This window comes from Cavia porcellus, unplaced genomic scaffold (genome assembly GCF_034190915.1).
Source record: "Cavia porcellus strain 051 isolate PalLab524CR breed Dunkin Hartley unplaced genomic scaffold, mCavPor4.1 scaffold_22, whole genome shotgun sequence".
Classification (NCBI taxonomy): domain Eukaryota; kingdom Metazoa; phylum Chordata; class Mammalia; order Rodentia; family Caviidae; genus Cavia; species Cavia porcellus.
The window spans coordinates 23,284,464-23,540,783 of record NW_026947505.1 but is presented as its reverse complement, the minus strand read 5'-3'; the positions used below and the strand labels follow the sequence as shown (position 1 = coordinate 23,540,783).

The following is a 256,320-nucleotide window of genomic DNA, read 5'->3' as shown; positions in this document are numbered from 1 at the left end:
TGTCCTTAGCACAACAGAATAAAATCAATTGTGCTAGGAAAGAAGAGCAGTTCCTTTTCAATTCTGGGAACCTCTTCCTCTTTTCACATTCGGGAAAATTAGCTAGTCATTCTTTTTATTTAAGAGGAAAAAAGACAAAAAATAACAGGATGATAGGAATTTAACAGTGGTTGTAATATTGCTTATTACTTTCAAAAGCATTGTTTAGATTACCAGAGATAGATATATAAAATTCATATAATCATGAGTACTGACTGTTCTTTTCTAAGAACTAATATAGTTAGTATAGACATTTTAGCTATCACACACACACACACACACACACACACACACACACACACAAACACACACAAATTTATGTCTTTTTCGTTTTCCCTTCCTTCTTTCTTTGTATCCCTCTTCCCAGTTACTTTTTCTGTTTGAGTATTTTCTTACCCTTATACAATGTTTATTGTAAATTTTGTACCATATTTGCTTTTTCAATTCTTTACACTAAGGAGACAGTATGGTATTTATACATGTGAGTTTGAATTATTTCACTTATGAGTATGGTCTCAAGTCACATCTATTTACTTATAAAACCTCGATGCAATCCTTTCTTTATAGCTGGGTAGTACTCGGTTGTATAAAAACACCACATCTTTTTTATCCCTTCCTTGATTGATGGGCACTTAAGATTGTTTCCAAGATTTGGCTATAACAAATTGTGCTGCTGTAAACATGGGTGCACATACATCACTGTGGTTTGATGTTTGTACTCCTGGGAAAATGCCCACAAGCAGGATAGCTGGGTCAAATGCAACCTCTAATCCTAGTTTTTTGAGAAGTCTCCACAGTGATTTCCACAGTGGTTGTACCAGCCTACACCCCACCAACAGTGGAGAAGTGTTCCTTTTTTCCCTATAGCCTCTCCAGCATTTCTTATTGGTTGATGTCTTGATAGTGGCCATTCTTTCTGGGCTGAGGTGGCATTGTTATTGTTTTAATTTGCATTTTTTTGAATGAACAATGATGCTAACATTTTTTCATATATTTATTTTCCATTTGTATTTCTTCAGCTGAGAAGTGTGCATTCATCTCAGATGCCCATTTTTGGATTGGATCTTTGAATTTTGGGGGTCTGATACTTTTTAGTTCTTTATATGTTCTAGGTAGAAGTCCTTTGTCTGAGGGACAGTTGGCTAAGATATTTTTCCGGTTGTGAGTTTTCTTTTCACTGTGTTGGAGATTTTTTTTGACATGCAAAAACTTTTTAATAAGAGAAGATCCCAGTTGTTGATTCTGGGAAGTACTTCACTGTGCAGTTTATTTTTGTTCATGAACTCTGCCTACCCTTTTGTTGTCAAGATTTCTACCTATTTTGTTAGCTAGTCATTTTGAAAAGCCAATTTAAAGCAACTTAAGAGAAAGTAAAAGTCAAATTTCCTGTAAATCTTCAACTATTAGGTATCTGACCATTTTTATTCATAAGCTGTTATTTCAGTTTATTTTTAAAAATGCATAGTTGATCATAGCAGTTTTCTCCTTATATGAGATGTAGTTAAGAACAAGCACTGAATATGTATGTTTCTAATTTCCAAAGCTTGTCAATTTCTTATGTCCCTAAACATAGAAGAATTTTAAGTATGCATTTTTATTATCAATTGTGGATTATTCACAAAGCACTCGGTGGTTAGTGTGGATCACGCACTTAAAACAACACTCTTGTTTTTCTTAACATTCCTTTCCTGTTGCCTAAATAACATACACACTAAAACATCTTTCTTTAATTTTCACTGCTCCAAAATGCCTAATTAGTTTCTTAGTTACGTAAAATTATAAGCCTGTTAACTTACTCTCTGGTAGTTGACATTTCATTTAGGAAAAAAGTGAAACACTGGCTACATCAATGTAAAGGCTAAAAATATATTACACACGGTAGTGGTCACAGTTTCTGCACGAAACAGATGATACCTTAACAGGAGTCACCAGTGTGTCTCATGAACAGGTTATTTACTAATGCGCACGGATTCTGAGATTCCACAAGGGTTGGTGAAGCATGCAAAACAGCAGGAAAGACTGAGGAGGGGTGAGGAGGAGAGGGCCCTGGAGCCAATGGAGGAGACAGAAGGAGGGAGGGAGGAAGGGAAGGAGGAGTTCCTGTCTTGGTCCTTCTCTCTACCTGCCAGCACCCCTCATCAAGAGCACCTAACCAGCATCAGAGAATTGGAGAAGCTGTGGAATATGAAGAGTAAGGAGGAGACCTGGCTGAATCCCATCATCTGTGAATTTATGTTTCATCACAAGTCCATAGGGTAGGCAGGTAAAAACTCACTGCTTGGCTTAAAGCATTTTCTGCACTGAATAGAGATCTGCTACTCTTGAGGGTAGGGTTTTGGCTGTCTTGTTAATGCCTGAAGGCCTGGGGAAAGATCTGGAATATTCTGGAAGTAGATTCTCTCATAACTTTCCTTTGAACTTGATGATTCATGAGGAAGAGAGGGCTTTAAAAATATCACTTGATGATACTGATGTAACTTGTGGAAAGTGTTCTCATTCTTTAGGGGTTGGGTGACTAAACAAAGTTTTACATAAATATTTTAAAACCCCTCCTTTGTTGAACTTTGCCAGGTTTTTGACTTGCTAAAATAGCAACAAAGCTAATATTGTTTTATAATTAAACGGACACAGCATTTACCTCCCAAGAACAGCATAAGGAAATTCCAGAAATTCTGTGGGTCTATCATTGCAGGCATTCCAAAGCAAAGGAAAACAAACAAAACAAAATGTAGTCTGGCATTATTCTAATGGTAGTTACCGTCAAAAGTAGAAGGGCAAGAGCATTTTTCATTGAATGGAATTTATTATCCTGTGGAAAATACTAAATCAAATGACTCTCAAAAGAGACATTTAGGAATATTTGATATCAATCTTCAGGAAAAACTCCCACTCTACCCTCAATCCCCACTACCTGGGTTCATTCCTTCTTGTGTTTTCTTCCCACACTGAGTAGTGATGACCTATGACAACCTATAGGTATTGTAAAAATGAAAGTGTATGGCTTTGAAACTGAGTCATAAAAGACACTGATGTGTTCACCTTGCTGTCTCAGATCCTTCACTCAGGGGGAAGCCAGCTGCCCTGTTATATGGATACTCAGCAGTCCTACAGAAGGCTCCATGTGCAAGGAGCCACAGTGGCCTGACTTGCTAACCATGTGACTGTGCCTGCTTGGAAACGGACATTTCCCTAGTGACATATTCAAATAATAGCTGCCCTAGTCAACTTCTTTACCTTGTATGAGATCCTGGCTATGTGATTCAGCCATCCCAAATTTCTGACTAATAGAACCAGAATGAGATACTAAAAGTTTATTGCTTTCTCCAAGTGTCAAATTTTGGGGCATTTGTTATTCAGTAATAGACAAAATTTCAAGTGGGCATTACTAATTACTTGAAACTGTCATAGATACTGAATTTTCCTTCCCTTCCTTCCTTCCTTCCTTCCTTCCTTCTTTCCTTCCTTCCTTCTTTCCTTCCTTCCTTCTTTCCTTCCTTCCTTCCTTCCTTCCTTTTCTTTCTCTTTCTTTCTTTCTTTCTTTCTTTCTTTCTTTCTTTCTTTCTTTCTTTCTTTCTTTCTTCCTTCCTTCCTTCCTTCCTTCCTTCTTCTCTCTCTTTCTTTCTTTCTTTCTTTCTTTCTTTCTTTCTTTCTTTCTTTCTTTCTTTCTTTCTTTCTTCCTTCCTTCCTTCCTTCCTTCCTTCTTCTCTTTCTTTCTTTCTTTCTTTCTTCTTTCTTTCTTTCGAGGCAGGTTCTCGCTATACAGTTCAGGCTGGCCTCGAACTTGCAACGATTCTCCTACTTCAGCCTTCCAAGTGCTGGGATTACAGGAGTGCTCCAACATACCCGGCTTGATCCTGAATTTCTTGAAGGACAGAATTATTTGAAATAGGATTGTTGTAATTCTTTCTTAGAATATAGTATGGAATGGGGATACTATCACAAGATCAGAGACAAGAATTATAAAGGGAAAAAAGTGCTCAAAGGAAAGAACAACTTATAGGTATACACAGGCAAGATAGATAACCATAATACTAAGTTTTTGTTAGTACATGAAACAGAATAGTTTGTGCTGTCATTGTTTGATTGTCTGTTCATTTTTAAGCTTTGATTTTGTAACTTGAATAACTACTTCTATCATAACAATATATAATACATCAACTAGTGATGATTTCTTAATGTTATTTTTTGAAATTCTGTATCATTTTTACCCTTTTTTCTGTTTTACTTTTTTAATTAAAAAAAAAAAGAATTATGAAGTCACAGACTGCTCCCTACAACTGAACAGGCTCTTGGATACATGTAGATCCTCCTGCTACAACCAACCAGTCTTGGATCAACCATGGTGAAGATATTTTGGAAGGCATTGCTGGGTGTGTGGGGCTAACAGTGAGCTGAGACAATGAGTTTTCAATGGATAGGAAAATTCCTCAGGCTGAAGTCTTGCATCAGTTGTAGCCCACAGAGACCACGGCTTGCTCAGAGAGCACAGACACACCTGATGAGTCACAGGATGCAGAGATGGTCTCAGCGGTCATCTAATTCTTGGTGAATGCAAAAACATCTCTTGGGAAGGGAGGTAGGGAAGGGGAAAGGGATGAGATGAAGTGGGAATGTGTACAGTGGGAATGTGTTACAGGAGGGATTGTATTTGCATTTGCATCATTACTTACATACCTTTTGCATATATACATATGTAATTCTTATTTAAAGCAAATGTAGACAAGTAAATATGACTGATTTACTTATATAAGCAAATCCAGAAAACAGATTTAAAGGTTTCAGCATGTGAGATCAAGTGTAGAAATCCATTTATCTGGTTCAAACTGTGGAACTTTAAAATATTTTACTTAGGATGACTACTTCCCTTTCAGGGACAATGAGGACTCCTTAATTTTCCAGGGGAGGAGCAGGAAGGAGTAAGATAGGGTCCCCTAACTGAGGGTAAGGACTTTGAAAACTTCTGAGGCAAAGTTTGTACTTGAGAGATTTACTTGAATGGAAAAAAATGGAGTTAGGGAACAGAGGAAACCTGAGTGAGTAATAACTGGTAATGTATTATCTATTTCCTTTCACTAGTCCTTGCTAGAGAGAGCTTTTAGTTTCTCACAGTTGTCAGAGTTGGCTCTTAACTTTCTACTGTATGACAGACAAAAGTTAATGAGAAGCCTCGTTTTTTTAAAACCAAAGCCAACAACTCAAATAAAAGTTCTAATTTTATGATGCAGTCTCTATAGCCTTGAGAACCTGAGTGCTTCATATTTTTGAATTGTGGTGGTTTAGGATGATTGCATCAACTTGACTGGCATGGGAGCTGCTTAAAGAATTGCAGACCACACTTCTCAGTGTGTTGGCTGGGTCATGAAGGCGCGGCCTTGGAGTCTATGTTTGGTCCTCACTTCTTTCTCTCTGGCACTGTTTCTTTGCTTTGCTTTCCAGCCATCATGAACTAAGCAGCCTGACCCTTCTGCCATGATATTTCTGCTTTGGAGTCAGCCAACCATGGACTGAATTGTCTGAAACCATGAGCCAAATAAACTTGTCCTTTCAGTTGTAGGTGTCAGGTACTTTGTCTCAATGATGGGAAACTAATTAATACACTAATGGATGCTGAGAGAATATACTCCTGACACCATTTCCACAGCCTTTTGTCTTTAATCCTATAAATTGCCTTAAAGACTCAGACATTGCTACCGAGAATGCCAAAGGATAAAATGCCCATGGAAGAATATTTATTAGTATTTAGCATCATTACACCTGCATTTACCATTTAGCCTAGTAAGTATACTTCTATGAATTTGTCTTAAAGTTAAAACTAGCAGATATATAAAAGGTCCATGTGTATTCATCGACAACATTGTTCATAATGGCATTTAGCTATTAGCATATAGCAAATATTGTGTTCACCAATACAGAACAGATTGGAGAAATTATAGCATCCACATTTTGAAGTGCTAGGAAGCTTTAAGAAGGAGTAGTGAAGACCTCTTTGTACTGCCGTGGTACCATCTCCCTACAGATGAAGCATCTCAATATGTTAAATACATTTTTGAAAAGAACTCTTGCTCTTTTTCACTTTACCTTTTGTGGGTGGGGGAATTCTTAGTCTTTGTTAGTTTTTACTGCAAGCAATAACTTTCTCAGAGAAAAATTTTCTTTTCCACTCATCCTCCAGCTGAGGTCTAGGGGCCCCTCTCCCTTGCAATCAAAGCATATCATCTACTGCTGCATTTCTCTTGTGGTGACACAGTTATTTGTTTATGTATCTGGTTCATGTGATGTTTGGAGAAGAGGAACCTCCAGTTATTCATAAAATGACAATTGATAAATCTATGTCCAATTAAGGAATGAATAAATAAAGAATGTCAGCTAGGAAGTGTGAACTTGATCTGGGGATTTGAGACTCAAGAGATGATAGTCTTCTTCTTTTTTTTTTTTTTCAAAGGAAGAGGATGATGATACTTGTTTGAAAGATGATAAAGTATTAACTAAAACAAAGATACAGAGATACCCTAGCAGAAAACACTCCCTCCCAGCCAGTATATTTCATTCTGTTGGTTGCCCATATAACAGTTCCAGTTCCAGTTTCTGTTATTTTTTGTTTCTTAGAAATGGCTGGTTACTCTGGTACACAGCAGGTCACTATGATACATATTGTAAGAACCAATCTAAGAGAGCCAAGTACTCTGTCTTTATACTTCTTTTTGCAGACTCTGTAAAAACCTCCCTCCCTGAGCCTTCAGGGCCTGATATTTTGGAAATGATCTTGACTAGTGCCCATTACCTTAAAATAAATCTACCTCCAAATCTTGGGTGTCGTTCTGCAGTTTCTGCTTGCTGTAGCAATACAAGCTTCAGAGGAGAGTGCTTGGTCCATTTGCTGGAGGCAAGAAATATTTCTCTGTAATGGTGTTGCTGCAGATGAGACTTGAGAATGCATTTACTTATTCAAAAGAGAAAGTATAGGGCTAGTATTATTTGATAGGCCCTGGGCCAAGACCAAGGGTATACATGATATTTTGTCTTTGAGTTAGGCAATCTGTAGTGGGAGGAGGAAAGCAGTCCAAAGAGGGGAGATGACCAGGTCCATCCACAGGGCTGTGAGAGAGCAGGGTGTTGAGTGTGCGGTGAGCTCTTCAGTTTAGACAAAGTGGAACAGATGAGCCTGGGAGGGGATGACAGCTGCATGTGCCCTAATTTGAGGCTGAAAACTGGCACAGAAATGACAGCTATACTAACATTCTGTTTAACTTGCTATGTGGAAAGCTGTTTACTGTGCAGAACACCCAAATATTAGGGTTGTAAATAATTATCAGAATGGTTACTGAGATAGTTATCTTTTTATTTTAAAGAGAAAAAAATCCAGAAAAATACACAACAACGAAAAAAAAATGACAAAAAATATTAGTGATACAGGATTTCCAAACAAGGTGATAGGAATTTAACAATGGTTGTCATACAGCATATTCTTATCTTCAAAATAGTTGTTCAGATACCAGATACAGGCATGCAAAGCTGATCAAGCAATATGAGTGCTAACAATTCCTTTCAATGAACCAGTAGACTTAGTGGTAGAATTATCTTTGCTATCTTGATTTTATATGTGTGTGTGTGTGTGTGTGTGTGTGTATTTTCCTCCTTTTCCTTTTCTTCTTTTCTTCTTTTCCCCGTCCCAGCTGTTCTTTCCCTTTGAGCAGTTTTGCCTTTCACTATATCTGTTATAACTTTTGGATGTTACCTACTCTTTCAGTTTCGTACACTAGTGAGACAGTACGGTATTTACACACGCGAGTCTGCTTTATGAGCGTGGTATCCAGTTGAATCCATTTATCTATAAATGACTCTGATTTATCATTCTTTGTGACCGAGTAGCATTCCATTGTATAAAAATACCATATCTTTTTAAAGCATTCCTCATTTGATGGGCATTTGGGTTGTTTCCAAGATCTGGCTATTACAAATAATGCAGCCATAAAGACAGGTGCATATATATTGCTGTGGCCTGATGTTTTTAATTCTTCTGGGAAAATACCCAGAAAAGGAATAGCTAGGTCCAATGGAATCTCCACACTGATTTCCACAGTGGCTTTACCAGACTGCACTCCCACTGACAATGGAGTAGTGTTCCTTTTTCCCCATAGCCCCACCAGCATTTTTTATTGGTTGATTTCTTGATGTTAGCTATTCTTTATGGAGTGAGATAATATCTCAATGTTGTTTTAATTTGTATTTTTTGAATGATCATGATGCTTGACATTTTTTCATATATTTATTTTCCATTTGTATTTCTTCAGCTGCAAAGTGTGTATTCATCTCAGATGTCCATTTTTGGATTGGGTCTTTGAATTTGGAGGGCCTGATTTGGTTTTAATTCTTCATACGTTCTAGATAGAAGTCTTTTGTCTGAGGGACAGTTGGCTAAGATATTTTTCCCATTGTGGGTTTTTTCATTATGTTGGAGATTTCTTTTGACATGTAGAATCTTTTTAATAAGACAAGATCCCAGTTGTTGATTTTGGGAAGTATTTCATGTGCAGTTTGATTTTTGTTCATGAACTCTGCCTACCCTTGTGTTGTCAAGATTTTTACCTACTTTGACTTCCAGTAGATTTAGTGTTTCTGTCTTAATTTTTAGATCTTTGATTTTGGTTTTAGTATCTGGTGATAGACATACTTTTGGAAACATTGAAAAATTACCATTTCTAAAGAAACACTTTCCAGGATAGTGTGTACAGTTATTGTCTTCTTCTAATCATACAAGTTATGGCATGGAACAATATCTTTCCTATGTATCGAACAGTTGTCATACTCCTAAGTTTAAATCAGCGTGCTAGATTTTATCCTTCAGGCTTTAATGCAGAGAAAAATCTCTGAGAAATCCTTTAATATAATTAAAATTTTTTGATCTCTTCATCTAGGATGTCTTCATGTATATGTCACAATTCTTTTTTTCACTCAAGTTTTCAAGTTCACTTTCACCAAGTCTGTCTGTCTTTGGAATGGTCATGATGTCCACATACTCGCTGTTAATTATTTCTTCTCTAACCCCAATTATGTTTGATTAGAGATCTACTTCCAGTTTTATTACTTTTTGTTTTGCTGATGCACTTTTTTTCACAGTTCATTTTCATCTTTAATTATCTATTTTTGTATATATACTTTGTTATGCATGTATGATCTGAGTAACACATACACCATGACCAGTCAACAGTAGCCTGGGGAAAAGGTGACATGATTGGTCACTGACCATGGTGAGCACCACTGGGCAGCAATTTAGGACTTTATGCAATTGCTCCTGGTTAATGTACATTTACATTCACTGTCAGGGGACTAATGTTATTTAAATAAAATATAATGATTGAAATTCATGTATAATAGAATTATACAAAGCATGGGCTGCCTACAAATAAAACTGCACTATCTGGATGGATTCTATTTACTAATTTTTCACAATAACTCAATCATTCAATAAGGTTACTTATATATTATCACACTCATGCAAATTTTATTTGCAAAAGCCATCATTACTGACAAAGTTGTATTAGGTTAATATTTGCCAAGATTTCTCCCCAAATTCTTTCTCTCCAACAAACATTATCCAATATCATTTTCCTCCTGGACTCTTAATTTTAAAATGGAGGTGAAATATGAGATGTGCTCTTCAATTCTGTATTCAACTTTTATGTTAATTTATCCCTAAATGCACTTTGCTGTCAGTTGTGACCTTCTAGTTAGAATCTTATTTAGACTTTAGCCTTTCACACAGAGCCTTTGTTTCCTTCTGCCAGTGATGCAAACATTTCTTCGTAAACTCTCATCAGGCTCAGGATGCTCTGTGGATTCCAGACTGAGACATTTAGACCACCCTGCCTGAAGGCTGCAAAGATCTGGTGAACTAAGACACTATTTGCTTGGCCTCTTTTTCAGTGGTGAAGCTTTGGGTCTGTTTTGCAAGTTTAACCATCTGCCTATTTCCTCCTCCATCTTTTTTGCTGTCTGGAGATGTCAGCGTGGAGTAGCTGCCAGGATGGAAGCCGCAAGCCTTCAGGAGAAAGCTGTGGTCATTTTTTCTCCTTGAAATGCAGACCCTAGAGTGACAGTAAATCTGTAGGAAAACAAGGTTAGGTCATTCCTCAGTAACCATAATGATATCAGGGAAAGAGGAAACTTTCTAAGTGGAATTTTATTATAGAAATTGCTAACAGTTAAGTTGAGAAGTGAATGACTTTAAGTCCTGGGTGTTTTTTGCTTGATTCCCAGTTGTTGCAGCCTCTTAAGCCTTGGAGAATGGCCATCTCCTGCTTCTGTGTCCTGTTGCCGATGGAGCATTGTCCTGGACCTGACTGGTTTAGTCCCGATTCTCAATTCTTCTTCCAATTGTAAATGTAAAAAATCTTAACTTGAAGCTGCAAAAATTTAAAGCAGAAATTAGTATAAAAAATTTCATGTGCATTTTAACTTTTTAAGTTTTACCACCACCTGGATTTCCTGGGTTTGACCAATATCTTTAGGACATATGTAAGGGAATAATAGCATACTTTTGGGGATATTAATTAATAATTCCTGAGGGACCGATCTACACTTCTTGAAAAATGACAGTTCTTATCCTACCTTTAAATGTCAGAATCACTGTTTGATTATAAATTAGGACTTAGAGTATGGGAATTATTGGAGCTTTGGCTAAAGGTATATATGGGCTGGGAATGTAGTAGGGACTTTTGGAGACATATTCAAAACCCCCTGCAATGCACAGTTAGAGATTAAAAGAGAGTTTACAGAGCCACGCGTCCAAGTAGGATTGAAACACATTGCCTTAAGGAAAGAATGGCTGACCCTCTCTTCCCCACGCTCTGATATGTCACTTAGATTGGCCTTAAGGTCAGTCATGTAACAGGCCACTCTGACCTTTCCCCATACTTCCCCTATCCCTTTCATGAATTCCTGTACAAGTTTCATTCTTCTTTTGTCCTTTGTCCTTACTTCCTCCTTCTATTAATAAAAAGCCAAAGATGCTTCGGTTCGAGGCTGTGTTTATGAGACTCGGGGTCTTGGTTAAGGCAGTTCCTCTGCCTTCTTGGAGTTTGAACTGAGTATTGACTTGGAGTAATCCTTCATCCTCTGTACTGTGCCTTGGTCATGAACTATGACAAGTGGTGCTCCACGTGAGGAATAATCTGGTGCAACTCAGCACAGAGGACTGACCTCCCAAAACCTAGAAAAATAACAAGAACTTGACTTGCTCTTCATCCTGGTAAGAGGATAGAGGTGGCCATGGGATAGCCTGGCACATCTCAGCAAGGTCACAGGTTGGGATTACCAGCACAGAAGTCTTTTCACTGTCCAACTGCCAAGTGATTTGGGCAGTTCATTTGTTTTCCTCTTTGCTCTTTTACTTCCAGTCATAAAGATATTGACATGGGAGATTAGGGTGTGAGCAAGCTGACTAGGAAGTAGGTGTGATCTGTTCATTACAAGATCCTGGAACATATGTGCAGAGAAGAAAGTAAATAGGAATAAACAGGAAAGGACAAAAAAGAAGAAAATAGGAAAAGCATTGGGGAAGAAAAAAAATAAAAATAGGAAAAATAAAAGCAAATGGAAAATAAAAATAGAAGAAATAAGAAAAGGAAATTAAAAATAGGGAAAAGTAGAAAAGGAAAAGAAAAATTAAAAATAGGAAAAGAAAAAAAAGAAAAATTTTGTGCTTTCACTGTTTGCCTAATTTTTTATGCCTATATTTTGTGATATGAACTACTAGGACGATAACAATAGGCAATATATTAACTAATATTAATTTCTTATTGTTTTGAAATTCTATATCATTTTTATCCTTTTTTAAAAAAATAAATAAACCTGGGATCCATCCCCAAAGCATCTCAAAAATTAAAATTACAAAGGAGAAAAAACTAAAGACAATAAAAATCAAGCTAAACTGGGACAAATTTATCAAGAAAATTAAAACTCCACCAGGACTTTTTACAGTCTCAAGCACACACATATATGAACCCAAGACTATAAAGCTTAAAGGAACATCTTCAATCTGTCATATGATTTTCTGTCTTTCTCTTGTCTCAGAAAGTTACAAAACAGTCATTCAGATTCTTTGATTTGTGGTTTGATTTTCTCCTTGATAATGCAATTGAAATCAACCATAACTTTTATCTTTGGAGACAAGTTTTACTAGGGACTGGAGATCTACCCCGGGAAAGTTTTGGTTTTGGTTGTCTTTCTGCTCTTGACATAGTTGGGGACTGGTTTTCGTGCTCCAGGGTGGTTTTCTTTTGCATGGCCGCTGTATTCTGGGGTGGTAGGTTTCTCCCTCTCTGTGAGCCTTTCAGAGTGAATCTGACCTTCAAGTATTCTTTGAAAACTAGTCTGGATTTGATTCGCAGACCCTGAAATAATAAATATGTAAATGCTTTTGTCCAAATGTATCAGCCTTTCTATCCTTAGGCAGAACCAGAAATTAATTTCTTTCACTTCCCACACCCTTCAGGAGTGCTGCTCCAGGAGGCAAACTGACTGGTTTTTACAGAACAGATACGTTTATTGATAAAACAAAAAATATTCTTAGGGATCCTTATGAACAGTTTTAACTGGAAACGGGTCTATTTCAACTAGTTAAGCCATCAGTTTAAATCCCTTGTTAGTAACAGTCTTTGCTCTCACAGATGTAAAAGAGCTTTTTTTCCTCTAACTCATTTTACCGCAGATCTTTGCTAACTGAAGGCCTATGGAAAAGTTCTGACTAGTTTGTTTACAGCTACAAATCTGAAAACTAAAAAGATTGTTGTAGTACAGGTTTGCCAATATATATAAGAGTGCACTGTTGTTTAAAGGGAATTATTTTGTGTGCTTTGCCTGTCTGTCTGTTTAAAGTTAATAACTGGTTAAAGAAACATTAAACATTCTTTGAACTCAGCAATTTATTTTTTGTTTCTTAAGAAAACATTTTTTGAGCTGCCTTAAGAAACATTTTTTGAGCTCAAAAATTTATTTTTTGGTTCTTTTTGAGATTTCCATGGAAAAACCTTTTGTAAAGGTTTTCAGAGTAATGAGACTTATTTAAAATATTACCAGGTAAAGACTGATAGGCTTGAGGCCTACATAGAAATAAAAACTTTAAAGTTTGATAGCATAAAGTTTACATATGATTTAGGTTAATATCTTTAAAATTAGTAGCATATTTCTACCCAGATTCTTTTTCTTTTGGTACAGTGAACTCACGACCTCGCACTTGCCAGGCAGGCACTTGTGCCACTGAGTTATGTCCCCAGCCCTCCATCCAGATTCTTAGGTAACCAAGATAATATAAAAAATCAGTTTTATAAATTCAATGTCTTTTATTGTCTGTGTATCACAACTTGAGAGTTTTTATTTGTCAAAGATAATATATATAGCCTTAATTTGTTGTTATCTGTTATGATGGGTCATCCGAAGTAATTGTTTTTGGCTATAATTAAAAGGCTAAATTTTCTATGTCTAAAATAATGTGGTTTTCCAAAAATATTGAGGTGCTCTTGGTTAAATGTAGAAAACTAAATTTAAGAACAGAGGCTCTCAAAAGAATAGGCAAAGGTTTAATATTTTATGAAAATAAGTTTTTTGTGTGCTCATCATTAGGCTTCTGGTTACTAAATGTAAGTTTTAAGAATCAAAGTATATTTGAATGTTAACCTATAAAATGTGTTCAATAATTAGTTTATGGTTTACTAAATAAACAACTATTATCTTAGCTTATGCCATAGCATATATTTGGGGATATATGTATGTATATGTCTAAAAGCAAGCTATACTGTGAGCCTAGGCTTGGAAGTTTACAGAGTTAAGTCTATGTGAGCCTAATAAATACAAAGTAACTAATATGTGCTCTCTTTTATACAATGTATGTTTAGACTTTAAGCATACTAAGTGATCAAAATTTGATATCTTTTTAAATTTGGTGCTGATATTTAAATTTGACCTACATATATTGGCTTTGATTAAACAAACATTTTGTCATTATATAAATGAAATACACTTGTTTTTAATTAATGTCTTTGTAGTCATTAATAGTTTCCTAAATTTATTAGAGTTGTAAAGGTTCTTGTCAATATAGTTATACCTTATAAAAATAGTTAAAGGATTCTAAAATTTGTCTTAAGAGTAGAAACTAAATATATGAAAAGATTTCTATATAGCTGGGATACCAATTATTGCTAACATTATAGAAATTAAGTTTTATATTTTTCAAGTGTACAGTCATTCAAAGATACAAAACTGAAAAAACTTATTATCACACTGGTGACTTATGGTGGTAGGTATTTTTAGGCTCCAGCATCCTTCTCTTGTGTTTCAGTAGTTTGTGATGAAATGTACATGTCAATCCAACATGATGTATCCATCCAGGTGATATATTTTTTCATGCTTATGTTTATTTGATTGTCATTTAATTATAACAGTTAAAGATACTAAAAACACTCTGCAGTCCAGGCAATGTCACTCTAGAAATTAAAAGATTAGAGGTTAATAACCTATAAAATACATCCTTAGAGAAGTATGTGTATTCTTCATAAATGACATTCTATTAAAAGATAACAAATTTAGGTAAACGTTTATGTCATTTAACACCTTGTAATAAGATAAAAGTAACTGACTAAAAAGTTAGTTTACACTAAAATGAAGATTTAAACATGTCATCCTGACTGTTATGCTAAAATATTATGCTGCCCTTAATCTCAAGTTTTCTCTGTGAAACTTCATAATTGCTATCTCTTAATATCCTACAAACATGATTGATAAAAATCTACTTCTCAAGCAGAATTCAACCATGTGGTTTAAAAGGCAATGAAATTTGGCAAATGGACATGACTGTCTATGAATATCTTGGCAAACTTACATGTATTAGTTCCTCTGTTGGTACCTACTATGCAGGTAGGTGGCTGCTTGGTGGCTCTGCTTAGTGCCAATCTTGGTGGCTCCAGGTTTCCCCTGCCCAGGAGGATTCCCTTTAACCTACATCAGTGGAGTGTCAAAGGGTCATCATAGAGACCTTTGTTCTTGATATACCAGTCATCCTCTGCAGTAAAGATTTACTATTTAAAACTTAATTACTAAAACAGAAAAGGGGGAACACAATGAGAGACTTTACCCATAGCAATAATTACATAAAGCACTCTTCAAATTTTTAAAACTGTGCCTCAGATGGCTTCACAGCAAGGGGAAAACATTTTATTCCCTGAAAGGAAAGATCTTATTTGGCTCATGGGAGCTGGGCCTTATGGAATTGCTCTCTTGGGGACGGGGATATTATCACAAGCAACTCCATCCCCGAATGGCAGGAGATGATGCTTCTCCTCCAGGGCCAGGCAGTAAGACGAGAACAAATCCATTACCCAATGCAGTGCAGGCCCAGGACTTACCTGGGGAGAGAGTCAACAGCTCACCTCCTAGGCTGAACAAATGCTGCCAGAAAACTTTTTCCTGGCAATGATAGCACAAGTCACCAGTAAGATGGCAATGGTAAAAAGATTCCTTTTAAATTCTACTTCTGTTTAACCGTATACCAAAAGTAAATGGCACGATATATTGGTCACATATAGTCATGCCTCCCATTTTTGATATAGTCACCTGGGGTGACCCTGAGCCTCCACTCTCTTCCAAAAGTATCTCTTACACTGCCAGAGTCCTAGGTTCCTCTATGTCTGCCAGGAACCTTCTGAAACCCAACACTCCTATATGTTCTCATCTGAGGGTACCTTTAGGAGATGGCCTGGCTTTGGGGTGGACTTTATGTTGGTCCACCAATCTCCTTGTTCATTTTGTTCATAACCTAACCCTAAAAAATTGGGACACTGTAATCTGATGAGGTTACTGTCCAATGAAACCTGAAATTATAGTTTACCTTTTAATTATGTATGGTGGAAGCTATCCCTTCAGAGCTAAATTACCTCTAAGAGGCCTTTGTATACTATTTTGGTGGATGCTATGTGCTGAAGCCATGATGATTTTTTTTGGTCTAACAAGCGAAATATCCCTCTTACCTTCAAGCTGTCTCTCTTTCTCAAACCCCTGTATAAAATGAAAAAGGGGGGTATGTGAGGGTGCTGGCCAGAGGTATGTGTGAGATGAATATGTAGAGATTAGGGACTTTTGGAGATACACATCCAAAACCTGCAATGCACAGTTAGAGATGAAAAGATAGCCTACTGGGCCATAAATCAAGTAGGATCAAAACACAGTGCCTTAAGGAATGAGTGTTCTGGCCTTGTCCTCCCCATACTCTGATCTCTTATGTAGATTTGCCCTGAGGTCAACCATGTAACAGGCCACCTGGGCCTTCCCCTGTCCTTCCCTGTCCTCCATGAGTTCCTGCACTGTCGTCACCTTGTTTTGTCTCTTATCCTTGCTTCCTGCTTCTAGCATTAAAAAGCAATAAAATGCTTCAGTTCGAGATTGTGTTTATGAGGCATTTTTGTACTGAGGGGTCTTGGCCAAGACAGTCCTTCTGGGCCTTCTTGGAGTTTGAAATGGACACTGACCTTGAGTAATCTTTCACCCTTTGCACTGTGTCATGGTCGTGAGGTGCCACAGGGAATTGGATTCATTTAGTCTTCAGAACAAGTCCCTTAAATCTTGAGCAAGATTTGCTTAAACAAGAATTGGCCTATCATAGGTGGAAATATAAGAACAAATTATTTATTCTTGGCATAATTAGAGGTAATTTAGCTCTGAAGACTATATTTAATGCTAGTAGGCATGAGCAGCAAAAGAAACAAACAGCAAAACAAAAAACCAGAAAAGAATACCCAGAAATCCATATAGAAAACATAGACTTTAGCTTTCATTTCCTTTTTTATTTTTTTTATTTTAAAGAGATTAAGACAAAAGAGGACATAACAAAGCAGATCATAACAGAACAATGTAAGCAACACAGTATTTCACAAGACAACCGCAATTAACAGTAACTACCATAATGTCTCTTTCTCTGAAATAGTTGAGCATCATTTCATATACAATAGTATCAAACATGGTAAAATAGTATAAAACCATTCAAGAGAAAGAATTACAGGGCATTCAGAGTCAAATAACAGAGAATGAACAATGGCTACTATATTATCTCATTTTCCTTAGAAAATTTGTTTATACTATCACACATAATAAAATCCAATAAGATACAATATGATAGAACCAATGGAAACAGAAGAACAAAAGCATGGTAGGACTTTAAAGTAAGATGATATTAAATCAGCACTGGCTATTATAATGTATTGTTTACTTCAAAATAGCTGTTTATATTATCACAGATAATAAAGTCAAACAAACCAGGACAAAATCATACCAACTAATGAATGCAAACATTATAAGGCTTCAAAGCAATGTAATGGGGAATCATGATTACCATAAATGCTTATGTACTCTTACCATTTCTTACACTAGGAAGACTATATGGTATTTAGACATGTGAGTTTGATTTATTTAATTTATGAGTACGGTCGCAAGTTGTGTCCATTTTTTTTATAAATATCTCAGTGCGATCATTTTTTATAGCTGAGTAGTATTCCATTGTATAAAAATACTACAACTTTTTATCCATTCCTCAGTTGATGGGCACTTAAATTGTTTCCAAGATCTAGCTGTTACCAAATGTGTTGCTATAAATAGGTGTGTGCATATATCACTGTGGTATGATGTTTTCAGTTCTTCTGGGAATATGCCTAGAAGTGGAATAGTTGGGTCGAATGGGACTTCCAATCCCACTTTTTAGGGAGTCTCTAGACTGATCTCCACAGTGGTTGCACCAGTCTACACTCCCACCAACAGTGCAGGTGAGTTTCTCTTTCCCCACAGCCTCTCCAGCATTAGTTGTTGGTAGTTTTCTTTATCCTGGCCATTCTTCCGGAGTGAGATGAAATTTCAGTGTTGTTTTAATTTGCATTTCTCTAATGACCAATGATGATGAACTTTTTTCCATATTTGCCATTTGTATGTCTTCGTCTGAGAAGTGTGTATTCATCTCAGATGCCAATTTTTGGATTGGGTCTTTGAATTTCAGGGGTCTGATATTTTTTAATTCTTTATATGTTGTAGACAGAAATCCTTTGTCTGAGGGACAGTTCACTAAGATTTTTTCCTAGTTTGTGGGTTTTCTTTTCACTATGCTGGAGATTTCTTTTGACATGTAGAAACATGCTCCCAACTATTGATTCTGGCAAATATTTTCTGTGCAGTTTGATTCCTGTTCATTGATTTCTACTTACTCATATGTCTTCAAGATTTTTACCTAATTTGTCTTCCAACAGACTTAGTGTTTCTGTTTTAATATTCAGATCTTCGATCCATTTAGATTTTAGTTTAGTACTTGGTGATAGGCATGGGTCTAGTTTTAGTTTTCGGCATATGGAGAGCCAGTTTTTCCAGCACCATTTATTAAAGAGACTGTCATTCTTCCAGTGAACCTGCTTGGCTCCTTTATCAAAGATAAGGTGGTTCAGTGTGTTTGTAGATGTGGTTGTATCTTCTAACCTATTCTATTGATCTTCAGATCTGTTTCTATTCCAGTACCATCTTGATTTTATTACAGTAGCTTTGTAGTGTAACTTCAAGTCAGGGATTGTGATGCCTCTGCCTTGCCTCTGCTGCTTAGAATGCCTTTGCTACCTTAGGTCTCTTTTTGCTCCAGATGAATTTTAGGAGTGACTTCTCCTAAGAGAAGGTCTGTGAGATATGTTGATGGTATTTTCATTGGGATTGCATTGAATCTATATAACAATTTTGGGCAAATGGCCATTTTCACAATATTTATTCTTCCTATCCATGAACAAGGGATGTTCTTTCATTTTCTGAGAACCTCTTCAATTTCTTTTTTCAGGATATTATAATTTTCCCTGTATAGGTCTTTCACTTCTTTTGTGAGATTAATTCCTAAGTATTTCATTTTTTTGGATGCTAGTGTGAAGGATGTGGCTCCTCTTATTTCTTGCTGTGATTTTGTTGTTAGTGTATAGAAATGCTATTGATTTTTGAGTATTGATTTTGTATCCAGGTACATTGCTGAATTTATTTATTATATCTAGGAGTCTTTCAATGGAATTTTGAGGGTCTTCTATGTAGACTATCATGTCATCTGCAAATAATGATAACTTAACTTCCTCTTTTCCTATCTTTACCCCTTTTATTTCTCTCTCTTGTCTAATTGCTCTGGCTAGTATTTCCAGTACTATGTTGAATAGGAGCGGTGATAAAGGACATCCTTGTCTTGTGCCTGATTTTAAAGTAAAGGCATTCAGTTTTTGCCCATTTAGTATGATACTGGCTGTTGGTTTGTCACAGATGGCCTTTATCATATTGAGGTAAAGACCATCTATTCAAATTTCCTGTAAGGTTCTTATCATGGATGAGTGTTGGACCTTATCAAAAGCTTTTTCTGCATCTATAGAAATGATCATGTGATTCTTCCTTTAGGCTTTATTGATATGATGGATTACACTTATTGATTTATGTATGTTGAACCATCCCTGCATGCCTGGAATGAATCCCACTTAGTCATGGTGTATAATCTTCTTGATGATTTGCTGCATCCTGTTTGCCAGTATTTTATTGAGGATTTTTGCTTCTGTGTTCATTAGGGAGATTGACCTGTAGTTCTCTTTTTTAGTTGGGTCTTTCTCATGTTTTGGTACTAGAGTAATATTTGTTTCCAGGAATGACTTAGGAAGGATTGCTTCCCTTTAGATTTCATTGAAGAGTCTGAGGAGTGTCAGCATTAAGTCTTCTTTGCACTTTTTGTAGAATTCTGCAGTGAATCCGTCTGGGCCTGGGCTATTCTTTGTAGGTAAAGATTTAATTACATTTTCAGTTTATTAATAGAAATTGGGTTATTCAGCAGCTTTACATCTTCTTGACCCAACTTTGGTACTTCATATGTTTCTAGGAATCTGTCCATTTCTTCTGTGTTATAGAACCTATGAAAGTAGAGGTTTTTGAAATAGGCATTGATGATCTTCTGTATTTCCACAGAGTCTATAGTGATTTTACCTTTTTCATTCCTTATTGCATGAATTTGAGTTTTTTCCCCCCTTTTTAAATAAGGTTGGTTAGGGGCTTATCAATTTTATTTATTCTTTCAAAGAACTGACTCTTTGATTCATTGATTCTTCAGATTGGTTTCTTACTATTGTGTTAATTTCTGCTCTGATTTTTGTAATTTCCTCCCTTCTTTTGGCTTTGGGCTTGACGTGCTCTTCTCTTCTAGATGTTTGAGGTGCAGCATCAGGTTGTTTATTTGTTTTCATTCTGTGCAATAAATTTTCCTCTAAGGACTGATTTCATTGCATCTCACAGATTCCAGTAAGTAGTATTTGTATTTCTGTTTGCTTGTAGGTATTGTTCAATTTCTTCTTTAATTTCCTCTGTGACCCACTGATTGCTCAAGAGTGTATTATTCAATTTCCATGTGTTTGTGGGGATTTTGCAGTTTCTTTTATCATTATTTTCTAGTTTCATGATGCTATGATCTGATAACACGCATTAGATAATTTCAACTCTTTTGCATTTACTTAAATATGTTCTGTGGGCTAGTAAATGGTCTATTTTAAAGAATGTCTCATGTACTGCTGAGAAGAATGTATATTCTTTCATTGTTGGATGAAACACTCTGTATATGTCTATTAAGTCCATTTGTTCACAGGTGTGATTCAGTTCTGTTATTTCTTTGCTGATTTTCTGTCTGGTTGATCTGTCCATTGGTGTCAATGGTGTGTTAAGGTCTCCTGTTATAATTATGTTATTCTTTATTTGATTTCTCATTTCTGTTAATACTTGCTTTGTATAGCTGGGTGCTCTGGAATTTGCTGCATATATATTTAAGATTGTTATCTCTTCCTCTTGATGTTTTCCCCTAACTATTATGTAGTTTCCTTCTTTATCTCTTCAGATCATTCTTGGTTTGAAGCTCACATTGTCTGCAAAAAGAATAGCTACCCCTACATTTTTTGGGTTCCTGTTGCATGTACTATTGTTTTCCATCCTTTGACTTTCAGTCTGTGAGTTTCCTTTTGGGTTAGATAGGTTTCTTGTAGATAGCATATGGTTGGATAGTGCTTCTTGATCCGTTCTGCCAGTCTGTTTCTTTTAATTGGTGAATTGAGACCATTTACATTAATAGATATAACATATATTGGTTTATTGTTGACAAGTTATCTTTGTGCTGTTGCATCTTTACCTTTGCATTCTGTTTAATTGTTTGCCTTGTATAGTGTTTTTTTCCTATTTGTATCTAGAATGTCTTTCAGTATTCTAGTATTCTATTTCCTGTGTGTATCTAGAATGTTTTTCAGTGGGGCTGGTTTGGTGATCATGAAGTTCTTTAGCTGTTCTTTGTCATGGAAGTATCTTATTTCTCCATCCATTTTGAAGGACAGTTTTTCAGAGTACATCAGTCTAGGTTGGAAATCATTTTCTTTTAGGATCTGAAATGCTTTGCTCCATGCTCTTCTTGACTTCATTGCTTGTATTGAGAGGTCTGCTGTGATTCCTTTATAGTGATCTGTCTTTTCTCTCTAACAGCTAATATTCTATCCTTATGTTAGATTTCTGGGATGGTGATTATTATATGTCTGCGTGTAATTTTATTTTGGTCATGGCTGTTTGGAGTTCTATATGCTTCACTAATCCTAATATCAGTTTCCATTCTCATGTTTGGGAAATTTTCAGCTATTACTTCTTTAAGTAGCCTCTTGATTTCATTTGTGTTGTTCCCTTCTCTGTCATTTATCCCTATCAATTTTTTTGCATCATCTTGCAGCTGTCCATTTGTTACTTCTTGATTCCTTGTTATTTTTAAAAGATCTTTCCTTTCCTGTTCACTAGCTGCAATCTTGTCTTCGAGGTTTGAAATTCTATCTTTATTTTCATTGTGGTGGTTTTGACAACTTTCAGTGGAATTTTTGATTGCCCGTATATCTCTTTCAATCTGATTCATATATTCTGTTTGTTTCTTATGTTGTTCATCCAGGGATTCTATGTTTTTGCATTGTTCCTCTAATTTTTTAACTGTGTCTTCTTAGATGCATTTAGCATTTCTTTCCTTTCTTTTATCATTTCTTATTTTACCTGGGAGATTATTTCTAATCTGAATTCCTTTCAAGTTTCTTGGAGTTGCTTCTTTATTTCAGTTGCTATTATTTCAGGTATTTCAGGTGTATGGCGTATATTTTCTTCTATGTAAATGGCTCCTAGGCTTTCTTGGGATGGGCTGGAGGTTTGAGATTGCATTTTGATGTTTTGTTTTGTCATTTTCCTATATTTCTGTATTTCAAGTGATGTTCTAAACCTTCTCCTGGGCGTATTGGAAATTGCCTCCTATGTCCACGGCTCCTGGGACTGAATGGAGGTTGTTAAGTGTAGTCCATTCAGGCCTACAGGATCTCCCTTGACACCCATGGTGTTCTGGGAAGCTGAGTGGGCTCCTAACCACTGAGTGTGATGGTCCAAACTCTCCCCGGGCTAGCACCACTGCACTAGAACTCACCTCACATGCTCTCAGCTCCCCTGATTGAAGAAGGTTGTTGAGCATTGTCTAGTTGGTCAGGAAACCTCCTGAGCCTAGTCTAGTGTGCCTGGAAGCTGGGCAGGCACTTAACCTTGGGGAGTGATAATCTTAAACTTTCCCAGGGCCCACATCAGTGTGTTGGGACTCACCTCATGCAGCCCCAATTCCCAGGATTGAAAGAAGGTCACTGGGCAAGGCCGAGCTAGACTCAAGAAACCTGAAGAGACCAGTCTAGTGTTGCTGGAAGCTGGGGAGGTCCTTTATCACTGGGAGTCATGATCTTAAACTCTACCCTTGCCCACGCTGGTATGTTGGAACTTACCTTGTGCAACCCCAGTTCCCAGGATTGAAAGAAGGTCTGATCTCCACTTCTTTTGGAGTATAGCTGAATTCTGGATGTATACAAAGGACCTGTGAGACTCTTGTTTCTTTCAACCTTGTAACTATTTTTTTCTATTGTGTTCTCTCTACTATTAGAATAGCAGGGTGGCCAGAGCTGCTCTAAACTCTTCTCTTGTCCAGTATGAAAGAGATTTTCTTCCTATGAGCTCCTGCATAAAATTCTGGTATTCTCATTGGTTGGACAAGTTCATGTCACATGAAATTCTCTAACTATTTGAAGCTCAGTCACATGCTCTTGCCCAAGAGCCAGGACAATCCATGGACCATAAAAGAATGGAAAGTATAAGAATACAGAAGATAAAATATAGAGGTTTTTAAATACAAAATCTCAAAAGTGTTTTTGTAGGGTATCAAATTTTATACTACAAGTAAGAAAAATACCTAAAACAAAATTACTTACAGATGTTAATAAAAGATGAGTAATGATTAGTCATGCAATCAGTAATCAAAAAGGAAGTGGTAACATTAATTTCAGGCAAGGTAAATTTCAAAACAAAAACATTAGGACAGAGTGTCATTTTCAGTAGAGGTACAATCTACAATGGAGACGCAATGCTAGTGCAAACTTTTATGAACCTAAGCATACACATTTAAAATGTGTAAAACAACTAGTGGAAATACAAGGCAAAAGTGACAACACCCAAATATAGACTTTAACTTGCCTCTCAAATAGACAAGAGTTTAGTTAAGACAAATGACATAATTTGCAAGATGAAACTAATAGATAAAAATTACCACAGAATAATTCATATTTAAAAAATAATATTCCGTGAACATTTAAAATAACTAATCAGATACTTGAGCAACAGGAACATGTAAATCTATTTTGCAAAACATAAATTAAGGTATTCTATTATTATTTTGTAGTAAAACTAGAAATAAATTGCAAATATTTAAACAATAATCAAAATCCTTATATGCTCCCAAATTAAAAACAAAAAAAGTTTTAAAAATACCAAATCAAAACACCATCTTTGTCTCTTGTGTTCGTTAGTATTTTTATGTCATCCTTTGGTATGAAGGCACTGAGATCTATGTAAATTACCTCATCAAAAATCACTAAGCTACACAAATTGGAGCATCAACAGAAATGTCATCAGAATGAATAGAGGAACCTAGCTCTACTCCTCTCTCACAGAGACATATACTTCTCCCTCTCCTTCTCCTCTACCCCTGACCAGATCCTCAATATAGGACAGAAAAGTTAGACTAATGGTGACATAGTGTTATTTCTTGTCTCAAATGAAGGCATTTGCTTTCAGGTTTTGTGTATGACACAATTAGGATAAGTCAGTGTGCTGTGGTCAGGAAACTCCAAGGCAAGACAAAGCTGGATTTCTGTATTCACTAGGATGAGGTTGAACTTGAATGTTGGAGAATTCACATGGGATACAGCAGATGTCAGCCTTCTCAGCAGCTACTGACCTTCCCCAGTTGCACCAACTCTGCACATCATCCTGTTCAAAGTACTGGGGAGGCACATGTGCATGGCCATTCAGTCAAATTTTTAAAATAACCTTTAATTCTTAAGGATATAAGTTTTGTTTTGTTTGTTTGCTTGAGATAAGATCTCACTATGCAGTTCAGACTGACTTTGAACTCACTTTGCAGGCCAGGCTGGCCTTGAACTCATGGTGATCCCCCTGCTTCAGTCTCCTATGTACTGTGATTAGGTGTGTGTCACAAAGTCCAGATTTTAAAATATAATATTTTCTATTCTTTTTTTTTTGGTACTGGAGATTGAACTCACGACCTTGCGCTTGCCAAGCAGGCACTTACGCCCCTGAGCTAAATCCCCTAAAATATGATCTTGAGTTACCTTGAAAAATAACAGATTGTCTTATTTCCCTTGATGTCAAGTAAAAGGGATATTAGTGGGTTTTGTTAAGTTGAAAAAGAAGTAGAAGGAAAAAATAACTAACTTCTATTTTTACTTTATTCTTGGTTTGATATAAAATTCCTACTAATTACTACTATAAACCTTGGCTCCTTGCTGGGCCAGTGAATGCTTGGGATGTATTTTATAGCCTTCCTTCTGCATTTGAGGCTGTGAAAGAATGAATGAAAGAGACCACCTGTCCTTAAGCTTGCTCCAGCCAGTGTCAACATTTGCCACTTGGTGGCAGCCATTGGTTCAGTCTAGGCTGAGAACTCAGATCACGCCTGTGAATTACCTTGTGAATTTCAGGAATCTATTATTATAAATATGGCTTATGTATTATAAATACATAGTGAGTTCAAGGCCATGATTTAATCTGACAGACTAATAGACTGTGTTACAAAACAGGCATAGGTGGTAGAAACGGGTGAGATCCTATTTAAAAAGGCTTTTACTTTAACAAGGGCAGTGTTTTAAGATCTCGCTTGATAGGATCTGTTTTGTCAATTCATTATCATCACCAAGTTGTTCAATAAATGTCTCAGCAAATGTTTCTCTGGGTTCTAATGTCAGCTCCTGGAGAGTAAGTAATAGATTTGCATGTTCAAGAGATCGCATGACTAGGCATGTGTGATGGCAAGGGCCTGTAATTTCAGTACTTTGGGAGGCTGAGACAGGAGGTTCACTACAATTTAACTAGAAGATTCTGTCTCAAAATAAAAACATTAAGCAGCTGGGTCTGATGGTACACAGCTGTAATCCCAGCACTTGGGAGGCTAAGACAGGAGAGTCTGCCAGAGTTTGAGACCAGCTACATAGTGAGTTCAAGGCCAGCAACAACTACATAGTGAGACTCTGGCTCAATAAAACCAAAACCAAAAACAAAAAAATTCAGAAAATACCCAAAATAAAAACAAAAAAGGACTGGGGATGAAATTGAGTCTGTAGGTCCTAGGTTCACTTTGCAGTACCACGACAAACAAGCAAACAAACACTCCAAGCCTCAAACTCAAAAACCAAAACCAAATCAAACAAACAAACAAATCCCCAAACTCAGCAAATCCCAGAGATTAAGACACTTGCTTGGGGGGCAGGAAACTAGCTGCAACAGTTTTGCAATTCTGCCAAAAGTGAAGCTTAAAGGTGAAGTTGAAGATGGAGCAGGGATTGAAAAACTTTCCAACTTTAGGATGATAAAATGTGCTGATTTATTTGTGCAGTAACAAGGAACCTAGGAAAAAGCTTTGTCTCTTCTGCTTTGGCTTTGTTGGTATTGTTCACTGAGTGAGGGATTTGGGGGATGCTGTCTGTCTACTCACCGAGTGCCGATGCAGGTATATATTACAAACTATTAGAATTAGGTGAGGAGAAAAGTATATAACCCAGTGGATGATTGCCAGGCTGAAGAGTGGACCTACTGGTCCAATCTGCAAACCCATGAATAATGTGCTATTTTATAGGCAACAGGGTCATTGTCAATGTAATTAAGGTAAGAATCTCGAAATGAGGAGGTTATTCTGAAATATCCCAATGGGTTCAAAGTAATCATAAGCGTCTTTATGAGAAAAAGAGGAGGTCAGTCAAAGTGACCTGAAACAATGGGCTAGAAAATGTGGCAGCCTCCAGACCCCGGACTGAGCATGGATTCTGTGCTGCGTGGCTCTGCCAATCCACTGTTACCTTGATTTCCAGCACTGTAAGGTAATAAAGTTGTGATGTTTTAAGCCACTGAGTTTGTGATAGTTTGTTGTAAAAGCAACAGGAAACAACTACATACCTATTTAACACTACTTATTTCTTTATTTCCAGCTTCCCATCACTTTTGCAGTAATATTTATGGAATAGACAAGCATTGTGAGCTATTTCAGTGAACAAAATACTGACCTTGGATTGTAGCTCTCTATGGTGCAGGAGGAATCATTATCATAGAAGAGTTCTGTTTATATTATAGTGAATTGCTAAGCCAGGAGAAGTTGAAAGTGTTCTGAATAACTCCTTACTTTACTTGATAAGTAATAACTCCTTACTTACTTGGTATATAATACTTCTGACTTCATGCTAACTTAAACATATTTTTAAATAACAACTTGAAAATTCAACAAATAGTTTATACTTGAAATTTCATTGCTGATATATATTTTAAACATATTTGCAGCACCTACGCATTACTCATTTTCCAATTCTAAGATTTCTTCTTACCTTGGTGCCACCACGATCTATCTTTACATGTTCCCACCATGTGTGCTTGTAGCACTCAACAGTCTAGAAGCTTCTGGGAAGCTGAGCCTCATTCCAGGCCAGGCCAATGATTAGATTTGGAGGATAGCTGCCTGGGAAGTTAATCTTCAAGGGATTAGAATTGAAGTGGATAGAGAGAATGGTTTCAGCAGTACTCTATGTGTATGGGGCAATTTAGAAGAAGCTGCCATGGGTGAGAGAGGACTGCCTGCTTCAGTAATAAACTACAGTCTGGCTGGGGGCTCAGATGCTTTGATCAAGTCCTATCCACATCTGCACAGTCTTGGGTCAGTCTTGTTCTCAAGACCAAGGGAGGCAAAAAGATGCTGACTTCTGACTTGGAATAGTTTTCCCAACATTCTTGAGTAAGGCATGACTCAGAGATGATAAAACAAGGTCTTTAACCCACAGTGTTGCAGATTCCATAGGATATATTAGCTAGAAGGTGCTATTAAGAAATAATCTTGATTTAAAATTGTCCCAATTATTGTCTTGTTCACTAGAAGACAAAATGGGTATTCTAAACTTTGAAATTTTAAGGACAGATGTATCTCAAACTGATAACATAACTCAGTAGTGAGACTGATATGGAAGACTGCTGGTTAAGATGAGACATCAGAGGTATCAGAATGGAGCTGCTGGTTTCCCTACTTAAATGAGTGCCTGGGAGACTAAATGTAGAGAAACCGAAAGGTAGAAAAACTAAACTTTGAATTCTAGATTTTAATTTTTGAAATTATACCTAATTTATTCAACATTATGTGGTAACATGTGCCAAGCATATACCTGGAGGCTTAGAGTAAAAGAAAGAAAGAAAGAAAGAAAGAAAGAAAGAAAGAAAGAAAGAAAGAAGGAAGGAAGAAAGTTCTTCCCTTTGAGAATCTTGCCTTTTTTGACAAGGTGATCTCTGCATTAAAAATAAAATATTATCAGGTACATTATCCTCAGAACACATATTTTTCTAGGCAGCTGGAATCCTTCTGATCAACTCACTTCCATGCCCCTCACTTGGCAGCTGAGATGTTCCTGGTATAATGTCAGCTTTTCTTGCATTTTGCTTCTCATTACTTGTTTCCTCCCACTGCCTCCATGTTCAGCTATATCAAAGATTCACCTTCATTCTTACCAGAGTCAACGCTTGCCCTTCTTTTTATCAAATATCTTTTAGAATGCTCTCTTATTGTCTTAAAATGAGATTTAAAAAACAATGCATCCTATGAATTTAAAAATAGAAATAACAACAATATAATGCAAGACAGTGATCTGGCTGAGGACCTGCAGCCTGGAGTCAGCTTGGGTTTGAATCCAAGTCCTACTCACGGGACCTTAGACAGTTACTTGACAGCCCAGCTTTATTTACTCTTCAATATATTTGAGGAGTATGTGGAAGAACTTTACTATGCCTCACTCTTCCCATCTCTAAAACTGGGATAATAACACTACCAGCCCCAAGGAGTTATTATGAAGATCAAGTAGCTGTTTGTATGTCCCTTTAGGTATGTCTGAATCAGGTGTCCTGGCACATCCCTGTAACTCCAGTACTCCAGAGGATCAAAAGTAAGTTCTTTCCCAGCCTGAGCAATTTAGAAACTTATCAAAACTCTATTTCAAAGTTAAAAATGAAAAAGATTAGGGATATAGTAATGGTAACTCAGTGTGAAGGGCCTGCATTCGATCTTTAATATCACGAGGAAAGAAAAGCATGGCACACAATTAATACTCCATTAATTCCTAATTTTCTAAGAAAATAAAAATAAATGCATTTAATAATGAAAAATATGTGCCTTAACATATAAATGTTCAGGAATGGCCACATGAGAAAACCAAATGAAATATTCACATTCCAATGCATAATGAATAAGTTTTGATTTTAGCTAAGTAAGATAATATTCAATTAAGTTCTGTTGATTTTTCTAAAAAATGTTTGAAATAACACTTAAGTATGTTTATTTGGATACATGTGTCAAGCTTCCCATGCAGACTGATACATAAATCAGAGCTGCAGTGCTAAGTGAATTTCTTTCCCTTTTTTTTCTCTCTCTCTGTCTCTCTCTCTCTTGCTTGGTTCTGACTGAATTTTTGAAATGGTGATCAACTCTTTGTAAATTCCCAAACAAAACAAATTGTTATAAGACAATTTTTTTCTTTCTTGTAGTACTGAGGATTAAACATATGTCCTTACAACTACTATACTAGAACTCTACCACTGAGCTATTTCCCTAGCCCTCTTAACTTTTTTAAAAATATTGTGGCAGTATCTGTCAGTTACCTAGGTTGGCCTCGCACTTAGGATCCTTTACCTCAGTCTCAGAGTAGCTTTTAAAGTAATAATGCATTGTCTGGAGAGAATGTATAGTAAAACCATACATACACCAATTTGTTTATAGTCTTAAGAACACCTTGAATACTATTATTTTTTTTTTTTATTTGGTAGCAGGGATTGAACTCAGGGCCTCTCACTTGCCAGGCAGGCACTTGTGCCACTAAGCTAAATCCCTGGCTACTATTAATATTATATAGGATATCAATCTTTCTATCTCTATATAGGCTATCTATCTATCTCTCTATATAGAGTATCTATCTATCTCTCTATCTCTCTCTCTATCTCTCCTCTATCTCTCACCTATCTGATGACCCTTAAGAGACTGTATCAACCCAAAAGTGATAAACATGGAGCTGATCATCCACTCCTTGATCTCCTCAGCCTTCATTCATGTCAGGGTCTGTCATCCCCATCTTATATCCACCCATCAATATCTTATCTATGTTTTAAGGACAAGGTCACATGTCATGTCTATCTACCATGGTGTTCATTCAATCAGATTCTTGCCTTCCACTCCTGATCTTTTATTTAGTCTCAGAAACATGGCATGAGTCATATGCTTCTCCCTCTGTTCTCTTGGTCGGCCAAATTCTATGTACCCTCTTTCTGTCTAGCTATGTATCTCTCAGGTTCTAGCCCACACTCCATAAATACATTAATGAGTAAATAAAGTAGGGAAGGGGTTTTGTATGTGATCATCAAAAGTTGAAAGAAAGTTTTAGCCATAAATCAGATATGGTGTTAGATATGTTGGAAATAATATGCTTTTTTCCAGAAAATTTATGCATTGAATTACTTTTATGCATAATGCTAAAATTTTTCCTTCATTGATCTGTAATGTTGAGGCTCAATAGTCTACTGGAGTCATTTGTATATGTGTTTTATCAATATTCTGCCAAATCAGTGATACCACTGTATATTATAATTCTAAGTATGAATGTAAAATGATTCACCTGCTTTTGGGATTATAACTGAACTGATCTGACAAATTTGTGTTTGGTAAAGTTCAACGGAGAAGCTTAAAGACTGTTTTCCCCAGAGGGACTGACAGTGCAAGAGAAGGAAATGTCTTTAAAAGGAAGAAATAAAACTGTAATTCTGGCACCAGAGAGTAAGGGATGTTTCACAGATGGTGTTTGAGTGTCTCTAACACATCAGACAGCCTACCCATCATAGCTTTTCTGAAAGATGGATCATGTTGTAGGATCTGAAAGCATAAAGTTGTAGACCCACAAGAAAAATATGCATAAATATCAACTAATCAGATGGTCTTTATCAGGGGCCCTAGCCTCATTTGCAAGGACACAAATTTCAAAGAGGAGTCATCTCTGCTCTCAAAGAGCTCAGAAAGGCAGTTTAGTTAGAAAGGCAGACATAAACTGGATAACTACATACTTTGCTGTGCATAGTTCAAAATGAAACTATGAGGCCCTTGTTTACAAATGATGAAGGAATGTGAAAGGATAACAGCAGAGCATTGAACCAAGCCAAGGTTCCTTTTGAGGACAAGGACATGGGGAATATATGTCATATGCTCTTCTTACACACAATATTAATGACATATAACAATATTCAGTCACAGACTTGTAGTGTGGGAAGAAAGTGGAGGGAATGACCAAGGCTGAGTTATGGGACTAAACTTTGAAGCACAGATGAACTTTTGCTACCCTAACAATTGGGGTCCAGGGGTACTCTAGGGTCTGGAAGGTAAGGAAATAGCAGCGTTTCTATAATCCTTTCCACCAAGCTTGATCACAGAGGTCTTGTGATTTCTAAACCCTGTGCTCACACTTTTCTTTGTTTGAAAATTATCAGTTTCAGGCATTGTCTATCAGACAAGAGACGAGGATTTGGCTCACTTGAGAACTCCTTTATCTCCATTGTAATTAAATCTTATTAAAATGAACGGTTCATATTTAGTGTTTCTGTCAGTTAATGGGTAAGCTTTAAAACAATATGCTTGTATTTTTGTTTCTTGCTTGTGTAAAATCTCCTGACTCCTTACATTGGAAGTTAGTATTTCAAACCTTTCTTGCCTCTTTCCCAAATCATTGATGCTCTCCAGTAGAATTTTCTGCATAAATGGAAGTGAAGTGTTCATATCTGGGCCATCCAATAGAGCAGCCACCAGACACTAGCATCAATGTTGAATACTTGGAATGTGGCTGGTGTCAATGAAGAACTGAAATTTTTATTTCATTTTAACTAATTAAAATTTAATTTTTGGTAAGGAAATTATATTATATACCTCATGCAGTGGAAGGAGAAAGCAGCTCCTGAGCTCTTATATGTAGTCTGTCCAAATGATTTCATCATTTATCAAAAGTTCTACCTCCAAATACCTTCCCAGTATAAATTAAATTTCAACATATAGACTGAGGGTGCCTTAAACCCTCATTCTGTAGCATTTTTTTGCTTAAATGAGTACAAAGAAAATGAGAGCAAACCTGAGACCAGAGACTGAAGTATTCTGTTACCTACTCCTCAAAGTCAATAGCTCTTTCCAAATAGTAACTGTGTCACATACACTATCTCTTTCTCTTCCCCCAACAATATTATTTGTTTTTAGCACAGTTTCTGTTGACATATGGTTTCTGAAATGTGGGGTATAATTGGACATAGGCTATTTTAGATCTATTTCAAAATTTCTAAAATAATCAATGATATGAAATATGCCATATACAAAATTTCTATTTTACTTTTGAAAGTGTGACCTTAATCTTTGCAATCAAATGACAATAAGTTTTGTACAATATCAACTGTTACAAGCTCATCTTGAAATTGGGAATTCAGTTGGCATCCAACTGAATTATTTTTAAAATTTTTAAAAAGAGAATGAAACAATAGAGAACAGAACAAAGCAAATCAGAACAGAACAATGCAAGCAACACAGCACTTCACACCAAGACAACCAGTCATCACCAGTAGCTACCATGTCTCTTTTCTTCTTCATAGTTGAGCATACCTTCACACATAATAATATCAAGCATATAAAATACTATAAAACCATTCAAAAGAATGAAAGCACTCAAAACCAAATAACAGGAAATGAACAATGGCTACTACAATATCTCATTTTCTTCAAAAAATTTGTTTATATCATCTCACATAATAGAATCAAATAAAACACAACACGATAGAACCAATCAAGACAGAAGAACAAAAGCATGGTAGGACTTCAAAACAAGTTGATAGTAAATCACAATGATTGCCATAATGTCTTGTTTTCTTCAAAATAGCTGTCCATACCATCACACAAAATCAAACAAAACAATAAAATCCATCAAACCAATGAATGAAAGCATTATAAGACTTCAAAACAATATAATACGAAACCATGATGACTATAAAATATCCCATTTTATGCAAAATAGCTGCCCCTACCATCTGACAGCATAAAATCTTTTTTTTTTAACTTAAGGAGAAAAAGAAAAAAAATAGAAAAAGGGTACAAGTTATACAGAATTTCAGAAAACATAAACAGTAGGAAATCACTAGTTAATAGATTATATATTGTTATCTTAGAAATAGTTGTTCAGGTTACAAAATTAAAGCATATAAAGTAGACTTTCAAAGAGTGAGACTGGAGACAGTTTTGTTCAATGATCCAATAAAACTCAGTAGTATGGTTACCTACCTTATACACTTAAATATATATGTGGTTATATTCTTTAGAACACTTTCTTTTCCTTTCTTTTGTACAATGACAATTACACATTTTGGGTTTTATTACTTCCACAGTTCTTATTACTTTTTTTTGAAGACAGTAAAACCAAATGTGCCATAACAGAACAGAATCAGTCAAATCAAAAGGATGGACATAATAGATAATGTAAAAACAAAATACTAGGTGATCAACAATGGTTACCATACTGCCTCTTGCTATCTTAAAAAGAATTGCCTATATCATCAGTTATAATAAAATTGAACAAAACAGTAAAGAATAAAATCAAAACATTGGAGACATTACAGGACTTTAAAAGAAGTTAATAGTCAACCAGAATGGGCGTCATAATGAATCCTATTGTCTTCCCAGCTTTGCCTATACTTTCGAACTTGGTATTATCAAGCAAAGAAGAATAGGGGAAAATCAGTCAAAGCAAGATGGTGAGGGCTATACAGGGTTTTCAAATCAAGTTAATAGGAAATCAAAGTGGGTTACTATAATGTATCTTGCTTTTTAAATTTTTTCCTTAATTAAAAAGATAAAAATACAAAAATAATGAAAAAGAAAGGAGATTGAGATAAAAGAAGGCATAACAACAAACCAGTGCATGTCAAAGCACAACCATTTAAGCAAAATAGTGTTTTACCACAAGATATCTTGACATAAAAGTAGTGTCTCTTTCCTTGAAATCTTTGAATATAACTTCATATACTGTAGCACCAAACATATCATGACAATGTAAAACCATTCAAGAGAATGACAGTATTATAGGATATTTAGAACCAACTATCAGAAAATGAACAATGGTTTCTGTATAATCTCCTTGTCTATAAGAAGTTTTTGCTTATATTATCACATATAATAAAATCCAATAAGATACAACCTGTTAAGACTGATGGAGACAGAAGAATAAAAGCTTGATGGGACTTCAAAGCAAGATGATACTAAATCAGCACTAGCTATTATGATGTCTTGTTTTCTCCAAAATAGCTGTTCCTACCATCCAATCTTCTCTGCCTCCTTTCTGTTGAGCTCTTTTTCTGTCATTTGTTGTCAGTTTGTCTTCTTTATTTCACTTTCTGCTCCATTCATTGTGGCCTCTCTGCCACTGTTTCTGAAGTCTTGGTATTTTTTTTTTTAGAATATCCTGCAGTATTCTCTGTAGAGTTGAATTGGTGGTTGCAAATTCCCCTAGTTCCTATTTATCCTGGAAGCACCTTGTTTTTCCATCAATTTCTAGGGACAGTTGTGCAGGATATATCAATCTTGGCTGGAGGTTGTTATCTTTTAAAGCTTGAATTATTTCCCCCCATGCTCTTTGTGATTTGATTGTTTGTGCCGAGAAGTCTGCTGTAATTCTGATGGGTGTTCCCTTGTAAGTGATCTGTTTCTTGTCGCTGACAGCTTTTAAGATTCTGTTCTTATATTGGATTTCTGGAATTTTGATTATTATATGCGTGGGTGTAGCTCTGTTTGGATTGTAGGTGGCTGGGGTCTTGTATGCCTCATACATCTGAGTATCTTCTACCTTTTGCTAAATTAGAGAAATTCTCTTGGATTATTTCTGTGAATAGCTTTTGTAGTCCATTTGTTTGTGTCCCTACTTCTTCTTCTATGTTCTTAATTCTTAAGTTATAGATCCTCTTATCGTCTTCTAGCCTTTGTATTATTGCTGTTTGTTTTCTTGTTATTTTGAAGAAGTTTTTTATTTTATGCTCCCATATTACAAATCTGCCCTCCAATTCAGATAATCTATCCTTAGTTTCTTTCAAGCTGTTATGCCAGCTTTTGATAGAGGTTTTAGTTTCCTGGTAATCTCTTTGAAGCTGCTTCACGTATTCTATGTTTTCTCAGTTTTGTCCATCAAACAATTCTCCCCATTTTCCTGTTCTTCCATTCCACCATCTTTTTTTTCTTGGGCAGTGGTTAGCATTTCTCTAACTATTCTACTTATATCTTGCTTTATTTCGTTAAAAACTTCATTTTTAAACTCGTCTATGAGGCTCTGGAGATATCGCTTTATGTCTATTGGTGCCATGTCTGATATTGCATGTTTTCTGTCTTCCTTTGCATTTCCCTTTCCTAGATCAGTGTTCTCAGGATTGGGGCCTGAGGACCCTTTCTTGTTGCTTCCTCTTCCCATACTTTTTGTTCCTTCCATACAAGTAATGTAGGAGGCCCAATTTTTTTCTCTTTGTCTGTCACAGTTTGTTTGAATAGTGCCAACTAGGTGTTCCCGCCCGCTGCAGTGTTATAGGGAGACACAGACCTGGGCAGCCTCTGCTGGGCCCACCCCTCCAGGTCAACCTGTGAAGGCTTCACCGCTAGGGTGCACCAGGCACTGGGACCTGGTTTGGGCTAGCCTACTGGGTCTTAGTTAGCAGCGTCACATAGGCCACACACTCCCCACCAATTCCGCTTGAGAGGGGAATATGTGCCTAATGTCACTGCAGCGCCCTGTTCCGACAAGTCTGCCCGGTCCCACTATGTCCTTTGCTGGAGCCTCCTACTCTATGAAAGAGTCCTCGTTCCGCTCACTCACCACAAGTTGATGTAGGGCTCCCTGCTAGTCATGCTCTCAACTCCATTCACAGATTCCTGCTCTCAGAGCTCTCGTGCATCTCTCTCCCTGCCCTGCAGATTTGGACGCAGCAGTGGCAGCAGGAAATTCAAATCAAGGCTTCCAGTGGTGTGGGTTCTAGCTTCCTGCACTGAGATTTTATCTATTCCTGTTATAGCACCAGGATTGGATTTCCAGTTGGTTTCTCTTAGCTTAGTTCATTCCTGGGTCGGCAGGGTTTATCTCCCCTTGCTTAGGACTCCTCGTACTGCACCATTCCTGGATTTTAAGCGGGGTATCTCAGAGAGCCTCCGTAGCTGCTGCTATCTATCCGCCATGTTCTCCCGGAAGTCTGACAGCATAAAATCTTACAAAATAAGACAGAACAAAGCCAACCCTTAACAAAATTGTGTAAACAATGCAAGAGTTCAAGATAAGACAATAATGAATTGACAGTAGTTTCCACCTTTCCCTCCCAGTTGTTTCCTCCTGTTTGTTCTTACATTAACCATTTTGCTTTTGGATCCCATTAACTTCTTCTGTTTCTTGTGCTAGAGTTCATGCATATGAGTTCAAACTGTTTAGCCATAAACATGATCTCCAGTTGTGTCTATTTACCTACAGGAACCTTGAGATAATTTTACTTTCTAGCTGGGTAGCTCTCCACTGCATGAAAATATCATATCTTTCTTATCCATTCTGCAGTTGATGGGCAAATTACACTTGCTTTTTTTTTTTTCAGTTTTTTGGTCTCCTGTCACATAGAACAATTGTTTTTTCTCCTTTCATTTTTAGTCTGTGAATCTCCTTTCCAGTTAGATGTGTTTTTTGTTTACAGTATATTGATGGATCTTGTTTCTTGATCCACTCTTCCTGTGTTTCTTTTTATTGCTGACCTGAGGCCATCTACACCAACAGTTACAACCAGCATACATTTGTTTGTCTCTGCCCTGTTATTCTCCTGTTGTTGGCCCTCCACTTTTGCTCTTCATTCATTTTCATTTCTTGGTTGGTGATCCTCCTCTGCTGCTGTTCCTGGAACAATGGTCATCTTTATCTCTCTCTAGAATATTCTTTAACACTCTCTGTAAGGTTGGTTTGTTAGTCATGAATTCCTTCAGTTGTTCTTTATCATAGAAGTATCTTATTTTTCCATCAATTTTGAAAGATAGTTTTTCTGGGTAGATCAGTCTGGGTTGGAAGTTGTTTCCTTTCAGGGTTTGAAACACTTCACTCCAAACTCTTCTTGACTGGATGGTTTGTGTTAATAAGTCTACTGTGATTCTGATTGGTTTTCCTTTACAGGGGATCTGTCTCTTTTCTCTAATAGCTTTTAATTCTGTTCTTGCACTGAAATTCTGGGATCTTGATTATTACATGTCTAGGTATAGATTTACTTTGGTTATGGCTAGTTGGAGTCCTATATGCCTCACTTATCTGCATGCCAGATCCATTTCCCATGTTTGGGAAGTTTTCTTCTATTACTTCTGTGGATATCCTTTTAATTTCATTTGTGTTGAGCCCTGCTTCTTCACCTATACCTATCACTCTTAATTTATGCTTCTTTGCATCATCTTGCAGCTGTTGGGTTGTTATTCCCTGATTCTATGTTATTTTTAAGATTGTTCCTTTCATGATTACTAGCTGCAATCTTGTCTTCAAGGTTTGAAAGTCTATTTTCAGTCTCTTTCATGCAATTTTGCCAGCTTTCTTCAAATCTATTTCATGCATTGTAATTCCTTTCTACATTCATTCAAGGTTTCCATTATTTTCCTATGCTCCTCTTTATTGTTGGTCTTCTTTAGACCTGCTGAGCAATTCTTTCAGCATATTTGTGATTCTTCTTTTACCTGAGACATTATTTCTAATTTGACTGCTTTTACAGTCTCATGAAGTTGTTTCTTTACTTTAGTTGCTATCCTCTCAGAGATTTCAGGTGTGTGACTTTCGTTTTCTTTCATGACCATATCTCCCTGACTTATTGTGTGTGGGCTAGAGGTCTGAGTTTGCTTTTGCTCCTTCATCCCGACATTTTCCTGAATTCCTCCCAGCAATCTGGTTGTGGGGTCTCAGACGCTTCCCATGTTGGCTGCCCCTAAGCAGTGTAGGGAAGGGGCTGGGTATTTAGCTCAGTGGCATAAGCACCTGCCTTGCAAGCAGGTGGTCGTGAGTTCGATCCCTGGTACCAATAAAAAATGAAAAAGACAAGAAAAAAAAAACCAAACAAACAACAACAACAACAAAAACAAAGCAGTGTAGGGGGATGGGATAAGCATTTGTGTTCCTCTAATTCCAGATTTACAGGGAGGTAGTAGGGTATGGAGGGGGCTTCTCCAGAGCTATGCAGCTACACTGGGTCTTCACTGATGATCAGGGGTACATGTAGGTGGGGTTGCTTCTTTCAGCCTGTCTGTCTGTACTGGGACTCCCATGATACTGACTGTCAAGGTTTATGTCTGTGGCCCCCAGGCCTCATGAGTTTGCATTGTGCATTTGTGATGGTTCATTGTCTACTACTTGGATTGATGGTGTCAGTGCTCCACCCAAATAGAGGTGGAACCAGGATGTGATGTAATGGCGGGAAGAAGGTGTGTCTTGCTCTTTTGCTGGTTCCTGCTTGCTGTTTGCAGCCGCCATGAACTGCGGCCCAGCCATGCCTGCCTGCCTTGGAGCCAACTGAGTGTGGACTGAAACCTCCAAAAACTGTAAGAAATAAACGTTTCCTTTCCCAACTTGGGCTTTAGGTATTTTGTCTCAGCAACGAGTAAAAAGTAACTAAGATACTGACAGACACACAAGGGTGTGTTTGTCTGATTCTGCTAGTGGATGATGGCTGTTTGAAGGGACGAAGGGCCTCCAATGGTGGCCTACAGAAGCCCAATGCTTACCTGGCTGAGTGTCTCTGCTCCTGCTGGCTAACTGCAGGAAGGAGTCTTCTGATGGCAGCTCCCTGAAAGTGAAGGTGAATCTGCTGGTTCTTTCTGCTCACACTGGCTGCCTATAGGACGTGGCCTTATGGTGGCAGCACACAGCCGGCAGAGGTGGATCTGTCTGTCTTATTTGGCCTGAACTGGGCATGCGGAGGAAAGGGCCTTCTGGTGGTGGCCCCCAGTGGGCAAAGATGGTTCTCCTTCTGGTCTCTCTGCCTGTGCTGGGTATATGGAGGAAAAGGCCTTCCAGCGGTGGCTCCCTGAAGGTAGAGCCCAACTAAATTATTTACTTGTGCCTAAAATGAGCTTTTTATCTTTGACCCCATTGTCTGTTGACCAGAAAATAGATCTTTTATTTTTTTGATCTAAGCTTTGTTGCTTACAAAAGGAGATGAAAAAAGTGATCTACTTTTACTAAGAGGGACAAGTAAACAACTGTAGGATGTGGAACCCTTTCCAACCATTTATGGGAAGGAGTGTGTTTACTGAGCCCTGAGAGAATGGAGGCCATGTGTTGGGGGAAATTATGGTCCTAATGCAATGGTTGCATACGGTGACTATACAAAGTCAAAGAGAAACATTTAATGCATTGAGGCCTTCTTGTGCTTGTTATGATAAGAAGGGAGTTTATTTTTTAAATTGAAATTGCATCAACCACTTTCCAAATTTCAGTTCCAGTTCTTGCTTGTATGCTGATTCGTTTCTTGGGGAATAGACTCATGAGAGTCATTTGGTTTTTAGGGCTGTGATTTGGAAACTTAGAGTTGTAGTGTAATCTTCCTAATAACTAGAGTGGGTTATAATCTAAAACAATCTTAGATTAAAATCTCAGTTTTTCTTACAGTAGTATATTTATGGTTTATCTCTGGATGAGCCCTCTGACTTATAAATATTTGCCTTTGCAGTTGCCATGTGGGTTTGGATAAAATTGTACTTATGTAGTGAGGAGCCTTCTAAGACTGATATCTTTGACCACTTTCTCCTGGAATTTTCTGTTTCAAATCCCTTCCTCTTGAGTGTAGACTGGATAAAGTGATTCCTTGGTAACAAAGAGAAAATAGCAGAAGTGTCAGAATATTAGGCTGCAGCTGTGACTTTTGATTTGCTGTCATTCTTTCCCACTCTCATTCTCCTTCACTCTTTTTCCCTTCTTTACTCTGTTGAAGTCAGCTGCCATGTTGTGAACTGCCCTAAGAAAAAGTCTGTGTGATCACGAACTGAGGACGACTTCCAGGCATACGTATTGTTGAACTGAGCTCCTCAGCCCGATAGCTCTTGGGAAATGGAAGACTCCTAGCTACCACATGAATTAGCATGGAGAAAATTTCTTTCCTTGATGAGCCTTGAGATGCATGCAATTTCAGCTGACATCTTGACCAAAGTCTTGTTGCTCTTTAGCAGGATAACCAACACTTCTGGGCTCAGATTCCTGAAATCCTAAGCCAAGTAGACCATGAAATAATAGATGATTGCTAATTAAGGTGCTAAATTTTAGAGTGTTCTTTTAGGCAATGAAAGATATATGCTTTGGTAGGGATATGGTTTCAGTGTGTTTTCCAAATGGTCATATGATAAGAGCTTGTTTCCTAGTATTGAGAAGTGGTGGTGCCCCATGAAAGGAAGTTAGATTGTGAGGGCATTATCTTTTTGAAGGGATAAATAGGTATTATGGAGCTGTAATGGTTCTTAAGAGAATGAATTGTTATAGAATTAAGTTCAACTACCTCAGTTCACTTTTGTGCTGTCTTACCAATATGATCTCTTCTACAACTTTTCTGCCATTGTGATACCATCTACCCTCACCAGAGCTGAAGAGATGGCATGCATTAGCTTCAAATTGTGAGCTAAATAAACATTTTGTCTTTTAGTTTCCAGTGTTAGGTATTACAGTGCAGAAAATAGATTAAAATGATAACTAATACACATGATATTATAGTTATCACATTTGGAAGATTGCACTGAATAAGATAATTTCTAATGACTTATTTCCTGTACTTTGAGAGCAGAATATAAGCATTCTGAGAATTAATTGTTTTCTTAGGGACTTATAGAGGGACAAGATTTTGCTGTTTAAAGGTAACGAGGGGAGGATCTGTTTGTGATAAGTTCAAATACATCTAACTTTCAGTCAGTCATTTCCCTTTTTTACTAAGTAAAAAAGAGGTTTAACATTATATTCTGTTATGCATGCTGTCAAAGAATAGGGGATCAAGACAATTTTTAACCTAAGTTGCTTTTTACAAGTTTATCTATATTCTGTAGTAGAGCATTACGAATAACAAGGATAAGAAAAAATTGACTAATAAAGGTTGAGATGATTAAACGTAGCATCTCACCCTCCATACCTACGAATAAGCACCTTTGCCTCTCAAACCCAGAAAGCAATGCAAAATATTTATACATTCATCTTAGAAATGGGAAAACGAGATAATATTTGCTAATAAATGAAGTCAAATAGATGGGGCATACCTGCCTTGATATATTGTGCCTTGGGTACTGAAATCAAAGAGGGGTTCAAAAAGAATAAGAAGGAAGAAAATAGAATTGAGGAAGTAATGATAACACTTCCTCTTCTTTTGTAAGAAGTTTGTGTTCTGGTCAGCTTTTTGTGATAGTTGTGTGTGGCTGCTTGGAGCAGAATCCTCAACCTTTACTCAGAACACTATGAGTTTTCTGAATTCAGGAATAAAGAGACAGCTCTTGGATTTACTCTCTGTATGCTGCATGTAAGTACAGTCACTTCTCAGTTGATACATGAAAAGTAATTGTTTGACATATGAAGATGTATAAAAATTTATACCTAACATTCTCTTTGGACTAGTGCATTCTGAAATGTGTCTCTTGGGATGTGATATTTGCTCAACTCTTCGAAAGTCTGATGTTGTGAAGTATTGTGCTAAAAGCACTGCAATCCTGTTAAAGCTTTAAAGAAGTTGGATAAGCTCTTTTCTTTTCTTTCTTTCTTAACTGAGTGTTGTTGAACTGATAGTTGTTGGCATTGTTGATCACAGTTTGGTTTAGAAAAGCTCTATTTAGCATTTGTTTTGGTCCCAGGGTTCATATGGGGGCAACTCTATGTGGTCACACCTTTTTTTCTTTTTAGAGAAATTATGTTCAGTAGGGATAATCCCCTTTTGCTTGCAGACAACTGATGGGGAATTCTTCTCTCAAATAAAGGTCACAGGCCAGACAAAATATTCCTGGTATGAAACTGAAGGCTAGGTGGTGTTGGCATCTGAGGTTCTTGGCTTTTGGTATATGCTGAAGAATTTAACTGTACGAGCAGAGTCAGAGTCGGAATTTCTGTAAAGGTAGAAGACTTTAATTGTAAGAGTCAAAGCATCTTTGATGATACTAGTGGGTTTTATTAGTCTTTAGGGACCTATGAGTTCTGAATGCTCTCTTATGTATTATATAGTTGTATATACAGCCTAACTTTTCTACAATAATTTATTTTACATGGAATATAGAAACAGAAGATACATAGGTTTCTTTCTAGTCTTGTCATATAAGTGAGGGGGACAAGGAGTTCAAGTCTGTGCACTTGCTGATGTACTCTTTCCTTTTACCTTTTAATTGCTTTTCTTTCTTTTCTTTATATAGCAAATGTCTTTTCTCCACAAAGGTTGTGCATGAGCATTTCAGGCAAATTGCATCACGCAAATGCACATCTCCAGAGTATGGAAATAGGAAGTTCTTTCCTGCGGTAGTTTGTTGTGGCAATAAGAGATAAGAAATTACTTCATGACTGTTGCCTGAGACTTTCCTTTTGACTTGTGTGTCCTTCTTGAACAGCTCACTTCTGCTTTCCACCTGGCTTGGATGCTAGGCAGTGTGAACTGTTAGCCAAAATATGGGTTACCAATTTTCAAGTAGGTTTAATATGACAAATGCTTAACATGCTTGTGAAGAGAAACCTAAAAAAAATTTGAAGAAAATTCTGCAAATGGGGGAATTACTATACTTCATTGCTCAGAACAGTGGTTCTCACATTTGATGCCTTGATCAATTAATTGTTGAATGAATGCATGATTTGGATTGTTCATAAGAGGAGCATGTTATTATTTCCATCAACCAGGCACTTAAAGTAAATATTGGAAGAATGTGAAGTGAAGCAAGAGAGAATATGAAGATGCAGAATGAAGCCAAAATGTGCAGAAATGAGATGATTAAAAGACCCAAGTCAACAAAGTGAAAGGTGTGGCAGTATGATGTTTGATGTAAAGATGACGGTGAAGGTGATAGTGTGGACAGGGTAGAGTTGCAGATGGTGGAGGGGTAGTAAGTATGGTGGGGCAATAGAAGGAAAGGAGGTAGAAATGGTGACTGGTGGAGCTGCTGATGCACAAATGGTGATGGTGCAGATTTTGGATGTCGTGTTGGAAGCAATGGTGATAGAGTTGATGATGGGAAGGCGCTGTATGTAGTATAGACACACATGCACACTATACACACACACACACACACACACACACACACACACACACACAGTTTTGGGCCAACACATCTCTTTAAAATCTGTATCTACCATATAATAGTTCTATGATTCTTGTGCCCATAAAGTAGTGAGTTTAATATAGTTTAATATATTGATCTTTCTGGGTTGTTGTGTTTGATTAAAAATATGGTTGCCAAGTTCCTTTCATACTCTGACGATAAGCATTCACTTCAAATGGGATTGAGAAGTGGGCTTTTGGGAAAAGATGAGGAAGGGGAAGACATCACGTTCTTGAATGAGATTAGCACTGCTTTAAAAACAGTGCTCTTTCCCAGAAGCTGCAAACATAGAGAAGGTACCGTGTGTGAGGACCACATCCTCATCAGATTCTAAATAATCTGGCAACTTCATCTTGAATTTTCAGCTGCTAGAACTATGAGAAATAAACTTCTGTTGTTTATACACAACCCAGTCTATTGGCTGTAGTAACAGGAATGGAGCAAGACAAGCATTTATTAAAAATAAATGTTTACAAGCTTAGTCATTAAATTAGTTGAATAACTAGTGATATATATATGAATACTTTCAACAAAATGATATTTAATGGAAATATTATCATGATTTACTATTGTTACAAAAGCATGGACACAACTTTGCACTATGCAAAAATAACAGAGAAACAAGATTGAAGTGAAATATATTAAAATATATACAGCGAGTTTATAGCTATGGTCATTTTTATACTTGTACTTTTATGTTTTAAAAAAATTTAAAAATCAATTGTACCTACATGGCCCATTTTGATAATCTGAAAACAAAATAAATATTGAATGAAAATAAATGAACAATAATATGACTTTTTTGAAGCCCTTACTACAATAAAACAAAAGTAGTTTTTAGTGATACTGGGCTAAAGTTTATGATTCATTGCAATCTAAGAAATGACACAGCTTATGGTACTTAGTCTTTGTAGGGGGATCCCCTTTGAGATTCAGCCTGGCATAGAATCATATCAGCTCTGAAATGAGAACAAAGTATAAAGTGTCCCATCTGGAGCCATCTGGTCTGATTAATTTCTAGAATCAGATGAAAATAGGATTTCTTTCCTGAATAGTAATCTGTATAACTTTCTAGCAAGTCCAATAGTCAGCACAACAGTTTATAGTCCTACGTTGAATATAGATATCTCAGCATAAGATACTTTGTTTTATGAGACAGAGTCTTCTCTATATAACCCAGGCTGGCCTCATCATGATCCTCCTACCTTAATCTCTAGCATGCTATAATTATGGGCATGTGTTAGCACGCCTGTTTTTGTGACTCACTTCTAAAGAAAGTGTTGATATATCACTAACATTTTGGTTTAAATGAGGAGAAGTCATAAACATTGTTTTGTGGAGTCAAGAAGTAATTTCTGTAGTTAAGATCTTGGCACTGCCAATTCATAGTGTCAGCATGTCACTATGGAGACCCTTATCAGAGACGTAAGCAAATGCATTTTGGCCTGTAGTAAAGAAAGGAATTGTTTGCTTTTCTCTTAGAATATTGAATGAGAGATATTTGACAGAGAAAGAAGTGAAAGACTGCTCAAATTTTAGCAAAGACAAGTTTTCCAAATGGGCACATGTAACAAAACAGAAGGAATTAAAAGGTAAAATGTTAGCCAGTTAAAATCATCCTCAAATTACTAGAATCTCGAAATTACTAGAAATTAATAAATCTCAGAAAAAAACTAAAAAAATGACCATATCTTCTTTGAAATCAGTTGTTTAGAAACAAATGACTTAATCAATCAGACCTTAGTACAACGTGCAAAGTGAGTTGAAATAAAAAGAAAAGCACAGTAGAATTTGTAACTGATAGTTCATAGCGTATTCTGAATATTTTAGGTCTAGAGCGGAAAATTAAACAACCAATGATACCATTGAACACTTGATATGTTCTAACCAGAACATTTCTATTTGGCTACATTTAAATTTACAACTTCAGCCACCTCTCAAAGCAGTCCTGGGAAATAGTACTCTTGTCATTTCCACGAAACTCAAGCTTAGAGAAGTGAAATACCCTGATTCAAAACATTTCATGAAGTGGGGGTGGATTCTTAGTGTCGCTGACCTATTTTAAATAATACTACATTGCTTTTATTTGTACTAAATGTTTTATTACCCTTTCAGCCAAGAGTTAGGATACGAAGGGTAAGAAAGAGCAGATTAATTTTTTATTTTTGCCTTAATTGAAGTTTTTTTCTATTTCCATAATAAAGGGGTTGTGGGAGTCAAATGAGACTGAAAATGTTTTGAAGAAAGCAAAAAAATTTTATAAAAACAGTGGAGTCCTTTGTATACATCTGAGTCTCTCCCCATATACAGACTTAATTAGAATATGAGACCTTTACTGATATAAAAGGGTTAGATTAAAAGCAGCCTAGGGTGTTGTGTGTTAAATTGTGACAATCAGGTCCGGTGGCACATACTTGTAATTTTAGCACTCTGAGAGGCTGAGACAGGAGGATGGCAAGTTTGAGCCCAGCCTGCGAACTTTCCAAGACCTTATCTCAAAATTGAAAGAGAGAGACAGAGAGAGAGACAGACAGACAGACAGAGAGACAGAGAACTGCACACGTAGTTTAGTATGAAGATCTAGGTTTCATCTCCAGTAGTGAAATAAAAATATACATATATACAAATGAATAAACATTAAGTCTTATCCTTGAGTACCTCGGAATGTGTTCTTATTTGGAAACAGTTGTAATGGGTGTAATTAATTAAATTAAGATGAAGTCTTACTGCAGCAATGTGAGCTCTACTCTAGCATAACATGTCTTTATGTGAAGACAAAGATTTAAAGATGGAGACACACAGGGCGAGTACCATGTGGTGACGAAGACACATTAGAGCAATGTGGCTGCAAGCCAGGGTTCATCGCAGATTTCAGCACCGTCAGAAGCTAGAAAGAGGCCAGAAAAGGAGCTCCGCTTGCATCCCTACCAGGATTCAGAGAGATTACGGTCTCAGCAATGCAGACTGTGAAAGAATAGATTTCTCTTGCTTTTAGCCACTTAATTGTTAGTACCGTGTTATGACAGAATTAGAAACTAATTTGGGGGTTAAAGAATAAAAGTCATTTTAGTTAGTCATAAGCCCATCTACATTGCTGGCAAGCATTTCTAGGGACCAATTCCAATATGACTCATTTCTCTGACTTTAACCTGTGGCACTGGGCCTCAAACAGTAGATTCAGTTTATCCTTGAATGGGAATGAATAAGGACACTAAACAATGAAGCACATTTACAAAATGAAAAACAGGCTATTGCGACATCTATAAAAGGGCATTCTTTCAAATGAAGTCTAACTAAAATCCTGAGTTATTATGCCCGTGTGGTAATTTGCAATCTATGAAACATCAGTTTCTATTATATACTGAAGAAAAGTTCACATATTCTGAGTTGGAAAACAATACAGGGTGTTGGCTAATTGATCTAAATATAAAATCTAAGGCTCCAATACAAGCGTGTAGCAGATGAGAACTTCATAATTAAATGTTAGAATTTTCAGTTTAGTCTATAATTTTTTATTGTTTCAATTCACAATTTTAATTTGGTACCTCTATAGGTATTTTAGTGATAGTTTAAGTAGCCACGATTTAAAAAATGTTCTTGGATTTCTTTACAACATAAAAATCTCTTAAGTCTCCTATTCAAGAGAGTTTAAATTACCTTAAGGCGATTACCTCAATTATCACTAGTAGAACAACATTCTTATAACAAGAAGACATCATTGCGGAAGGCTAGTTCATTTAATCTGTGCAAAACTAAAATGCCTTTGTTTTTCCTCTTAATAAGTTTCTTCAGACTTCTTAATTTTATATAATCTTTTTCAAAATATTTAACACAAATTTGCAACTAGATTGATTCGCTCATACTTAAAAGTTTTTTTCCCTATCATAAAGGGTACTCATTAGGCATTTTATATATTACTCTCTAATGTCAGAGAGGAGTAAAACATTGAACCACATTTATATGTAAATGTAAATATCGGTACTGAACCTAGGTGTACAACAGGAAAAGACAGATGTCTCAGAAAGAATGCAACTCAACGCTATGCAGGAGTCTCGACAGTATTCATTTCTGTAAACTGTACTGTAATTCTCTGTAAGATGTCATGAGTCACCTAAGGACACTTTCTTAAGGAGGAATCTTTCAGTTTTTGGAAAATTAAGCAAATTTACAGAAGTCTGTAAACCTGAAAGTCAAACATTTTAGGTTACTTGTTTATGGTTATTTGGACAGCTCAAGCTTTGCCACAATATTGGGGAGGTTTGCAATAGTTTTGTGGGCTAATGAGAATATACGTAGTCTCATCAGTTGCTGAAACATGTTGGAAGATTCTGCTGAACTAGTAAATTAATGGTCGCAATGGGAACATTGTGTTCATTAACAACTTAGAATACAAGTTATTTATAATAGTTTTATTCTTTCTAGTCATTAAAATCATGAAGCTAGTGATATTAAAGGACTGGTACTTTATTAGGTCATAAATCCAAGATTCTCTTGCATATTGACAAAATAGAATTGTTCTCATTAGTGAGAGTTATTATTAATCATACAACACGGTGAAGACCCATTTATGAATATTTAACAGTTATTCATTGCGTACCTAACATGTTCCAGGTAATGCAGCAATGTATCAAGTATTTTATTATAACAGAATAGACAAGATCAGATCTGAAGTTCCCTGATAACCCTATGACTTACCATTACTTCTTCCTGGTTAGAGTAAATTACAATCATTCTGTCCAGGACAAGGATGTGAAAGGATCTGAACTTGAACTTATCTTGTAAACATAGTTAAGATTTTTCAGCTGGAGCTGATTTGCTCTGAAACACAGCCACCAAGACTTTTTGCACCTTGATTTTCAACATGATTAATCAACCACAGCAGCTTTTGCGTAGGAGATGGAAACTTGAAATAGGGATTGTTCAACAAGGTTTGAGCTAGCACTAGAGTACCATTTAACTTTATTTTACAAACATTCCAAAGTTGAGGACAAAGCAGTTTTCTTGAGAAGAATGTGAGGTCCCTAGACATTCTGAGCCATGAAACCAGTGCAGAGAGAGGCACCAAGAAATCACCAAAGCAGAGTAAGTAAGGTGAGCAAATGTGGCTCAGTGACTCCTGATTCCTTGTGACTGACTTTGCTTTCAAATTGGTGTTCCTAGTAGTAACAGGGTCCTAGGCATGAGGTAGGTCATTTTCACTGTGTTTGAAATCCTTCTGTATGCTCTGTACTGGCAGGAAGTTAGGGGGAGAACTTCTCAGGGTTGGTTTGATTTCGGCCATTGGGAAGCACCATCTACTTCCTCACAAGGCAGTGATTCTGAACATCGTGGAAAGCGGTGCCTTCTGGAGCATGTAGATGCCTCCCACCATTCTAGGTAACTCCTGGAACTTTCTGGGTAGAAAGCCCTACTGAGGTGAGTCCTAGAGTAATGCACAAGAAATATAGTTTAAGCAAGCTCTTGTTTCTAAGTGTAGCTCTGCTAACAGGCTGTATAGATTTACACGTCCTCAGTGGCTGTGTGGTTAACACACTATGTTTATTACTAAGAGATGGCATATTCCGTCCTCTTAACTGGCTCCAGGGAAGGATTAAAGTCTTTATATTTAGCATCTAATTTCTTAATCAAATAATTCTGGAAAATGCTATTATTAACTAGCTCCCCTTTTCTGACATGGAAATAGGTACAGAGGGTTTGAGAACCTAGGTCAAGGTCGCAGAAAAATATATAGTAAAGATTCCAACCTCTATATTTTGGATTTGGAGTTACAATTTGAACTTATGCCTTTTGATCTGAGAGTCCTGAGAGTCCACTAGCCTTAACAGTAATAGCATAATATAAAATAATATAACTAATATAATATAAATAATACAAAGATGCCAGGTGATTTCTTATATTTTAAATGACTTTGATTGATACCTTTTTAAGTATTACCCATTCATGGAGCTAAGAAGCCCAAGGAAGATTGTTTGGGTAGATAATAATTTCAAGTTTGCCTCAGCATTGAGGAAAACATCATTCCTAGACTTTTCCAGATCAAAGCTGAGGAGGTTTGAAGCTAAGAGCTATGGGGAATTTGCTTCCAGGAATTCAGGTTGAAAAGATGAAAAAAGAGATTAAAAGATAGGAAGGCACAGTTTTGAGAGGATGTACTTGAATAGTCTCCATTTATCCTTTCTGTTTATTACAAGACCAGAAAGAAATCTTGGGAAAAAATGATTACTGTATATTAAGTTAAATAAAAGGAGAGAAGAAAGAACCTTTTTAGATAAGTACTTTGATATGATTTCAGGAATAAATTTATGCTCTTAACTCTTGCTATTTATAGCATAAATTTAAAAATGAATTATTTTCCTTTAATGCACAAATAATGTGCTTTATTGCCAGTGACGCAGATAAGTAATGAGATGAATATTTCCCATTATCTTACAACCTTGCAATAATCATAGTTAATATTTTGCCATGAAATCTGCAGTGCTTTTTCCTTTTAAAATATTATGTGTTTATGTACCAAAACTAAGATAAAAGTACACTTTGATATATTTTAAATCTTATTTGTGGCACATTATATACTCTAGGTATAATAATTTACCATATGGAGAGTAATGGCAAAGCATTTTGGAAGAATAATAAATGGATTTGTGTCACAATCTCTTTGTTCATGATAGTTGACCGAGGGACAATTTGGGTATTTTAAAGTAGCAAATATTTCCAAGAGTTGACAAGTTTGACAAGTTTTCAGTCAAATACATGACAAACAGTTATGTAAATTAAAAAAAAGCTGAAATAAATGGAAGAACAAAAATTTGCAGAGGAGAGCCCCAGTGTGCATGTGAGAAGGCAGGTTTAGGGGCTGTCACAGCAGGTGGTAGTGACTATGTTTTGGAAAGAGGACCATTCTCATAACTTGCATTTTCTACACCTTTGGTTTGGTGTTTGGAGCCTGTAGAAGCTCACAAGCCCTGATCATGTGTTATTCATTGAACTTTCTGGTGCACACAAAGACAAAGTCAAATATGTAGCTTATGGGAAAGGAAAACGGTGAAGGCTTGGAAAATTCACCCCCTTAAAAGCTCCTGGGAAGACTTAGGCTGGAAAATGATTGCCTATTGTTGTTGTTTTGTTACTGGTGGTTTGGGAATTGAATTCAGGGCCTTCCACATGGTAGGCAAGTGCTCTAACACTGGACAAGAGCTATAATACATCCCCAGCACCCCCGACTCTATAATTTTAAGACAGGGTCTCACTTAGTTCTCCAGGGTGAGCTTGAAGTTGCGGTTCTGCTGCCAAAGTCTCCCAAGTAGCTGTGATCACAGACATGTACTACCATGCCTCGCACCTGCCTGTTTTTACTATTTGCATTCTGTTTAGACTACTTTCAGAGACATCATTTTGGTCAATTGTAGGACCTTTCTCACTACTTTGTCTCCTAGATTCAGCATGAATTTGAGTACTACTGATTATATCCTCCAACGCCAAACTGTTTTCTGCAAACTCCAAAACCCAAGGCCACTGGAGATATAGCTCTGTGGCATCTGCCTGGCATGAGTAAGGCCCTGAGTTTGATTTCTGGTACCCACAAAACACACACACACACACACACACACACACACACACACACACACACACACACATATATATACACATGCACACACACTCAAGGCTTTCTTCTTCGATCCGTCTCTCTCAAACGTCCCATTAAGCCTTTTAGCAATGACATTGTAGATGACTTGATTGTTGGCTTCTTGTTGGCTTCTTCAGAGCCAATAAGATTGTTGGCTTCTTCAGAGATGAAATTCCCTATTTTCAGTTATTGTCAACTGTTATTCTACAGTATTATTTGAACAACTATCTTTTCAATGTTGATCTAATGTTTTATGCCCACTTGGGGATGAAGCATTAGATTGCTGGTCAGTTTTCCTTCTCATAATCCTGACAATATTGTAACTGAAAAGTGCTCAAAGAGTTCTCATTGAATATTCTCTGGCTGGTTGCCTGACAATCTTTGGAGAATTCATGGAGGGTTGATCAAAGCAAAAGAGCTTGGTTAAATTTGACTTTTAAACAATAGCAGATTTCTTCCTCCCTTATTTAGGGGTTAACATTGTTTCATGTGGTGATATACTGGTATATTGTTTTTGGGTCAAGGCAGTTTTGTTGCTTAATACTTCTCTTATTAGCCAATCTGGTCATTCTTACCACCTTTTAACTCCAAACCGGAGACCCCCAGGGGATCTTGCTATGGCTAAGACTGTTCTTTGCCCCATCCCCAGAGGGCTGTGCTGCTGCTCTGTGATTGCCCAGGCATGTTGGACTAATCCTGCTGCAGAGACGTTCCCCTTGGTTGCCCTCTCAATGTGCATCCTTGTCTTCTGCATAAAGGAGAGTCTTAAATTCTTTTCCTACTTAAATGTCATTGTATGGTCTGGTGCTTTGAGTCAGTGTGACAAAGATTTAGGTTTTTTAATCTCATTATTATTTGCATGGAAATGATGTAGTATGGAAGTGTATGCTTCCTTTATCCTGGAGACGCCAGAGAAATTTCACATGTTCACATTCAGTGTCTATCTTAAGAGTTGGCAAGTTAGAATTTGTTTTTACCCAAAGTCTTTTCCTAAACTTTTTATCTTTGTTTTTATTCTATTCTTGGAGAAGGAGACCTTCTAAAATCCTAAATGCCTGTTCATATAAGACTTCTAAGCTCTGATTGCTTTACAAGTTGTTGAATGTGTTTATACTTATTTTTCTACATTTATACATTGTGCAATGCCCAGCAGATCAGACAGTAATGCACCCCGGGAGGAAACTGACCCTTAGGAAGGGTAATTGCACTACTAGTGAATGGCCAAGTTGAGACTGGAATTCTAATTAATTGTTTCTGATAGGAAGCTTTTCCCCTTTGGACCATCCTATTGTCCGATATTCAGCAGTAAATTATCTCTATGAATTTACAGTCTAGGTAAAGGTTAAGTTAAAGTCTACCTTTTGTTCCTTGGTGTTTATCAACTTAAATTATTCATGGTCATTCATTAGCTTTACTACAGCTTTGGAGGACCTTTTAAAGAGATCTTTGACAATTTACTCTGGTCCTGCCACTTTATGGATAGAAACCGAAGGGTATTTGTGATTTTCCATTTTTTGTCTGAATTGTTGATAGTAATGCAAATTCAGAGTCTAAACTTCTTACTCATAGACTTTTTCTGAAGTCATATCTGGGATAAAATGAGCCCATACTTTGAGTTGTTAGTTACTAACACCAGTGTGTGAATTAGCCAATTAGATCCTTCCAAATGGGAGATTGTAAGAATTGCTAAATCATCTGGTCTACCTGGTCCACAGCTCTGGATTGATAACTACCTTATACAGACCATCAAAATTGTTAGTTGCCCATCAACAAAGACTGTTGGACATTCAGCTTTTCTCATTTAAATGTCTTTCTATAAAATGAAGTACTATGCTTTGTTTATAAAGATAGTAAATTTCATGGTTTCTTTCTCCTAATACTGTTTTATGGCAAGATCTTGAAAGTGTAAGATATTAGGGCTGAGGACCATCACTAACTGTGAAAAAATTGAATGAATTGACTTAACTGAGCATCTAACTGACAACTTAGCCTTCTGTAACACTGAAGAGCATTAGGAAGTGACACTGATCTAGTTTTGTGGGCCTGGGCTTCTTAAGGCAGAAATTAATTGAAGGTAACAAATGCTAGGTTGTCAATTAGATCAAATTTTTAAATTCTTTTTGACCTAGTCTTCTCTATGATTCCACCGGGACCACTTCAAGGTCAAATGAACATCAAAATGTTGGAATGCATTTTGGCAACCTCTGGATCACTTTTTCTTTTTTTTCATGTACATAACATAATTTTTTTTTTTGCATTCTCCTTCCCTCAATCTTTTGATACTTTTCCCACTTGAGAAAGCTCTGTCTCTCTATTTACTATCTTTAATTTACCCTTTATTTATAATTTGGATATCTCATATGAGAAAAACTGTGATACTTAAGTTCATGTGTCTGATTTATTTCACTTAACATTATGGTCTCCAAACACATCTGTTTTCCTGCAGCACCAGCTGACCTTGCAGCCTGTCTTACAAGGGAGCCCCTCTCCCACGCTTTACTGCTTTCCTGAGCCACTGTCACTAAGTGGCAGCTTCTCTTGGGATCAGAGTGTATTTGCACCAGCTTTCTACCCTGGAGTCACTCTGGTGGTTTAGAAATCTCAGGAACTGAGGGTAAGAGAGAGCACTTACTTAGCACTCAAAGTGTGGGAATCCAAGCGGAACCTGGACAAAATGCTTGAGTCCTCAGTTTGATTCGCCAAGAAAGAGGATCTCTAGTGTTTTTCAAGATCAAAAGCTTTTAAACACAGAATCATTTAAAGCAATTATTTTAGCTTCTCTCTGCATTGAGCTTAGAAAAGCAAGTGTTTGTTATTTACAGGCTTTCAACAGAAGGGGCATTTGTCTCTAAAAATTTATCAACTGTTTGAAGAGAAGTGTGAAAAAGTCATGGTCCTGATAATTGGTTACTTTTTTCCTGGATGTGATATAATGAAAATTGAGGCCAAATTTTCACGGTAGGTTCAGGTTTTAAATATGGAAACAAAAGAGTTCTTTGTTGAAGTTCTCTTTTAGTCAGGAGGCTGGAGAAACTCCTGTGTTAACCTTCAGGACTAAACAAGATTTTTTTCTCTCTTACTTCTAAACCTTTTCTCTCAAAGGAGAATCAGAGTTTCTGAAGGCCCCATTCCGTGGCTGAACATACTTGAATAAGGAATGTAAGAGAAAATTCTTGGGTTACTGTTAAAGTTGCGTGCAATATAACTTTCTTAGGCAGATTGTTTGTTGAAAGAGTGACTGTCCTGGTAGTATTTTGTTAAAAGAAAAGCTATTTCCTACTCCTTTTTGGAGGCAGGGGGAATGGCTTGAATTGGATCTATTTTACCTTATTATTTTGCTTTTGCTTTAATTGCATTGTGCATTGGTTGTTGGTTATTGCTGTGTTCTATCAGAGAGGATTATCCTCACAAGGAAGTATTCTGGTGCGTAGTATTGCATTTCAATTGTTCTATGTCCACATAGCTCTTTTTCATTTTTCTTTTTGCCTGGGTTCGGAGAGTGTGCTCCTTGGACAAAGGTAGGTTGTACTGTAACTTTGCAGATGGAAGCTTCAGGTTAGCTGTGAGCTACTAGGAAGTTTTGATATCACAGAGTTGTGATTTGGGCCTGGAAGGACTTTGAAATTTGTCAGAGGAAAACAGATTCAGATCTGAAACAGTGTTGTGAGAGCTCTGATTGTAATTTTCTCAAATCTGTTTGTCTCGTCATTATTTTTCTCATTCTTCAGAGACATTTGTCTTTACCCAAAGATGATGTAGGTCTGTATGGCAATCAACCGAGTAGGAATTCCAGGAAAAATTAATCTATCTTTTAGCACATGACTGTACTAGAAAGTCATGACCAAGTTGTTTATGTGAATAGTTACCTAAAGATATTACTATTTTATTTTTAAAGGATTTTTTTCTATTATTTCTTAGAAAAGTTAGAATTTGAATGAACACCTTTTTGTTTAGTCTGGTGTGTAGGATTATGTTATTCTGTCACCTTTCAGATTTATGTTTCATTTTATTGAAAAGAAATGACTTAAATGTTAATTGTTGCTAATATAAGGCACCTGTCAGAGTTCTGAGTGTCATTCCATTTCACGTTAGCTAATCATAAAGTGTACATAGAAGCTCAGTAATACTACTGATTATGTATTTGGCTGTGTTTCAAAGCAATAACATCGAGTGCTTTGATTGCTTAATTTTTCTAAAATCATGCTAAGAATATAGTTATAGTGTAGAATGAGAACCGCAAGCATCATTTGCCTGACAGTATCCTTCTTAGAGGTGAGAATGAGAGGGCTGTAAAGGGTCTTAAGTCAAGTCACGGGACTGGCGTGTGGCAGAGAGAAAGAAAGACTCTCAGGGCTGCTCAGATTAACTTGCACTGTAAACTTCTAAGATGGGAACAGTTTCAATTTTGGAGAAATTTAATAAGTTCCGTTTCCCGATTGCTTGACCAAGAAGTTCCTTTTTCACAGAGCACTGGGGAAGCAATAATGGCATCACCAACACTTTAAAAATGTTCTTAACTTGCTCATCCTGTTACCACAATATGCACTTTTTAGTGAATGAAATGAATTTAACAATTAGATTTGGTTGTAATAGGTGGTTTATATCTGGAGAACAAAGAGTAAAGATGAAAATGAGGACTTAGAAGGCCATTGTGAATAATTATGGGCTGGTTTCAATAAAATGTTTGGGGTTGTTGTTGGCCTGAATCTTCAGAAGAAAACATAGACTCAAATCCTAAAAAAGATACTTAGGTGGCACAGGAATGAGAGACTTCTTAACATTTGATTGGTAAACTATCAATGAATGCGAAGAAATTAGAAATGACATGGAGCGCTGAACAATGGCCCTCTTTTCACTATGTCTCAATAAGGCCTGCCCAAGTTATAATTATTCTGTCAGTTCCAAAGAATGTGTTTCTGGAGTTACCATTTTATGTAAAACTAAATTTATCACTTATTAAAGAAAGATACATCCAAAGCAAACACTCATTAAATTTCAGTTCAAATTAACTTAGCCAAACAGAATTCATTAGGCTTCTATTATTCTCCTCAGAAGCATGCAGGAGCTCTGAGGATGGAGATTTACATTGGCCATCCCGACCTGTATTTTCAGCACTTAAACTGTGGTTGGCACAAAGTAGTTGCTCAATAAATCTTTACTGCCTAAGCTAATTTAGTTTAATTTATCAACTAGTCAGTTTATAATTGGATTGGTAGTTCAGATGTACAATAAACTTTAAACATTAGTAACAATACATGATGAAAAGTTATGCTTATTTTGTCTCAAGACTTCCAGGCTCCTCTATACAGTTCTGTACAGTAGCAACAATTGTATCCATTTATACCATAGCCTTCTAGAATTCATATGCATATTTGAGGATATAAATATATTTGTATACATGTAAGTGTATATATATATATATTATACATATATGATACAGTTGAGCCTTCATATCTACAGATGTGTTGTATTCAGTGTCAGCCAATATTAGACATGAAATATTTTTAAAAAAGTATCCATACTGCATATGTATAGACATTTTTATCATTATTCACTAAACACTATAGTGTAACAACTATTCGCATAGCATTTACATTATATTAGGTATTATAAATAATCTAGAGACTAAAGTATTTGAGAGTATCTATATAGGTTCTATGCAAAGTGCTACACCGTTTCATATAAGGGATTGAGCATCTGTGGATTTGGTATCTGAGGGTGTTCAGGAACCAAAACCCCCTGAATACCAAGAAACACTTGCATATAGAAATGCATATATTGTCATAGTCTTTCTTTTTTGCACACTATATTGACTGTTTTGCATACTATATTGATTGTTTTGCATTTTGCTTTTGTTCACTTAGTAACTATTTTATGAATTCATTTTGAGAATTGTTTTTAACAAACAAAAGCTGAATCTCATTGACATTTTGCTTTTCATTTCTTCATGTTTGAGGTTGACCATCTTTTCATATGTGGATAAGCCATCTATGTTTCTTTTCTATGAACTGCCTTTTCAAGTTCTTTGTAAATTTTTTTCCATTGGTTTAATGGTCTTTTATAACTGATTTCTAAGAGGTCTTTATACATTAGGGAAATGAGCTCATTGTCATTTGTTTTGAAATATTTTTACCAGTTGATCATTTGTTGTTTGACTTTATATGGTATTATACTTTTCTGCATGGAAAACAAAACAAAACATTTTTATGTAGTCTACTGTACTAATCTTTTTGGAATTTGGGTTTTGTATGTTGTTTAGAGAAGAAATAAATTTTTCTACATTTTCTTTTAATAACTTCATGATTCTATCTTATGTATTCAAATATTTGATGTAATTTATTTCAGTGAAAGGTAGCTTTATTTGTTATTTTCCAGATGACAATTCAGTTGAAAAGACACTCATGCTATTTGTTTTATATTTTAAACTTTTATGAGTTTAAGTATTCACTTAAAGCATTAAATTTATTTTTATGGAAAATTGCAAACATAAAAATAGACAGGAAAATAAAATGAAACCCTAGAGTTCCTATCATGTAGCTTCAGAGTTTTCAACATAAGCAATGTTGTCTTTTCTCTACATTAGTTAGAAAAAATCATAACTGTCATATTTCAGAAGTTTTAGTATGCATCTGCTTTACTTAGTGGTACCCCAGAGGTAAACTCTGAGATAAAGACTTTAATGAAAACAATTTATTTGGAAAATACATGTCAGGAAGTGGGGAGATGAGGGAGGAAAAGGAAGAAAATCAGGAAAAGGAGTATCACAAGGCCTGCTCCTACCGAATTTAGCTTAATCCTACTGAAGAACTCTTGGAAGTGGTAGTCAACGTGTGCTCTGGTGATATACATATCCTACCAAACTGAGATCTATATTCACTAACCTCTAAAGTGGTAGAGTCAGTGATGCTGGTTTGTGGGACTGGAGAGGGTACCTGTATGAATTCCACAGCTCTTCAATTCCACAGCCCCACTTGGGGCTTTGAGGATCATAGACATCCTCAAGCAAAGGGACACGGATGCTATGAAGTGGAAATTGGTCAGGTATCCAAGGCAGTGGTACAAACTAAGGACATTTGGATGTAGAGCTGAGTCTGCTACTACTTTTAAAAAGCAAAGTCACTACCATTAGTGCATATTAAAAAACACCAAATTCCCCAATAATATCAAATAGTGTTCAAATGTCCATGATTTCTTGATGTATTTGTTTTGTTTTTGCACAATTCATGTATTATAATTGTTAATATATTTTAAATTGCTTTTAATTTATAGTTTCCCTATATCTTTTAAAAGATTTTGTTTTGTTATGTCTTTTTGAGACAGGGTCTCACTATGCAGTTCAGGGTGACCTTGAGCTCACTTTGTAGCCCAGGTTGGTCTTGAACTTGCAACTGTCCTTGGCTTTGGCCTCCAGAATGCTGGAATTAGAGGTGTGCACCACCATGCCTGGCTTTTTATAAAGCTATTTTTACATATCTTTTCTATGATAATAAAGTAATGGGAAAAATAAAGGACCCAAGTGGCAAGTCACAATTTCAACTTGGAAATAAATATTATTTAAATTTTTCTGCTATACTGCTTCTCCCAAAATACTAAAACCGGTGATTACAGGGAACAAAAATTATACAAAGTAATTTTGCTTCTATTCTTTGTATCTTTCTGTTATTCTGTATCCTGTGAACTTGCTGATGCTTATGAATACATGGAAAATCTGATTCACTAGAAAACAATGTCAACCTAATTAATTTAATGTTTCTAACAATTTAAATGTTTTTATATTTCTTCAGTATATTTATGAATAGAAGTAATTACCTAGATGATGGTACACATTATTATACAATGCTGCATTGGTTCATGAATTCTTTTATTTGGAAACAATTTGATTCACAAACAGAAGCATTTGCAAAATTTTGTTTGGTTTGTGAACTCTGCATTGGGTGATGAACATGACCTTGGTCACCTTTCCCACACAAACTTGAATGTGCTCATTTTTTCTAGATTAAGTTCATGAAACGATGTACCACTGTACATAAGTTATGTTTATACTAGCACTTTTTAAAAATTAGTATTCTGTATATATTAGTGGCATGTAAATTTGTTGAGCTAAAGATGTAGCAATGCTCAAAATATTCTGCATTAAAATATAATTGTTTTCAGAAAGTGTGACAACAATCTACAATTGCAGAAAATATTTGTCAAGACATGCCTGATGAAAGAACATAATTCAAAATATATAAGATATTTTAAATTTCAACATTGAATAAATGAACAACTTGATCAATAATTGGGCAAAATATCTCAACAGATATCTTACCAAAGGAATATAGGGAAGATATCAGAAATATGAAAGATACTCAGCATCATATAACAGGAGTGAATTTCTAATGAAAGTAACAATGAGATACATCTACATACCTGTTAGAATGGCTCAAATACAAAACACTGACAACACTAAATACTGAACAGTATGTGGATCAACAGAGACTCTCATGCATTGCTGGTAGGAATGTGAAATAAAGACTACCAATTTGGAAGACAGTTTGGCAGTTTCTTAACAAAACTAAAAATACAGTTACTTTATGATTTAGCAGTTATATTCCTTGGTATCTATGGAAATGAGTTGAAAACTTATTTCAACACCAAAAACTATATACAAATGTATATAGCAACTTCATTCAAAATTGACTAAACTTGAAAACAAAGAAAATGTTTTTAGTAGGTAAATGGAGAAACTGTTAAATCAAGGTAATGGAATATTAGCCAGTTCTAGAAAGAAATGAGTTATTGAGCCAAGAAAACACATAGAGGAACCTCAAATGTATATTACTAGGTTAAAGAACCCAATCAGAAAAGGTTACAAACTGTGATGTTCTGGAAAAGGCAAAACTGTAGAGATAGTGAGAAGACCAGGGGTGTCAGGGGCTATTGGGGAGGAGAGGAGTAGAGGAACAGCATAGAGGATTTTTAGGGCAGTGAAACGATTCTGTTATTATAATATGACATAGACTACATGTCAGTACATGTTTGTCAAATCTCAGAGAAGATACAACATGGAAAGCAATCACTTCTGTGAACTGTGGGCTTCTGGTAATCTATTACTTAAGGTAAAACATATGTACCCCCTCTGGGGCCATGTTGACAGTGGATGAGACTGTGTGTAGGGAAATCAAGGGGTATGCAGGAACTTGGTAGTTTCTGCTCAGTTTTCCTGTGAACCTAAAATTGCTCTAAAAACTAAAATCTGTTTAAAAATATAACCATTGAGATTTGCTTTGGTTTTAATACTGTGCTTATATCATGGGCACCATTATTCTTTAATGAAAACATCAGGTAGTTTGGTACCTGGCAGGCATACAAGAGGTATTTAATAAAAATTTGCTGCATAATGTATTTCATAAAAGAATATGTCAGCAATGCAGTCTGTTCTTCACAAAATTCAGTGTGAAATTAGAGAATCTATTTTCTGAAATAAAAACTGTCAGAGATCCACATAAACTCAGATTAGTGAGCACTAGTAAAATAACTAGATATAGTCACCTGATCAGAAGTGGACCTGGCTGCTTTACCTCACTCAGTGAGCATTTAAGAGGAATATATCACGTTACTTTTAATAGATTCTGAACACATGATTGGAGCTTGTAAAGTTACATACGATGCTGGTTCTTGGACTACTTCTGACTTCGTCTTTCACACTCTTCCCTTTCTAGTCACATTGGTTTCCTTCTGTTTCTCAAACTCATGGAGGATAATTTCTCACTAAGATGTTTAAAAAACAAAAGACAGCTTCACTGAGGCCTAATCAATATTTAATGAATGCCACACTTTAAAGGTTATAATTTCATAAATTTTGATGTACAGTATGTGTACATGAACCATCAACAAAATCCACAAAATGTAATTCTTCTTTCCTCTAACACTCTCCTGTTTTCTGCTCCTCTGGCAACCACTGATTTACTTTCTGTTACTGTGAGTGACTTTGCATTTGCTAGAATTTTATGTTCTCTTTTGTGTCTAACATCTCACACACCACAGTGATTGGGGGTCCATCTATGGTGAGCACATTTTTCTGTTAGATTTTAAATTAATTTATCAAATTGTTTATATTTGGTGCTCTATCTTTTAGAATCAATCTTTACCTACCTAGTTTTGAAAGTATTATTCTGTGTTTTCATCCAAAAACTTCATAGTTATAGCTGCTATATTAGATATTTAAGACATTTAAAATTAATTTTTTTATGGGACACATATCAATTAATATTTATTTTTCATGTATATACACATATATGCATATATTTGTAGCTCTGTTTTATAAAATACTTTACTTTTTCCATAAAATTTCTGTGGCTACTTTACTGATTATATAAACTGACTCATATATGAGTGTTTCTTAATTATCTATTCCATAACACTGATTGACTTGTCGTTTGTACCTGAGTACAATCTTTGTAGTAAATTTTGAAATTAGAAAGCACAGTGAGTCATCCATCTTTCTTTCCTTTTCAAGATAACTTTTGTTACTCAGCATCCTCTGCATTTTCACCAAAATTTTAGGATCAGATAGTCAATTTCTACACAAAATACCTACCAGGATTAGGTGTAATTTAAGAATACACACTAATGTGGGGAGAATTCATATGTGAATAACAAGTGTTGATCCATGAACACAATGTACCTCTTCATTCGTTAGATCTTCTTTAGATCTCACAGCAGCATTTCATAGTTTTCAATGTACAGCTGGTGGTTTGGTAAAGGGAATTATTTTTGAAATTTAGTTTTTCTGTTTCATTTTTTAAAAATTTTATTTTGAAAAGAATAAAACCAAATGATAAAGAACACAAAATAGGGTCATTCAAAGTAAAAGGATGGACATAGCACATGATTAAAACCACAATACAAGGTGATCTACAATGGTTACTATGATGTCTCTTGTTGTCTTCAATAGAATTGTGTATATCATCAGGCGTAGTAAAATTGAACATAGCAGTACAGAGCAGAACAATATCAATAAAAACAAAACATTGGAGTCATATAGGACTTCAAAAGCATTAATAGTCAAACCAGAATGGGTATCCTAGGGAATCCTCACGTCTTCAGAGTAGTTGCCTATACTCTCAGACTTGATACTATCAAACATAACAGATTCGGATAAAATCAATCAAGACAAGACTGCAATCTAAAACACCAGATTCAAATAAGATCAGTCATAATAAGACAGAGTAAGTAACAGGGTTTCAGATTAAGATAATAGGAAATTAAGAATGGTTACCTTAGTATATCCTGCTGTCTGTGCTCTCAAGTCTAGTACAAGTAGACAGACTGGAACAGGATATGACCAAACTAAACAGGGTGATGAGAACAACTGGATTTTAAATCATGATACACTATTAACAATGTCCTCTGCCTCCCCTTTTTAGACAATTCCTCTCCTTTCACTTTGCATTGTACACTTTGTATCCCACTAACTCCTTTATTTTTTGGATTGGGGAGGCAACCCACTATTCACCAAAGTGGTTCTGAACCTTTTTAGCCCTGAGTTTGATATCAAGTTGTATCCATTTACATATAAGAGCCTTAAGGTTTTCCTTCCTTATAGCTGAGTAGTTCTCCACTGCACAAAAGTGTCATGTCTTTCCAACCTATCTACAGTTGCTGGATGAGCTGTCCCTATTTCTCTCTGGTTCCCTGTCACATAGAGCATTATTTTCTCATCTTTTATTTTCAATCCATAAACCCTCTTTCAGGTTGATTGTATTTCCTATACATAGCATCTTGATGGACCCTATTTCCTGATCTACTCTGCCTGTGTTTCTTTTTGTTAGTGTATTAAGGCCATCTATGTTAAGAGATTATAGCCAACCTTCTCTGCCTCATTTCTGCAATGCTATTTTTCTGCCATTGGTTGTCTACTTTTCACCTTTATTCCACTGTCTGCTCTGTTCATTGAGGCCTCTACCACTTTTCCTGAAACCATGGTCTATTTTTTTTTCCTCTCTCACTAGAATGTCCTTCAGTATTTTTTGTAGGGTTGGATTAGTGCTCACAAACTCCCCCAGTTCCTCTTTGCATGGAAGCACCTTGTTTCTCCATTAATTTTGAGGTATAGTTTTTCAGGGCACATCAATCTGGGTTGGAGGATATTTTCTTTCAAGGCTTGGAATACTTTGCTCCATACTCTTCTTGATTTGATGGTTTGTTTTGAGAAGTCTGTCGTGATTCTGATGAGTTTTCCTTTATAGGTGATCTGTTTCTTTTCTCTGACAGCTTTTAAAGTTTTGTTCTTATGTTGGATTTCTGGGATCTTGATTATTATATGTCTGGGTATAGCTCTGTTTTGGTTGTAGGTGGCTAGAGTTCTGTATGCCTCACTTATCTGAATATCATTTTCTTTTCCTATGCTTGGAAAGTTTTCCTTAATTATTTCTGTAAATAGCCTTTTTATTTCCTTTGTGTTTATCCCTGCTTCTTCACTCACATTTTTTATTCTTAAGTTATAGATCCTCTTGTCATCTTCTAGCCTTTGTATTTTTACTGCCTGTTTCCTTGTTATTTTTAAGGGTTATCCTTCTTTAAAACTGACTAGTGTTCCATTATATAAAAAATATAACATCATTTTTATCCTTTGCATAGTTGATAGGTGTTTGGGTTTCTTCAAAGATTTAGCTTTTATGAATTGTGCTGCTATACATATGGGTGTACATATATTGCTAGGGGATGCTATTGTCAATTCTTCTGGGAAAATATCCAGAGGGGAAATTGCTAGATTAAATGGGACCTTCAAATCTAGGTTTCTGAGGAATTTACACACTGATTTCTACAGTGGTTATACCAGTCTATACTTCCACTGGCAGTGAAAAAAGCTTCCACAGTCCCACCAACATTTGTTTTTGGTTGATTTCTTGATGAAAAAACATTCTTTCTGGAGTGAGGTCAAATCTTAGTGTTGTTTTAATTTGCATTTCTTGAATAATTAGTGATATTGAACATTTTTCATGTATTTATTTGTCATCTTTATTTCTTGAGAAGTGCCTGTTCATGTCAGATTCTCATTTTTGGACTGGGTCTTTGAATTTGAGGGGCTTGATTTTTTAAAATTCTTTATATGTTATAGATGTTATTCTTTTGTCTGAAGGATGGGTGGCCCAATTTTTTTCCTGTTCTGTGGGTTTTATTTTTATTCTGTTGGTGATTTCTTTTGATGTGCAAAAACTTTTTAATAAGAAGAGATTGCAGGGGCTGGGTATTTAGCTCAGTGGCATAAGCACCTGCCTTGCAAGCAGGCGGTTGTGAGTTCGATCCCTGGTACCGATAAAAATGAAAAAGACAAAAAAAAAAAAAAAAAAAAAAAGAAAAGAAAAAGAAGAGATCCCAGTTGTTGATTCTTTGAAGTACTTCTCATGCAGTTTGGGGTTTGTTTATGAACTCTATGCCTACCTATATGCCTTCAAGATAAAAACAACATATTTTTTTAAAGAGGAGTAGTTTCATCTTTTCTGTGCCTTTGAGTCATATTTTTCTAATTTTATTACACTACATAGTATTGGCAGGACAATGATAATAGAAGTAAAAAGATAAGACACTTTTTGCCTCGTCCTCTGTCATAAGTGTGTGTTAAATATAATACCACAAACATGATTTTAGCTCTAAGTTTCTGTAGATAGTCTTCTATAATTTGAAGTTCACTTATACTACTTGCATGCTTGGTGGCTTTATTTGATTTGATTTTAATCATAAATACATTTTGAATTTTTAAAAATGTAGCATATGCATCAATTAAACTGACTTTACTGTTTCTTTTTGTTATGTTAATATAGTGATTTGTTTATTGAATTTCAAATGTGAAACCTGATATAAACATCACATAGTGTTTGTTATGGTTTGTGTCTAGAGTTTGTGTCTAAGCCTCATGTAGTGATAGGGCAGGCAGTCTCTGGAGATGGTTAAATCAAGAGTTTGTGATTGACTCATGATCTAATAATATCCTGACCTAGGGTGGGTAGCTTGTATTCATTATAATGGATGAAAAAAGGTCTGTCTTGCTCTCTCATTGCTTTTGATGTCTTCTGCTGCCATGAACTATTGCCTTGTGTCATATGTTACCCTGCCTTGGAGCCAGCCAATTATGGACTGAAATATCTATTTTAACTTTGGGTGTCAGGTATTTTGGTTCAACGACAAGAAAAACAACTAAGACAAAATTTGTTACCAGAGAAGTGGGATCATTGTGATATTACCTGACCATTGTGAATCAAGAGCCTTTAGAGCTAGCTCATGGGAAGGAAAAGAGTTAGGAAAGACTAGAGTTGCTAGGTGAAAAAGTAGAGCTGGAATGGCTTAGGCTGTACTGTATGAGAAAATGTGGTCAGAACTCGGGAGACCAGAAGGCTGATAGAAGTCCCACCACTAAAAACAAGGCTCAGGAGGTTTCTGCTTGGAAGAAGGACTGCATTGATAGTTGGACTCCAGATGATATCTGTTATGGCTTGTCAGAAAGTTTGTCTTCATTTTACTCATGTCCAGAGACTGCCCATGACTGAGATTAAGGGTGGCAGGCTATTTAATCTGCAAGAAGGAAATTCAAGGTGGTCAAATGTTGATTTGGTGGCCTGCCTACTGTTGGGGTTTTTAAGCTAGATTTATGTTGATAATCAAGAGCAAAGAGCCCAAAAGAATGTTTTAAAACCTTGTGAATTGGGCCAAAAAGGAAGATCCATAGTAAAGCTGTGAACTATAAAGATAGAGCAGAGGAGACCTTGATTGCTGAGAAGGAACAGGATAGAAAAATGGCTGGAGAGAATAACAGGAAGCAGCAGGACTCACTCTTTGCAACCTGAAAATTGGAAAAGCAAAAGACTTTCCTTTGAAAGAAAGCCCCGGAATGTTCCAGAATGGCAGCAACCTAGGGAATTTGTTTCTTGGAATTGGATTCAGAGTGCTCAGTTATCCAGGCACTCAACTCCTATGGCCAAGAGAGAGGAAAACCTGTTTACTGCTCTAGCTGGCAGTAGACCTTGTATTATCCACTTGGTGCTGGTTTTAGATACACGCAGAATGAAAACCTTGTGGAGTCAGCGAGCCTTCCATCCAGATTTCAGAAGGTTTGGTTGGCCAGACAGTTAGCTGCTGACAGGACAGGGCAGTGTGTGAAACTGTGAGTGTCAAGCCAAAGGTGCAGTAGAGACCCCAGAAATTTGGAGATGCTAGAAACATGGATTGTCTCAGGAAAACTGCAAGGAAGGGAGCAGAGTTGCTTCAATAGAGAAGCCATGAAGGCTACAACCACCAGTAGTGCTGAAGGTGTGGAGCCTCCCAAGGCCTTTGGAGTTCAAGTATTGCCAAAGATTGCCTTGCATGCTGCTCATGGAACTACAGGACTTAATGTTTGTCCTGCTTGATTTTGGACTTGCCTTGGTCCCATTCCTTTGTATCTTCCTGTTTATAACTTTTGGAATAGAAATGTTTATCTTGTGCCATTGAATGCTGAAAGTGTTTAACTTTCTTATCATTGGTACAGAGGTTCACAGATAAGAGTGTTCCTTACATCTCAGAGGAGATGTGGGACTTGGGACTTTTCAGCAATACTGAAACTGTTAGAATTTGACAACCCTTAGAGATAGATTAAATGTTTTTTGTGTAAACAAATGTACATGAGTCTTTGTGGAGCCATGGGAAGAATGTTATGGTTTGTGCCTGCAGGTTCGCCCAATCCTCATGCAGTCATTGAGGATAGGCTTTTTGGAGGTGGCTGAACCTAGAGTTTGTGACTGATTCATGGTCCAATACTGGAATTAAAGGTGTGAGTGCTGCATCCACCCTAGGATGGATAGCCTACATATAGTGTAAGGAACAGAAAGAGGCTTACTTTTCTCTCTTTTCTTATTGCTTTTGGTGTCTTCTGATGCCATGAACTGTTGCCCTTCTGGCATGTGCCACTCTGGCTTGGAGCCAGCTGAGTATGGAGTGAAACCTTGATAAACTGTGAGCTAAATAAACATTTTCCACTTTAATTTTGAATGTTGGTCTTTTTGTCTCAGAAACAAGAGAAAAGTAACTAAGACAATTATGCTGTATTATCCTTTTTATATTATGGAATATCAACTGGTTAGTATTTTGATAATATGTTTAGAATCTATGTTTATGAGAGATATTGGCCTGTAATTTTCTTATAATGTTTATTTCAAATTATGGCATCAGGATTCTATTATCCTTGTAAAAAGAATCAAGATCTATTCTCTCTTGTTTTACTACTTTCTTTTGTTGCTGAAATAAAATACTCAACACCCAAACTCAAAGGAATAAATGTTAATTTCAACTCATAGTTTGTAGAGCATTCAGTTAACAATTGACTGGCTCCAAGGGAGGATGGCATGGCTGAGAGGCATCACAGAGGAGAAACAGTTCATGGTGAGCAGAAGGCAGCAAAGCAAACAAAACAAAAAGGATCCAGCAAGCAGGAAGTGACAACAGCAGCCCTCTTCTTGTCCCTTATATTCTATCCAGGCTCCATGCCCTTAGGGCAGGTGGCACTCACACCTGGGAGGTCTTCCCATTGACACCCAGAATTATTCCAAACCAATCAGTGGGCAAATTGAGTAACCACATGCCCTTGATTTCAGCACCCATACTTACACCCAGTGTTACAGTGTAGATCCAACCACCTCTGAAAAGCCCCACATATGCCTGCATGAGTCTTTGGAGGAAACATTTAGATATGAAATATAATACCTCCTATGCCTTCTAGAAGATCTTAGAGCCATTACAACTTTTTGATGTTCATTTTACATTTTCATTGGTTGATAAAAAAAAGTTAAATTGACATATTATCACTTTTCCTGGGCATTTTATCTCTTATGTAATAAAAAATCATGAATAAAAATGTTTTGCAACATTTGTGGGTTTTATTTTTCCACACATTTAATTACTTATTTTATTCTAAAGTTAATACATATATTGGAAGCATCCAAACAGTAATATAAACATAACACATTCATGTGTGTATATATTTATATCTGTGTAGAAACATGCAGTATTGAAGGATGTACTTTTCTGAGCATGCAGTGTGATTGAATGCTTTCCACACGGTATCACACATGAAATAGCTAAAAGTTTATTTTGTCTTTTAATCAGTGTGACAGGAATTAAGAACATTAAAAATTATTTAAATTCTCAGATTCACCAAAATCAATTGTATGAGAACCAATTTCAGAGCTTTTTGAAAACAAAGCTTTAGTTCACGGCTGTTGAGGCCAATTGCACTCATTTGAGCCTCATTTCTTTTTATTTTCTCCAATCACTTTCCCTCCAGAGTGTAATGAGCTGTGAAGTGACTAAAAGACAGAGAAAAGAAAACAATACTTCTTCAATTAGACACAAATGGAAAAGAATCTTGAAATAGTTGAAAACAATCATTCTTTTGATTTCTGCTTCTTTGAAACATCTGAATTATAGTCAGCTTCCAGGATTTCTAATTCATTCACGAGTTTTTGTTTTGTTTTGCTTGTTTTCATTGTTTCTTACTTTGTATTGCTTAATATTTGTATTGCTTAATCACATATGAACAAACATGAGACAACAGATATGTAGCCTGAATCTCAAAGCAAAAGAATTGAAGTAGGAGAAGATCAATTTATTCTAAGTTAGTATTCCAAATGGAATATTCTTATGGTTGTATTATCTTTATATTTCTGGAAAAATGTTTGAGTCTAAAACAGTACAGGCCTCCTTTATTAAATGGGGGGATAACAGAATAGATATTTATGTTGCAATTTGAGATTTTGGGAGCATAAGAATATTTACAGGACTTCTTGAAAACCAACTAATTTTTCTTTCTTTATATTGGAAAGTCCATGCTTGAGCTGTGCATTAGGATAATAGAACAGACTTCAAGTGTGTTGATATCAGTATTGCTTACTTTAAAGTGTCAGAACCAAAGCCTGTTTTTTTTTTTACTTAAATAAGATATTTTCCCATGCATATCTCACTTGAATTTTGCATTTCTCACACATTTGTAAAAATAAAATATGACGCATGCTGTGGTTAGGCATGGAAAGTAATGATTGCTAGTAAAGCAAGTGAGAGAAAAGGAATTGAGAGGGAAAGGTCTGGGGAACATTTCTGCTTTCTTTACTTAGAAAACATTTCAGAATAAGAGTGGAATCACGGAAATAATGTTTTAGACAAATTTTAAAAATGTTTAGTAGACATGTTTTTCTATAATGTTATGATGAGAAACAGATGTAGGTGCTATTAAATCATGTCAAATATGAACTGCCTGTATACCCAGTGTATATATGTAAATATTTAACAAGAAAAAGTCATATGAGAACTACTCTGGAATAATCTTGGAAGCAGGAAGCCACAAATTATAGGTCTGAAATTTACCATGCAAGGCTTATGAGTTCAGATAAGTAGAACCAAACGAAAAGATGGAAAGTTTTATAACTAGCTCATGTTTTTTTGGTAGGGGGTTAGGGTTAAGGAAAAGGATTAGGGAGAATGTTAATATACTTTAAACATAACCAATACATTTAACTAAAACCAGAGTACCAAGAATAATGTATGAATTTGTTTAGGCATTTGAAGTTCAGGTGTATTAGTTAGCAACTTATATAGGCAAAATTAATGTGAAATCATAATTTATCGTCAATTCATTCTAAAGTCATTATAATAAGGCAAATCCCACAAGTATTCAAATTTACTCCGAAGGCCTTCCTGGAAAGGCCCTGTTTGAGACAGACATATTTACCTCTGCTAACTTGCTAGTGCTGCCACAGAAGCCCAGACTTTCTGTGGATTTCAGGTGCTGATGTTGGCTTTGGTCTCTAGACCAAATGGAGGAGAAAGGCATGCCATATGGGAAATACGTATCTTTGAAACTATAAGTATGCTGTGTGAATGTAGGTGGAAATAAAAACAGATTTGTACCTTCTGTGTCACACATAATCTGACATTTATTCTTCTAGGGGCAAAGAGTAGAATGAATCTGTTATATTTTATTTCTTTTCCCTAAGATTAATTTTAATTTCATTGACATTGCATTCTGTAATTAGCTTCTGCATTTTAAATTATTTCATTTAAGTATGGTCTTCATTTGTTCAATTCACGGTTGTGAATCCTGTGGTCTTTGACAAATGCATATTTAGGGAAGCCACACTGTCACCAACATATAAATTATTTCCCCTTGTTCTGATACAGTCAGCTAACTCTACTGCTCTCTCTCCTCTCACCAGAGGCAACCACTGTTTTGATTTCTCTACTACAGGTTAGTTTCTCTTGTTTTAGAACATTATGACAATGGCATCAAAGCACATATGATTATGTGTATCTGGCTTCTTTTGCTTAACATAGCATGTGAGAGATTAATTTACAATTTTGCATAAATTACAGTTTCCTTCTGTTCATTGCTGTTGTATCATATATCATATAATATATTGCAGTTTGTTTATTTCTTTCTGTTGATGAATGTTTGGAATGTTTCCAGTGTAAGGTGATTTCAAAGTCATTAGGAATATTCATATGTGCATACATATAGATGTCTGTTTTCTTTTCTCTTTTTTCCTCTTTTTTTTTTTTTTTTTTTTTTTTTTTGCTCTCCAGACAGGGTCTTGCTGTGTAGTTCAGGCCAATCTGGACTCACTATATAGTCCAGTCTGGCCTTAAACTTGCAGCAATCCTCCTACTTCAGCCTCCTGAGTGCTGGAATTATAGGTGCACATTACCAACTCTTGAATAAATAATAAAGACCAGAACTGAGGTCACAAGGTATGTTATGTTCAGCTTTACGAAAACTATCAAACATTAAAAAGTAATTATAGCTTCTTACTATCACCAGAAGTGTATGAGAGTTCTGGTTGTTCAGTGTCTTACCAACATCTTTTAAACCCTTGCCTTTACCTTGGGTGTAGACTGATACCACATGTGATTTTTTTTGAGGTTGTCTTGTAAGTCACTATGTTGAATCCCCATTTCATGTGACTACTGCCCATTTGAAGAACAGTTGTTCAGATAATTTGTCCAGTTTTAGTTTGATGTATTTGCTGTTTTATTATGGAGTTGGAAGCATTCTTTGTATATTCTGAACACAGATGCTTTGCCAGAATACACAAATAATTATACAAAGAATTTTTATGAGTATTGTATATGTTTTCTTCCAGTCTGTGACTTGTTTATTACTGCCATTTTTGATGAACAGATTTCCAGCAGTATTATTTTAAAAACTTTTTCTTTCTTCATTGATTTGCTTTAGTGCTTTTGATTAAAATCAATTGAATATGAAAGTGTATTTCTAATTCTGAACTCTTCTGTTTCATTGTCAAATTGTATGTCCTTATTCCAGTATTATACTATTTTGATTACTTTGGCTTTACTATAGATCTATTCATATTTCTGGGTATGCTTTGAAGTTTTTAGGTTAAAGATTTTAAATCTCTTTCTGGAGCTTATCCATTGTAAATGATTATTTTTTTTGAGATACCATTTTCCATTTATGAACTACATTGTACATTTCTTTGTATTATTTCTGTATCAATAACTTGTCTATGAATAAAGACAGTCTTGTTTTGGTTAATGTTATTTCTTTCTTTGGTTTTGAGGATCAAACCTAGCACATCATTCCTATTAGGTATACACATTGCCGGTGAGCTATGAACCCCCCAGCCTTTTTTCATTCCTCTTTACTATTATTTATTCTTTTTGTATTATTATTCTGAAAAGAAACGATAAGGGCAAACATCCTGGTGGTATTGCTGACTGGGTGAGAGGTCAGCCTTTTGTCATTCAGTATGATGCTGATTTTAGCATTTAATATATGTCATTATTCAGAGGAAAGGCATTTCTTTCATCCATAATTTGCTGAGTCCTTTTCAATTGTATCATGAATGCATGTTGGGTTTTATTAAATGCTTTCTTTTGATTTTACTAGATTATTCTAGCAATCGTAGATTATTCACTTCTGTTTTGTCAATGGGTAGAATTATATTGACTGGTTTTAAAGGTTAAGATAAACTTACATTCTGGGGTAGGTTATTTTTATAAAAATATTTTGCTGGATTTTATTTGCTAATATTTAAGAGATTTATGTATCAGTGTATGTGAGGATTATTTACATATAATATTCTTTTCTCACGATTCCCTTCTCTGGTTTTGGCAATGAGGTTATGCTAGCTTCATGAAAATATTCTGGATGTGCTCCTCCAATATTTTGTGACACATAGAGTTAACAGCTTTGCCTGTCATACACCATTTCCCTGAGAATCAAATTAATGTATATGAAACAAATATACAGTATTATATACACACATATATATTTAATAATTTTTTACTATTATATTAATGAGATATGGAAATATTCTATTAAATGTTCTATATTCTGAAATTTCTAAGCTGTGGCAACATTATCCCTTCATTTACTCTTTGACATACCTATTTTGAATACAGTATATTGGGCTCCATGATACTAAAACAAAAATTAGACATGGTCTACTCTTAGTAGAGCATCTACATATTTATAAGCATACTATGAAATCCAAAGTTTATCCTGAAATATCAAGTATATCTCTAAAATGGATTTCTATTAATATTTAAATGTACTCTAATTTTTTAACATTTTATTTAAGGAGAAAAAAGCAAAACAGAAAAAATGGTAGTAATAACACAGAATTAAAAAATAAACATTAAGAAATCATTAGTTGATAAATTACATACTGTCATCTTAGAAATAGTTGTTCAAGTTACAAAATTAAAGCATACAAAGTGGATATTCAAACAGTGAGACTGCAAACAGTTCTGCTCAATGATCCAACAAAAACTTAGTAATATGGTCATCTATCTTACCCACTTAAACATACATGCAGTTATATCCTTTAGAGTACTTTCTTTTCCTCTCTTTTTTATAGTAGCAATTATACATTTTGGGTTTTATTACTCCTACAGTTCTTATTATTACCTTTTACACTAGCAGTATCATAGCCAATGATGTTTATACTCTAATTTTTTAAGTTATGGTCCACACATGAGGAAACTTATGATGATTATCCACTAACACACTACAATGCCTCATATTTTTCCCTATTCTTGATTTTGAAAGTTGAGTCTATATGACTTTTGTAGATAGAATACATATATTTGATTTGACATGTTTTTCTGAAAACTCTCTAGGTTGAAACTCATTCTTTCAAAAAGATGATGCTTAGAACAGAATTGTATTTTTTAAAATTTTATTTAAGGAGAAAAAGAAAAAAAAAACAGAAAAAGGGTACAAGTAATACAGAATTTCAAAAAAAAGCAGGAAATCACTAGTTAATAGATTACATATTGTCATCTTAGAAATAGTTGTTGAAGTTACAAAATTAAAGCATATAAAGTGGACATTCAAACAGTGAGACTGCAAACAGTTCTGTTCAGTGATCCAACAAAAACTCAGTAATATGGTTATCTATCTTATACATTTAAATATACATGCAGTTACATCCTTTAGAGTACTTTCTTTTCCTTTCTTTTTTACAATACAATTACATATTTTGAGTTTTATTACTCCCACAGTTCTAACTTTTTTTTTTGAAGAGAATAAAACCAAATGTGACATAACAAAACAGAGTCAGTCAAATCAAAAGGATGGACATAGTACATGATGTAAAAACAGAATACAAGGTGGTCAACAATGGTTACCATAATGCTTCTTGCTATCTTAAAAAGAATTGCCTATATCATCAGTTATAATAAAATTGAACAAAATAGTAAAGAACAAAACTAATAAAACCAAAACATTGGAGACATTACAGGACTTTAAAAGAAGATAATAGTCAAACCAGAATGGGCTTCATAGTGAATCTTATTGTCTTCACAGTTGTTGCCTATACTCTCAAACTTGGTACTATCAAGCTAAACAGAATAGAGTAAAATCAATCAAGATGGTGAGAGCAATACAGAGTTTCAAATCAAGTTAATAGGAAATCAAAGTGGATTACTATTTTTTATTTATTTTTTCCCTTAATTAAAAAGGACAATGTATGTATCAGTTTTAACATGCAACTCACCCTTATTTCAACAAAATAGTTTTTTTTTTTTTTAGAAATTGTAGAGAGTTTCAAGTAAGGTGAAATAGTGGGAGGACTATGTTTATATCTGAGCATCTGAAATAAAAATGTATGTTTATTAATCTGAAATTGTTTCTCCATCTAACTTAAGTTGGGATGCATTACCAACCTCTTTTCTCATTTGCCTAAAGGTACAATCTTGTCTAAGAGTAGAGGCAGCAAGGGGACAAAGAAAGGACCTTCCAGAGAGCTAATAGTGCTTCCATGGGGTGCAGAAGAGGGTCAGCATTAGGGTGGCTGACCCAGAATTCACTGATGTCCACCTCAAGTAGAGGTTAAGGATTTGAACATTTTAATCTGAATTTTATGTTTTGATTTTTATTAATTTTTCAATAAATAATATTTATTTTAAGAACTTTCAATTTGAATCTGTCTTCCCTGTTTGAAAACAGACAAGTGTGTGAGATCAGTATTGTATGGTCCAGTGCAGGGGCAACAGCAAGCTCAATAGAGATCTATAAAACCGAGACAGATAAAGCAAATATAGGCCTGGAAGGATGGGATTAACTCAGTGACTGAACATATGCTTAGCTTGTGGGAGACGCTGGGGTCCAGCTCCAGTATCACCAAAAACAAGTGAAATGAAAACCTTAGCATAGACGGGGCATGCTGCCAGCAGGAGTGGGTACAGGGTCATTTCCATCTTTAATCTCCGCCCAAAAGGAAACTAACCTGGAGGCTCTGCCTCTATTTGGTTATTTTAGCTTCTAACTCTAGTCAAAGTAATGACCTTATCACTAAACTTTATACTGAGGATCTGGGTTCCTCAAAACTCAGCTTATTTAACAATTATTGGAATGTTTGGGAGATCTTTGTATTTCTAAGAACTTTATGTTTCCATGCCATCTTTATTTCCCTGTAGAAGTGCCATCGTCACAGAAGTGCTTTGTGTCAAATTCCATAGAAAAGTCCTGCATGTCTATGTCGAGCATCAAGAGATTTCAGTGCTTACTTAGGGTGTGAAGGTGGGACATTCACTGGTTACTTTCCCCTAAGCTTTAGTCTTAGGATACAGAGTTAATGAAAGTCTAAGTACAAAGTAGTTGAGGCTCTGAAGGGAAAGAAACCTCTTTCTATGAGAGACTTTCTGTGATACTTTAGGGGTTAAAGAGTACTCTTAAAATTTTGTTCTTATGTGGCAGATTTTATTTCATCTGTTGTGAAACAGAGTTTCTTCATACTTTCTTGTGTGTGGAACAGAATATCTCACACTCACAAGTTAAAGGGGGAAAGGTTTATTTTAGTTCAGTTCATAGAGGTTTCATTGTATACTTAGCTGGCTCCAAGGTAGGGTGGCATGGCAGAGGGGCATGACAAAAGAGAGAGTTCATGGCGTGACAGGCAAGAAGCAGCAACCTTCTTCTGCTTTGCCTTTTATTGCATCTATAAAGCTATTGATTGATGCCATGACATCCAGAGTATGTTGCGTTTTCAGTAAATCAGTTTAGTCAAACCCAGAAGTATGCTAAACCTATTAGTGGACTAATCCAGTATCACACAACCATGATCCAGTCAGTTTCCAAATCCTCATCTATAAGTGCATGAGGTTTTAGGGGGACATCTAGATACAAACCATAACTCCAAGCAAGATTCACAATATCATATTTTTCATGTAAAGACTTGAGATCAACTAGCAAGGTGATCCAGTGTTACAAGAATTCAATTAGAAAGATAATCAGTGCATTTCTGAGCTTCCTTTTAATGTTAGAAGAGGCAAGGAAATTCTTAAGATATTAAGACTAGAGAAAAAGCACAACAGGAAGGAGAGATTTAAAAATGAAGAAAACAGAAAAAAGGTTTTGCAGGTAGATATGTCTCATCTCTGATTCCTTTATTCTTAGTATCTTTGTTGGTAATACACACATAAGTATATGTGCATATTCCTTTGTATTTCCATTGATTTACTCCTTAGGTATATGTGACTATACTATTAATCTTTCTCTTATGTTTCACACTTTTAGAAAACAATGAGGCAAGAGGTCATACTGTATGATTTGAATTTTTCATTGCCATTTGAGTTGGGCATTTCAAGTTCCACCTCCAGTTTTTCAAAACAGTGGGCACTGACTAAAGGAGTTTTAGCAAAAAGAGTTTTATTAAAAGTGGGTGGAATTTAGGAATGATTGTGGATTAAAGGGGACACTGAATAGAGAAGCATTATTTAAAGTTATAAGTCACAATAGAGACAATAATTGTGTCTTCTCCACAGAACCAGTAGGGGAGGAATTGACATGTGTATGTATCTGAAAAATAAGAGGAAGAATCAACTGGATGTGAGGGTAGAAAGAATTGTTGGGTTGAGTGTCATTGCATACTTACTATGAGCTCTTTTTACATTTTCAGGAACTATGCTATTGGTTAAATGGTAAACTGGCACTACTGAATGGGGAAATGAAATTCATCCCAATTATACAATTATATTTAAATTTATGACATTGGTGAAAGACAATGAAAAGCTTTTAAAGTTATGAAACCACATAAATGTGTTGGAGAGCGCAAGGCAGGTTACCTGGTAGAGCTGGGGTAGCTCTAAATATTCAATACATAGTAGTTAATAAATGTTAGTTTTTTTTTCTTTTTTAGAAATCAGACTGTGAGACAACTTATTCCAGGAAACATTGGCCTTCTTCCTCATATAAGCTTTTACAAAACTTTCCTCATGTTAGATGACTTAACATGTTTGTAAGTTCCTTTTCTTAAAAAAAATAGATGTACATGTTTACACTTTTAAACCAAGAGCAATAGAAGATAGATCAGAGCTCCTCTTTACTGAACTGCTTGTGTGTTTCTTCACTGCAGATGTCACATCTGATCACACCAAATTTAAACTGGAAGAATTCTAACCCCATAAAACTGACAAGAAGTCAGGACATTTTAAAGTTTTACCACCTTATGAATCACCCAGAAATTATAAATGCATGTCACCTTTCCATTGCACGGTACTCGGGGCTGGTGTATTTTTTATTCTTTTGCAGTTCTTCAGAAAAAATCATTGATTTGTTTTATCCACTCTCTTAGGTGAAGCTCACGTATGGTCCCGTGTTATTCAGTTTTTCATTACTATGATAAAATACCTGAGAAAATGAATTTAAAGAAAGAAATGCCTCCTTTGGCTCACAGTTTCAGAGATTCCAGTGCTTGGTTCATTGGCTCTGCTGTTTCTGGGAAGAAACAACGTGGTGTACCGCCTGTGGTGTGGCAAATCTTCCTGGGGACAGAGATTACAAAAAATGAGAGAGATGAAGGGACCAGGGTCCCAATATGCTCTTTACAGGCACACCCCAATGACTACTTCCATTGACTAGGCCCCATTTCCTAAGGCTTCCTTCACCTCCAAATAGCCCATTAATCTATGAATCTCTTAGTGGACTGATTCATTGATGAAGTTGGGGCCCTCATAATCCGATCACCTCTTGAAGCTCCACCTCTGAATTTTGTTCCACTGGGGACTAAATCTTCACTTCAAAACTTTTGGTGGACACATAAGATCCAAACCTTAACAAGCCACACAATGTAATATTTAGTCTTACTTGTTAATGTGAGTTTTCAGTTAAATACTGAGATAGGCTTTGCTGAAGGAATGTTGACTTTTCTCAAGATGCTTAAAATTAACATGAAGTACAAATTATTTCTCTGTCCTGTATGAAGTCATTATTGCGTTAGGAAAGAGGGCTGGCTTCTAGATGAGCTTTGCAAAAAAGATGAATTAAGTGCTAAAATTAAAAAATTGGAACCCTCGTCCAAATAGTTCATAAAAGATTTAAACAAGTTAGCCGTATCCTTGACTTTCTTCTGTACTCTGGTTTTTTCCCCATTTATCCTCTCCTTACATTGCTGCTCCCTGAAATTTGCTGAGGTTGCTAAAGAACTACTTATATGATTAAATTGATAACTTTCTCCTTCTTTCCTCCTTTGTTTTTCTTCCAAAGTTTGAACTGGGGCCTCCATACTCATCTACATCCCTGGCCTTTCTATTTTTAATTTTGAGACAGGGTTTTGTTATATTGATAAGTTGCTTAGACTGGAGTCAAACTCGGGATCCTCTTGCTTCAGTGTCTGAGACAGGTGTGATGATAAGAATGTGCCACCGTCCCTGGCTTGAACTGACAACTTGTGGCAGTCTTGTGCCTTTCTTATTTCAATGGTGAGATCTTTACAGGAACTTTCTTGCTTGCTTACTTCACATTGTCACCAGTTAAGTGAGTAGTTGTGTGAATGCCAAGTTGGGAAGGGCTGCTCAATTGTCAATTGTCTTGTAGTGTAATACTTAGCACAGGGAACGAGAAAAATGCTTTTTGCCCACTTTGTTCTCTGATGAATGGTCGATGCAAAGAGCATAATATAGTTTTTCATGAAGAAGGTGGATGCATATTTTGATTCTGCTCACATTGAATGCAGCTCTCCAAACAGTTTAAACCTAACAGTCTGGTATTTATGTGGTTTTTTAAAATTGCTAATTGGTGAGAGAAGTGACTCTGCCTAGATGGGGGGTGAGATTAAGGATAAAAGAAGTGGAAGATGTACTTTTGGAACACTGTTATGGAATGAATTGTGCCCTCTCTCCATTCATTTGTTGAAGTCCAAACCTCTAATTCCTCAGAATGTAATTATATTTAAAAATAGGGCCTTAAAGGTAATTAAATTAAAATGACATTATTAGTGTGACCTCTAAAATAGACCTAGTAACACGTTACTCTTAAACTGGCTTCGAGATTTGGGAGAAATAAATTAAGTTCTGATATTTTAAACCATGCAGTCTGTGGTCTTCTGTCATGGCAGCCATAGCAGACGAACAGTTTTTCAAGTGACATAACATACACAGAGACACATGACAAATGTAAGTAAGAATCTGTGTATGTAGGAGAGGAGAGCAATGTGATAAAGAGGACAAAAGAGATTTGGGGACTTGAGCAAGTGTATTTCTGGGAACTGAGGTTGGCATTGAAGATGCAAATGACTTTGAGCTAGCAAACTGCTTAATTTGCTTGACTTTGGAGTAATGAGCTGGATTCAGGAGGAGGCACAGGAGCACACGTGGTGGCATCTGAAATGGAGGCTGGCTGGCGGCAGGTGCGCCTCCTCCCAGACTCTTCCCTGGCTAGGTATGCAATTTCTCTAGGTGCAGAACATTAGAGTTTGTTAACCTGAGAGCTATTTGGCTAAAGGCATCACGAGTCACCTCTGGGTCTTAGCTTATTCTTAAAGAATGAGGCGGCATTGCTTTGCTGGTCTTGTACTCTAAAAAAAAAAATTTTTTTTTGAGGTACTGGGACTCTAACCCAAGGACACTTTACCACTCTAAACTACATCTCCAAGTCTTTTTATTTTTTATTTTGAGACAAGATATCACTAAATTGCCCAGGCTGGCGTCAGACTTGTGGTCCTCCTGCCTTAGCCTTCCCAAGTAGCTGAAATTATAGTTGTCTAACACTGAAGTCTCTGTGCTTAAATGTTTGCAGTTTTAAGGAACTAATAGAATCAAATGTGGATGAGAAGAAGAAGAGAGAGAGTCTAGATATAAGGAAGAGAAAATTTACTAAAAATATTAATAAATAATGAAAGAACAACCACTGGTGAGGTTAACGCGACTGATGTAGAGAGCTTCCTAGATGGCAACAGGGGGTAGCAGGGAGAGAGGGAGGATGCGGGCACTTTCACTGTTGAAAAGGAAAGCTAGGGATGGAAATTAATTTTATTTTGTTGTATTTTAGCATATGAGATGTGATTCTTTTTTTTTTAACAAGACATCACTTAATTGTCCAAAGAACACTAGCACAAATCTTTCTCTTCAATGAGCTAAGAGAAATCAGTAATATATCTGTCTTAACTACTATATATATAAATATATATCTATATATATTTATATATATATACACACACACTATCTTTCAGCTTCTCACACTAATGAGACAATACAGTGTTTACACACATGTGTCTAATTTGTTTCACTTATGAGTATGGCCTCAAGTTGTAGCCATTTACTTATAAAAGTTTCCAGTTCATCCTTCTTTACAGCAGAGTAGTACTCCATTGCATGAAAATACCACGTCTTTTTTATCCATCCCGTGGTTGATGGGCATTTGAATTGTTTCAAAGATTTAGCTATTACAAATTGTACTGCTGTAAACATGGGTGCACATATATTGCTGTGGTATGATGTTTTAAATTTTTTTTGGAAAGCTATTCCCAGAAGGGGTATAGCTGGATTAATTGTGCCTCTAGTTCTAGTTTTCTGAGGAATCTCCACACTGACTTTCGCATTGTTTACACCAGTCTACATTCCCACCAACAGCAGAGAAAGATTCCTATTTCCCAACGGCTGCACCAGCATTTGTTTTTGGTTGATTTCTTGATAACAGCCATTCTTTCTGAGCTGAAGTACAATATCAGTGTTTTAATTTGCATGAGATGTGACACTTGTGAATCATTCTGGAAAGTAAATATATGTAGTTGTACAAATCCTGAAAGAGGTTTAAGACAGAAATATAGGCAGAAGCATAATGATAGAAGGGCCTGGTAATTGTTGCAGAAATACAAAAATCCACGGTGAACAATGCATGGTGGAAGTTTTTCAGTGGTGGGTACACTGGGTGACAGAGAAAGGAAGCTAATAAGTGAAAGGCAAATGCAGTGTACCAGGCACCTTGGTGTTGAACCGTTTGTTTGTTTGTTTTTTCTTTTCTCCTACAAGAGATCCATAACTATTACGGGTGACAGCTGAATGATTCTCTAGGAGGCACCACTCTTCCCACTTATGTACTTGTGATTTAAAATTGAACTGACTGTCCAGAAATGTAGGTGAGCATTTGTGTTTCTAAACTGAAGTTGCAGATGGAAGATTTTGCAGATTCATGTTAGGATCCGAGTGCATGCAGTGTCTAGAGGTCCTTGTACAACTGACGTTTCGTAATTATCTATCAATCTGGTCATCTTTGCCTCTTGTTTTCAATCACTGGCTTGTGATCCAAATACTATCTCAGATTAGGAATTCTCTCTTTATAGCAAACCTCTAGTGAGGACATTTGAGTGGTGATTCACTCTATTATTCATTTATTAAATGTTTCCTACTGTCTTAGGGGGCAGGCTAAGTGTTGGGAGCTTAAGGATGAAGGAGATGCCAGTTCCCCCATTAACAAGTCATGCTAGGTTTCCATGTTATTAAATTATGTCATGTAGGAATTTAGAAGGACTTATATCAGAAAAAATTCTCAGCATGAGTAAAATCTGAAAAGTCACACAAATATACTCCATAAAGAGAATCACAGTTTTGTTTTGTCAGGTAAATCCTATTATTGTTGTATTTATTCTAGGAGCACATTTAAGAGTAGAGAAATATTTTTAAAGGAAGAATGTTTGAAAATCATTACCTTTTTATTGTCATTTTCAAAGCAAATGATAGAATAAAATGAAAGTAAACCATTCATGCTTCCCTTTCCCAGTGGTATCTCATTAAAATTGGAGAAGTTTTCCAGGATAAAAAAGAGAAAGAGAAAATATAAACATATTTACCAGTAATCAAATGACAATATGGAATGTAAGGTTGAGTTCAGATTCTGGTGAGGTCTTAGATTTAATGAAGCTGGTGGACTACTGATCAACAGTCTCTCACTGAATATGGTAATTACCAGGCATGTGATTATTGGGTAGTAATAAACAGGAAAATATAGCAAGATGACAAAGGGTAGGAAACAATTATTAGGTATATACTGAGTGATGTGAATTGGGGAAATTCACAGGAATTACGCCAAATAAACTTTATGAATATTCTAGAACTTGTTATATTTGCTTTACTAGTGAAAAAGCTGAGATTTGGAGAACTTTAGTTCCCCCAAAGCCCTCAGCTAGCTGGAGCAGAAGCAAGATTTTAATGCATTCATAGTCTTTCTACCATATCGTGTGGTTACAACTAAATGAGACAAATAAATGGCAGGTGAAAGAGGAAGTGGGAAGATGTGGTTTGGCTGCCTGCTGGAAATGAGAGTGTGACTCAGAGATTTCTGATGGCAGAGTCTAGTGGCCGAGGAGTGAAGGCCAGTAACATTGCAGTTACTGGATTCAGGAGATTGTAACTCAATAACAGAAGCTTGCTCTCAGCTCAAAACTAGAACAAACATCTCTTTCAGTCCGTATCTGGACGTAAGAGCAATGGGACCCTACTGGACGATTTCCATAGAAAATCAAGTATAGCAGATTCTCACTTACTGGGAAGCTATCTGTATTACACACACACAAACACACACATCTAACACACAGGGAAGAATCAGGAACTCAGACAAACTGCATGAATTCCTAAATAGATGTCACAGCAGCAAAAAGTAAATCTCACACACCACAGTTTTTATTCTATTCAACATTATCTGAAGTGTCCACTTACAATCTACCAATGCTCATCTAATGTATGAGTTTCTAGGAAGGTAAAACAAAGTCTTATTAGGATTTCTGAGAAAAGTGAAAAGTGACATCTGATACAAAAAGATTAGGCAAAACAAAAAACAAAACAAAAACAACACCCCCTCCCCCCGAAAAAACCCCAGGAAAAGTAGTGTAGAAACTCAAAATCTCAGAATCGTTTCAGATTTTGATTAGAGACCGTCAGAATTACCTTTGCAATATGTCCAAGCAAGAAAGTGGACATTTTTATTATTGAGCAAGAATGATCAAGAGAATATTAAACTAATTGCAGGCCACGTTTCTAAGTAAATAAGAGGTATATTGGTACATTTGTGGCACATTCAATTATCCAAGATAGCTGACTTCAAAGCTTATCGCTGCTTAACAGTCATAGAAACACAACTATCTGGAAAACTTACTAGTTACACAAAATAATATATATTCAGAGAATCTTAGATAATCTGCTACATTATTATTTAACTACTAACTCCAGTTTTCAGCCACAACTTTCACTGCAGTCAGGGCAGTTGCTGGTCTGAAAAAGAGAGACAAGAAATTCCATCGTCCCAGAATCAACCCCACCTCTTTCCTTGTGGTAAGATTTTGGGGGAAACTAGTTGTGTGAGTCTCTTTTTCATCACTAGGACTACATACCTACCACCCACAACTTAAAGGAAGAGAGGTTTAAGTCTCTGTACACAGTTTCTGGGGATTCAGTCCAAGGCAGAAACATGGTGGAAGACATTGTACAGTAAAGCTGCTTAATTGATAGCAGCCAAGAAGCAGAGGAAGAGAATAGGGTCAAAGTGGAAGGGTCAGGTGACAAGACAGACCACAAGGCCACAACTCTATGGCCCACCCACGTATACCCAGAAGTATGCTCAACGAGACCCTTAGGCGGATCCCAGGGCCAGTCAACTTGACACTCCCACATTAGTATTTTATTCAAGTCTTGGCTTTTTTTTTATGTGTAAAGTGGATATAATAAATTTTAAGATCCAGGGTTTTTGTGAAGTTTAAGTGAAATGATTTCTGTGAAAATATCCTTTAAGTGTACATATTCCCCATTGTTGCTGGAGTGTGGGGTGGTGAAAGAGAGAGAACATCTCCCTGTCTATTTTTCATTCCTCTTCTGATTTCAGATCAGTTCATCTTGGAAACCAGATGCCTTGCCAATGGCCTTTCTGGTCCGTCCAACAACCTGTACATTGTTTCTTCAAGCGTGTCCTCAGACAAATCGCCATAAGCACACTCATTCGTTGTTCCAGATCCCTGCTGAAGCTGTTACAACTTTAACTAAAAATATTACATGACTATGTGTTAAGTAACCACACTGACAATCTTTTGTTTCACTTCCTTATTTTCAATCTATTTCATTTGTGCTAAAAGTGTCAGAATGTCTGATAAACATGCAAAAGAAACCAGGGACACAAAGGAGAAAAAGTAAAAAGTAGGGGCTGAGATGACTTGCAAAACACACACACACACACACACACACACACACACACACACACACACACTCAGAGAGAGAGAGAGAGAGACAGACAGAGAGAGAGAGAGAGAGAGAGAGAGAGAGAGAGAGCGTGAATGGCTGAAGGAGTCAAATGTGCTGTTTCATAATAGATACTTTAAATGTTTCCTCTTGGTAATAGAAATGTTGACCAAAGTTTAGCAATGCTGTTATATGCCTTTTCAGAAACTGAAAATGCAAATTTGAGAAAGAGAAATTTTGCTGCTTGTGTGCTAGCGATGACCTTCTATTGTCAAAGAAACCAGATTTCCTGCAGCTTCCCTTTTTATTTAAGAGGATCTCATCCTCCTTAAATGGGAGAAACCACCATTACCTGGTCACACTATTTATGTCAATAAGACCTTGGCAGGTACTGTAAGGTTGCTTACTTAAAATACATGTGTTTGTATTTTCCAGAATTTTCAATTTTGTGCTCTTGGAAGTTTGAGGAAACCTATAGAAGTCAGAGTGATATTTTTCCACATGTCAAATAAAAAAGGACAAATATTTTTAAAAAATTAAGTTTCTAAAATAAAATTATCAAAATATAAAAGAATTTCTGATGTAGCAGTATATGTGTTCTTTTATTAACTTATCAAATAGAAGCACAGTCTAACAGCAAGCCTGGCAACATATGAATAACGAAAATAAGTGTGAATTATATTTTGAGATAGTTGTAAGCAACCACAGTAGAAGATGAAGATACTAGGGATTTTTATTTATTTATTTATTTTTTGTCTTTTTCCTTTTGTTTTTTTTATTTAAGAGGAAAAAGAGAAAAACACAAAACAAAACAAAGCGGTGTAAGGGTACACGTAATACAGAACTACAAAAAAACAAAACAAAACAAAACAAAACAAAACATAACAGTAAGAAATCACCTGTTAGTACATTACATATTATCATCTTGAAAATAGTTGCTCAAATCACAGTATTAAAGAATACAAGGTGGACATTCAAAGAGGGAGACTGCAAACAGCTGTGTTCAATGATCCAAAAACATTGATATAGTCAGCTATTTAACACCCCTAAACACACTTGCTGTTATGTCCATTAGAGCTCTTTTTCTTTTTTTTTTTTCCCTCTCTTTTTTACAACAAAATTTACACATTTTGGATTTTATTACACCTTAGTGCTTATTACTTTTTTTGGGGGGGGGGAGAATACAGTCAATTATGGCAAAACAAAGCTGTCAGTCAATACCAAGGATAGACATAGCACATGGTGTAGAACAGAGTACAAGGTTATCAACAATGGTTATCAACGTTGTCCCTTGTTTCCTTAAAAAGAATTGTCTATCTCATTAGATATTATAAAGTTGGACAAAACAGTAGAGAACAAGACCAATAAAACTTAGGCATTGTAAACATTACAGGACTTCCAAAGAAGACAATAGTCAAACCAGAATGGGTATCTTAGTGAATCTTATTGCCTTCAAAGTAGTTGCCTATGTCTTCAAACTTGATACTATCATATAGAATGGAACAGAGTCTAATTAGTTGAAACAAGATCGTTGGAGTACTGCAGGACTTCAAAACAAGTAAATAGGAAATCATAAAGAGTTACTATTTATATATCCTAATTTTTAAAATTTTTTCTTTAATTAAGACAAACATAAGAAATGACTAAATAATTTTTTTAAAACAATAAGGGGGAGATTGAGATAAAACAGGACATAACAATATAACAATAGAGGTCAAAGCATGACTGTTTCAGCAACCTAGTACTTCACCACCATATAACCCGACTTAATAGTAGTTACCATAGTGTCTGTCTTTTTCCTTGAAATATTTGGATAAAACTTCATATACTCTAGCTTCAAATATTTTCATATCAAGAAGCCCAGAATAAAGCCTTTCTAATTAATGAGTGAAAACTTTATAAGGCTTCAAGGCCACCTAATGGGGAATCATGATTACCACTTATTTTTATATATTTGAATCATTACTTACATTAGGGAAACTATTCGGTATTCACACATGCGAGATTGATTTATTTCACTTACGAGTATGGTCTCAAGCTGCGCCCATTTATTGATAAATATCTCAATGTGATCCTTCTTTATAGCTGAATAATACTCCATTGTATAGAAATACCACAACTTTTTTATCCATTCCTCAGTTGATGGACACTTAGGTTGTTTCCAAGATCTGGCGATTACAAATTGTGCTGCTATAAACATAGGTGCACATATATCACCGTGGTATGATGCTTTCAGTTCTTCTGGGAATATGCCTAGAAGTGGGATAGCTGGAATAAATGGGATTTCCAGTCCCAACTTTTTGAGAAATCTCCAGACAGATCTCCACAAAGGCTGTACCAGTCTACACTCCCACCAGCAATGCAGGAGAGTCCCTTTTTCCCCACAGCCTCTCCAGCATTTGTTGTCGGTTTTCTTGATCCTGGCCATTCTTTCAGGAGTGAGATGGTATCTCAGTGTGGTTTTAATTTGCATTTCTCTAATGACCAATGATGATGAGCATGTTTTCATGTACTTATTTGCCATTTGCATTTCTTCATCTGAGAATTGCGTATTCATCTCAGATGCCCATTTTTGGATTGGATCTTTGAATTTTGGAGGTCTGAGTTTCTTTAATTCTTTATATGTTTTAGACAAGAGGCCCTTGTCTGAGAGAGAGTTCACTAAAATCTTTTCCCAGTTTGTGGGTTTTCTTTTCACTATGCTGGAGATTTCTTTTGACATGCAGAAACTTTTTAATAAGAAGTGGTCCCAGTTATTGATTCTGGGAAGTACTTCCCGTGCGGTTTGAGTCCTGTTCATGAATTCTTTACCTACTCCTATGTCTCCAAGGTTTCTACCTAATTTATCTTCCAATAGATTTAGTGTTTCTGTTTTAATATTCAGATCTTTGACCCATTTAGATTTTAATTTAGTACATGGTGATAGACATGGGTCTAGTTTTAGTTTTCGGCAAATGGAGAGCCAGTTTTTCCAGCACCATTTATTAAAGAGACTGTCGTTCTTCCAGTGAACCTGCTTGGCTCCTTTATCAAAGATAAGGTGGTTGAGTGTGTTTGTAGTTGTGGTTGTATCTTCTAATCTATTCCATTGATCTTCGGCTCTGTTTTGATTCCAATACCATGTTGATTTTACTACTGTTGCTTTGTAGTATAATTTCAAGTCAGGGATTGTGATGCCTCCTGCTTTGTTTTTGCTGCTTAGAATTGCCTTTGTGATTCTAGGTCTCTTCTGGTTCCAGATGAAATTTAGGAGTGATTTCTCTAGATCTATAAGGTATGTTGATGGTATTTCTATTGGGATTGCATTGAATCTGTATAACAGTTTTGGGAGAATGGCCATTTTCACAATGTTTGTTCTTCCTATCCATGAGCAAGGGATATCTTTCCATTTTCTGAGATCATCTTCAATTTCCTTTTTCAGTGTATTATAATTTTCACTGTATAAGTCTTTCACTTCTTTCGTAAGAGTAATTCCTAAATATTTCATTTTTTTGCTTGCTAATGTGAATAGTCCAGTTTCTCTTATTTCCCTCTCTGTAATTTTGTTGTTCGTGTATAGGAATGCTATTGATTTCTGAGTATTGATTTTGTATCCAGCCACATTACTGAATTTATTTATTGTATCTAAGAGTATTTCAATGGAGTTTAGGGGGTCTTCTATGTAGAGTATCATGTCATCTGCAAACAATGATAATTTAACTTCTTCTTTTCCTATCTTTACCCCTTTTACTTCTCTTTCTTGCCTAATTGCTCTGGCTAGTACTTCAAGTACTATATTAAATAGGAGTGGTGATAAAGGACATCCTTGTCTTGTGCCCGATTTTAAAGTAAAGGCTTTCAATTTTTGGCCATTTAGTATGATGCTGGCTGTTGGTTTGTCATAAATGGCCTTTATTATATTGAGGTAAAGACCATTTATTCCAATTTTCTGTAAAGTTATTATCATGAATAAGTGTTGGACCTTATCGAAGGCTTTTTCTGCACCTATAGAAATGATCATGTGATTCTTATTTTTGGCTTTATTGATATGGTGGATTACATTTATTGATTTGTGTATGTTGAACCATCCTTGCATTCCTGGGATGAATCCCACTTGGTCATGGTGTATAATCTTCTTGATGATTTGCTGGATCCTATTTGCCAATATTTTATTGAGGATTTTTGCATCTGTGTTCATTAGGGAGATCTGTCTATAGTTCTCTTTTATAGTTGGGTCTTTCTCAGGTTTTGGTACTAGAGTAATATTTGCTTCCAGGAATGACTTAGGAAGGATTGCTTCCCTTTCAATTTCATTGAATAGTTTGAGGAGTGTCGGCATTAGGTCTTCTTTATATTTCTTGTAGAATTCTGCAGTGAATCCATCTGGGCCTGGGCTCTTCTTGGTGGGTAAGGACTTAATTACATTTTCAATTTCATTAGCAGAGATTGGGTTATTCAACAGTTTTATATCCTCTTGATCTAGCTTTGGTACTTCATATGCTTCTAAGAATCTGTCTATTTCTTCTGTGTTATCAAACTTTTGAGAGTAGAGGTTTTCGAAATAGGTGTTGATGATCCTCTGTATTTCTATTGGGTCTGTAGTGATTTCTCCTTTTTCATTTCTTATTGCATGAATTTGAGCTATTTCTTCCCTTTTTAAAATAAGGTTGGCTAGGGGCTTATCGATTTTATTTATTCTTTCAAAGAACCAACTCTTTGATTCGTTGATTCTTTGGATTGTTTTCTTAGTCTCTATTGCATTGATTTCTACTCTGATTTTTATAATTTCCTCTCTTCTTTTGGCTTTGGGCTTGACTTGCTCTTCTTTTTCTAGCTGTTTGAGGTGTAGCATCAAGTTATTTATTTGTATTTGTTCTGTTTTCCTGATGTGGGAACTCAGTGCAATAAATTTTCCTCTCAGAACGGCTTTCATTGCATCCCACAGAATCCGGTAAGTTGTATCTGCATTTTCATTTTCTTTTAGGTATTGTTTAATTTCTTCTTTAATTTCTTCTGTGACCCACTGATTACTCAAGAGTGTGTTATTTAGTTTCCATGTGTTTGTGGAATTTTTGCAGTATCTTTTATCATTAATTTCTAATTTCAGAGCGCTATGATCCGATAATATGCAAGGGATGATTTCAACTCTTTTGCATTTGCTTAAATATGTTCTGTGAGCTAATATATGGTCTATTTTAGAAAATTATCCATGTACTGCTGAGAAGAATGTGTATTCTGATGTTGTTGGGTGGAACATTCTGTATATGTCTATTAAACCCATTTGTTCACAGGTGTGATTCAGTTCTGTTATTTCTTTGCTCATTTTCTGTCTAGTTGATCTGTCCCTTGGTGTCAGTGGTGTATTAAGGTCTCCTGTTACAATTGTGTTACTGATAATTTGAGTTTTCATTTCTGTTAATAATTGTTTTATATAACTGGGTGCTCTGGAGTTTGGTGTGTATATATTTAAGATAGTTATCTCTTCCTCTTGGAGTTTTCCTCTTACAAGTATGTAGTGACCTTCTTTGTCCTTTATGGTCATTGTTGGTTTAAAGTTCACGTTGTCTGCAAACAGAATGGCTACTCCTGCCTTTTTCTGGATTCCTGCTGCATGAAGAATTGTTTTCCATCCTTTGACTTTCAGTCTGTGAGTATCCTTCTGGGTTAGATGGGTTTCCTGTAAACAGCATATGGTTGGATTTTGTTTCTTGATCCATTCTGCTAGTCTGTTTCTTTTGATTGGTGCATTGAGACCATTTACATTAATGGTTATTACTGTTAAATGCTGGTTAATTGTAGGAATGTTATCTCTCTGCTGTTGCATCTTTATCTTTCTGTTCTGTTTAATTATTTGCTTTGCTTAGTGGTTTTTTCCTTTGTGTATCTAAACTGTCTTTCAATATTTTTTGCAGGGTTGGTTTGGTGTTCATGAAGTTCTTCAGCTGTTCTTTGTCATGGAAGTATCGTATTGCACCATCTATTTTGAATGATAGTTTTGCAGGATACATCAGTCTTGGTTGGAAATCATTTTGCTTTAGGATCTGGAATACTTCACTGCATGCTCTTCTTGACTTTATCGTTTGTGCTGAGAAGTCTGCTGTGATTCTGATAGGTTTTCCTTTATAAGTGATCTGTCTTTTCTCTCTGACAGCTTTTAATAATCTATTCTTGTTTTGGATTTCTGGGATGGTGATTATTATATGTCTGGGTGTAGTTTTATTTTGGTTATGACTGTTTGGAGTTCTATATGCTTCACTGATCCTGATGTCAGTTTCTGATCTCATGCTTGGGAAATTTTCAGCTATTACTTCTCTAAATATCCTCCTGACATCCTTCATGTTGTCTCCCTCTCTTTCATTAATCCCTATCATTCTTATGTTATTCTTCTTTGCATCGTCTTGCAGTTGTTGAATTGTTGTTTCCTGATTCCTTGTTATTTTCAAAAGATCTTTCCTTTCCTGTTCACTAGCTGCAATCCTGTCTTCAAGGTCTGAAATTCTATCTTCACTTTCATTAAGGCGGTTTTTACAACTTTCAGTGGAATTTTTTATTTCCTGTATATCTCTGTGCATCTGCATTATGTATTCTGTTTGTTTCTTATATTGCTCGTCTAGGGATTCTATCTTTTTGTTTAGTTCCTCCGATTTTTTATCTGTGTTTTCTTTAGATATATTTAGAATCTCTTTCATTTCTTTTATCATTTCTTCTTTTATCTGGGAGATTATTTCGAGTTTGAATTTCTTTAAAGCTTCCTGGAGTTGCTTGTCAATTTCAGTGGCTATTGTGTCCGATATATGAGGTGGATGGGATATATTTTCTTCTATATACATCGCTCCTAGGGTTTCTTGAGATGGGCTGGAGGTTTGAGGTTGTAATTTGGTCTTTCGTTTTGTCATTTTCCTATATTTCTGTGTTTCAAGTGTTATTTGAAAGCTTCCTCAGGATCTGTTGAAAATCCCCTTCTATGTTTGGAGCTACTGAGACTCTGACACCGCGCTACCCCAAGCCAGTGGGCCTACAGAACCAGTGGCCCTCCTGTGCCTGCTCAGAACTCCGCAGTTCCAGACAAGCTGGGCCTCAGGGACACTGTGCGCCCACCTGCCCCTTGGAAGCTCCACAGTTCTTCAGTTGCAGCCGGGTTAGGGTACTCACCACAGGCCGCAGTGCCTCAGGCACCTGTGGACCCTCCCTGGTTGCAGAATTATCCACGGTCCTCCAGACACATGGAGAGTCCGATGCAGGCACCCCAGAGCTGCCCAGCTCCTCCTCTGCAGACCGATGGCCAGGCGCGGCAGCTAAACAGGCTGGGCTAGGCTGATAGTGTGGGCCCGCCCACCCATCGGCAGCTCAGCAATTCTCCAAGTGTAACCGGAATGGGGAGGCTGATGTGGAAGCCTCAAACCCACCTCTCCCCTTCACTGCACCTGGAAGCCTGGGGGAACTCCAGCAATCTGGGCGGAGATATCCAGAGTCCTCCAGACACGCAGAGAGGCCGGTGAGGGCCCCCCAGATCTGCCCAGCTCCTCCTCTGCTGTCTTTTTCCTTTTTATCAGTACCGGGGATCGAACTCACGACTGCCTGCTTGCAAGGCAGGCGCTTATACCGCTGAGCTAAGTCTCCAGCTCCAATACTAGGGATTTTTAAAGGAAACAAATATGCAAATATGGCAAATACAACTGTGGCTACTGCCAATATTTATATTAGAGGGAAATATTAAATTTCAGTTAGAGATTCATGAAAAGAAAAATACATTTCCCCCATCCTAATGTGTAGATTCTTGATCTTAAATTCTATTTATAGGCACCAATTCTGTTTATATCTATGAACCCTAAATGAAGTATAGGGATAGACTTATGTTCACAGAATTATGAGCAGTGATGAGATAAATTTCTTTAAGTGCATATTTGAATATAATATTAAAGATAGTTACCAATAATTGTTTAGTTCTCGAATGGAAATCTTATTCATTCATTTATATTTTTGCTTATAAACTGCCATGTTTCTGAAAGGATTTGAAGCAACTTTCTAAATACGTAGGGTACCATATAATAAAATTATAAGGATATGAGTGATAAAAAAAGAAAAATTAATATGAAAAGTAAAAACTATATTGGATGAAGTTAACGTGTGAAGGGTTATGGGAAGGTTCTATGCTTTTACAAGATTCTGGTGACAAGTTTGAATCAAAGTTTTATGACATCAGTGTGAAAACTAAGAAATGACCAGTTAAAGACTCATGATTGCCTCTCCAGTAAAATAAAATAAGAGAAGGCTCATTATTTATTGGTTCTCCCATAGAGCTTTCTTTATAATGAGTGTCTTAGTCTAGGCTGCTATGATAAAATGCGCTTCTTGTGCAGTCTGTGAGGTGAGGCAGTTCAGGTAAGGGTGCTGGCACAGCTGCACTCTGGTGAGGGCTCTGCTTTGTGCCTGTGGATCGTCGCTGTCTTGCTGTGTTTTTACATGAGATTGAGGGGAAGGAAAGAGGTGATAAGAATCCCATTATGAGGACTCCACCCTGCTAACCTAGTTTTTCCTGTATTAGTTAGCTTTTCCCATTGCTAGAGAAAATACACATGATTTATGCAAGGAGAGATTTAATCTCTGCATGTTTTAAGAGAATTCAGTCCATGGTCACATGGATCCAAAGCAGAAACATCATGGCAGAAACATGTGGTAGAGCAAAGCTGCTTAGTTCATGGCAGTTGGGAAGTAGGGCAAGTGAGCAGTGCCAGGAAAGAAGGGCAAGGGACCATAGATAGTCCCAAAGGTCATACCTTCATGAGCCACTCAGATGCTCCAATCCTGTGAGTGGCTTCATTCCAATCATTTTGACACAAATTTAACCAGCATACTCACCAAAGACCTTACATAACAAATACCATTGCATCAGACACAATTGCATCAATCTATACATTTTGGGAATACAGTTCAGTCCATAACAATGTTCCTTTGTGTAACAACATTAATAATATTTTTAAAAAGCTTCTGTTGCTTCACTAGGTTACTTCCTAGTAGAAATCACAGACATATTTTTGCTGACCCATCTTAATATAGGAGTTGACTTTAAAATATCTTTTGGGAGGAAAAGGTATTTATTTCTTAATTTATTTACTTACACTTTTTAAATACCATCTCCTTGGAATTACTTAATTTTGAAATATAGATTCATGAATCTTACTTTTTTATATCATGGGAAAATTTGAGATGATGATGAAAGGTATAAATGCATATTATATTAAATTCTGAACATAATTTAAGACGTCACAGACTTACCCAAAACCAAGGTTTCAGTAAATAAATCTGATATATAGAGAAATGAATGTGTCCTCAAACATATTATTTAAATACAAACTGAGCTTTTGACATGGGTTGAGAATGAATCAGTTGGATTTAATATTACTGGTAAGTACTGGAATGCTGCTTTTCTATGCTGCATATTAAGTAACTATTTTAACAAACTGTACAGCTGGAAACCCACAGGCACAAAAGACCAGGCTAATGTTTCATGGTTGGAAGGGTGCCTGGATCGTGTAGTTCCATCCTTGTTCCCATGATTCTCATGCCTCTTGAAAAACATCACAGATCCCTGGCTGCTACCACCTCATGGTTCAAGAGGATAATAACCCAAGTGTAGACACTTCTCCCCATGATTCTGTGTACCTCAGCTGGGTTTCTGCTTTAATAGGAGAGATCAGGGATAACCAGATGGCATCCAGTTTTTTTTGTTGTTATTGTTGTTTTTTGATTGTACGGGAAACTGAACTGGGGTCTTTCCATTGAGCTGCATCCTACACTCCTTCCTAAATTTGTTTTTATCTTAAGACAGGTTCTTGCTAAGCCATTAAGTTGCCCAATCTGGTAATCAAACAGCAGTCATCCTAACTCAGCCTCCCAGTCCTGTATTCAGATTTCATGGTGCATGTACCACGCCAAATTGCATGCCAAGTTGAATTCGTGAGGCTTAAATTGTGTACAGTTTCGGATGGGCTGTGTTGTTAAGGGAAATTAATGTGAAATTACAAATAACAATATGTAAAAAACAATATTTAAAAGCCAAAGCAGAAATAACAATAAACTTCAAATTTTAAAAAGCTGAAAATACTAAAACATATTTCCAGAAAAATAATTTAAAATTTCACTGCCCGGCATATCCTCAAAATATTTTCCCCCATGTTTTTTTGCTATATACTTTTTGACTGACTCGTCATATGATAATAATTTTATAGTTTGTGTTTTCTAGAAAATATAGGATGATAATCCAGTGTTTAGTATAGTTAATTGGAATTATTTTTCTTTTTAAATGATTATTTGGAAAAAACTCCTTTTGACTTCATACTTTATTATCGTTGTATAAATTTTTAGGATTTTGTCTTTATCTTTTTCAACTGTAGGTTTTAAAGTCAGAAGAATTTTCCATAAACTTATTTCTAGTATTACTGCATATCTTGTGTTTTTTCTTCATTTTCTATGTATTTCCAGTGTTGAGAAATCTGTTCCTTCTGTAATCTGACCTCTGGACCTGGGCCATCATTAGTACATGGGAAAGAATCATGTTCCTGGAAGCTTTCAATACATTTGAATGGCTAGGAAGAGACTGCAAGCAATGTAAATATCTCCCATTAATTATGAAATAAGTATATGCCTCTCTCTGGATACAGCTGCTCTCAGGATCACAGGCCCCAGCTTGCGCTTATGTTGTTCTCTCTCTGCTTCCCTCCCTTCTACACTGCTCTAAGGGCTGCTTTCATAAGGCTGCTACCATTTTTGTATCTCTTCCATGGAATCTTCTAGGAAAATTCCTTTCAGAACAGACTCAAGAGAGCAAGGCCTAGACAGAAGGAAGAGAAAATTCTTTCTTATCACCTCTTGAGTCCAAATTTTTCCAAATTTCTTGACAACAGGAGTGTATACTGTCTTCTAGAAAGATCTCATCTCGGCAGGAATGTGGTATTAGCAGAGCAAATATCTCAGAATATACCTGCCTAAGTTCAGCCCAAGAAAAAAACTTTGGAATACTTTGGATTCTATATTCATTCTAAAATGAAAGATATACAAGGCCGTAGACACAGAGTGCATGATATGGAGGTATTTTCCACAATTCATATTGAAATTTAATTGTCATCATATCAGTCTGAAGAGGTAGAAACTTTAAGAGGCAATTAGGTCATGACTACTGTGCCTTTATGAGTGAATTTCTTCCGCAGATGGGTTTGCTATCCCAGGAGGGAGTTTTGGGTAAACAGAGAGTTTTGTCCAAATTTTGTTCTCTCTCTTGTGTGTGCTCACATATTTTGATGTTGGAAAGCTCTTGCCAGATATTGGCACCATGTTCTTGGACTTCCTTGTCTGTAGAGCAACAAATCAAACAAGCTTCTATTATTTATAAATAATTTGATCTGCAGCATTTTGTTATGATGCAAAAAACATGAACTAAAGCATGGATAATAGATTATGACTACAATGATTTCAACCTGGAAAATTAAAAGGAACTGTATGCTACTTTCAACTACAAATCTCTTAGAATGTTATGAAGCAAACTATTTTAACTTTAATTTACATAACACCCTTGTGTATGCTCCAAGGTAATGAATTAAAAAATATATTCTTTAGTAGGTGACAGAGTTAATTTATTTCATGCATTTGTTGGTTATAAGCCTCTTACATGTGGGTTCAAGTCTAACAGAGATGACTACTTTGAGTTTAGGGCAGTTGGCCTATAGTTCCTTTATTCAGTGGTCAAGAGCCAAGGCTACTTCTCCACTAGATCCACTCCGAGCCCACAACAATAAAAATACTGTTTTCCAATGTAAGAATTCCTATTGTATTGCTTATAAGAGAAGTGTGCCAGTTTCATCCATGAGAATAATTCGCTGAGGAACATGAACTCAGGAAAGTATGAGGTTTGTGTGTTTGATTTCACATTTTGGGGAGATCTAATCTGCTTGTTAAAGAAAAGGTCTTCCCCACTATATATATATATTGTTATCCTGAGGACCAAACCCAGGACCTTGTATACATCAGCCAATAACTCTACCACTTTTAAATAAATTGAAGGTAAATATTTTCCTAGCTCATGTGAAGAATCTAAATAAATAATACTCTATGTTTAACCTTAAATTTCCTATATTTTACACCTTACCTATAAAGAGCCTAGATTTGTGTTTTATTTTTAAGGAACCTGAAAAAGTTATTTAGAAGAGTAGAGCATCCTTATCTGAAAAAGGAAAAGCAACTGTGAAAGCCATAGAGCTTTGGGTTGAATGCAAACATGCCCTGCCATTCCAAGTGAAAGCAACAAATGTGGAGGTGTCTGTCTCCCCAAGCTGCTGGCAGCCTATCTTGGGTTCATCTCCCATCTCGCCTATTGATGGTTGTAGAGCACATGCCCAGCTCAGTAAAGCGATCTTGGAGGGAGTGATAAAGACTTTTAGGAGACTAACAATTGACAATAGCTTTTAAGACGTGAATGATTCACAGTGTTTCTGTGAAAGAAATAGCAGTACTGCCTCTGATGTCTCTGGGTTCATGCATTGGGACATCAGAAATATCCACATATTTACATCCTTTGATGACCGGCTACATGCACAGGTGTAATATTGATGTTATAACAGTAGGAATTACAGATTCTCTTTTGAAAGAATGGACCCTTAATTGTTTTTCTTTATTTGAAGGAAGATTGCTCTCCACTGTTTTGCCTTCTTTGGGTTAGAGTCATTTTTTCGGTTGGATTAGCCAGGCACAGTGTTTCTTCTATAAAGGAATAAAAATGTCCTCTTGATTTGAAATTGTGTAATGGCTATAATAATTCATGCATTGTTTGGAAAGGCAAAGTTAAGTTGATGGTTTAAATTTAGTGTAAATTATTAAGATGTTCTCTACCAATTAACTCTGAAAAGACATTTGGAGAACAATTTGGGAAATTGTTAAGTCAATGCGGTTCTGTATATGAAAGCTGATTATAATATATTCTGCAAAATGTTCTCGATTTTTTAAGGAAAAATTTTACAGTTCTTTAAAATTGAGCTGGATGATCACGAGTCCTACATTTTTCTACTAACAGTGAATTTTTAGTTCAAATTATCTTTACACTCTGTCAAAAGGATGTAGAAATATTAAACAATAAATGTCATATTTTAGATGGTCCCATTCACTGAGCCTCAAAAAATGTTACTGGTCTTGTTCTCAAAAGCACTTCTGGTTTCTGAGGCCTGAAAAATCTACATGTGCACTTTCACATTATTTTGCACCCTGGGTCCTCTTGCTTAATAACTAGATAAGGGAGGAATGCTCTTCAGAGGCTTACTGCTCATTATGTTGCTGCCCAAAAGCCCCAGAGAAAGTTAGCAGAATGTCAGGGACTCTGCTGTGATGAAAGGATCTAAATGTGACTTGTCAAGCAGCTCAAACATTAGCTATAATCTTCATCCCTGCAAAGCTTTGAGCCAGTCCTTGCAAATACGAAATGTGTTACATAAACACCTTTCTCTGTGTTACCCATTTTCAAAATGAACAGAATAAAATGGATGAGGGACTACACAGTGGGTTAAAAGAAGGCATCTGTGGAGGAGGGCCTATTTTTGTTTTATTCCTTTTTTATTTGAATTTTAAAGTTTATACCAATGCAAATACATATTTGTAAATATCAACACCGCTTAGTTTTCTCACGTGGAATACATGCCGTAGCGATGGGCAGGGCCGATGTTAGAGTCAGACCTGGTATGCGTAAGTACTGAATGCATCTGGCTTGATGATGTACACAAACTGTTAGGTGTGTGTATCACTTTTGGTTTTAAAATATACTTGTGGGAGGAGTGACAGGTCAAGCCTGTTCCACACACAAAGGACCAAACAACTGGAAATGTGACGAGCTTGGGCCAGAAGGAAGAGCAGGAGCACCAGAGCGTATAACAAACATTTAGGGCCTGCCTCCTGTCTGTCCTTTCTCTTTGCCATCGCTAGGGCCTTTCAGCCTTTCACTTAATATTGTTCTTTCACTGTTACCATAAGCCTTTGATGCTGGCATTTGATATTTATTTGGACAGCATCTTCTGTGCTACACATATTTTGATCAGGAAGTTTTATGGAAAGAGTGTTTTAGGTGTCAAATGTTGACACAGAAGAATTTCTACCCTGGGAGATTTTAGAGTGTATGCTACAGCTTTAGGGTAAGCTAAGGTGTTTGTGAGAGGGAGAAGCAGAGATAGCAAAACTGAGAAATGACTTATTTTTCAGCTCTCTCTCTTGCTTTCTTTATATCTTCATCTTGGAGGAGTTTCCCTCACTTTCCTCTTATAATCTGGTCCTCATGCTACCTTAGTCTGGTTAATAAAGGGCTTAGGAACTTTCTCACCAAATTTTTTCCCTCTTAGTGCCTTTTTCTCTGTGCTTCACTTTATTTTCCTCCAGTATACACATGGAGTTCACAGTAATCAAGACTCAGAATACTGCAAGGTTTGAGAGCCATGAATTTTGACTCTTATACATAGGTAATGATTTAAAACATATATTTTGAACAATGTCATGGAAGAGAGTCTGTAGCAAAACCTGCCAAGCTGGGCTGCAGTCAGCCAACTGCCAAATGTGTGCATGCATGCTGCAGAGTCCCCTTCTAGCCAGCAAAGAGCATTTGGTGAAATGCTGGTCTATTTCAAAAAGTTCAGAGACTCAGATGTAACAAGGAGCACTGCAAGTGCTCCAACAGCCCTGGGGAAGAGGGACTGGACTTTCTGCACTTGTGGTTTGGACATGTACAGGTGTGACTGATGGACTAAAGTCCGGGTGGGAGGCAGAGCCAAGGGGCCCCTGGCCAAAGCTGAGCTCAAGTGAGCGAGAAGCCCAAAACCGTAGGAGGAGACAGGGGCTGCTGCCCACTAGCCCAGACTCTCCTCTGCTTTCTGTTCCCCAACCTATGCTCAAAGGAAAGTATGTGTCATCGTGGAAAGTCCTTGCCCAGGTAATTATCAGAAAGAGTTGTAGGAGTGCGTGTGTGTTTGTGCGTGTGTGTGTGTCTCCAGGAAGAGGGGCCAGGCCAGCCACTGCCACTGAGAACTGGAGTGGAAGCTGAACACAGCAGACAGGGTCAGCTAGATCCCAGGGAACAGGGCAATAGTCTGCATATGAAGGATGAAAATCAAGTCAGTGACAATACCATCAGGTTCCTTTGAAAACAAAACGATTAATACATGTCCAGTATTTAGTAAATTCTTGCACAAATTAAATTGCAACCAGAGTAGCAATCTTGTCTTTACTACTACTTTTGCTAAATTCCTTCTCACTACTTTAGTTTTTTATCTACTTTTACTTTCTACTTACTTGCAAGTGGTTATAATAAAATGGATTTGGTCCTGTTTAAGTTTTTACACATAGAAATTGTTTTTCAGGTTGCATTTTAAAAGGGTAACATTAAACCTGAGGTGGGTTGAACTTGAGCAAAGTTTTGAAAATAACTGTGTCTCAAAGTTGAATTTGTATTGCATAAAAAATTGGCACTGATATTCTTTGATTTAAGGAGATTAGGAGAATTACTAATAACCCTTGAGGAGGTTAATATATTATCGAAAGTAGTAATTTTAACAGTTTTGAATTCATGTTCAAAGATATAATTGGAGTAATTTTCAAGAGACATTAGTCTTTATTTCTTAGGAAATTACAGTGATTAAATTGAGTATCTCAGTCTCTCTTATTATTATTGGAAGATAATGGGAGTTTGTTGAGGATTAGTGGGGAAGGTGAACGATACACATTCTGTTAAAGACTTCACAGTTTTAGCATTTATTACTCCTCCGCATCTTGCCACAATTTATATATTCATCAATGCAGTGTCCCTTACTGCACTTGACCCAAAACTGAACATGATGGAGGAGAATGATGCCTTTAGAAGGATTAAAGCATAGGATTTTCTTTTCAAGGGAGTACATCATATGCTAGTTCAGAAGAGAATCATGTTACACTCAAAGAGCTCTGTGAACACTGACAGGAGAGTTTAACTCCCTCTGTGTGTTTTTCAGGATTCTGTCCCTTCTCTATGAAACTGAACACTGGACTAGACGATGATGTCACATTCATTACCTGGGTCTTTTAAAGTGGCCTTCCACTCTGATATGAGCAATTGAAATCACCGAGTGTTAGGGAAATGGAGCGTGATTGAAGAGTAAATGCATCTCGATCTGTAATCTCAGCTGAGGCTTTCTGGAGGTGGAGAAAAGTAGTTTTGATCAGTGAAAAACAGCACCCTGTTTTCTTTAAGATCACTCTAAACTCAAAATGATTCACATAGTACTCCTGAGTCGAATCCCACCCAGACATGCACCTCTCTCTAATCATCCTATGCTGGATTTGCATGGTATTGCTTTTGAAATTTCAACATTATTTTCTAATTTATACCCTTGAAATACCTTTGACCTATAGGGTGAGAAGACATGTTGGTGTTCTTTCTGGCTATGATGGCTACTTGGAGATTTGTGTTGGTTGTGACTCAAGTTGTATTGGCAGAGTCTTCAACTTTTCTTGTCTCAAACCTAACTAAACACTGGGATTTCAAGACCCAAAGCCATAGCTAAAATAAGAAGAATTACCTAATTTAATGTGCTACAGAATAAATTACTGCCAGGCATGGTGGTGTGCGTCTCTATTTCCAGCTACTTGGGAGGCTGGGGCAAGCAGATCACATGTTCAAGGCCAGACTGGGCAATGTAGTGGGACACCCCTTGTCTCAAGATCAGATGATAAGGGTCATGCATGTAGTTCAGTGATAAGCATTTGTCTCCCAGACATAATGTCCTGGGTTCAATCTCCACAATTCCAAAGAAACAAGAATGCTGAATACTATGTTACAAAATGCCAATCTCACTGCTTTGGAAAGTAAAAGTGTATGACATAAAATCTTGTGGGAGAAAGAAAGATCTGAGTTATTATTAGTTGCATCAAATGAAAAGGCAAAAGCATGAAGAAAAACAACTACTTAGCATTCAACATAGGTAACACTCCTTCAATTTTACATTAACATGCCTTTAATCTTACCTTTTTTCTTTTTCAATAACTGTACTTTCAAATTACTATATTTGAAAAATGTTTAGATAAAGCATAGCATCATACAACCTTATTTGTAATTTATCTAACATAATAAGCAGTGTAAGGCACAGTTTGAATGGTGAAGAAAGCTTACATAAGAGAAGAAAATGAGTATATTTTTTATTCATGTTGCATAAGAGAAAAAATGGTATATATATTTAATATTAAAATAGGTTTCATATTCTAGGGCAGTATTTATAGCTGGCTGCATGTTCCATGAGTATGGATAAATTACTATTCAAAACAGTGTGAGGAATATTATGATTGTGTACTGCAAACATACTCATAAAAATTAGAAAATTTAAAAATATATTATCTATCTATCTATCTATCTATCTACCTATCTATCTATCTATATTTCTCAGATACCTAGCTCATGGGAGTGGTAATGTAAATTAAACATTTTTTACATTGTAAACAGTGACACTAAACTTGTTTAATAGAAGTAACTAATAGATGTTATTAAGTGATATAACTAAAATATTGATGCAATCTATTATGGTTTTTTTAATGCTTAAAAAGGAAGCATTTCAGCCTGTGAGCATCTCTGTCAAAAGTGTTTAAGTCTAATTGTTAGAGAAATTCAAATTAAGGAACATTATGCACAACAACTGACTTGAACTCTCTAAAATGCCAATTATCAAACACACAAGGAAACCGTACACATAGCATTGGCACTGGTCTTTTGTATCCATAAGTTTCACTTCTGAGGATTCAACCAGCCTTGCCTCAAAAAATAGTTGTGGAAGTAGTGTTTGTACTGGACACGTACAAACATTTTTCCTTGTCATTTCTTTCTTTCTTAAACAATATGGTATGATAACTATTTATGCAGCATTCACATTATACTAGATATAATATTTAGAATTTGAAGCTTACTTAAGGATATTCTATGGACATGTGGTCCATTTTATATAAAGGACTTGAGCATCTGTGGATTCTCGAATTCTTGGATTCTCAGAATTAATCCCCCAGAGATGCCCTATGAGTACTATGCATAAAATAGTGATTAAGTCCTCCAGATCAGAAAAAACAGTTTTCCTATGGGATAGAACTTCCTATTTCATTCTCTGGGAGAGACCACACTGATCAGCTTATGCGTTGTTGCCTGTTTTGGGACTGACACGGCAGGACTCTGATATCCTCCTGAGTGGCTGAGTCCAGGCAGAGATCTCACAACTGCCTTTGTTCTTTTTCTTGTGTAGATCAGAGACAACAGAACTGAACTAAGGACATTTGTATTTTTTGGTATGTATTTGAAAACGCTTTGAAACTAGTTCTTTCTCTTAGTGACATTTATAACTTGAACACTATGAGCTCCACTTTATTATCTTAACTTATAAACTAAAATTAGCATATTCTAAATATGTATTCCTAGGCTAGGATTTGGGCAGAGGGAAGCTACTACATTTGATAAATTAACTATGTTTTGTCCTACGGATTTCCCTTGAAAATGGATTCTTGGTAATGTTTAATTTTCAGGGAGAGAATTGTTTAGTAAAGCAATTTATTTATGAATTAATTTCTTTCTGCTCCATTTAGGGTAAGGAATATACCATAACTATCAAAGTATTCCAGATACACAATTATGTAAAGATTATTTCAAATTAACTGTGTGTTTAGAGGCCCAAATATAAATCAGTGCTTTAGCAGGTGGGCTATTTATGAATCTAAACTTATTAATAATAAAAATGAAATATTTAGATTTAATAATTATAATACAAAAGTTAAAATTAAAAGGAATATCTGAATATACTCATCTCAAAAATTTATCCCTATATCATTTTTAAATTTGTCAATTAAATTAAAAAAATTTCTAACTCAGATTCAAGGCCTTCCCATCATGAAGGTTATCTAGTAAGAGCTTGAATTGTTATCAGAAAAAGATGTGTGATCAAGGGAAATCTGCATGTATTAGAAGTAATATAAAAGTATCTTGTATTATGAAACTGCATTTCTGTAAGATACCTGATTTTATAACAATGACTAGATTGGATAATTTAATTTTATTTAAGCATTATAGAAATTTTTATTAGAGACATAGAATAGCGGTAAGAGGAGGCACTGAACTCAGATGGCTTGGGCTTTGTGTCTTTGACACACTTTCCTCGCCATACGACTTTGGGCACATTAGTTAAGATTCGTGTGCCTGATTCACTTCACTTGTTCAAAGTTGATAGTAACAGTACCTCATAAGGCTGGTCCAGGGATGTAATGAGTTCATATAAATACAGCTCTTGGAATAATTTCTGGTATGTAATTAATGGTAGTGGTGATGGTGATGAATTATACTGTCATCAATAAGTGTATTGGCTTCTCTTGGAGACTTTTATTTATTTGGCTCGAATCCCCCAAATTTCTGACCTTTAAGAGTGGAGTGAACTTTGCAGTGATTTTTGTGCATTTCCCACAACTTTTTTCCTGAGGGAGCCTTATGGGTTGTCTTGTTCCCCCAGATGTCAAAATGAAGACAAAACTCAGGCTCTTCACTGCTTTCTACTGAATCAACACTGTGGAACTCACTTTTACTGCTCTCTTTTCCTAATTTTACAATTTCCATCTCTCTTTGCCTCATCCAGGACATTATATCCACATCCAGACACCTTTGGATCTCAGATTTCAGATTAACGGAGATTGTTATAATTCTGTCTGTCTTGCTCTTGGTCTCTGTCTCTGTCTCTCTGTCTCTGTCTCTGTCTCTGTCTCTGTCTCTCTCTTTCTCCTGTCAAAGTTATCTGTTTATCTAAGAGAAAGTCTTGAAGTCATTACCAGGATGATAAAATGTCTTCCAATTTGATGCAAAAGCACAAAAACAATTTTCATCTTTACTATGTCACCAAGCAAATGTTGAAGGAATTTTGTTGATCTAATTACTCTGATACATCATGGACATAACTTTTAGTCTAAGTATGTGTAGTGGGAACAAACAACTCATATTTGGTTTTCTTTCACATATGTCTTATAGCCCCATGATTATTTTGAGTTCTTCATGAATTCTGAAGTACAGAATGCTTGTCTAATTATTTTGACATTTTCCTGCTGGGCAGTGAATATTGTGAAGTTTTATGTGAATACATTTTGTGTATAAGGTTAAATTTTTCATATTTCACTTTCTTGCTGTGTCTATGAAAGTTAATTTCTAAGATTTATTATTTAATTTTGATTTATGTTACTAAGTGGTTCAGGGTGTCAATGGACTTTTCCCAGAACAGAAGGTGTGGGGTAAACTCTCATTCCTTTAGGTGAGAAAGAATTGGCTCTAAGTGTCTCTTAACTTATTTAAAAACAAACAATCTATGTTAAAATCATGTGTGATGGCAGTGGGTAGATAGATGACCACATGTGTTTTCTTTCTGAAGGCAAGTAAACGTTTTCACACAAAATATAAGAATGTGAACAAAACTGAAGATAACTGGGTTACAAAGTGAGAATCTGCTAGTTGAAGGCAGACTTAGATTATAGAGATTATTCTCTGAAAACAGAATCTGTCAGGTTTTCAAATTATCTGGAAGGCAGATGAACTTTTGAAACACTATTTTTTAGTTAATGAAATTGGTGCTTTTTAATATTTTGGTTAAAAATTATGAATATAGCTTTCTAAAGAATGAAATCCAGTCCTAGAAATGATAAGGAGTTCTTTGAAAATCTCCAAATCTTTGAGGTTATTTCCACAAATGAACAGGACATTTTCTCAAGAAGTTTTTGGTATTTATTGTTTGTAGACAGTGAAGAAAAGGGGGAGAAAAAGGACCAGCTTCTCAGGGAGCAAAGGTTTGTTTCTCGCCAGATATTTTTGTTTTTCCTTAGTTTATTATTCTCAGTAGTGATATCAATTCTTTTTAAAATCACCTCCCCAATAAAGTGTTAAAAAAGGAATTAATAACCTTGGGTATATGTAGTTTGAAGAAATCTAATAAACATGCACAAGGATTTATTTCCACTCAGCACTGAAATGCCTTTCTTCAGTTCCCCCCAATATCCTGTGTTGGATGTGGGAACAAAAATGTCATTTTGCTGCTTGTTTCTTTGTAGTTGTACTTTTTAAGCCGATAACCTTTTAGAATGTTTTGAGCTTCTGAAATTTCACCATACCTATTTAAGTGTATGTCTTTTTAGATATGTCTGGTTGAGCATTTTGTGCACAGCAAGGACCTCCCCCACAAACATTTTCCTTGTCTTTTTGGGCTCCCCTTCACACTCTTTTGTTTTTTTGATGATCACTGCTAACTCCAGCTTTGCATGCATTCTTGGCTAAAATCCTAGGGGGGAAAAATGAACAAATATCTTTCCCCAAATTCAGGCAGAATTTCCTGATTAGTTTGACTTAGTATGCATCCTCTTTTCTGAACTGGTCATGATGATGAAGAGGGTAAGTACTTCCATCCTTCTACTTAACTATTTCTGTCACCCTAGCCTGAGACATTATTGGATCTTGTTTCAAAATTAGCCTCCTAACTGGTTTTTTGGTTTGTATCTTTTCGCCTCTTCAGTCTGTTCTCAGTGGGGACACCAGAGCTGCTAATGCGCTTGTCAGATCAGAGCTGTGCACAGCTTGCCTTTTTGTTTCACTTCAAGAAAAGCTGACAGTCTTCAGCAGTCACTGAAGAGAACACCCAGGAGCGGGGAGCCTTGGGGTCTGGCCTCCCATAACCCCCGCCAGTCCTTCTTCCTTCACTCAGCCTCAGCCATACTGGCCACCCGCTGGACTGCACGCTCGCCCCACCCCAATCTAGTCTCAATTTTGGGCCTTGCCCTCCTTTATGAGATCAGGAGGATCCATTGGGTGCACATACGCAGTGTGCTTTCTCACTGATGAAGATATTCAGTACCATGCTCTCTTCAGGGAGACCACTGTGGTCCTACTTAAAATGGCAACCTTCTGAAATATTCTTCACTATTTCATTTCTCTCTATTTTACCTATTATCTTAACTGTCATCTTGAGATTTACCCCCGTAAGGGACAGAGCTTTGATCAGTTGTGTTAAGTATTACTGTAAAGCCTGAAAACTCTGGCTGCACCATCAGCTGAGCCTGTTTGATGAAGGAGTGAATGAATGACTGGCCAACCTACGTCCTGTGCTTGTCCCTGGGCTGGGCAGGCAGGACTGATGTCAGAGATTTGTACAACCCAGAAGAGGCAGATTTTCAAGTGAAAGGAGCCAGTCAGACCCAAATGAGTAAATGTCCAAATGAAAAACCTTTCTTGTAACCACTGAGACATAGACATTTGGATTTGAGACGTGTGGGATTAATAAATTAAAGAAAGTTGCAGATTCAGAAGCACAGCTAATTTATCTGTTGCCTTAATTTTGAATTTGACTGTGTTTAATTGTCTTTATGTGGTATCTTAAACTTTAAGATAAATTATGCCTGTAAAAATCATATAGGATAAATAATTTTCTCAGATCTCTTGAATAACTTTCTAATAGTATCAAATAGAATTTTTATTTTCACTGGCTAGTATATGAAACCATAAGTTAGACTTAGACTAAGATTTTATCTTTTAGGAAGCAAGATTGAAAAAATGAATTATTAGACAATCTCTCTATTATTTGATTTATTACTAATTACTTACTTGCATTCAAATGAAATTTATGAAGTTCACAATTATAAATTGAATAATGTAAATGCTAACAGTTATAATTTGAAAGTTTTGTGTCTAATTTTTTCTCTTATCAAAATTCTATTGAATTAAATTTATTATCAATTTATTTTATTAAACTTACAGAACTCCAGCAAGACTGAGCAAAAATTGTACCCCTATAAAAACTTTTAAATTATAGCTCTTAACTTTTTGATTTTATTAATCTTGTCTATAGATTTCATCATTGATTTCTGCCTTTATTTTTATTACATTTTTCCTTCAGTTTACTGTTACATTACTGTTCTAATTTTATGTGCTGAGGCCTTTGCATATTTGTTTTTTTATAAATGTATTTGAAATATACATTTTCTTCTAAATTGCTTTAGCTATGTCCTTAAAATTTTCGCATGTATTTACAATGATGATGAATTCTAAATATATTTTTAAAAAGTTCTGTTGTTATTAGTACCTGTTTTCAGTTCAAATGATGACATTAATTTTGGGGAGCTGCTATGTGAACATAGCACATCTTAATTCTTTTTATGACTACTTCCCTTTCCCTCCCCTTCCCATTTGCAAAAGGTCTATCTTTTATTTTTACCTTCAATTCATTTATACTTTGTGTTTCTTATGTAATAGAAACCTTAAAGTATTTAAATTTATGTCTCTAGTTTATTTCACTTAACATTATGATCTCAAAATACATCCATTTTCCTACAAATGACTCGTTTATCCTTCTTTATAGCAAAATAGTACTCCATTGTGCATAGATATCATTCCTTATCCATTTATTTGTTGGTGGACATAGAGGCTGCTTGTAAGATTCATGATGAGTTTTGCTGCTGTAAACATGAGTATGCACATATCACTGTAATACAGTGGCTTTTACTCCTTAGGGAGGATACCTATATGGGTCAAATAGAATTGAGGAACCTCCATATTGATTTCCAGAGTGATCATATGACTTTACATTTTCACCAGTAATGTAAAAGTGGTCCTTCATTCCTTTTTCCCATAACCTTATCAGCATTTGTTATTTGGTTTCTTGATGATAGCCATTTTTTCTGAATTAGGATTCTTAGTGTTGTTTAAACTTGTATTTCTTTAATGGCTAGATGTTGAATATTTTTTCATTTGTGTTTTGGTCCTTTGTATTTCTTCTGAGAAGTGTCCATTCTTTTTAATTGCCTATTTTTGATTGGTTTTATTATTTTGGTGGTCTAATTTTATTGGCTTATTTATAGATTCTAGATATTAATCCTCTAAGGAGTAGCTGGCAAAATTTTTTTTTTCACATTCTGTAGGTTGTCTTTGCTCTGTTGTTTGTTTCTTTTGCTGTGCAGAAATATATTCTTTTATCTATCTATCTATCTATCTATCTATCTATCTATCTATCTATCTAATCTAACTCTATGCTAGAACTAAATCCTAAGGCTTCATCTACACCAAGCAAGCTCTCTCTGACTGAGCCTTATCTGTAGCCCTTCATTTCCTTTTTAAGTATTTTTATGTGAGAATTTATTTGCAGATATACAGACTTTAAAAGCTAAACTATCATTATTAATTTTTAAAATTATTGCTTTATATCCAGAGAACATAATCTCTGTTAAATGAAGTATGAAATTTATCAAAACTTCCTTTGTAACACAGTACTTCATTAATTTTTTAACCTTGTGTCATGTTTCTGGAAATGAGTGTGTTATTCTAGTTTTCATGTGTGGAGTTCTATGCAACAGTAGTCTGAATTTGCCAATTTGTGTCAGTTGGATCTTGCACATCTGTGTTTTTGCTTGCTTAAGCTATTGACTTCTGAGAGGTGGGCTATAATTGCTTAGTTTTCTCCAATGCTATGAGCCACTGTTGCTTAATATGTTTTAAGGCAACATAGTGTATTTCAGTGATAGTTACACTTTCTGACTTATTTTTTAAAACAATCTGTAACAATCTGTCTGTCTGTGTATCTGGTTCCATGTATTCAGTATTTTCTATTTTTAGATGTTAAAATTGTCACCACAACTTTCTTTGGGTATATGTTCTTTCTTTTGATGTGTGGTTCTCTTGGTGTCTGAGTGTATGTTTTCATCTTTTCAATTTTAATCCTTCATGTCTTTTGGTATTCTATGTTTCCTCTTTTAGGTAACATTTGTACTTCTCTCTTTTAAGAAAAACCTTCTATTGTGAACTATAACTTACATAAAAGGGTTTCACAAAACACATTTAAAATAGTTTATGATTTATCACAAAGCATAAACTCTTACTATTACTACTTGTGTCAAGAAATAACACTGCTGGGACAACACAGTACTCTCGTGTGCCTTTTCCAACAAATAATTACTGACATCTCCAAAAAGTAACCATTTTCCTGACATTTGTGGTCATTACATCACCTTTGCTTTCTTTTGTAATTTTGTGACCCAAGGACACTTCCTTAAATACTATGAACTAGCTTTGCATATTCTATTTAGATGAAATCATAGTTTATGTTCTTTTGAATCTGATGTCTTTCACAGTTTTGTCACTGTGGATACTGATTTATTTCTTCACTCTCCTATTGCTTAGTATAGTTTTAACATTTTGGCTTTTGTTACTAAAACTGCTGATAATATTCCCACTCATGTTCTCATTGTACACATGGTATATATCTGAGTGACGCATTTACACCTAATAGTAAGGCTTATGCATCATGGACTATGCAAGTGAGCAACTTTCATAGACAGGGACAGTTTTTATGAAAAGGTTCTCCACCTGCAGTGTTTGAGCATTTTCATTGGGTCTACAGCCCTACAGCCCTTTCCCACCTTTGTGTCTCCAAAATTTCACTATTTTGATGTTTAATGGTTTTTCACTAAATTTGTCTTTCATTTATCTGCTTGTTAATGAAGTTAAATGCTTTATCCTATGTATATTGACCAATTAATTAATTTCTTAGAAAAATGCATATTAAGCACCCCCCCCCCATTTTCTCTTGCTTTTTCTCCTGTTTTTGATTTGGAGGAATGTTTATACATCCTTGAAGTATAGATTTGAGCAAGTTATGTGTATTGCATATATCTTCTCTCATTCATTTTCACAACCCCAACTGTTGTGTCTCCGTGAGTGGAAATTCTTAACTTTGGTATGTTCCAGCTTATCAAGCTTTTCCCCTTTGCTGAGAAATAGCAGAAAAAAATGACAATATTTTAAATAATTGAGATTATTTGTTATTAATTTACAAAATGAAATGATCCTTATTTTAAACCATGTATAAATGAGTTCCAAGTAGACGGCATATTTAATGTGCAAAGAAAAGGTAACTTCTGGAAGAAAAGGTAGTATTATGACCATTTTATTTTATGATAATATAACAAGCATCAAGGAAATATATCTTCATAATATTTAAAGAATATTGTGATCCAGTTTATGAACATGATACATTCTTCCATTTAGTCAGATTTTCTTTGGTTTATTTCTATATTGTTTTATAGATTTCTTCAATTCTTGCACATCTGTCTTTTTTTTTGGACTCATTTGAAAGTATTTGAAATTTCATTATGTTAGTATATGTATATTTTTTTAGAAATTTTATTTTCAAGCTACTGCTCATATGAAGTTATGTGACTGATTTTTAACATAATAGCCATGCATATAATAACCTTTGCCACATGTTACTTTTAATAATTCATATATTGACTCATAGTACATATAAAATAATATTATTTGAAAATACTGATAGTCTTAATTTCTATTCTTTTAATCATCATAACTCTTACTTCTTTTTCATTTAATTTTTGGTAAATGCTTGGAATACATGAAACTTATAGTTGTTTTGGGGACTTGGTATATAGATATACACCCTGTAGATTTAACATGTCTTATTTTTGAGTCACTTTTCTTCCCCACTTTCTCTTTTTCTTTTTCTCCTTGGCCCCCTGATCCTATTCCAAAAAGTCTACCTTCATTTTACTCTTTAGTTTATGTATAACTGAGTTTCTTATATGACAAAAACATGCAATATTTAACTTTCTGTGTCTAAATTATTTCACATAACATTTTGGTCTCGACATTTACCCATTTTCCTACACATGACTTGAATTCACCCATGTTTATGGCTGAATAAAATACTGTTGCGTATGTGTCCACATTTTTAAATCCATTTCTGCATTGATTGGAATATAAGTGGTTTCCACTATTGTGAATCGTGCTGCTATAAAATCGTGGGTACACATGCATCACTGCAGTGCGTACTTTTAACAGTACTTCCGATATGATGCTGTTTAATGATAATGAACATCTTTGGCCTATTTCTGATATTGCAAGAAAAAACTTCAATACCTGATCATACTCTGTGAAGGAAGATGTAAGAAATTCTTTACTGAAAAGAGCAAAGAACAAATTTGTTTTGTCTATGTCAGGCATTTGTAGAGGGCTTAAAAAGGGATTTGCAATTTATCCTTGGCACACATGGCATTAGCTGGGGTGGCTCTAACTAAGATCACCTTCCAAATCACCTTTTCACCCACATACCTGGAGCCTTGGAACCACTAGGGTTCCTCTCCACATTCGTCCTATCACCTGGGCCCATCCCCAGGGCTTGGTTATTTATGGGATGGCAGTGTCAGAGTATTCAAACTCTGTAATGTTAATCAGGTTTTTGCTAGTGTACCTGTTCCTCTTTCAGATCTCAGATCCTAGGAGTTTGAGCCTACGAAGCCATATAAATTATAATTGCACATATATATTTAATTGAAAAATGATTCCTAAGCTCTACTTGTGGTATAACCAGATTTTAACACAATAGGGTAGAGAAAAAATAGATGCCTTACATCTTATGATGACAAACTTTTAGTTCTGAAGTTGGAGGGAGTTATCTAGGGCAGGGAGAACGTGTGTATGCAAGCTGGGCACGGAGAACATAGTGTGTATGCAAGCTGGGCACGGAGAACATAGTGTGTTGGTGAAGAGCGTGTGAGAAAGTGAGTGTGCCCTGAAGAGAGTGGGAGGGCCACAGGAAGCTGGGCAGACCACAGGAAGCTGGCTGGAAAACCATCTTTGACTTAACCTCATTAAACAACCCACTGACAAATGGAAAATCTCACACACAAATTCTGTAAAGAAATGGAAACAAACAAACAAAAAAATAAGCACACATGTGTTCAGGAAAGGTGAACTAATGTGGTTAGACAATTCCAGTCTGCTCTAATTTATGTTCGCTCCTTGGAACTTTATTCAGTGAGAATTTAATTAAAAACAAAAGAGCAATACTTTCTTGAGAAAAAACCCACCAGTCACTCTTGCATAAAATTTATTTTCTAGGAGGCATTGGTTGTTCAATGTAAAATTTAGATTTTCTAGGTTTACAATCCTAGCAGCTTAAAAATGTTCTGTTGAAATCAAATAAATGTTAAATTACAGAAAACGCTTGAGTCTCTAGTCTCAAGCTAAATGTATTTATCTGGCTTTCCACTAGGTGTCTCTTTGCTTACATGGTACAATTTCAGAGAAAACAAAGGTATTCTTACAGGTGTGAGCTATGTGGGTTGTCTGAAAAAGTACCTTAGTTTTGGAAGTAGTTAAGAAAACCTTTAACAGAAAAGTCCATCTTAAAGAATATAATAGTTTATTTTCGTTACTTCTTTCACCTTTCTTTCTTTCTTTCTTTCTTCCTTCCTTCCTTCCTTCCTTCCTTCCTTCCTTCCTTCCTTCCTTCCTTCCTTTCTTTCTTTGAGACAGGGTCTCATTACGCTATCTAGGTTGCCCTGAGATTATTTTGTAGCCCTGGCTGGTCTCAAACTCACAAGGATCCTCCTGTCTTAGCCTGCCGAGTGCTGGGATTATAGGTGTGTGCCAGGCTCACTTTTATTTTAGAAATTTAGGGGACACAATTGTCAGCAAGTGCGAACTTCAGATCTCTGTGCCTGTATTGTTAGCAGAGTAATAGGACAGAAGCTATAGTTTCAACCATCCGCTTGTTTAGGTTTACAACTAGCAAACTCACATTATTTATAAATGAATCCTCAACAAGAATTTGCACATATTCCAAAACAAGCTGTGTTTTGCTGGCCAGTACCTCTGTAGACCTGTATATCCTTCTGATCAGACTTCATACCACCCAAGGGCAGCTGACTGATTCCACATGTAACCCTTTGGGTGGTCACAGTACAATTTTGAGTCACATTTGACACTCTGGATTGTCTACATTTTTAAAATAGCCTACCTGCCGTAACCTGTCCTAAATTTAAGACAAGGTCAGCCAGATATTTATTAAGTACCTATGGTATAACTAGCCTGTATTATCGGTAAGAATTATTGGATTCATTCATCCTTTAAGGATGCAGTAGGATTTGCTCTTTGTAAAATAATCAAGCATGCTGCTAATAAGTGGAAACATCAAACCTCATTATGAGAGCATTGCTGATTACCTATGCTTCCTGAATTCTGAAAACTTGAATTCAAGTTCTGACTTTATAATTTGTTAACTACGTAAACTAGTCTACCTATTCAGCATGGCAGTTTCTTTATCTGCAAAGGAAGAGGTAATATAACTTCACAGAGTTGTTGTGAATACTGAAAACAGTTTGCAATAACCCTGCTAAGAGCTCCGAAGAGTCACCTTATTTTTTATAAAGGCAATCTTTCCTATAATTATGATACAATTGCATGGTGAATTAATTAATGTACAACTTGTAATACCCAGCTGAACTAAATCAGCATAATGCTGGATGTGGAGGACCCACCTGAGGATTGTTGCCAAGAGCATAAAAAAGAGAACTGGAGGGGAATATGGGGTACTGTGGATCCTCCTGGAGAAGTTTGTCTTGCTAGGTTTTCTGATATGAATTCAGCTGTTCTTACTGTTGGAGGAGCTCCAGTCCTCACTGTTGTGGAGAATGGCTGTGATTCTTTTTGGGGGAAGCTCTGCTCCTTACCTTGAGCATTATTTCCTGGCTTCAGTGCAGATTACCTCAGCCTGCTGGCACAGATTCTTCATCCTACAGACTTTCTAGCTTCCACCACTGACCTTTGGGCCTTCCCAGTGCAGATCCTTGCACAGACTTGTGTGAGACATTGTTGTGGGCTCCAGGTCACCAATTGGACACATAGAGGACACTGCCATGGGCTCTAGGTCTTCAGCAGGACTGGTGAAGGACATTGTTGCAGAATCCTGGCCCTCAACTGTATTCTTTGGGTTTTAGTGTGTGAACAGATTTCCCCCACTCTTCTGCGTTTGACTCTTTGGGTGAATATTATTTAAAAAATCCTATAAATTATGTGTCCCATATTAAATCTATTCTTTTGTAAACCTTGACTAAAACAAACTATTTAGCTGCTCCTAGTCTCTTAACTTTTTATCTGACTAGGTTTGGGGCACTGCCTTTGCAAAATCATAAAGCAAATTACAGTGATATTTTCTAATGAACGAGCTAGGCAGACAAAAGGCTCCGTCTCCTAGCAATGTGTGAAAACTTCTGGCAGAATGTACATTTGCTTGTTTTGGTCTCCTTCCAGCCTACAATGGCCCTATTGCATAGACTCTTGCTGCACAGGTTATCCATTTAGATGAAAACAATGCTGAGTTGAATTTTGGCAAGGCTGAATTAAAGTGAGGCAAGGCTGCCTCAGAGGAGTGCACACACTGTCCAGATTTCACCAGCAGAACATCCCACACTATTTCTCATGCAGAGAAAATATGATTATTATTCATGAGAAATTGAGGGATGCAGAGATGGTAAAGGACATCATTTTCCATGCTTGTCCAGCTCATCTTGAAGTGGGCTTAGGAACTGGATGTGGTTACTTCAGGGTTACATGATGGAGACCTGGTGGGAACCATGGTGAGCTCATGTGGCAGACATTAGTAAGTCTAATAATTAATAACTTACATAGAGTCTAGCAACACCTTCTGTGCCTGATGCTCCTCCCATTACGTGATGTTGTGGTTGGGACCAAGCTAAACCTTGGACCTAATCAGTTAGTTTGGATATTAAAATATCTGGCTGCCAGACATACTTGGATCTGGAGCTTAGGAGAAGGAAGATGTTACTACAATTTTTATCTGCATTGATGGACAAGAGCTGTCACTAGGGTGTATTTGTGTGTGGGGTATATACATATATATGTATTTGGAGGGAAGTACAAATATGCTTATATAAATAATTTGAGTCAGTGGAAGTGAGCATATCAGTTTTATTCTGCAGGACCAATGCTTTTTAGGCTGGTGCAATGGAACTTAGACAACCTTGAATAAATTCTGTGGAGGTGAGGTCCGGTGCTTCTTGGAGCATCTGACTGCTCCCAGGTTCTTGTGAAGGGAACCCATCTGCCCATGTCAGGTGCCTGGAGAAGCACCTGTTGCACTATGGCCTGAGGCAGGTCACCACTTGTCCCAGCCTAAGGAAATGCTATGGAGTTGACCATAATCTTAAAGTGGTGAGTTCGTGAAGACTGCAAAACAGCACAAGATCCAGGTAGCTGAGCAACTCAGGGCATCTGCATTCCTCCCAGGGTGGCATGACAAATAGCCATTTCTGTCTGGTAGGTTCTTCCAGTGGAGAAGAGATCTCTTGCAGTTTGGAACCTGGCTGTTACTATGGTAAAATAGTCTGCTGGGAGCAAAGATTGGCAGAGATGGAAAAAAGGGTTTTTATTCCCTTTAGGTTTTGTGGATTTCATATGCCTGAACCTTGATTGTCAGCACCGACAGCCTCGGTGGGAAAATGCCTGGAGAAGGAAGACAGAGGCCTGCCAGTCTCCTTAGATGATGTTTTCCAGGATTTGAAGGGTGTTGACAATAAAGTAATTTAAAGCATCACAGTTTCTCCGATTTAAAAAAAAAGCTGTGGTTCTTAAAGCCATCTGTCACAGAAAAGAAGCACCACAAAATGAGAAATGAGGGGGGAAATAATAAGAAAGAGAAAGAACTTTCTAAAGCAAGTGGGAAAATGGATTGGGATCAGAATGCTAGTTGAAGCTTATATTAAAAAAGACAAAAGCATAAAATAATCTGGATAATATCATTTTCCCCTTCACGAATTCTCTGGAGAAATTCACAACCTCTAAAGTACCCGACTTTGTATATTACTGTACACATGCTAATGTAGAAGTCTGCTTGCATTTTGTTTCTTTCTCTCCCACCCTGACAGCAGAGACCTTTTGCTAACTGGCAAAACTTACGGATTATTTCATGTCTTTGCCTTTACACATGAGCCATGATGCATCTTTCTCCTGTGCCCCCCCCCCCCTTTTTTTGTCTTTTTCCTTTTTACCAGTACCGGGGATCGAACTCACCACTGCCTGCAAGGCAGGCACTTATGCCGCTGAGCTAAATCCCGAGCCCCTTCCTCTGCTTCCCTTTGACCTTCTGTGAGGTGCTATCACTTAGCAGCTGGAGCTTGCTTACAAACAGCTCTTCTTGACCGTTAAGGGCCCTCTTGCTTCTGGAAGTCTCATGTGCTTTTTTACGATTTGATTTATTAATTGATGATATACAATTTTTGGCACATGTTTATACACTTTCTATTAATTCATGTGTTGCTCTGATGATGCTAAATGCTGGCATTATAATTGTAGGAGATAAGCAAGTTGATCTGTGGCTTTCTAAAAATTAGTTCAAAGTTGCATTGTTTTTACTTAAGGGTCTGGGCAAAAAAAGAACAAACCTAGTACATATTATATTTCTACTGGCCAATCATTTCTGAATCACTTTAGTCATTTAAAAAAATCTTTAAAACATTAGGCATGGTTCATAGTTTATGACATTATTCAAAGGTTAGGGAATTATTAGGGAATAGCCAGGACAGTTGCTTTTGGATCAATGGAATCCATAAATCCCTTTGGTGAAATTTTTTAATTCTTAAAAATTGCCAACTCTTCTGGCTTTCTTTATCAACAAAGCATTTATTTCAAAGTTATAATATTGATTTACCTTCTAGGTTTAAAACGACATAGTTTTTATTTTCTGATTTATCTTACCAAACAACTTCTAAAATTACTAGAATATCCTTGGTTTCAGAAGCACATATTTTATGTCTAACCAAAATAGAATGCTGATTTATTAGGTATTTCCTCTGTGAAATTAATTTTATTGTTCATTTGATAAATTATGTTTTCTACTTTTTAGATGCAGATGTTACCAGGAGTGCATTATAACTCATTTCACAAATTTAAAAAGTATGAATGACTTCATTGGGTTAAACGATTGTATTGTGCCTTTGTGTATTAAAGACTTATTCTTTAAAGAAGATATAAGCCATAAATATGACTGCGAACACTATTCTCTTAAATTCTGTAACAAGGCACCAAAGGTATCCCTGGGAGAATCAGAATCAACCTTTAAGTATGAAAGCTATTTTATTTGTTGAAATGTGTTATTGTACTTGTTCACATCATTAGTTGTGTACTAATTCTATTAGGGAGAACAATTTTTATTATGAAGCTGTTTCTAGATAATCGCTCCCATTTTAGGCAATTGCTCCTACTTACTGTGCATAGAATGTGCTCAGAGCATTTTCCATGATATTTCATTTCTTTTTCATAAAGTCTTTATGAGTTGGTTATTACAGTATTTCTGTGTAACAGATGAGACATCTGCTATTGAGAGAAACGGAACAATTTTTATAAGTTTTCACATCTAACAAGTGGCAGAATTGGGATTTAAATGTAAATTTGCTTGGAATCCACATACTTTAGTGCAGCAGTTTTGAAGTTTTTTTTTTTTTCATCTTGAGCTCATGAAATCTTCCAGAAGCTCCATATACCTCTTTACTTTAAACCTTCCTCAAACAAGCAGTTGACAATGTGGTTGTGGTTTCTGGCTTATTATAAATCTTGATGTTTACCTATGCAATGCTGTTATAGTTAGGGGTTGTGCGGAGAACAATTAGAATCAGGACATGGGGTTTCTAATGTTATTTATGATGGATACTGGGAGTTAACACAAGAAAATGCAGGAAATCTATCCACAACACCAAAGACATAGAATATTTAGTCAAGGGCCTGAATCCCACAGCAATGTCCTACAGGAGTCCAGATGAAGACCCAGAACTCGTGACAATGCCTCCCAAGAGTCCAACTGGAGGTCTAAAGCCCACACGAAGGACGCATGCCAGTCTCTTTTATGGATCAGTGCTGGGAAGGCCCAAAGGTCAGCAGTGGAAGCTAGGAAGTCTATGCCAGCAGGGTGAAGGAGCTGTGCTGGTAGGTTGAGTGTTCTACTCTGGAGCCGAGAAATCACACTCACAACAAAGACCAGGGATGTCCTGAAAAGCACCACAGCCATCCTCATCAACAAGGAGGCCCGGAGCTCCTCTGATGACAAGCACAGTCAAGTACATGCCAGCAAGCCAGTGAGACGAGTTCATCCTGGAGGCCAAGCGGCACATGTCTTCTTCTCTGGAGCCAGGAAGCAATGCTTAATGTGAGAACCAGAACTTCTCCAGGAGAACCAACGGCTCAAACAGCAACTCGTAGGAGAGCCCACAATGTCTCAATGGAACAACGCATTAACTCCTTCCTTCTCCTTCTCCACCTCTCTGTTTATGCTGGCAACTTTTCTCAGGTGGGGGCATCTACGCATGCTGATGTAATCCAGCTGGCACTGATTTGACCACCAGTTCTTAATCCATAACACATGCACACACCACAGAGATTTTATAATTTCATCATTTTAAAAAAGTAATCTTTAGGATTTGTAAATTTTATATTATTCTCTTTTTTTTCCTGGTACTCAAAATTTTATTCAAATATTCCTTGGAGTTTTACCTGTTATGTAATATTTTCATGCTTCAAAATCTGATATTGATAATTTTGCCATATGTCTATGTGAAAAAATATGTTTGTATGTTGATATTAATTTTTTACAATTAGTTAAACTAAATCATTATTGGTATATAATTTACACATTTTGAATGTTAATTTGAGAGATAAATATTTGTATTGAATATGTGTTATTTACTGACATAAATGACACTTTTCCTCAAATTATGGGTAATGTCCATGATTAAGTATTATTTATTGCTAGAATGAGTGAGTTCAAAACCAGTTTTAATGTTGCCCTTGGTATTTTGTATGCCAGGGCTTAGAAACATTTTTCACATAAGAAAACACATTGGGATGGAGGATTTTTGAACTCCTCCAAATATATGTGAAATACCACATGGTGGTTTATCAAAACTATTACTGTATTTTAAAAGGCTAATCAATGGTTCAAGTAGATTTTGATTTAATTTTATTGAAAGCAAAAATTGGAAATGTTTTGATATACAAATAAATTTTACCAGCTAAGCATTGTGACATACACCTTTAATTCCTGAGGCAGGAAGATGGTAAGTTTGAGGCCAGCCTGGACTACGGGCCAAGTTCAAGACCACCTTGTATTACACAAAAAAACTATCACAAATAGAAGCGTTTTAGTACACTGTCATTAGGTTCTTATTCATGTTTAATTTCTGGTAATGCAAAATTCTTTATCAAGACATACCCAATAATCAGCATTGCTTCTTTTAACTAAAGGTCACCCAGAAAGGGTGAGGAATACAAAAAAAAAAAAAAAAAAAGCCTTTTAAAACACTATTGCTAGCATCATTATTTTTTCATAAGCTGCTTTTATTCTATTCTTTGTACATATTTCATCAATGTTTTGGATTAGACATTCAGTCCATCAAAAGATGGTTATTAGGCGCCCTGTAACTGAGTTGGCTGGACTAGCCCTTGCCTGAGCAATGAGCAGTACTTACCTGAGTTTTCATGACCACCGTTTTATCCCCTAATTCTTCCTGATTATGGCTATGTGCTTTGTATAGAAAAGGAAAAACAGCTGAGGAACTGAGCTTAGATTATTTTTGTTCTACTGTCTGAAATTATCTTGAATCATTTTGGTGACATTTGCAATTTCATATGTGTCAACTACTCCAAGAAATAAAGTACTAAATCTCCCAAATCAATAACAAGGTGCTCAAAAGCCTTCACACAGATGTATTCATTTTAGCTTCCCTCCCATATCAATTCTCCCCTTGGCAGTGACTGCCTATTATTTCTACCCATGTATGCTTTGGCTGATGGTAGTTTGGAACTGGCCTGATTTCATTTCATACCTTACAGATTTAAAAAGAAATTTGTAGTGGAACATTCACAATAGTAATATTCCAGAGAACAGAAATTTGGAATTTGTAGGTTTTCTTTATAGAAATTCATGGATAATTTAGAGTATTTGCTGTGTAATTAATTCATTTACTCAACAGTTATGTATTGAGTCACTCTAGGTACAAAGAGTGGGGATGTAGCAGTAAAAAATGTGAATAAGACAAGATACAGATATCTTTTACTATGGTTGGGAATCAAACTGTAAAAAAAATTGAAAGTTATTCCCTAAAATGATAAGAACATCCATTTTCTTGCTACGAACACATGTAAAAAAAGAATTGATCTCTCACCAATATTATGAAGGCTTTATTGGCTACATGACATTTGATCAGAGCACTATAGGATGAGATGTGATAGCCATCTTGAGTAGGGACTGTTGAACAAAAGCATATACAAGGGTTCTCAGACTAAGAAAAATATTTTAAAGAATTTTTAAGGCTCTCCAAGTTAGAAAGCTACAGAAAATATCCAAGAAAGGGCTGCAGAGGAGACACAATCAGGTGATTCCAACCCTCTCAGGATTTTGGTTTTTAATCACATGACCAGTGACCACTGCAGGGATTCAGGGAAAGAGTCAGACAACCCAATGTTCTTAAAAACAAACCTCACTCTGAGCCAGAGGGAAAACTGTAGCAAGATCTAGAATTCTCCCTCAGGGATCAGGGAGAGGAAGAGCTAATGTCTCTGAGTGGGGTGATGGGTTAGGCAGGGTGAAAACCCTACAGAGATGATTAGGTTGAAAGCAGGTGCAGTGTGCACAGAACAAGATTCCTTACATCCTAGGAAGCTTAGTAACAGTGGCCACAGCAGTATATTTTCGACAAACACCAATGCTAAGAGGATGTAGAAGGAAATTTCTATTCTTGTCCTCCATTTTTCTGCCAATTCTGGGTACTTTTTTTCTAGAAATATTACAGCATTATGGGATTCAGAATTCTACTGAAATAAAATCAACTGAAAGTATGATGTATAAGTTTAAAAATCATTTAAGCAATTTTCACCTACCCCATACACGTCATCAGGCTATGCAGTGGGGCACAAAGAAGACTGGATTTTGGCCACTGCATTTAGCATCTCACTGCCCAACAGTGCTCTGATGCTGTCCTCACCTAGAACAGCGGTACTCTCCAGATTCTTACAGTTCCATTCAGTGAATTGGACGGAACACCTGGTGCATATGAAAAGCTAGTGTTTATTTATGGCAAAAACAAGAATAAAAAAGGAAAAGAAGCACAAGGAAAGTGCTCAAGGAGAACAGGGTGCTTGGAAGGAAAATGCAGATGTGTCCTACAAGGCAGATGGATCCTGCAAAAACAGGAGGGCGGGGTACACAGTCAGTTGCTGCTGTCTCCTTTGATAGCTGATCCAGGTGGTCCCACTTGATCTCCTGCTAGAAGACTGGTATCAGGTTCTGAGCTCAGCTTGCTCTCCTATCAGAAGATCAATATCTGGCGCAGGTTAGTTTGTGTTCTCATGTCAGAAGACTGGCACTGGATGCAGGGCTGGCCTCGATCTCCTGTCAGGCTTGGAAGCTGCCTCTCTGTGCCCATGGTAGGTTGTGCCCAATTGTTCCAGCACGTTGCCTTGCCTCTGTACCGTAGTCACTGTAGATTTGTTCGTGAATGACACTATAGAAAACGAGAGAGCCAGGATAGTCCTTGTGGTGGTTCTGAGAGCAGGCTCTGAAGTCTGGGCTGGAATTCAACACATTCATTAGTAACATCCTAATCTAACTTGCCCAACACTCCTCACATCAGAAAAGGAGTTAATAATGGTACAGTACTTATGAGTCTCTGACATTATGTGGTTTGATACATAAAGATTATCAGTAGCTTTGGCACAGAGCAACTGCTTAAGAAACTCTATAAAGCTAGCTATTTTTATTGTATTACAGGGAAAAGGGCAAGCAGCCATTTGAGTCAGGTAAGAAGATTCATAGGATGCTTTATATATTATAGTTGGCCTTCAATTAGTGCTAACTTAAAGAATTGACATGTTTTATATAATAAAATAGATTTTAAAAGAATTTATTACTTGCTGTGAGCATTTTAATGATATTCCATTGAATCCTTTTCCAACCCCCAAATGAGATACCTTTACCACCATTTACAAATGGTTGTCATAAGCCTTCAATATAACAGTTCTTTGCCCAAGATTTCATACAATGGTAAACTGTCGAACTGAAAATTTAAGTTTAACCTAATTTACTACAGAGGGTTTAATATTAACTTCTATAATATATTTAATTCTTTACCTAAAGGTGCTGCTGAATTTACCTTTTGGTTGTAATGTATTCTCTCAATCAGTGGATACTAAAAATACACTGCTATCAAGTCAGTAACATTTTTACAGCATTGTATCTGAACATTTTTATTTTACAAACTGATGCTTTTCATGAGAAACAAATATATAGGAGAATAAAAATCAGTTACAGGTTTTTCCAGTTAACATAGATAATTATCATAAGCATTTTCTGGAAATATTTTGAGACTTTTTTTCTCCCAGTGCATTGATGCATGGGTATGGGTGTGTGTAAAGCTATATTTTTATGACAAGAGAAATGGGCTCAGTCTGTAGATATTTTTAATTATCAGTGTATTTCAAAATTCTTCATGTTTGGTATGGTCATTCTTAGCACAGTTCATAACATGTAGTAAAGGTTCATGAATTCTGATTACAATTGTCACTGTCATTGTAACTATAACAGCTTGCCTTTTGATGAGGCTACAATAATTTGATACCCAAATAATGTGTGAGAATATTTTTTAACACACTTTTACCTTTTCCTTGCTCTCTGTTGCTTAATTTTCATTTTTTGCTAATTTTTAAGATTAAAAATGGAATTATGTTGTTCTATTTGGCACTTGTCTTACTAATGGTTAAGCATTAATCGTTTTTTGTTTTGTTTTGTCTTTGTTGTTTTTCGTTTTAGCTTTTTGAGACAGGTTCTTGCTACGCAGTTCAGGCTGGGCCTTGAGCTCACTTTGAAGCCCAAGCTGGTCTCAAACTTGCAACGATCCTCCTGCCTCCACCTCCCAAGTGCTGAGATTATAGGCATGTGACATCACGACTGGATGCTAATCATTTTTTTGTTTTTTTTGGTTTATTTTTCAAATTTTAAATTGTTTATTCTTCTTTTACTTTGCTATTTTTTCGTGGTGTGTAAGAACTCTATGTTGTGACTTTTATATATTAAGTGCATATTACAGGTATTTCACCAGTTTGTGAGTTGATTATTTAAGTTTATGAATTATTTATTAGGTTTTTCTTTAAACAAGTTGAAAATTAAGTAATTAAGTTTAATAATCCTTTTGTCTTATGTTTTGGTATTTTACAAATGTCTTTTACCTATTCATGCAAAATAATACATTTATTTTGTGTTGATGGAGATCGAACTTGTGGATTTAAGTGCATTGTAGGCAAACGCTCTACCACTGAGCCACATTCACACATAACATGACATTTTCGATATTAAAAACTGGCACATATTTTTAAAATCTGGGGACTACTGAGTAACATAAAAGTCAAATGGGACATGAATCTGTACTTGTGGTGTCAATGGGGAGAAGTTAAAAGGTTCTTTGCTTCTGGGAGAGTTTCAGTGGCTTGCGGATCTTTAACAAGTTTCTTGCTTGTCAAAATCTGACAATGTGAGGTTTTTTTTTTTTTTTTTTTTTTTTTTTACTTTTCTTTTGTTTTCTTGAAAGTGTAGTGTCTTGTTTTACAGATAATCCACTACAAAGTATAGTACAAAAAGCATCCACTCATCTTGGTAGTACAGTTGAGACTTCTGAGGCAGGGGGTTAGTATGTTTCGAAAACTGGATAATAGCGGTGGCTACATGCTTCCAAATCTTCGGCAATGTTTATAATGAAGAGGAAACTATTCTCACTTCTCAAAAAATCATGCAACCTTAAGTGTATAAATCCTATGTGTATCTTGTTTGCAGACTTGAAAAAATACTGAAAAAATGTTCAAATGAAACTCTGTGCTATTTTAGTAACTCAACTTTAGGAAAGTGGCTTACTGAGTTCCACAATAAGAAGTCATTCAGTGAATTATCTGTGTTTTAAAATTGATCAATTTTGAAAGAAATACCTTCTCCCTCTACTTACAGAGATGCATGCTTTAACGAACACTTAAAACCGACACTTACCTGAAAATATCTTTTTCTTTTCTAGTTTTGTTCCTAACCAGTCTGGTATCATAAATGGCTACCAATGGCAATACACTTGTAAGTATCCTCTGAGACACCCTGGGCTGTAGACACGTCAGATAGATGAAGAAGTGAAATAGTAAACAAGTTGACTTGTGTTTGAATCTCTATTTATTTCCTTCCATTTCATTAGCCATAATGGAATAAAATGGCCCTATTTTTATCTTCCAAGTTCATATAGTCACTAAGAACTTACGAATTCTGATTATTTAAGATCAAGGAGTATAATCATGTACTGAACAAAAAATTATCTCTATATTGTAAAGAAATGCCAGCTATGGATGGTATTAGTACAACTTCTCAGGCACCCACTATTGTAAAAATTGTGTTTAATTACATTGAAATTGCAGAGTTTAAAAAATAATTTTGTGGCCATAGATTTGTCTAAGATAGGTATGCGAATTGCACAAATGTATTATCTATATTAGATAAGAAAATTAATGCAAGGAAAATTTAACAAGTTTATTTTATTTTTATTATTAAGCTTATTGGTATAATTTAGATATACATAATGATCACATTTATCCCAGGGAACTGTACGTGTGCATGACATGTCTTGGTTCCTGTTTTTTTCTCATTCTCCTTCCCTCCCTTTAACCCTCCTTATTTACAAAGCTTTGTTTCCATTTTATTGTTTTCTCATTTTTTATTTTTCCTTCCTACCTTCCTTCCTTCCTTCTTTCTTTTCCCTTTCTACCCTCCCCAGTTTATTTTAGTCATATGGAATTCCTAATAGAAAGGGATGTGGAGTGGTATGGGATTGTGTAGTGTTCATCTTTTGGCAAATCTAATGACTTCATGATGCAGGCATAGGACAGTTTGTGAGTAAAGCTAAAAGCTCAGAGCAAAACCAGAAGTGATGCTTCAGGTGAAGAGCACAGACTTCTGCCAAACTGGGAATGGGGACAATGGTTTCCTGGTAAGAATTAGACAATACCTGCCAAGGCAGGTTTCAGTAATAGTGGCGGAGGAGAGGAGTTAACTGGACAGCTCCTGGAGAAAACATTTTACTAAAAATCAGGGCAGCTGATAAATTCCCTGCTTGGCTTGCTGACAGTTTCAAATCCCAGAAATAGAGAAAGCAGTGAATGTACTTTAAATACGGTGATAATTTTGAATAAAGGAGAAAAGCTTGTTAGTTATGAAAAATAATAAAAGTTTTGAGAGTCAAAAATGCAAAAATCTAATAATAAAAATGAATTAGAGTCATGTATTGTTAGAAATTTGTCATCTAAATTGTGGAAAAAAGGAAGGTGTGATTTTTAAAAATTAATGGTTGGGTATATTTTGATAATAGAATGCAAGTCATTACAATGATGATGAATAAGAGGAAGAACTAGAAGAATAAATGAGGCTGGAATAAGAGACTTGTTTTTGTAAAAGCAAATTTGCAGGATAATAAAAGAAAGTCTTATGGTCAATGGCAATGTAAATGCATATCACAGATCTATAAAAATAGGAAGAAGGAAAAATGCACAGAGTTTAAAATTTCATGTGAAAATTTTCAAAGAAAAATGTATATGTGCTTCTAAGCATATGTGCATGTGTTGAATATGCACAGAACACAGAAATGAAAGAAAGCATTAGAATTGTCAGACCCTTTGAAAACTGTGCAGTGTTTAATACTTGCATTACCTCACATTTTCCAATGAAAGAATCTGATTTTCTAATGGGAAGAAGCTCATCTTATGTGTTTAAAAAGAAATGGAAATTAAGACAATAAGAGAGCATGTAAGCACTTTAATGAATTCAGTCATCCATTGAGATGCTCATTTAATTTCCACCTAGATTCTATCTTGTATCGAGATAGGAACTGGAGGTTTAATTGAATTTAGAGAAAGTAAAATCTTCACATCTTAAAAAAGGCTTTAAGCTAAGTTTTAGACTAAAGATCGCAGATCTTATCACCATGGAACTGACATGACCCATATCTCCCCCAATCTAGAGCCATTACTGCTGCACCATATAACCTATTTCCACTGGTCTTGGGCACAAATGGATTTTGTGAGTGGAAACTGGCTATTTATGGACCATTCTCATTTATCCACCCTCTAGACTCAATCAGCCCAGCTCCCCTTGCGTGTGTGTTTACCTGTTATTTCTCTCTCATAGCCATCAGTGTCTGGGCAGGACTGCTTCAAATCTCTCTTAAACATTTCTTCCAGCTGCTTTTGAGTTACCCTACTTCATCCTTCCATTCAGAAAATTAGTTGCATTTTCAGCTTCCATTTGTTCCCTTGAAAACACGTGGCACAGGAGACCTGCTTTTGTGCTAGGTAATTTCAGTGTACTTAACACGTGTGACCCAGTCCCATCTCAAATGACAGTTCATTGACACTGAACTAACATTTCCTGAGCCACGGGACTGAGCACTCTGCTTGGTGGTGGAGAACAATGGTTAGCATCTTGCCATCTTGTAGTATTTGAAAGATACTTTTCATGCTCCTAGCCTGATAGTTACTGATACTGCTGCAGTAAATGATGCTCAGAATTTTAAACTAAATTATAAGTATGAAAGATTTTATTATATGTAATATTGGCCTTTTTTTGGTTGTTAAAATGAGTTATTTGCTCCCTGGAAGTATATTTTTGTTTCTTTAAAGGAAAAGTTAAAATTTTCTTAATTAAATCTGAGTATAGAGCCCAAAATTCACCAAGTTCTGCTTCTATATCTTAAATTTTCTCCATTCTTACAACCTTACCTGTCTCTTTCCTATTTTCACTGGACTTTTGCCTCTGCATTTGTACCCCTCAATCCACTTGTCATGCAACTCCAAGGGTGAATTTTCTTAAATGCAAATTTGATTTACCTGCTTATGTTGTCTCAAAGGCTGTCCTTGACCTTCACAGAAACTTTGTTTAAACATAAGTTAAGAGGTCCTGTGTGCTTTGTCAGTCACTGGTATAGTGACTTTACCCTCCATGCTATGGTTTATGCATGATGGTTCAAATTTGTCTTGCTGTATCAAATCCTATGTCTGGGTCTTTATCTGTCAAGTCTTTGATGCGATCAATTCATAGGCTGCATTCTGTGACTCCTACTTCTGGGTAATTTGATTCTTTCAATTGTGCTTTGGTTGTACTCCATTTTAACACTCATCTGCAGACCTCATTATCTTTGTTTGGTTGTGTCTTCCATATTTGATGGAAGTTGTAAGAGCTTGTTTTCCATTGGACTTCTGGTCTTGGCACTGAGTAATTGAAAAAGAAGTGACTGTTGAATAAACAAAAGCCATATTTTAGAGACTGTAGTCTGATGGACAGAATTAATGGAAATGTTTTTAGGATCTGGATCATAGTTTCTTGAGAAGTCTTCAACATAATTATTAGATTTGGTATAGTTCCTAAACATCTTTAGGAACCCACTTAGTTATCCTTATTATTAATAAGGAATTCATTCCAGGCATTGTACTATGGTGATAATAAATTATTATAACCTAAATCATTATTGCCTCATTTTCTTTAACAACTAGTTTTTCATTAAAATGAATGAATGAAACAATTAATTGATGTAGAATATTATGAGTCTTCAAGGCTCAATTAGAAAGAACTCTGATCTTAGATTTTAGTAATAATATTTTATCCAAGAAGAGAAAGCAACCTTGCTTTAAGGATGACAAAGATCACAAGTGAGACAGATATTCTCTCTCATTATTATTCATAATTCTTTTATCCAAAGCACCTGAAAGTTCTTTCTTTGTAAGATGGCTCTAGTAGAGAAGAAATGTAAGAATTATCCCAGGCCAAACCTTTATGATGGTGTTTTTTTTGAAGGGTCTTTAAAAAAATTTTTTTTATTATTATTTAAAGAAAAAGAAACAAAAAAGACATGGAGAAAAAAAGGGTAGAAATAATACAGAATTACAGAAAAATAAACAGTAAGAAATCACTAGTTGATAAGTTACATATTATCATCTTAGAAATAGTTGTTCAGGTTACAAAATTTGAGCATACAAAATGACATTCATATAGTGACACTGCCAACAGTTTTGCTCAATGATCCAACAAAAACTTAGTAATATGGTTATCAGTCCTACACACTTGTTTTTTTATCTTAAAGAGAGTAAAATTAAATATAACAAAGCAGTTCATAAAGAAACAATTTAAAGAAATACAGATTTCAAAGCAAGTCCACTGGAGAGCTTCATTCTCTATCTTATTGTCCCTAGTTTTCTTCCAAATAGTTGTCCCCATCTTCACACACATTGAATACATACTGCATATTATAGAACTAATCAAATCATTACAGGATGATGAAGGCTTTTTAGGTCTTCAAATCTGACATTTGGGAAGTCAATAATGACTACCATAATGTCTCTCATTCACTTCATAGTAGCTGACATTGAACTTAAGAGATAGACTAATATCACTCTGAATAGTGAATAATAGTATTGCTAGATTTTATATCATAATGTTACAGAATTAGCATTGGGTTTCTTAGTGTCTCTTCTTCAGAGTATCTGTTCATTACATCATGCATTATATAATCTGTTCTCATAAATAGTTTAAAAATTCTTCCATATGTGAATTTTTACATGTATATCTATCCTGTCTGTATTATAGGGAAAAACAGATCATAACAAGACAACAAAAAAAAATTCCTTGAAAAACATGCAATGAAAAAGACACATAAGACCACAATATTAGGTGATCTACCATAGTTACTACGCTTTCTCTTGATATTTTCAATAGACTTGTCCACATCATCAGGCTTAATATAGTTAAGCATAGTATTACATAGCTATTTTTATAAAGACACAACTTTGAAAACATTGTAGGACTTGAGAGTGGTTAATAATCAAAACTGGTATGGATATCTTTTACATCTTGTCATCTTCAGAGTAGTTGCCTCTATTTTTAGACTTGATACTATTAAGCATACCAAATTCGAATAAAATCAGCCAAGGCAAACCCACGGTCTAACAAACCAGCTTCAAATAATATCAGTCATAGTAAGACAATGTACGTAATACAGGGTTGAAGAGTCTTTTTAAAAATAAAATTCCTTCATTACTTATACCCAGAAGATAAAATGTTAAGTGAAAAAAGTTTTTTCTGAAACCAATTCTGCATATAATTCATGGTTGCTTTGCTCAGTTTTCACGTTGCGGAGGAAGAGTTCCGTGAATGTTAACGAACATGTATGTCTGACACCATGCTGTCATGTGGATTTTTCCATGGGATGAGGGTGGCATTTATCTCAGATGGCACTTCCTGTATTAATAAAGTCTATCTGTATTACTTCCGGGACACTTCTTCCTAGTGTATATTTGATCAGCTCAGGCATCATTTAAGCCCCATAAAATCTGCCCTGCACAAGACTGAAGTATGGATCAGGCTCAGGAGACTGTTTAGCATCTTTGTTTTCACAGGATTGCATGTGCAAAGGCATGAGAGCTGTGTGTTGACAACTAAGGAAAGGAGGAGCTCATTAACTGTTATTAGTTCCCATGCCATTGCTGCTTCAGCCAGTCTGTTTCTTGGGTTCCAGATTCTCAGTATTGATATATTTGAGACAGGATGTTCGAGAAAAGTATTGTGTTTCTTAAAGAAATACTATTTTAGATAAAGCTAAAGAATTGTTCATCAAAAGTCCATTTTGTCTTCAAGGAAATACCAAGAGTAAACTCTCCACGTGTGTTCAAGTTTAATGCTGGTCAATTCTGTGCTCTGAACTAGTTAGGGGAGAGAATATGCAGGAGCAACTTTTATATTGCCTGACTCTGCTGACATCATTTCCTAGTGGAGGAAGTTTGTGGCTCTGTGTTACCAAGCTGTAGATGGCTTGACAGATACTGTCAAATCCTTTTTGTGTGCCAGACATACAGGAAGGCATTTTACTTATTAAAGGCATAATAGGAAGTAAAAATTGATAGAAGACGTGGTGTTTTTGTCTTCTTGCGTGTCAGACATTGGGCGAGGTGCTAGGGTTTGAGGGCATTATATACATGTTCAAGATATTAGTGCAATACACTGAAGTCTTGGCTAGTGATTGGCTCATTTTAAGCAGGTTATTTTGGTTCCATGATATGCTACGTGGAGTATCGCAGGTCTATCCTTTAGATGGGGAAACCGGGAATAAGATGCTCTTTGGTTAGTAGAGAACTGATAAAGTTTTGATTATGGCAGAAATTGTAGAAGTGGAGGGGGAGAGAAATTTGATAAACATTAGGAGGCACTTAGGACATGGATGGTGGCTGAAAAAATGTATGATATCAACCTGCAGTTACGCTCAGGTTCTGGGTTGCATCATTGGGGTGAATAGGAGTGTACCACTTTGATCAATAAGCAAATAAATTTCAAAACTCATTTCATATGCAACAGTAAAGACTGTGGGGACATAGACGTCAGAAGAAATAGAGAAACACAAAGTCAAACAAAAGGCTTAGAATCTGACGGACTTCCCTCCAGATCTTGGCTTTGCTCCTAGTTATGTGTGATCTCTGGGTGAACCACAACAACCCAAAGTTCCTCAACTGTGAAAAAACAGAAAAAAGTAATAGTTACCACTAAAAACTTTGGAAGACAGCAATCATTACAATATCTATGAGTAAATAATACGATGTGAATACAAAGTTATTGTAAGAGCTACTTTCTAAAGTCAGAGCAGGCTCCATGGTGGTAGTGGTATTTAACATGGGTCTCAAAGGATAAGCTTTGACCAGGTTAAGGATGAGGTCAAGAAACAAAGTGAGGAGTTGTTAAAATGTCTGATATTTCTGCAAAATAGAGAAAAGTTTAAGATGCCAAAAGAGGAAATAGCTGCTTGTTGGTATATTGAGGCCAGTAGAGAAGGGAAGCTTTTTTGTTATTTTGTGAGTTTAAGATGAATTATTTTAAATAAAATGCTGACTCCTATTCAGATATATTTCAGCAAGCTCACACTTTAGTATTTCATTCTTCAAACATATAGTAATGACAGTCAAAAAGAAATAAAACAAAAAAGATATTGTTAGGCTAAATAATATGGTAACCACCTCTTGAGCAGTTGTGAAAGGCAGTAAGCATGGCTGAGTCTTGTGTCTGAGGGGCACCTGATATGAAGCAGAAATAAGTTTCCTGCTGTTGCAGGTTCAGAGGAGGTAGAAAATGTTTCATTAAATGTGGGGAAATGTCGATCCATGATGAATGGGGACTTCCTTATTCCCATATGAATAAAGCTAAAGATAAAAGGAATGCCATTGGCAAACCACTGCCTGAGGTTACACACTAAGCCAACAGTGAGTTTAGGGAGGAAGAGGTTGTAGACATTCTTCAAAAACAGGAACTAAACTTAGACGCTAGCTGGAATTTATAGGATTCTCCATGATTGTCTGTACCTGACTGTAGAGCTAATTTTGCATTAAGTATAAAAACCACTAAAGAGGGAGGGAAGGAAATGGAGATTTTTCAAACTTACATTTCATTTTACACTGAATGGTTGTGTCCATCTGTGGCCAGAGTCACATACTGAAGCCCTAATCTAATCCTAGTGGGATGGTATTAGGAGGTGGGGTTTTGGGAAAGTAATTAGTTAATGAGGGTGAGGCCTTCAAGAATGGATTTGTGCCCTTATAGTCTTAGTTACTTTTTTGGTTGCTGAGGTAAAACACCTGATACCTAAAGTTGAAGGAGAAAAGGTTTATTTTGGCTCACAGTTTGTAGAGATTTTAGTTCATGATTGGTTGCCTCTAAGAAGGGTTCCATAGCAGAAGGGCATGAGAGAAACAGTTCATGGCAGGCAGAAGACAACAAGCATAAAGTTATAAGTCACAAACCACAAGCAACTGGCCTCTTTCTGTCCCTTATATCTTACCAAGACACCTTCCATTAGGGCAGGCAGCACTCACATCCTTAATCCTAGTATTGCATCCTTGATCCCAGTATCATACACTCTAGATCCAGCCACCCCCCAAAACTCCTACCTGCTTGAGGCTTTGGAGGGACAGCTAGATACAAGCCATAACATCTTATAAGACAAGACAGCAGAGAGATACTTTTTCTTCTCCAAGTGAGGATATATAAAAACATGGCTGTTAAACACCACAAAGTTGGCTTTTATCATACACTAGATCTTTAGGACTTTAACCTTGGGATTTCTGCCCTCCAAAACCAACGAAAGTAAATATTCATTATTCAAACTACCTAGACTGCATCCCTCATTACAGCAGTTCAGATTAAGACAAATTCAAAAGCACTCAAAAATAATGTTAAGAAAGGGAATACAGAATTAAAAAGTTAGAAAATAACTTAATTTTAAATTAAGGAAAAATCTTACAGTCTGATGAACACAATGAGGAAGTTGAAAGAGTATTCTAGTATTTTGGAAGCTTCCAAAAAATTTGATAAAATAAAAAGTAGAAATGGGTTTTGAGAGCCTTTAGAAATATTAGAAAAAATATTTCTTAAAACATAAAATTCAGTATATGGTGCCTGCTCAACGTTGGACACTTCAAAAAATAAATTAATAACTTGAAAATTTAAAAAAAATGTGTAAGCCACACATGATGGAGAGGTAGATTAAAATTTAAAAGGAGTGAAGGTATGCAAGAAGAATTAGTTACCTGTAATGTGTATATAATAGCGGGTCCAAGAGAAGAGAATGGGGAAAATGGAGGGAAAGTACCATTTGAAGGTCATTGTTAATTTTATATGCTTGAAAAAAGACATAAATTATCTGATCATAGCTTCGTTCTGAAGACTGAGTAGGAGAAATAAAAGTAAGTACATAACTAGACATGCTGTAGGAGAAGTACAGAATTAGGGATGGTGAGATTGTCTCAAATGAGTGAAAAAAGAAAGCTCCCTTACAATGAGAGGAGAGAAGATATTGAATCAATACAGTGGATAGTAGAAGGCAATTAAATCTTTGAAGTGCCAGGTGAAAATAATTTTATACTCACCTCAACTATCATTCAGCTTTGAAGGTACATAAATGCATTACAATGTACACAGGAACTAAGAGAACTTACTACTTTAAACCTTCCTTAAAATGACTTACAAGAAGTATGGTGGGACCAGAGGAGTACCTTGGTGGAAATTCTGGTAAAATAGTGAACTCAGTAATAGGATTTGACCTAAATGAAACAAAAGCAACCCTCAAGTTGATAAGCTATGTCATAAAGTTTATGATTTATCATAGATAAAGTAGCTCATTAGTATTATTAGTCAATGACAGTACTTTTATTGGAAAAATAAAAATCTGGCTGTAATAACTAGACAATGGTCATTCATGCAGGGGATAAAATGCTCTCAGATGTTATATTTGTGATACATTTAAAAATACTAAATTACAGAGGCAACATTTAAGAAAAGGAAAGCAAGGCAGACATATAAATGAGCATAAACTGAAAACAAAATAATAATTATGATATATGTAAGTAGATTATACTAATCTATCTATACTGATAGTTTTACTATATTTTCAAGCATTAAAATGTGGTTTTATTCTTATAAAAGGAACATAGAGAACAAATCACAAAGAAAAACTGAATATAAGAGGGTGGATATCAATAAAGTTGTAATTCCAGTAAACAACTAAAAGGAGATAAAAGATTTGGGAAACAGAATTGAGGATTACATAAAGTCTTCATGTAATTCGCTATGGTAAGTGCTAGTAAGTTTTAAGAAATGCTATCATAGAGATAATCTTTGTTTTGAACAAAATGCAAGGAAGTTTGAAATAAGAAATTAGTAAAACATAAAAACTTCTGAATATGAAGAAATTTATACATATTCACATGAATAATGCAGGTAAAATAAATCATTTAAAGTGGAAAAACAGAGAATTGTAAATAGAATCCAGAAGTAAATTTATAGCTATAAATATACTATTAAAAGCAAAGAAAAAATAAAGCAAATATTTCAACAAGTTAGTAAGAAATAACGAGTGTATTTAAGGACATTTAAAGAAGTAAGGGTAATAACAAAAAAGACAAAAAATAGAATATCTGAAATTCTGTAATAGGAAACCGAACACATTCCCAGTTGTACACAACACAAAAAATTCATGTTGCAGGAGAGACTATCCTTAGAAAGCTATTTGAGAATACCTAAGCAATTAAAGAGGCAAGTGTTCTATACCACGTAATCTACTCCCAAATAAATACTTGGCCCAGAGGAACATATGAATATGGGCACAATGTGAATTATACAGTGTTGTTAATAACAAGGCAGTAAATAACATCCCTCATGCTTTGGCATTAAGCTCTCCTAATACTACCTATCATGTTGCTCCCACTTTTTTTCAGTAGAGATTGTGAAAGAGTATAATCCTGTGTTTATTTCTCAAACTCCTAGTCATCCTCCAACCCACTGGAATTTGTAACCCTATCTGAAAATTAAATTTTTGCTGAGCTCCCTATTTATGGATTTTTTTTCTTATACTGGTAAAATTGGATAGTTTAGTTCCACCTTTCTCCTGAATCCCTTCTATGCCTGCACCACACTCACTCTCCTGAGTTTATCCTTGGCTGTTCCTGGTCAGTTTCCTGGACAGGCTCCTTTTCACTGCAACCCTCTTACATGTTGGTCTTTCTGTACATTCAGACTTTGTCTCTTTATTCTGTATGTTCTCCATGCAATGGTAACCAAACTGTAGACTCTTATGATCATTTTCTATTATTACTACTGGAGATTTTTATTTTGTATTTATATATTAAGGATTATTTATGGTGATTGATCCTCTGGAAAAAATGTAGCAAGGTTTTAAATGTAATTTCATAAGTAAAATTTTACTAAGGCAAAGTTTTGTGTTTCCTTTTAAAACGTTGACTTTACTTTTCTAAGCAGAAAGATGTTTATGGAGATAGCAGGTGTTTGCAGAGAAAGATCACTAAGAGCTAGGATTTTATTTTTGTGTGTGGATGTGGCTTGATTGTTAAAGTATTGGTAACTTAATTTGCCAATGATATAAGGAAATTCACTGCAGATATTTGAAAATATACCAATCCTGCAACCAAAGAGTCCATTTACTAGCATATCATGGAATAATTTTTTTCTGAAAACAAAGATCACTTTGAAGTTTGATATAAAGACAAATCAACAAACTATTTTGTTCTAAATTTTAATATGCCATGGAGGTAATAATGCCTGCAAGAATGATTAGTCTGGATTACAGATCCATATTGCCTGTAACATGAGTGTTAACTCCACCATTTAACACCAAAGTTTATTTTGTATTTTCTGTGTTTTGGAGTGGTTAGTTGCCAAATAATGTTTCTGAATCAGTTTTTAAAAAGGTAAAGATACACTGCTTATTAAAAAAGAAATACATATTTTCCATTAAAAAGTTTGCTGAAACTTTAGTTCCAAGCTAGGACTAAATTTAGATTTAAAAAATCTTCAGTTTTATCTATTACATTCAAATTGAGAGAAAATAGTATGGGAAAAAATTTGTTAGTATAGTTTTAAATATTTGTGATAAGATGATAGCCTTTCTCTTGAAAAACTGTGATAAAATGTTCAACGGGTAGTTTTCTTTTTCTCACCCCACAGTGAAAAAACCACATTAAGGTCTTGAAACTGACTAGTTCATGAGTTCCACTTCCTGTTATCAGAAGGCAAATGTATCTTAGACTCACGGCAGTTCTTGAAGATTGTTTTTATTCTCTCCTGTAAACCAACATTGGTTTCAAACTCACATATATGAAGTGAAACTGAAACTCCCTGTAATTTGTTATTTCTATAGTATGAAGTCTTTCTGGCCAGGGAAAACAGTCTGAGCAGTTAATAATTTGCTTTAGGAGAAGGGTTACCAAAGCAGAGTTGCTTCACCGTCTAAGCTGTTCTCTCTCCTTTTGCAAGGAAGCTGCATTAGGTGCTGCTTGAGGTCCTGTATTACCCTGTTTTGGATTCCCGCTTCTCATCTCAGCCCAGTTACATGAATCTCACCATAAACAAAAGGCTAGTCTTGAGTAAAATTGAGACAGACGCCACATTTTGCAGTGGGCTGTCTCTGGAAGTGTCTCTAAGGGCTCCCCAGAGTAGCGGAGCCCACAGGAGACGAGTGAAGGGCCCTCGCTGGTTGGGTTGGAGCCACGGAATCAACGCTGCTTTGCAGATTCTGTAATTGGCCTAATAGGATTTCCTCTCAGTTGCTCAATCTTTATTAAGCTGCTTTTTTGATTGAAATACTGCAATTTCACCTTCTTCATCTGGAGCCCGGGACTTCCCATACTCCCCGTTCTTAGTTGTTTTAGTGGCCCCCTGGTGGGGACTCTCAGACTCTTGTCCACCAACTATCTTCCCATGCTCTTTGTTAAGTTTTAGCTTCAAATTACATATATATTTGGGAAAAAATATTTTGTCAGTAGATCCTAATTGGCTTTTATGCATCTCAGATAATTGATATCTCAAAAAAAATGCCGGAATTATGGAGATTGAAGCAGACGGATGCTAAGATTGAGCCCAGACTGGACAGTTGCATGAATTAATGAGACTCAGTCTCAAAATGGAAACAAACAAAAGGCTGGCATACAGCTCAGGGCAAAGGCAGTGGGCTCAATCCCCAAGAAAAAGAGGGAAAATGCCTCCAGACTATAAGGGGGGAAATTTTAGAGCAAGAAGCAGGCTGTGAGGGAAGTGTTGTGAAGGGCAGCTAAGAGAGGATATTTCCATGATAACACGCTTAGATTTAAGTAGCATGCCGCAACTGACTTATATCTATTTTTGCATAAAATATATCCCCTAAGACTCTGACCAATCATCCATATGAAAAAATGACTTTTATAAGTCCTTCAGTGAAGGATTTCCTAAACTATCTTTCCCCCAAGAAATAGAAGTTAATTGTCTTTGCTAAAGAAAACACACATTACATTTTCCTAATATATATTTGCTTAGTGGATATAAAACACTATAGTATAGTTTATCACAGAAACTTGTATATTTCAGAGTATTTTCTCAAATAAATCTTGTCAAACCTGTATGAGACCTATAGGATTGTGATTCTTACATATATTTTGATTTTAAAACAGTAAGTATGTTCAGAGTGACATTTCCCTGGGTAACACAGCTATACATTTTGGTAGCCATGAATTAATCCTGGGCTTCTGAATTCTAAAATCTTATTACATTTTTACAGCTATTAGATAAATAATAAGATATGTACAATCCTAGCCAGATGTATCTAAAACAGCATAAAATGCCATAAAAAGTCATCTGTCAAATTCTAGAACTACTTTGCAATTGAATGCTTTTTAATTTTTTCAACTTCTGTGCTTGTTAACAAAAAGGCAGTTTATTTGAACTTGAATAAATTCAGCTTAGATATTATAGAAGGAAGACAAAATTCCTTAAAGCTAAAATTTTCTCTACCTATGCATGTATACATGCATAGCCATTTGAAAGCATTTCGGGGGGAGGGTTTATATTTTTGCTGATTTTCTGGTTTTCTATGAATTGTTAATAATATGTTGTGAATTAAAATATGTTGCAGATATGTTAGGTTACGTGTGATTTGAAGATTTAAAGAACCAGTACAGAATAGTAGTTGGTAACTAATTTATCTTCCATAAAATATGTGAGAAATGTTCAGAGATAAAGACAGAATAAGACATTTCAGTTTGGCTGCAAATAAGAATTTTTTTTGACAAGGAAAGCTGGAAGTTACTGAGATAACATCGAAAGAGATATGGAATTTATTTCCTTGGATATTTGATTTAATGCTTAAGTGTAATCTTACGTGGTAGCAGAACCATGAATTTAGTTCAGTGTGAACCTGTAATATTCTGTGATTGTGGCAGTTATCCTCCAAGTTTACTTAAAAAATCACCATTATTTAGCCATTGTATAAAAACAGGTTATATTTTTCCTTCTCACACAATAACATAACAGGGGACACATTTTATAATTTTTTGAAAAACTTCAGTGAATTTTGCTGTCGTAACTAAAGGAGGAGTGAGAGGGCTGCCTGTGGGTGGAAACAGGAAACATTAGTGATAAATGTTCTGTTGCTTTTTTTTTTTCAGGTTCAGCTCAATGTATATTGATTCTAATTAGCACATTTTGTGCCTCAGCTAGTAGCTCTCCTTGAGCTCTGCTTGGAGAGTTTTTTTTAGAATCCACCCTGCTCATAAACACTGCCACCTCCTCCCTCCTGCTCTCTTTACAAATGTTACAACACAATCAGAAATTTCCTCTTTTCTTTCCTTCTTGCATTTTCAGCAGGTTCCCTTGCGTCAGAAGACGAGGAAGAAAACTCAAGGTAATCAGATATCTTTTGTTTCTTTATCGGGTACCCTTCGTGTGTGTGTGTGTGTGTGTGTGTGTGTGTGTGTGTGTGCTTCCTGATGCCTTCTTTGGGATCGCATTTTTGCCTGTCTGAATGTTAATATCAGGAGGTAGATGGCAGATAAATTTTTGGTTATTTTGGGGTTGATTTTAAGAAATGACAGCAGGCTGTTCATTTGGATTAATCCCTCGTGGTGTGTCAATATCAACAGGGCTTAGAAAGACTGGCACAGAGTCAGAGTAGCTGTGTTTTTAGGTGGGTTTTAACCCTTCCATATCTATTGCATAACTAGTGCTATCGTTGCTGAGAGGAGATGAGTGCCTGCAGGGATGTGCTTGTCAACCTTGTGATTGTAATTTTTCAACTAATTCCTGGTTAGTAACAGCTTTAGATGGATATTTGCACTTTAGGCTCACTGTTTCTCTGCCCGTATCTTATACCTTCGAGGCACAGAATGAATGTTTAAAAAATGAAACGAGTATGTGATTTTTTTTTGGTTGTATTTTCTTTGGTGAAAAATCCAACTCCAGGGAAGTAAATAATTAAAGACGCCTTTCGTTTTGCCACATAAATCAAGGTAATACCTCTCTGTATAATTGTTGCAGATTTTTTCAAGATGAGTCGGAGGAGGATATCATGTAAAGATCTGGGACATGCTGACTGTCAAGGGTGGCTGTATAAGAAAAAGGAAAAGGGAACTTTCCTAAGCAACAAATGGAAAAAGTTCTGGGTGGTGCTCAAGGGGTCATCGCTGTACTGGTACAGCAATCAGATGGTGAGTCTGCCTTTCTCCTTCTGTCCCAGCCGCTCCACCTCAGGGCGGACGAAAGATCACCTATCAGGTGACACTCAGGCCAAAGTTAATTTTGATTCCTAGGACTTGGGACACAGAAAACACAAAAGTTCTAGAAACCATTTCTGGTCCAGTAAATTTAGATTACTCTGTTGTGTATTACTAAGAAGGCACCATTCTGCTTGACTATTCTTTGGTTGGGAGGAAGGGGCTGTCCCAAACTTATATCCTGGCTAACAGATGCTTTCAAGTTCTATTAATGTTACTATTTTTCAAGAGAGATTCTAATAATTCAAAGATTTATGTGGCGATCAATTAATATGGAAAATGTACATTGCTAAGGTCTCTGCTAAAAAGATATTCAGCTTCATCTAGTAAGGGTATCAATTGACTAAGTCTTAAGAAGCTGTTTTCATTTTCTCCTTTATTACTTTCATTCCTTTTCATTCTTCTGGCCTTTTTATTAGGTGGGCTGGTTTGGAATCACTACCTTGTGTGCTAGCTTTGTGCTAGTTCCTGGAGAAGCTTTTTCCATGATGGCATTAACCCTAATGCATGGACAATGCTCTGTAAGACAGTTGCCTAGTTAAGGATTTAATAGACGTTTACTGTAGTGGTCTGCTTCACGGACTAGTTTTCTGTAGAAAAGAATTGGAAACAGTGATTGTTAGATTGTATGCTGGTCTTTCATGACTGGAAACATTTTCAAATGATGCTGCTGTTGAATATTGAATCAGTGGTCCTTTCCATGGTTGATGTTGGGAAGGTTCAAGCCTCTTTGTGGGGCAGAGAAGATGAATGATGAAGGTCCTTTAATAACTCAAGAGAAAAGTAAAGAATTGCTCATAAGCTAGAGCAACTTGGCTTATGTGTCACCATTCCTTTAAAATGACTTGTGTATACCCATTGCTCAAGGCGATAGTGTTAAAGAACATGTGACTTTATAAATGTGAAGTAAGAGTTTCATATAATTTGTGTATTAGCTTTTTAGTTGATTAATTTGCTTTTATAAGCCATTAGTCAAAATAATTTGCATTTCCAAAAAGAAACAAAAACAAAAAACTGAATAAAAAATTGTATTACCCAGATGATGTGAGGCAAAGTTAAAGATTTTCTTATATTAAACTTAAATCCAATTCCATTTCTTTGGAGTAAGCACTCTCCTGGAGCTCCTCTCTGTATTCCCTGTTCCTAAAGGTTTCACCCAATGCATAGCATGGGTACAAAGCTCCTTCCAGGGTTCCACAAAAATACATTTCTTGAAGGATTTTGTGGGTTTTAACAATTTTATCAAAGATTTAGGGGCTCAGTGAAAAGTGGTATTTGCAGAATGTGCAGTCTTCCATTATCTCCTTTCTTTTCCTTTTATTCTTCCCTTCTTCAGGATATATTTTCATGTTGTCTAGCACAGAATTGTTTTGCCCTAATTAAAGCAATTTGAGACTATGATGTTGCTTTCTGTTATAGGAAAGTTTAAAGTTAAAATGAAAAATCGTTTTCTGATTTGCTATTATTTTATATTCATGCTTTTGGGTAATTATGGCATGTGATTGTCATCTGCACCGTGAAAGGACTTACTTTGGGAAGTGTCTGGGGGCTGTTGGGTAAATTGGTGTTGACAGAGCACGGCACACCTGTGGGAAGTAATAAAACTTGAATTTAGCAATAAATTCATCTTATCAATAAGATTACTCAACACATATGTCCTGGGTGCTGTCTCTGTTTTAGAATTTAAAGGAAGCTATTCTGAACCTACATGGTTACAGATGTGTACAGATGGCTCATTCGGTGCCATCAGCTCATCTGGATTCTGCCTCCTATAGAGTTACCTTCATGCATTCGGCTTTTGTTATTTTAGGTGACAGGAATGTTGGTCTACCACAGGGTCCAGCAGCATTGTGAGGGGTTAGAGAGAAGAAAAGGGCAGAAGTTCACATACAGGCAGGCCCCACCCTGGATTTTTTCATGCAAACTCAGAAAGCACTATTTAGATGTTTAAATACAGTTGGATTAGTGGCTTTGTTTTGGGAATAGATTTGCTTTTGTGTGGTTAGGGAAGTCATGAATTATGGTATATCAGGGAGACTGTCTCTGTTCTTTCTCTCCCTCTCTCTCTCTTCCCCCCACAAATACATACACACATGTCCCCTGACATCTTAATTATATATGTGTTGTGGGGAAAAAGGCTCATAGATGAGTACTTAATTAAGAGTCATATTTCTGCTATCTGTGTAAATATCAACTGTGAAATAAGAATCAAGCACATACACTCAAGCAAAACATTTATTTACTTTATGTCATGTAGAGAATTCAGATTTAATGAAGTTGCTCCTAAGGCACCCAATCCTAACAAATGTCTATTTCTGTCTTCCGTGTTCCCTATTTTTGTGTGAGGGTAAGCCTTGTGGTTTACAACTTCTTACATAGCCAGATGCTGATAGGCAATGGCGCTCTCAGGGAAGGTCTGCTATAGAGAAGGTCAACTATCCCTGCAAGAGATTTTCTGGGTACCTTTCAGACATGCGTTTGCTGACTCCTCAGAATCACCTTCAGAGGCAGTCATAATCACCACATTTGGTAGCTGAAAAGACTGAGACTCAGAGAGATTTGTGTAAGTTGCCCAAGTCCTGCGTGTCATGTAAGTGTAAGAAAATGTTAAGTGTAAAAGTGCTCTAAAGGATACAACTGTAAGTGTGTTTAGGTGTGTTAAAATAGATGACCATATAAATGTTTTTGGTTGGATCACTGAACACAACTGTGTGCAGTCTCACTGTTTGAATGTCCACTTTGTATGCTTATCCTGTGATTTGAGCAACTATCTCTAAGATGATAATGTGTAATCTATTAACTGGTGATTTTTTACTGTTTTTTTTTTTTTTTTGTAGTTCTGTATTACTTGTACCCTTACACTGTTTTGTTTTTTCTCTTTTTCCTTTTAAATAAAATTTTAAAAAAAGAAAATGTTAAGTGTAAGAAAGCTTCCCACTCAGACCCCTTTGATTCCTAAATCCATTGTGTTGACCCATGCCAGTGTAAGTTCATTTTGGGGCCAGGATAAGTGACACTAATAAGCCTACTGTATTCTGCTGGCAGTACAGTTTGGAGAGAACAGCTCTAGAAGTGAAACAGTTCTGTTATGGAATTACAAGTGATCCCACCAGGTTCCTTTGCTTGTCTCTGTTGCTCCTGGTACTGCTGAGGAGGCCACATCACCCTCTTTTCTTCTGGATCTTTCGTTACCATTGTTCTTCAGTAATCAATGTACAGTGCGCATCACTTTCTTCTTTTCCCACATGTCCGGGTTTCTAGCAGCACCACACAGACTGAGAAAGGTCACCTGTGATTTTTCATGTCACATTTTATATAATTACAAAGTGATGCAGCGCACAAGATTTCACACCACGTCTTTCAAAACCATTTGTAGCGGCTATACAGATCTCAGCTGATTAAAATCTTGGAATTAAAGCCCACGTTCTTATTTTCTTTGTCCTGAGGATGAAATGTAAGTTTACTTTCTGGCTCAAAGGAATTACTTTACTTGGTACCTTTCCTTCTTCCCCACTCTGTCCACCCAAGCCCCATTAAGGAGCTGTGGTTGCTGCTGTGGCGTGTGCTGGCTCTCCCTGTCTTTGCACATACTGTTTCTCTGCTCAGAAACCTTTATCTCTATGTCCTAAAGTCTTTCTGTCACCCAATTCCCTCAAGTTTATTCCTCTTCATAAGAAAACAATTGGTTTAAATGCACTTCTTTGGTGTGGACTTGTGCATGATCCTAAATTTGGCCATTTCTCTGTTTTCTGAGCATCTTATATCATCATCATCATCACCACTATTCTCTTTTTATATGTTTGTTAGATTTGATGTTTTCCATAATTAATAATAATCTCTGTAGGGCAAGACCATGGATGTACCTTTTGTGTTTTACTCAGTGTCTGACATTTAATAGGCACTGTGTTAACATTGTTGATTTCATGAATAAGTAAGCATTAGGAATTCTGGGAAATGAGATTGTGAATCCGAACTGTTTTTGTGGGAAGTATGTTTCCAGAAACAAGATTTTCACTTCTATTTTAAAAACCAAATACAGGAAAAGGTGCAAGTTGGGTTTGCCAGCAAGGCCCCATGGTCTCATCTAGGTGCTCCATAACTGTTCCAATTTTGTTGACACTTTATTAGCAGTGTGAGGAACAGAGCATAGGAGATGGACATTGTAGCCTGAGGCCCAACATGAACAAAGGAATAAAAATGCAAAAGCACTGTGCTGACTGTATCAAGCATTCTATTGAATTCTCATAATAACCAAGCAAGATAGATTTTATTGTTCTCCTTTTTCAAGTAGGTTTACTGAAGCTCAGGGGATTTAAAGAACTTGTTAGTACCTCATAAGAAGTAAATGTCAGAGCAGGGATTACAACTAATATCCTCCAACACAAAATATGGGCACTTTTCTCTGGACTGTATGACTTCTCTATTGAGAGGTAACTGAGGGTCAGCAAATGGGAGTCTTGGACACACAGTGCAGGGATGTGGTTATGATCCAGCAGGCAGTAGGGAGCCACTGCATATTCTTGAGCTAGTAGTGAAGTTGACATATGAAAAATATCAATATAGCAGCAATAAATGGAGGACAGAGAACTTTCAGAAAGCCACTTAGGGAATGGTAAGAAAACTCAGTCGTTTAGTGCAGGAACTCCTGGATGCGAGTGCTAACATTGCAGATTTGGAATAGTACCATGATTAAAAAAAGGGGGCAACAGATGGAGATGATTGGATAAGGACATAAAATTTGAGACTAAAATGAGAGTCCAAGATTTGGAGCTGGAGAGACTGGGAAAATAACACAAAAACTGACAGAGTTTGTGGCTAAAATGTAGACTCTCATTTCAATTCATTGTCACTTTTTAAATTTATTTTCTTTTTGTTCATTACTTTTTGGTGTAAAATCAGTAGAGATTTCCATTTTGAAAGTAAACTAACCATTTATGCTGGAGCATCCATGTTTCAAGGGAACCACGGAATCACTGGGTGAATCTCCCTATATTTTTTATCTCATGAATCTTTTAGATAAAGAAATGAGGCTTGTAGGTTAGTAGCTGGGTTCATATGTGCTAGGTAGGTGTTTCATTTTGAGAAGTTGATCTGCCTGAACAAATGCGACTCTCTCTCTGACACAGCCTGAATGTTCCTGGATTCAAGTAATGTGTGGACTTTATCCATTTCTCCCATTAGCTATCTGTGTTCTTCATATGAACTTCAGAGGATCTTAGATTAAGAAGGTGTTTTTCTTGGGATTTGTTTCATGAGAATATTTATAGTAAGGATCTATTCAGTTTTAGATTTGACAAAATTTATCCTCATGGAAAAATATGATTTGAAAACCAGAAGCTCTCTACTCATGGGACAGCTGTTCTGAAAATTTCAGTAATACGTAATAGTTTTCTTTCTGTTTAAGAAAGAAAACTCAGTTTTTGCCCCTGGAGAACGAGCATCAAATCTCCTGTACTGTTCATTTGTATTTATCTATTAGCATATATTTTGAAAAAATGCCTGAGTGAATTTGCCATAGGTAGGACAATGTTGTTTTGGATGATTACAATGGTTGGACCTGAAATGTATTCTGTACTTGTCTGATCTAAACTGTCTCTGTACCATAAAAGAAGTAGGTATGGAGTAGACACCAAGATTTTTTGAGAGTGTACTTAATCATTACATTGCTTATCAGTTATATAAGGCATTTAATCAAAGCATTGTTGAATACTTACTCAGTGACAAGAGATGAGTCCTGTAAATTGAGAATCTGGACCTTCTAATTTATTTGAATTACATATTCATTGTCTTAGAAACATGCCTCTGAATGTATCTCAATCAAAATTCAGATGTTTTAAAAAGCTTTCTCCATGAAAAGAATTCAAACCAGGAACATGAAATTGGTGCTAGAATTTAGGTTAGAAGTGAGAATGAGCAGGTGAATTATTGATGGTCTACACAGAGAAAAATATAATATGTCAGTAGCTACAAGTGGTGAGTTGATCTCAAATGATGACTCAAGGATAATGATTTTATTTGTCAATAGGCATAATTTAAAACAAAAATACCTTATATTTTAAAATTCCTTTAAATACTTACAGGAGACAAAATGCAACATATATACACACTTATTAATTTAGATTTAAAATGATACACAATTTATATTCATGAATGTATGAATACAATTATAAATATTAGTATGTATTCATTAATATATGTATAGAAGTGTTAATATATACAAAGATACGTTGACATACTGGTTTCTGATGAATTCTAAATGCCTTCACTTTTTGAGTAAAATTTGACTAAGAACACTATCTCTACATAAATCAGAGCTACTTTGAGAAACGTACGGATGAAAGCATGTAAAAACTAAAGGGACACATAAAAAAGGGCAATTTTATGTATGCTTTAGAAGATATCTGTTTGCATGAGATTTTAGGAAGAGGAAAATTTGTGCTAGGGATTTTCAGACATAGAAATGGTTTCTTTTGGCAACTCGGGGCTGTCCTGTGCTAGGAATTCTAAGAATACACACAGAAACCCTATATAAAGGATGATTTTAAAACATAGGCAGGAGTGGGCTGGAAGGCATTAGTGTTTTTCATCACAGTGGTTCCATCACTGGAGAAAGAGTTCAGGTTACTCAGGAGCTGCTTGTGAGGTTGTGTGCTCGTTTCCCAAGCCATCTAATGATACATGCCCCATGGGATGAACTGAACTTTTGGTTTGATTTGAGAATTTTTTTCTGAGAAGTCTTTATTTGAAGATGTTTTCCTCTAGAGCAGGCTTATCCAACCAAGGGTTAGGGGTAGATGCTTCTATAAACAAACGAGCAGATAAACTCATCCATAATTGGGCTGCTGTGTTTAATTTGATAGTGTTTTAATAACATTTTGGAAGAAAGCTATGTAATGGCTCTAAGTTTTAAAAAAGTAGTGAACTTTTAAAAGGAAAGGAGTACAAGGAAACAAGTTTGAAATGATACCTTTAAAAACACACAAGGAAATGGCATAGTGTGGCAGAAGATATCCCTGGATTCCAAATCAAAAAGACAGGTCGTACCCTGACCCGCAGCCACTGGACAGCTTAGGTCAACTCTGCACCCTCCCTGGAGACCTTGGTTCTTACTTTGCTAAACATAAATGTGAGGAGATGGTTATCCCCTGGGAAGGAGATGGTACACACTCACAGCATATTCACCACTGATGGTTTCCCACTTTGAATCTTATAAAATTAACTGTAGCAAATGAATTTTTATTTTTTATTGAAAAATCATAACTTCAGAGTAGGAGGTGAGCCTATTTTTTGAAAATTGTGATGAAATATCCACATCAGAAAGTTTACCATTGTAACCATTTTAATGAGTACAGTTGAGTGGCATTGAATCCACTCACATTCTTGTGCAATTCTTCCCCTTATGTCACTCCAAAACTCCGTTGATCCTGCAAAATCAAAATTCTGTGCTTAGTAGACAATAACTCTCCTTTCCTTCTCCTCCTAGTCCCTGGAAACCACTATTCTAATTTGTGACTCTATGAATTTAACTACGTTAGGTCCTTCATATAAGAATACTAATATATTATCTGTCCTTCTGTGACTGGCTTATTTCACTTAGTATAAAATCTTCATGTCGTAGATGGCATTACTGAATATTGAGTCTGTAGAGTCTTTTCCAGGTAGATCCTTTCCCCATCAAGCCCCATGGAGTCCACAGCTGATCTCTCTCCATGTGCTGTTAGCCCTCTGGATTTATGGGTTCCACACACACGGACTAAACTAAACACAGATTGAAACTATTCAGAAAAATGTGCCTTTACTGAATATGTACACATACGTTTTCATGTCATCATCCCTTAATATTTTTCTCACTATCCCTTAAACAATACAGAATAACAACGGTAATAATTATTTACATAGCATTTACACTGCAGTATATAAAATCACTGTCAAAATTTCTTTCTTTTTTAGGGCAGAATAATATTTTATTATATTCACAGACCACATTTTGTTTATCCATTCCTATCTGCTGATGTGTGCAGGTTGCTTTTACCTTTTGGCGATTGTGAATAATACTCTTATAAGAACATGAACATACAAAGTATCTCCTTGACACCCTGCTTTCGGTTCTTTGGATGAATACTGAGAAGAAAAATTGCAGGATCACATTGTAATTCTATTTTTTAATTTTTGGAAGAACTTCCATACCGTTTTCTACAGCACCCGTTTAGTTTTACACTCCTGTAAAAGTACACAAGAATTTTACTTTCTCTACATTTTCACCACAAAGTATTTATTTGTTTGTTTGTTTCTGATAGAAGCCGTTTTAATGGGGATGAGGTGGTATATCATTACTGTTTTGGTTTGCATCTCTCTAAAGTCTAGTGACTTTGAACATCTTTTCTATGGAGTATTTGTATATCTGTTTTTAGAGAAATATCTTTTCTCCTTCTTTGATTCAGATTTGTTGTTTGTTGAGAAGTATCTTGATATTTTAATAATATTTATGAAAGTCACAAAAAAACTTGAAGAGATCTTAAAGTTCCTGAAGTGCTTGAAAACTTAATATACATGTGGAAGGTTTTGTGCTATATTGACTAACTATCTTAGATACATTTGTCGTATTTTTTATTACTTCCAAATATCTATTATGGAAAGGGGATGATTTTAAATTTTCTTAAGCGGAGTTCCTTTATTCCTTTGTAACCTTTGCTTTTACCATGGATGGTAGATGAAATTGATTAGATATCAAGAGATATAATTGATTTTGTAACAATGAGATTTTATCACACATTTTTAATTCAGTTAAACTTTTTTCTTCTCTCCTGTGTCCCTCCCTGCTCTGCCCCGTCCCTCAGCTCCCCTCTTCCCTGTGCTCTTGAAGAGATCACACCATCAGCATTGGTTCTGGGGATCACAGGCATATAGACAGCATGTGGGAGGTCAGGCCAGGCAGGGGCAGCTTGTGAACGGAGCATGTGCAAAGAATTTTATACTGGAGAACAGTCACACACACTGCTTTAAATTGTGTTTTCCATTTTAATGTCAATTTTTGAAATTGACATTTCTGAAAGTAATGACTATCTTTGTGTGTCATACTACATGAAAGAGTGAGATAATTTTCTTAAAATATGATTCTATAGGGAGAGAATGGAGAATCTATGTAAGAATAATTAGCCAGGAGGGCCAGTGGGCACATCAGGGAGTAGGGCACCAGCCACTTCTTGATCGCCACTTAGCTAGTCCCTGAGGTGCTTACATATGTGGGTGATTTTTAGAAGGGATTAATAAAACAAGATTCTACAACACAAATGCCCATCAATAGGTGAATGGATAAAGAAGATGTGATATTCTTATACAATGGAGTATTGTTCTACTATAAAAAAGGATAATCTTGAGACATTTATAGGTAAATGGATGCATCTTGAAACTATACTTAGACATGTATCTTTAAATATTGCACTATTTCTGTGGTGTGAGAAACTAAAAATGTAAATAAGAACAAAAATGCATAATGGATATTGGGACATGGGAAGAAAAAGTTCAAATGCAATGGAAAATGAAGGAGGAGGAATGAGGAAAAGAAGGTGAGAAAAAAGAGAACAGGAGGAAAGCAAGAGAAACAAAGCTTTTGTAAATAAGGAGGGGAAGAGGGTTTCAAGGGAGAGGAGGAAAATTGGGAGGAGACAAGAATTAAGGTATGTCATAATTTCCTATGATAAATATCATTGTGCATATCTAAAATGTACCAATAAAATGAAGAACAACAAAAATAAAAGAGGGATTATAATGCAGTTGGGCTGCTGGTGGTATCTGTCTACAAGTGGGAACATTTTCTGTGAAGGAATTGGCATCTTGCTTCAGGCTTCCCAAAAGCAGATTCTGAGGGGGGATTTGAGGGAGGAGTTTATTTGGGAAGCCATCCAGGAAATTCTGTACTGTGTGGTATATGCTGAGGACTCATTCCAGGATGCCCATAGATACAAAGATTCTTAAATGCTCACATTCTTTATATAACATAGTGCAGTATTTGTACGTAACCAACATGATCTTCTAGTATACTTTAAATAATATCTAGATTTTTATTAAAAACACATAGTACAATGTAAATGATTGTTATTATAATGCTGTTTTATTTAGGAGGAATGACAGGAAAAAACTTACGCATGTTCAGTAAAAGACACCATTTTCTGCATACTTTTGATCCATGGTTGGTTCAGTATATTTATGTGGAGCCATGAATCTGGAGGGCAGACTGTACTTAGAAAGAGAATGGAGAAATGAGAGAGAGGATGAAAAAGTAAGCTAGCAAATCCTCTTTAGCAAACAGGCTAGGACTGCAGGCAACCACAGCTTAATCATGCTGAGGAACTCTGAGAGCTGCTGAAAGACACACAACCCAGAGTCTGCCCACTCAGGGAAAAGGAGCTGGGATGTTTATACACCAAGTCCCATTACTTATTGATGGAGAACCTGTCCTGGGGTTTTGATGCCTGACTATGTGTACACAGATGAGAAACTGAGTCCGATAGGTATAAATCTTCCCACAAAGAGTGTAGCTTCTGGCAGTGAGAATTCTGGCCAGGGGGCCTGGGTGACAAGGACCTGGGCTGCAGCTGGCTCACTGGCAGCATCTACTACAGTGATCTGCCTGCTTCTGAGCCCTTTTCTCTCTCCCTTGTTGAAGTTTATGTATCCTCAGGGCCATCATGATTATCATTATCAGAGCATTATTGTTTTCATAATTAATTCCAAGAATCTCTGAGTTCTGTAGGAAATTGGGCTTTTCTGTATATCTACCAAAAACATTCATGAAACATTTTTTATGTAGAGTATCTATTTCTAGGCACTTGTAAGAAGAATGTGTCTAGTGTTCAAAATCTAATTATATTTATAGGACAATGTTAGATAAATTGAAGTGCAATAGTTTTGTCATAAAAATACACCCCACTTTATGTAGGAGAATTTGGTAAGATTGCAAGTATCACTATTCTCCAAAGAATCTGAAACTATTCATCTGATATCAGCTTGACAAGGGAGAGTTGAGGCGGAAGTGACCTTGGGCTCAGTGACAGTGGACAGAGTCAAAAGGCATAACATTACCCGATTTCTTTCTAAATCATTCCATCTCTTTTGTGTTCTCTTCCCTCCTTTTTTCTTATTTCCTAGAGACTAGTGACAATAAATGCATCTAATATTTTTGGATTTAACATTTCGATGGTAGTACGTGCACCCATGTTGATCCTGTTTAGCTTGAAGAACCCAGTTGCATTTGCTTTTTTACTGTAAGGACTCTGATTGGAGAGGTTAGAGACTCTAAAATTATATAACGAGGAACCTTCAGTGAGAGATTCTCATTCAAAATCTAGTGTTTCCTTGTGCCAGGCATTGACTCTAGATTCTCTTATTTTCCTTTTCAGCTCTTGGGTAAGAGTAAAGGTCTTCGGTCTCATGTCTAGATTTCTACCTCAGTACTGCATCTTGGTCCAAATTCTGTCATTGTATCAGTGCCACATAATTTTATAACTACATTAGTGTCGTTGGTTTTAAATACCCACCAGTTTCACAAGTTCCAACACTCCGATTATAGTCAGTTTTCTGCTAAAGGCTGTGAAGAGACCCTCACTGACTTATGCTAAGTGCTTAATAAATATTAGCTCTTATTTGATGTCATTCAAAATTTCCGCACTTCTTAAAGATTTCAAGCATTCTCATTTGCCAGGCCTGCTCCAGGTATTTAGAACAAAGAGCTACAAAATCAAACCAAAATGTTAGTTTTTCTTCCTTTCCACGTGGTGCTTATCACAGCTCCGTGCTATCAGTGTAGCTGCCTGCCTGCAGCAGCTTGGGGAATGTTTTTGGGATAGAGATGACCTCACTGTGCTGAGCTTCTCTGAGAGCTGTGTTTCCTTCTCTGAAAGGAAGAGGGAAAGGGGTCGCTTATTAGAACAAGCAGTGTGATGGGTTTTTGCAAGGAGTGAAGGAGGGAAGCTTTAGATGCTGTGCAGTTTGGGGCAAAACTGGGAAAGAACTACCTGAACAATTTTAAAATGATAGCACCGGTGCCACCATTAGAACTCCTATCTGTCTCCCACCAAGTAGGAATAATCAGACTCTGTGCTCTGAGGTCCCGTGTGTGTAGCCGTTGTGATGTGTAGGGGCACGCCAGCATGTTTACATTCACTCAGCTTCGATTATTATCAATTTGAGAAATTGCTTCTTTTTTCTGTTTTGGATTTAAAAAAAAAAACAGATCGTTTGCCCACATCCAAAATCAAAATTATGTGATAAGCAACAGCTAGGTAAGTCTTGCTCTCAGGCCTGTTCCTCTCCCCTCCCTCCTTTCCTATTTGTGGTTTATTTTTTCCATCATTTATTTTTACAAACACAAGCAAATGTACATATTGAATCACATCCCATGCTCCAATTCTTAAAATTAACCTACTGTAAATATCATATTTCACTTTACATTTTCTTTTACTGTGTCCTAGAAGTTACTATCTCTATATATGTAGGTATTTATGTCATTTTGCATAATGTTTCTTTTCATGTAGTATCATAGTTTACTCAAGTGTCTTCTAAAAATTTGCATTTACGGTCTTTGGTGAGAACCTATAATGCTACAGTGCATATGATGCAACACACATTGTCAAACATGTGTTTAGGACAGATCTCAGAAGTGAGATTTCTGGGTCAAAGGGTGAATGCTTGTTTGCTCCTTCCTGCCCAGTTCGCTCCCATTGGTTTCATGAGAAAAACTGCTGCATAATAAAGACTGTCTCTCTGTGGAGGCCAAACACCATCAATTTCATCTATCTGTCCTTCAACCTCAGTTTACTTGCATCTTATATTTTCGAACATGCAATTTAGGTGTTTGTAGATATCTCAAATCAGTGTGTACTGTGAGACTTTAGTGACAGCTGGTCCCAGGTGTCAGAAAGATGGGCAGCTCTGCTCCTGTTTAGACTTTGCAGTGTGCTGGGAATTTCAGGGCAGAATTGAGAAAGCAATAGACTTATTTGGTGAAATGGAGTTTTACAGTTTTTCTTGATTCTAACAATCTCTACGTAGCCTTATTTAAATTCACTTAAAGTGATTCCAAAAATTTTAAATCCATATTCATCCTGAACAAAAAGCATATTATAAAATAAACCACAAAATTAATTTACTTGAACCAATTTTCCTCAAATTTAAATTTTTTTTATGATTTACAATTCACCTAACAGATATTTAGAGGGAAACTGTGGAAATTGGCATGAAAATTGAGTTTAAAAGGTATCTTTTGATTTCAGAACTATTAGTCTAAAAAAATTGTGTTTTTTTGGAAGCAAGGTAGTGTAGTTCATTGACAATAGAGAAATAACAATTCTTTTAAATTCTAACCATGAAATACATAATGTCCTATATTACAGTTCATTTTTTTCTGGTTTGGTTTTCTCTGACTTATATATCTCTCTTTCTGTCTCTCTCTGTCTCAAACACACACATACACTCACATATTTAGGAAATAATTTTATTTTGTAAGGTACTTGTATAAAAAAGTCAAAAAAGCAATGGACACTTACATTTGCGTTTAAATATAAAACTTAATATCTTATTTAGCTGATTTTTTATGTCTTTATTTTTTAGAGCAGTTTTAGGTTCATAGCAAGTTTGAATGGAACATACAGAGATTCGCCCTTTGACCCCGCCTCCTGACGTACAGCACTGTCCACGTTACTCATACTAGCCGTCGTGGCACATTTCTCACTATCAACAAACATATTTTGATGTATCATTTTATTACCCAGAGTTCATAGTTTACACTGGGGTTCAACTTGGTGTTGAACATCTGTGAGTTTGGGCAAATGTGTAATGAATGTATTTGCCTAATAAAAATACGAAGTATTTTCACGGCCCTAAAAATCCTTGGTGCTCTTGTATTTAAATGTTAAGAGTCAATATCCTATTTTAGCTAATTTAAAAAATATCTAAGCTATGGAAAATTTTGTATGAAATATTCACTTCTCAAATTTCCTTTGCCCAAACTTGAAACCATAATTAAGCTCAAAGCTTAGAATAATACAAATATTAGCTCAGTTTGGTGTGAGTGTTTCAAACAGTCACTTTTGGCCATGAGTGGGATCCTTAAAGACTTCATGTATCATCCTTTTCCAGGTCTCAGCGATGACTAAGTAAGAGGGGATTTTATTCACAGTTTTCTATTCTCTAAACTTTCCCTTCATGTCACATTTTAAAAAACAACTTTATTGAGGTACAATTTTATGTATTATAAAATCTACTCTATTCAAGTGGTATTGTTTGAGAAATTTACTAAGTGATATAACTACTACAATAAACCAGTTTTCAATAATTTTCATCATACCAGTAAGATCCTCACAGTCATCTGTAATTAATCTTAATCCCAGTCCTGCACAAACATTGTTATAGGCTATAGATTTGATACAAATAGACTAGTATGTGTTGTCTTGTATCTTCACTTAGGAAGTGCTTTTCAGGATCATTCATGTTTTAGCCTTTATTGGCCATTTGCTCCTTTTTATGAGCATGTTTTTACACTGCGTATTTATCAGTTGATGGACATTTAGGTTGTTTCCAGCTTTGGGCTACTATGAGTAATACTGCTATAAATATTTGCCTGCAAATCTTTTGCAGGCCTATACTTTCATTTCTCTTGAGTAGGTAACTAGGAGTGGAAATGTTGAGTTGTGTGGTAATTTATATGTTTATATATTTTTGTAGGAACTGATGGACTAGTTTTTTAAAGTAGCTTTGGCATTGTATTTTAATATTTTATTGTCAGAGGAAAATAACCTGACCTATCTCTTAGTCATTCGTAAAACGTATTCCACATGTACTGAATACCTTCCTTATGTATAAATAGTATGTGTAAATGACACAAATATTTTCTTTAAGAATCTTAGTCTGTTGAAGAAGCATCAGATGACTAAATTCAGTGAGAGAAGTACTGTAAGAAAAACCCATCAACGCTCCTGGGACAGGACTGTGCTGGCACAGGGAGAGCAGGAGGCAGGTTTGGAGATGGTTTCACCTACACTGGGTCGTGGAAACTTACTTAAGGGGTTGAGGCAGGAGGGGGCAACATGTCAGACAGCAGTGGGTAACCTCTGCTTGCACTCTGAAAGGCCATTGCCTACCAACATTATTTTTCCTGTGAAGTTTACATGTTTCCATGCTGAGTGTGAGGTCTCTTTGTCCCTTGAGGGCAGAGATCTCTGGTTTGTCCATGGTTATTTGCCACATATTGGACATAGTGCCTGATGTGAAGAGGGTACTTTACACACTAGACAAACGAAGGTCTAGAGACATGAAGGTGAATAAGAGCAGTGTTTTAGGGAAATATAAATACAGGAGACTCACAACATGAGAGATGATCAGCAACTTAATTTTTTAGCATTCCCCTCCTAACATTTCAACACTAATGATTTTGGTAAAAATCTAAATTTAATGCTCCTCAGTGATAACAAGTGCACATGTTGCTCCACCAAAGTTGAGAAAATCCGAGATGCTGAGAGAAAAATGTGGAGATGGGCTGAAATGTGGGGAGGAAGACTTCTAGGAGCATTCTGATCATGGAGCATAGTGTGGTGCAAAGCAAAGTAGGCTTGTTTCAGAAGTTAAGATGAGGTTTGATGAGACAGTTTTGCACAGTGGTTAAAGGATAATGTGGTATTTCTGGCAAGAGATCAATCTTTTACTACATTAGGATTCAGAGGAAAGTTTGCAGGTCCCCAAACACAGCTTTCGAGTAACTTTTTAGAAAGTTAGGGATCATTAAAGGGGAAAGACACCATTCAAGTCATTTATTTTTTGTTAAATGTAACAGGCAACAAGGAATCTGAAAGGTTTGGAGGGAGGAAAAGGAGAAAGAGAAGAAAACTATCATTCCTTCAGGATTTTGTCACTGTGATTGTCATTTTGGAAGCATTTTTGCAAGTCAAATAAGCCAAGGAGCATTTTTGACACAGTTGTCTATGACTTTAAATAGAGCTTGAATGTCCTCTATTATAGAATAATGAAGAATACTGATGAAACACTGAGGTAGTTATGCTCAGTTTTATTTGGGATCTTGTTTAAAGGAATCACAAGTCATTTCAGATAGGAAGTGAAATCCATCTACATGAAGATTTAAAATTTATCTATTATACATATTTATTTTTAAATAAATAAAAATATGAGTACATGTACTTTTCACTTTTTTGAGTGATTTTTGTATTGCCATTTGAGATGGACTTCTTACACTGCAAGACAATTGTATTGAAACTAAAGATTCCACAAATTGGATGTTAATTCTAATTCTGCTCTATGGAAGTATTGTGTTTCGTTTTAATTTTTCTGTTCATTTTTGGCGACTAGGGGAAAGGGGACCGGAAAAGTTAAGACTGACATTACGTAGGGCTTGATCATAAAAAACTTCCTGCTAAGGCACTCAGAATTTATTTGACTGCAATAGGAACCACTCAGAGTTTTAATTAGAGAGGTGGCATAAAGAATGCTCATGATGCCAAGATTTGCTGTGATCATGACTTTTACACTAAATTTGATACAAAGAAAGAATTAGAAAGAGAGAGGATAATTTAGGAGACTTTTGCAGTAATTCAAGAAAGCGTAAATGGTGATATGGTGGAGGTGGAAGGTAATAGATGAATTAATAACATGTGACAGACAAAGCAGTCATACAACATTGTGTTTACTTGCATGAATTCCAATAAGCATATTGTCTTAGACAGTTTTCTACAGCAAAATACCAGATGCTGGGTGAATTAGAAAAAAAGGCGTTTATTTAGCTGATAGTTCTGGAGGCCCAAGATCATGGCGCTGGTGTCTGCTCAACTTCTGGTGAGGACATGTGCTTCCCACTTCCTGGCAGACAAGTGGAAATGGAAATGATTGTATACAAAAGCTGCCAGACATGTGGGCGCCTTCCTCTGTTAGTAACCACACTTGCAGCCACTGATCCAGACCTAAAAGAATGATAGCTCATGAGAAAAAAATTTCTCTTAGTGACTTAGTTGCATTTGAGGGTCTCAGTGTTGTACTTAGCACTGCCACACTGGGGACAGAGCCTCAGCATGAGTCTTGATGGTGACAGACTCTATTAAAGCTATAAATGGGCCGAGAGATTATATCTCAGAATTTTTTCTTTGAAGCAGAGAACAGAAGAAAGAGGAGCAGGCAGCAGACACATGTGAGGGAGCAAGATGACAGATTGAGGTTTTGTCACTCTTGAGAAACCTGCGGAGTATCGTATGAACAGGTGCACTAGATAGTGTAGATCTTGGCAAGAGCTCCAAGAATTCATTGCAATTTGAGGAACAGATTTTGGAAATGTGTGTAAAATGATACTTTAAGCCATACAGTATACCTGATCATCCATTGAGAGTACTTTGATGAGAAGAGTCTAGACCTGTGGGCAGAACTCTGGAGAATCCTGATCTAAGAAACCTACAGGGGGTGAAGACCCCGTGAGAGAGGAGGAGTCTTCAGAGGAAAATGGCGCAGCTGTAATGTGCTTTCAGAAGAACCAAGATAGGAGGTTGTAATGGAAGGAGGGAAGCAGCTGAACGCTCTGTCACTAGATTTCAAATAATGAGGACTAGAAAAAAAATAAGGAGTTAGCAACACGGAAGTCAGTGGGGTTAATAGTATCTACAGTTTTCTGGAAGTAGAAATTAAGGATGAGTGTAAATCATTTTTCTTTCTATATGTGTTATAGAAATTTTAATAAAAGATAGTATCAAGTTTGAAGGTATAGGCAGCTACTTTGAAGGCAATAAGATTCACTATGATGCCCATTCTGGTTTGACTATTATCTTCTTTGGAAGTCCTGTAGTGTTTACAAGGTTTAGGTTTTATTGGTCTTGTTCTCTACTGTTTTGTTTAACTTTATAATACCTAATGAGATAGACAATTCTTTTTAATGAAGCAAGAGGCATTATGGTAACCATTGTTGATAACCGTGTACTCTGTTTTTACATCATGTGCTATGTCTATCCTTAGTTTTGACTGACAGCTTTGTTTTGCCATATTTGACTTTATTCTCTTCCAAAAAAAAAGTAATAAGAACTAAGGAGTAATAAAACCCAAAATGTATAAATTTTGTTGTAAAAGAGAGAGGAAAAAAAAAGTGCTCTAAAGGATACAACTGCAAGTGTGTTTAGGGGTGTTAAGTAGATGACCATACTAATATTTTTGGTTGGATCATTGAACACAACTGTTTGCAGTCTCACTGTTTGAATGTCCACTTTGTATGCTTTGATACTATGACTTGAGCAACTATGTCTAAGATGATAATGTGTAATCTATTAACTGGTGATTTCTTTCTGTTTTTTTTTTTTTTTGTAGTTCTGTATTACTTGTACCCTTATACCGTTTTGTTTTGTGTTTTCTCTTTTTCTTTTTAAATAAATTTTTTTAAAAAAGCAACATAAAATTAACTAATTTAAAGTGAGCAGTTCAGTGGCCCTTCAGTATATTCACAGTGTTGTATAACCATCTCTTTTCTTTAGTTCCAAAATGTTTTCATCATATGCAAAGGTAGCCATAAGCAGTTGTTTCCCATCCAACACTCCCAGGGCCAAACTTTGTTCCACGTTCATGAATTTTGTATGCTACATATTTGAAACAAATGGAATTATATGAAACGATCTTTTGTGTATGATTTGTTTCATTTAACATAATGTTTTTAAGTTTCATTCATGGGATATATATTAATGCTTCATTTTTTATATCACAGATAATCTTCCATTGTACAGATAGATGACAATTTGTTTTTTCTTCATCCATTGATGGGCTTTTGGATTTTTCAATCTTCTGGTTATTGTAAATAGTACTTTTGTGACCATTTATGTACATGCATTTATTTAATTACTGTATTTATTTTTTGAAACTTCTGAATATATATCTAGAAATGGAATTGGTGATACCTAACAGTTTTTTTAAAAATATGCTTTTATCTGACACTGAGAACTCACAGGAAGTACTGTGCATCACATAAAAAGTTTACTCATACATTTTATGTCTTCAAATAGTCTGTATTCTCTTTTTAGGCATAACTGGCGAAAATGTCATGTGGTAGGCAGCCTATCAATAGATAAATTTCATATATATATGACTATATGTGAATATATATATATATATATAATTGAACATTTATTTAAATGTGGACAAATGTATATTCACTCAGTGATATATATATATATATATATATATATATATATGTTGTTTTAAGAGAGAAGTGTAGATCAAAATGAAGTTTTGAATTTTATAAGAGGGACACAATGAAGGTAAAGAACTGAATGACTTAATCATGTGGGAGACAGAGGGTGGAACATGGTTGAACATCTCACAGTTTGATTCTTTTGAAGACTGCAATAAGTGCCTCTCGTTGGCAATAAGAAAAAGAGGAAGAATGATGAATCAAACCAAGAGCCCCTATGGCACTATGCATGGCTAACTGACACTAAAAATTAAGAATGTATTTTCAAAAACAATTTTAATTCATCTACCAAAACTATTGACTCATTTATATTTAATCTTTGGAGTTGTTTCTCCATTCATCCACTTATGACAAACATTGTAGCTTAAACTTCATTCATAAAACATATCTTAAAAAATTCACAGAGAAGTGGGACAGTGATTACATTTCCCGTGAAGGTTTTGATGATTTAAAGCAACATGTTTGTTGGTATTGTGTCATTTTCTCCTGAAATCTTTGCTTCACAGGCATTGATTTTGGAACTAAAATTCTTTAGTGGCTCATGGATTTGTGATTGAATCCCCCAGACACTGTCTGAAGTCTTGGGAGAGGAAAGAATTTTGTTGATTGTCTCTTATTCGTCTAGACTCTAATTTAAGTAATAACAATTAGCAAGAAGTAAGTCTATGATAGGAATATAAATTTGCTAGCTCCAGAGTTAGGGCTCTGTCCACCATAAATCAGGGTGCAATGAGGTTTCATCTAACGTGTTTGTAGTAGTAGGATGAGAGCGGTACTGACGATAGCTAAGAGCTCAACAGGAAGGGGAAGTGGGTCTCAGATAGGTCCTTGCAGACAGGAAGAGGTCAGGAGCCTTGTACCTAAAAGATGTTGACCACCCCTAAACTGCCATGCCATTTTTCATGAAAAGGTTCTGTGTAGCTTATCAGGAGAATGTTAATTTCTAACATTAATTTTGTTTATGGAGTAAGTCCATGTTTAGTGCTAATTCAAGGAAGTGTCTATTGATTCCACCTCATTTTATTGACATCATCTCTATTGCATTTACATAATTTCAATAGTCCCTAGGATTGATGCATTTATTCCTATTTGTGGTGTGTGTTTATTTCAGGCAGAGAAAGCAGATGGATTTGTCAACCTTTCTGATTTCACTGTGGAAAAAGCATCAGAATGCAAGAAAAAGAAGTAAGTCATTTCTTAACCTTCACAAAACAGAGACAGGATAATGTCCCTACATAATCATCAAGTGATACGGTGATGCAAGGCTCATCTGATATTTCATTTGATGAAGCAGATGAGATTAAAGCCTCCTTGAAGACTTGTAATAGGATGCTATTAATTGTGCCAGTGATGGAGGGAAAAACCCATTCCTATCCAGGATTGGCAGGATGGTCAGATAGATGTCAAAGTTTGGCCGTTGTAAAGAGAACCGATAGTTAATTAGGGCTTAACAGAATTGTAGACATAATAGTACAACCCATTTCCCTTGCACAATTGCATTGTCAGAGGCATCTATGAGGTTAAATTCTCTGAGATGTTTTAAGCTCGGGATTGTACACTGGTACAGTGTAAGCCCAAAAGATTTTGGAGCAAAGCACTCTGCACTCACGATCTATGTTTTAGAGAGAAGGAAGTACAACAGTCTGTGGAGTCTGTTGCCAGCTCAGAGCTCAGGGGAGTTCAGGTTCTCCAGACTCTGTCAGGGACCCTTCCCATGACAGCTTTCTGCTGTTATTTTGCATTTATATTATGTTTGACCTTTAAAAAACTCTTCTACTTTCGATATCTTTTCCATTGTATTGAAAAGAGGCATTTTTCTACTGACTTATGTTTTAGTTGCAGCAAGTGATTATTTTCTTATAAGACGAATAGACTGATGTTTGCTTTAGTTCTTTGCCACTTTGATTTAGCAGCATGCATCTCACATTACATGGGTTGATTCTTGTGGTTTTGATTAGTTATATAAAAAAAAATTGTCCTGTCCTGTGGTACTTCCCGTCTAAGTGGTAAAGTAGAAGTGTTTTATTATTTGGTATTGTCAAAGTCTTAAATTTTTCCTTCAAACTAAAAGCAAATTTTATTTTGCCTTTATTGATAAAGAGTGCCTGCACAAGGTTTCTGATGAATTTGTACAATGTGGAAATCCATATCTAATTATTTTAATGAATAAAATTCTGGTATACATTTCATTTAATTTGAACGAAAGCTTCATTATGAATATTTTGAAGTAACATCTCTTTAACTGTCAAATTTAGTTCATTATATTTGTAGAGAAAAGCTGCTAGCAGATGAAAAGAAAGATATGCCTATATATTTTAAGTAGAAACCATTGAATAAGTCTCAGATTTAATATGATAAATTGACTTTCAGAATACTATATGATATAGGGATACACAATATGTATTTCATGCAGCAGTTTTTTGTAGTTTTATAAAGAAAATACTTTTATGGTGCTTATGTTTGACTGATTTCTTTTCAAACACCTGGATGTTTACAAACACTAATTCTTTTGTGCTTATGTTTCTTCTCACAAAGCGCGTTGAAGATCAACCATCCGCAGATCAAGACCTTTTATTTTGCAGCTGAGAATTTGCAGGAAATGAATGTGTAAGTAGAGGAAGTTGGTAAATATAGTCTTTATAAGAGCACCTTATGTTGTTTGTGCATTGGAATTTAAGTCTATGTTTATATTGATTATTGTTTTACCTATTTCTGTAACTTTAAGGGTTAATTTATTTAGAGTCAGAGTTTCTTGTTTGTTCTCTATTATTTGGAAGCAGCATGGGGAACTACTGATATCAAAATGATTATTTAGGAAGAAGTCATTAGATTGTTCTGAGTGAACCACCAAGTCAAGAAAGGACTAGACAGAAAACTGTATTAGAAAATGTTAAAACAAGTATTGGCATCACAAGGAAAAACCTTGAAAGTATTATGTAATTGATCTCACAGTTTTTTCCATGTAAAATCTGTTAAAGGCTCTTAATATATGATGGGTGATTATCATGTGGATTTGTAGATTTATCACCTCTTTATGTACCACTGACCATTTTGTAAAATGTCCTCTCTTGGATCTAATTTAAATTTTTTACATACTTAGCTTCATTTTCTTTTTGCTGTCTTTAAATAAATGTATTATGTACCCACTCATTCCCTACTGGTTTAGATGATGTACATACATTGGCTGCTATTTGTTTGAGGCTGGATTTGATGTGCTGGCCTGAAACATCAGACAGTATGTCACTTAATATAAGTGCAATATCAGAATTCTCATTGTCTTTATTACCATCACATAATCAATTACAATACGTTTATGAAATACCCACTGTGTGCTCTGTTACCGATGCTGCATGATAGCAATAAACATATACATACCACACACAGACACACACATACACAGAGTTCTCCATTCATAGAGCTTAGGTTAAAAATCGATTTTATTTGTACATAATAATGCCCTTACTTATCTGCCCTGATTTTTCTCTTGTTTTAGAAACTTTAGAAAACTATAAGTTGCCTTTCATTGCATGCATACACAGACAGAAACAAACAGAATACACACACACACACACACACACACACACACACACACACATTCTCCCATCTGATAGATCATCTCCTCAGCACTAACACTCTCCCTAGCCGGGTGTATGCATGCTCACCTGTTCCCAACACTTACCTCCTACCACCTCTCTTCCAAGGTCAAAACTGTTGCCAGGCAGCTGGGAAAACCTGGGGTAAAACTACCAAGGCAAGGGAGGATTGGACAATGGAGTCTTCTGAATAAGTCTTTGATTCATGTAGACAAAGCATGGCAGAAGTTGTTTACATCCCTTTTTGATTTTAGTTTTTCCCTCTTGGGCTTTTCAAGCACCTGAGGGGGCGGGGGTGGGGGTGGGTGGGAAACAAGAGCAGAATCAAAAGGAGAAAAATTTTATAACTTCATGGTCAAAGCTCCTTACTTCTCTATTGGCAGTGGGGACTAAATCCTTTTGGTTAGCCCACTCTTGCCCTGGAAGTGGTATGAGAGCTTGTGCAACAATGGTGATGTCAGCTGGCGGCTGAGCCACCAGTGATGTCCAAATAGCCCTTGTTGGTGTGTGTAGGCCGGGAGACACTGCTGCCTGCAAGTTCCCCCACCCACCCGTGGCAGCCTCCAGCTATCCTGGCTTCTCTTCTCTAAGAGTATCTTGTTTCCAGCTTTTCCCGGGTACCATCATTTCCACCCATTCTGAGCTACTTCTTTCAAAGTACAGACTAGTTTCCCCAGCATGGAATAAGAAAGATCCAGCTCCTCAGAGAAACAATTGCTTGTAAGTGTTGTTATTTAGTCTATTGAATATCTTCTCCTACACAGTAAAATACGTTTTTCAAATAAGAAGTTTGACCCTTACATGATTATTCCATTATATTGCAGGTCGATTTGCTCTATAAATCATATTTGATTTATTTAGTTCTCTGCTTCAGTGTCCTATCACCTCCCAGAGTTTGCTTACATTTCTGGTCTATTTTATCTTCTATTTTTGTGTTCTCCATTGGCAGATACCCTGTTGATTGGCAAGTAGTGTTGCCTGAATATTAGCTTGTATTGTATGTTCTTGGCTCTCAAATCAAAGCCTATAACAATTGCTAACAGGATGAAGATCTTATTGGCCATCTATTCTGTGAAGTATTGGTAATTTTACTTGAAATTCTGTTAGTTTCTCTTTCCAACTTATAAACAAAGTGTCAATTGAAATTTGAATTTAAGGTTTCTTGACCTGTTTTTGAATCTCGCCAGTCATGTTTATGCTTGAAAATTGTTTATCAGGCCACCTATGGGTGTACAGCTCATTTTGTCTGTGTGTAAGTGTATCACAGTGGTATTTATAATAACATTGCTGGATTTTATTATTCTCAAGATGATTTTTTTCTAATAGCTAAAAAGTGCAGAATCTCTCTGTGCCACCAAGTTAACAACTCCTTTGTCCAACAAGATTATGCAGGTTATATTTAGAAACAGATTTCTATAACACCTGAAAGATCTTCCATCCTTCTTGAAGAAGCCTGTGTTGACAGTAAATGGTGCGTCTCAGGATGGCTTAGCTGGTTAGGCTGGAGGGAGGAAGGAGGTGGTATTGGAGCAGGTGGTGGTGGAGTGGTGGGTTCTATTTTAAATGTTCACCTCTGCGTGTAACTGCATTGCTGGATGGTGACATTTCTCTCAGGGATGATGAAAGGAAAGTAATTAAGTTTAGTAGAAACTTCATATGTTCTGCAGCTACCCTCAATTTACCAGTGCAGGGTAAGCAATTAAAGGTAATGAAAGAGTTGATTTCTAAGCAAAGGCTGTGCTTCCTGCCTTTCTCAGACAGTGTTTGTGGGAAGACACTCTTGTTTTGTACATATATTTCCTAACACTTGTGCTCCTCCAACACACATTCCCATTAAGCTAATATACAACAAACTCCCAGGAAACATCTGTCATCTTTTTTATGTAAATATAAATTGTTTTGTGCATCCATCTATTTAGCCACAAATAGAAGTATTTTACTGCAGTGAGGTTTAAGAAAAGCTCTGAGCAAAGGAGGTGTCCAAAGTCAGTGAATTCTAGAAAAAAATGTGAAATAGAATTTTTTAAAACAAAGTACTGGTTTGTCACAGTAAATATAAGTTATGATAAGCTATGGTGAATATTTACATTTTAAAATTTCTTAAGGGGAACATTGCACTATTACTTCTCCTTAAAATACCTCTCTTTGCTTCAAACACCCATTCCATCATTCTTGACACCTTTTAAGAGGTTCTCTGTCTGACTTTAGAAGGTGTAATCAAAATGTAGTAATGCTGCCAAGTGAAATCAGTTGTGGAAAGGCAGGCTTATGAAAGCATCATAGTGACTTCATCCACCTTATTCACTTGATCTGGTGCTGTGTGACTTCTGGCTCTTCTGCAAAGTCAAAATGATCATGCAAAGCAAATGCTCTGAATTGATTCAGGGTACAGGGACAGTTATGACAGCAATTAAACAGTGCCATTGCTAGAGCTTGTGAAGCTTGAGTGCTCCTTCAATTTGCCTCCTGCCAACATCTCTGAATGGAGTAAATTATTACAATATGATTTTCCTTTTGGCCAATAATGGTGCTCCCAAAATGTGCTACCTGGAGTGGACCATCCCCTCTACTTCCCTCCCCCAACTATTTCACTGCAACTGAAGATGCTCATGAAATAGGACTTCTAGAACTGCTTCAGAAAATGTCAGGCGCAATGGGATGGCTATGTTCCAAGTGAGGGAGGGAGAACATTTTGAGATGGACTAATGATCATATGTCATTTATTGTAATATATTTTTCAAAATTTAAACATCCCATGAATGTTTTGATCACACCTCATAAACAAATGGTGGAGAGGAAAGGGCATGAGATATAGGTAAGGGGCAGGAGGAGTCTTTTCTTTATTGTCAATACATTTTCACTTTGTTATCTCTTCCTATTCTGGGAAAAGGCTTAGATATGTCTTTGGCTTCAGGCCCCCTCAGTTCAAAAAAATTTTTTTTGCCTTTGTTTTATAAATTTTGCCTACTTAGCTTTTAGAATCTTTTTGGGGGAGGGGTAACATTAAAATTATGAAATCAAGTGCAAACTAAAAGTTGTTATTATGGTGTTTGAAAAATGAACCTTGAAAATTATTGTATTTTACTTGATCAATTTTTTAAAAAAATGTACTTTTAAATATTTCTTTTAGTTAAGTGCTATAGTTACTAGTCTCTGTTTCTGTCTCTCTGTGTCTCTCTTTCTGTCTGTCTCTCTCAACGCACACACCCACACACACATATTATATATATATATATATATATTATATATATATATATATATACTTTTTATAAATTTTAAAGCAGGGTCTCACTAAGTTTTCCAAGCTGGCCTTTACCCTGTAATTCTCCTCAACCCAGAATCCCAGGTAGTGGGAATGACACAGTATTTCTGCTATTACAACATTGTTGGCAGTTGCCATTTTTTCCATATTTGGGCAAATGGAGGTATGTTTTGCTAGAGCAGAAAGATGCAGTTATTAGACAAAGAGGGTGGATGTTTAAATTTTGAGTAGCATTAAATTGCCTGCTCAAAATTGGCTGTCTCAATTTTCATGTTTTACTCAACAATGGAACAGAACATTCATCTATCATTTTCCCCTCAGTGCTAAATATTAACAGTGTTTTTCATTTTTACCAATTCAGTGGTGAAAAATATTTTCCTGTGTCTAGATAGATACTTTTTAAAAATACTACTGAGGCTGAAAACTTTCTCATATGTCTATTAGCTATTGCATTTTTCTGTGATTTCCTGTTTTGTTTTTACTTTGCCTGTTATTCTCTTGAGCCTTGATAAACGTTTTTGAGCTCTCTGGTATTGTCTGGCCCCAGGAACTTTCCAGGCTTAAGTGTCCTTTAGAAAACTTGGGCTTGTGGTGCTGAAGGGAACTTTTCTTGTAGGAGACTATGCCCATCTTTCTTCTTGCTGAAATTATTTTGTTTATTTTAATAAATCAAATGCATTATATTTTCCTTGTTAAATAATAATGAATACAATAAAGTCATGATTGGGTAAGGATTTCTACAATTGACAACAGTAGATTTGGTAATATGCAACAGTTATGCCCTGGTGAAAAAGTTCATGAGACATTACAAGACTAGACGAAATGAAAAGTGTAAGTGAATTGATAAATGTGTAGCATTACTTTGTTTTATTTGTGTTGTTTATTTAGATCACTAGTGAATGCTCCTTTTTCTAAAAGAAAAAAAAGTTAAACGAATACACAGTGGAATAATTTTAAAAACTCAGGGAGCTAATAATAAGTGGAAAATGAAACGCATAACAAAGCTAGTTACTGTCTCAAAACATTATACTTATAAGATTTTATGATCAGGAATATACGAGAAAGGCATATTTTGTTTGTCTTTTAAAAATTTGTGTTCTAAAATTTGTTTCTAATCAAAATCTTGGAAAGGAACTACAGTGGGCTAAAGTTGTAAACCATGTTTGAGTTCCTTAAAGTTAGTCTAGTTCTATTTTGTGATTAATATTTAATTGGAATTCATTATCCAATAGAAATAATAAATCAACAATAGTGAATATTATCAATTTTTCATAAAACATACACAAAAATTTTTAAAGAATTAAAAAATTCCCCATTTTAAGAACACCTGTCAAATTTTAGTCAGATATTATGCTGATTGATGAAAACATCTTTCTAGTTTAAAAATGTACAACTTTGGGTTTTTTTGTGAAATAAATTGACATTATTGAGAGTTTTAGAGCCCAGACTTATGGTCAAGTGAGTAAACTCAATAATAAAATGGTAATGATGGTTCTAAAAATTTCAAATGCATGAGTACACAAGAATATATATTTGTTCATACATTTAAACTACATGATCGAGCTGCCTACTGTTACCAAGTCATTTATTTCGCAAAGCATATCTTGACTAAAAACAGTATTATAAAACGAGAGGCCTTACATTTCAATGCCACAAGTTTATTCTGTTTCTGAAATGTTCTGACTAACAGTGACATTAGAAATTAGTTTCAGAAAGTCTATCACAAGACTCCTATTGGGTCTAGGGTAAGGAGGGCAAACACACATCAATTACTGTGGTTAAACATTTACTTTCTATTTGAATAGGTGGTTAAATAAACTTGGATTAGCTGTAATCCATCATGAATCCGCTACAAGGGATGAAGGTATGTTCTATTTTAAATTTCTGAAAAATTAGCAAGAATATTAGAACAGAACGAAATAGAATTGGAAAAACCATGTGAAGTTCCATTTATAGTCTGGTCCTGATGAAAATAGTTTGGTATTTGAACTAATCTGAAATGTAGAGACAGGCATGTTCACACGGACTTACTAACATTGAGTAGAGCTTCCCATACTGGCTGTGAATGATTTCACACTTCATCCACACTTCACTACCTTGGCTTCACTGCTATTTCAAACAATTGCCAATGCAAGTGTTTCATTGCCCTAGTTACTGAGTTTTCACTCCTAGACATGACTTTGTCATGATCTAGTTAAATAACTTTCATCCCACTATTTCCTCTCTCACAGCTTAACATTTCCACCAGGTGTGTGCAGAGACTAATTACCGTAAGATTATACTAGCAATGTGAAGGGCTGATGGGGACACGGGTCATATTTTTAGCTCAGTCTGTAGCTTTCAGGGTTCAAGAGCTGCAGGAGTTTAATTTTTCTTAATGACATATTTAATCCTTTGTGTGGAGAAGAGGAAAGACTTTGGGTTCCTGTGCTGCCACGCTGGTACTATTTCTAAAACAGCCTAGGGAACACTCAAAAATTTGATAATAAAATGATAAAACTTAAATTTTGAAATAGAAAATGACAATTTGATTTAAACGAATAAAGGAGTTCAGTATCATACTGGGAAGGCAGGATCCTAATAGTCTTCTTATTTTATGTAATAAGTACTCAGTGGATATACACTTGGAAGGGAAGAACTATGCAAAAGAACTTCTTGTTCTTGTACTTAAGGCATTCCTGGATATAACCCCTATAAGCTTTCAGCTTTGTTTTTGGCCATCTCCATTAAGGATCTCCTTACATGTGCCTCAGCTCAGCATCAGTATGCACTGATGGTTTAGCTATCTGGCTGGTTTCAGCTTACTCAGCTCATTATGATTCTTATCATTAAATGCAATTACTACTGATTTTATGCTCTCTTTAGTATATGGCTCAAACCTCCCTTGAAGAATTTTTTGATTTTTCCTGAGCTATGGTTGGGATTGGTTTTTCTACTGCATATCAGATGTTCTTTGAAGACAAAAAACCAGAAGGGGCATTAGTTTTTCCCCTTCTCAACTCCTTTGCACCAGGAAGCTCATTCAATTCCTTCTTTCTCAATTAGACTGAAATTGCAATAGCCAGATGGGGAAAAACCTCAGCTCTCCCATTATGGAATAGGTAGGGGATGATAATGTTCAACCATTAAGCATTTCCATTTTTTGTTACAGAATGTTATAGTGAAAGTGAGCAGGAAGATCCTGAAATAGCTGTGGAGACACCATCCCCTTCTTATTCTTCAGCAACTTCTTCTCCTGTGGTATGTACAGACATGAATCGTCTGTGGTCACTGATCACACCTTGGATATCACTCCTTCCAATAGAAACTTTTAGAACAGGCTAATGTAAGGTACTTGCTCAACAGTGAATATAATTCTCAAGATGCTGATTTTGAACCTCACTTTAGCAACACACTGGCATGACAAGCTGACATATTTGCTCATGACTCACAGATACATTATATTTGGAGGGATTGATGGAAATACAAAGGGCCAGTGTTTGCAAGGCTTGTTTTGTAATGTTCATTTATACTCTACCTAACCTCCAAAAGTGTCTTGGCGAGGTCCCTGCAGTATAATAATGTAAAATGAATTTAAATGGAATACAAAAATAGTATGAAAAGGAAAGTGGAGTGAGAAAGATGGGAAGTCAGGAATAAAGATAGTACATTAAAATTGCTTGTGGAACAACTACAGTGTGTGTATTCACTGCAGAGAATTGAAATTAGTTCCTAGACCTTGGAAGTATCCAGTATAAGTTCAAGTAATTAATGGACATTAAGATTTTGGAAAGCTGTTTCTCATGTGCGTGGATAGCCCTTGGAATCATTGGAAGAATCATTGGAAGAAGTAGGTTTATGGTGTTATTTTTTGACTTATAGTGGGAAATTGAACCCAGGGCCTTATGTGTGCTAGGTACATATTATACTGCTGAGTTACTCCCTCAATCAGACTTGTGGTTTCTGTTTCTGCTGGGTAAGAGGGCTTATATGGATGCTTTAATGTATGGTAACTTATTTTTCAAACAATCTTGAGAAGTAGCATTATTTAATTTGCATTTTACTGATTACCAGTGAGCCCAAACATCTTTCCATGTTCATCAGACAGTTGGATGTTCTCTTGTGAAGTGTCTGCTAAGCTTTTGTACATTTTAGCTGTTGCCTCTCCTTTTTTTCTCTTCTTTTTTATTTTCAATTTATAGAATTACTTACATATTTATAAAAATGTGTAAACTGACAAAATCTGTTAGTTAAAAGTAAACAAATCTCACTTTTTAGTTGTTAAAACTCAATTTCTCTTTAAAAATAGATGTTCTAGATGTTAATGTGTTAGATTTTATCCTTTCCATTGTGGTTAGTATTTTTTTCTGCTTAAAGAATTGTTTCTTACCTATGGTCATGAGAAACTAGATGTTTTATGATTAGAAGTAATCATAACAGACATTAGAAGTAATGTCTGTTGTGAGAATTCCAGTCTAAGATATATGCTGAATCCACTGTACCATGATACTTGTCCATCCATAGGCCCAAATCTCAGGGATTGCTTGTTTGAAAATAAATAAAGGATGTTTATGACACCACTAAGTTACAACACTAAATTTAAAACATTAGAATTTTATTTCATCAATTAAATATTATGTTTAAAGTAGTTCTAAATTGATCATTTTTGACAGGCCACCGAGACTGACATTTTCTAAGGAAATATATTGGAAAATAGTCAGCTAAATGTTGAATAATCAGATTTTTTTTCCCCCTTAGAAACAGAATGTGTTCTTTTTGCTCATGTGTTTTCCAGGTGGATTATGTTTTTGTTTTCTCCGGTTTCTGAAACAGAGACATTCAACACATTTGGTTAAAATAAAATTAGAGTTATTATTTAAAAAGATGAAAAAAATTTTTAAAATGCTGGTAACCTTTATCCAATATATATTGTGTGGCTTAGTATAATGTAGGATAGCTATACATTAAATATACAAACCTAGGGCAAAAAGTAGTGTCTTTCTAATCTCTTACTTAAAAATTTTTGGCTAATGAACTTTAATCTGTGATGATGACTCAGCATTATAAAATAATTATGACAATTATAATTATATAAAATAATTATAATTATATAAAATAATTATGACAATTATAGTTATATAAATAATATTATCAAAAATACTTTGTTTTGACTAATGTGGTAAGACTGCCAGTGGTTGACCAGCTCAGAAGGGAGGGGTCAGCCTGCCCCACCCCTGCTTGTACTCCAGCAGACTGGGAAGGGCAACAATCCCAAGCCAGCATGCCCCAGAGTAATCATAGCCAATACAGGAAGTGCTGGGGGCCCCAGTACTCACTTGTCTGGAAGAAACCAGAAACATGACAAGAGGAAGAAACAAAAAGAAGTCTCTAGCCTCTAACCCAAACAGTACTGGCCCAGGAGAGGTAAACACAGAAGAGATCAGGGGTTGCACATCTACAGTTTCAGAAGAATCATCATCTGACATAAAGAAATATCTTCATGAAATTATAAAAGAACTTAAAACAGAAATACTAATACACATAAAAGAAGATGTAAGAAAAATAATAAAAGAAATGCTAAGCACCTCTCAAAAAGACACAGATGGAAGAATGGAGGAGCATCAGAAAAGGGGGATAACCTTTGATGAAGAATATAAGAAAATCTAGAATACATGAAACAGATTCAAAGAGATTAACAGGAAATTAAAACTACATTGGAAGTTGGCAAAACTGCTTGAAAGAAACTAAAGATAGACTATCAAACCTTGAAGACAGGTTTGCAACTTGTGATTGCAAAAGGGAAGATCTCCTAGAAATAGCAAGGAACCAGTAAGTAACAAAATAAAGGCTAGAAGATGACAAGAGGATCTGTAACTTAAGAATAAAAATTGTGAGTGAAGAAGCAGGGATAAACACAAATGAAATACGGAGGCTATTTACATAATTAAATAATTAAAGAAATAATTAAAGAAAACTTCTCAAGCATAGGAAAAGGAAATGATATTTGGATATATGAGGCATATAGAACTCCAGCCAGCTATCACCAAAATAGATCTATACCCAGACATATAATAATCAAGATCCCAGAAATTCAACACAAGAATAGAATATTAAAAGCTATCAAAGAAAAGAAACAGAGAACCAGTAAAAGAAAAACCATCAGAATTGTGACAGACTTCTTGACACAAACCATCAAATCAAGAAGAGCTTGGAGTGAAATATTCTAAGCCCTGAAAGAAAATAACCTCCAACCCAGATTGATGTACCCTGCAAAACTATCTCTCAAAATTAATGGAGAAACAAGATGCTTCCATGACAAAGAGGAACTGGGGGAGTTTATGACCACCAATCCAATCCTACAAAAACTACTGAAGGACATTCTAGAGAGACAGAGAGAGAGAGAGAAAAAAGACCACAGTTTCAAGAACAGCAACAGAGCAGGCTCACTAAATGGGGCAGACAGTGGAATGAAGGGGAAAAGTAGACAACCAATGGCAGAAAAATAGCATGGCAGAGAAGAGGCAGAGAAAGTTGGCCATAAACTCTAATGTGGATGGCCTTGATACACTAATAAAAAGAAACACAGACAGAGTGGATCGGGAGATACAGTCCATCAAGATGTTCTATATAAGAACTATATTTAATCTGAAAGAGGGTTTATGTACTAAAAGTCAAAATTGAGAAGATAATGCTCTAAGTGACAGGGAACCAGAAAAAAGTGGGATTAGATCACCCTTCAACTGCAGATTGGTTGGAAAGACATAACACTTTTATACAATGGAGAACTACTCAGCAATAAGGAAGGAAAACCTTGAGGCTCTTGTAGGTAAATGGATACAACTTGATATCAAACTCAGGGCTAAAAAGGTTCAGAACCACTTAGGTAAATGGTGGGTTCTCTCCCTAATCTAAAAACTAAAGGAGTTAGTGGGATACAAAATGTACGATGCATCTTGTGAAAGTGAAAGGGGAGGAATTGTCTAAAAAGGGAAGGCAGAGGGCATTGTTAATCTTGTATCATGATTTGAAACCCATATTGTTTTCATCACTCTGTTTAGTTTGGTTATATTCTGTTCCAGTGTGTCTACTTGTACTAGAGTTGATGGCATGGACAGCCATCCCAAAGATAGCAGGATATACTATGGCAACCATTTTTAATTTATTAACTTAATCTGAAGCCCTGCATTGCTTTCACTGTCTCGTCAAAACATGATTTTATTTGAATCTGTTTTGTTTGATCTCTGTCTTGTCTTGACTGATTTTATTTGAATCTGTTATGTTTGAGAGTGTCAAGACTGAAAATATAGGCAACTACTCTGAAGACAATAAGATTCACTATGATTCCCATTATGGTTTGACTGTTACCCTCTTTTGAAGTCCTATAATGTCTCCAATGTTTTGTTTTTATTAATTCTGTTTTGTACTGCTATGTTCAATTTTATTGTGCCTCATAATATAGGCATTTTACTGAAAATAACAAGAGACATCATAGTAACCATTAGATCAGCTTGCATTTTGGGTTTAGGTCATGTGCTATGTCCATCTTTTTGTTTTGACTGACCCCATTTTGTTTTATCTCATTTGGTTAAATTCTCTTCTAAATAAAAATTTAAAAAATTTTTTGTTTTGAAAAAAATTAACTAATTTGCCATCCATTCTAATTACTATAAAGGTAAACAGAAAAACTTCAGCCTCACACCTGTTTGGACTTCTGATTCTAATGGGCTGAATCATATTTCACCAAGGAAGAAAGAACATTTTAGTATCTACCCTGAGTAAAGGAGAGGTTCTGTTTTATGTTCCTTCATCCTGAGAAAGCTTTACATGCTTGATAGTGGAAAAGACATCCATTAATTCTTAAAGGAATTAGAAATGGGGAATTTTGAGAGACTTATTAAAATGACTCAGAATAGATGGGGTTCTATAAGTTTCATTTGGGAAGGTAATTTGTAGAAATTCAGGATTCCTTGAAATTCAGAAAAGACACACAGAAAAGCCAACTACATTCACATTTCAAACTCAATTATTTTCTAAGTTTCAAGGTGATTTAGGAGCTGTAAATGTCATAAAAATCTCCTCTATATCCTAAGTAACTAAGTTTAATTTTTACAAAAGTACTATTTGATGACCTGATCCAATGTTATTTGGTTATTCAGTTGCTTAACAAGTACTGCAGTCCCTTCTTTTGATTACTTGGGCCTCACCAGTAAGTAAAGCAGAGAACGGTTCATTCACATTATCCACGGAGCAAACTTCTGGTTGAATGAGATAATGAACAATCAATATAATCAGTAAACCACCTGCTTATGACAGTAGCAGTAGAGTGGGGTGAGTAAGGAGACTGGGAGTGCTAGGGGGTGGAGACTGGCAGAGCTACCAGGTTGTGCTCCTTTGGGAGCATAGATCTGAACAAAAATCTTGGACGATACTGAAGGAGTCTACCAGGTAACTCTTGTGGGGATTTCTGAGCAAGAGTGAAAAAGTCAAGGTATAGGCCAGGAGCCAGGGAACCAGGACAGTGGTAGGAGGTAAAGTCAAGGGGTGGTCATGACCAAGCTCTCTGCTGCCTGCGGCCGGTTAAGATCTGTGACACTCTGTTCTAAGCTTTTTGGGCAATCTCCAGAAGATAGAACAAATGACTGACACAGGCAATTGCATTTTAGTAGGACCATGCAGGTGTGTGGATGAGACCTAGGGCTGCAACAAGTAAGCACAGAAGCTGAGAAGCCTCAGTGGTGCTCAGTAATCTACAGGAAAAATGGTAGTGATTTCATCAAGGTATAGCAGCGGGGAAGCTGACTGGTGGAATGGCTGGATTTAGAATATATTTGGAAGATAGAACCATCAAGGAGTGAATCAGATATGAAAGAAATAGAGGAGACAAATATTACAATATCAGGTGTAAGCAGCTTGTGTAGTTTATTTCAATATCCTGCTTCCCACATTTTGATATATTTTCAGATGTAAAATTCATTTAACATCCACAAATGGTAAACAAGTCAGCTAAAACAATCTGTTATGGTTTATGTTAAGATGCTTATCTGCCCAGCCTCATGCAATCATGGACATTGCCGGATCTGGCTTTTGTGATTGGTTCATTGTCTAGCATTCAGATGGGTGGTATGAGTGCTGCACCCACCCAGAGGTGGAGCCAGCATACAGTGTAATGGCAGGAAGAAGGTGTGTCTTCTCTCTCGTTTGCATAGTTCACTCTTGCTATTTTGAGGGGACCATAAATGGCAGCCCTGCCGTGCCACTCTGCCACTTGGAGCCAACTGAGTGTGGCCTGAAACCTCCAACCTGTAAGAAATAAACCTTCCCTTCCCTAACTTTGGGCATCAGGCATTTTGTCTCAATAAGAAAGAAAAAGGTAATTAAGGCACAATCCAAAGTAAAAATAAGTAAAGATAACTCTGCAAACTGGTTCACTGACCAGCAGCAGAAGAGGAAACAGACAGTTAAATATAGAAAGGGGTAAAATTAATTTTAGAAATTCAGATATAATTTAACAAGATGGTGCTTCAGTAGTTTTCTACTAAAGATCTTGCTCATCCAGTATTTGTTCATACGAAACAATATACATGCTTGCAAGTAGGTAATTATATGAAAAATTATGACAATACACATACAAAAAGGAGAAAGGAAAATTTAGCTCTTTTCTTCAGAATACAACAAATAAAAACAAAAAATAACAACAACAACAACAACAACAAATACAAAGCTTTATGGTTGAACGTTGAAGTGATTTTAAAGCTTTTCTAAAAGTTCTTGGTGCATTTTCTTCCCTCTGATTGAACAGTTCATCATTGTAGGCTGCTCCCCTGGTGGATTTGGTATCAAGCTTTGGTGGCCTTCCTCCTGTGTGTCCTTTCCTACTACCCTAGTCAAGTCCTTAATTGGGTCTTGGCCTTATTATTGAAACAGTAGGCTATTTTTCTTTCACTTCCTGTATTCTCTTTCACCTCCTAAAAGTCATCTCAAAGTTGGCCTTCCTAAAATGCATTTCTAATAATCTTCATTATTAGAGGATTCTATTAATCTAAGAACCTTTCTGTGAATTCTCATTGTTTTTTGACTGAGTCTTGACTCTTTGGCTTGATATTGAAGGCCCTGGCAGTTTCTTTAAGTGCTGTGACATCTTGTTGTTTTCTTCTTTGTCATCAGCCCAATGAACTGCTTGCTATTTCCCAAGAACCTCTATACTTGCCTGTCTTTGCACCTGCAATGAAGAGAGAGTGTCTCCAGGTGGAAGCACTAAGTATTTTTTAAGTCAGCCTCAAGCCTCATGTACATTTCCATGATCCTCTATGTAAGGATAATTCTGCCTCTGTCCAAATTCTCTCTGATTTCTGTGGAACTTTGGCTTTAAATGTTTTTATTCATGTTGTCACCATAACCTGTCTTATATTTTAGTATTTATGAATAATGCCTATGTATTATTATATTCTGAAAATCAGAGACAGTATCAAAACTTTTTTGTTTACCCAGATTTATGACTGTACCTATCACATATCTAAAACACAATATTTAACAGATGCATGGATGGACAAATGAGTGATTATTGTGATTTCAGTTGCACCTTGTACAAATTTCTGGCTATGCAACTTTCTCTATATGGATTAGAAAGATACCATTTTATATTTGCTTGATACTTTTGCCTTGAGAAGGATGATTTCATTTAACTCTTAAAAAAGATTTGAGGAGGCCCAGTTCTAAGAAAAGTAAAAGTAACTGTCAAAATATTTACAACTTGTATATATCCATTAAGAATGCTCTTTCATTCTTTTGCTTATATCATTTCCTTCTCTTGGCAAATCTGTCAGTCAGGCAGCTAATAAATTTTTTTAGGTGCCTGTCATGTGCCAGATACTGTTGAGGGTGAGGGAACCCTGAAATGACCCAGACAGCATCCCTTCTCTTCAGCACATTAAGTTCTAAGTTAAAGGACAATCAATTGATAATTTAAAAAATATTTCAAGTATCAATAAGTGCTACTAAAAATATAAAATAGATCAGTGTACTAGGAATGGCCAGGGCATGGGATGGAAAAGATATTGCTTGGTCTATATCTGTTAGGGGAGACCCTTGAAGAAGTGGTATTTGAGTTGAGGTGTAAATGATAAGAAAGAGGCATCCAGGAAGGAACCCACAGGGAAGGTTCGTAAGGCTGAAAACCTCCCAGATATCCTTAAAAGACAGAAAGAAAATCAGTGTGGATGGAAAGGACAAACGGAAGGAGACGTGGAAGGAAATGCAGCTGGGATGGCGGACCTTCTTGGTTCTGATGAAGATATCTGACATTCTACTTGGTTTTTTAAAATGTAAAACCTTTTATTTAATTCTAAATCAAAACACTTTCACAACAGTGAAAATCAGTGACTGGTCAAGGTGTGCTGTTGTGTAATACACCTTGCCTGACTGTGGTCAGGAGCTGGTCCTAATCCACAAAGCAGCAGAAGGGTGGAGGCCGAGAAAGCACAAAAGAAAGGTAAGCGGCCTTGGCAAAGGCATTAGGAGCCTGCAGAAAGGCAGGGGTATGTGACCTCATTAATGCTGGGCTGGGAGCTGGCTCTCCTGCCCTGGAGCCTGACAGAAGTTGAATGGGCATCTACCAAATTCACAGTCAGGGAATACGGCCAATCTGGCTTTGGTAACAAGTTCCTGGGATGCTTTTGCTGGTGGGGCTCTCCTGGGCTCTATTTCATTAAATATTCCAAATGATTTGTCTTTCTACTCACAACTCTTTCTTAATTTTGTCCTGGGCTCAAATGGCTGACATTAACTCTTCCTCCACTAATTGGGTAACATCAGAGCAGAGATAATCCAGGGGGCCCTGTGATTTTGGGTCCAGAAGGTGGTTGAAAACAGCACTGTTAAGGGGGTGCCCCAAAATGTCTAAAATCCATCAGGCACCCTGTAAAACTGGTAGCTCATTCCTACCAACTGGATTCAGCAAACCCCTAGTCAATACTTTACACAGTTTTTAAACACTCAACTCTGGTATTAGCAGGTACAAATGGAAAAGGGCGGGAACCCTGCAGTTGGGGCTATTTGTTGGGTATTGCTGGGGGTGAGCCAGGAACAGTGTGCACTGGCAAAGTGAGCAAGAGGTCCCCAGCAGAAGTCCATCTCTTCTCACCATGGAGGTCTCCAGGAAGAAAGTGGGCTTCTAGGAGGAAGCCTGGCAGGCCAAGCAAGAACTGTTCCACCAGGTACACTGTTTATCTGCCTGGCACTACACTCTGACAATCAGGATGAAGCTTATAAAATTAAAAAAGAAGTCAAGGGCTTGGGAAGAATAACTTCTCTGCTACCTGGCTTTACAAACTATCAGGGGTTGCTCAGGTGTCACACATTTGCCCAGTTTTAGCACACATACAAGAGTTTTTGGGGAACTCTATCAAACCACACCAAAGGCAGGGTCACAGGTGGTCATCCCTCTCACTGCCTCTTCATAATGGACAACTTAGTTTCTGAGGACGGTGGTTTTCCACATGCAGCTGGGCTGATCTACAAAATCTCCAACTTCCTCTGGGCAAGGATGCACTTGCGTTTCTGTAGCATAGGGGGCAGGGCTACTTGTTCAGTTCTTCCTGAACCAGAGCTTTGAATCCCATCAAGGGCCCAACCCCAGGGCTGTCCTAATGCACAGCAGGCAGTTCCAGCTTTAGTAGTCTATGCCCGTTGCCCCCTGACAGAGGGGGCAGATGAAAACAGTTCTGAGGGGAAAGGTGACAGGAAATCTGTGGGTGAAGTCATAATCTACACAAGGAAACCAGGAGGTCATTTATGCTGCTCTCTGGGGCCAAAAACAGGGCAAGGCCCAGAGGTAATAAATGATCTTTGAGTCTGGTAAATTCACGAAGTGGCTTCAGCTGCTGTAATTAGCATCTTCCTGGGTCAGCAATATTTTGGGTCTCTGCTAAGAGAAGGAGGAAGAGGAAAGAGAACAAAGCAGAACTTCATTTCTTTACAACAGAATCCTCTACACTAAAAAGCTTGCCAAAGCTTAAATGGATGGCACAACAAAAACACGTGGAGCGACGTGATGGTGAGGACAGAGCATTGGGAGGGTAACCTTCCGGTATGAGGAACTCCAGCGGCGATACTTGGGGCTCCTTGCCAACTGGTTGTTGAGTTCCAAACTCTGGTAGAGAAGATAGACTCCTTGAAGTGTTATTGACCCCACTGACTCCTAGGTCAGTTAGCCAAGAAGCCAAATACCAGGCTTGAGGGTTGTGCAACACCAGTCTAGAGACCCGGTTGTAGATGCAGACAGAAGGCCAGCGTTAGGCAATCAGGAGCCAGAGCATGATCAGGAGGGTCACAACAGGAAGAGGCGTGACAGGAACTGCTCATCTGCATACTGGGGTGTCCCAGGGACAGCTGGAGGAGGCTGCCTATCATTTATGTTAATTGCTGTGGCAAGCATGTTAAAGGGGAACGTCACCAATTCCAGAAGACATCTGGAAGCCACCATCTCCAAATCCAGATCTTAGAAATGCCCCTCTATTCTTGAGCTCTGGTCTTCTCTCTGGGGTTCTGCTGCCCAGTGCTTCCTCTCCTGTAGAGTGGGATTGCCTCTTTGCAAACTGGACATATCTGTCTGTTACGTCTGGTCTCCAGCCACTGAGGTTAACACTGCCAACTGTCTCCCCGCAGGAGCGCAGGGGCAGCTTCCAGCTTATCAGTCTCTAACCTGCCGGTCCTACGCCTACTCAATCTGTGGGGCCAGACCTAGGACACCTCCTACGCGGTCCCCTCACGCGGAGCTGCCCCTCTAAGAGACTTCCGGCCACAACTGGCATTCTACGTGTGGTAGTCGGTTATTGGAGAATTTCAGAAGAGGACTATACGGTCTGTTTTGTGCTCTCTGCTTTAGAAACAACTGTTGTGGTTTGGAGGTTGTCCAGGGAAGAGAATGAGATAATATTGGAGGTAGGAAACTAGTAGATTAGAACTTGGAGGTAAAATTATTTTTTCAAGGTCGCTTGGACACTAAGGATTAGCAGGATAAGTGGTTTTTCTCTTCATCAATCAAGGTCACACAGAAGGCCTGTGACAAAGGAGGTGGTATACTATATGATATCTTCTGGTTTTCAGAATAATGTATCTTCAAGCAAATAGAAATAATACCAGTGTAATACCTCCTGGGGCTTAGAAACAGTTTACTGATTGTCTTTTATTAATGTGACTAGTATGAGGAAATTAAATCTGTATACCTTTTCTCCTTTGCTCTTGTTTGGTTTTACTATATTTAGTTTTACCTTATTTCTTTTCTTTTTTTGTGTAATTTGGCTAGAGTTGCTGATGATTTATATGCTGAATCACTTCTTCCTAATTATGGGTTGTTGGAGGTTATTTTAAACATTTTTTCACCATGTCAAATTTGTATTATGAGAACAATTCAAAGAGAAGAATTTTAGAACTAACTTTTGAATTAAGCTTCTTCAATAAATAAATATGTACAGAAAATGGGAAAAATTAGATTTTACATTAATCATATGCTGTTCTGTCTCTGTCTGTCTGTCTTTGTCTCTCATTTATTTTTTATTTTGAGACTAGGTCTCACTAAGCTGCCCAGGCTAGTCTTGAACTTGCAGTCCTCCTGCCTCAACTTCCCTCCCCAGTAGCTGAGATTGCAGGCAAGCACCACTGTGCCCAGATCATAGTTTCTTAATTAAAACTAAGATCTTTAAAGTATCTGTAATATTCTCATTAAGAATAAAATATTTCAAGCCCAAATGTTTTTAAAGTAATGAAACTACATGCTAGTATCATCCTATAATTAAATAAAATAGTTTTGTCTGGTATTATGGGAACATTTGTGAGACAATGCACATTATAATTGGTCTCTGTAACCCTTTGATCCTGGAATTAACATAACTCATCCTTAGAAACTTCACAGAGAATTTCAGGGAGCTCCTCAGTGTGCAACTAAACTACTCCGTGGAATTTTCTTCACATATCTGGCTCTCTCAACCATTTTTTTTGCTGGCATTAATTTGTTACCAACTATGTGTCAGGCACAGATGCAAAAAATGGAGGTGCAAAAAAGACTAAAAACAGCCTGTTCTCTAGAAGCTCACCACAAAAGATTAACATTCAATCACAATTACAATAAAAGTTGGAAGATAAAATGATATTCCACTTAGTATAATAGAAGCCAGCCCAGGAGCCCTGAGTCTGGTCCTGAAGCTATCCAAGAAGGCTGATGGAAGGAAGTGGCTGTAAACCAGCTTCTATCAGTCAGCCCAAGATGGGGTGTCGAGAATGGATTTTCACTCCTTCCCACATTATTTATTTGTGCTGGGGAGTTTTACGAGTGTATTATGTGAGTGGTTCCCAGCAGGGACCACCAAGAGTAGTGGGCTTTGTACTTGCTACTGGCTGCTACAGAATCTTCTGCATAATGAACCATAATTTGGTATTCAATGGTCCATAAAGAATGAGCCCATAGCGAAATCTCTGAAATGGAGCTCTAGCTTCATTTTGATTTTCATTTTATGAATCTCTCTTCCAGTGACACTCCCTCTTAATACATATAATCTTTTTCATTTTCTCCCCCTTCCAGTTCATTGCATTCCTTTTTTTCCTTCTTATTTTTTTTTTACTCATACTTCTTTCCCGTTTTTATAATTAAATTTACAAATGTTGCTACATAGAGAAAATGGATTGAGAGTATTTACATTGTGTCTGAGAAGCACCTGGCAGATACATACTATGAATCCTTTTCTGATACTCATTTAGCATCTTTACTTTGTCGCTCAAGTAGAGTTGTGAGGTTTAGAAAACCTTGAGGAAAGTGCTGCAACAACCAAGTACACAGCCTGTTTCTCAAACAGCCCTTTTTACGCTAATCCAATTAAAGCAGTATCAGCAGGAGCAATAGGAAAAGCTCATGCTTGGTCTCCTTTCAAAAATGGAAGCAGATCACATGGAAGATGAGTTTTACCAAAATAGTTCGCAATAGGGGGTCATGTCAGAACTGGGCCAGCATGAGTATTTTTGTTAATGTTTATTTTATAGCTCCTGCTAAGAGTAAACTATTCTTGGAATTTATTTGAACAGTTTAAGGGTTGTATAATCTCTCCTGTAGGTAAATAAAATTTTATTTAGTAGGCTACAGAACTTTGATCTCCTAGTTGTTAAATGATCAAGAGTGATTTAAAATAGCCACTTCCCAAGCTACTACATATTTCAGATGTTTTCATGTCTGTGCAGTGTATTACTATTGAGATGTTTGTGTGTATGTGTGCATGTGCACATGTGTGTGTGATCAGTTTGCAGAAGTGGGTATTTTAATATCAAGCTACTTAGAAGTAGATTTATTAACTATTTGACAATTTATGCCTACTATGGAAGCAATTGAACACATATTCAAAAATAAATACTGATTTACCCATTAAACTCAGCATTTACAACTGGAGATGTCATGAGGCTGTGCTGATTTGGAACAAAGTTCGGTGTAATGATGTTAGGACTTTTGGAAAAGATCCTCGTTTTCTCTTTGGTTTCCTTTCTTTCATAATATCATTTCCTGCCACTTACTAAGAGTTTAGAATGCATGACTTTAAAAAGGAATTTCTTACAGAAAGACACAAAGGATGATGTAATGAAAGTGAGCCGTATACCATTGGAGACACACAGTGATCTGGAGAACACTCAAGTCAAGGGTTTTGGATCTTATTGACCAATAAAGCTAAAAAATGGAATATCAACACAGAGATTTGTTACATAAGCCATTTAAAAACAAAGCTCCAAAAGACAGATTTATAGGATATATTTATATATGAAAATTCTCAAATGTATAATTGTCATTTTTTCAAAAGAAAGTAGATATTTCCCCATGGAAATGTAACAAGAATAAAATCTCAGAATGAATGAAACCCTTATTAAGAAACTGTGCTTTTGGTGACACTGCAATGGCATTTCCCTGGGGACTATAAAGAGGTTGCCAAGGACGGTCGTTCATCCTTGGTGTGTCTGTTAGGATCTGCTGTCAGAAATTCCGCATCATCAGCTTACTTCTCATCATTAGTGGTGCAGAGTTTTATTTCTTTTTAATAAATAAGAGAGTGCAATTTTACTTTTGTCTTTTTTCATGAAACTTTATTAAAGTTTTTAAGTGATTGATGAATGCATGAGTTAACATTATTTCACCAAACCTCTCTAGCTGCGGGTCATGTGGTGGAAAATATGTAAATGATATTCAGGGGTTTAAATATGGGTGCTTTGTTGCTCATCAATCTCAGTTCCTTTATTAATGAACATTTTTTTTCTTTCTCCCTCCTTATTTGTGGTGGTGGGAATTAAACCCATGGCATTGGGTATGCTAGGCAAGTGCTCTATCAGTTGAACTATACTCCCAGTTCTCTGATTTTTTTCCCTCATCTTCCTCAAGGAATCTTGCTCAACTAATGTGAATTCTATTATTAATTACAATTTTATTTTTTGTTCAAAGTGTACTTCAGCGTTCTAAAGAATTCCCCCTTAAAACTTATTTCTTGAAATCATTGAGGAATAGTATAAATAATAATATAGAGATTTTTTCATATCCTTAAATGGTGAATTTAAAGTTATCCAAATAAATTTTGGGAAATTATTAATGGCTGTGATGCAGAAAAAAATCTATAAATACACACATCCTTTGACTCCAATTCTTGTCACTTTTTAAAACTACTCTGGGATGTCTTTATAAAAATGAAAGGTAGAGAATGGTTTAATCATAGTTTCTTTTATTCTTCTTTTGGTTTTATTTATGGAAAATAGGCTACACAGCGGGCATCTTCAGTCTCACCCAAACTGAGTGAAACATCGTGTTCTGTTTCATCGCTGGAAAGTACAGTGAAGACATCAGGCAGCTCTGCTGCCTCCGGATCTAAAGAGAGACAGTCCTGGCTCGACATGGTTAATGGTTCACCTGCTGTGGAAGATGCTGGACTCTCCCAGACGTTTGCTGTGCAGGTTCATTTACTTGCTCCCTCAGAGGCAAACAGTTGCAAGGCCCCAGAAAACAGCTTTGTCACGGCTGAGAGTGGGCTTTTGAACTCCTTATCTAGTGATGACACTTCTTCGTTGAGTAGCAGTCAAGACCATCTGACTGTTCCAGACAAACCTACTGGATCAAGGATGATGGATGGAGGTATACTGAGAATTTATTTATGTTTCCTTAGAAAATGGGTATCTGTGTGTGTATTTAGATTGCTAAGGTGAATTTGTGAGAAGAATATTTAAACTCATGAATGATGATTTAGCAGTTAGTCAGACATGGAGTTTACTGTGACAACTGCAGTTGCCAGGCCACTAATTACTTGCTCTAAGTGTCACTAACCAAATGCTTTAGAACTTGAGACATGTGGCCATAAGATAGTGATACCTTCTTAGCAGTTTGTTTCCCTGTCCCATGCTCTGGAGTGTGTGAAGTTTAAATTGGGGTTTTGTCATCTTGTATTCATAGGATCACTTTGGTGTTTCCAAACAAGCTGAGCAATGCACATGGACCATGTCTAGTATGTAGCCTCCAGCTCCTCAGTGTGCCTAGGTGGTTAATAGAAAGGGATTTGCATGCATGTTGGATGGGAGCACTAGATCTTTAAATATAAAGGAGAACAAAGTTTACTCTTTTGAGAAACATGTTAAATCTTAGTAAAGAAAAGTTAATGGGGTATAGAAATCTTTTTAAATGCTCTATGATAATTCTTGTCTTTTAGTGAGTTCTAATGTTTTTATTACTACTATTCAGTCATGACATATCTTTCCTGATTATACTCATTTATTTTGGTATAAAACAAGGTTACCTGATAAAAGACACAGAGCAGTGAGACAATGATGAAGTTGATTGGGTTGAATTTTTGAGGGGATGACTGAAAGGAACTTTAGTTGCTACATTCCCATAATAACTAGTCAATACTGATTAATGACATAGATGACAACTCTGGTGTTTGTAAATTCTCAAATTTTCAGATGTGCCTATTAGTTTACTTTTCGACATAAGAGTAATTTAGGTCAACAATCACAATTGTAGATCCATTTGTGTGTGAAATATTTTAAAATATGTGAATTTAAATGCTCAGGCTGATAACTCATTCTGTAATTCGCCCCAGTTATTCTGACTCTCTGAGTGCTTGCTGGAAGGTGCTTTACCCATTTGAGTTACCTTCCTGGCCTATAATGACATTTCTATTTGATATCCTTCAATTTGGACTAAAAATATTTTACATTAGGAAAATTTCAATGAAGGAAGTCATGGGCAAGCTAACATACTTCGAGAGAGGGTTGACTGGCATAGAGAAAAGCAAGGGACCAGAGCCATTGAGGAGGGATCTTGGGAGGAGTGAAGTTTGGATTGCAAATAATGGAAAGAGAACTCAGCTGCCCTTTGATCTGTGAGCTGCTTTTGTGTGGACAACATGTTGGGCTTAATTATATTTCCTTGGAAGTACAAAATCAAAGTCAATGGGACAGTTTTAAAAGCAATGGATTTAGGTTTACCGTAATAAACTTCTTTTTGATGCTGTGAATTGTTCCAAGTAGAATAAGTTCCTTGGAAGGTAATGCTTTCCTCATCAATGGATGTGTTTACTCATTTTGAAACAAACATTTTTTCACAGAATATTGATTGAGTAGTGAATATTTATCACAATCTTTGTTTTCCTTCAGAAAAATGCAATGGAGAGAGAATTTAGAAATCTGAATCTAGATGATGCCTAATTTGATGCTTAAGTAATTGCTTAAAGTATAGGATTGATGGAACTAAAGAAAAAGACTGCATATGTTATTTTCCTGTTAAAAACTTTTATTGTAATCATTAGACTATAAATAGGACCAAATAGTTTGATACACACACCCCATACACGATCACAAGGCTTCAAGAGCATTACATTTATTAAAATTCTATTCACATTCTTTCCCAAGAAATACTTTTGCAGGTAGACAGTTTCCCTTCAGGATAAATAACTGAGAGGTAAGGGAAGATGTTGCAATTCTTTTCTGTGTCTAAATGTCATTCTGGGAATGCATGTGCTGATGAGCCTGGCTGGGTACCAGTAGCTCTGTTAGTCTAAGAATGAAGGAATCTCGTATTATTTAGTTTAGAATTACACGCAGATTGACCAACATGGTCTAGGTGTTTCTTCAAACAACTTGATGTGAAGGTATTTCTCTTCATAAAGGAAGAGAAAATGAAAGTGTTTTTCCCTCACTGATTTGTTGGCAGTTGCCATATGTTACTGAATTTTTGCTGATGATTTTCTCCTGCTGCTGGGGATTTGGTTAAATTCCCAGAAGAGCTGAGCCACATAAAGTCATCTCCATAGCAACAGCGACCCAATCTTTGCTGGGATTTGTGATGACTTGCTGTTGAGTAATCAAATTGCATGTTATTTATTTTTTCCCATGTGTGCTTGTGTATTGGAGAAATAGGTAGCTTTTCATTGTTGTGGCTAAAATTACTGCTTTTGAATTGAAAGTTTTTAAGAAGCTCTGAAATTCTGTGTCTGAAATATTAGTAGGGATGTTTTTATATTAGGGATTAAAGTTTTAATACAGACCAAGGCAGAAGTTAAAATTTTAGAAGATGAAGTTCCCATCTGAGGATGTATTTGTTGGAGAAAGAGGCTTTTATCCCAGAAAAGATTCTTAAAGGTTAATAATGAAGTCCTGAAACAAGCAGACAGCATGTATTATAGCTTTGCTTTTATTTAGACAATGGAAGACATATTTTGCAGTCAGTGTGAAATTAAAATTGTGGTTGCTAGAATTTTATACTGAATTTAAATATCCTTTTAGACATTTCTCTCTGTAGTGTAAGCTATTTTAAAAAAGGATGATGTTAATTGCATCCTATTGCCTTTTATATTATGAGTTTTAAGCTTCAGAGCTCTAGGATTCTTCATTATTTTCACAAAAGACAGTAGGGAGATGATGAGATTACGGAATCTTCTCATTTGTTTTTTTCTGTGCTTTTCCTTCCTCTTGTGAGTGATTTCTTTTGGGCATGTTTACTTGATAAGTTGCATGGTGTATTTCTACATACATATGCAAAACATATGCTACCGTTGAAAATGTGGGGATAAGTATCCCTTTAGTTACTCAGGAAATGTAGCAACCATACTTCGGTTCCAGAAACCTGCATGTTAACTAATCAGACTAATGCTCAATTTATGCAAATATATTGCAAGTACAAGTATAACCAGAATCAATCTAGAAATCATGTAGATTACAAGCTGAATAAGAAGTACTGTTATTGAAGACAAGCATTCTTGAGCATGGATGACATCTCATGAAAGTGAGACAAATGAGTTAGATTTTAGGATTTAGCAGATATTAGCAAAATTATACACAAATGGAGTGTGAAGAGTGCAGATGTGACATTACTTTAGCTTGCTACTTTGAATGCTAACTGTAGAAACTGTGTGATTTGTCTCTCTGGGGGTAGGTAGAAAAAATAACTGAACTCAACTCAATTTAGTGTTATTATTATTATCATTTTCAATACCTAAATTGTACTCATGTACTTTTTTTTTGTTAAAGTGAATCTAAAGATGAGCAATATACATTTAGTAAGAGGAGTAAGACATATCTAATGAAAATTGGATTAAATGGGTGCCACAAGATAGATAGAAACAAAGTACCCCAGGGATTTAGAAGGCCAAGAATGCAAGATAAAGATCACATGTAGGTGGGGAGATCTGCTTGTAGATACTAGCACCATAGCAACAGGAAGCAGAAAGGAAACTTGGGTGATGTTCAAAACTCAAGCAGATATTGATGAATTTCAGTAGCTAGTGGATGGCCATTTACAATTAAAGTAATAATATAGTTGGAGATGATTTAGAAAAGTTATTTTGTCTTTAAAATATAGGATAGAGCATAATAAAAGGAAGCAGAAACTGTAAAGTGTTAGAAAGCTTCCTTATAGTGAGATGGGGGTAGAAATAAGGAGTGAAGAACATAGGAGGGATTCTGTCTTCTGGCAAGGGGGAGACTGACATTGGTTTATGTATCCTTAGAACTTAATTTAGTCCCTAGAGTATTTCCCAGTAATCCTATTTTTTGAAATATAATTTGAAAAGTGATCAAATATGGGAATGAGCATTAGACACTATGAAAATCTTGTATGTTTAATTGATTTTTTGCCTTAGGGTTTCAGGCTAAAGTGACTCATTGGATGCTTGCATTTGTTCCATGTCAAGTAAAGACCCCTATAAAAAGTCATAAAATAAAATTAGGTTACCTGAAAATTTGTGCAGTCTATGCAGACATTTATCTTACTTTTCTGTCTTCGTATGGACTATAATTTTCCCTAAAAGCCAGAGTAAGTAGTTCAAGGTTGTGGGAATTCATGGGTCAAAGCTTTAAAGCTGATGCTGATTGAAATCTAGACTTCAGAGGTATGCAGCTTTGAATGACAGTTTAGAAGAAGGGATAGTGGTTAAGAATCTAGAGATCATAGCTAAAGATGAAAGATACATAGAGAGATACCAGAAGAGAGAATCTGAATAAGGTAAAATAAGAGTCTTGTACTTAGGTATAAGTCACTTGAGTTGAAGATTTTAGAGTAAATGGTTTTAACAACTTAGGAAGGGTGTTAACAATGATCAGTTCTGGTGTCAAATAGCTAGATGTTCCCCATTGATTACAGCCAAAGGCGTTGTACCAAGCATGAAAATTTATTCCAGATGGAAACTGCATCTGGCATTATAAGTCTTTGAAGACCATTATTTAGAGCCATTTTAATGCTATGCTGTTAGAATTATGTTTTGTCAAGATTTTTGAGCAATTTTGTTTGCAAAGAGTATAAAAAAGAGACTTGGAAAGAATGGAATATTTTCATATTTAATGGTAGAATTATTTGTACATCAGTATGACTTTGGGCCTAAGTGATCTGTCATGGACTTATGAGCCACGTTGCACGAGCAACAACACAAAAGTTCTTTTTGTTCCTATTATGTAGTTTACCAGATACAGATAGTTTTGAAAATTATTGGATTAGTTTTCAGTCTTCCCTGTTCTTATGGTTTCTGGTTTTCAGTCCTCTTTTTTTTTTTTTTTTTTTTATTTAAGAGGAAAAAGAGAAAAACACAAAACAAACCAAAGCGGCGTAAGGGTACACGCAATACAGAACTACAAAACAAAACAAAACAAAAAACCATAACAGTAAGAAATTACCTGCTAGTAGATTACACACTATTTTCTTCAAAATAGTTCCTCAAATCACAGTATCAAAGAACACAAGGTGGACATTCAAACAGGGAGACTGCAAACAGCTGTGTTCAATGTTCCAAAAACATTGATAAAGTCAGCTATTTAACACCCCCAAACACACTTGCTGTTATATCCGTTAGAGCTCCTTTTCTTTTTTTTTTTTTTCCCTCTCTTTTTTACAACAAAATTTACACATCTTGGATTTTATTACTCCTTAGTGCTTATTACTTTCTTTGGGGGGGGGGGAGAATACAGTCAAATATGGCAAAACAAAGCTGTCAGTCAATACCAAGGATAGACGTAGCACATGACGTAGAACAGAGTACAAGTTTATCAACAATGGTTATCAACGTTGTCCCTTGTTTCCTTAAAAAGAATTGTCTATCTCATTAGATATTATAAAGTTGGACAAAACAGTAGAGAACAAGACCAATAAAACTTAGGCATTGTAAACATTACAGGACTTCCAAAGAAGACAATAGTCAAACCAGAATGGGTATCTTAGTGAATCTTATTGTCTTCAAAGTAGTTGCCTATGTCTTCAAACTTGATACTATCATATAGAATGGAACAGAGTCTAATCAGTCAAAACAAGATCGTGGGAGTACTACAGGACTTCAAAACAAGTTAATAGGAAATCGAAAAGAGTTACTATTTATATATCCTAATTTTTTTGAATTTTTTCTTTACTTAAGACAAACATAAGAAATGACTAAATAATTTTTTTTTGAAACAATAAGGGGGAGATTGAGATAAAACAGGACATAACAATATAACAATAGAGGTCACAGCATGACTGTTTCAATAACCTAGTACTTCACCACCTTATAACCTGACTTAATAGTAGTTACCATAGTGTCTTTTTCCTTGAAATATTTGGGTAAAACTTCATATACTCTAGCTTCAAATATTTTCATATCAAGAAGCCCAGAATAAAGCCTTTCTAATTAATGAGTGAAAACTTTATAAGGCTTCAAGGCCACCTAATGGGGAATCATGATTACCACATATTTTTATATATTTGAATCATTACTTACATTAGGGAAACTATTCGGTATTCACACATGCGAGATTGATTTATTTCACTTATGAGTATGGTCTCAAGCTGTGCCCATTTATTGATAAATATCTCAATGTGATCCTTCTTTATAGCTGAATAATACTCCATTGTATAGAAATACCACAACTTTTTTATCCATTCCTCAGTTGATGGGCACTTGGGTTGTTTCCAAGATCTGGCGATTACAAATTGTGCTGCTATAAACATAGGTGCACATATATCACTGTGGTATGATGCTTTCAGTTCTTCTGGGAATTTGCCTAGAAGTGGAATAGCTGGAATAAATGGGATTTCCAGTCCCAACTTTTTGAGAAATCTCCAGACAGATCTCCACAAAGGCTGTACCAGTCTACACTCCCACCAGCAGTGCAGGAGAGTTCCTTTTTCCCCACAGCCTTTCCAGCATTTGTTGTCGGTTTTCTTGATCCTGGCCATTCTTTCAGGAGTGAGATGGTATCTCAGTGTGGTTTTAATTTGCATTTCTCTAATGACCAATGGTGATGAGCATTTTTTCATGTATTTATTTGCCATTTGCATTTCTTCATCTGAGAATTGCATATTCATCTCAGATGCCCATTTTTGGATTGGATCTTTGAATTTCGGAGGTCTGAGTTTCTTTAATTCTTTGTATGTTTTAGACAAGAGGCCCTTGTCTGAGAGAGAGTTCACTAAAATCTTTTCCCAGTTTGTGGGTTTTCTTTTCACTATGCTGGAGATTTCTTTTGACATGCAGAAACTTTTTAATAAGAAGTGGTCCCAGTTATTGATTCTGGGAAGTATTTCCCGTGCGGTTTGAGTCCTGTTCATGAATTCTTTACCTACTCCTATGTCTCCAAGGTTTCTACCTATTTTGTTTTCCAATAGATTTAGTGTTTCTGTTTTAATATTCAGATCTTTGACCCATTTACATTTTAATTTAGTACATGGTGATAGACATGGGTCTAGCTTTAGTTTTCGGCAAATGGAGAGCCAGTTTTTCCAGCACCATTTATTAAAGAGACTGTCGTTCTTCCAGTGAACCTGCTTGGCTCCTTTATCAAAAATAAGGTGGTTGAGTGTGTTCGTAGTTGTGGTTGTATCTTCTAATCTATTCCACTGATCTTCAGCTCTGTTTTGATTCCAATACCATGTTGATTTTACTACTGTTGCTTTGTAGTATAACTTCAAGTCAGGGATTGTGATGCCTCCTGCTTTGTCTTTGCTGCTTAGAATTGCCTTTGCGATTCTAGGTCTCTTCTGGTTCCAGATGAAATTTAGGAGTGATTTCTCTAGATCTATAAGGTATGTTGATGGTATTTCTATTGGGATTGCATTGAATCTGTATAACAGTTTTGGGAGAATGGCCATTTTCACAATGTTTGTTCTTCCTATCCATGAGCAAGGGATGTCTTTCCATTTTCTGAGATCATCTTCAATTTCCTTTTTCAGTGTATTATAATTTTCACTGTATAAGTCTTTCACTTCTTTCGTAAGAGTAATTCCTAAATATTTCATTTTTTTGCTTGCTAATGTGAATAGTCCAGTTTCTCTTATTTCCCTCTCTGTAATTTTGTTGTTCGTATATAGGAATGCTATTGATTTCTGAGTATTGATTTTGTATCCAGCCACATTACTGAATTTATTTATTGTATCTAAGAGTATTTCAATGGAGTTTAGGGGGTCTTCTATGTAGAGTATCATGTCATCTGCAAACAATGATAATTTAACTTCTTCTTTTCCTATCTTTACTCCTTTTATTTCTCTCTCTTGTCTAATTTCTCTGGCTAGTATTTCCAGTACTATATTAAGTCAGAGTGGTGATAAGGGACATCCTTGTCTTGTGCCTGATTTTAAGGTAAAGGCCTTCAGTTTTTAGCCATTTAGTATGATACTGGCTGTTGGTTTGTCATAAATGGCCTTTATTATATTGAGATAAAGACCATTTATTCCAATTTTCTGTAAAGTTCTTATCATGAATAAGTGTTGGACCTTATCGAAGGCTTTTTCTGCATCTATAGAGATGATCATGTGATTCTTATTTTTGGCTTTATTGATATGGTGGATTACATTTATTGATTTGCGTATGTTGAACCATCCTTGCATTCCTGGGATGAATCCCATCTGGTCATGGTGTATAATCTTCTTGATGATTTGCTGGATCCTATTTGCCAATATTTTATTGAGGATTTTTGCATCTGTGTTCATTAGGGAGATCGGTCTATAGTTCTCTTTTATAGTTGGGTCTTTCTCAGGTTTTGGTACTAGAGTAATATTTGCTTCCAGGAATGACTTAGGAAGGATTGCTTCCCTTTCAATTTCATTGAATAGTTTGAGGAGTGTCGGCATTAGGTCTTCTTTATATTTCTTGTAGAATTCTGCAGTGAATCCATCTGGGCCTGGGCTCTTCTTGGTGGGCAAGGACCCAATTACATTCTCAATTTCATTAGCAGAGATTGGGTTATTCAACAGTTTTATATCCTCTTGATCTAGCTTTGGTACTTCATATGCTTCTAAGAATCTGTCTATTTCTTCTGTGTTATCAAACTTTTGAGAGTAGAGGTTTTCGAAATAGGTGTTGATGATCCTCTGTATTTCTATTGGGTCTGTAGTGATTTCTCCTTTTTCATTTCTTATTGCATGAATTTGAGCTTTTTCTTTCCTTTTTTTAATAAGGTTGGCTAGGGGCTTATCGACTTTATTTATTCTTTCAAAGAACCAACTCTTTGATTCGTTGATTCTTTGGATTGTTTTCTTAGTCTCTATTGCATTGATTTCTGCTCTGATTCTTATAATTTCCTCTCTTCTTTTGGCTTTGGGCTTGACTTGCTCTTCTTTTTCTAGCTGTTTGAGGTGTAGCATCAAGTTATTTACTTGTATTCGTTCTGTTTTCCTGATGTGGGAACTCAGTGCAATAAATTTTCCTCTCAGAACGGCTTTCATTGCATCCCACAGATTCCGGTAAGTTGTATTTGCATTTTCATTTTCTTTTAGGTATTGTTTAATTTCTTCTTTAATTTCTTCTGTGACCCACTGATTACTCAAGAGTGTGTTATTTAGTTTCCATGTGTTTGCGGAATTTTTGCAGTATCCTTTGTCATTAATTTCTAATTTCAGAGCGCTATGATCCGATAATATGCAAGGGGTGATTTCAACTCTTTTGCATTTGCTTAAATATGTTCTGTGAGCTAATATATGGTCTATTTTAGAAAATTATCCATGTACTGCTGAGAAGAATGTGTATTCTGATGTTGTTGGGTGGAACATTCTGTATATGTCTATCAAACCCATTTGTTCACAGGTGTGATTCAGTTCTGTTATTTCTTTGCTCATTTTCTGTCTGGTTGATCTGTCCCTTGGTGTCAGTGGTGTATTAAGGTCTCCTGTTACAATTGTGTTACTGATAATTTGAGTTTTCATTTCTGTTAATAATTGTTTTATATAACTGGGTGCTCTGGAGTTTGGTGCGTATATATTTAAGATAGTTATCTCTTCCTCTTGGAGTTTTCCCCTTACGAGTATGTAGTGACCTTCTTTGTCCTTTATGGTCATTGTTGGTTTAAAGTTCACGTTGTCTGCAAACAGAATGGCTACTCCTGCCTTTTTTTGGATTCCTGCTGCATGAAGAATTGTTTTCCATCCTTTGACTTTCAGTCTGTGAGTATCTTTCTGGGTTAGATGGGTTTCCTGTAAACAGCATATGGTTGGATTTTGTTTCTTGATCCATTCTGCTAGTCTGTTTCTTTTGATTGGTGCATTGAGACCATTTACATTAATGGTTATTACTGTTAAATGCTGGTTAATTGTAGGAATGTTATCTCTCTGCTGTTGCATCTTTATCTTTCTGTTCTGTTTAATTATTTGCTTTGCTTAGTGGTTTTTTCCTTTGTGTATCTAAACTGTCTTTCAATATTTTTTGCAGGGTTGGTTTGGTGTTCATGAAGTTCTTCAGCTGTTCTTTGTCATGGAAGTATCGTATTGCACCATCTATTTTGAATGATAGTTTTGCAGGATATATCAGTCTTGGTTGGAAATCATTTTGCTTTAGGATCTGGAATACTTCACTCCATGCTCTTCTTGACTTTATCGTTTGTGTTGAGAAGTCTGCTGTGATTCTGATAGGTTTTCCTTTATAAGTGATTTGTCTTTTCTCTCTGACAGCTTTTAATAATCTATTCTTGTGTTGGATTTCTGGGATGGTGACTATTATATGTCTGGGTGTAGTTTTATTTTGGTTATGACTGTTTGGAGTTCTATATGCTTCACTGATCCTGATGTCAGTTTCTGATCTCATGCTTGGGAAATTTTCAGCTATTACTTCTCTAAATATCCTCCTGACATCCTTCATGTTGTCTCCCTCTCTTTCATTAATCCCTATCATTCTTATGTTATTCTTCTTTGCATCGTCTTGCAGTTGTTGAATTGTTGTTTCCTGGTTCCTTGTTATTTTCAAAAGATCTTTCCTTTCCTGTTCACTAGCTGCAATCCTGTCTTCAAGGTCTGAAATTCTATCTTCACTTTCATTAAGGCGGTTTTTACAACTTTCAGTGGAGTTTTTTATTTCCTGTATATCTCTGTGCATCTGCATTATGTATTCTGTTTGTTTCTTATATTGCTCGTCTAGGGATTCTATCTTTTTGTTTAGTTCCTCCAATTTTTTATCTGTGTTTTCTTTAGATATATTTAGAATCTCTTTCATTTCTTTTATCATTTCTTCTTTTATCTGGGAGATTATTTCGAGTTTGAATTTCTTTAAAGCTTCCTGGAGTTGCTTGTCAATTTCAGTGGCTATTGTGTCCAATATATGAGGTGGATGGGATATATTTTCTTCTATATACATCGCTCCTAGGGTTTCTTGAGATGGGCTGGAGGTTTGAGGTTGTAATTTGGTCTTTCGTTTTGTCATTTTCCTATATTTCTGTGTTTCAAGTGTTACTTGAAAGCTTCCTCAGGATCTGTTGAAAATCCCCTTCTATGTTTGGAGCTACTGGGTCTCTGGCGCCGCGCTACTCCAAGCCATTAGGCCTAGAGAACCAGTGGCCCTCCTCTGCCTGCTCAGAACTCCGCAGTTCCAGACAAGCTGGGCCTCAGGGACACTGTGCGCCCACCTGCCCCTGGAAGCTCCACAGTTCTTCAATCGCAGCCGGGTTAGGGTACTCACCACAGGCCGCAGTGCTTCAGGAACCTGTGGACCCTCCCTGGTTGCAGAGATATCCACAGTCCTCCAGACACGCAGAGAGGCCAGTGAAGGCACCCCAGATCTGCCCAGCTCCTCCTCTGCAGACCTGTGGCCAGGCACGGCAGCTAAACAGGCTGGGCTAGGCTGGTAGTGTGGGCCAGCCCACCTATCGGGAGCTCAGCAGGTCTCCAAATGAAGCCTGGAATGGGGAGGCTGATGTGGAAGCCTCAAACCCACCTCTCGCCTTCACTGCACCTGGAAGCCTGAGGGAACTCCAGCAGTCTGGGCGCAGAAATCCAGAGTCCTCCAGACACGCAGAGAGGCCAGTGAGGGCTCCCCACATCTGCCCAGCTCCTCCTCTGCAGACCTGTGGCCAGGCACGGCAGCTAAACAGGCTGGGCTAGGCTGGTAGTGTGGGCCAGCCCACCTATTGGGAGCTCAGCAGGTCTCCAAATGAAGCCGGGAATGGGGGAGGCTGATGTGGAAGCCTTAAACCCACCTATCTCCTTCACTGCACCTGGAAGCCTGAGGGAACTCCAGCAGTCTGGGCGCAGAAATCCAGAGTCCTCCAGACACGCAGAGAGGCCAGTGAGGGCACCCCAGATCTGCCCAGCTCCTCCTCTCTTTCAGTCCTCTTATAAGTTCTTGTTTTCTATTGCATTCTTGTTTATCTAGGTTTTTTTCATGTATCCAAATTTAAATACTTCTGTTTATTTTCTGCTTCATTTGGTATTATTTACGATAGTGAAAATTATTATATACATTGAAGAACATTTTACATACACACATGTACACACACACAATCCATGTAGTTACCCTTCAGACAGAAACAGGAATTAGCAACCTTCTCTATTCCTAGAGTTTATTCATTTTTATTGTTTTATAGTATTTTTATTTAATATATCACAATGAATAGATCTATTTTTTTTCTCTCTTTTTTTTTATCGGTACTGGGGATCAAACTCATGACCGCCTGCTTGCAAGTCAAGTGCTTATGCAGCTGAGCTAAATCTCCAGCCCCAAATAGATCTATTTTTGATGAGCATTCTTTTTTTCCAGCTTTGGGCTCTTGGGTAAAATATTGTGGGGGACATTATTTGTTTTTTAATTAATAGGCTGGCTTAATTTTTTAGAGTATTGTTAGATTTTTATGAAAATTGAGCCAAAATACAAAATATTTTCCTCTCTATTCTCTTGTTTTGCTTTTTCCAATATGTCAGCCACATGGTTAAATCATCAGTGGAAACTTTTCTGACATTTTTACTTAGTAATGTGACTTTAAGTTTTTGTATCTTTTTCTGGCTTGATAAGACATTTTTTTAAAAAAAAATCACTGAAAAACATTACTTTGTATGGACATACCACACTTTGTTATCCATTCACAGATTTTAGGGCATTCTAATTGTTTCTAAGGTTTTGAAATTACGAATGTAGCTGCAATAAACATCTGTGTCCATGTTTTATGTAGATTCAAGTTGTCAGCTCTTCAAGGTAAATAGCATGAGTATAATTAATGGATTATATTATAAGAGTATATATTTAAGATTTTAGAAAATGCCAGTGTGTCTTCCAAATTGATAGTCCCATTTTCATGTCCACTAGTGCTGACTGAGAGTTCTCTTGGGTCATGTCTTTACCAGCATTTGGTTTTTTTGGTCCCTACGGTTTGAATGGGTGTCCTCCAAAAACTCATAACTCATAACTCATAAACTCTTAAGGGCTTTGCTCCTAGCTCAGTTTTCTTGGGAGGAAGTGGAATCTTAGGAGGCGAGGGATACTGGGAGGAAGTTGGGTCACTGGGGCACTCCCTGGAGGGAAATGTTGAGACCCTAGTTCTTTCCTCTGTCCTTCTTTCTGTCTGCAAGATGGCCTCCACTGATTCCCAATATGATATGTGACTCCAGCACAGGCTCCAAACCAACGAGCCAATTGTCATTGGATTCAAACCTTCAAATATGTTATTCAAAATAACCCTTTTCTCCTTTATGTTGATTATTGCTGGTACTTTGTTAAGGTAGTGGAAAAATGACTAATAACCAGTGTTTTGGATTTTTGCCATACTAGTAGAAGAATAGGAGCTTTTTGTTGTTTTAATGTGGAGAATTCTGGTAGTGACAGATGATACTGAGCATCTTTTCATATGCTTATTTGCTGCCTGTTTATCTTTGGTGAGAAATCTGTTAAGATTTCTTGTCCACTTTGTAGTTAAGCTTTTGTTTTCTAAATTTTGAATTCTTTATGTATTCTGGGTATAAATTCATCAAGTCCTTTATATAAAATATTTTGTAATATATATATTTTGTAATATATATTTTTTGTTTTATATATATATATATATATATATATATATATATATATATATTTACCAGTCTGCTGCTTGTCTTTTACTTTCCTTTATGTAAATTCTTGTATATGTATCTTGGTCCACATAAACCTGAATTTTCCTAGGGGTGTACATGCACCTATGGAATGAATGGTCATGATAAATGCCTGCCTCCTACTTTGCTGGGTGATGAAAGCTTTCTTTTTAAATTGGTTCTAACAAAATTCATCTCCCAAGGCATGAAGAGGAATTCTCAAAACTTCCACCTCCTCACCATTAATGCTGATTTTCTAATTTTTGCAAAACTTCCAGGTGTTGATTTTGATCATCCGTTAGCACTTTTTTTTTTTTTTTTTTTTTTTTTTTTGTCTTTTTCCTTTTTATCGGTACCAGGGATCAAACTCACGACTGCCTGCTTGCAAGGCAGGCGTTTATGCTGCTGAGCTAAATCCCCAGCCCCTAGTTAGCACATTTTCATATGGTTATTTTCACTCTTTTACCAATGTTTTTATTGGATTCTTTGTAGTTTTGTAATAGAATCATAGGAATTTCTACAATTCAGATATTCTTTTCTTGTCAACCATAAGTATTGCAAATATAGTTTCTACTTTTAAACCTCAATTTCCTTTCTTTCTTTCTTTCTTTCTTTCTTTCCTTCCTTCCTTCTTTCTTTCTTTTTTTTTTTTTTTTTTTTTTTGTCTTTTTCGTTTTTATCGGTACCAGGGATCGAACTCACGACTGCCTGCTTACAAGGCAGGCGCTTATGCGCTGAGCTAAAACCCCAGCCCCCCTTCCTTCTTTCTATTTTCAGGCAGAGTCTTATTATAGCATTCAGAATGGTTTGAACTCACTATGTTGCAGGCTGGCCTCAAACTTGTGGCAGTCCTCCTGCCTCAGCCTCCCAAATCCTGGGAATACAGACATGGGTCATCATCACATCTGGATGCTTTTATTCTTTTTAATACTGTAATAATGAGAATCCAGTTAATTTTTTCAAGATATTTTTATGGTTAATACTTTTTTGTCTCTTTAAGAAATTCCTCCCTACACTAATAGTATGAAGAATTCTTCCATGTTATATAAACTTTAATACATTTGAAATCACTTTTATGTGCACTGTGAACAGGATACACTATTGTCTTATTACTTATGCATGTGTGCTTTCCTGAGTATCATTTATATAAACTCTGTCCCTCTCTCAAATGTCCACATACATCCTCAATGCTAACTTTGTTATAAATGTAGTCTTACACTTGTATCTTTGCATTGGCCTTTTTTTTCCCTTGCTTGCTTATATAAATCTCATTTTTCTAAAAAAAAAAACTTAAAAAAATAAAAAGTCTTGTTTCCAATTTTTATTTTTATTAGTACATGTTTGCCATACACAATGTTTACATTCCTTGAGTGGAGTTGGTAGATGTTCATAACACTTTCCAATTGTTTTTTCTTCCCACTTTCTCTCCTCCCTCCATTTCTTGGTCCCTCTCTCATTTGCAAAAGATCTACCTGCCTATTTACTATTATGTATCTTTGTTTTGCTCTTCACTTATATTTTTGGGCTTCACATAAAAGAGAAATCATGGTAGGTTAAGCTTGTATATCTGATTTATTTTACTTAACATTATGGTATCAAGATGCAATTATTTTCCTACAGATAACTCAAGTTTATCCTTCCTTGTAGCATAGTGATACTGCACTGCACTGTTTATAAATATCACTGTTTATAAAATCCATTCATCTGTTGGTAGACAAAGAGATCACTTCCAAAATTGAACTATTATGATTGTGCTGTTATAAACATGGGGATGCATGTACCACTGTAACATGATGTTTTTAACTGTTTCTGAAGGATACAAAAGGATAATAGCTTGGTCAAATGGAATTTCTAGTTTAGTTGTTTTGTTTTGTTTTGAGAAACTTCCACATTCATTTCCATAGTAGTCATACTAGTTTACATTCCCACAAACAATTTAGAACGGTGCTTTGATTCCTGCAACTTTGTTAGCATTTGTTATTATTTGGTTTCTCCATAGCCATTCTTCTGGAATAAGATGGAATCTCAGAGTTGTTTTAGTTTGCATTTTTCTAGTGACCAGGGATGTTGAACTATTTTCATTTATTTTTTGGCCATTTGTACTTTTTCTTCTGAGAAGTGTCTGTTCATTTCAGTGGCCCATTTTTTAATTGGGTCTTTTATTTTTAGAGTGTAGTCTTTTTTTGAGTTCTTTATATATTCTAGATATCAGTTCTCGTCTAAGGAATAGCTGGAAACTTTTCCCCTATTCTTTAGCTTGTTTTTTCATTTGGTTGCTTTGCTGTGCAGGGACTTTTATCATTTGTTGATTATTGTTATTTCTTGTGCAGTTGGAGTTCAGTTCACAACGTCCTTGCCTACACCTATGTCTGCGAGAGTTTTCCCTACTTTATCTTCCAGCAGGTTAAGCGTTTCTATTTTTCCATTTAGCTCTGTGATCCATGTTGTTTTTAGGTTAGCATACGGTGCGATATAGGATCTAGATTCAATCTTCTGAATATGGCTATCAAATTCTTCAAACCGCATTCATTAAAGAGGGTATTTTTCTTCCAGTTGGTGTTTTGGCCCTTTTGTCAAAGTTCAGATCAGTTGAGTGTGCCTGGGGTTGGTTCTGCATTTCTATTCTGTTTTATTGATACACATATTTTTTTAATGTCTGTACTGTGTTGGTTTTTTTTATCACTATACCTTTAAAAGGTCTTAATACCTAGAAAGACATTTTGCTACATTCTTCTTTTTTTTAAAAGTTTTTGGGCTATTCTGGGCCATTTTAACTTCAATATAACTTTCAGAATGCCTATTCAATCACGCACACACACACACACACACACACGTACACACAGAGGGAAATCTTGTGAGATTTTTGTATGGATTGCATTGTAGCCTTAGTTTTAATCAAAGGAAAGCAAAATTGCTATACTCTAAATTTTTTCAGTTCATAAAATTGTTCCTTTCACTTTTATCTATTTATTTATCTTTTCTATACCTTGTAATAAATATTTATATTTTCTCTATAAATAAAGTCTTCAACATATGTAATTAGGTTTATTCTATATACTTTACTTTTAAAATGTTAATTTAAAATATATTTTTCTTTTGATAAACTTTCTTACAGATGTGTATCACTGCAGTTGATTTTTCATTAATGATTCATTGTGATACTGAGGATTAGTTTGTTAATCCTTGTGGGGTCTTAAGTGTGCTATGCCAGTGCTGTAGTACAGAGCTACGTACTCTGCCTGATTCTTCAGTATATATTTTATGTAACAAAAATGCTGAATTTTCATTTTAATTCTAATGTCTCATCTTTGAACTTATGTCTTTTACATATATAATTATATTTCTGCAAACATGATGGTTTTGATTTTCTTTCCCAATATCATATTCATATATATACATTTTTCTTTGCATAGGCCTGACAGTACAATGCTGATATGAATGGTGTCTATGGGAAGTTTTGTGTTAGGCTTACTGTCCAAGGGGAAGCTTTCCCCACTATTATAATTTTAGTAGTAGGTACTGTATTATCCCCCCTAACTTGTGAATGAAGAAACTGGAGGTTCAGAGTGTCTAAGTAAATTGCTTACAGTGGTCTTGCACCTAGTTAGTAATGCAAGCTGCATCTAGAATTACAGCTGGGTTTGACTTTAGAGCCTCAGATTTTAGTTACCTGAGTATATAACAATACTTTCAAATCATCAGTAAGGCATGGAGTTCTTAACACAGCTAAACATGTCAGCCACAATAATTTCTGTGCTAGGACAATTATTCTATTACTATTGCATTTGATTTTCAGTAACTACTAGTGAAGTTGTACAGGTCAACTAGTGATAGAAACAGAAGCATATAACTACTATTATGAAATCAAATGGTGTGTGAATATTATTTATTCAGTATTTATGTTAGTCTTAAAGATTAAATACTGTGCTATGTTCTAAGAAAACAAGCAAATGAGAGGCAAAGTAAAGATCCTCACTGAAACAAATTGGCACATAAATACACAATATAGTTAGTGGTTATTAGTGCCATGTTTTTTAATAACAAGGAAGTGTAAGTGGTTTAAAGAGAGAAACTCATCCAACACCAGCGATCACTCCCAAATTTTGAAAATCTGCTCAATTCTATCCTATGGTTTAAGACTTCATTTGTGTGGCTGACACAACATTTCAATAAATATGCTATTGATTGGTTTTTATTTTAATGCAACATATGCCAAAAGCTTATAATAGACATATACTGTCAGGTGCCATATTATGATCACTTCCACTCCTTAATTTTAAAATAGTCATTATCTTACTTGGCTTTTAAACATTAGGCACAACAAGCAGTAAAACACCTTGCAAGTTTGAACACCTGTGTGGTCAGCCAGGTGGAGGGCCCGCAGCGCAGCCTGGGGAATGTGGAAGGCCCTCTGTTCAGAAGGACCTGCCAGCACGAGAGCTGCTTTCTTACGGTGCCTTTAAACATGTCGGCCCGTGTTACAATAAGCGTGTCAGAGGCCTCTGACATTTAATGTTTACCTTCATCACCTCTGGGTACTTAACCATAAGAACTAGTTAGTCATGCTATATAACAGTCATGGAAATACCAATATGTGGGGTATTTTGGAAGATTTATTTTTTCAGAAAAAAGGATGTATGAAAATAGACTGGCACTGGTAGTGTGTGCAAATATTTATTTTTGCCAAGGATAATGTTTGTTTTCATTCTTGTGACACATCATAATATTTTGTGATTCCTTTTAAAGAAGTCCATTTTTATGTTTTAAGATTTTATTTGTTTTTAATTGCAAAGTTATTGTGATATTCTTGATAAAATCTCAGTCTACGGGTTGCTCCCCCTGAAAGTGAAGATTTCTTTTAAAACCAATTTCTCTATTCTACTACCATTTATCTCTGAAATTATCATTTATTCCTTGTAGAAACACTTACTGTACTTTTATTATTTGGCAATCACTGTTTTATGCATTGTGAATATAAATGTTGCCTTCTGGGGACTACGGTAAACAGGTTAGACTATATTTTTTCTATAAAACAAAACAAAAATAGATTTAAGTGCATATTCACACATTTTCAGTCTTTTAGAAAGCATAATAGAATTATACCAGTAGCTTTCTTTTTTAATCCTCTCACTAACCTTTCTTGCTAGTAAATGCAGATGTATCTCATAATTTTTGATAATTGCTGTTTTGTTATACAAATATAATAATACAATCAAAGCAATACTACCAATTATTTTTCAACTAATTTATCATAAAGAATACTATAGGAACCATCCTTATGAATTACTCTATGCACTACTATTAGTTTTGAGGTAACTATGAGAAGTAGAATTGTTTGGTCTAAGAGTAAGTTACTTAAAGTGTTAAGATACACTGAAAATTTTCTCTTAAGGTAGAGTTCCATATCATCTTTCAGTCCCTGGTGAGTAAATTCAGGGGCTCTACTATGGCGTATGGTGAAGCTAGTTAACACTAGTGTACTAAATGTATAATTGAAATTTACTTAAATTTTCTCATGACAAAACAAAATGAATTCTTAAAACACTTACTAAGTTTGGTGATATTAAGGTTAATGAAACTTTCCTCAGATGGTTGTCGACAGACAGCGAGACAACAGTGGTCTAACAAATAGCACAGTGCCTGTCACATAGTAAAAAACAAAACAAAACAGAAAACAACAAAAAGGACTTGTATATGATGGCTATCTCTACTTACAGAAGAAGAATCATACTTCATGCTCCAAATTATGCTGTATTATTGGTCAGTAGTGTTTTTCCTGTGAAAATTACTTAGATTTGTTCTTAAATCCATCATTATAATTTAAAATGTGTCTAACATTATGATTTTAAATCTTGGTATGTTGAAGTTATCAAAATCACTAAAAGGGGAAAATCTTTTGCTCAGTTGGTTTCAGGTGCGATACTGAGTATTTGTAAGACCTTAAAGGCTGTAAGCTTGCAGGCTGTCCACATAAGTATGCAGTCATTTCCTGTGTGACAAGTGCTTTTCAAGGTCTTTCTGCTCTCAACCACTCAAGACATTGCACCTGAAATGGAGAACACATTTTTTTCTACCTAGAACTTTCCAAGTGTTTCATATTTGAGGGCTAAAATTACCTTCCTTGGGACGTCATTTAGACTTTTCCAATCTCCACCAGGTTTCCTTTCCAATCCTAATTTGAAACCTAGCATATAAATTGTTTTCCTGTCGTTTGAAGCCAGCTTTTATGTTCTAAATAGAAAATAAACAACCACATTCTAGAAAGCACAGGAGGACCAAAAATAAGACAGTGGGGGAGGCACAATTATAAGAAACAACATTTCAGGAGATACTCTGCATATAGTGTTCTCGACAGCCAAATTCTGGGCCTACAAGAGCAGGCCTTGTCCTGTCAGAAACAGACAATAGGCTGTGTACGTAGGAGGGTGAGGAGGGAGATGCGCCTTCATTTAGCATAATCTTGGAAAGGTGTAAACTTCTGTTAGTATGCTAATACCACTAAGAAGGATCTTGCTAAAAATATATTAATATGTGCATCTACTTTTGTATCTATATATCATCTATTTATCTATCATCTACATATATCTATCATTTATCTATTACCTCTTTTCTGATTCTAACTAGTTAAATAACTGATCCAAATTTGGAGATAACCTTAGGTAATTTAGGGCTAAGGGTCACTAGCATTTACCTCCAATTCTTACCAACCCAACATATGAAATACTAATGTTTTCAAGCAAGAATCTTGGACATACTATTTTGAACAAAACCAGGTTTTTCTCTTTCTTTATTTAATGAGGACATGGCACAGAGTCAAAAAGTGCTACTTCATGGACAAGTTCCAACTTGCTTGTTGAAACTTCTATCCCTTTCTCTCTTCCAATGAGTCACAGCTGGTGTTGCATGAAAAGTTGCTAACAGATGGTCTAGCCTTGCTTTTCAAGTATGGTGTATGGACCAACAGATCTAGCATCAGGTGGGAGTTTGGTAAGCATTTAGAATCTAAGAGATGGTCAGAAACAGAATCTATATTTTTAATGAGCTCCCTGGGAGACTGTTTTGCTGTTAAAGTTTGTGAAGACATTGGTCTAGAAACACATGGAATCCACATGGTGTAGAATTAGGCTTTTATGCTTTTTTGTTTATTATTTTAAAAGCAGAATAGTAAACAAAAATAAATACAATGATACAGAGTCTCAAAACAGTATAATAAAAATTAACTCAATGGCTAATTTGCATTTAAAAAAACAATGTTTTAGAGACTCTTCATTTTTATTATCTATATAATAATAATAATAGTTTTGTGTTGCTTGACCAAGTGCTTATGAAGTGAGATGAGATAAACAATAGAGTGCCTTATGGGACAATAGAAATCAAAGGTCTTCTATGTTATGTGAGGAGAGCAGATTAAAACAGGCATCTGAGAGGAAGAGTAAAAATTGCATTGGAAACACTTCACTCTCAGACACAATGCATTTATTTTTGCTTCAGGAGATAAGGAGGGTAGAAATAATTAACTTGGCGTCCATTTCCAGTGGGAGAGAGATGAGTTGTCTTTTCTGCTAATCTTATTTTCTTACATTTTAAAGTTGGTTGATAAGAAGAAAAAACTAGTGCTTCCTAGTATGAAAGAATAGAAAAATATTTGCATGAAAATGAAACGATGATTTAAAAAAATAATACTTTAATGACATGCTTCTTCATGGTACAAGAGTGGAGGGAGCGGATTAACCATCCAGTGCTAGTCCTAATTCAACAACTAGAAAGAACTTTCACTGTTCCTTGACATCAGGCACAGGCTGTGTTTTTGTGTACTTGTAGCTTTAGGTCCTATTTTTACCCTGTGATTCTATTTGTCACCTACTTCCATGATTATTGGACATTCATGTGTGGGTCCTACAAAGAACCAAGTATCAACCATTAGCATCAGTAAACTCATTTAGTGTCCCTGATTAGAGTGTGGACTGGGTCGGATCACAAGGATGTCCCCTGACTGTTGCATAATGTATTGTACATCTCTCAGGTTATGACACAAATGAAAAGCCAGGAAGGGTGTGTTTTGACTCATAACATTACCATTTGTTACTTTATTTTCCTTATGTTTGTGAGCAATTCTCAAATCAGGTTGTTGGGGGTCAGACATAGTCTATTAGTTACAGCTTTCTCTGAGGAAGAAAAACTTAAGTAGTAATTTGCCTTTCATTTTTCCTCTTATTTCCCTGACAACTATAATCTTATTGGAACTATTATCTTGTTTCTGTTATCCTGTTTCTGGATGAATTAAAATAGAAAGTAAACATCATATATAAATTTTAGAGGAATTTTGTATTAACTCTCAGTAAACCAAATAGATTCATTTTACCTATGTGAATTTGACTGTTCAGTTGCTTTTTGGAAGGTGAGGTTATATACACATAAGTATACATGCATGCACGCGCGCGTGCACACACACACACACACACACACTTTTCATGACTATTGCTCCAAAGTTTGTATGGAGGAAAGGAATGAGTGGTGAGGAATAAATACAGCTTCTGATATTTTTAACATAACGGTAACGTTTTGTATAAGAATATTAAATAACAATAAAATTATCCAAAAAGAACTTTGCTTATTCTTTTATTTAGGGGTTATAATCTATATCACATTATTCCAAGATTCTAAGTTTATTTTTTTACCTTTACTGATTTACCACCTACTGACTCAAATAGATGATTTTAATATAAAAATTTTAATCTTGACATAATTACAAAGTAAATATATTACTAAAAAGTGATTTTGTTTTCTAGCACCATCTTGAGTAGCATGAATGATTTGCATAGTGAACACAGAGAAATTTAAAGAAGCCCTTCTATTTAACTATGTCATGTACTTGTTTGGTTTGCTTCTTAAATTTCGATACACATATAAAATTTAATTTAAAAATGCTAGTTATTGAGAATTTTGTATTCAAAGTTAATACAAAGCAGCGTTCTACCTGGATAAGAATTCCTAAAAGAATGGCATATGAGTTTACTGTGTCCTTTTGTATCTGAAAATGGAACTCCCATAATAATATGCAATGCACAAGTAGGCTGGCTATCTTTTCATTTAGTTTTTAGAAGACTTTCTAATGTCTCCAAGTTATTCCCAGGACTGTTGCCATGCTTAAAATTTCTGCCATGCATCAACTATTATTGCAGTATAAAAACCTACTATGTTTTCTGCAGCTGCATTGAGATATATTTCACATATCATAAGATATGTGAAAGTACACTGTTTAGTGGTTTTAGGACAGTTAGAGGTGTGCAATTATCGCTACAGCTTAATTTGAAAACACTTTTAGCACCACACAGAGAAAGCTTATAGGCTCCCTATCAGTCCTAATCACCACTTATCTCCTCCCCAACCCCAGGCAACCACAATCCTACGTTCTATCACTGTGATTTGTTCTATGGCAGACATTTCATGTATTTGGAACCGTATAATTTGTGGTCTTTTGTGCCTGGCGCCTTTTGCTTACCCGAGTGCTTTATCCATGTCATACCACTGTAGGTGATTTAGTACTTTATTTCTTTTAACTACTAGGTAATATTTCCTTGACAGCATTTTGTTTATGCACTCACTTGTTAATGGGCATTTAGGCTCTTCCTGCCTTGTGTTTATTATGGAAAATGCTGTTGTGAAGATTCATATGCAGTTGTAGTGTGAACATAACTTCTCACTTTCCTGTAGTACACATCTAGGAGTGGATTTGCAGGACCTAGTCATAACTCTGTTTTTGGCATTTTGAGGAACTGTCAAACTGTTCCCCAGTGGTAACATCATTTTACATTCCTACTACCAGTGTTTGAGGGTTTCAGTGTCACCATATCCTTGATCATACTGACCACTCTTTGTTTTTTTTTAAGTTTTTAGCCAGTCTGCTGGATGTTAAGTGCTACCTTTCGGTATTCATTTTCATTAAACCTAGTGACTGATGAAACATCTTTTCATGTACTTTCTGAGGAAATTCTGCCTTTGATGTTTAACTCAGTTCAAACCAAGAGCCTTCAAATACAATTTTGTTTTCAGATACAAAATTGTCTTCAGATATGATTTTAAATATAGTATTTATTTTTTTGAAACTTTTGTTACATAACAGAAAAGCTGTGCTGATTAAAACAGTTATAAAGTTAGTACAACACATTTGATCTTTATTTTATGAGTGTTGTGAACATTATGGTGACTTATTTTGTGGGGGGATGAATTCTTGCTTAAGCATTTTTTTATCTTAAACTAGTAAAGTAAATGAGGTTTGTGTAATGCTAGTGCTACTAGAGATCGTTTGAATGCATTTTTTCGTCTTTGGAGAGCCTGTTATGTTCAGCTGTTCTTAAGTCTGCATTTTTTTATGGGGTCCCTCCAAAGTTTGTTCTCAGGACAATAGGTGGGACATCCATAAGGAGTACATGGTAGAAAAAGAAGTTGTGTTGTGTCTTCCCCAAGGTTAGTGTCAGGCAATGAAGGAACAAGGACTGAATTTCTTTGTGAGAAATTAAAGCAATGTAAAAAGGTAAAGATTTTCTTTGAATGACCTGGGCATCAGGTCATTCATGAGGTGTTCATAGTTGCCAGTGAGCAAAAACCATAGTTAGAGTAGCTTAACAAAGGCAACACCTTGGCTGTCATAGGCTACGGGGGCTTCAATAGCCTCATCAACATCCGTGTCCCAGAATGGATGGGTTCCATTATCATGATTCGTGGAGTGACTTTTGGAAGCTTCCACTGCCTAAGAGTTTATGTTCAGACTGCCTAAGCGCACATTCATGTAACCTTTCCACGCGTCTCATAATCCAGTCAAGGTTACAATTAACTTTAGAACTCACAAGTAAGGTAGCAGTGCTCCCAGGTTCACAGATGAAGAATTTTACACCAGGATGAATCCACCCCTGAGTCTCATAATATCTGACTTGGGTGATATTTGGTTTAGATTTTGGTTTTAGAATTGAAATTCATAGACTTTTGATACGTTGGAATGAGATGAAGATGATTTACATGTGAGAAGAATGTGAATCTTGAGGGGTCAGAAGGTGGAATGACCACGTTGAATTTCATCCCACCAAAATTCAAATGTTGAAGTCCTAACTTTTCCCCCCTCCTGTGTAAATTGATATGTAATTTTACTGTGAAATATTGCTGACATAATTAACAGGAATGAGGCCATTGTGATGGGCTTTTAATCCAATATGCACTTATACAAAGGGGAGGTTTGTACACAGATACATGCACACAGGAAAACACCATATGAAATTGGAGTTATACTGCCACAAAGGAAATTCTGGGAGCCAGAGAAAAACCTGAAGCACCGCTGTATCCCCTGAAGGGTGGCGTGGGCCTGCAATAGCAGTGTATCACCCACTGAGTGGTTAGACACCAAAACATTATTATCTTAACAGTTCTGGAGGTGACAAGTCTGAGATCAATGTGTGGGCAGGACCATACTTTAGGTCTACAGTATCTAATGTTCTCTCAGTAGTTTTGACTGTTTGTTGTCATTACATATTTTTAAATAGATGAAACAAAAGCAGCTGAAGATGAAATGGAAAAGCTTTACAAATCATTAGAGCAAGCTAGTCTATCTCCTCTGGGCGACCGAAGACCTTCAACCAAAAAGGAGTTAAGAAAGTCCTTTGTTAGGAGGTGCAAGAATCCATCTATCAATGAGAAACTGCACAAAATCCGAACCTTGAATAGCACATTAAAGGTAAGACAGTTTTAGACTGGATGAACTCTGTTGATGTAAGGCAAAAAATAATGACTGCATCCTGCAGAGGGATTCATGCTAATCACAGTATGTTTGTAAGGGTGAAGGAAGGGCATGATGCATAAATGTAATCTTTATAGGATGATATGATTCTAGACATTCTCAAAGCATTAGGACACCCACACAAAAGACCTTCATTTTACATTTAGTCCAATATAAAAATTTGAATTTTAAGTCCCTGGATGGCAAGGAGCATGTATAATTTATTTTTGTAATCCTTAAGCCTAGTGCTATCCCTGGCTCAATAAATATTGATTAGAGAGAACTCATCAGTTGGTGAGAATGAACACTAGTACGCTTCTGTGCTGTATTTAGGAGAAAATTCTAGATTATGAAGTCAGCAGAGCCTGTTTGCCATAGGCTCAAGTGGGAGATGTACATTTTGTAATCGCAGACCAGCAGATGTTTTCACAATAGGAGCAAGGGACAGTGTACAGGATGAACTGAAGCTATTTTCAGGGCCTTCTGTAACTAAAATGATTCTTCATAACAAAAGCATCCTGCTTTCAGATTTAGATGACATGAGTAGGAGAAGGTCAGGATACTTTGTAAAATAGTCCTAGATTAACAGAAGATTTATAGATTCTGAAAAGCTTTGATAAGTCCTGCAATTTAATTCTGTTTTGTACATGTCCTTTTGCATTAAGAGTGGGAGTCCTTTTCCGGGAAGAAAAGTCAGCACAATCAAAAAGACAAGGCTACAAAGTGGTGACTGAGTGGCTCTTATTCAGTCGTCCCAGTTAGTCATTAGAAGAAACAAAGTGCCCTAAAAGGCTGTAATGGAGAGGCTACAAAAGGAAAGGGACAGTGCATTTTAATTATACAAAGACATTTCAAATGCAGAGACATTTCCTAATACTTCATGATGAGAAGAAATTACCAGTAGTCCTTCTGCATGTTTTATGTGTGCGATCATTCCATATTATGTCCTACAATATGTAGGAATTTTACAGTCTTATTTGTCTGTGAGAGTTGATATAAGTGAATACATTTTTTAGTGAACAGATGTTTCCTGACTCTTACTGTGTACCAGACACTCTTCTAGGTTACTGTGACCATTAAATGGAACATCCAGGGCAGTGCAGCAGAAGGGAAAGAAGTAGTTTAAATGCAGTGTGCAGAGTACTGTGTGGGAGGCACGAGTTCAGGAGGCTTTGGTAGCCCAGGGAAGCCCAGGGAAGGGATGTGACTGCCTCTAGGGTGATTTGGGGCGGCACTGCAGAAGTGCTCACTGGCTAGTAAGAGACCAATATCAGGAAGAGCAGGGAAAGGCCTTCCAGGACATGTAAAGTCAATGAAACGACGATGTTTACAGCCCATGTTGGGAGAAGTGGGAGTCCAAGGAAAGCATGAGAGAGTTGGGCCATTGTAGGAAAAAGACTGTGGCTCAGATTCTCCGCACGCTAGGGGACTAAAGATTTTAGACTTTCAGAGGACCATGCTCTGACTTAAGAATCAAAGAATTTACAGCTGCCTTGGTCACTTTTCCATTTTTGGCACATAATGCCTGATACCCACAATTTAAAGGAGGAGAGCTGTGTTTGGATAATGGCTTCAGAGGATTCAGCCCATATTTAGTGGGCATCAATACAGAACTTTATGGCAGAAGAGTGTGGAGGAGCAAAAAAGATGCTCAGTTCATGGCTGCTAGAAAGCAGAGCAGGGGGATAGTGTCAGAGAGGAAAGGGACAGAGGAAGAGACACTTTTGTCACCCACCAGACACATCCGGAAAGGTATTTTATTCATCCCCATGGCAGCTCTCAAATCAGTCCAGTTTTCAAAATTATACCTAATCACCACACCAGGAAACAGGGTTCTCTGTGACTTTTTGCTTTCTATTCATTGTAGGCGTGATGAATGGATGGGTAATAGATGAATTCAGGGACACTTTCTTTTCATCTAGTAGTTAATAAATTACTCCCAAAATGTGGCAAACTCAAAGAAGAAGTATTTATTATTTCAGGGTTTCTGTGGGCCCAGAATCTGAGTTTCGCTTGCATAGACTTTCCCTCTTCTAAGTCTTCATTGAGGCTCTGACCATGGTGTCACTGGGCTTTGTTCATGTCTCCACTGGGACACATCTATTCTAAACTCTCACATTGGTTTTTGGCAGGATCAGTTTCTTGCAAGTTGCTCTTGGGCTGTTGGTTGGAGGAAACATATGGGCCTCTTCAGAGAGCAGCTCCAAACCTGGTAGTTGGCTTCGCTCAGAGCTAACAAGATAGGGAAAGTTAGGAAGCATGGTAATTTATAATCCATTTGCAATAGTGACATCACAGGACTTCTGTATTATACTGTTTAGTCAAAGCAAGTTATTAGGTCCATCTGTATGCAAGGAATAGACCACACAATGACATGAACCCCAAGAAGCAGAAAACATGAGGAACATCTTAGGGGTGCCTCCCAAAACCAGTTGAACTACTGTCTGTACATTTATAAGAATCAGCCCTTTCCATTGATCCCTGAGGCTTCCCAAAAGTATAGTGCTTAGGGCTGATGAAATGAGATCCATGTTGTATGGTCTCATTAACCTCAGGAAGATGCATGATGTGGAAACTAGCTTTGTTGGCAAAACAATTTTGAAAACAAAGCACATCAACCTACTCAATGGAGAAATATAGTTTGGTGCATATATATTTGCTCATGTTGCAAGGTTATAATTATTTTTAAAGCTGCTTTTAAAATTCAGGGCTATCAGGATGGCTGTTGCCTTTGAGAGGAAAAGGAGAATCTGCTTGGTTAGAGGCAAGAGTAGATCTTCTAGGATGCTTGCAAGTTAGTACTGCTTACAACCACATGGATGCATTCATTATTCTATAATTCACTAAGCATAAATCTATTGTGTACTTTTCTTTGTGTATGTTACATTATGATACAAACATTTCTTTAAAAATACTTCAGAGGTGGAGCATGGAAAAGCAAACACAGTTTCATACAGAAATAAAAAAACTATTTGAAAATAATATTTATAGAGTGACAGGTGCATCATAAAGCAAGAAAAATCTCTGTACTGGGATTGTATCAGAATGAATGTTGTTTGGGAAACTCTTTTTGGAAGTTGAGCAAATTCTCATGTCATTTACTAAGTGTGAATTTCATGGACTTTTGTCAGCTGAAGTTCACTGGCTTTTGGCTAAGCTTGTCTTTATTTTAAGTGAGTGATTAATAGAATGATTAATGGATCTGAATGAAACTGTCTGAGTTCCTTTATCTATATTGAAGAGAGATGAGCAATCTCTTCCCTGTAGCTGCCCTGGTGGAACATGTTTTCCATGCTTAGGTGGTGTTAAGCATGTACTGGATATTTGAAATAAAAATGAAAAGGACAGCATTCTCTCTTTAGCAGTGTTTTTGGAGATTCTGAAAAATTTCTTGCCTCTAGAAAGCAAGATGGGTTTATTCAAGTGGTTAAGAATCCCAGCCAGCATCCTGTGCCTGCCAGGAGCAGCAGGGCCTCCTTGTGATGCTGTAACCTCCAGGGCTGCTGGTCTAAGGGGGAGTTCAGTCTTGTTATTTCATCGATTTCCTTCCTCTGTATGTCTATGTGTAGCTTTCCCTTTTATCTACAAAGACCTAAAAGAGATTGGATCCAAACAGTAATGAAATTGTACTGTTTAGAGAAAAAAAAGACGGGGGGGGGGGGGAACCACCATGAGGATTAGCCTTATTCCCCAAATTGGAAAGCCTTTCTTAAAACCTTTTATCAGATTGAAAAATCAATTTCCAAACTTTTGGCTAATTTTCAATGATTCTATTTAATTTTTTCCAATAAAATATTGATTTCTCTTTGAAGCAGATGTTTACATTTTTAAAAAACAAAATATAAGTCCTTAAATAACTTTGTGTTAATAGTACTACGGCGGTGTCAGAGGATGAAAGCTTATTCCTTATTTATTTTTCTTTTGGGGAATTTTTTGTTTGAATCATAGATATTGAGAATGCAGAAAAAAGAAATAAAATTTTGGCCAGTCATGATGGCTTGCAGACGATTCCCTTAGTTACCTCTTTCACCTTCCTTTCCTCTTCTTTTGGGTCCTGCGTCTCCTGTTTGTCAGACCTATTTGCTTACCTTCCTGCACTGTTTTTGTTCCTTCCTGGAAATCAGGCTTTCCATCTCTCTTTGCCTGTCTGCCTGTCTGCCTGTCTGCCTATCATGTATCTATTGTCTCTTTAATGAGAACAAAGTCATCAGATGAAAGTGAGACAGGGAAGGCTTGAGATGAGGAGAGAAGTTTTTTTTTGTTGTTGTTGTTGTTTTTTTTTTTTGTCTTTTTCATTTTTACCGGTACCAGGGATCGAACTCATGACCGCCTGCTTACAAGGCAGGTGCTTATGCCGCTGAGCTAAATCGGAGAGAAGTTTTGAAATAGTTATTTTGGAGACAGGGAGAGAAGAGGGAAGTATAATTACTGGAGAGTAGTGAAAGTCCACTTATAGGGCGTGGTCATGAGTTTGAACAGAGCCAGGTTGTGCAGTGTAGCTGCATCGGTGCTGCTCTGAGGGCGGGCAGAGCTACTGATTCAGCAGGGAAAGGCATCTAGTGTCTACCTACCACTCAGCACTGTGTTAAACACTGAGAATACAGAAATGAAGAAAGTATTTCTTATCACTTTTAAGCTTTAGAACAGCTGGCAAGGCAGATCCATACGCATCTCATTATTTTAAGTTTTAAGAGCACTTGAAACAGTGGATGGCATGTAAACATAAAAATTAATACACTTCTCAGCGCAGTTTGGGCATGAAGGGAAGGTTTCACTGCAGAACAGGATGCCTGAAATGAGTACAGATTTATTAGTTACGGTAAAGAGAAATTGGAAAGTGCTCCATGTGAAAGCAAGTCTGGAAATTAGAGTTCATCAGGAGGCAGGTTGTGTGTGACGTGACACTCTGAGTGTAAACTAAACTTGTGTGGGTAAGAAATGTGCAGTGCACATCAGTACCATTGCACTGGAATGAAAGATGGAGAAAGAGCGCTGACAGATGAAGCCAAAGGCCCCCACAGGAAATCACTAGCAGGACTCAGCATGGAGGTGAGGCCCTGCACTGTCCTGAGGGTTGTGCTTCCAGGTGGGCAGTTGAGATAAGGACCTCACTTAGAAGCTGCTGGTGGTAGAGCCAACGTGACATATTAAAGTGAGGGCAGTGCTCAGAGGGATGGAGGAAACAATTTGAGATCAAATTATCAGGATTCAGTGGTTTCTTTTTAGTGTGAAGAATGATGCATCATATTTTTACTCCACTCCTTGACTACAGAAAACTCTAACTCAAGCCAGTTTTAGAAAAATTTAAAATTAAAAAAAAAGTGAATCACTTGTTACTTAAAAGGAGCTAATATCTAGTGGAATAGCAATAATTGACTTCTAACTGTATTAACATTACTGGAATATATACTGTTTAGATAAAATTAAGTATGTCTTCTTTGATTAAAAAGATAACTTGTGTTTATTCTACATGTTAATTAAATGTAATTTATGAATTTTAATTAGAACAATTTGATAAATTATGTATTTTTACCTATGCAAATACATGATGTATTTAGTTACCTTATTATGCTTTAAAAATTTACAATGTTAAGTCCCAGTTTTACTTAGTAAAGTTTTGATGGTCAATGAAATGCTTCTGTATAAAATGATAAACTTGAAAAGATGTATAGTAATGCTTGCTCTAAGAGAATCATTTCTGTGGTGTGGAATAATGGATGGATTAGTTAAGAGCCACATCCAAGATGATTTTGACTCTATGTATAATTCTTGGGCAGGGTATTTAACGTCAGTGTAGTTAGAATATATAATAGGATAACAGCTTGTCCTGCCAGATCTCATAGGTTTGATGGAAGGATTAGAATATTAATGTGCAAAATATTTTGGTAAATTTATGATGAATATACTCTAGGAAAATTAAGATACTCATATTAGCTTCCCTCTCTTCTGCTTGGACAGTGTAAAGAACATGATCTGGCCATGATTAACCAGTTGTTGGATGATCCAAAGCTGACAGCCAGGAAATACAGGGAATGGAAGGTCATGAATACCCTGCTCATCCAGGACATCTATCAGCAGCAGCATGCCCCACCCGCACCTGAGGGCAGCCCCCAGGAACTCAAAAAAGACCCTTCTTCTGTCTGTGCTGACAGTTCTATTTGAAAAAGATCCAGGACTCCCTCCTCTTACATTTTACTGCAAGCAACTCTACAGGAGGATGCCAAAAACTTACATTTTTCCTTAAAAGGGAAACTGAAGTTCTTGGAGGATGGGCTCCCCATCTGAAAATACAGCTTGGAAGAAAACAGTAACCAAATGCAACAGAACCCCTAGTTCGACTTGTGTCACAGCCCTTGGGTGGGAGGGGTTGAGGTCCTTTGAGGAATCACGATTTTATATTCCTCATGGGAGCTCAGACGTATGCAAGGTTCCAGGTGGACACGAGAAATCTATCTTCTGCTCCTTGTTTGTAAGAGAATTAAAACATACCATGGACACAAAATATGGTTTTACTAGGGATATAATTATTACATTATTTCACAGCAACACTCTGTCTTCCAGCAGAAGCGTGTATATAGTCCACCTATTGGGCTGCAGAGTTCTGTGAGGAGAAGGCGCAGTGGCTGGAGCAGGTGACTTGTCGTTGTGACAGAACACACATTGTTTGCCTCTGGTGCAGAATGGTGGAGTCTCATTCTCTTGTTGAGAAATACTTTATGGAGACTGGTGTATGGAAGTGCCTGGGGAGGAAGTGAACTCTGTGTTCCATGCACAAAGAGGACAAATTGCTTTCTTCACACCTTCCCCTGGTCAGATAACCTGACTAATGTTCCTTTATCTCACAACGACTAGGAAAAACCTAACTCATTGAAGCTGGAGAACTGTGTGCCCTCTTAACTTTCTGAACAGAAGCAAAACAGCCCACCAGGGAAGGTTTTGTTGCTTTTGAACTTGGCTGTGGTATCTGTTTGCAAAATGAATTTATAGCCAGTTTTTCTGGGATGAATATTAACAAAATGATTCAGGCTTACAAATTGCTGTGGTCTATTTGTGGAAGAAGAAAACCCAAAGCAATCAAAACAACAACAGAGTTAAATAAACATGATTGTTTTATTTTTGTATGTCACTTTGTGTGCTATGTGAATAGCTATCTATGTTTCTTATTTAAATATATTTATAGAAGTTAAAATTACTAGTGTTTTAAAAGATGATATACTATTATATGTTTTGTTCTGTATATATATCCTAGAAGTATATACTTATTTTGCTTGGAGAAAAAAATGTTGTTGATTTATTGGAGTTACGTTGCACTAATAATGAATGAGGAATGCTCAGGAAATCTTGTGACAAAAATAATGGGAGCATGTACTGGTAATTTTTTATTTTATGGGGAACCTTTCCTCTCTCTTACTCTCTCTGTCTCTGTCTCTCTCTCTCTCTGTCTTTCTCTCCCACTCACTCCAGAGCTCTTAAATTCTGTTGGTTGTCATTCTCATAAGTTTCACATTGGGTTATCCCTTGTATTAGATAAACTTGAAGCTTTATGCCATTATGCTCATAAACCCTAAACCAAATGAAGCATAAACAATGTAATATTTTGACGAAAGATTTAATAGAAATTTGGGGATTGTTAAGAAGTGTCCATAGAGAAGCAACACAAAAGCCTTCACTTGCCAATCAATATGCAGGTTTCTCCCCATATGACAATCTGCAACCCCCAAGAACCTGTTTTGACCCTACCTTCTGCTTCTGCTAGCAAATTTTTGACATAAAATTTTATACCATCGAAGTGTGGCTTGACATTTAAATGGAAATAACTACCTGAATTACATTTGCAAACAAAGTTACATCTGCAAGCTTTACTAAGAAGTCATCATACTCTGTAAACAAACAATTTAGCATTAAGAAGAAAAAAAGGCCCAAAACAAAAAACAGGAAGCAAGTTGTAATATTAGAAACTTTGCTAAATGACTGTCAGTCAGTTTGGCCTAGCATGCATTTCAACATTTCTGCACCAAGGGAAGCATAAGGAAAATGTGCCGCTTAGATTAGATGACACCCTGGTTTGGGTGGTCCATCCTTTAGATTGTTTGGTCTGGAAATTATCATGGATACTTTCTGTGATTAACGGCTATTTGAATGTTGATGGTTTGGGATTCACAGTGTAGATGGACCTTTAAGGAAAGGAGAAAAGGTGTATTTCCACCTCTTTGATATGGTTTGCAGTCCCAACTTGCAGAAACCTAAACAGTTTTTCCTGAGTAAAGGAGCTCCACTTTTGAGTAGGGTTTGCAGATACATTTCAGTGTTTTACTTTGGCTTTTCATTAATACTTGTTGAACTGAACTTTTAACGTAAATGCCTTCACTCAAATTTAAGGACAAAATCAGCTATGAGATTACTCGAGTAGGCCTCGAAGTTAGTTTTAAACTCACTGCATAAAAGTTCATCTGAAAGTTTTGCTTTGGCAAACATCTCCAAGTGAAAGTTATGTCCAATTGTTTAATGTTGTGCCCCGGCCTTTTACACCAGGCTACCCACAGTTACTAGTGTGTTCTCTTTTGTAAGTAATTGCTTGTACTTGGGGCTGGGTTGTTAGGAAGAGGGGCAGCTACTGTGAGTTTCCAGCCTCAGCTGTGACCACGAAGAGGCACATGTGGGACACTTTCCAAGGCACTCAGGGTAGATGCAACACTACCAAGTTATGTCTTGCCCTTGAGTCACTTTTCTGGTCTAAACAATTTTGAGAAAACTGGATTATTTCCAGTTTATTGCCGAGGAATGGTCATCTCTGAAATGAATTTTGGGGTCTAAGAGATACTCCTATGCCCGCTGCTGTAGCCATAGAGTTTGTGGCTGTGGAATAACCCAGAACTGTAGCCACCCAGAAAGGAAATGGAAACCCATTTAGCCTGTAGATTCAGACTAGCGGCTCTGGTACCCTCATTTGTTGGTAGATTGCAAATACACGCTGAATCCCACATCCATCCTGTATTTGGAGTGTACGTGTTGCTTTCAAGAATTCCTACGCTTCCCACAATAAGCTAAAATCTCAGAATAGAATTAAAGCGCTAGAAAGAATGTGAAGTGTGTAATTACTATGGCTGTAGGAGACCTAAGAGATTGTGTTTAGAGTGTAAATCCATGCCTTATATTTGCACAGCACTTTGTAGTTTGCAAATTAGTGTGGTCCATTCTTTTCCTCCTAATTCATCCCAACCCTACCCCTCCTACTGCCCTGTGATCTAAGTGGGATGGGATGTTTGCGGATTATCAGAACAGTGAAGTGCCTGGTCCATAGTCCCAAGTGGTGGTGCTGGAACTTGAGCTTCACTTCAGAACTCAACCCCTCCCTAGCCTATTCTTGCAAAATTGCTGCTGGAGCATGGCCAGTTATGGAGCAAACAGAATGATTTGGATCCTGCTGTCTATTGCACTGGGGCTTAGGACACATGAGCTGGCCCCTGGTGACTTTACTAAACCAGCCACCTGCACAGTAAGGAACTTCTCTGTTGTGCCTACTTTTCTGTCTGAAGGTCCAGCTCTCATCGGCTACCGCACTGTCTGTGACCATGTCTTTCTGTAAGTTAGACTCCATATTAGTGCTTGTGGGAATCTCAGATGAAAGATGGTATCTGTAACAGAATGAAAAATATTTATTTTGTTTTCTTTCCAAGATATGTCAGATAACAGAGATTCAATTTAGTGATCAGGGGCTAGTCCTCTGATTTTCCTCTCAATTTGTTCTCATATAATTTTAATGATTTCCTCAGGAAGACTTTAAATCCCAGTGTCAAAGAGATGAAACAGATGAAAAGAAAAATATTTATCAGTCTTTTGAGGAGATGCGCTATGCCAATTCAAGCCATACTGAAATTCATGGACACATACCTCTTTGTAAGAAAGAAACACAATATTTTGATAGAGCCCCACACAATTTAGTAAATGACATAAGTGCTTACTATCCAAATGCCACTTTATGTTGAAAAGCTGCATATCCAAAGAAAATTTTAGGATGTGTCTCTCCTGCAGTCTGATGGAAGTGTTTCCAATTATTTCCTTTTCAGTGTTGTTGTATGTTTTTCTCACAAGAGAAATCTGAACTTAGCAAGAGGAGGTGACTGCCTGCCTGTAGTTTTGTTATGAAATATTACAAATAAAAGCCCCTTAAACTAGATTTTTTTACAACCTCAAGGAAATGGGCTGCCTAGCTTAGTGAATGAGATACTAGGCAGTCGTGAGCTGGAAGGAACAGTTTTTTGCCTCTTAGGAACATCTTTATTCTTTCCCACATGACCACACTACTACATCAGAAACGCTGCAAATGGATTTTTACATTTTTAAAAATATGTTTTTACATTTCTCTTCCTGTGAGGAAACTTAATCCCTCTGAACTGATATTCCGTCCCCTTTAGTCCATGGAGACATTTACTACCTTATAGCATATGTTTTTAATATCATTGCATGAGGGGGATGTGATTTAATACTGCATGGTGTTTGGGGCAAGGTATTAATGTGGAAACGATGTCTTAAATTCCATCTGCTTTTATCCTTTGTTATCTATTCTTTTACTACACTGAAAAAAAGGCATGGCTCAATTTTCCTGCTTTGTTTCTGAGGTTGACTTGTAAGATAAAAATAAACCTAAAGTGTATCTAATAAAGTGACATGGAAAAATGTGAAATATACTATTGGCGTTTATTTTCTGCCTTACAACAGTTGCTTCCTCAAGAACTAAAAACCCAAAACCTTTTCACAGGAAGTGTAACGGTGCGCCTTGGTCTTCTACAAAGGTTGCAGTGCCCTCTGGTGGAGACATAAAGAATCTATTATCTAATAGATTCCAGACGATTCTATTTTTATAAATAACTGGTCTGATTATATTGGGAATTCATTTCAACAAGTTATGGTCTTTGCCAGTGGCTCTCAGTTTGAAGATTTATGGATACTAGGATATTTACAGTTTTCAAAAATTGCAGTGATTTATAAAATTTGACTTGCCCATGATATTATCTCACCGTTGCTAGGCATGCATGTTTTGTTTAAAGAATTTTACAAATTTGCAGATTTTAAAAGTTACAACTAGTGGCACACAAATCCCATAAATTACATACAACATTTATGTGAAAAAAAGAAAATGTTAGAATAGCAAGACAAAGTGATTTTATTCTGAATCCACTGATCAGATAAAGTTAGCCCACGCTGGATTTAAGTCACGCCTTCTTGCTTGCTGTTTACACAAAGAGATTTTTTTTTTCTCTTTCTTTCCAAGTTCTTACTCTTGGTGATGAATTCCTCCCTCTTTAGACTCCATCCTACCACCACCAAATATTTTTATTCTCTCCTACGGAAATAGGCTAAATTATTTTAAGGCAAAGGGAGCAACAGAAGGCCTTGTTACAGTGTATTCCTTAGTTTACAACACGCTTAATAGTCTCTCAGTCTTCCTGCAGAAGATTATTCCAGTTCTAGCAGGTTAAACAAGTTTGTTACCTTACCATTCTGGAGGTCAGAAGTCTGACATAGGTTTCCCTGGGTTAAAATCAAGGTATTGTCTGGACTGCTGCAGAGAGAATCCATTTCTTTAGTTTCTGGGGTTTCCAGCGGTCACTCACATTGCCTCTTGATCCCCTTCCTGCATTTTCAAAGTCAGCAGTGTCTTATCTTGCTGTGCCTTTATTTCCATAGTCATATCTGCCCCAGTAAGATTCTTCTAAGCAGTTTGTGATTACAGCAGCCCCTCCTGGAGAATCCAGGATAATCTCTTTATTAAAGGTCAACTGATCCAAACTGTAATTACTCCTTGTCCTTTATTCCCTAACATAGCCACAGGTTCCAGTGACTAGAATGTGGACAGTATGCTGCTTATCACAAACCTCTTTTGCAAACATCTGGCACAATCCCCAAGAGCCACTAATATACCCCAGCAATACCAGAATTTCAAAATTTTAACAAATGAAAGTGAAAGAGTTTTTGGCACAGTTAGAAGACAGAATATAAAGTAAAGCGGCCCTTATTTTAAGGATGTGGAGAGAAACTCCATCACCGCCATGTCTGGCTTTCCTGCTGGACTCCTGGTATGGGGAGGCATACATATAGCTTTGGTCTGGGGTGGTGCCTAAAGGGGCATTACTGATGCACCAGCAGCCGATTGGAACTCTTTCCGTGCCACAGGTAAATTGCCTAGGGGCGGGGAAATGACCTCAAGGTAATCGTCCCTTGGTCCCGCCTCTCACTGCTGTGGTGTCTTGTCTAGGGCAGAATCCTTTCAGAAAGTCCTTTCTCACGCATGTGACTTGAATTTGACTTCATCGAAATGTGTTCACCATTGGAAAGATAATTCTACGTTTAAGAGGGGGAAAAGGAGGATTTCTGACTTGCACATGTACCCAGGTGCAATAGGGACAATAATTCAGCAAACATCAGGTGTTCGCAGTACCTACAGGTAAGGACAGCTGGTGCAGTGTCTCCAGTGTAGGCGGGCTGTGGAGGTTAGCAACAGCTGAGTGCCGCAGATGCACAGAAGAGAACAGTAGGCCAGATCTTTTCACAATTTAAAGCAAAGAGTGACCCTGGGGCTATTTTGCAGTGTTTGAGTAAACTCTGGTTTTTTCTAATCAGAAGGCAGAAAGTGCTGAAAGCAAGATGAAGGCCTGATTTGGAAGGTGGTAGAACTTGAAAGCAAATAAAATGTCAGGCTTGGCAAAACTTCAGAGCAAAATTCAGGACCTGACAGGGGAGGAACATACCTGCAACTTGGGGTCGGGATACACAGGTAGATACACTTGTGTGACCTGAATCCCTAACTTCATCAGAGACTTCTGAGCCTGACAATGTGCCTTCCCACTTGTTGCCAAACACAGTCTACAAGCATCCATGCCTGAAGACTTTCCAGAGGCTTCACCTGAGACAGGTGCCTCCTAAGACAATGCTTGCCCTTAACAGGGTCCTTAGCGGGGTCCTTAGCCCCGCAGCTTTCCCTGCCGGCCACCATAACTGCAATGAAGGCCAATCTCACTATTATGAAGTGGGGAGTAGGGGAGGCACAATGCTTTTGGGAATCAGGACAGAAGTACTGGGAGTCAATCTTGAAGGGATTGGGCCACAGGAAGTGAATACAGAATGTCACACCAGACAAGGGAGGGATTAATTCTGTAGGCTAAATATACCGCGTGTCTTATATGCCACAGGAATTGATGACTCAGCGAGTACTGGAAGACAAGTCCAATATGCTGTCTAGATGGCTTCCTCTGGAAGAGCAAAAGAAATGGAATTCACATTCAGTAATACAGAAACACCCCAGCACTGCCATGGCAGACTATGGAGGAAAGGATCTAGGGGGCTAAACAAGAAGGAGAAGTGCTTAGCAAGCTGAGTTAGGAATCCCGTCAGCTTATTTTGCACCTTGGTGGACCCCCAAGAAGACACTAAATACCAAGGTAATAAGGAATGAGCTGACGAGAGGGTCACTAGTCTCACTGAAAAGCATGTGGAACTGTCTTCTGGAGACTGGAAGTGTAAGAGGTGCTGTCAAGAAAAAAACTAAGAGTAAAGCAGATGAATGAATTCTGGAAAAGACCACATATTTAACACTCATAAACAAGGTAGTCAGAATTACTGTAATGGCAGCGAGGTTGGAATGACAGCTTGGGGCAAACATGTCTACTGCTTGAGTCTTGTGATACGGTCAATATAACATATTATTTCCAGAGACGAGATAAATACGAAACCAATAAAAATACATATTTTGCACATGCGATCACTGACACACATACACACATGTGCATATGCATTTGTGTGCACACAGATATATGTACCTAAATTTTGTAGAGGATGCAAATGTAAAAGGCTAAGGTCAGCTATTTCAAAAGAAAGTCACAATCTCTTGTTCAGTTTTAGATATAAGTCTCAAGATGAGACAATTTTCTGTGAGGAAGATTTTGGCAATACCATGGGATTAGGTACAGGCAGTTCCCTCCTGAAGAGAGTTATTACTATTCACATGGGTAATCATAAAATAGAGACAAGGAATGCACAAATCTTTTAAGGGAAATTGGATATAGTGTACAAATAGTCTGTGATTCTGGGAACAGTTGAAAATACGATGGACTCTGGGTTAGTGTAGGAGAACACAGAGATTACGGGACTAACAACCCATTTCCTCACTGGTTTCTCAGTGTGTAATTGAAATGGGCAGACCTAGAAGCTGAAAGAGCTCTTGTGTTGGTTCTTCGACCAGTAACATCTATGGCAGTGAAAAAGACCAAATAAAACTCCCTGAAGCTGATTACTTCAGGAAAGACACTAAATAAAAGTCAATATTGCGTAGAAGAGGTATGACAGAGAGTAAAGTTTTCAAAAATATGAAAGTCATGATCTCCACTGCTACTCATTCAGTTTACTAGTTGGCTTCTGGGAAACTAAGATGGATCAGGGCAAATTGCAGTAGATTCATGTAAACTCAACAAAGTTATAGCTTCAGTTGTAGTTGTTGTATACTAACATGGTTTACTAGAGCAAATGACAGCCTCAGGTACATAACCTTTGCCTAAGTGAATTCCATTGTTTTAAATATCCATCATGAAGTAGTACCAGGGATATTTCACATCGTGTAGAATAGGTGACAATACACATTTCTGGTTTTACCCTGGGAAATATTAATTCTCCTCTATGTGTTATAATATTGTGAAAAGGCAACTAGACTGTTTAGACATTCCAAAGAGCATTACATTAGTCTACTCTATTGATGATATCGAGCAATATACAATAAGATCTTGATGAATAGGAAGAGTCACGCATTCTGGAGGCTAGGTTTGATACATGAATTCCAGAGGGTGAGAGATAAATCCTGTGAAGATTGAAAAGCCTACCAAACATGTCTAATGTTTAAGGGTCCAGTGGACCGAGACAACTTGGGACTGCTCATCCAAAGTAAAGGAAAAGCTGTTGCATTTTGCTCTTCTATTCGTAAGAGGGAAGCACTGTGTTTAACGGGACCTGTTCACATTTTCAAAGTAATATATTCTATTTTGGAGAACATTGTTCTGATTTCATTCACTGAGTGACAGGTAAAACTTCCTAGTTTTGAGTGGGACTCAGAAAAATAATGGGATGTGAAACAAGAATAGGAATATAACAGCAAATTGCATGTAGTTGAGGTACATTCAGTACAAAAAGAGACAAGGTTAAGTCTATGGAAATATCCACCATAGGACATAGCAAAGTCATGTCATCTTTCAGAAAGAAAGAGCGCCAGTAAAAAGAGCTCTTCAGTATTAGTTAGCCCTAGAGCATCAAATCAGAGGATCTCAAAAACTTTGTGGCCAGAACCAACTGTCAAGAGCTGGATACTTTTAGACATAAGTTTGGAGGGGCCCAAAAGACATTCATTATAAAGTGAAAACGTACATTCAAAATTTTCTCATGTCTTCTTTCTGGTATGAACAGGTAACCCTGAAACCTATATCACTTGCCAAGCTCTATTGCACAGTCTTATTTAGAGTAGCTCACACATTTGACCTCATAAGGGGAGCTTTTATTGTCAGATGGATAAAGAAACATGCCTGAATTGATTTCATTAATGAATTGTGTTGACTGTGCTTTCAAGTCCCAACTGGATTACCTGTGCCTTATAATCTCATACATGGTTGTTCTAAATTCAACTGGTGACTCAAAAGCCTTCCAAGAGGCACAGCTGTAGCTACTGCTTTGGGCATTCACTTTGTGTATATGTGAAGAAATGGCCCAAGGAATGTGAAGGACAAGGAGATCTGGGGGAGAACTCGTAGATGCACCCACGAGAGGGTCCAGCATATGAGGGTGTGATCCTTGTAATGGATGTTCTCATCCACACAGAGCATCCATTTCAGAAGAAACACCAGGTAATCAAATGGAGAGAGTGAGTCAGTTATCTAATATCCATCAGTCTCTATCAATTACCGCTGATGGCTTGTGCAACTGAACTTGTGAACAGAGAGACTACAACAGCACAGATGGAGGCTGATCGTGGCCACAAACCATGTAAGTAATTACAAAAATTGAAATCTACTGCTGCTTTTGTATATATATTCATAATAAAAACCAGTGTAGAAACTCAATAAGGTATCATGTTTGAGGGAAACCAATCTTCTGCTTGTTGCCAGGTTCATGCAGTTGGACTCCTTCCATCTAGGAAAGGCAATGTTTCACTTTATCTACAACTGATAAGTAATCCAATATAGATTGGATTTTGCTTTATACAGTGCTTCAGTCAACATGATTATTCATGGCTCCTAGAATGTCAGATCTATGCATGGAATCTCATTTATCAGTTTAGAGAAGCAGCCCACTGGATGGCCAAGGAAGTTCAGTAATGGATATATATATCCATGGGATACAGTGCAGTTAGGTCACCTGCTAAGGAAAGATTTCTTGTGGGGATAAAACATCATTCTTCAGAATATAGTATACTTTTGAAAAATAAGTGGCCATTATAAGATACCCTGTTTCCCACAGGCTTAATTATATTAATCAGAGAACTCAGGGATAAAACTAGGACTGACGGCGATAACAATCACTCCAAGAGATCTAGCCAAGCAATTTGTGTTTCCAACCCTACAAATTTGGATGGTTGCTTCTGCCAAAGGCTCTAGGCAGACTCTTAATAAGCCTAAGACTATGGATGCAACCCAGTTACTTTTGGTTTGTTCCAGTGAAGAAACCATCAGGGACTGATAGAAGTTTCTATTTTGGCAGGGATCATTGACCATAAGGAGGTTAGATTATTATTATTACTTGATAGGACAGGAAAGAATATGTTTGGTACTCAGAAGATTCACTGGTGCTTCCCTTGGTATTTCTAGGTCCAGTTATAATTTGCCAAGTAAAAGAGAAAATATAGCAACCAGGTAACCAGGCTCACTGATAAGGTTCTAAGACATGAGATAACAGAACTTTAAGTTAAGGGTTATCAAGAATGGTACACGATGAAGATGATGAGTCCTATAAGAATTTAGGACCAGCTGTACAACAAAGGCATAGAGTTCATCACTCTAAATTCCATTTTGAATGTTTACAAAGAGATTGTGAGTGTGTGTGTGTGTGTGTGTGTGTGTGTGTGTGTATGTCTATATAACAAACAATATAAAAAGCAAGAGGATCTGAACAGCATGTGAGGTAAACCCATGGGATATTAATGGCATCCTGTTTAGAGAAAAATAGGAAGAGGAAGGAAAAATGCAAGTGGAGGGCTGGAGTCCAACATGCTCACTGGTCCACACTGTGCTGGGAGTGACGTGGAGTCCAGTGATTCAAGGTCGCACTGAAGCCCTGGCAGCCAATAATGGGAATTGGTGAGTCCCAGGCCATTGGGAGGAGGACGCAGTGAAGCATGGAGTGGAGCCAAGGTGGAGAACTACATTGATTCCCAGTCAGTGCTGGATATTGGGTCCTGTGGCAGGTGTCGCTGGCTGGAGGACATCTTGGAGTGGGGCAGAGCCTGGCACCACGGTGCTATCAGCCACCCTTGGCCCAGAAAGGACTGGTGGGATCTGCTTGGGCTGAGCCAGGCCCCTGGTTGAGACCCAATAGCCAGGGACAAAACTGTCCTGACCCTGTGATATCTGCAAAGCACAGGCTAAAGGCATTGGTTTGACTGGCTCAGAGTCTACAGGCTAGACTGCAAGATCCCTGCATGCACCTCAGATAATGGCAAATTGGAGAGGGTAACAAAACCCCAGTCAGCATGCTTCAGAAAAACTGTATGCAATACAGAGAGGTTCAGGGACCACCACAACACACCTGTCTGAAAGAAACCAAAAACATGACAAGAGATAGAAAAAAAACCCCCAAACTTCCAGCTGCTGACACTGAGAAAATAAGCCTAGGAGAGGTAAATACAGAAGAGAACCAGTGCAGCAATCATGCAAGATTAGCCACATCAGTGGACATAAAGAAATACCTTAATGACCTCATAGATGAACTTAAAACTGAAATTCTAATCCAAGTGAGGCAAGATACAGGAAGATTAATTAAAGAAATGCTAAGCCCCTCCCAAGAAAACACAGATGGAAGAATGGAGGAACCTAGAAAAGGAAGAGAAACCTTTGATGAAGAATATAAACAAAAGCTAGAATACATGAAACGATCCAAAGAGATTACCAGGAAACCAAAAACCCCATTGAAAGCTGGAGAAATGCCTTGACAGAAACTAAAGTTAGCCTTTCGAAACTTAAAGAGAGATTTATAATGTGTGATCATGAAAGAAGCAATCTCTTAAAAAAAACAAGGAACCAGGAAGAAATAATTCAAAGGCTAGAAGATGACAAGAGAATCTATAATTTAAGAATAAAAAACGTGAGTGAAGAAGCAAGAGTAACCACAAATGAATTACAAAGACTATTCACAGAAATAATTAAGGAAAACTTCCCAAGCTGATATCTGATATCCAGATAAATGAGGCATACAGAACTCCAGGAACCTACAATCAAAACAGATCTACACCCAGACATATAATAATCAAGAACCCAGAAATCCACCACAAGAACAGAGTATTTAAAAGAAGCCAGACAAAAGAAGCAGATCACCTACAGAGGGCAAATCATCAAAATAATGACAGATTTATCAACACTAACTCTCAAATCAAGAAGAGCCTGGGGGGAAATAGGCCAAGCCCTGAAAGAAAATAACCTTCAACCCAGATTGATGTACCCAGAAAAACTCTCTCTCAAAATTAATGGAAAAATAAGATATTTCTAAAACAAGGAGGAGCTGTGGGAGTTCACGGCCACCAATCCAACCCTACAAAAAATACCGAAGGACATTCCAAAGAGAGAGAGAAAAAAATACCAGGATTCCAGCAACAATGGCAGAGAGGCCTCAATGAATGGAGCAGAGAGTGGAATAAAGGAGTAAAGTGGACAAATAATAGCAGAAAAATAGAATAGCAGAGATGAGGCAGAGAAGGTAGACTCTAATCTTTAATATAGATAGCCTTGATATACTAACAAAAAGAAACACAAGCAGAGTAGATTAGGAGGCAAGATCCATCAAGATGCTCTGAATAGGAAATATACTCAACTTGAAAGAGGGTTAATAAACTGAAAGTCAAAGATGAGAAAATGATGCTATATGTGGCAGGAAACCAGACAGAAATAGGGACAACTCGTCCTGCAGCTGCAAATAGATTGAAAAGTTATGACACTTTTGGGCAGTGTGGACATACACAGCTGGAAGGAAGGAAAACCTTGTGGCTTTAGTAAGTGAAGGAGTACAGCTCAAGATCAAGCTCAGAGGTAAAAAGGTTCAACACCACTCAGATAGATAACAGGTTGACCGCGTAATCTAAAAACTAAAGGAGCTAGTGGGACCCAAAATATACCAAGCATCCTGAGAAGGGGAAAGGTGAGAAACTGCCTAAAAAAGGAAGGCAGAGGACATTGTTAATAGTGTATCAGGATTTAAAAGTCACAGTAGTCTTATCACTCTGCTTAGTTTGATTTTATTTTGTTCCAGTCTGTCTACTCATTTAGATTTGAGGGCACAGAGAGCTATCCCCAAAATAGCACGTTATACTGTGGTAACTATCCTTAATTTCCTGTTAACTTAAACTGAAACTCTGTATTACTTACATTGTCTTACTATTATTTGAAGCTGGTTTGTTAGACTGCTGTTTTACCTTGACTGTTTTTATTTGAATTTGGTGTGCTTGACAGTATCAAGTCTAAGAGTAGAGGCAACTACTCTGAAGATGACAAGATGAAAAAGATACCCATTCCAGTTTGATTATTAACTGCTTTCGAAGTCCTACAATGTCTCCAAAGTTGTGTTTTTATTAAACTAGCTATGTAATGCTATGTTCAATTATAATATGTCTGATGATGTAGACATTTCTATTGAAAATAACAAGAGAAAGCATAATAACTAGTAGATCACCTAATATTGTGGTCTTATATGTCTTTTTCATTTCATGTTTTTCTAGGAATTTGTTTTGTTGTCTTGTTATAATCTGTTTTTCCCTATAATACAGAGAGGATAGATACATGTAGAAATTCACACATGGGAAGAATTTTTTAAACTCTTTATGGGAACAGATTATATAATGCAAGAGACAATAAACAGATACTCTGAAGAAGAAGAGACACTAAGAAACCCAATGCTAATTTTGTATCATTGTGATATAAAATCTAGCAATACTATTATTCACTGTTCAGATGATATTAGTCTAGTCTCATGTTCAATTTCAGCATATATAAAGATAAGGACAGCTACTATGAAGAGAATGAGAGACATTATGGCAGTCATTATTGACTTCCCCAATGTCAGGTCTTGAAGATCTGAAAAGCCTTCATCATCCTGTAATGATTTGATTAGTCCTACAATGTTCAATATGTATTCAGTGTGTGTGAAGATAGGGACAACTATTTGGGAGAAAACTACAGATAATGAGATAGACTGAAGATCTCCAGTGGACTTGCTTTGAAATCTGTGTTTCTTTAAATTTTTTCCTTATGATCTGTTTTGTTCTGCTTTGTTATGTTTAATCTTACCCTCTTTAAAATAAAAAAAAAATTCTGTCTTTCCTCCATTAAGTTGCATTTGAGCCATTGTGAAAATAAGTTTGGCATATATATGTGGGTCTATTTCTGGGTTTTCCTGGAACAGAATACTGTTCTTTGATCTATGGCTCTGTTCCTTTCTCAGTACCACACATTCTTTGATAGCAGAAGCTATATAAATAAGTTTTGGAACGGGGAAGATTGCTTCTTTCCTCTTTCCTCTTCTTTTTTTTTTAAAGTAACTATTTTAGTTCCACATTCTTTCATATGAAGTTTAGAAAATCTCATAATATCTATGAAAATGACTTATGGGATTTTGAAAGGAATTGTAAAATAAAACAAAACAAAACACAAAACACATAGCAACAACAACCACAACAACAAAAACAACTCTGTGTATCAATTTGGGCACAAAAGGCATCTTTATTACATTGGATCTTTTATCCCATATTAAGATATGTCTTTCCATATGAATCAAAGAACTTGTTTTTTGAAAGAACAAACTTAAGAAATTCTAGAAAACCTTCTCAAGAAAAAGAAAGAACTCTCAAATTCATGCAATAAGGACTAAAAAGAGAGAAATTCTACAGATTCCATGGAAATTCAGAAGATCATGAATACCAACTTTGAAAATCTTTATTCACCTAAGGTGGAAAACACAGAGTAAATAGACAGATTTCTAGAAATGTATGAATCACCAAAGCTGACTCAAAAAGATGTGACAATTTTGAATAAGCCAATATCAGCTACTGAATTTGAAAACATGATTAATAACTTGTCAACAAAGAAAAGCCCATGTCCTGATGGATTCACAGCTGAATTCTACAAGGAATTTAGAGAAAGTTTAATGCCAACACTCCTCAAACGTTTCACTGAAATTGAAAGGGTAGTAATCCTCCCTAATTTATTCCTGGAGGCAAGTATTTCTCTGATTCCAAAACCAAAGACCCAACCAAAAAGGAGAGCTACAGACCAATCTCACTAAAGAACATTGATGCAAAGATTCTTAATAAAACATTGGCAAATAGAATGCAGCAAATCATCAAGAAGATTATACATCATGACAAAGTGTGCTTTATCTCAGAATGCAGGAATGGTTTAACACACACAAATCAATAAATAATACACCACACTAACAGCACCAAAGACAAAAATCACATGATCACCTCAATAGTTGCAGAAAAAGTTTTTGATAAAGTCCAACACTTGTTCATGTAAAAGTCGTACAGAAAACTGGAAAATATGGTATCTACCTCAATCTGATAAATGCCATCTACGACAAATGAACAACTAATACTATACTAAATGGACAAAACCTGAAAGGTTTCACTCTCAAATCAGGAACATGACAAGGATGTCTGCTATCACCACTCCTATTCAATATAGTTGTGGAAACATTAGCCAGAGCAATCAGACAAGAGAGAGAAATAAAAGGAATAAGGATAGGAAAGGAAGAAGTTAAATTATCATTATTTTCAGATGATATTCTACATAGAAGACCCCAAAAACTCCATCAAAAGACTACTAAAGTTAATAAACAAATTTTAAGATAACGATATGTAACTAGTGTTGATTTCTTATTGTTTTTTGAAATTCTATATTATAGCTATGCTATAATATTTTTCTGTTTTGCTTCTTAAAATTAATAAAAAATAAAATCATAAATTAATTTTGAATCTGTCAAATGATTTTCCATATCAATTAATATTATTATGATTTTTCTTCTTTAGCTATTGACATGGTTGTTTTCATGATTTACTTCTGAATATCAAACCAGTCTACATTCCTGGTATAGACTGCACTTGGTCATCATGTGTAATTTCTTTCATGTATTACTGATCTTTATTTGTCAGTATTTTTTAAAAAGAATTTTCACTTCTGTATTATGTTGGGTATTTGTAAGTGGATTTTTTGATACTATATACGGCTTTTGGTGTCAGTATAATAGAAGCTTCAAAAAGTAAATTAGAACATTCTCTCCTCTTCTATTTTTTGGAAAAGATTGAATAAAGTTGGTATTAATTCTTTTAGTATAGGGTAAGATTCTCCAGTAAGATTTTCTGGGAATGAAAATATTTTTTGAGAGGTTTTAAATAAAAATTTATTTCTCTAATAAGATACTTATTGGTGCTATTTTGTGGATGTATGGCAGCTTGTGATTTTAAGGACTTGATCATTTCACATAAGTTGCCAATTCACTTTTGTTGAGTTGTCTGTGTTATTCCCTTATTATGCTTCTGACATCTGCAGGGTCTATACTGATAACCCCTGCTTTATTCCTGATATCAGTAATGTGCATTATCTTTTTTAATCACTCTTGTTAGAGTTTTGTCAATTTTTTTTCAGATCATTACTTTTTATTGATTTTCTTTATTGTTTTTCTGTTTGGAACTTTCAGTCATATTTTGTGGGAAAAATAGGGAAAATACTTCAACTTCATGAAGTTTCAGACTATTGTAAAGAACTCTATTCTGCAAACTCCTACTGTTTTCAAGGAGCTTAGAATTAGTGTGGGGCATACTAAATAGAAATGATCATTTCATCTTGTCATGTTAATTGTCATGATGGGAGAAAGCATGGTGTGTGTTAAAGGCAACGAAGGGTAGCATAAAGCAAAATACAATAACTTGAAATGCTTTCCAGAGGCTGTGATATCATATTGAAACAGAAAAATTCAATAGAAATTGCCTACTGAGTGACAGAGGAAGGGAGGGTGTTCCAGATGAAGTGAATAGCACACAAAAAGTCTTGGAATCAGGAAGAACATGACATAGAAGAGGAATAATAATAAATATTATTGTTAATGGAGTGGATAGAATAATAAGAAAAAGCTGTGGCATAATCAGGACTAGATTATGTGAATGGCAACCGATCATGTGAAAGAGTTGGAATTCATTCAGGGGTAACCAGCAAAAGATGAGAATCAATATGATCAGAATTAGAAGTTTAAAAGTCTTGGCTGCTAAATGAAAGACAATATTGGATTGGCAAAAGGATGGAAGCAGAGACAGCTGAAAGCCCTTTGCAATGGTGTAGTAGGGAGAGTGTGATAACCTCCCGGGTGGTCTCTACCAATAGGGAGCCAGAACAGGAGGCATTTAATAGATTTCAAAGGTATGGAAACCATAGGACCTAGAGACTATTAAACTATGGAGAGAGGAAGGAGTCAGAATCACTGCCAGGACTCTGTCCTATGTAACAGGTTAAGTGGAGTTGCCATTCTTTGAGACAATAAAAAGAGGGAAAAGGAAAAAAAAATACGTAAGAGTTTGGTTTCAGGAAATTTGCTGTTCATGATAAAGAGTATGTGTGTTTCTTAAGATCACCATCAGTAGAGTGGGCCTGCTTTACGTACACATTCAAACACAGAGAGACAGAGAGGGCCAGACAGACAGATAGAGACAAGACGAAGACAGAGAGACAGAGAGAGAAGTACTCAAAAATTCAATAAATTTTTCTCACGCTGAATGTTTTTTTGAATGGCCTATCCAAGTGAGAATAAGACAGGTATGGTGTTAGATATTAGTTGTAAGGACTGAAGATCTATTTAGTTTAACCTCTTTAGCTTATAGATAGCTATGAAAGAGTTTCCTGAAAATATTGTGGCTTGACATTTGTATCCCTAACTTTCACCTATGCCTGCATTACTCTGTTCCTTACTTTTAGAACATGTATTATGTGGACATGTGGAGGACTGAATTATATGCCCACTTCTTCCTGCTCCTGTATTGCGATGGTTAAACTTAATTGTCAACTTGATTTGCTTTAAAACTTCCAGTGGATTAGTAGAGAATACTTCTGTGTGTGGTCATGAATGTGTAACCATGAGTTCTATACTGGATCCTTTACCCTCTCTTCTCTGGTGTTTTTCTTCTGTGTTTTCCTTCCTGCCCCTATGAAATGGGTTACTTTGTTATACCACACTCTTCCACCATGCTTCTTCTGCTTTGGAGCTAGCTAACTGTATACAGAAACCTCTGAAATTCTGAATCAAATAAATCTCTCCTCATTTAAGTTTTGGGTGTCACGTTTTTGGTATCAACAATGGGAAGCTGATTGATACTTGCATCCATCTCGTTGCATAGCCTCACTGTATGTCAAACATATTCTGACCTTTGGGTTGGCCACTTGTTTTGGACTATTACAGTGTTACCATGCTAGTTCAAGGTCTTGGTGTAATAGGTCTTATTCTCTGCCTTCCTGTGACTTGCCAGCTTATGGCTCCAAGTGAAGATAAACTCAGGAGTAGAGCTGATGCAGCTCCCCTGTAGGCCTGCAGAAAGAAGCAGACAGAAAGAAGCGATCCAGAGAAGCTACATGGACAGAATCACTGTCTTTTTGCAGATATGTGAGAACCTGATATTATTGTAGGACACTGATACTCTGTTGTTTGTTGCACAGCATGATTGTGGAAATAGGTAACTTGCATAAACGTGCTTACTCTCATAGGAAAAGCTTAACTTTTCTAAACTCCCATGTGTTAATGCTTTGCTGCTCTTAGGAAAGGGCGACGGCTGATGGGAGCTTACTAGCCAGGCATTACACTCTCCAGACTTAACTGCTGTTCATTTTTCTCTTTAAAATAAATGTCTATTTTATTAGTTTGTGGTGCAATACCTGAATGTTACAGACGTGATAATTTATAATAATCTGAAATTTGTTGTCTCGTAGATCTGGAGCCTGGGAAGCCCAAGGTCAAGGTACTGGCATTTGGTGAAGTCCTTTTTGCTGCAGAAAATAGAAAAGCTAGGAGACAAAAGGGGCTGAACTCACCCTTTTCCAATGCATCAAAATCCCTCACAGAATGCAATCACCTCTTTGAGGTACCATATTCCAACACTTACAATGGCAACTAAATTTCATGAGTTTTAGAAGGGAAAAATACTGAAACCATGACAACCATTTTCAAGCTTCTCAGAGAAGAAAGTATATATTCTCATACTTTACTTTATGGTCTTGTTAATCTTAACGTATGTCTCCTATCCTGGAGAAGGATAGATTCATTGTCAAACCGCATCACCGACAATAATTTTAATAAATGTAGATGAAAAAGGAAGGACTATTGTTTGATCAAAGAGGGCTTCAGGGAGAAGGTGAAGTTTGAGATATATTTGGAGATACGGATACAGATAGGGAAGGATACACCTTTAGGATATAATTAGAAGAGCAAACTCAGTAGAATACATGGGGCTCAGCTCTCCTTATTTCATGTAATATTAATTAACTCCCAAAGTCTCAGCTCCTAATATCATTAACATATGACCTTGGTAATTAAGTTTCCAAGCATGGATTTTGGGGGTACACATTCAAACCACAGAAAGATAGATAAGTGAACTCATTAAAATACAAAGTATGCAATAGAAACAAGATCTTTCCTTTGCTGGAGAAAAATGAACAAAGTAATCTAACTATCTCTTGTTGTGCAGGTAGTGAACCTCTGCAACTATGGGAATATATGCATGCATTTAAATCTCTCTCTCTTTCTTTCTTTCTTTCTTTCTTTCTTTCTTTCTTTCTTTCTTTCTTTCTTTTTCTTTCTTTCTCTCTCTCTTTCTGTACTAGTGATTGAATTCAGGGAATGCTGAGCTACAGCCCCAGGCCTATTAGTTTTATTTTACTGCAAGACAGAATTTCTCCCTAAATTGCTCAGATTGATCTTGAAATTGAAATTTTCCTTCTTCTCTCTCTCAGCTAGTTGGAATTACAGGCATGTGCTGCTATACCTTGCAAGTGATCATGTTTCTCTTAAGAGACGAGACCATGTTATTCTGGGTGGAGGTCCTCTCCTTTGGGGAGACAATTTCAGAGTTCAAAATAACACGTGATTAGCATAGGACCTAGAAGTTTTGTGAGAAGGACATAGTATATGATAGAATTGAGATAAGTTTACAGCTATTCAAAGGAACTGAGAGAAACTTAAATGAGGCTGTGGAGAGTAAGAGCATGGGGATTTCAGGCTGAAACTCTCTAAAGAGGACAAATTACTGGACTAGAATGAGAGGTGATTTGCTTGTTTCCCCTACTTTTCAAGTGCCTGAGTACCTGGCAGGTAGAAATCTATGATGCTCCAAGTGACACAGGTCTATATGAGATCCACTTCTGTGCAAATCAGCCAGGAGAAGCAGGAGGCAAAATGACTTCTGAAGCTTATGGATCCTGTGCTGTGTCCCACACAGCTCTCAAATTCCCATGGTGAGGACCATAAAAGGCAGTGAGAAGTTGAACAAATAAGGATGAGACACAGAAATCAGGCATCAGGTGGAAACCTGTCTCTTGATGGGAGGAAAGGAACTGCTCAATCACCTTAAGGGTGCTGATTTATACATTTAGCAAATTAAATCACTCCTTTGCGTAGCAACCCATTGCTTGGATTGTCTTGGGGCTTGGTGTTTCTGGGCTGGAGCAACGAGTTCACATGATGTGCCCCAGGTACTCTTTCTACTCCAATAAGCACTCACATGATCATTATCCAGCTTCAGCTGCTCACTATGATGGGGAAAGCCATGTAGTGCTTTAGATAAACTTCAGATAACAGGCAGGACTGCCTGTCATTGCACTATTTCTGCCTCATCAAGGCCTCCAGAAGTCATGAAGAACTTAATGGAAAGAACTGGACTATTGTACATAAGTGACCTGAGACACATAGTATTTAGATTTAGGGGCAATGATTAACATTTACATTTATTTTGACTCCAATTTACAATTGTTGAATCCCAAGCTACCAAATATTTGTGGCGGTCTTACTCAGGCTCTAGCCAAACTAAGTCTACTATTGAAGATTTGGGACCATGCATGGATCATTTGTTTATTCTTGCTTCCAGAATTAAATATGAGCATCTGGTACAGGCTTAAATTGGCATGTGACCAGTATTCATTCCATTGATTTGACATAGAATCTGGGTAGTTGGAGCTAAGTTTTCAGGAAAGGTGCACACTCCTGGGAGGGAGTCAAAAAGGGTGGTGACCCAGGCAGTGGAGCTCTCTGTGGACTAACCTACATCAGTGTCCTAGAGCTTCCTTCAGTTTCTCAGGAGCTGCAGAGGAGATTTGCTTGCGTAACACATCTGGAATTAGCTCCTCAAATGTAAGTGGCTGAACTTTATATTATTTTTAAGGTTGATGTTGAAATAAATCATAGGTTTGGGGAGCCTGTGTGTGTGAGCCTGAACTTTTAGGAGTTCTTCAAGTCTTACTTCCTCTGGGGAGGATAAAATCTGTGCTTCTTTTGTGTGATAATGACAGACTGTCAGTGTCTGTCTGTTTGCCTGACTCCCATTCACTGAATAAATGCTGGTAATTGCTAATTGCCTCAAGAAGAAAACTGACTCATAGCCTGAGAGTGACTTGCATATCAATGTTTCAGGCCCTCTGAGCTGGTTTTACATGGAGGGCAAGAAGTGTGTTATCAGATGTGCACATTGGCTTCCTCAACTGCCTTTGGGTTAGAAACATTCAACTGTGATTTTTGCCAAAAATTAATAATGACAGCAGGAAATGTAAATTGTAAACAGTGGAATTAATGAGCTTTGTTTCTGGTCACTTGATCATACCTTCCAAAGATCATATTTTCCATTTCATGTACAGTAGAAAAGATGAAAAGCATTCGATATCATTTCTAGCAGCTAGACGCAGGTTAGAGGCTGATTTAAATGGCCAACCACATTTGCCAGTGTTCTTAAGTGTCTTTCACTCTGATTGCTTCTCTGAAAACTTTAGATTTATGACTGTGTTTGACCCAGCTGCAACCACAGTGATGCCCTTTTCTTCTTTAATGACAATTGTAAAGCATAAAGGGCACCCTACTGCTCACATATCAGAAGTCTTTTTCTGACATGCCAGTGATTTGGGGAAGGATCACAGCATGGTCATGGCACCAATCAAAGGGCCACTGCTGTTGATGGTTTTTTCTTTGTGACACTATGGTCATTCAATTCTGTGTGTTTTCTGTATTTTAATATGGCCCAGATTGAAAGGAAAGTTAAAAGACAAATTTTTAAATCCTCAAAGGGAAAAATATAACCCTGCCCTGCCCACTCCAATACTTGGTATACATCTGGTTCTCTTCCCGTCTCTTCTGCTGGGTTCTCATACCAAGGTACAGGAGTCAGGACTCCTGAATTCCGGAAGGCCCACCTCTCCTGTCTCATCCCCTGTAAACACAGATGTTGAGCTGCTGTTTCTCCCACACACTCAAGTCACAAAGGGTGCATGTGGGAAAAATTTAAAAATTTAAATGCTCGACTAATATAAAGTTATTACTTTTTTTTTTTTACTTAAAAAAATCAGGCATTCCTGAGGAATAGCTGGGATGAGAATCACTTCTATATGTAGGCATTCTAAAACAGTAGCATTATCAAAAGCTAACTTTGGTTTTACTGGAAGCATTCTGTATGTTGCCTAACACAGTTCACACATCAATTATTAATGATTTTGCAGTAGTACAGACAGGCTCAGAGAGTTAAGGAATATGTTAGTAAGTAGAAAAGGTGAAGGGTGACACTTGGTTAAGGTGATTTCTAATGCTCAGAGTTTTTTTTTCTCTCCTCAGAGTTTTGATTCCTGTTGTTTCCTACTGGGCTCTGGGCTCCTTAAGGGAGAAGAGTACGTCCTTTATTTCCCTGTGTCTAATGCTTAGCATTATGTCCAGTGATAGTTGGAAACAAATAAGTACTGAATATTGTTCATGAATGTCAGTTGTTCAGCAGAGAAAGTTGGGGCTCAGCCTTGAGCTCTATATTTAGTTACTTTTGTCACTGTGCCTGTTCATGCAAGTCCCTCTGCCTCTTACATTCTTCATGATCATTTCCACTGATCTCAACTTCTGCTTATGTCTTATCTTACCGGTGAATTTTGCAGACTAATTTTAACTGAAATGTTTTTTATTTCTCTTAAGTTTGATGGCACATGAGACACGTGTGTGTGTGTGTGTGTGTGTGTGTGTGTGTGTGTTTAGTAGTTGACTTGCAACTTGTCTTATGTCTGAAGAACATACACTTTCATTTTGTATGATAATTGGAGTAAGACTGGAACTTCACCAGAATCTTTGATTTCTCAATAGGTTCCCAGTATAAAGTTGATGGTAATTAATTTCTATGCAATAGATTCTGTACAATTATAAAAATATTCTAACTTTGGAAATAAAATGATCAGAATAAAGGATGGAACATGCAAATTTTTATCTTTTTAGTTGATTATATTTTAATTTTAAAGACAGAAAAATTCTCCATATTTTGTACTAATTTTATACACAATTTAGGGCTATTAGGAAACATCTGGGAGTATTAATATCAGGGAATGTCAATAATTGAGCAATTATAACCACCCATTACTTCTTCCCCTGAAGGCAAGAAAGAAAAGCCCCTTATCATTATAAAACAATTAATCTATTACTAGGCATGCCACAGACAGAAAGCATTTTTAGACATTTATTTATTTGTTTGCTGTTTGCTTGCAGTACTGGGAGTTGAATGCGGGGTGTTCACATTAAGCTACACTGCCAGTTTTTTAATTTATTTTTTTAGACAGGTGCTCACTAATTTGCTGAGTTTCCCAAGCCAGGTTGAAACTCGTTATTGTAATCCCAAATATTGAGTTCAGTCATCCAAATATTGTAATCCTCTTTCTAGTTTTCCTCATAATCCAAAAGGTTATATTTGTAATCCCACTGAGATATCACTGGAATCCCAGCAAGTTAATTTCAGTCTTCCACTACCAATGCAACCCATGATGAAAGTAAATCACTAAGACATATACCAAGTTAAGGGCAGCCAAGGGTTCCTAAATCCAATCCCCGTGAGGATGTGCAGACAGAAGTCTTGATCCTAGGCCTCTCCCAGAATTTATTGTCTTGTGAAGAAGGGGGGTGGCTCAGGGATGAGTGATAGGATGGTGAGAATTATGTGAGTAACTTCAATTGTCTGGCCAGGTGGGAGAAAGGCATCTCTGTAAATTGCAGAGATAAAGATATGTAGAGGGATCAATTCACACAATCTAATTCAGGTAGCAACTGAATTGTTTTGGGGGGCTGTCATTTTCTGATATGCAAACTCTTGTGCCCTGGGGAGTCATAACCTCTTTACTTTGAGGCTCTTACCCAGTTGACATTCCCAGAGCTATTAGCTCTAACATCCCGCTGTGCTCATATGCTTTATAGAGAGAACACTATGAGGAAACAGGATCGTCTGTTGACTTTGGAGATTATATATCAGTACCTCAGCTATCCTTATTTGTGATGCTTAGAGCCAACTGAAGAGAAGAGGAAATACCATAGCCAGATCTCTATATATCAGTATAAGGAAGTGTCTCCAAATAATCAAAGCTCAGTAATTGTTTTGCATTCAAGGGGAGTCATTGAAGATATCTCCTATACTCTTGTCTCATGTTCCCAGAGCACTGAGATTACAGGTGTGTGCCACCGTGCCTGGCTAACAGGTACTTGACCTTTTAACACAGTAAAGATATGCCTGCATTTCTCTTTCCACTTCTTTCAGTGCAGATAACTTCAATAGTATGTTTACAATAAACTCACTTCTAGCTTTATTTTTTTCATTTACTAACTTTTGTTTATAGTTTAGTGGCATGTCACGTATATTCTTACGGAATTAATTTTTTTTTTGTTTTTTTCAGTAGAGAAAGACAAGTTTATTCATTTTAATTTTTAAAATGTTTGAAAAACTCAAAAGTTATTGTGATTATAACCAACAAAGGATGCTGATATGGGTTAACACATTCACAGTGCACCTCACTTGCATGCCTTTCAGTGCTGCCCAGCAGGACAGTCATGCCTGTGCCATCAGTGGTTGAAGCTGGTGGGAAATGTCAATGTGGTATTAATATCACTTAACAACACTAAATGCTTAAAGGTAGTTATTTCATGCTTAAGGTATACTCCCATGATGTCATAGTTCAGAGTTCTCAGCCTCACTCTTTCACTGATTTTTAGTTGGAACCTAACATTTTTTCACAGAATCCCCCACAGTTTAATGGCAATCACACGGATCCTCCACAAGGAGTTTTTCACAGGAGGTTTGCAAGTAGTGCATCCACACATTACTCAGTTCTCCTGGCTTTAGAGTGGTTGCTGCCTCGTAACCCATCTCTGCATTGTAACAGGTTGATGAACTGCACGTGTCTGTCTCCATTGTTCTTAGTCGTGTTCTTTTTTTAATTAAAAAAAATATATATAAAAGGGGAGATTAAGATGAAAGAGGGCATAACAACACAGGTCAGAACAGAACAATTTAAGCAACATAGTGTTTCACCACAAGATAACCCGACATAACAGTAGCTACCATAGTGTCTCTTTCCTTGAAATATTTGAGTATAACTTCGTATATTATAGCATCAATCACAATATGACAGTGTAAAACTATTCAAGACAATGAAAGTATTACAGAGTATTTAGAACCAGCTAATGGAAAACAAACAATGATTTCTATATTATCTCTTTGCTTATAAAAATTTTTGTTTATACGATCACATATAATAAAATCCAATAAGATACAAAATGATAAAACTGATGGAGACAGAAGAATAAAAGCTTGATGGGACTTCAAAACAAGCTGATATTAAATCAACGCTAGCTATTATAATGTCTTGTTTTCTTCAGAATAACTGTTCATACCATCACAGACAATAAAATCAAACAACCCAGAATAAAACCATTCCAATTAATGAATGAAAACACTATAAGGCTTCAAAACAATATAATGGGGAATCATGATTGCCACATACTTTTATGTATTCTTACCATTTCTTACACTAGGGAGACTATTCAATATTTATACATGTGAGTTTGATTTATTTCACTTATGAGTATGGTCTCAAGCTGTGTCCACTTATTTATAAATATCTCAATGTGATATTCTTTATAGCTGAGTAGTACTCCATTGTATAAAAATACCACAACTTTTTATCCATTTCTCAATTGATGGACACTTAGGTTGTTTTCAAGATCTGGCTATTACAAATTGTGCTGCTATAAACATGGGTACACATATATCACTGTGGTATGATGTTTTCAGTTCTTCTGGGAATATGCCTAGAAGTGGAATAGCTGGAATAAATGGGACTTCCAATCCCAGCTTTTTGAAAAATCTCCAAACTGACTTCCACAATGGTTGCACCAGTCTATACTCCCACCAACAGTGCAGGAGAGTTCCTTTTTCCCTACAGCCTCTCCAGCATTTGTTGTTGGTGGTTTTCTCAATCCTGGCCATTCTTTCAGGAGTGAGATGGAATCTCAGTGTGGTTTTAATTTACATTTCTCTGATGCGTAATGGTGATGAACATTTTTTCATGTATTTATTTGCCATTTGTATTTCTTCATCTGAGAATTTTGTATTCATCTCAGATGCCCATTTTAGTATTGGATCTTTGAATTTTGGGGGCCTGATTTTTTTTAATTCTTTATATGTTTTAACAAAAGTCCTTTCTCTGAGGGACAGTTCACTAAGATGTTTTCCCAGTTTGTGGGCTTTCTTTTCACTATGCTGGAGATTTCTTTTGACATGCAGAAACTTTTTAATAAGAGGTGGTCCCAGTTATTGATTCTGGGAAGTATTTCTCATGTGGTTTGCTCATGAATTCTCTACTACACCTATGTTTTCAAGATTTTTACCTAATTTGTCTTCCAATAAATTTAGTGTTTCTGTTTTAATATTCAGATCTTTGGTCTAGATTTTAATTTAGTACATGGTGATAGGCTTGGGTCTAGTTTTAGTTTTTGGCATATGGAGAGCCAGTTTTTCCAACACCATTTACTAAAGAGACTGTTAATACTTCCAGTGAACATATTTGGTCCTTTTATCAAAGATAAGGTGGTTGAGTGTGTTGATAGTTGTTGTATCTTCTAACCTATTGCACTGATCTTCAGATCTGTTTCTATTCCAGTACCATCTTGATTTTATTACAGTAGCTTTGTAATGTAACTTTAAGTCAGGGATTGTGATGCCTTCTGCCTTGCCTCTGCTGCTTAGAATTGCCTTTGCTACCTTAGGTCTCTTCTTGCTCCAGATGAATTTTAGGAGTGACTTCTCCTAAGAAAAGGTCTGAAAGATATGTTGATGGTATTTTCATTGGGATTGCATTGAATCTGTATAACAGGTTTGGGAAAATGGCCATTTTTACAATATTTATTCTTCCTATCCATGAGTAAGGGATGTCTTTCCATTTTCTGAGATCCTCTTCAATTTCTTTTTTTCAGTGTATTATACTTTTCTCTATATAGATCTTTCACTTCTTTCATGAGAATAGTTCCTAAATATTTCATTTTTTTAGTTGCTAGTGTGAAGGGTGTGGCTTCTCTTATTTCTCTGTGATTTTGTTGTTAGTGTATGGAAATGCTATTGATTTTTGTGTATTGATACTGTATCCAGCTACATTGCTGAATTTATTTATTATATCTAGTTTTCAATGGAGTTTTTGGAGTCTTCTATGTAGAGTATCATGTCATCTGCAAATAATGATAATTTAATTTCTTCTTTTTCTGTCTTTACCCCTTTTATTTCTATCTTTTGTCTAATTGCTCTGGCTAGTATTTCCAGTACTATATTAAATAGGAGTGGTGATAAGGGACATCCTTGTCTTGTACCTGGTTTTAAGGTAAAGGCCTTCAGTTTTTGGCCATTTAGTATGCTACTGGCTGTTGGTTTGTCATAGATGGCCTTTATTATATTGAGGTTAAGACCATCTATTCCAATTTTCTGTAAGGTTCTTATCATAAATGAATGTTGGACCTTATCTAAAGCTTTTTCTGCATCTATAGAAATGATCATGTGATTCTTACTTTTTGCTTTATTGATATGGTGGATTATATTTATTGAGTTACATATGTTGAATCATGCCTGCATGCCTGGGATGAATCCCACTTGGTCATGGTGTATCATCTTCTTGATGATTTGCTATATTCTATTTGCCAATATTTTATTGAGGATTTTTTCATCTGTGTTCATTAGGGAGATTGGCCTGTAGTTTTCTTTTTTAGTTGGATCTTTCTCAGGTTTTGGTCCTAGAGTAATATTTGCTTCCAGGAATGACTTAGGGAGGATTGCTTTTTGAAAGAAATACTGTAATGTGAATGTTGAGAGGATTGATATTATATAGCATATTATCTGAGTTATGATGGATAATGTAATCTTTCAGTATTAATTTTCTTACATGTAAGATAGGATTCTAGTAGCATTAAATGACAAGGTTGCTGTGAAATTTCATGAGAAAGTAATTATAAAGAATTTAGTTAATTGACTCTAAATAATTGCACTTGATGAATGTTCACAGCATCAGTATTAATATTTTTAAAAGATTATTAACTGAGTTTGCTTCAAAGGTACTTTTTATTTTCAAATAATACTAGGAACTGTTTTTGATAAGTAGAGTTGGGCAGTTACCTACTCTTTTGACCTCAGTCTCTTACTCTTCCCATTGCAAAATATGTTGGACTTTCATCAAAATCTAGATGCATCCAAAACAGGTAATGGACCATGGAAAGCAGCTTCCATTCTCTATGTGTGATGGTTTTTTCTGATAGGTCACCTTTATTGAATTTGGAAATGCCTTGCAGATAAATAAAGCATGCTCAAGGGTTCTGGATGTGTTCGGTAGGTTATGCAGGAATGACCTTAAAAAATATGTATTTTCTTCACCCTTCCTCTTTAGCATTGTCCCCGTGCTCTGCTTCATAGCCACCATGAATGTAGAGCTCTGCTACAATTTTCCATCAGGAGGTTTCTGCCTTGGAAATAGCAAGCATGTACTGAATCCTATAGACAAATTAAACTTTTTGATCTTTAAATTGTGTCAGTTACTGCATCCCAGTGATACAAAAGCTAACTAAAACATGGAATTGGTACCATGAGTGGGGCTATAGCTGTGACAGTACCTGACTGTGTGATTTAGAACCCTTTGTAACTGGTTTTATGGAGGGGTTTGGAAAGCTTTGGAGATGTGGGATAGACCAGTCTTACAGTGCAGTAAGCAGATCTTGATGTGTGATTCGTGGTGGAGCTCAGAAGATCAGAATGCTAAAAAGAATGAAGACAGTAAAAATCAAGCTCAAGAGATTTCACTTGAGAACAAGAACTCGACTGGCATTTAGACTACAGACCATGTGTGTTAAACTGTGTCAGAAAATTTGTCTCTGTTTTGCACATGTTCTGAGACTTTACAGGAGATTGAAGTTAAGGTTGGTGGGCTAACTAATCTGGTAGGGGGAATCCAAGATGCCTCAAAGTTCAGTCTATGGCATGTGTAGTACCTAACGCTTTTAGTCTCATTGTAAATATTACAATGAGAACTGGGACAAAAGACTAAACAGTAAAATTTGAAAAACTTTAAATTTTTGCCCAGAAGAAGCTATATGTAAAGTTGAGATCAAGGGATATGTGGTTGTTAGAGAGATTATCACCATGAAAAAGAAACTAAGTTTTTTGTACAAGGACAAGAAAAAAAGCTGCCTTGAGGGTACGTCAGGAATTAGCAAGACATCATCCATCACAGGTTTAAGAGTTCACAGGTATCAACCATTCAGTTGAGAAGAGAGTCTCTGGGATCCCTGCTTGAGAAGGATTTCTTGGGAAATTTCTTCCTTTGGATTCATTTCACTGTGCTGAACTTTACAAGCACAGAGAGGTTACTATAACCATGGTCCAATGGGGTCTGACTACTGTTCAAGCTGGCAGAAGATCCTAGTCTTGTCTTTGTGATACTAGTTTCACTGGAATGTTCAGTGTATGAATTGTGGGTCAGGAAAGCTTCCACTTATATTCAGAGGAAGGCTTAGACTTTGGAGGAACCCCTAAGAGGATAAGGTGTAGGGCTATAGAAATGAAACCAAAAGTGCAGTGAGGGTGCTAGCAAGTCACAACCACTATGAAATAAGCAGCTTCTTTAAGTCATAAGGTTTCTGCCTTGGAATCAGATGATTATGGACTGATTCCTCTGAAACCATGAACTAAATTAAACCTTTCATTTTTTATTGTGGATTTTTTAAATCACAGTGTTGGGAAATCGTATTCATAATACCCAGTTATTTTCCCATATGTTGGAAATTAAAGGGCCCTACATTTTTTTGTTGTGTCCAAATTTCTGAATGTATTTTATGTTGAAATTCTGGGATAGTGGGGAAAGAGAGTGCAGCAGTAAAGTTTAGGGGCTAAGGGATTAGGAGGGATGACAGGGTTGCCTCACCATTCAAGGGAAGGAAATAGGCATGAGAGACTTAGATGAAATCAACTGCTTTTTCTGTCATCTCTTTTGAAATTAGTCAATTGAAATACTAGAATAATTAACGATAGCCTATTTCATAAATTTCCATAAAGGATTCTATTTTATATCCTTATACCGTTGGTAGAAGATTCTTCATGTTAAACATTTAGCCTTAGAATGGAACTAAATAACACAGTCAGGAAAGAAGTAGTGGTAGCCTAAGAATAGTGTTTGTGAGAGGTTGTGACAGCTGGAAATTTGCATGAGATTCCTTTGATATGGCCTGTCATGTTTTTTATGACAGGTACAATCCAAAAAAACCACTAAGCTTTTTCCATAAGACAAATTAGACCTCTTCCTCTGTGATATGGTGACTCAAGATTTCCAAAGGTACAGATGGAATCATTTATTATAGATATCAAACATTCAAAAGATAATGATTCCTCTAATCCTCATATGCAACTCAAATAGTAAAAATACTTAACATTATGGGAAACCATTTTTGAATTTTCTTTCCCAATCTTTATGGTAAAGAAGAAAAATATACTTCCTTTGATTTTGTTTTCAGAAATCACTCCTCTAATTTCAGTGAGAAACTAGCATCTTTAGCATTGCTACAAGTACCAGGCTATGCTAGAAAAGGTTTGAAAGGCACCACCACTGCTGCTTTCATTCCCTGAGGCTCTTCATGTCTTTGTGCTAAAGCTGAAAGATAGGTCTGTCTGTCTGGATATAAGGCTCAGACATCTTTGAGGGGTTAGTTTGTGGCTGGTTCAGGTGCTCTGGATGCTGGCTGTGATGACTGATTAATTGTGCTATCTTAAATAAAGCCCAATTAAATTAGCTCAGCATAGTTCTGGGAGTGCAAGACTCACTCTCATGGGGACTATTGCCAGAATATTACAAAAAGGAAATGAAGAAAGCATGATTGCTTCTGGTTTCTTCAGAGAGGCTTCGGTCTTCACTTTTACCTTGGATGTCGTCTCCTGCCTTCCAGCACAGAACCTTAAGTCTTTCATCGCTGAGCCTTTGACCTCCTGATATGGAATCACAGGGCACACTACACTGAGCTCCAGGGTTTGACTAAATCTTTCTAACCTCCAGTGCACAGACAGACCTTTTGCACTCATCCATACCTGACTTTGTGGGCAGTCATAATACATCAGTCGTAAATTGTTACGTATTTGTATGTTTTGCATTAAATCTTTTTCTCTAGTAAGCACTGACTGACATACTGACCTTAAAGTCTGTTACTAGGGAGAAAATGAAATTAACAAAGGAGTTGTTTGTTCCACGATGTGGATGGAGATTAAGTGTTTCAGTGTTCTTTTGAATAATCAGTCTACAGAGTATTTGTTGTTTTAATCCAACCTATTTTGTTTCTGCAAAAGGTATTTATAATTAATTCTATATAGTGAAAACATAGAGAATCCATTTGAAGATATTTGCTATACATTTGAGTAAGTAAAATGTCCAAGACCCCAGCATGGAAAGTCCATGATCCCATAGGAGATAGGTGGAAAATAAAGCAGAGCTCTCTTCCTACATTTGATTAGTAATTTCCTAATTTGATTAGTCGGTTCATATCACCTATTTGATGACGGATTAACTAATATTCTCATATTCACTTCTAAAGTAGTGTTTCTTTTTTCACTTTCATCCTAAAATGCACATGAACTTTTGAGCACCCTGCACAGCCAGCCAGTTAGAGAAGAGAACTATCTGTCCTTATTAGTATGGCCTGATTGCTCCTGCTATTTGGGTCAGAAGTCTGAGGAGGATGACTGTGAGTCATGGTTGAATATCTTTGAACAAGTTGCTGTTTTGTATGTATTTTGTTGTACATTGTGTGACTTCTGGATGTATCATGTCTCCAGGACGGTCAGTGGTGCAGGGGAGGTATGAGTTATTCAGGTGCAGCTCCAGAACCAGAGTCATGGTATCTATGGTTATCACTTTGCATGTCCAAAAGAATGATGTCTTCCCTAAGTGTAGAATTAGCACTTTGTTGCTGCACACACCAAGGCTTAGGTTGAATACTATTGTATCAGAAAGGAGCATATTTTTGTTTGTGTTTATTTTATTACCTGAGGAATTCTCTCCCCTAGTCCTAGGTGTGAACCTTCTGATTTTGGATTTCAGAAGGAATAACTCACTCTTAGCACCTGAGAATGAGCATAACTCAATAATTTTAGCAGGATTTTCTGAGAAATTAGGTGACGAGTTCATCATAGACGCATCTATGCTTCTATCTAACTCCTAGAGATCTTTCAAAACTACAAATCTAATCATCTGACCTCTCTGATTAAATATTGCTAATAATCCCATCAGGTGAAGTATGGCATGCCGTGTTCTTCAAACTTACGTCTTCTGTAACTTGCTTCTCGAATCCTGTGCCTCAGTCAACTGGCAGGCAACACTTCACAGTAAAACCTTTTAACCTTTTCTGTACACATTAACTAAGCTAAGGTGAGTGAAAATTTATATGGGAAAATAAAGGACCAATAAGAGAAATGTCAATCTTGAAACAAAATACCTTAAACAGGACACAAACACACTGTCACTGAAAATTCGACTATGTTAGGAACTAGAACTCTCACTAAATCCAAATATATCTTTAAAAGAGTAAAAAGTAAAACTAAAGAGTGGGAAAAATATTTGTAAAATATCCAATAAAGGAATTGTATCCAGAAGAAATACAAAAAATACAATGTACAACCCAATGAAGGGCAGACAAGTTACATTTTGGTAACTGTTATTAGAAAAATATGAATTAAACCTGTAAGATATCAGTATTTATTACCAACATAGTTAAAATTGTTCAAAACTGACTGTATCAAATGTTAGCCAGTATCTTAGTCAGTTTTCTCTCATTACTGGGACAAAATATCCAACACCAAAGTTAGGGAAGGAGAGATTTATTTAGTTCACAGTTTGTGCAAGTGTCAGTCCATTATCAGCTGGCACCAAAGCAGATTGGCACATGGCAGAGGGTAACAGTTCTGGGCAGCAGAAAACAGCACAAGCAACAAGAACAAAAGGACAAAAAAGGGAAGAGCACCTCCTTTCCTCCCTTATATCATATTCTAGCACCCCACTTCTGGATGGGTGCAAACTAATCCACCAATCCCAGCATTAGACAATGAACCAGTCACAAACACTAGACTCAGCTGCCTGAGGCTTTAGGCAGACACCAAACACAAACCGTAACAGCTCTGGGATTCACTTATACATTACCAGATGAAGGGTAAAATGGTAAAGTGACTTTGGAAAACTATTTGATGTATTTATCAAATCTTCTGATTCTTAGAAATAGACCTAAGAGAAATTCAGGTATATGTGTACCATGAGATACGTGTATACTGACATTGTGAGTGATTACCTGACTGGGAACAGCCCAGATGTCTGTTGATAATAAAATAGGTAGCTAATCTGTGGCAGATTCGTACAAAAAAATGAAGGCCTTTGACATTGTAGCAAGAAATTGGGCTATAATTCCTAAGTAGTGGAATAGCATTCAGACATTTGGAGGAGCAGAAGTGTGTGTTGGGGAGTTATAACTGGTAATGCTCTGCTTTATTTTTCATGTTAAGACATTAGTTTTTCTTTTCAAAAGATCAGTGTTAATAACATGTTTTAAAAGAAAATTTAGAGTTGTCCAATGTTATTTAAAACCTTTTTGTGCCTTACAGTGTTTTCATGTTGAAACTATTTCTACATTCAAAAAACCCATATTAACCATTTAAACTTATGCATTAAATTTCACCTTTTGAACTCCTTTCTTGTAAAGAAACTCATTGCACAACATAGCAAAAGCACATTTGTTTTTGAAAAGTAAGCTAGAAATGAATTCAGCTACCTATATTTTCAACTGTTTAATTTACAGCAGAGGGTTTCTCCTTTTCTCTGTGTGATTTGTTTGAGAATTCTAGCTTAGGAGTAATTCATGAAGGCAAAAATTTCTTTTACTTTGAAGTACTTATTCAGTGCTTATCTGATAGTACAATTAATTGTCTTCTTTGCAACATTTATTTGTAGAATATTCTTTTTATTATACACATGAGTCATTGTATGAGAATGAAAAATACAAGAGAAATTGAATTATTATTACTATTGAGTTTTCTTTATTAGTTATACATATACATTACATGCAAGAAAATCACAATATAATCCAAAGTTTATGAATCATGGCACATCAACGGTAACACATACAAAAGTTCACGAATTTTTCATATAACTCAGTCAAATATGAAGAATATAAAAATTACTTAATGATGTGCTTACTGATTTATGTACTAGTAATATTTTGATCTGCATATGAGACTGTTGTGATATATCAAGTAATTCTTTTGAAAGTTACATCTGATTATTTTGTCCTACCTGGAAGTAAATATAGCATATGATATGATAGTTTACTTTTTAATACAACTGAAATATAATATTAAAAATATTTTTAATAATAAAAAGACATTATTTTTCTAAAAAACATTGAAAACAAAAAACCCCAAATTATTGAAGAAAAAATTCCCAGACCTTCAAAAAAAATTCTGTGTTTTATGCATTACCACAGCAAACAACATATGCACTGATGTCTATTTTCCTGACAGGTAAAATACAGAGTCCTAGAGAAATATTTTTGAAAGTCAGATTTGAAGAAACAACTTAAAAGCAAACAGAGTAACATGTACTTATTGTTAAACCTATGGATTTTGTATTATGTTTTGAAGGACACAGCTATAATTTCATTTGATTGAATATAAAATATGAACCATTTTAGACTTTTAAAAATGCTTCCAATTGGCATTTCCATGTGCTTTTCAGGTACTTAGATGTCTATACATTAGAATGTTGTCTGCCATGGAAACTAAATCTGGATGCAGTAAAGAAAGATTCTGGTTTTCATATCACCTGGAATCTTTCAAGCAAAGGAATCAATTCTGATTTTTCTCAAATCCCAGAATGCAGGAAAGAGACAAATGAATAGAAAGGTTTATTGTTCATGATACATTTGACTCAAAGCTACAGACTAAAGAAGGAGTCTAATCAAGTGGGTTCTTAACACTATTTTTTATTTTGCTACTGAAATTTTCTGAGTATTTTAAAAACCAAGTGTCTTAGTTATTTAAAGTTAGAGTATAATTAAAATATTGCAACACATATTTTTTGCCTATCATAAATTATCTTTGGATAACAAAAATGTATTTCTAATGTTACAAAAATTAATGACAAGTGACATAACACCCAACATTTAGACTCACACTTAAAAGTTCTTGTTAATTTGCAACATTTGGTAAATTATTAAATTTCTTTTTATAAAGATTCATTTGCAAAAGTGCTTTCTTTTTCATATAACAACAGAATGAAAACAAGATAATTTGTTATTTTAAATTAGAATTGTTATTCAAATAGGTGAAAAGTTCAGAAGATGTATTGCCAAAAGAAAGGGGTATTTCTTAGTTGAAACTGACATTTCTTTTTTAATTCTCATTAAACTAATGGGAATTTGTATGCTATTTCCCATATATATATATATATATATATATATATATATTTCTTTTACATTTATAGATATATTTTCCTATATAGTGGCATCTCTAGTTCAATGAGTAATATATATATATGATACATATTTGACATATAATAGGAATGGGAATATATACTAATATTTTGAACTTAATTTCTAGTAATTTAATGTAATCTGATTTTCTAAAATTTATGTGGAATACTGAATATGAATTTTTATCATAGGAATATTAAATTATAATCAGCATTGAATTTTATGACAATTCATATTTTCCAATAAAGTTGATCACTTGGGTATAGATAATAAAATAATTGGAAGTTCAAATTAATATTTAAATAAAAATGGTATGCTTGAAAATGTATTTTAATTTCATTTTATTTCCAGAGTACATTTGCAAGTAATAAGTTTGCAAGCAATTTATTGATCTTGAACTTTTATTTAAGTAGATAAGCCCTTGAAAATTTTATTGATGGTTTTTCATTATACTATATAATTTCCAAGGTTTCACATCATGGTATGTGTGTGTGTGTGTATGTGTGTGTGTGTGTGCGTGTGTGTGTGTGCGTGTGCGTGTGTGTGTGTGTGTGTGTGTGTGTGTGCATGCATGTGTGCTCAGGTGCCTGCACGCATATGCACATATACACATGTATTTGTTGAAAAAGGATGGTGGTTATTTTAAAGTATGGTTAAAATACAAATAATCTGAATGATAACATAAAATTCAACCAAACCATCATAAATAATATCACAGGGTCCTTGGATTCTTGAGGGACTGCCAAGTTTTTTCTAGTGGCCTGGGAGGATATACGTTTATCAGGCTTGAACTAAATAAATGTTTGAAGAACAAGTATAGTGCTATTTTCCAAAGAATGTATATATTCTTTTCACAATAAAATTCATATCTAAAGATATTGTTGACATGCTAGTTTCCATTGTGGATTTTCTGAGATTGTGGGTACCAACATTCAATTATCTCTGTATGTAAGGAGTCTCCAATATTAGATGATGTTGACATCATCTAATATTGATGATTCCTTCTACTTTAAGGTCTTACAAAATACAGAGCTGGATGAAAATTTACATTGTCTTTAACATGACAGCATCAAATTGGTTATGTACATAAATGTACATCAATTTCATATTTTTTACAAAGTTATGTCATACAATATGCAAAAACAAAACCAAAAGAAACACTTGCTTTTAAGTTTATGTCGGAAATAGCGGTCATTACTGGCAGTTACCATTTTCTGGATTCCCTTTTCTTATCTCCTAGTTAATACTGAAGCACAGTACTGTATAAGTAAACTTTTTCCTCATGGTGTCTTTAATTGATCAGCTTCTAGCTGAGAAATCAGCCACAGAATAGCCAGTATTTTGCTTTAACTGTCTTCAAAATCAACAAGAAAATAGTAACCAAAGTGATATTTCAAATTTCTGCAGGAAGCTTCATCCTTGTTATGAAAACAGAGATGCCTTAAAACATTTATTTGTATTTTTATAAGCATTTCTATGCACAAGAGACAAGGTATGTCCTAATCCAAATAACCTCAATGGTCTGATCCAATTCTTAGATTTTGCTGGAATTTGTTATACGGAACATTGCTTACAATAGATGGACCACCAGCTATTATTATGAATTGTAATGTATAATTTGATTTAAAGATCTAGTAGTTATAAGATTTGGGTAGAAGGAAAGAGTTTATTTATAAAGTGAAAAGATTTAATCAAGATTAATTCTACACTTGTTTTGTTCTAATAAATGGATATAGTTTTTTAAGGAACACAAACAAACAAAAAACCCAAAAATCACTAGGTATTTCTTCTGGGAAACCTAAATTTTTCTTTTGTTTTATTCCCCAACCTTTGAAAAAGTTATGAAATTCACTTGTAAATAGAAAAAAAAAATCTTTTGAGAACACTCCCTAGATTATTATTTGTAATACTGAATTATGAATCCCCCAAATAGCTTGTTATTTGAATATAATTTATATAAATGTGGCTGCTTACATGGAAAGTACTAGCAGGGTAGGAGGCCTGTTCGTTTTTTTCTATTCCCTTGAGAAATAAGGGCCCTGTATTTCCATAAAGCAAATGAGTTTTGTGCTAATACAGCTGTGATCAGTAGCGGCTCCCCACTGAGTCAGAGCAGGGGTAAACCTGGGGGCAGATGGGAACAAATTGTATCACAGACAAGGAGACTAACAGGAAGCCTTGTAATTTTTCTTTTCTTTTCTTTCCTTTTTTTTCTGGGTGGAGCTCTGCCGAGGCAGGAGCTCAGAGCTGGATTAGGAATCCGGTTTACCTCTTGCAGAGGTGCAGTAGAACAAGAATCAGCTGTTGGGTTTCCTGTGCTAGTAAAATGTTAGACACTGATTTCCAACTTCCAAGTAATATACAGTCAAAATAACAGAGAGAAGGGATCCTTATTAGAACAAATGGGGACTAGCGGGAATCCTTCGTACCAGGTTATAAGTACAGGCATGTCTCAGTGTACAGTACTGACCTACACTGGTCACTAGACAAGGATAGCCATTCAGGATACAAAATAGAAGAAGCACTGGTAGGTCAAATTTTAAATAGAGTGCATCTGTGTAAAGACACATTTCAGGGAGAGGTGAAAGTCTTGGAGAAAAGAATAAACAAAGAAGCAACAATAGCAACCACCTTCCCATTCAAAAAGCAAGCAAAACAAAATGAAACACAAAATCTCCCAAAGTAGCCAAATAAAAATAGACATTCAGAAACTATTAAATAGACTTTTTCCCTGCAAATTTACTTTATGAAGGAAACCTTTTCTCCTTTGTTAAGTTTCTGGTAGAATCTTTAAATGATGACATCCGTTAATTTTAAAGTATAAAATTTTGTTTGTAGCAAGAGAAAAGTCATGTGTACCATTTTTTCAGGAACAGATAAACAATTTTATATTCATCTCAAGACTATACTGTAGAAAAGTAAGAATATAAATGGTATTTTCTTATTTGGGGAAAGTAAAATCTCTAATTTAATGTCCCTTAAAATCCAGCGGGATCCATGGGCTTACTCTGGAACCTTTGAGGATTTACTGAAGATTTACTGAGGATTTACTAAAGCTTATCTCCTGGACTTCCTTTGAAACTCTGTGCTGGAAAAATTGGTAAGCCAGTCCTACCCAGATACTTGAAGGTAAGGAAAGGCACACACTGATTTCAAGTCCTGTTTGTTTAGATGTCACAGCAGCGTTGGATGGCAACACTGCTATAACAAGATACAGAATGAGCAAAGTAATCCAGCAAAGCAGAAGCTCAGATCCTGAGGGAGCCAGAGCATGGAGAAATAATGAGACTTGCAGATTCTGCAAATACTCTGTAGCATTGGGGCACGTCTGCCCTCCTCAAAATGGAGTAACATAGTAGCCATTCTCCTTTCCTTAGAAGCTTCTGCTTTGTTCTCTTGTGAACAAAGTGAAATCACCAAGTCACACAAATGTAATCTTTTCTTTTTTTCTAGTATTTGCTAATTACAGCACTTTTATTGTGTTTACATCATAAAGCTCCTGCTGGTCAGTGTGAGTGTCCATGGGTAGTACTGCCCAGTTTTTGGGAAAAGAGTCATCGCCTCTATTACTTCCTTCACTTCTCTCCTTCACAGTGCTCTATTTTTATTGCTTTTCTCAGTTCCATTTAGCACTTCATAACTCTGCGTGTTCATACAAAGTTTCCTAATGTTGGTAATAAAGCCACTGAACACACATACTCCAAGCAAACAAAACAACAACAAAAAAAATATCCCCAAATCAAAAAGATCCCAGAAGTTTCTTTTAAGACACTTGAATGGAATTACCTGCTTTCAAAACCTAGATCCTTTCAAAAATCAAATTGTAAAATAAGAAGAAGCAAGTTGTATGGAGTCTTTCAAACAGCTTCTTCCTGATTTTTTTGCTCAAAATTTCTATTACAGTGCATGTGACAATATCAAGGTAAATCTCCCTTTGTCCAAAGGGTTTCTGTGCTCCCTATGTGAAATCATAAAACAAATGAATGTTTTTTTCCTACAGGAAGTACATATATTGCTAAGAATGTAACAATATTAGTTGAAATTTAAGCAATTATTGGGTTTTTCATTTATATAGACACGTGTTTATAGGAAAAGAAACAAACTATTTGATATGGATAACTATGACTCACTGAAGTATACAGATGTAGAGACCTCAGTAACCACAGAAATGAGCAGTGTTTTATTTCATGAAATATAATTATTATTATCATTGTTTCAAAAACCGAATGATGAAAAACCTATCACCTGAAAAATATAAATTATATTTGTGCTTATATTGAAGAACGCAACTAGTCTCATTAATATCAATCAAAAGTATACTAACAAAGGATGGGAAAGTTTCTATGGTGTTCCAGCAAAGACATGTATTTTCCTGAAATTGTGGGTTGCAAAAATATCTACTGTAGCTGTTTGTGCTAATGATAGCCGTGGATAAGTCCTATATGCAGTCTAATAAGTTCTATAAAATCTTTGCAACTTCTAACAGATTGCTTCCTACTTTATAAAACATCTGAGCACATTTACAGGTAATTTCTTAGGATAAAGTGTAGTAATGCCAACTACATTCTCTGGTAATGTAGTGTGGTGCTGAATGATTACAATGGTAGGATAGTGCAACCCAGTAAACACCTTCTTTTCTTAACCTATCTAGGTTCTACTGGATTCTTCATTCGCATTCCTGAGATGGATAATTCTGCCTTGCCTCAGATCTAGTAGTCCTCTATGACTGGATTTTAACTATCCTAACCGATTGTAACAGAAGTTTATTTTATTTCCAGCTATGAAGTTCTTTTGGATGTGAATAGATCACTGACATGCTAGATTTCTGGAGATTGAAAGAAAAAGAGGAGCTCATACCTGCACCACAGGAGATTATGGGTTCCCTAAGTGTGGAATCTGGGATTTGCAGATGTTCAGTTTTGAGCTCTCAGTATCAGTTTCCAGGTGGCTTGACTCTGAAACACAAATCTCAAGCCTCTCAAATTGCAGAGAAAGCAGTAGCCCTCCCACATTTCCTTATAGTTTTGTAAAGCTTAAATGCAATTCCAAATGCAGATTTTAATGAAGTTCTCACTACAAACTTAACAGGAAATTCAAAGTGAGTTGAAATAGTGTATTACTTAGTTTTCATTAAATGTGCTATAGGAGTTCTGGAAAGCTGATCTTTCAGAATATGTGCCCAGGGTTTAGAAGTATCTTTTCATATATTTGAGTTAAGAGATGCTCTCAAAGATTGATATATTTAATTTTAAAGTTTTCAGAGTGTTAAATTTCTTTGAAATGCAAGTACAACATTGATTCAATGTTATTTGAAGAGCATTTTGTTACAGTAGTTACCTTAATCCACTCTTAACCCCCTCTTCATAATCCTAAATCTCAGTGTCAATGGTTCTCATGTTTGTAACACAAGTGCCTAATATACAATAATATTGGTTGGATTCGGTTGACCTTGGACCATCAACCCAATGTTCTAAGAAATGCTGTGATATTTAATGACTAGAGCTTGATAATTGTCACACACTGTAGGACACAAACTTTGGCATTTAAGGTTTCTTAGTTCTTGAGGTGTTAGTAAAGTACTTAATTCCTTGCATTTTTAATATTTGATGACAATAGAGAATAAGTGTATGGTGAAATGATTCCTTAGTAAATTTAATTGGCTCATGAATGCATGCCCAAAGTGAACCTGTTACTAGAGTTTTGCTTTTGAAGTTAGTGACAGTGACCTTAAATTAGTCTGCATGCCCTATT

General features: G+C 36.3%; 1 protein-coding gene across 5 annotated transcripts; it reads left to right on the top strand.

Annotated features, from left to right (window-relative positions):
- Positions 1-41,205: 41,205 nt before the first annotated feature.
- Positions 41,206-218,959, top strand: Ipcef1 (interaction protein for cytohesin exchange factors 1). 5 transcript variants are annotated; one of them, XM_023564559.2, is made up of 11 exons: positions 41,206-41,292; positions 123,591-123,643; positions 137,768-137,807; positions 138,440-138,609; positions 159,006-159,079; positions 160,430-160,501; positions 166,555-166,613; positions 167,901-167,989; positions 182,501-182,873; positions 208,043-208,233; positions 214,234-218,959. In XM_023564559.2, the coding sequence occupies exons 2-11, from the start codon at positions 123,620-123,622 to the stop codon at positions 214,435-214,437; spliced, it is 1,296 nt and encodes a 431-aa protein (XP_023420327.1). In that variant the 5' UTR covers positions 41,206-41,292; positions 123,591-123,619; the 3' UTR covers positions 214,438-218,959. The 5 variants fall into 5 exon arrangements, with proteins under 5 accessions (XP_023420327.1, XP_063088997.1, XP_063088995.1 ...); XM_063232927.1 differs by having other exon boundaries at positions 41,210-41,292; positions 137,771-137,807; XM_063232925.1 differs by lacking the exon at positions 41,206-41,292 and adding an exon at positions 120,888-120,960.
- The last annotated feature ends 37,361 nt before the right edge of the window (positions 218,960-256,320 follow it).

Bases quoted from the DNA above. Each gene is read 5' to 3' on its own strand.
- Ipcef1 (XM_023564559.2), top strand. From the start codon at position 123,620: ATGGCTACCAATGGCAATACACTT. The intron at 137,808-138,439 runs GTAATCAGATAT...TAATTGTTGCAG, and splicing joins GACGAGGAAGAAAACTCAAG to ATTTTTTCAAGATGAGTCGG. The intron at 160,502-166,554 runs GTAAGTAGAGGA...CTATTTGAATAG, and splicing joins AATTTGCAGGAAATGAATGT to GTGGTTAAATAAACTTGGAT.